The sequence below is a fragment of the Thermobia domestica genome, chromosome 7 (assembly GCF_964235325.1).
Source record: "Thermobia domestica chromosome 7, izTheDome1.hap1.1, whole genome shotgun sequence".
Lineage (NCBI taxonomy): Eukaryota > Metazoa > Arthropoda > Insecta > Zygentoma > Lepismatidae > Thermobia > Thermobia domestica.
Window position 1 is genome coordinate 56,646,608 of NC_137460.1, and position 288,358 is coordinate 56,934,965.

Here is a 288,358-nt window from a genome sequence, read left to right on the forward strand (position 1 = left end):
ACAAAAGCACTTAACTCTCATCGGCGTTACGTTGGCAGCTGAGTATGAATAACGTGTTGAATGCATCTTGTAAGCAAGTGTGTTTGGTAGTTTGTCCTTGGTATATTTTTTAAAAAAAAATTACGGCCGTAGAAATGAAAAGAATGACTTGATAGTATTGTTTCACACAAATCATCACCTAATGAAAATTATAATTGTTTTGTCACGATGCAGTTTATATGGACACATATCGTGTTTTCATTCGAAATTATAATGCATATACTTATTAGCATACTATTAAGATTGTATATGTATTATTTTTAAAACATCCAATGTTTCGTTGATATTTTATGTATTTTTATAAAATGTTATTCATACACAAGGTGGCTACAAAGTCCCGTTATTGACTGAAAATAAGTAACATAAACCACTCAACATACATAAAAAAAAAATTAAAAAAAAAACTACACGGAAAGTACTCAATGACATGAACAAGAAAGCTTTCGAGAAGTTTTATTGAGATAGGAAACAAGTGTCCAAAGAATCAGTCTCTTGACCGTTATTCTCATAACAAAGGGTAATACTTTCGCCAGGTTCTGTGCGACATTTTGCGGAGCTTGCAGGTGTAACTTGAGTGAAAGCTTTCTTTTACAACTTCTGTCACTTCGGCAGTGGTTATCGCAACGGTTTTGGACAACGATTCCCTTTAAGAACCCCCATAGCGCATTATTACAGGTGGTAAGGTCTGGTCTTCGTGGTAGCCAGGCAAATGGTGCGGGCAGATTCGGACTACTACGACCAATCCAACGGCGGGAAAGACTTCCGTAAGATATTTGCGTACGGAGAGAACATAATGGGCAGGTGCCCCATCATGCTAAAACCAAAATGTCAAGGGATAACGGGAAAACTTACATTACACTAGCATCAAGAGGTAACGGAACTTTCTGGCCAGCCTGTATATGCGACTTTTCAATAATGCTCTTAATTAGTTTAATTTTCTGTTTGTTTGTTAAAATCAATATTGCAACTTAAATTTCACGCACTTTTATACTAACTGGAGTTCCGAAATTTTGTACAGACACAAAATTCGATAGCAATAGAACAGCTTAACGTAAAGATCACTCTAGCTTATTCGTTTTACTTTACTGTAAAATTAAATTATTACAAATGTATTTAGATTGTGTATATGCGTAGGCAACGTCACTTAAATTAAGAATTACTTTCATAGGTGGCAAACCCGTTCAGTGCTGGTCCGAGATCTTTATGTGGCACCTTTTAACGGAAAAGGAAGAAACTATTTGCTACTCGCAAGTTTTGAAGCTTTTTCTTCTTTTCTTTTCTTTTCTTTTCTTTTTTTTTTATCCTACCTCAAAAACTATGAATAAACTTTTGTAACTTGTACCTTTTTTTTTTTTTTTTTTTTTTTTTAAGAAAATAAACTGCGTAAGCTCCCACATTTAAATCATTAAACGTGCCAATTCGAAAGGAAGACAAGAGACCACCAGCGAAATGTATTAACTGTGAAGGTGCTTATCCTGCTAAATATTCCGATGTTCACGAATACAACAAATTCTACAAGAAAAAGGAAAACAACACTAGCAAGCATAATCTCACATTCAGCACCTCTTCAAGACACCACTGCTGCATCCACTTCAAGACCTGAGCTACTGTACAATATCATGCATTATTGCAGCTTCAACGCCCAACACGTCCCCTGATGATAATTAATTATCTGAAGACATCGTCCAAAGAACTTCTTCGACTTCTGAAGGATTGAATCCAGACGAACATAGTACATACACTACGCACCTATATGCCAAAGCTGAAAGCCGCCCCAAACCTGCTCAGCAAACCCACCATCCTCACGTAGAATGTGAACTCGCCATCTACGAAGTTCAGTAGAATATGAACTATTAATGTAGAGTCAAGAAGCCTCTTCAGTTTTCAGCGCTTCATTGCTTGTTGTAGGAAGCATTTTTTCTTATTTTATTTGTATTGCTCTTTACTTTTGTATTTTGTAATTTTGTATTGTAAACAGCCAAAATCTATAAATAAATAAATTCTGTAACCCATCTCCCAATGAAAACTACAAATAAACAAATAAATACTCGTGGCCCAAGAGAAGGCGTTACCTTCTGCGGCCCGCTCATCTTCAAATGGAATAAAATTCTACTTTAAAAAATCATATAGTATTTTCAAGATGAGAAGATTAGGAGTAGAGAATTGATGCAAGGTATTGAATAAAGACTGAAAAATAAATAAATAATAACAGTAAAAAAATAAAAATAAAAGCAATGCTTTTATAAAATGCTCTAATGAGATTTTTTGTGAGGTAAAATTAAGACATAAAACTAAGACTAAAAGCATTGAGTGTGATTTAATTTTATTCCTAAAAGATTTAGCCCCCTATTCAAAAAAAAAAAAAAAAAAAATGTGTCCAATGCTTTTAGTCTTAAGTTCTATGTCTTAATTTTACCCCACATTTTTTTAGTGCATTATATAACAGGATTGTTTTCAAAAGTATTCTTTTAGGTTGCTTATTTATGTATTGTATTTATTCGTTCTTGTTTTGATTGTTAAAAGTAACATGATTTAATTTTTCAGCTTTGTAACAACCAGTATGTATTACCAGAAAGGTTCATGAAATAAACTTCGACTCATGGATCTTAGTGTAAAATTTCTTCGTTTTAGAATTAAGAGGCCCATCATACTGTTTTGGTGTCTCAAACGATTTCTGTTATCATTCGAGAAAATAAAGAAAGGAAGTTTTGTAATTTGATAACTGTGATAATGATCTCATTGGTAAACTTAAGAGAACATCATGCATGGATTTCCAGGCCAAATATTGCTACAAGATTTGTTGGTCAATGTCAATGAAATAAATAAAACCTGTATTAGTTTTGGGAATTGAACTTTTTATGCTTGGTTACTGACACAGCGCCATAGCTTCGACAAATATTGTACTTCAGCTATCTTTGTACGTTCCCCTGCCTGGCTATGTCATAGTGGGGATCCGTTTATAAGTTTGGCCAAGTTGAACTGAATTTTGATTTCCTGGCTACCGCTAAGCGGAACCAATCATGTCTATAGATCTAGAACAGCAGAAGAATACTCACCCTCGTTCACGAGTTTGATTCTACGCCGATCGTACCATGTGTTTGAAGGTGACACCACATAAGTTCCATTTTTCGGAATATTCCCACATTTTCGGATTTCTCTCCCATATTCTCACCTCATAAATTATTTCAACAGGATTAACCTCTATACTTGTTTCATTTCTGTAGGTACTGTACATTGATTCAAGATCCGTTTCAATCCTAGATCACAGTTTAGTAATGAACAAATTAAAACACAATCCGCCTTATGCAGAGTCGTTTTGACGTATGATTAGCATCATGCTAAAAGAATGACTACTTGCAGGAAACATATGTTAGTCGAACTCTTTAGTATGGCACTAATCACTCGTCATTACGACTCTGCATAAGGCCCAATATCTCTCGAAAACAGTTTTCCTTCGAAGAATCTTTATCAGAAAAAATCTACTACTACTACTACTACTACTACAACTACTACTACTACTACAACAACAACAACAACAACAACAACAACTACTACTACTACTACTACTACTACTACTACTACTACTACTACTACTACTAATAATAATAATAATAATAATAATAATAATAATAATAATAATAATAATAATTTAACTTTAGGCAGAGCGTAATGTTATCGTTTTGATAGCCTTAGAACATAGTGATCCTATGAAATATTAGCGGATTGGTACATTGTTTATATGGTAATACTTAGGCTAACATTATAAACATGTCCATAACAAAAATTATTATATGCCTAATGCCTGTCATTGTTTGGACATACACGAATATATATATATATATATATATATATATATATATATACATATATATATATATATATATATATATGTGTGTGTGTGTGTGTGTGTGTAAAAAAATGGACATCCATCAGTCATTCATTTGATATAGGCCTACCACAATTTCAACAGTCAAAAAATGGAAATCTGGGATGTTATGTTCATTGGACATCCTATTGGCATTGTAATACTATACAGGGTGCTAATAGGCTATACCGACTAACTTTAAGAGGTGATTCCTTACATCAAAATAAAAATAAATAAATAAATAAAAACTCATATAGACCTATGGGAGGGAAAAGTGCATAGTTTCAGGTCTAGGGCCGTCCAAAAGCATGGGGAAAAAAATACAATGCAACTCTAGTTATTTTCAAACACGACAAACCGTGAAGTGGCGGTCCATATCGGCGTAAAGGAAGTAACACGTACGACATCCAAAAATGCATAAAATATGTAACGTGCATTTGTTATTTTGATGTAAGGAATCACCTCTTAAAGTTTGTTGGTATAGTTCTTTAAAATCCTGTATAATTACTTAAGCTATACACTAACGGTAAAATATTTTCCCTCATATTTATTCATATTACATTTTGAAAAATAGTTAAACTTTGAGATGGAACTAGTGGATGATTACATTATTGACTGGCTGTCAGTCAGTCACATTGATAAAAATTAACATTTTATCACTACTGGATAGGGAAACTTAGCACACATTTTAATCCTACAAGATGTAGTAGGTATACATATTTTAAATTTTCGATTCTTACGTAACATGTAACGACAATATGTTAAACCTTCCCGACGTGACTTCCCTCAGGAGCCGCCGTACATACATACATACATATATACACACCCACACGCACACACACACACCCACACACACACACACACATATATATATATATATATATATATATATATATATATATATATATATATATATATATATATATATATATATATATATATATGAAGGGAGATGGAGCATTTAAGTATTTAGTGTGTTGTCTTCATCACGTGACATGTGTTCGTCCTCTCATCTATTAAGAGAATGAGTGCATAAGTGAAGGTATAAAAAAAATATTCTATAGAAATATCTTTAACTTTTCCACATCCAATGGCAAGCTATGAGAAGTTGAAAATAAATGTGATTGATTTTCTGTGAAAAATAACATATTTACAGTATTCTTTTCTGTTATTACAATATTCCAAAACGAAACGTCGTTTATTGTCGATAGTACATGTGTAGAACAAGCATAGCGCATCCCATAAACACTTTTAACATTCGCTGTACACGATTTTGTAACATTTTACGATTTTATGCTGTGTTTAAGTCATAGTACATGAAAGTTATAGTACAATAAAGAAAATATAATGTCTTCACCGCATTAAGTGAATTCGAAACTTTCTCACAAGTTATGTTCATATATTTCTTGCTATTGAATACAATATTTCACAGAACCCGTCCTTGTCCTTGAGAAAGATGAAACATGCAATATGGCATCTAAAAATCAATTAACATAACACAATGGAGAGACAACACTGGGAAAATAATTAAAGTTGGAATAAAGTTCTATTTGTTGGTTTAGACCGTTGGAAAAGTAAATAAGTAAATAGTTTGTTTTAGTAAATCTGAATTTGAAAGTTGTTTGTTAATGAAATACGTAATTAGTTTACATCGATTCGCAATATGCTTTACTTTAACCCGGATATTGTTTATAAAATAAGATAGCGTTTTATTTTTGTTGACAGTTGTGGAAATGGGGAAGGCACGGGAGGGGTCACTGATCATCAGTTTGCATGACTGAATCAATTTTGAGTTTCAGTTTAAGACTTGTTTACATTACTCAACACGACATATACGTAGTAACGACGCTCGTAACGTTGATTAATTTCGGAAATCATGGTGAGGCCTACAGACGAGGAGTTTCTCGTCTCGTCTCGTCTCGAAAACTAGCTGAAAATCGACACAGGAAGTATCTTTTCAAATTCGAGACGAGACGAAATGAGAAATTTCTCGAGTCTTGTGGTGGCCACACACTAGTTGACACCTCAAACACTGTTTTCGAGTTATGTGACTCATACTATAAAAATTATAAACTGGTAAAATAATTCTATGAACACAATGGAGTTCATTTATCAATGTTTAAAGATATGGAACTCATTATATAATATACTTCAATTATAAATATGGTTTAAATGTTGTTATATCACACCGTTCATGAACCTCTCGTGACGTGGAAGTATTTTAATAACTTCTCGATAATATTAAGAAAAAAAAAATAAGGACATTAATACACGAGAAAATCTTTTCTTTCGAGAATCAATACGAGGCGAGTCTTACAAAATTTACGAGTCGAGAAGAGAGAAAACCTTATTTCTCGTTTCCTATTGTCTCATAGGCAACATCAGTAAGAACTGTGATCATTACTTGATCTGCAGCAAGGAGTCTCTGGTTTAATCTAAAGAGTAGGGGAAGGCGTTGTACCTGTGAACACTTTTAGAGTCTTCGAAATTTTGGTGCTAATATTCAGCACTTTTTCCCCAATTTTTGTTGTATATTTGAAGTGGCATCTCTTTGTTATCAGATAGAATTATTTTTAAACATGTTACATATTTACAGTAGCTTGTATAAGATATAATAAGAACACACCCGTTTTGTTCACAGGTACATTATGGTCATGTGCCATTGAACAGACCCTCTTGTACCTTTGAACAAAGTGATAATTACAACGTTTCTGCGGCAATAATATAAAAAGAAGCCACAAATACAGGGTGCGGCACGTAAAACCGGCCCATAAAGTGAACACATAAAATGAAATGTAATGTATTGAATATGATTAACTACAACACATAAATGAAATGTAATGTATTGAATATGACTACTCACCTTCACAGCAGCCTTCACAGCAGGTGCTGAAAGTGTCCTCCGCCCACTTCATCACATATGTGAGCACGATTGAGGAGATTCATATATACCCTTGTCAGTTCTTGTGTTGTAATGCTATTGGTGACATCCTGGATCCTGGTCTTGAATTCTTCAATTGTGTGTGGATTTGTTTCGTATACTCTTCCCTTTAACAGTCCCCATAAGTAAAAGTCACACGTGGACAAGTCTGGTGACCGACGAGGCCACAAGCCTTTGCTGATTGTCCTCTCTGGTGTAAACATCTCATGCACAAGGGACAATGATGCAGCTGATGTGTGGCATGTTGCACCGTCCTGCTGAAAGTAACATAACTGACGCTCCTCTTCGGTCAAGTGTGTATAAAATTCCTCCAGGATTCCCATATACACGTCACTGTTCACTGTCGTCTCAAAGAATATGGGCCCAATAACGTGTGTGGCGGAAATGGCATACCAAACACCAATCTTCTCATCATGCAAGGGTACCTGGTGGATTGCGTGTGGATTTTCTGTCGACCAATACCGGTTGTTTTGGGAATTTACGTACCCAGACAGGAGGAACCACGCCTCGTCACTCAGGATGAGCATTAGTGGATCCAAAAAAACCACTGGCAACATTGCTCAACAGCCATGAACAGAAATGCACCCTCTTCTGCAGGTCAGGCTCCTTCAGTTCTTGCACAACACTTATCCGGTACGGTTTTAACTTCAGTCCCCTTAAAACACGTCTGCAACTTCTCTCACTCGCATGAACCTGTTGACTCAATCTCCTGGTTGACTTTCGAGAACTTCTTGTCATTATTTCCTCCACCTGCATCTTTAATTCAGGTGTGCAGACAGATGGTCGTCTGTTCCTGGGAGCATTTTGAACCGATCCTGTACGCCGCCATTTTTCAATCAATTCCTGAATGGTGCTTTTTGCTGGCACAGAACGTCCTGGAAATTTCTCCCGAAACAAATTCTTTGTTTTCACAAAAGATCCAGTGAGAATGAACCCTTCAACAATGGCAACACGCTCGGGTATCGAATACGGCATTATCACACACTGACACTCACCCGGCTTAACACAACGAGGACTTTTTCTCAACTGGTTTCGACAAGTTTCACTGGCTGCGGCTGCACGTGACTGCTGCAGGTCACGTAAGTCGACCCGACCTCGACACGCCATCCCTTGGTAGGAAGGTAGATTATTTAAGTGTTGCCAAAAACACAATATACCAGAATATTACGATGTGCCGGTTTTACGTGCCGCACCCTGTATAAACAGTTATAAATTGCAATAAAAGGTTTAGTTATATAAAGTTCCCCAGAAATGAAATTTTATTAATTAAATTAAAAATTGAAGAGAAGTTCTAACAAAAACTTGTGAACAATAAAGTTGAGCATATACAACTCTTAACATTATGTTATACAATAAGCGAATATATAGATACTACTTAAAATTATAATTAATAACTTTATATCCTAACCTAACCTATATAAAATATATCAATTGTTTTAACTACTTATATTGTGTAGCTTTAAACAGTATTATTTATCGTTCAAAGGTACACGATGCATTAATGTTCAAAGGTACAAGAGGGTCACCATTACGAAAAAAAGTTCTCCACTAGCTTAAATATTGAACAGATGTTAAAACTAAAAATATTACTGTATTCATCAATGATTCTACCCCAAGTCTGGACAAATAAATATCACAAGTTGCGAAAACAGAAGAGCACAAAACTCAGAAGGTAACTACAAAAAATCTTTGTTTTGGGGGGTGAAAAAATTAAAAGGAACATTACTCGGCACAACACTCAGTAAACAACAGCCAAACGCGTTTGTAGTGCTTTTTTTTTTTCATTTATTCTTTCAAACGAATTTTAATCACTACACCTAGATACCTCTGAATTCGAGAAAAGCACAGGTGTTCAAAGGTACATTGTTTCAAAGGTACAACCCCTTCCCCTAATGTTGGTTTGAGGTGGACAACACCGTCTGCGTAGATTTCTTCTGAGCTCTCTTATTTCCTCTAAAGACATCATCAATTCTTCCAAAATCGTTCGTTTCTATTAATTATTTATGTACTTTATTAGGGCTTATAAATGCCATTAAACCATGGAGTATTAAACTAAAACATTTTTCTTATAAAAAAGAAGAATAGAAAAAAGAAAAAAAGAAAATGATAGGGCCACCGCACTATACTTTCTTGCTCCAATTCCTAAAACTAAGTCATGTTATACTACTGTTATAAATTAAACATTTTCTTCTGAAATACGAACAAAATTTTAAGGCATCTTGGGAAAACTTTGCCCGAAGAAAGTTTACTCACAAAAGTAAACCACTCTTTATGAATTCTTTTATAAAATAAAGTAAAGTAAACCACTCTTTATGAACGAAATAACTTATGCTAATATTATAGTTTTAATTAAATATTTGTTTATAAAATATCAATAAAACAGTGTGTTTCGTATTGAAAGAAATATTTAAAAAAAAAAGTTACACCAAAACAAAGCTGCCCTTATGGACACCTTCATCGAAGAGAATTATGAAACATTAATTAAATATTTATTTATGAAATATGAACAAAATTATCTTAGTTGTTTCTGAGAAAATCGTTCCACAAGAAACTCACCCTCAAGAATAAACTACGTCTTGTGGATTTTTTTTCATAAGAGATTACTTATCCTTATTCCAGTTTTATTCATGAAACTTTATTTATGAAATGTGAACAAAATTGCCTAGGTTTATTTTTGAGAAAATCGTTCAAAAGTACTCACCACCAACACTAAACTATCCCTTGAGGATTTTTTCGAAAAAAAAATGAGTTATGATATACTGTGGAGCTATTATTGAAATATTTGTTTATGTAACATTATCAACATAGCTTGAGTCGTTTTAGAAATAATCGACAGAAAAAAACTCAGCTAAAAACACTCTCGTGGATTTTTTTCAGGGCAAATATGTTATGCCATATTGTTAGATTATTAATGAAATATTTATTTATGAAGTCGTTTTTGAGAAAATCGCCTGGAAACAACTCATCTCTCTGAACAAAGTACCATTAATTTTGGAGATAGGAACAAAATTCGACATCCCATCTCTGTAGGAGTCTTATGGAGGGGGGGAGTTAAATTTGAAATGTGATGCGGATGCGTTGAACAGTATGACTTCTAGGTGAGTAGACAATGTTTACATGAGACAAACAGACGGACGGACAGATGTTCAAAAATTACTTTTCTTCCTATATGTAGAGGCCATGAAACATGTAAGTCCTTAAAATTCTGAATTAGATTTTTTTTTCACGTCAAATTTTCTTCCTATCCTCTGTCGAAAGTAATAAATCTATATATATAAAAGAGAACGCACAAATCCTTTGATACCTCATCACGCTAATACGGCTGAACCAATTTCTTTTATTTTTGGGGGGTTATTAGGATTTGGACCCTAGATGGTTTTTATCATATCACTTTAATTTTTAATTACCAGTGTCTTGAGATAATTGACCATTCAAGTGTCCATAACGTACCAAATTTCACAATATTAAATCCCCACGTTAAGCGGGTTTGCATATCCAGGCTCCTAACTATGAAAACATTTACGCTCAGCCCAACCTCAATCATTTCACGAATTCAACCTGTTTTACGTATGTTATTAGGACATAATATCGATTGTAATTTATTCTAAAAACACTTTTATACATTGCAAGAGCTGTAACGTCCAAATATTTACTGAGAACTCATAGTCGTATCGGAATAAACAAAAGCGAGTATGGAACAGTAAACTGATTTCACAAGAGGCAAAAGAAGATATGCAAAGGCATACAAAACGGTCGAGTGGTTTGGGTCGATACACTATCAATCACATGTTTGTGTGTTCAAACCCGGTAGTAAGTTGTTTCTTTTTTTAAGTGTCTTCCTATTTTCATCCGGAGGCTGAAAATATTTCTTTGAGTAACTCATTGAAAACTTCTTTTGTTTCAAATTCGATTAGAACGGAACATTATATGAATTGCGAATCTTAAATTCATAGCTAAAAAAATTAAGTATACTCACTACTCTATTACCCTCTGATTTGTAACGAAAAACTATTTATAAACAGTGGTGACTTCAGAAAATTATCCTCGGGGGGAATTTCAATATGCGGGTGGACGGCAAACATTGGTAGTCCACATTGAGCACGATAGAATATATAGTCCTGAAGGCGGAAATTTCTTAGCTCGAGAGGGGTCTCAAATTCTCCCTCAGATCACGTCATCATTGCTTAAAAGCTTTACGTAACAAATATAATATTACACTTGTTTCTCGTTCTACATTTAGAATTGGTAAAATCATAACTTATAGAGGATTATAATAAAAGCATAAAAATTACAATACCAATCATGTATAAATTATCCTGTAAGTTACCAACTTTGGGTCCGATTAAAACTCAAATATTTGTTTTCGGATTGCACTTAGAAGTAAGTTCTCTCTAAATAATCCTGATTGGAAACCCATGTTTAACACTAATTAATCAATATTTAAACGAATATTTTTTTATTTTACTATTTTTACTATTCAATAGTATATACACTACATTTCCAAAATCAAAATCTCGAAAATGTATATTGTACGAGTGCAGACTCGCAAATAAATGATTATTTATCATATATATTGGTCTCTATTCGAAATTCTATTTAATCGAATCCGACAGGAACACAGACAGAAATATCGAGAACAGGTGAGAAAAAGAGAGAAAAAAACGTTATACTCGGCGGGGACTCGAAGTAAGTTCGAATGGTGCTTTACAAGCCGAACGCCTTAGACCACTCGGCTATGGTAACAACTAGTGATTGTAGCAAAGGCTTCGAGTAGTAGTTCTTATTACAGAATAACATTTTCTATTGCCTAAAATTTAAACCTAATTTACTTTGATATAATATATATATTAATTTGTTTCATGAACACGTTTTCGTTACTTTGATGAATGATGTATGTTGTTGATATAAATTCTATTACACGTTCTTTCGTAAATATTATAGAAAGTATCAGGGTTATTTATGATCTTTTATGGAAATTGACTGGCGCATGCGCAGTACACAGACAGTTCAATTGGAAGGCGAGGAAGGAAACGCTAACACACTGTTAGAATATTTCCCTCGCAAGCAGCAGTTCCCAACCGAGGGACGGCGGGACGCACTTCGTTCGCCTGGGGTGGCGTGAAGGGTTTACGAAGTCCCTTCGTTGTCTTATATTTCTTGAATGATTATACACAATATCCAGTCACATCTTCTACACATTTGGAAGTGATAAATCGTAGTATAAATAAACCGTCCTCCACACACAGTGATTGTTGCTTTTCCAAGATTATAAACTGAAACACTTTTTATTTCAATAGAATATAAAAGTTTCAATGGGAGGGGTTACAACCCCCTGGGTCTTCGATATGTCACCGCCTAAACTGTAACTTTCAAGTTAGAATCGAAAAATGGAGACATGTGACCTACTTGTAAATCTTTGTACTTTCATTTTCCTTTTTTCTTCTCAATTGAGCTTGAAAAATGTAAAAATGGGAGGTTAAGAACTTCAAATATTACGTATATTTTAGCGTATTACGGAATTATATTTAATAGAATCCGGCAGGATCACAAACAGAAACGTCAAGAAGAGGTAAAACCAAATTATTCTGTGGTGGGATTCGAACTACTCTTGAATGGTGCCTCAGAATCTCTAGCCGAATGCCTTACTCCACTCGGCTAACGTGACAAGTTGAAAATATAGTAAGGGTGTTTCATGTTCAATCTTTTGTTACTGTATGAAATTTATTTTGTATTCTCTGAAGTTTAAGCCTATTTTGGCCTGATGTAATAGTCTGTTGAAATTGTTTTATGTTTACGGTATTCTTTACTTTGACGAATGATGTTAATATAGGTTCTATTACGTATTCGTTCATAAATATTACAGCAATTGTCAGTATTATTTATGATCTTTCTTGAAAATTGACTGGTGCATGCGCAGTAGAAACAGAAAGATGCACTTTACCGACATTTGTCATACACGCCAGAACGCAAATTTCTAACAGGTTTTCAAAATGCCTCTTTCTAAAGGTTGTGGAGAACTGTCCGTTGCTCTGAGAGGAGAAATCATAGGCCGAGCAAAAATGGGACAAACTGTGCCTCAGATTGCTAGAGATTTGTGATGTGACAAGAAAACGGTCAAGAAATGGGTTCAGCGACATGAAGAAGGTGGTGAATGGTTCAGGTCTCGGTCAAGAAGTGGAAGGCCAAAAGTGACACCTGCAGCTCAAGATCAAGCTTTAGTTACAGAAGTAATCAACAGACCTCTATGCCACACGTCAATCCTCTTGGACAAAGCCAGAGAATATAATTGTTCTCACGAAACAATAAGAAGAAGATTATTGGGGGCTGGTCTACACTGTTCAAGACCCGCTAGGAAGACTCTCCTGACTGAAACTCACAAGGCCAGACGAATGAAATGGGCACAGAATAACATAGCCCAACCTCAGTCATATTGGGACTGTCATCTGGACCGACGAGAAGGTTTTCAAGTCTAACCAACAAGGCAGAGTTATATTGTATAGACCGCGCGGAACCAGGTATGCTGAACAAAATATTATCAGAACTTCTTGTTCAGGACGAATATCAGCACACTTTTGGGGATACATGACGGCTGCTGGTCCTGGAGATTTGGTTGCGGTGCCTGAGAGAATGAACAGCAGTGTTTACATTAATATCCTCGAAAATACGTGTTTACCGTCCTTAGAAAGAAACTTCCTCGAACAGGAAGAATATATATTTATGCATGACAACAGTGCTGTTTACACTTCCCGGCAAACACGAGAGTGGCTAAGTGAACATCCAGAGTTAATTTGTATTGAGTGGCCCCCTCTATCCTCAGATTTGAACCCAATTGAACATCTGTGGGCCTACATGGTGCAGGAATGGGAAGGGAGACGTGAAGACAGAGATCAAATGTTTCTTCAAAATCATGTTATGGAACTGTGGCAACATTTTCGTGACACACCGTCGTATTGCTCGAGACTTGTATCTCGTAACCCCTCCAGACTTCAAGAAGTTACTAACTCTGGAGGTGACTACACGAAGTGCTAGTGTGTTATTTTTTGTGTAAACATTTATTTAAGTTTCATTTATTTATTATATTTTTTCAAGAGCAATACTTTCGTTCTTCATTCTTTTCCTTTGCTTGTTTACTTATTAGTTCGTTAAAACGTAAAGGAAGAGTAGTATATCTTCAAAAAGTATTTGTGAATTTACTTTGAACGTTTCTAAGAATACATTTACTTTTTTTTTCTTACTCTATATCATGCCCAATATTACTTTCATTTCAGTTAATTAATAACTTTATTTCACATCTCGGATAAAAGTATTATTGTCTTTTTAACGATGTTTTTCCTTTTGATTGTGTAATTTCTAGTTTCAATGAATTATCTCAATTCGAATGAATAAATCACATTTTGTTTATTGTCCCTTCCTTAGCTAAGTTCGAATTCGAGAACAAAGTGGTGTAATATACGTTCTTTATTGTTCATATTGTGCAGTAATGACAATATTAATTATTTTTCATGAGTCCAGTTGATTAGTGAGAACTTGGACAAACATTAACCTGGTGATTCTTTACGCAATGACAAGTGTAAAATAAATTTTAGCTGTTCTTTATACTTCACAGCGATGAAACATTCTAACAGTGTGTTAGCGTTTCCTTCCTCGCCTTTCAATTGAACTGTCTGTGTACTGCGCATGCGCCAGTCAACTTCCATGAAAGATCATAAATAACCCTGATACTTTCTATAATATTTACGAAAGAAAGTGTAATAGAATCTATATCAACAACATACATCATTCATCAAAGTAACGAAAACGTGTTCATGTAACAAATTAATAGATATATAATATCAAAGTAAATTAGGTTTAAATTTTAGGCAATAGAAAATGTTATTCTGTAATAAGAACTACTACTCGAAGCCTTTGCTGCAATCACTAGTTGTTACCATAGCCGAGTGGTCTAAGGCGTTCGGCTTGTAAAGCACCATTCGAACTTACTTCGAGTCCCCGCCGGGTACAATGCCTTTTTCTCTCTCTTTTTTCACCTGTTCTCGTTGTTTCTGTTTGCGTTCTTGTCGGATTCGATTAAATAGAATTTCGAATAGAAACCAATATATATGATAAATAATCATTAATTTGCGAGTCTGCACACGTACAATATACATTTTCGAGATTTTGATTTTGGAAATGAAGTGTATATACTATTGAATAGAAAAAATTGTAAAATAAAAAAATATTCGTATAAATATTGATTAATTAATTAGTGTTAAACATGGCTTTCCAATCAGGATTATATAGAGAGGACTTACTTCTAAGTGCAATCCGAAAACAAATATTTGAGTTTTGATCTGACCCAAAGTTGGTAACTTACAGGATAATTTATACATGATTGGTATTGTAATTTTTATGATTTTATTATAATCCTCTATAAGTTATGATTTTACCAATTCTAAATGTAGAACGAGAAACAAGTGTAATATTTGTTACGAAAAGTTCTTAAGCAATGATGCTTTCAGGACGTGATCTGAGGGAGAATTTGAGACCCCTCTCGAGCTAAGAAATTCCGCCTTTAGGACCATATATTCGATCGTGCTCAATGTGGACTACCAATGTTTGCCCTCCACCCGCATATTGAAATTCCCCCCGAGGATAATTTTCTGAAGTCACCACTGTTTATAAATAGTTTTTCGTTACAAATCAGAGGATAATAGAGTAGTGAGTATACTTCATTTTTTTTAGCTATGGATTTAAGATTTGCAATTCATATAATGTTCCGTTCTAATCGAATTTGAAACGAAAGAAGTTTTCAATGAGTTACTCAAAGAAATATTTTCAGCCTCCGGATGAAAATAGGAAGACACTTAAAACACAAACAACTCGTTACTGGGTTTGAACTCACAAACATGTGATTGATAATACATCGACCCAACCCACTCGACCATTTTGTATACCTTTACACATCTTCTTTTGCCTTTTGTGAAAGCAGTTTACTGTTCCATACTCGCTTTTGATTATTACGAAACGAATATGAGTTCTCAGTAAATATTTGGACGTTACAGCTCTTGCAATGTATAAAAGTGTTTTTTAGAATAAATCACAATCGATATTATGTCCTAATAACATACGTAAAACAGGTTGAATTCGTGAAATGATTGAGGTTGGACTGAGCGTAAATGTTTTCATAGTTAGGAGCTTGGATATGCAAACCCGCTTAACGTGGGGATTTAATATTGTGAAATTTGGTACAAATCCTTTGTTAGTTCATCATAGGTAAAAATAAACGTATTTATATGCAACCCGCATGACCGTGTCACTCGGCGGGTTAACATAAATGACAGGCGATATAATGTTAACATTTACTGCAATCTACTATGGTTTTTATCATATCACTTGAAAGCGAAAACTTCCGGGGTGACCGCAGCGAAGCGGGGCGGGTTAACATAAATGACAGGCGATATAATGTTAACATTTAATGCAATCTTCTATGGTTTTTATCATATCACTTGAAAGCGAAAAAGTAAAAATTATCTAAGTAACAAAGTTTATTGCGTTCCGGGGTGACCGCAGCGAAGCGGGGTGAACGCTGCTAGTAAAATAATAAATTTATTCGCCTAGATAGATAAAACAATTTCATAGAATGACAATAGAGAAATATTGGTATTGACATCTGAATAATTTTTATTTTAGCTTTGGAACTGCAAAAAATGTAAATAAAAACAAATACAACGTGACGAAAGCGAGCACTTATTATTACCAATCTCTGTCAGGATTCGTCAATACGTGATTGCCTTTACCAGACATATTACCTTTGATGTTGGTTAATATGGCTGTTGAAAGTAACCAAAACAAGTACTAATCCGTGTTACAGTTACGGCAATAGGCTACATGATTGCCTTCACCAGACATGTTACCTTTGGTGTTGGTTAATACGACTGACGAAAGTAACCAAAGCAAGTACTTATTCGCGTTTTACAGTTTCAGTCAGGAACGTACGCAGGCGGTAGGTCCTAGGGGTCCGGATTCTCCCCCCCCCCTTGAAATTTCGACTTTTGTGTAAATTTAGCCTAATTTTAGGGGCAATTTTAGGAATTTTAGTATAAAATATCCTCATATTGAGTTTGGACCCCCCCGAAATAAGTTCCTGCGCAGGCTACTGGTTTCAGCAATGCATGATTTCCTTCACCAGACATATTAAAGTAACCAAAGCAAGTACTAATCCGTGTTATAGTTTTAGCAATACATGATTGCCTTCCCCAGACACATTACCTTTGCTGTTGGTTAATATGACATTAAAGTAACCAAAGGAAGTACTTATCCGTGTTACAGTTTCAACAATATATGATTGCCTTCAGCAGACATATTACCTTTGATGTTGGTTAATGTGGTTGATGAAAGTAACCAAAACAAGTACTAATCCGTGTTACAGTATTAGCAATACATGATTGCCTTCTCCAGACACATTACCTTTGCTGTTGGTTAATATGAAATTAAAGTAACCAAAGGAAGTACTTATCCGTGTTACAGTTTCAACAATATATGATTGCCTTCAGCAGACATATTACCTTTGATGTTGGTTAATGTGGTTGATGAAAGTAACCAAAACAAGTACTAATCCGTGTTACAGTATTAGCAATACATGATTGCCTTCTCCAGACACATTACCTTTGCTGTTGGTTAATATGACATTAAAGTAACCAAAGGAAGTACTTATCCGTGTTACAGTTTCAACAATATATGATTGCCTTCACGAGACATATTACCTCTAATGCTGGTTAATATGGTTGATGAAGGTTATAAAAGCAAATACTAATTCGTGTTACGGTGTCGACAATACATGATTGTTTTCTTCAGACACATTACCTTTGCTGTTGGTTAATATGACTGATGAAGGTAACCAAAGCAAACACTAATCCGTGTTACAGTTTCGGCAATACATGATTGCCTTCACCAGACACAATATCTCTGATGTTATTGATATGATTGATGAAGAAAATGGGGTACGCTTTTGGTTTATCCATAAAATTTTATTTGGGGTGCGTTGCGAGAGTTTTTAGTAACCTAAACATAACTAAACTTTCTACTACGTATATTTTGATAGTAGAGTTCTATGACGTGAATTAAAATTTGATAATTCTAGGCTCCGAATAAATTATGACAATGTGTAGTTAGTTTAATGATTTTGATTGTTGTTATGTGGTGTTTGTGAACTATTCACGTAGTGTAGCATGCATCCATGGCACATTTCTTTCGTGGTAACCATGTTATGTGTCATATACCTGGTATTTGGAATGGTATATGGAGTGACATGTGGATAGAAACGACTTTCATGACATTTGGACACAGTAAGGGTGAAATTGTTGGAATTACACCTTGTCCAGAGACGTTGAAAACATGAGCATTGAGGACACATTCTTGTAAGATACTTGAGAAATACGTTACGAATGTAAGTGAAAATAGTGACTTAAAAACGCAGGTGACCAACAGAGAGGAAGCAAAAAGGCATGGAACTCGTGAAAGGCTTACTGTCTTCATTGAAGCAATGAATCTGAAATACATCCAGAAAATAACGTAAACATAGCTACAGGCAAAGTAGCGCAGTCGGTGATCAATGTTCACGAAGCTGTTGCAATTGGTAAGAAAATTATGAAAGAATTTGAAACTGATTGGCCACCAAATTTTTACAATTCAATTCTAAAGAAAATTGTAACAATGTCAGAAAAAAGGAAGAAAGGTAAAACTGAGACCTCAGAAATCTTGGACACAAACATATTATACTCAAGAGTACAGTGGACTCTTTTTAATTCGAAGTCCAAGGGGACACGAAAAAACTTCGAATTATCCAAAATTCGAATTATCCAACAACATTCATTTTCGCATATATAACAACGAACAAACCAAAGTACTCTGCATCAAAAACATATTCATATGGTGTAAACTACCTTTAAAGCAGTTGCGTGATCGAATACCACAAACTAACAAACGACATTGACTCTACATAATTCAAACTACGTGTACAATGGAAAGTATATTTACGTACAACACTACAACATACATTGAATACCTCAAACAATTAAATACCAGTGACAATTTGAATATTCTGTTCTCACTTTTAAGAAGTCGTAAACCTCACTTGCTTAAATTTGATTGTTTTTGTACGGTCAATAAATCTTGAATTTCATGTATTGCATGGAATACGATATTAATAATATTTGATTGACTTTATCAATAATTCATCTTAAATTTTCAACCAATTCTGAACCAAGATAAGATTGGCACACGTTCTCTATCTTTACTTCTTCCCCAACTCACCTTCATCTTTATCATTACATAGATTTTCTATTTATCTTTTGTATTACTCTTCCCTATAGCTGCATCTGGATAACTGAAAACACGTTAAAACTGTATTTCTCTGTTTACATCTGTCCAACATTAAAAATTTTCAACTGTATTTACTTCGAATTATCCAAATCATATGTTCAAAAGTTCGATTTATCCACGATTTTTTACTATTGTTTTCAATACAGTTTTCAAGGGGAATGGACTTCTGTTCGAATTATCCAATATTTCGAATTATCCAAGTTCGAATTAACGAGATTCCACTGTAATTGGTCTTCCCGCAAGTTGAAGAGACACAGACATAATTCAGGTGCTGTGTGTGAACTTCCTCCAATTCCAATTTCAATGTTTTTAGAATCAGGTGAGATGAGATTATGCACAAGTAAATCAAGCATGAAAAAGTTGTTGCAAGTTACTTGTTCTAAAGAATTAAACATCAGGAGCAAGCAACAACAATAATTGATACGGAAGCACTTGTGTGGTGTATCAAATAGCCTGAAAAAAGCGCAATGCGTGATTTCATTGATCAATTCAAATTAAGCATAATGAGAAGATTAAGTCCTGGTGGTGTGTATCTCGTCTTTGACCAGTACAGAGAACATGGTACAAACGATTCCACAAAAAAGTTGTACTAGGTGTGACAGATAACAAAAAAACAATCACTTATTTGACCTATCAAGATCTCTTACAAGATTTCGAATTCCATGATAATGCTGGATGGCATAAACTGTTTCTCACTGGTCCAGAAGATATTCCATTCGAAATTTCCTTGAAAGGCGTAGCAAAGAGATACTACATGATCACTTCACGTGAAGGAGCTGATAACATATTAGTGCAACAAGCAATGAAGGTAACCCTAGCTGGAGACTCTCAAGTGACTGTAATATCGGATGACATCGATGGTTTCCTCTTGTTTTTTTTTTTTTTTTTTATTATTTATTTATTTCTACTTTCTGGAAAACATTACAACAGAAATATTAATGGAATCACCAATGCACGGACGAACTGTCGTAAATATTGGTGCAACTGTATTGGTGCAACTGTATTGGAGCATTGGAGGATCATTCCGAATATTTTGGCAGCTCACTCATTCAGTGGTTGTGACACTACAGCTTCATACTTTAATATCGGTAAAGGAAAAAATGTTAAAACCATTAAGGATGGATATTCCCTGTCATTACTGGGCGATCATACAGCAACACTTTCTAGTGTTCTAGAGCAAGCTTCACTATTTGTCACAAAATGCTATGGTAAAGGAAGCTATGCAACTACTACAGAAGGACATGGGGAGAAACTGCTCTCAAGCACAACTTTCCTCGCTTCCTCCGACGAACGAGGTGTCAAACGTCAAACGTGCACATTTGCAAATATGACTTGTGTGTGGAAAAGTGTATTGTTGTCACATCCACCTAAACTATACCCAACTATGTATGGATACTATAACGACACTGTTCACAAAACTTTAGTGCCATTAACTTTGCCTGAAGATGTACAGTAAGTACCCTTAGCACTCTCTGATATATTAAAGCTGATTAAATGCTCGTGTGGAAGCGATGAACCATGCAAACTGTATCTTGTAAATGTAGAGATTTTTCTTTACCATGTACTTTGTTCTGTGCCTGTAACAGTCTTGGATGTTGCAGCCCTATAACACGTCGTCCAGTTTCAGATGAGGTTGGTGATGATGAATATACAGTGAACTGGAATGTTATATGCTTTTAATTAAATTTTGTCTCATTCTTTGTGAAATGTTTTAAAAGTTCGTCAGGAAGTTTACATTGGAAAATAGGAATTAAAGATTAAAAAATATAAATATTACTTTTCAGTTGTCCGAAGAAAATATTTCCTTTAACGAAAGAAAATGGTTTGTTTTCATTAAATCGTTCAATTTGTATCATATTTGTAATTTAAGGTACATATTAATATATACATACTACCTACATTTTTCACGCACAGAAAGCGAACGTTTCTTATCCATATATAAATAAACATGTATGAGATATATTTAATAAAAGTGAATGATACAAATAAGCATCATTTATAATTATGTATGAAAATGGAAGTATAGTATGACCTTCATAGTCCAACAGTTTCTGATATATTCCTCAGACTCTACTCAACCGATTTGTACTAAATTTTGAGGGTAGGCCTCTGTGACTATCTGTGACTATCTAGTCGTGCTCCCGAAAATTTGGAAAAGATCGGTTGAATAGGAATTGAAAAAGAGCCCGAAAGCTCTATCATTATCGAGTTCATACTGTGTATCAAAGATGAAGTTCGGTAAATTTTAACTATGTAAAGCAATCTATATATATAAAAGAGAACGTACAATTCTTTGTCCGCTCATCACGCTAATACGGCTGAACCAATTTCTTTCATTTTTGGGGGGTTATTAGGATTTGGACCCTAGATGGTTTTTATCATATCACTTTAATTTTTAATTACCAGTGTCTTGAGATAATTGACCATTCAAGTGTCCATAACGTACAAATCCTTTGTTATTAGTTCATCATAGGTAAAAATAAACGTATTTATATGCAACCCGCATGACCGTGTCACTCGGCGGGTTAACATAAATGACAGGCGATATAGAGCGGAAAATAGCTTGAATCTTCTGTTTAAAATTTTTTAATTGATTTGCTTATTTTTACAGACACTTTTACAATATGCCAGCACCGGGATGACCGCAGCGAAGCGGGGCGGGTTAACATAAATGACAGGCGATATAATGTTAAGATTTACTGCAATCTTCTATGGTTTTTATCATATCACTTGAAAGCGAAAAAGTAAAAATTATCTAAGTAACAAAGTTTATTGCGTTCCGGGGTGACCGCAGCGAAGCGGGGTGAACGCTGCTAGTAAATAATACTTTGAAGGAAAGATGAGTTCATTATCTATCGGAAGAAAGTTACAGAATGCAAATCAGATAACAATTATAGGAACTATCGTCGATTGTTTGGAATTTTTCGTTTTAAATTTGACGACTATTATGATGACGCAAGAATGACGTCACTGCTCGAATTCCCTAATTGTACCCAAGTGGCATCACTCAATTTTGAGAAGCTTTCATACCCATCATTTAGAATATTCAAATTTAAAAAACGGGGTTCAGCTGATTTCAGGCTTTTGGTTGCCGGACTATGAATATTGAAGACCTGGTTGGCCGTACAATGAATGCTCTTGCTATAACGTGGACACTCAATTGAAGTTCCTAAATCCAATCCTGGCGTTATCTTTTTAAGTGTAAATACTAGCTGAACCTGCGCTCTCTACACAGCGGATCATTTACATATGAGCATGAATTTCCTTGACATTCTTCACAACATCTGTTCATGTCCCTTTACAGACACAAGTGAAAGACGTCTTGATAAAAATCGGCAAGGAGTACCATAAAGAGGAGATTTTTTCGATTATTTTTTCAATATCTCGCACCGTTTGCAAGATTAAGCCTACTTCCGGTTGGAGTTTTTAATTCATGTATGATCAGTGTTTTCTTTCTTCTTGCATGCAGTATGTAATAAGCAAATACACTACATACAGAATTAATTTTAATGTCAGTGATATATGGTGTTCATTGGGCAAAACACTCGGAATGTATAACCCATAGGATATGATGCTTTATGTTTTTTAAATTTCAACACTTCCAGTGTACTCCTAAAAAGTGTAATAACGAAGTAACGGCCCTTTTTTTAAAAAAAAAAATATTCAATTAGAACTGGACAATCTACTAACCTACACAAAATTTGGAATTGGCCCTCGAAAACGGCATATTTCTAGCACTTGTGGTTTTCGAGATCTCATTGTCGAAAGGATTTGAGACAAACATATAAAGTTGTAAGCTTTCTTTTTGGAGACAAACATACACCCCAAACCTAGCATTTTAATATATAGCTGATATAAATAGACTACTACACGGGTTTTGTATTGCATATTATAGAAATGCCCTGACGATGTAAAGTGTGATTAGTAGATCTCCTTGTTTATTTTACGTACTTGAATATCTAATCATTGGGCGTGCATTTCCTGTTTTAAATATCGGAACATACCTTGTTTTAAAACGGATGCCAGCCAACATCTTTCGTAGAAAGGCCAATTGGGTAGGACACATCTTGCGGGGAGGGGGGAGGAATGTGCTCTTCATACCGCCGAAGAGGGAAAGATGAAAGGAGAGCAGGAAGTAGGAAGAACAAAACTGATCGATGATTTGAAAAACAGAAGAAAATATTGGAAGTTAAAAAAAGAAGCGGAAGATCGAGAAACGTGGAAGAAACATTTCCAGGCCCAAATCTAAGAAAGAAAAAAAAAATCATTAGTCCCAGGAACTGCGAGCAGACACAATACTTAATAATACGAATACATTGATAATACATTGATCGTAATATTTAAACGACAATATTGTCATTCCTAGTCTAAGCAATGAAGTTTTAAAGCCGAAACGTGGTCTAATGAAGGATTATATTTTCTTTACCATAATTAACATCTTCAGAACAGGGGCGTCATTTCAGACTTCGCTTGAGGGGGACAAGAGCATCACCGCCATAAGACTTTCACATTTTGTACTAGTATATTAGTAGACAATCGATTAAAGTATATATATATATATATATATATATATATATATATATATATATATATATATATATATATATATATTTCTCAAACTCTTGAGGGGGCGATTGCCCCTTCCTACCCCCCTAAATGACGCCTCTGCTTCAGAACCTACTTGCTGAAAACGAAACCAAAATGTCTTTTTTTTTCTACTATCCAAACTTAAAGTAAATTTGTGTACCCATATATAAACTTGACTCACTATGTCCAGTAGATATCCTAGTAGCGTGGATTTTCCTTATCCTTTCAAGATAACAAAAATCTTGTGTAAATTCTTTGGAGACAAGCAAACAGACTTCCAAATCCTCCTGTCAATTGACAAAGACAATATTTACAATGATGACATCCATTAGTTGGCCTTCGATTGTCAATAACTCTTTGGTTTCACCAGTTCTTGTAGAAATTTCCCAAGATATGGAGTTCTTTCACTTTTATCGGGAAGCATTTGCATATAGTGTTAGTCATGTGCTGTGCAATCCATGAAATGAAAACTTCTTACAAGATAATATGTAGTTGACCTGGTTGATAAAACAGAATTTTCAATAGCTTAAGAATGAATCAGTTAATTCATGATTCAAACTGGTTCTATGTTCCCTACTTCCACAAAATAACGCATAGTATCATAAAGAAAACAATAAAGCCCCATAGAGAAAGAAAAGTAGCAGAGATGCAAAAATGTCGGCCATTTTGAGAAAAAAAACAGTAGATTTTAGCTTTCTTTTCTTTATTATTATTATTATTTGTTTGACTTTCTTATTCAGTTATCACTTTAGTTTGCCTGTAATGGATTCTAGAATTTATAAAGTGCATTTCCTACTTTTTATGAGTCCTGTGATCAGTCCAGATTTGGTTGCCTTGATTGGTTTTCAAGCTGGCATTGCATTAGTTGCCGGTAAGTGGAAGTTACGCAAACCCACCATACTACAGGTGTCATTTTGTCTACCTAACATCCTATCAAGTGCCTGAAAGTTTGAGATCTTGATATATATGTATTTTACGGGTTGCCTAAAATTCAAACTTGCAGGCAAGAGAAAGTACCATGAACAAAGGAAAGGACAAAACCATTTTTGGTTTAGAGTAAAATTTCGCTTACACCTCGTCCTCCTATCGGGAAACTCTTTATTGCGAGTTTCAGATGTCCTATTAGAACCTAATATAAGTTTAGTTAGCGGGCCCGCGTAGTATAGTCGCTAACACTCTCGTCATTGGTGCGAGCGGTCCCTGGTTTGATTCTCAGTAAGGACACTTCGGTCGAAAAAATGTAAAAGCTTTTTCAGGCCAATCATCCTGAGTGAGATTTCCCTCATTCACACCAGGCAAATGTCGGGATGGTGTCTAACATGTAAGTCAAAGGCCGTTTCCTTCCTTTCTACCCTTTCCCCAGATAGTGTGATCACCGAGGGAAATTATCCCTCATACGTGACGAGCTAACATAATCATATGTAGATGCCGATAGCCCAAAGATCCTATTCCTAATCCTAATCCTAAATTCAGTTTATAAAACAAAAGCCATGCATTAGGGATGCGCACGGGACAAGATTTGAGGCTGTCTCGTCTCGAAAATGTGCTGTAAAAGAGATGTCTCGACTCGAAAAATATATATTTCTCTATTGGAAGAGCTTTGTCTCGACTCGAATTTTGTCTGAAAAAAATCTGTCTCGACTAGTCTCGTGTGCATCCATACCATGAATGATTATTTTGTGTATAATGTTAGTTTAACATGGTAGTAAAATTTTAATACTAATAGAAGTCATTCTTCCTTTTCTGTTATATTTTGTCAAAATAGTGTATTTGAATTAAGAAAATTATGGATAGCATTTCAAACTTTCTCTCTTTTGAATTTTAACAGCCTCAACAAACGTCATCTATATTTATATCTATCTATCTATCTTTATATATATATATATATATATATATATATATATATATATATATATATATATATATATATATATATATATAGGCGCGGATCGAAGGGGGTCTATAGGGTCTATAGCCCCCCTTGACGCTCAGTTATACACTGGATAAATGAAATGAAATGAAATCTTTGAGTTTTACGTCCCACAATCATGCCGGTTAGGCTAAAGTAGACGGTGAAGATGAGAAATGAATGAAATGGTGGAATGAAGAAAGTGGTAGGAAACGGGAGAATCCCGAGAAAACCCACGCACACGGTGTTTGTCCACCACAAAGTTCACTTGGCGGGGGCTGGAATTAAACTGGATAAAGTACGCTTCAATCCTGCTTTACACTGGATAAAGCGGCAAACTATGGTTTAGCTCCTCCCTTGATCATATCCTAGATCCGCCACTTTATATATATATATATATTGTAAACTATATATATATAGTTTACAATATATATATATATATTGCTACCTTATTGTAAACTATCAACTTTTAGGTCCATAAAAATATTCCTCGGATTTCTCGAAAACTATGCATAAGAATATACATTCACTTGTATCATTTTGTTCTCCTTTATGAGATCTATCAATTACCATATGCCTCCTCTTTTGATATTTGCTAAAAAAATGTAGTCACTTATGATTCAAAAGGAATGGTCATCATTGGTATACAGGGTGTTACAAAAATGTGTCACAGTATTTTGGGAACAGATTCCTTACATTAAAATAAGAAAAGAAGTTTATATGGAGCTATGCTCAAAAGTGGATAGTTTCGGAGTTATAGGGTGCGGAAAATGTGAAACACGTGAACTTTAAAAGTTCATAGCTCCGCTACTATGGAACCTATCGTAGTCGGGTCAAGACATCACTGAGAAACTAGTATGTGAACTATCCAAATACCCATATTTAAGAATGTTCCAGTATTTACACATCAGTTTTTAGACAGATAGATCGAGAATGATCAAGTACTCCAAAACGGCCTCGCTAAAAATGATTGTGCAAGTACCAGAGGTTCTGAAAGATGGATGTTTGGATTGTTCACATACTAATTCCTTAGTGATATCTTGACCGGATTGCGATCGGTCCTATAGTAGTGCAATTATGGACTTTTTAAAGTTCATTGTTTTCACGTTTTCGGCACCCTATAACTACGGAACTATGCACTTCCGACCGCAGGTCCATATGAACTTTTTTTTTTCTTATTTTGATGTGAAGAATCTATTCGTAAAATATTTTGACAAATGTTTGTAACACCCTGTATATTATAAAAGCACCAATATGTTTTGCTCTAGGAATAAAATAACTATAGATTATTTTGTAAATGAAGTTCGTTGTGTTCTTTCCGCGTTCTAAAACAAAAACTTTAAGAAAAAAATAGAAAGAAAAAATACATCTTGAAAGTAACGGAGTGAAGGACTTGTAATAATTTAAATTGCTCTTCGCCGTGGCCTTGATTTAGCCACACGGCTGTTTTTTTGCATCGTTATTTTCTGGCGTCAGTGTTAATTTGTATACCTTAATGCTTTTTTATGTAGACCCAGACACGCGTTTCCCCTCCTTCTTACTTTTTTTTTTTTTAAAGTATACTTCTGTTGTGTTTAGAAAGATTGTTTTATTATTTCATATGGTTTTATACTGTTCTATTTAAATATGAAATCACTTATTATATTTGAAGGACAAGTCGAGATTTCCTCTTGCCATGAGAAAATTTTAATTATTCATTTTTAATATTATTTCAGGAAAAGCGTGATTTATATATATTAAATATATAAATAGTACGTGTTTATTTTTGTAACGTGCAATCGTAATAGTAAATGTAGCTTGTATCCATGCTCCACGGTCTTTCGTTAACCTGATCGTCTTAACGTACAGTTTTGTTTTGATATCGTCCATTAGTTGTTATCTACTTCGCCCTCTCCCTCTCTTTTCTGCCACCATACAATCTAGCAGGTTCTTCATTATATACACTGTTAAAATACTTTCTTAAATCTGAGAAACCGTTTCTTATCTGTGCACCGAGAATATCTTTTCTTAGAAACAAGAGTTTGAAGCTCTCATTAATGAGAAGTGAAGAAAAGTAGATGAGATTGTATAAAGAGAAATGAGAAAATATACCGTTACTTTCCTTGTGAATGAGAATTGCCAAATCTCATTTCTAAGAAAATTTTGTCTCGGTGCACAGATAAGAAACGGTTTCTCAAATTTAAGAAATTATTTTTAACAGTGTAGTTTCTTCATAGTCGATGTCCCAACCAGTTATCTAAAATTGTTTATTTTTTCTCTCCCATAATTTTTAAGATCCTATCATTCGTTTTCCCGTTATCTTCATTCTTCTCCACATGCACATTTCGAAAGTTTCCAGTCGTTTTACACCATTTTTGACCAATACAGTACAATACTCCACATGAACCATTTTATGAATCTTTTTCACAATTCTTCATTCAAGGTTCCACAAAATAGTACTTTTATATAGTAAAGGTTTATTGTCCCATAATATCTTGCTCAAGGGGTTAAACCCCGAAAGCCCACTTGTGTACGCCACTGACTGTAGCTTTTCAAACAACATCAGTGGTGATGTCAGGTCTTTTCAGAGAACATTTAAACACTTGAAAATACATTAGAAGCTCTTCCAAATCAACAGACAGTTAAAAAAAAAACAGAAAAAAAAGTAAAAATGTTCTTCATTCGGAAGTTGGTAGTCCCTCCTAGCTTTATAGCGTACGTGGGAGGTGGAAAGTAAGGTTCAATTATCAGTGGGTGCTCATATGATTCGGGTATCACGTTAAGTTCTAGGTTCACGTCTCATATAGCATTGGTAGTTAATGGAAAGCTAAAACTTCAAATCAACCAACCATCCATTCAGAACTTCCCAATGTGACACTAGCAGAAGCAGGGCCGGATTAAGAACCTCAAATGCCCTAAACACATGAAAGATTTTGGTGCCCCCATATAAAGTTAGAGTTGAGTTGGTTTTGAGTTTAGCGTCCCTTTCAGCAGCGAAGCTACATGAGACGTCGAGTTACTGATTAACGTGGAATCCGAACTACATGACCTCCCGCCGGAAATCGAACCCGTATCTCCCACGCCAAAGGCGAGTACGATAACTGGTATCCCCGTATATAATTCAAAATATAAACAATAACAATAAACCTGTACACGGGTGCATTCTGAACGTTCTATTCTCGTCATAATGTAATTAATAAGAGGTGCATTTCCATATAACTTGAATTGTAAAGAGTGTTTATTTCTAAAACTATTCAAATATTAAAAATATTAAATTCTTTAACAAAATGATTCCAAAAAGCATTCATAATTTCAATATGTTTGGTACTTCAATGCTTATTATTTGAAATGTTGAATGCGATATTCTTGTTTCTTGAAGTTTAGAACACCTTTCTTTACCCTCGAGGCTATATGAGACGTAGTCCGAGTTCAAATTTCAATTCTTTACAACCGGGAGTCAAACTCTGAACCTCTTGCAGTAGACCGACGCGGAGGGCTAAATATTGATAGACCCTGTTTTTGAATTTATCATCATCATTATTACTATTATTATTATTGAGATTGAAATGAAAATCAAATTTCTCCTCTTATGTCCCACGACTAACCCTATAAATTAAAGGATTGATTACTTGGGGTTTAAAGCGGACGTCAGCAACGAGGCTATTTGTGTAGAACCTTTACAAATTTTAATGCCTATTATGAGGCACTAGGGTAGTATCTTCATTATTTAATTAAAAAAGTATCAATAAAGTTTTTTACTTCGTTTTGGTTTTCAAGTCTGGAGGTATTGCAGAACACGTTACATATGGTTTCACGTCTTTCTGCGTCCAGACATAGAGTGTGATGAATTGACGTCATTGCCTTTTTTTTCTTTTTAATGTTATACCTAATTTTATTATTTTTGTGCGAGCTTACTTTTGTACCTAGAAGATTGAAATTTTGCACACATATTCAATTGTCATAAAAGTATCTTAGGACAGTGTCTGCAACCACTAAATATAAGGCTAAAATTATTTAATAATTCTTCAAATTATTTTGCGATTAAACTATAAGAAATAATTAAAAACATCTTTGAAAGTTATTTTCTTTCCTATACCTTAATACTCATTCTATTATTCGAAATATGATAAGAACTTCAAGAGCTTTTGTCAAATGCTGGATACACTGTTCAAAATTTACTGAAATTTCACCTGAAATGTCAATTCTGGTAAAAGACCTGTAAACTTTACGGTGAATTTTCTGCGAAACCACCTGAATTTTTAAGAGTGATTATACCCCTTAGTAATTTTCAGTTTTTTTTTTTTTTTTTCAGATTTCTGTGTCAAAACAAGGGGTCTGCCAAAAAGGTAAAAACAAATGATATTTTTAACAAAAAAGCTTTTTTTCACGATTTTCCCGACTCAGATACATGACAGAGATATGTGAATGTTACCGTTTGAACGGCTGCTCTATTCTGAAGAGAATGACGTACGAAACATGACTCTAGAATAAATAGGGATGTCTAAGGAAATTTGTATATTACATCCGGGTCTTTTGGAGTAATTTGGGGCATTATGGGATTCATTGGTAAATACAGGGTGTCCGAGAAGTCCTTCCCTGATTACAAAAATTGATAACTCAGGCTAGAAATAAGATAGAAATATGAAACTGGTGTTGAATTGTTTACAAACTATAAAAGTTTTTGTCTGTGTTAGGTTTGTTCTGTTTTACCAAGTCTCAATTTTGTTTGTTTTAGGTTTATAATACGTAAGTAAGAAGCCCAAGAAGCCATGCCAACCAACCAGGAGAAGGCACAGTGTGTCCTGTGGTACCATGAGACACGATCACCAACCACGGTGCAGAGACAGTTCCAGACAACATTTGGGAGGACTCCACCTGATGTCAAGAGCATTAAAGCCTGGTATGAGAAGTTCAAGAACACAGGGTCGGTTGCTGACCTTCCGAGGTCTGGTCGACCAAGAACCTCAGCAGACGCGGTGGAGGCTGTGCGGCAGTCCTTTCTGAGAAGTCCTAGGAAATCGGTGCGCAGGGCCTCACGTGAATTACAGATGCCAAAAAGCTCTATCCATGACATTTTACACAAACGTCATGGTACCAAGACGGTGCACCACCTCATTGGGGTTTGGACGTCCGTGCCTATCTCGATATGACATTTCCTGGGCGATGGATTGGTCGTGATGGACCAACAGCTTGGCCTCCACGCTCTCCTGACATAACCCCATTAGATTTCTTTTTATGTCGTTATGTCAAGGATGAGGTCTACCGAACACGTGTACCAGATCTTGAAACCCTGCAGCAACGAATAACCACAGTCGTTGCATCGATCCCTCCAGTGATGTTGGCTAATGTGTGGATGGAAATTGAATATCGCCTAGATGTGCTACGTGCTACCAAGGGTGCTCATGTGGAAGTGTACTGATGTGACCAAAACTTTTATAGTTTGTAAACAATTCAACACCAGTTTCATATTTCTATCTTATTTCTAGCCTGAGTTATCAATTTCTGTAATCAGGGAAGGACTTCTCGGACACCCTGTATTTTTTTTCCCGCCCTTACTCTTCAGGATAGAAGCTTGAAATTTTGTACATTATTTAGTACATCCCTTATTATTTTTAGTTGATTTTGAGATCTGTGTGTTAACACAGGGGGTTCCAAAGGGACTCAAAATTTAAAAAGAAATTCAGAAAAAAAAAACGATTTCTTTCAAAATTTTCCGCCTCAGGGACGAACTATAATCCTAGGATAAATAGGAATGATGTAGCTGCTTGACTGAAAGCCTATAATGTGCCTTTAAAAACCCAAAATTTTAAAGGAGATGGATGATTAGTGAAAGTGAATTATTATGAAAGAATTGGAGGAATGCCAAAGTAAGAGGAAACAGTAGAATCTAAAAAAGAAAAACAAAACACAATGCTTTCCACCACAAAACTCACTTAGCCTGAGGTCGAATCAGAGACCTCTTCTAAAAAAGGTGAGTGTTCGCTTAATCATTAAGCCACCATGTCTCCTTATTATTATTATTATTATTATTATTATTATTATTATTATTATTATTATTATTATTATTATTATTATTATTATTATTATTATTATTATTATTATTATTATACCAGATCTAATATTAATAGATTTGAAATAAGATGGTGTTCAGAAACAATTTCAGCGTGTTATATATTGTCTGAAAAGTGTGTAATTCATAAGAGATGAATGAGAACGGGGCTGTGATGGGTCAGTGCGGTCCTTCCTGCTAGTCTAGTGGCTAGCGCATGCACTTCTGATGTACACTCATGTCCAAAATTATTGTCGCATGTCTATAAATGTGTTGTTGTAGGAATATAATTTGATAACGAATTCGCTCGATATTTCTTATATTGTTAGTATGTGTATAATCGGCAAAGACATGTATGTGACAAATTTTATGTCAAAAGAGCAGTAAATAAGAACAATAAAACGAAAATAAATCTTTCTTGTCCATTTAGCAACATTTTGTTTTACTCATTCCAATTTTCGTATCGGCCAGTCAATAGGTATAAGGGACGATTTAGGGTCGAATAAGGAAAAAAATGGTGGAAAGCTGGAACAAATTTTATTTTCTTTATATACGTGTCCGTAACAACATACTACTTTTGCACCATTCTACCTTCCCGGATTTGGCCGCCATCTTGGAAAAATGGCGCCAAAAATTTGAGTTTTTTGTAAATATCTCGCATGAAAAGCATTTTAGAGCAAAATATGTGATTACAAAAAATAATCTACATTAAATTCTGTACAAGAAATGTTCTCTTTATTTTTTCTCTAGGATGTACCGTTTAGATGTTATAGGCGTGGCAAATTACGCATTTTTCTTTCAGCATCGCTTTATAGAGGAACCTTAACGAAAATTTTCTGATACTATTTTGTTTTAATGATTTTTCTTATATAAAATATAAATTAATATATATTTCATTCATTGCAAGTGTGACTAAGGATAAGTAATCAGATCTATTAGATCATCTATGTTCAAGATGTCAGCTGAAAAATGTTTTATCTGTGAAAAACTTCTCGGTGATGATGTTATATGTACAGTAAAAGAAACGGGACTGAAAACATTAGTAGACTGTAGTATTAAAGTGAAAGATGGAAACGAATGTCAACTTAAGGGACTGAGAAGTGGTACACTTCATGTAAAATGTAGAAAAGTTTTCACAAAAACAAAAAGTAGCAAAGCGTTGCTATCAGAACGTACTTCATCACCTACGCCGATAATTATAACCCTTAGGTCAGAAGTACTACGAGTTAATTTTCAAGAAGCCTGCCTATAAAATCTAAACGGTGCATCCTAGAGAAAAAATGAAGAGAACATTTCTTGTAGAGAATTTAATGTAGATTATTTTTTGTAATAACATGTTTTGCTCTAAAATGCTTTCCAAGCGAGATATTTACAAAAAACTCATTTTTGGCGCTATTTTTCCAAGATGGTGGCCAAATATGGGGTGGTAGAGTGGTGTAAAATTAGTATGTTGTTACGGACACTTATATAAAGAAAATAAAATTTATTCCAGCTTTACACCATTTTTACTTTATTCGACCCTTCAATGACTGGCCTACTATGAAATTTACCAGAAATATCCATCTCCCGATTATACACATAGTGACAATATTAAAGTACCCTGCAAAATCGTTATCAAATTATATTCTTAGAAGAAGACAGTTATAGATATGCGACAACCATTTTAGACATGAGTGTACGTGGTCCCGGATTCGATTCTTTGTGGGACAGCTTTTGGCATTTTAAATGTCCTCGGTCTTTCTGTGTTCGTATCCCTGTCGTAGCTGAAAGTCCTGAACAGTTAAAAAAAGAAGGTAACATGAGATTCAGGCATTTTTTTAAGGAAAAAAGTTACAGGGCTCTCACTTCTGGTGCGCCAGATCCCTGGTTCAATTCCAGCTCGCACCAAGTGGAGTTTGTGGTGGACAACAAACACCGTGTGTTTGGATTTTCTCGAGCTTCTCTCGCTTCCTACTATTTTCTTCATTTTAACTATTTTATTCATTTTCATCATCATCGTCGTCTTCCTTGTCCTTGGTGCATAATTATGAAACATTATACTAAAAGTTTATAAATGGGAATGACATTTTAATAAACTTAAACACAAAAATATTTTAAGGAAATAAATTATGTTTTTTCGTCAGTGAATCATGTAACACGTGTGGTCGCAACAGCAAAATTATATCATAAATTCTCCGAATATCATTATACTATGAATGATTTTTTTTTTAATCTTTTGCTGTTAGTTTGCTAGATATTTTTTTAGTTGGCATTTGGATCATTATTATTATCATGGTAGTATCATTTACAAAAGAAAAAAATTAACATGCTTTTCCTTTACCGATGTGTGACAATCTATTCATGCCTATTTATTATTCCACGTGTGCTTTACTTTACTTAACTTCCGTACGAGACGGGCGAGAAACGGAAATACATTGGGAGGAAGTGGTTGATTGTAACACACGATATCGCTTTTTTTCTGTATTTACTGTTGCAGTTTATGTGCAAAATTTTACAAAGATGTACAGCGGACATTAAATAAGAAAAAAACGATTTGACATATAATAATTTGTGTCAAGGTAAAAATGTTGTTAGTCATATTAAAAAAGAAAATGGAAAAGTTAGTCATCTGTTTTGGAAAAGCCCCCTTATTCGTAGATAGAACTAAACCAGCCGAAAATGAACCTTTGTCCTTTAAGACATCTTATCAAGTCAAAATAAATTTACCAATTATCCGGATAAATGAGTTTATCTTCTTGGGTTAGGGGTCAAGCGAAGGGGCAGAGAGTATTTTGGCGAATAGCTTTTTTGTTCTTTGTTTAATCCAGAAAAGGATTGTTTTGCATTGCTTGAACATATAATGGTAACGAGTTAAAACATAACAAAGAAATTTCTCAGGCATTCGCGCATTATTTTCAGTCGGTATATAGTAGTGTACCCGCTAAATACGACACAGATTATCTAATAACAAATAATTCTGAATGTAGTATATTAGACACCTTTCATATAAAGGAAATAGAATTAGAAGAAATTGAGCAGGCTATTAAAGCGCTGAAACCCAAAACATCTTGTAGTATAGATGACATTCCACCGTATGTGGTGAAGGGCTGTTTAGATATATTCAAGCATCCACTCCACATTATCTTTAATATATCCATTAAAACCAATATATTTCCGAATAAATGGAAAGAAGGTCTCATTTGCCCTATTCCTAAATCTGGAAACAGGAATGAGATAGAGAACTTCAGACCCGTAGCCATCCTATCTCCCTTTGCAAAAGTTCTTGAAACCATATTATACAACAGAATTTTAAACCATGTAAAGCCTGTCATATCTGAACATCAACACGGATTTTTAAGGAATAAATCCACAACAACCAATCTAGCAATAATAACGGATTACATAGCAAGAGAGTTAGACAAAGGCGGTCAAGTGGACGTCATTTATACGGATTTCAGTAAGGCTTTGGACAGAGTTGACCATGACGTGCTACTACAGAAATTGGTATCTTTCAATTTTTCTAAACGAGCAATAGAGTACTTCGCTTCCTACTTGTGCGATCGAGAGCAAGCTGTCTCTTACAAGGAATATATTACCATGAAATTTACCACATTGTCAGGTGTTCCTCAAGGATCCCATTTAGGTCCGCTTTCTTCTTGTAATTAATGATATTTCAACCTATGTTAAAAACTTTCACTTTCTGTTGTTTGCCGATGATCTCAAATTATATTCTAAAATAAGCACAATAGATGACTGCACACAACTCGAGCAGGATTTACAGGGTGTTGGGCAATGGTGTGCCAAAAACAAACTTTCATTGAATATCTCTAAATGCAAGTCTTTATCGTTCTCAAGGAAAGAAAATCCCATCAATCATCTGTATATAATTAATGAGATATCTCTGTGTAAACCAAATTCAGTTAAAGATTTAGGAGTAATTTTTGATTCAAAATTGACCTTCTCTCATCACATTGATGCAATCTCCAACGCTGCATTCAGAAACCTCGGTTTTATCTATAGAATGGGTAAAGAGTTTAGAAACGAGTCAACATTCATTAAACTTTATAATTTGTACGTAAAGTCCCGATTAGAATATGCGTGTGTTATTTGGACACCGAATGTAAATAAATACTTACAAGCAATAGAAAACATACAATTTAAATTTCTAAAAATGCTTACGTACAAGAAGACAGCTTTCTATCCCAAACAGATTCCCTACGTGGACTTAGTAAGGAGTTTGAATTTCCTAACGTTGACGAATCGACGAAAGATGTTTGATTTACTCTTTTTATATAAAGTATTAAATAATAAAATTGACTTTCCAGAGCTACTCACGAAAATATATCTGAGCGTTCCAACAGGCAGAACAAGACCAGGGAATACTGGTATATTTTTTTTGTGAAAGGGCACGAACAAATATTCTCAATAAATCTCCGCTGTGGAGAATGTGTGACTCCTACAATGAATTAAGTCATAAAACTGATGTATTAGATATATTCAGTATGTCAGTATATGTATTTAGAAACAGGATTATTACCGAGTACCTGACACTCGAAGTGCATTGATTAATTGTACGGGTAAAAGTATATATGTATATGTATGTATTATACGACACTATAATTAGGCATTAAGCCTGTTGTGTTGTTTTCTAAATAAATAAATAAATAAAATAAATAAATAAATAAATAAATTACAATACGACAGGCTGAGGATAGTCTGTGAACAGACATAGCTACGAGGGGATTCTCGCTTCCTCCCTTTCCCTCTGTCATATGTCATTGATTCTGAACGTAATCTGGGGACGCGGTGGCTCAGTGGTAGAGTGTTCACCTCTGCTGGATGGGGTCCTTGGTTCGATCCCAACTCGCGTGAAATTAGCTTTGTGGTGGACAAACATCGTATGTGTGGGTTTTCTCGTGGTTCTTCCATTTCCTCTCACTTTCTTCATTCCACTATTTCATTCATTTCTCATCATCACCGCCTCCTTTAGCCGAAGTAATCATGAGACGTAAAACTTAAAAAGATTTCATTTCTTTCTGAACGAAATTTGAATATGCAGAGATCCGGACAGTTGAGCAAACAATCAAGAAATGATTGTTGTGAGGTATATATATATATAAAAAAAAGTTCTCTAAAATTCACTTAATTTATTAAAATGGTAGACCTAATGTATGTATATCGAAAATAAAATCACATTTATTACAAAAAACGAAAAAAATACAAAAGAAAACACAAATACGTTGATTTAAATAAGAATTTAAAGAAAATTATAATTTTACCGAAGAATTATATACAGTACAGTTCGCATTCCAATATTTTTTTCTTCAAATGTACGTAATACGGTAGTCTATCAACTATCCGACGTCGTATTATCTGGCTACTTAAAACAATTCCGTAACAAAATGAGGACTTTTTTTAACGATCACAAAAAACGCGACTTTGCCAAGGAGAAGCAGCTATCTATCAAGGATGTTTTTCAAAAACTTAAAACTAAGTTTTGACTCGTTTTATCTCAGACTAGGGGCGCACTCATGGGGGTCCACCGAGTCCGAATTCCCCTCCTCCCTCCAAAAAAAAACTTCCTAACTCAATATATACAGGGTGTTTCAAAACAACACCGACAACGTTTCGGAGGTGATTCCTGATACCAAGATAAGACGAAAGTATAGACCAACCTGGGTGCACAAATGCTTCCTTTCGAAGTTATAGGCTGCCGAAAACATGAAAACCTGAACTTTAAAGGTCCATAGCTCCAAAACTATGGGACCTACCGTAGTCTGGTCAAGACTTCCCTTAGGAACTAGTATGTGCCCTATCCAAATATCCATGTTTCAGAATCCTGTGGTACTTCCGCAACAATTTTTATAGGGATAGGCCCGTAGCCAAACTGCCTCTTTAAAATTTGTTGCGTGAGTACCTTAGGATTCTGAAACATGGACATTTGATTAGGGCACATTCTAGTGAAGTCTTAGTCTTGACCCAACTTCGGTAGGTCCCATAGTTTTGGAGCTATGGAGCTTTAAAAGTTCATTTTTTCACGTTTTCGACAGCCGATAATTTCGAAAGAAAGTATTTGTGCACCCAGGTTGGTCTATACTTTTCGTCTTATCTTGGTGTCAGGAATCACCTCCCAAACGTTGTAGGTGTTGTTTTGAGACACCCCGTATTTGTTCAGTTTTTTTCAATAAAACTATACTTGTTTAACACGGAAATGACTGATGTAGCATGAAAATTTTATTTTAAACTCTTAAACTGTATTTTTTTCTTTCATAAAAACGATCTTCTATCATTTTTTTCTGAAAATACAGGAGAAAGGATTTCACAGTTACTTGATTTTTTTTTGGGTGCAGAACAATACCCATTCAATACTATATAGACGTAGGGACCAGGAGCGAATCCAGGACCGACTTCTGGGGGTCGGTGGGTTGTCATACTGTTACTTTTAAGGGCTCCAAACTTTGGGATGGGTTTTATTTATATATATAAAATAAGAAAGTTTCCTCTTCTGGGGGGATCGCCCCGATCGCCGCCCTGGATCCGCCCCTGGTAGGGACTTGTAGTATTGGACCCCTCCCAACAAAAAATTCTGGATGTGCACCTGTCTTAGTCCTACCTTTTCTTATTTATGTACTCATTTAGCAATCAACAGTAAAGTAACTATTTTTTCTAAGGAATAAATCTACGTTGTAAGTTGATATATTTTGGTGATGGGGTTAAAATTATGTGTATTCATACCGTACGTAGGTACCAAGCTAGCCTACAGCTTGTTATGTTTCCTGCAGTGAAGTTAGACATTATAAAATTTAACCTTAAAATATGTACAATATTTTTATTAATGGACTTTTCTTTGCCGTAATATATTTTTAAAACATACAGCACCCTGCATAATAAGCATTTATTAAGTGCTGGTCTGTACTAAGAGATCAGAAATATAAATAGCAGCGTGCTTTGTTCATAAAAGTGTGCTTTTAAAGGTATAGGTGGGTCAGGAATTTAATAATTATAGAGCTCTGACTTCTGTGTGTTTTCTTGTTATCCGACCTGCTCTTTCATTACATTAGGCCGGATAGTTGAGAGTCTACTGTATTTATTTTTGACATGCTTCCGGACAATTGAAGTTATATATACACAGTGGCGGATCCAAGGGGGGCTATAACCCCCCTTGACGCTCAGGTATACACTGGATAAAGCGACAAACTATGGTTTAGCCTCTCCCTTGATCATATCCTGTATCCACCTTGATGCTCATTGCCTATATCTATGTCATTTCTTCTGCACGAAGTCCGGTCTAGTCGATTTAGCCTAGCATTCCTATGTGAAACCACTAAGCAAAGAGAGCAGGGGCAGGATATTGTGGTTGATATAAGCATATAATAAATCGAAAATTAAGAACTACAGTAGAGGGATACATGGATGAAAAATCAGGACCAAGTAAAACATTCTCCCAGCAAGCAGGAGTTCGAGAAAATGAAATCTTTGAGTTTTACGTCCCACGGTTAGGCTAAAGGAGACGGTGATGATGAGTAATGAATGAAATGGTGGAATGAAGAAAGTGGGAGGAAACAGGAGAATCCCGAGAAAACCCACGCACACGGTGTTTGTCCACCACAAAGTTCACTTGGCGGGGGCTGAATCGAACCCGGGACCCCAAGCACCAGAGGTGAACGCTCTACCACTGAGCCACCGCGGCCCCCACAGCAGGTCGAGATTCTAGCACATGTTAATTCAGTGGGTTTTTGTTTGTTTGTTTCGCTTTCCCAATACTCTGCAATATGAGAACATCTGAAAGCATACTTCTTTACTATACCCGACGAGTCAGTAATCTAATCATGATTCCATATTACCCATAGTTTTCTACCTCATTACTATTTCTAATGGGTCACTATCTGAACACGAATCCAAATAACCTACACTTTTCTGAATTTCGTTAATATTTCCAATGTGTCACTAGCCTCGCATGATTTCAAATTACTCATAATTTCCTATGTATTTCATTAAAATTTCCAGTGAGTCAGTAATCTCAACATGATTTCAAATTACCTATAGCTTCCCATTAATAGTTGCCAGGTAAATGCTTATCTTTTGTAAGAAATAAATTTAATTCACTACAAAAATTTTCAGTAAGGCTCAAGACGCTATAATACAGTATAAACCGGTTGCTCGCTTATCATTGGAAAACTACAAGTATCCTCTTGATATTGAGAACACACAACTGTAAATTCTTTCTTTTGCGATAACTTTCGCTTGCTCGTGCTGATTTACTCCTGAGAAAGTAATAGTTTCTGTATATAGTTTGTAGTACGTACTCCAAAGCGTAAACAGTAGTTTACAGCATAAGAATTAGGAATGTGCGTATGTTATTTCACTTGAATTGTGATGATTGAATAAAGTTACTGGTTTCAGAAGCCTTCACGAATTGCAAAAGTTTTAATTTTCTCGAAATTTAAGATTATTATTATTATTAAGATATTTATCACAAGTAGTATGTGCATTATTGTTAGGTATATATGTGTGTGTTATAATTAGGAAAACCAGACAATAATACATACAATCTGCTGCTTAATGGTGTGAAGCTTTTTACAGTTTAACATCCCACAATTACGTACCGAGACTAAAGACGATGGTGAGAATGAAATTGATAATAACGGTGGAATGAGAATGTTGTAGGAAACAGGAGTACTTTGAGAAAACCCACGAACACGGTGTTGTCCACCACAAACTTACTTGGCCGGGGATCGAACCAGGGTTCTCACACACCAAGGGTAAGCGCTCTACCACTGAGCCACCGTGCGTCCGATATACTGAAAAGACAACAACATGCACTACGGTTGACTAACTAATGGTCAATTAACAATTGTGCTGCCAAAATGTCTTGAACCGTGGCAAAAATGCGAACACTAACGCTCATACCCTCACCACACACCCACGCGTTGAGCCAATAAGGGTTCAGCTCTTGCTAAGCGAGAGAAAGCGAGTGGAATTCCTTCAGCCGATAGCAGCGCTTGCAACGGACGACTAGGGATCAAGTCAATGTGGTATATCTGTAACTTTGGTTAATATCATTATTCGCCTTATGTGAATAAGAAAGAGAGGCAATTTAGGAAAAATAAATAGAAGTTTTCAACGAGAAGGGCATGCACAACTTCTTCAATCATACAAGAAAAGAACAATCTTATTATTTCATATCATTCGTTAACTAGATATATTTTGTCATATTAACATACGTACTTTACAATCACTTGGAGAAGCTGATTCTTTGATAATTTACTATTACAACTCCGATCTCCAAAACATGGAAAATAAACACTTTCGCAACCACAGTCAGGGGCAGAGAGGAAGGAATACAAAAGGCACACACAGCTCGTTGTATTGAGCTTACTTAAAAGACAAATACAGAAGGGTACAAGCAATACGTTATCTCTCTTGCAGTTTCTTCTGCAGCTCTTACTCTTGGGCGCATGCAATGTTGCCAAACGTATTTTGAGATGGAAAATATGTATTGCTTCGAGTGTACGCCATAGGTTAAACTCGTATTCTAATAGTTCACATTTATCAAATTTATTTATTTAGTTTAAGGTACCCACCAAGCACCCCAAACTCCATCCAATATTTTTATACAGTTCTTGAAGGACTTCGTTATATATAACAATTCCGCACACCTATTAATAGTGACACCCATTAATATGACTATTTACTGTTAGAAATTAACGTGACATACTGAGGCGGTTTTGCCGTTTATTATAAGGAATTCTCATTGTCCCGTTTATCTTTCTATAACCAATATTACAAATATGTTAAACAAGCTTGTATAACATTATAGGATAGCGTGACACACTAAAACGTTAAATCTTATAATTCGGATAAAATGAAGAAAAACAACTGCATAAGGCTTTTTGTTGTAAAATTCGGAACGTGTAGGCAGATCTAACGTGAGTGCTTATTTCAAAAAATGATGTACTAACCATCTGTAGTTTTTCCTTTACTTGGAAACCATTGGGTCATCGGTGTTTGTGGCTATGACAGGAAGAGTCACAAATGGTTTAAAACAACACTAGTCCTGAATTGAATAGTTAAGATAGGCAAAATTATTATTATTATTATTAGTTGTCAACACAGGAAGTCTCTTGCGCTTTGTTTCAAAATCAGATTTTCGTTTCCGGGATGTCTGTCTCCCACTTCGCATGAAACTTGAACTAATAAAAAAAAATCCAAGGCAGAAGATGATGCAACGTTAACAATGTAATATACTTATAATAGCTTCTTCAAAATATTCGACTGGTAACGCAAAACTTCTGTTTTTTCCTCTTATTGACAAAGTAGTATGAGGCGTCCATGCAAAAAGACATCAAAGAACAATAGATATATATATAATATATATATATAATTAATACCTTATACCGTAAGCGTCGGTGGACCACCGATGGGCAACTAGCAACATCTCGCCAAAAATTGGCGGCCCCTCAGTGACAATCCGTGGTGGCCCCACTTCCGTTTTGAAAATTATACCACTGGCCCACCAGCGGCAGAGACGCGACGAAACGCCAATGAACCACAAAGTTACTCCCCCAGAATATGTTAAATCGCTTATATGCGTGTTTTATTTACACTACGGTGAGTTTAAAAAAACACTTTAAAAAGTTAAAAGAAACGTACCCCTTGGTGGGCGCGAACCACCAACCTTATGATTACTAGACCCGTATTCTTCCGACTTCGACACGGAGGCAGTGAATGAAACATCGCTTGTAGAGGGATAAATTGTTGAGGTCCTTTTAATTTAGCTCATCAAATTGCTCCTTTAACCGTGTATATTGGGCGATAACCATTTGGGATCAAATAAAAATGCGTTCTCCATGTAATTTTATAACAAAATGATGTGTCTATTTACTTTATTTCGAGTTCTACCATATTCACTTTCTAATGATCGGCGACAGTTGCCATCTAAATTCATACAATTATACGCACTCCTCTCAAGATTGTTCACTTGATAATGTAGAGGCAGTCCCGGAGCTCACTTCAGGAACAATTCGTCAGGAAAAAATAATACATAACTGCATGCACATAACTGGCTATAGTTTGTGTTTGTCCCTTCGCGATTCCCCGTGATGAATCAAAGGAGCACGGACCAAAACGAAGTCCTCATTGCTACGCGGTAGTAACTTCAACACCCCGACTCTAGATATCTGTTTCGACTTGACGAAACCCTGTCGCCAGTGGCACACCAGAAACAATCCTTCCACGCCTCGCTATATCGACGATCGATATTTACCGGCAAGTGGGCCACTAGATGGTGGCGACGTTTACGGCATGGGATAGCGTATATTTTACATATACACTACATAAGTAATCTATTCGACCAGAATAAAAGCTATCAACTGTATCATCAGATTGGCAACGAACTTGTAATAGCCTGTGCTTACGTTTTTTATTTCTTCTTATTGCGCAACAAATTTATTTTTGATACAGTCCCGCGACGGGCGACATGGCAGGTGTCGTGGAACTGTAGGCCCATAGTCACCATTGAGGTATGTCCTCAAAACAGATAACGCATTCCAAGTCCGTTGAATAATAGGCTGGCATAATGGAAACCACATAATCACAACACCCGGTCGGTTAACTGAGTATTACCGTGAGTGGAGATTGCGTTTAACGTTATATATATATATATATATATATATATATATATATATATATATATATATATATATATATATATAGATAGATAGATAGATAGATAGATAGATAGATAGATAGATAGATAGATGCGAAAAGTTAAACAGCAGCAGCAAGGAGTATATAATCAGTTATGTTGTATTTCAATATTCAATTTAACAAATAATTTTCTGAGTAATATTATTCCAATACAAATAACTCAATTCCTGAGATAGTAGGATTGTACAGGGTGCGGCACGTAAAACCGGCCCGTAAAGTGAACACATAAAATGAAATGTAATGTATTGAATATGATTAACTACAACACATAAATGAAATGTAATGTATTGAATATGACTACTCACCTTCACAGCAGCCTTCACAGCAGGTGCTGAAAGTGTCCTCCGCCCACTTCAACACACATGTGAGCACGATTGAGGAGATTCATATATACCCTTGTCAGTTCTTGTGTTGTAATGCTATTGGTGACATCCTGGATCCTGGTCTTGAGTTCTTCAATTGTGTGTGGAATTGTTTCGTATACTCTTCCCTTTAATAGTCCCCATAAGTAAAAGTCACACGTGGACAAGTCTGGAGGCCACAAGCCTTTGCTGATTGTCCTCTCTGGTGTAAACATCTCATGCACAAGGGACAATGATGCAGCTGATGTGTGGCATGTTGCACCGTCCTGCTGAAAGTAACATAACAGACGCTCCTCTTCGGTCAAGTGTGTATAAAATTCCTCCAGGATTCCCATATACACGTCACTGTTCACTGTCGTCTCAAAGAATATGGGCCCAATAACGCGTGTGGCGGAAATGGCACACCAAACACCAATCTTCTCATCATGCAAGGGTACCTGGTGGATTGCGTGTGGATTTTCTGTCGACCAATACCGGTTGTTTTGGGAATTTACGTACCCAGACAGGTGGAACCACGCCTCGTCACTCATGATGAGCATTAGTGGATCCAAGAAACCACTGGCAACATTGCTCAACAGCCATGAACAGAAATGCACCCTCTTCTGCAGGTCAGGCTCCTTCAGTTCTTGCACAACACTTATCCGGTACGGTTTTAACTTCAGTCCCCTTAAAACACGTCTGCAACTTCTCTCACTCGCATTAACCTGTTGACTCAATCTCCTGGTTGACTTTCGAGGACTTCTTGTCATTATCTCCTCCACCTGCATCTTTAATTCAGGTGTGCAGACAGATGGTCGTCTGTTCCTGGGAGCATTTTGAACCGATCCTGTACGCCGCCATTTTACAATCAATTCCTGAGTGGTGCTTTTTGCTGGCACAGAACGTCCTGGAAATTTCTCCCGAAACAAATTCTTTGTTTTCACAAAAGATCCAGTGAGAATGAACCCTTCAAGAATGGCAACACGCTCGGGTATCGAATACGGCATTATCACACACTGACACTCACCCGGGTTAACACAACGAGGCCTTTTTCTCAACTGGTTTCGACAAGTTTCACTTTCTGCGGCTACACGTGACTGCTGCAGGTCACGTAAGTCGACCCGACCTCGACACGCCATCTCTTGGTAGGAAGGTAGATTATTTAAGTGTTGCCAAAAACACAATATACCAGAATATTACGACGGGCCGGTTTTACGTGCCGCACCCTGTATTAAACAAAATTGTGATACATCAATAATCATACAAAGACAATATAGAGAATGAAAAGGTAATTATATACAAGATCTATTAACAAATGAGCAGCAATGAAGAAAGGATTAAACCATGGGTTAGATTTAGTTTAGTTAGGTTATCTGTAGAATTAGTAAGACTGGACAATTGAAACTCTAAGCGAATTCAAGTCGAGTCAAAGGTAATATTTCCAGTCGAGTTCCGAGCCGAGCCACTGTTTTAAGCTCGAGTTTCGAATCGAGTCTAGTTTTATAAATGGCTAATTCGTTTAGCTCGTTTTAACTCGTTTTGAAATCATTGTCTGATTAGACTGGAAAACGAAGTTTTGAGAAATGTAAGCAGTAATGTGGAATATTTTTAGTGTTGCTCACGAGATGAGACATTGCTCGCACCTCGTCTCGTCTCGATTAACAAGATGGCAATGGATTTTTATAACGAGACAGCTTCAAATGTCGTGAGCACCAATATAAGTATATACAGTACTGCAGTTCTTACCACCAAGGCTGAGACCTGCACGGTCGAAGTTTTGAGCCAAAGCAGAAGCCGAGGCGGCTCGATTGGGTGAATTATTGACAGCTCAATAGTGAATGAGCTGTTGACAATCCTAAACCCGGGCCGAGCAGCTTTGAACATATTTGGCCGGCGCCCTCTAACTTTTAACAATTTTTGGCCCGAGCCGGATACTTGCTCCTCCGGAACTCAAACCCAGTACCTCGTGAACGACTTCTAGACTCCTAAACTTCACGACTACTAAGGTCAGCAGTCAACTAGTTTTTAGTATTCAGATACAAACCGCCTAACTTTCATGTTTATATACTGTATTGATATAATAATAATAATAATAATAATAATAATAATAATAATAATAATAATAATAATAATAATAATAAGAAGAAGAAGAAGAAGAAGAAGAAGAAGAAGAAGAAGAAGAAGTTGTAGTATTGTTGTAAGTATCATTGATAATTATAGTGTCTATGTAGGATACTTAAAGAAAGTACTTGAAACTACACACAGAATTTAGCTCAATTTGGCTCGTTTTGGCTAGACTCGACTCGAAATTCGAGTCAAATTCGAGTCGAGTTCCGAGTCGAGCTGGAGGAAATTTTTCGAGTCGAGCTCAAAGATGTCTGTTTCGAGTCGAGTCGAGTTTCAATGAAAACTCGCTCGTGCTCATCCCTAGCTAAATCTAATTAACTATATAGAATACTAGGTTATAACTCATGAACCTTATCGTATACTAGGTTATATCTCATTAACTATACTGTATACTGAGCTATATCTCATTAACCATACTATACATTTGGCTATATATCATTAACCACACTGTATACTGGGCTATATCTCATTAACCATACTGTATACTGGGTTATATCTCATTAACCATGCCATATACTGGACTATATCTCATTAACCATTGGCTATATCTCATTATTCGTACCGTATACTGGGCTAAATCTCATTAACCATACCGTATACTGAGCTGTATTTCTTTAATCATACTGTATACTGATCTATATGTCATTAAATATACCATATACTGGGCTATATCCCATATACTGGGTTATATCTCATTAACCATTCCTTATACTGAGCTATCTCATTAATCATACTATATACTGGACTATATCTCATTAACCATACCCTATACTGGGCTGTTTTATTAACCATACTGACTAATGTCGTCTTGCTAGTGTCATAATGAAAACCTTGATTAGTGTTAATATATATATATATTTTTTTTCGATTTTCTCGAAAGCCCCACTAGAGAATTTACACTCATTCATATCATTTTCATCAGTTTAATGAGACCTATTGACTGGTAAATGTCTCATCTTGGGACAATTCTTTTCCCTTAAACGGTAATAATATTCTAGATTATTATTATTATTATTATTATTATTATTAGTAGTAGTAGTAGTAGTAGTAGTAGTAGTAGTAGTAGTAGTAGTAGTAGTAGTAGTAGTAGTAGTAGTAGTAGTAGTAGTAGTAGTAGTAGTAGTAGTAGTAGTATAAAAAATACTTTACCTGTAATTGGATGTTAAAGTATGATAATCTTTTATACTTACATTTGGCAGCTACTACAACGAAACTCTCAATTTCTATACTGCACTATACATTTGTACTAAAAGTTGGGATTTATTTGACATTGTTTATTTATGTTGTGCACCTATAGATGCGGAGTTTGGTTAGACCACTATTCCACTCATGTCCACAATTAGTTAAAATGAATTTTGAGACAGATTGTACCAGTCAACGACTCCGGTGGTAGTAACAATCCTTAGTATTACATAGAGTCACTACTTTATAGAAACTAAGGACCTTATGCAGAGTCATTCTGATCCGTGATTAGTGTAATACTAAAGCGTTGTACCAACATATGTTTCCTGCAGTAGTCATGCCTTTAGTAAAACGCTAATCAAAGAAACTCTGCATAAGGCGGTTAAAGTCTTGGACTATAGCTATATTATTGTTATGAACAAAAAATCGAACAAGTGTGTCATGATGTCATGGGTGTTCTGTAAAGTGTGTCATCAGTCAAATAAAAGGTTGGGAATCACTGACCTAGTTCAACACAAAAAGTGTACGCCCCTAGCCAAAATTACTCTAGAAACACTAATATTCAATTTAACTAGGATTGATCTAGCACAGCGTTAAAAGTACAGAGCCCTAGCAAAAATATATCTTTCAAACACTAATATTCAATTTAACCACGACTGATCTAGCACAGCGCTAAAAGTACAGAGCCCTAGCAAAAATATATCTTTCAAACACTAATATTCAATTTAACCACGACTGATCTAGCACAGCGCTAAAAGTACAGAGCCCTAGCAAAAATATATCTTTCAAACACTAATATTCAATTTAACCACGATTGATCTAGCACAGCGTTAAAAGTACAGAGCCCTAGCAAAAATATATATCTTTGAAACACTAATATTCAATTTAACCACGATTGATCTAGACAGCGCTAAAAGTACAGAGCCCTAGCAAAAATATATCTTTGAAACACTAATATTCAATTTAACCACGATTGATCTAGCACAGCACTAAAAGTACAGAACCCTAACAAAAATATATATCTTTGAAACACTAATATTCAATTTAACCACGATTGATCTAGCACAGCGCTAAAAGTACAAAGCCCTAGCAAAAATATATCTTTTAAAACACTAATATTCAATTTAACCACGATTGATCTAGCACAGCGCTAAAAGTACAAAGCCCTAGCAAAAATATATCTTTTAAAACACTAATATTCAATTTAACCACGATTGATCTAGCACAGCGCTAAAAGTACAAAGCCCTAGCAAAAATATATATCTTTGAAACACTAATATTCAATTTAACCACGATTGATCTAGCACAGTACTAAAAGTACAAAGCCCTAGCAAAAATATATCTTTTAAAACACTAATATTCAATTCAGCATTGCCAACCTGTACGATAATTATCGAATCATACGATAATTATGACCCCTCTACGATGTACGATAGCTGCTGTACGATAATAGGAAAGCATACGATAATTTACCGACTCTTGGTAAGAAGCAAAAACAATTCTGGAGGTTTGAAATTCCAATTTCGAAAGAAATTTTATTCATTGCATGAAAAAGAATATGAATTTGGAACATATGAGTATGTGACAAAATTACTCAAGGCGTCTCGAGAAGGTAAATAATCCAAGCAAATTAAAGTTAATCGGGTAGTAATTCAAATATTTTTATGTTACACTGTTAACTACATTTTACATTTATCGTACTTCAAAACCACAAAACCATTTCATCTGTTTACATAGTTCATTATTACTACGTAATTGCTTGATTGGATTATTGCAGTTTAACATAATTTTGAACAACTATTCTGTGAGAGATGGAACGTACTGTAAAACTGATCCAAAGCACTACTAGTATTTGTATTGCAAACACATGATTCTACCTGTAATCAAACCGAGGGCCACGTTTGTATTTACATAGGAAAACGATCAAAAAGAGGGAATTTTACCTACCTAATGTATTTGAGAGAAGTTTTTCCAAGTAAATACATAAAGTCTTGAAGGAAAATTAGATTTTGTTTTCGATAGACTGGTGAAGAATTAAGCTCCAATCTTGTTTCTTATCTAGATTGTTAATTATAGTTTTAGCTGCAAACGTTCATGTTAGTTTCCTAATAATAATAATAATAATAATAATAATAATAATAATAATAATAATAATAATAATAATAATAATAATAATAAAGCTTGATATTGAGACTGAAAACAAGATACGATAATTTTACGACAAAAACGATAATTTTAAGTGTTACGTACGATATTATGTTCTCATCAGGTTGGCAACGCTGATTCAATTTAACCACGATTGATCTAGCACAGCGCTAAAAGTACAGAGCCCTAGCAAAAATATATATCTTTGAAACAATAATATTCAATTTAACCACGATTGATCTAGCACAGCGCTAAAAGTACAGAGCCCTAGCAAAACTATATCTTTGAAAGACGAATATTCAATTTAATCACGATTGATCTAACACAACGCTAAAAATACACAGCCTTAGTTAAAATTATCCTCGAACACTATGCAATTTAACTACACATTAAAATTAACTATTGGAAGGGGGAAATATCTAAATCACAATTTGCCGTTACATCCTGAGTCACGTAGTAAGAATGATACAAGTAAGGTACTGAAGATACACTGTAGACTGCGAATATCATACAGTAAGCACTACTGCAAGCAGAAAGAAATCTCATATATATTTTTCTTTTCATTATTTATATTTTTAAAGAAATTTTGGTGTGACATGTATGTTCAATTACCATTAAAGACAAATGACCTTCAATTGGCAACTATAAGTCTAAAATTGGCCAAAAATTATAGTTAATAGCTAAACAACACTTTCACTGTCTGTTAACACCAGATGAAAATGGCTAGATTTAGCCACAAAATGGTAAAATTAATAACAACACTGGCCAAGATTTGCCTTCATGCTAAATTTGGTTAACATTGGATGAGTACAGCAGATCGTGTACGATATATATAGTCCTTGCTGTTGAACTTTCGTGTAGCAATCACTTAAAGAAGTTTGGTTTGTCTGGCATAATATTTTCTCAATATTGAAACCGGGAGTGGTAGTAGATTCCTACCACTTCCTGTTTTAGTAGAGTGATTAGAGTGGAGATGAAATATTTCCTTGGGACGCTTAACTGACAACAGAAGCCACTTCTCACTATCTATTATCGCTTTCACTGTATATCGATCAATGTTAAAAGCAAAAGTGACAGAGAGAAGATGGTATTTATTCTTAGAACACTAAATCATTTTTTTTAAAAAAAAAAAAGAACACTCCTTAAACGTAAGAAAAATAATGGTTTTGTTCTACGTAGAACAATTCGGAAACCGGAAGCTGTAATGCATTTCTATCACCTACGGTTTTAGTAGAGAGTTATGAAAGGAGATGAAATGTATTCTTGAACGTTCGACCGATTGCCGAAAACCGCTTCTTGTTATCTATTACCGTTTCTGTTGAATAATGATCAATGTTAAAATCGAAAATGGTTTATTTATGTCACTTTTAGTTTCAAATATCACTTCCAGAGAGTACAGCGTGGCTCAGTGGTAGAGCGCTTACCTCTGGTGCGTGGGGTCCTTGGTTCGATCCGTAGTCAAGTAAGTTTTTGGTGGACAGCATCGTGTCAGTAGGTTTTCTCGTGGTACTCCCGTTTTCTCCCACATTATCATTGCACTAATTCATCCTTATCATCATTCAGTTGCGTTAATCATCGTCTCCCTTACACTAAGGTACAAAATATTGGGGCGTTAAACTGAATTTTTCAATATCACCTCCAACAACGGACTCAACTCGTAATTTTTGAGCCCCTACATTCTGACCAAAGTTGATGGTCTTCCATCAAAAAGTTCTTGATTTTCTTTATTTCCCAGACGGGCGGACACACGGACAGACAGACAATGTAAATACATAAAGGAGTTTTGGAAAACCAAATTCCTTTATAAAGTAGTGCTGTCGAATTACTGTGACATTTACGGTTTTCGGTTTTTAAGAAAACCGATTTTCTGAAAACCGAAAACCGCAAAAGCGGTTTTCAAAACCGAAATTGCAAAAGCGGTTTTCAAAACCGAAACCGCAAAAACGTTTTTCAAAACCGACATTTCGGTTTTATGAAATTTCACTTTTTTCAAAAACCGGTTTTCGATTTTTTTCAAAAACCGACTTCGACAGCACTTTTATAAAGTCAAAGAAAGCATATGAAGAGATCTTCTAAACACGACCTAGGTGATTATCATGTTTTCCAGAATTACCCACGATAGTCGTGGATGTGCAAATGAATCGACACAGATAAGAATGCCATTCACTCTAATGAATGATAGCATAATCCAATAATATCTACGATGACGTCGACTTAAAAAAGCCATGATCAGCCATGAACAAAAGGTCATCAACACTTCATCATACTATCACCTGAGGATACTTTGTGTCAATTTGTTCTTTGTTTGTTCGAAGATTAACTTTCCATTTCACGATGGAGGTTTAGCTTATAATCTAAAGACACGTGAACACCTACTGGGAAATGCACCCAAAATAGTTCAGATCAGCATTGAACATTTAGCCAGTATTGATTTTCTTTGATTTATCATGTTTCTCTTTTTAATATACTGCCAAATTCAAGAAAATCTGAACACTTAATATCTTTCAAAATTTCTTGTACTCTTCCCAAACACCAGTCCGCTAACTAATGAGGGAGTTTGTAACATTCTTGTGATTTACGGAATGTATCAAAGTCAGAGACACCATCACTGTGGACAAAGTAAATAAAAATACGTACCGGTATACGTGAGACTTGAAAATTGTTCCAGATATGATACAAGATGCATTGAAGTGATAAATCAAATATAAAAGTTACTTTTAATCGACTGGAGTTATCTTACTTATCAGCACTAAGGCTCCCCCCACTTAGGGATTCCCTATAACCTGGCAAGTAATCCCTATGTTCCTTTGGGAAATACCTCTCACAAATCTTGCGGAAGTTTGAAACATACATTTTTCAATCGAGCAGGTATGACTTCTATTGTCATGCTCTAAACCGCACTCTCTACGTTGCGTTGTTTTTGAGTTACAGCCCTCTGAATTTCATTTTCCGACGCTTTCGGTACCTTATATCGCCGAAACAATCCCTCACTGACTAAACTTCCAGAGGACATTTTTACCGGTTTCGGTATCGAGAATCAGCTCCCGAAGTTTGTTCAAATAGTTTCTTACCATCCTATGCATATTGAAAATATAAACAGTAATAAACCATAAAATACAATTTTATTTTCTAAATTAAAGAAACTTATAGTAAAAAGTAAAATAAAGTTTATTTTGTATACTTCAATTATATTTAAAAAGTTTTCTGCTCCTTTTTTATATTACAGTCTTTGATCGGATCCTCAAAATTAACATTACGTAGCACATCTGCTCTTCTATACTCTATAAATATATCATCTAACCTGACTAGTTGCATAGTTATTCTCATGAGATTCTTAACATGTTTACCACCAGCAGTTACATAAGGTATTTAAATCCCTAGTCCAATTATTCCTAATTAAAACCTTCCTTTACTAAATTGGTTTTATTTCTATATAGTATAAATCAGAAAACTGAAATTTTATACTACCTAGGTACATACCGTCAGATTATTACGATGTAGTATGTATAATTTGACTATAGTGCGATATGCAGGAATGTACGCAGGGAGTGGGTTCTGGGGATCCGAACCCCCCAAAATTTCGGCTTTTGTGTAAATTTAGCCTAATTTTAGGAGCAATGTTAGGAATTCTAATACAAAATACCTTTATATTGAGTTTGGACCCCTCCCGAAATAAATTCTTGCGTACGCTACTGCCGATATGGTAGGTTCAATTCAAATCCGACTAAGGTAAAATATGGGAGAAAACATGTTAATATATTTCAACTGAGAAAATTAAACGCTCTGCTGAGCAACTTGTGACCATTAATGTTCAAAATATACAGAAGGCAATGTCTACATTTGGAAAGGCACCAGTCTATATTGTCTTCTACAATTTTTTATAAAGTTCGGGATGGCTGAATTTTATTATTTTTTAAAAAATTGTTCTTCACATTTGAATGAAACTGCTTGAGCTCAGCTCAGATTCATGAACGTCTATTATTACTACCATTATTTCCGCCAAGAAGGTTATGTGTTTGTCGGAGTACGTGTGTGTTTGTTTTCACCACTGTCCTTATACAGAAATTATACAAGAACTTCCTCATGGTTAAGCGGTTAGTAAACGCGCCTTTGGTGTGGGAGAGCTAGGTTCGATTCCCGGTCGGATCTCATATGGTTCGGATTGCACGTTAAGCTGTAGGTCCACGTCTCATATAGCCTAGGTGTTGAAGAGACACGAAATTAAAAATCAAATCAAATCATCAAGAAAGTATACAAATTTCACAGACCACACACACAAAGTTTTCTCAGCTTGTATTTTTGTAGGAAATTTTCCCCCTTCCTTTTCATGGCCTTTGACGGAGATCAGCGTTCTTTGAGTGCTCTTATTATTACTTTATATATTTGTATGTAATTGTCTTTTATTTAATGTAGGGGGCTTTCTGGATTCTAGCTTACCTGCACTATTTACAGTATTGGATCATATGGCTCATGGACCATGATAAATTCGGCCATTGAAATTTTTGTGGTGCCCCTTTCCCTTGATGCTCGAAACCAGGGCCGGATTAAGGGGGCTTAGGGGGCTATAGTCTCTGACCTCCAAGTGCACAGGGGCCTTCACTCTGATCAAAATTTCATCTGGCTATGTAAAAAAAAAAAATAGTCATGAAGATACAATTATCATCAAAAAATAAAATGGCCAAAATTGTGAAAAATATTCCCTTAACTTTCCTATTATGCTTTCACAGAGATGTATTAAGTAAAGTCAGCAGGGGCCACATATTTTTTTCTAGCCCCAGGTCTCCAGATGGGTTAATCCAGTCCTGCCCCAAGCACGTGCTTATTTTGCTTAATGGCTAATCCACCCCTGGCGCTACAAACATTTGCTGTACCAGCTGAAAAAAAAAAAACTGCTTTCTTAAGGAGAAAATGTAGAAAGATAATTCACGTTTCACCTAGTTTTTCTGTCGTGTGGTTTCTAAACCTTTTGCGGTATAGAAATCCAATGAGTAAATCTGCACACCGTCATCTTGAAATTTTGCATGCAGGATGCCTCGTAATGTTGTTTTATGGTGTACGTTTCAGATGTTTATGACTTAAAACACATTAATGTGTCTTGATGCATGAAACTACGCGTCATTTTTGCTTCGTTTTGTAGGAAACCGAATGTGGAACTTACTAAAGCATATCTTATGTCCTTGCAGTAAGAAAGAAAGAAAAGTAAATGTAATAGATTTTTTTTTTAATCTGTTTTGACTTCTATTTCCCTAGCTTTTAATTAGTACTGTTATCGGAAAGTGGTCACTGTGGATCAGATGCACGTAGCTTTGATTATAAGTTTCGCCATGGCAACTCATTGCTTTAACACTTTAGCAATCATGAAAAATTGTTCGGTGCATTAACTTTGCTAGCTTCGGTAGCTTCGATATACTACCTGGAAATGGTCTGATTTCATATAATGGATTCAATGTAAATATTCGAAATAAAGTTGAATTAATGCGATGTAATAGCAGTGGCGAGTCTTGAGGGATATCATATCGATACAACTTAAAATTTTATCAGTATAACATAAAAGAAGAAAACTTATCTAGAGCCTCATTCCATTACGGTTTGCGTCAACCCAACTCAATATTTTCATTTTAATTTGCGATAATTAACATAGCTGTTATAATTGCTTATTGCATTTTTTTTAAGTTACGTTGTTTTCAAGTACGTTTAAGTTTTCAAATTTTAGGAATGAGGCCCATAATAGCTACAGCTTTCTGGAGCTTTCTTCCCTTTCTTCGAACCTGTAACATTTAAATTTTTACCGATATGATTTCCCTCAAAAGCCACCACTAAGGTAATGGCAAGTAGGTAAAATACGTGGTCCAGAAGTGTGCAAACACTCTAATAAATCGTAAACAGCCAAAATACGTGTATAACTGAAGTAATAATATAGATAGGAGGAATATTTGAGAACACATCAGAATGACATTCACCATCTTGAGATCCGCCATCTTGAATTTCACGCAATTGTCTTAAATCGTGTCATTTTAATAGCAAATTTGTGTAGAAATTGAACAGCACTGCTATTTCTTCTCTAGCGCTATCCATTACGTGCTTAGCTGTTTCTTTCTTCTGTCTCCAAGAAAATAGGTTAATCATATGGCGAGAATCACGCACTGTTACAGGAGGTATACAATGTGTTTTCCATTCCGGTCAATTTTTAGATGCATTCCCAGTCACTCAAAACCTTGTGTTAAGTGTTGGATGTAATGTTTAGAACATGCGCCCATAATACGTTTCTTGTTATGCTGAACATACCTAATTTTCACAGCATACAAAACAGACTTTACATGGTCCCAAAGGTAGTACAATGGGTCAGGATAGGGGAAAGAAATTACCATTCCACAGCACCCCTGACCAATCTACGTATTAGAAAACTGCTGATCGAGGTATTCAAGGTTACTCTTACCGTAATGGAGTGGTGCGCCACCGTGTTGAAAGAAAGATGTTTCCTAAAATGTGCCGATAATCCATCGCTATTAGGGTCTCGTCGATGAAGAATGGACCCATAACGCGAGTCCTCCGTATGTCATTTCACACCATTACTTTTCCGGAAACATCTGAGGATATGTGAAACAGATGTGGATTAATATCCAACCAGTATATCAAGCTGCGTTTATTAACTCTGTCCGACACTGTGGCTCGGTGGTAGAGCGTTTACCTCTGGTGCGTGAGATTCCCGGTCAAGTAAATTTGTGGTGGACATTGTGTTTGTGGGTTTTCCCGGGATACTTCCGTTCCCTCCCAAATTCTCATCCCACCAATTCTTCCACCAACATTCACTTGCCTAAATCATCCGTCTCCCTTAGCCTAACGGACATAATCGTGGGACGTTAAACTGAAAAGATTTCATTTCTGAAGCACATGAGCTCCCACCGGGAATCGAACTCAGGTGTCCCATGCCAAAGGCACGTATACTATCCACATAGCCACGCTGGAGCTAAAGTCACACAGTGGGACATATCAGATAGTAACATTACTATGTACAATTACATATCCGTCCGTTACTCCGCACAACAACTCTTTATTGAAAGCGAACTTTTGATTTTTTTTCTTTTTTGGCAATAGATAGCTAGAACTATTTTCTCGACCGAGTTGGTTAATGGAATTAATCCGTAACATATTCACGGCCAACGGTGGCTATCCGTACGCATAATCCTCTTTACTGTCTTTATCTATTATTATTATTATTATTATTATTATTATTATTATTATTATTATTATTATTATTATTATTATTATTATTATTATTATTATTATTATTTTAAATTATGGATTGCCGTGTGGGGTTACTTTGCACCAGATTAAAGGAATTTTAAAGAAAATAGCATGTAACTTACAGACGAAATGATTTAGAACAGTGTATTTTAAACATATAATAGCTAGATACATGAGGAAAGCATTAGTGCAAGTTCATTAGTAAACATTCAGTATGACCATAGTTATTGAAATATAAACTTTGGTGCAAAGTAACCCCATAGATGAGGATATTTTGCATAACGTGCAAAAAAGTATGTTCAACATAGGAACATAATGTTTCTGTGCAATGTTTTCCCTTCAGTGTTTAGACATTTTACTTTCTACACAAAACTGCATAGAGTCTACAAATATTTATATGAGAATGATGGTGCCGTTGTCGATACTTAGTATAAATTACCAATATTTGTAAATAAAATTATGTATTTTCTTGTACCGGCACAGAAACCACATTCTGATACTTTAGCATATGTCCTACAAAAATGCCAACTCAGGAACACACACACACACACACACAAAATCCCTGCGAACTAATTTGCCTTGGTTATTCCTTATGTCCAAGAATACCATCCCAGCCGTAGTCAGTGGAAGATGTACGGGGTTTGGAACTTTCAGGCTGAAGCCCATGCAAATTGCATGATTTCTTTTCTTTTTTTTAAAAAAAAATATAATGTTAGTCATTTCTATGCGTATAAGCTTCAAGCCCCTACCCCACCCCAAAGACTAATGCTTTCTAAAATTTAAAAAAAAAAAACTCAGCTTTCCTGAGTGAAACCCCTCTCTAACTATTTTTCTGGATCCGCCACTGTTCATAATTTATTTTCCAAAAAGAAATTCATTTCTGCATCTACCTAAATAGGAAGTTAACCTAAATTTAGAATGCAGGAGGTTCCACGTTCCAGTAGTAATAATTTAATACCTAAGATGCAAACTAACCCCAATTAAAGGCTGAAACTGCCTTCTTCCAGTTTTACTTTTTCTATGACTTTAAAAATTTTCACACTTCAATTGCAACTATTGCTTCAAAGTCCCATTATACACCATAGTATTCTATGAAACTGACTTAACTTTGACGGAAATTCTTGTAGGTGATATCTTTCAAATTTTGTTGGCCTTTACAGTGGCTGCTTTCCATACCTCTACAACAACAAATTCTCCTGGTAATTAGAACTGATATTAACCTCCATTACAGTTAGATGTTCTATCTTAGGTTGGCAGTTGAAATTTCCTCTTTACAATTCATGTTTTTACCGTCAGAGGACTGTAAAACTCTATTTGTGCAAAGTAACCCCTGATGTACGGTACCTCTATAAAATGATAGTTATTCTACTAGAAGTTAATTAGAGCTTTCGAGTCGTTAGATTGACAAATTTTCGAGAAGAGCATACTATAGATGATAAATATGCTAAAGCTCTGTGTTTCCGTGAATCCAAGTGAATCATAATGTGGTCCATCCGGCATCTTGAGCAGTGATGAAAATTTTCCGGAAATTTTTCCGATTCATAAAAACATACTCCACTTATTCCTATATAGTTGTTTACCCGTGATGTGAGGTGGAAAATTTTCTTCTATATTTTTCCGGAAAATTTTCCGTTCTAAAAGAAAATATCAGTAATCAAGTAACAATTCCTCAGTAATCATTAAAATGATTGATTTCATGTATAGAAATGTTAAAAAGTGAAAGATCGTTTAAAGAATCTGAAAATTTTCATAGCTCAGATAATTTTCAGTACTATGTAAGAACAAGTAAAACAATTTTTCATGAATCGAAATATTTTCTGTCTTCTATGGAGAAATTGAAGAACGTTTTATGAGTCGGAAAATTTTCATCATTTTGAAGCAAAAAGTAAAACAACATTTTGTGAATCGGAAAGTTTCATTGCTCTGTAGAAACAAGTGAAAGGGATTTTCATTGATCAGAAAATTTTCATTGCGATGTAGAAACAAGCGGAAAAACGTTTCATAAACCGGACAATTTTGGATATTATGTATAGTGATGTTAGGTGGAAAATTTTCCACTATATTTAACTGCACGTTGAGGTATAAAATTCAATTCCTGTAGAGGAAAGTTAGCCGCGAATTTTCATAGATCGGAAGATTTTCATTGCGATGTAGAAACAAGTGGAAAAACTTTTCATAAACCGGACAATTTTGGATATTATGTATAGTGATGTTAGGTGGAAAATTTTCCACTATATTTAACTGCACATTGAGATATAAAATTCACTTCCTGTAGAGGAAAGTTAGACAGCAACAAGTTATAATTTTCCAATTAGCTTTCGAGAACAAGAAAATTTTCTAATATTTCAAGTTGGGAAGTAAAAATTTACACAATCTCTCTCTCTCTCTCTCTCTCTCTCTCTCTCTCTCTCTCTCTCTCTCTCTGCGTGTGTGTGTTTGTAAAGTGTAGGGAACATACATCGAGTTCGTAGAGAACAAATATCCCATTCCAATATTTAAAATGTAACAAGAAACCGAAAAGAAATCTTTGTAAATTTATGAATTATTTCAAAAACAGAAATCCCAGTATTTCTTCACATATAGGTTTGCCTATGTAATGAAATAACTACATAAAAGTTCCTTATGAAGATTATTTTTGTAACAGAAAATAAGAAGAAATGTTTAGGTTTCATTATGCTTAACACTCGTAAATCATAATTTCAATATTGGAATTTTGTTTAATCAACATCTTAGAGCAGATATTTGTATTGTAAAACTACTATTATTATCAAGAAAAATGTATTAGAAATAATGACGATTCGATAGAACAAGTACATATATATAAAAAAAGAAATATGTTTTTTTGTTTTGTAAATTAAAATGAAATTACTTGTTGCTTTTAGAACGCGGCGCTAATAGTGCAGCTTTTTACGTTTCTTTTATTATTTTATTGGAAGAACAACTACACAAATCAGATTCCTTATCTATATATATAAAAGAGAACGTACAAATCCTTTGTTAGCTCATCACGCTAATACGGCTGAACCAATTTCTTTCATTTTTGGGGGTTATTAAGATTTGGACCCTAGATGGTTTTTATCATATCACTTTAATTTTCAATTACCAGTGTCTTGAGATAATTGACCATTCAAGTGTCCATAACGTACAAATCCTTTGTTAGCTCATCATAGCTAAATCTAACCGTATTTATATGCAACCCACATGACCGTGTCACTCGGCGGGTTAACATAAATGACAGGCGATATAATGTTAACATTTACTCCAATCTTCTATGGTTTTTATCATATCACTTGAAAGCGAAAAAGTAAAAATTATCTAAGTAACAAAGTTTATTGCGTTCCAGGGTGACCGCAGCGAAGCGGGGTGAACGCTGCTAGTTAGTTATATTTCACTTTCTATTCTGAGTGAATATATGAATAAATAAATGTTCATTTCCAGAAAACGGTCAGTATTTGTTTTCATGAGTTATTTAACTCGAATTTTTTGGGTAGTCAAAAAGTTACAGGCGAGGGAGATCCGGGTTCGATTCCTGGCGGGAGCTCTTGTAGTTCGGATTCCACGTTAATCAGTAGATCCCGTCTCATATAGCCTCGCTGCTGAAAAGGACGTTAAACTTCAAATCAACTCAACTCAACTCAAAAATTTACAGTAGGCATTTTATATTATCTCTACTTATTTAAAAATGTTGCTGAATGTAAATCTAGAAAAGTAGTAAAGCTATGAGAAAACTACGTCTTACGCGTATTAAACTGACGAAATATATTTTTGTGAGATCAAACGTGGATTCTGAGGGAAGAACGCATTGAAGTTTTTGAAACATTTTTGAAGAAATTAAGAATCGTTAGACTTTCACTTCATGAAACTTTTTAAGACAATATTTATTACCAATAAATTTTACGGCTGAAAAACGATGTAGGAATAAGTGGGGTATGTTTTTATGAATCGGAAAGTATTCATCACTTTTAATAAATTAAAGTTTTAGATAATAGAATGGGATATTTGTACTCTACGAACTCGATGTGTATTCTCTGTACTTTACACAGAGAGAGAGAGAGGGGGGGGGGAAGAGTTGAATTGATTTTGAGTTTAATTTCCCTTTCAGCAGCGAGGCTATATGAGACGGGACGAACGGATTAACGTGGAAAACGAACTACATGAGCTATCACCGGGAATCCAGGCCAGGTCTCCCATGCCAAAGGCGCGTATGCTAACCGCTTAGCAACGAAGGAGCTTGCAGAGGGAGAGAGAGAGGGGGGGAAACGCTATATACATTTTTACTTCCCAACTTGAAATATTAGAAAGTTTTCCGGTTCCCGAAACCTAATTGGAAAATTATAGTTTGTTGCTGACTAACTTTCCTCTACAAAAATTCAATTTTGTAGCTCAATGTGCAGTTAAATATAGTGGAAAATTTTCCACCTAACATCACTATACATAATATCCAAAATTGTCCGGTTTACGAAACGTTTTTCCGCTTGTTTCTACATCGCAATGAAAATTTTCTGACCAATGAAAATTCATTTCACTTGTTTCTACAGAGCAATAAAACTTTCCGATTCACAAAAAGTTGTTTTACTTTTTGCTTCAAAATGATGAAAATTTTCCGACTCATAAAAAGGTTTTCATTCTTTCCATAAAAGACAGAAAATATTTCGATTCATGAAAAATTGTTTTACTTGTTCCTACATAGTACTGAGTTGAGTTGATTTTAGTTTAGCGTCCCTTTCAGCAGCGAGGCTATATGAGACGTGGACCTACTGATTAACGTGGAATCCGAACCACATGAGCTCCCGCCGGGAATCCTACATAGTACTGAAAATTGTCTAAGCCATGAAAATTTTCAGATTCTTTAAACGATCTTTCACTTTTTAACAATTCTATATCTACATGAATTCCACCAATTTTATGATTACTGAGAAATTGTTACTTGATTACTGATATTTTATTTAGAATGGAAAATTTTCCGGAAAAATATAGAGGAAAATTTTCCGCGGAAAATTTTCCACTTCACATCACTAAAATCGTGAATTACACATGAATTAAAGTATAGTGAACTGCATTTTACAAGGCTAGAAATAACTACGATGGAAGTTGACGTATTGACCATAAATAATACAACAAAAAGCCATATCGCTGGTAGCAGACCTTTGTGATTGGTTTGTATTTACATCTTTTGTCCGCTATAAGGACGTATCTCTATAAGACAAGACCTATTATTTTACTGTGTTGCCTACAAGACGGGACAAAACGAGAAATGCAATTTTTAAATCTCGCCTCGTCTCAGAAATTTTGAAGAAGTTTCAAGTTTTCTTTATTCTCGAAGAATTCTTTCGCGTGTCATCTTGTCTCGTCTCGTTTCGTAAATTTATGTATCAATCAATTCACTGTCACTTTATCAATAATGTACAGTTTTTGCACTATGGATCATGTAACACGAAAAATATTGTCATGTTTAAACGTTATGCGTTTAAACGTTATGTTTCTCGTCTCGTCTCATCCCGAAATTAAAAATATCCTTCTCGTCTCGTGGACATTACTATTTAAAGTGAAATCTCAATCTTGTATTATTTTCCGATGCTCTATCACTGCAAATCAAACTCGGGATTTTTGTGCATCAAAGTTTTAGCCATTAGGCTATGAAGTAGAAAATGATCCTTCGTGTAGGAAGTTAAGAATTTTGTAAAGTATTGTTGAGCTGAGCTGAGCTGATTTTCAGTTTAATGTTCCGTTCAGCAGCGAGGCTATATAAGACATGGACCCGCCGAGAATCGAACCCGGGACTCCCATGCCAAAGTCGCGAACGCTAACCGCTTAGCCACGAAGGAGCTCTGTAAAGTATTGCATCGTATTAATAATGTGCCTGGTGAACACCGTGGCTCAGTGGTAGAGCGCTTACTTCTGGTACGTGGGGTTCCTGGTAAGATCCCTGAGTAAGTAATTTAGATGAACAACATTGTATTGTGTCCGTGGGTTTTCTCGGGGGTACTCCTATTTCCTCCTTGAGCTCCCTCGTGACTAAGCGGTTAGCGGGATTCCACGTTAATCAGTAGGTCCATATCTCATATAGTCTCGCTGCTGAAAGGGACGCTAAACTAAAATCAACTCAACTTCCGTTTCCTCCCAAATTCTCATTCCACCAATTCTTCCATGGTTATTCAGTTGCCTTAATCATCCGTCTCCCTTAGCCTAACGGACATTATCTTCGAACGTTAAACTGAAGGAAAGAATACTGTGCCATACTTATTTGAATGGCACTCTATGGCAATATTTATTTAAATAATAATTCGAGCATGGTTTTACAGCATTCTTTTCTTGACTCGGATTGTCGAGTGCAAAATGAAATGAAACTTTTTATTTAATGTCTCATGATTATGTCCTGTAGACCAAAAGAGACGGACAAACGATTATGTAATGAACGGATGAACGATAATGAGAGTGAACGATTATGAAGTAATTGGTGGAATTAGAATGTTGGAGGAGGCGGGAGAATCACGATAAAACTTATGGCCACGATGTTGTCCATTTTAAATTTACATGGACTGGGATTGAGCCAGAAACTCTAGCACCATAGGTGGATTTTTTTTTTTTTTTTTTTTTGAAAACTCTTTCTGACACTATATTTTCTCCTGCATGATTTGACCAGAAAGCGACCACGAAATTATCACAGTCACTTAAAAACGCTCATTCATTTCCTCAAGGCAACTCGGTGGCCCCACGTAGCATAGTCGCTAACACTCTCGTCTTTCGTGCGAGCGGTCCCGGATTCGATGCTCAGTTGAAAAGTATAAAAACTTTTTCAGGCTTGCCATCCTGAGTGAAATTTTCTTGACTTTTCTTCATTCCTACCAGCCAATGGTTGGTACCTAACATATAGGTCCCAGGCCACTTTCTTCCTTTCAATTTTTTTTTTTTTTTTTTTTTGATAGTGTGATCACCGAGGGACGTCATCCCTCATACGTGACGGGCTAACATGGTCATAGATGCCGAAAGCTTAAAAATCTAATTTCTAATCTTCAAAGGGACTCGAAGAGAGCCTAACCCCTCAGACCGCTCGGCTATACCACACTGGCATACTACTGATTAGTATATTTCCAAGATTTTAATTTCGTCTCGATTCTCGAACACTCTTTTCTAGTCTCGTCTCGTCTCGTCCCGAAATATATCTCTTCTCGTTATGTAAATTTATGTACAAAAATTTATTCTCGCATTTTGTCTCTTTATTTCATTTATAAGTTATTAGAATCCTTCCGCATCATGTGAGGCCACAAAGGGTGTGATATAACAACATATAAACCATATTTATTATTGGAATATACTATGTATATTGATAAATGCTTTTCATTGTGTCCGTATGAATTTATAATTTTTACAGTATCTGGGAAGTATTTTTACGAGAAACACTTACTGTACCAAAGACATTAGCTCAAGAATTGCCATAGTCAAAGAAGTATTCAACAAGAAAAGGTCACTGTTAAGGGTCATCACTACAGCGAAATTAAACTATCGCTAATTTTAGAGTTTTTCTGTAATATCTTGAAAACAAATAAAAATATCCGAAAAGCAGAAACGTAGTGAACTAGACAATACGATTCTGGATGTGATAACTTTACCACAATTCACCTTTCTGCTTTTGGTATGCCGCTATTTACAGAGCCCGCAAAAAATGCTAAATCTATCTATAGTTGGAAATCAAAAGCAAATAGATGAGTTGTGATAACGGTATCACATGCAAAATCGTATTGTCTAGTTCACTACGTTTCTGCTTTTCGAATATTTTTATTTGTTTTGGAGATATTACAGAAAAACTCTAAAATTAGCGGTAGTTTAACTTTGTTGTAGTGAAGACCCTTAACTAGCAGGTTTAATATTGGACTAAGGAAGAAATTAGTCAAGTGCTATATATGGAGTATTGTACTGCAAGGTTCTGAGACTTGGACATTACGGAAGTTACAGTACAAATATTTAGAGAGCTTTGATATGTGGTGTTGGAGAAAGGTGAAGATAAAATGGACAGAAAGAATAAAAAACGAAGATGTTTTAAAACGGATAGGAGAGAAGAGGACGCTTCTAGCCACCATCCTTCGTAGAAAGGTCAATTGGATTCAACACATCTTGCGAAGAAATTATCTCCTTCATACCGCCACAGAAGGAGAGATAGAAGGAAAGCAAGGAATAGGAAGAAGAAGAACGCAACTTATCGATTATTTGAAAAATAGAAGAAAATATTGGGAGGTAGAAAAGAGGAAACTGAAGATCGAGAAACGTGAAAGAAACATTTGCAAGCCCAAACTTTCTTTTAAAAATAATAATTAAAAATAAAAACCTCTTTAGTCCCATGACTGCCAAAAGACAAAATACTTTAATAATAATAATAATAATAATAATAATAATAATAATAATAATAATAATAATAATAATAATAATAATAATAATAATAATAATAATAAGAAGAAGAAGAAGAAGAAGAAGAAGAAGAAGAAGAACCATGTATTTAAATAATACTAAAACAGTGTTTCAAATATAAGAGTTAGGTAAACTAGTATATTATCCACGAGACTTGGGAATTTTTCGTCTCAAAAACTAAGCAGGAATTGATATTTTTTTTTGTCTGGTTTCGAATTTAAAAAGGTACTTCTCATCTAGTTTTTGAGAAGATAATCGAGTGGAGACATTTCTCATCTTGTGAGCAACATTACCATTGAGCCATCATGCTCATTTTCGGGTTTGATTTTTCAATAGCAGCAATCAAATTGAAGTACCACCCGGGGTAAGAGTTAGAAGAAAAACGGGGAGACGCCGTTTCTCCACTTCCAGAAGATATCTACGACTTCCCTCCATTTCTTAAAAAAATATAATAAGCAAAGACAGGCACAGAGGACTGCGTGACGTCATGCGTCCCTCTACCTTTTCAGATCCACATTTACCCCTGAGTACCACATGAACTTTTTCTTAGTTCTAAACTACTAAGCAAACAATAAAAAAGAACGTTTAATTATGTCCAGAACAATTTCGCTATCATCTCTTACATATGCAGCAGAGAAGGAAAAAGTTTTTAAAGTAACGATAAGTAGTCGTTGACTCCGGAATTTATAATAGAATAATATAAAATGTCTACAATCAAGTCGACAAAGTATCTTAAGTGGTCAATTCATAATAGAAACCCATAAACGTAAAAGCAAAAGATCCGATAAGCAACATAATTTATTAATTTATTGGCTTCTATGTTAATGAAACGAATTAAGTAGGAAAGTGCTCCTTTAAAAAAAAAAAAAAAAAGTATTACATGAATTTAAATTAACCGTATCATTCGCCAACATACTTTTATTATTATTACTTTCTGGAAAGACAATCGGTGATTCAAGTACGTACTCAGAGAAACCAAGTTCATTCACGAGTAATTTTTATTACCACATTACGTATTTCCTGGTATCATTGGCCGAATCCTGTGAATATACCGTCTATAACAGTGACACAAATGCCATTCGTATCTGTATCAAAGTGAAGAAGGGTTTTCCCTATCATTTTTTCCTTCCCCTCCCTCTCCTTCCTGTTCCATAGACTTTCTGAAAATTTAGTAAATATCCGCAAAGAAGTTTCTTCGAGGAACTGTCGAGATGTCGCCAGCATCGGCGAGTTGTTTTAGTAGGTTGAATTTGCTGCGCTTCCTGGCCATTCCCGCTGTTAGTACGAACACTCGTGTCGTGGAAGCGCGTTGTTGAACAGTGTTGATTTGGTGCTTCTCACCGAGAAAAAACATCTATATACAGAAACTTAACTTCAAAATTCAAAAGGTAAGTTTATTATTTATTTGTTCATTTCGTTTTTGTTTCGTATAGCTATATTTTCATCAAATATAGATACATTTTTTTCTTTCTTTACTGGACTTATTTTTATTTTAAAATTTAATATAATCATTGAAGAAAGATATACTAATTTATTTTAGAAAAATCACTTTCGTTAGAAAATGTAAATAAAAGCATTAAGACATCATTTTATAGGCTATAGTTGAAGAGGCCAATAAACTTGTTTTTATGTTTATTTATTGGATATATATATATACTATTGACAAATTAATGAGTAGTAAACAATATCCATGACAGTGGTACGCCTTTTTTTCATTTCTCCTCCGCAGTATTTTCCAAAATGTTGGTACTTTTATTATTGCTTTTTTAAACTTCTATTTTGAAATTAAATTTTAAAATTTGAGAAAGTAACTGTTGAATCAATTGGGTTTTTCTCTTTAAGGCATACCAAAACAAAACAAAACAAAAAAAAAAAAAATAATCATAAAACTAGAAATAAAACTTCTATCGATTATTTGAAATTTTTGCATATAATATGCATATAAACTATTAATTATTTTGTTTTAGATTTAATAAAATCAACCGGACATTATTAATTGTCAAACACTTAGCAGTTCAACATATTTCGAGAATAATCACGTGTTTCTATTTAGTTTATGAATGACTGTTTTCTTCTCGGTTCTGGCGAAAAATGATATTAAAATGCTCTCGCTAGCACAGTGGTGATGTGCTTACCTACGGTGCGAGGGGATCTTAGTTCGATTTCGGACTTAGTCCTTGGGATTTTTTTTTTACAACTTTACTTTCCTTTTAATTTCCCAGTTAATCAATCATTCAAAATCATTCAATCGTGTTTGCGATCAATCGTATCATCAGATTTGTTGATAACGCGCTACAGAACTGATTGGAAATCGAAACCAGAGTTTCTAGATTGATGATCGGATGCTTTAGTTATTACAAGGCGTAGCAGTGGGATGTTAAGTAAAATATTTACGTAATTTCAAAGGGGTTCCGCACTGTATTTCCCGTGGGGCCAGTCTACTTTGATCACCACTAAACAAACATGGAACGATGAATAAAATAGTAATAATAATAATAGACTAAATACAGTGTTCGAAGATTTATCAAATCCTAATGAACTACTTTTGGACATTAACATCGAGCGAGATAGGTAAATTTGATTCTTGCTTCGTAAGCGGATAGTTCAATGGTCGGATTCTGTCGCTGGCCAACCTGATTAATGTTCTTCAATGGTTTTCGTTCAGTCCCAACTTCAATAGTAAGGCTACTTTCATGAATTACTCTGACAAGGCAGGGTACCTCGGTGTAACACGCCGATTGTGATGAGATTGCACAGACATAAAGAACATCAAAAAAGAAGCGACACGTATTTTTTTTTATAGCGGCCAACAAGCGCATTGAAAGGGTTAAATAGGGGCATAAAAATGGGGTCAAAATGTGATTATATGGAATATAGCGAAAACGAGAAGAGATATCGGAAAAGTTTACATGTACGAAATAGTACCCATAGTCGAAGCAAGACAATAAGGCAGAAAACATCCATGAGAGAAAACCAGATCATCCGGAAATGGACCAATCATGTGTACAACATTGTCAAAATTTGTTACGGAAATAAGGGGAAAGGGTGGTAAGGAGCAGGAAGAAAGAAAAAACGAAAACAGAAAATACGTGTTTTTGCTCTGGGTGCATATGTTGCACGTATGCGAAACAGACGCAGATTCATCTCAATGCACGAAGATGAGAGAAAACGCTGGAAGGATGCAAACGCCGTTCGTATAGACAGCCATTGAGATAATACTGCACAGTGGGTTGCATATATCGCGCAATGAGAACAAAAATTCATAGCACAGTAGACTGTAATGGCAGCTGCTCCACATACGTAAGATAAACAGCAACAATAATATCAGTAACACGCATGAATATCAACATTACATAACTAAGGAAATACCCGTACAACATAACAGTAATAGTAACATTTTTGATTTGTGTTACTACTGCCTACACACAATTTCATTTCGAACATCCATGTCATCATTATTCCCATTACGCGATATATGCAACCCGCTGTGCAGTATTGTCTCGTTGGCTGCCTATACGAAGGGCGTTTGCATCCTTTCTGCGTGTTCTCTCATCTTCGTGCATTGAGGCGAATTTGTGTCTCTTTCACATACGGGCAACATATGCGCCCAAAGCAAAACCACTTATTTTCTGTTTTCGTTTCTTCTTTCTTCCTGCTCCTTACCATCTTTTTCCCTTATTTCCGTAACACATTTTGACAATGTTGTACGCATGATTGGTCCATTTCCGGATGTTCTGGTTTCTTCTCATGGGTGTTTCTGCCTTATTGCTTTGCTTCGACTATGGGTAGTATTTCGTACATTTAAACTTTTTCGATATCTCTTCTCGTTTTCGCTATATTCCACATAATCGCATTTTGACCCCATTTTTATGCCCCTATTTGACCCTTTCAATGCGCTTGTTGGCCGATATAAAAAAAATACGTATCGCTTCTTTTTTGATGTTCTTTATATCTGTGCAATCTCATCACAATCGGCGTGTTACACCGAGGTACCCTGCCTTGTGAGTTGAATTGTGACCACATTTCTGGTAATGGAGCAATATCATTTTCTGTACGCGAAGGAATTAAGTTGCAGAGCGTTCTGATTGCATACAGTTTTGGTTTTCAGTTTTAAATATACTAATGCAGTTAATAATTTTATATTAACTACTTTACTAAACTCCAAGTTTACGAAAGAAACAAAAGTTCTCTTGTGGCTATATGGTTGGCTTATTGTGCACATTTGGTGAGAGAGACCCGGGTTCGAGTCTCGCGGTGAGCTGTGGGTCCACGTCTCATATAGTCTCGATACAAAAAGGGACACTCAACTCTAAACCAGCCATTCCAAATCTATAAATGGTCAGTTTTTAGTAATAACATTATGGACTCAGAAGTGTGAGGTCGTGGGTTTGATTCCCAAATAGACGTGTTTTCTCGAATATTCTGGACCACTTTACTTCCACTTCTCATTGTATTCGGGCCTACAGGGCAGAAATATTGTATGGAGACCTATCTAGTTATTTCTCATGAGACAGAAAACATAGTTGGATGTTCATTAGAAATACCATTTTGAATTCGTCTGAAAATCTTCCAAATCATCATGGGTTTTCTTGTATAAGAACCAGCTATTTACTTTTATTTATGTTGAGAACAAACTTGATCGCGGATCTTCTTGATTCTATAATGTATCAAGTACGTAAAGTGTCAAATTAAATTTGATCAACTTTGAGATACTACTGTAGACATAAAATCATTGGCTTAATGGGGAACTAAACTGTGGTCTGCTTCTTACAACGTTGTTATTCCATATTGGTAGTACGTGAAAATGGTTTGTTTGAAAGAGTGGGATAAATTTATACTTTTACTATTTCTTCATTTATGGAGTGCGTTGCATTTTCCTTGTCCTCCTCCTAAAAGTCAACTTAATCGTGTGAGCTTCCCTGACACCTCTTCAGCTTTCTCTAGTTCCGGAATTCGCTGTTTTCCTTTAAAGATGAAAAACATTTCCCATTAGATTTTCCGCAAGTGAAATTCAGAAATTGTGCATTACACAAATCTATATCTATACTACTTTTTTCTCGTGTTCAATACCACAACATAGTAACAGGATTTGTGCTCACAGGCGAGTTTTAGGATGCAGGTAGCACTTTTGAGTATATTTGTTGGGAGGGAGAAACAATTTGTCGTTGATAATGATGCAATCAAACTCAAGGATGATATAATTGGTGGAACATTGGTAAATTAGTTGAAAAATGGAGGAGGTTATGCACCCAAGCCACTATGGCGATGTGCACCCGTGGTAGTTAGCTACATATTATATCGAGGAAATGGGAATGGTAAAATTATCAGTTCAGTAATATTGAGTTACATTAATATTACTTGTTGCACTCAAACCTTCGACCCTCTGAACAGGGTTGGTTAAGGTCCTGTTCAATTAAAAGTTACGTTTTACGTCTTAATAATAAATAGTTATGCACATTCATGTTCAGCATCATTATCCATTTTCTAATATATTTAGGTTGAAACAATAGAGATATAGCTGCAATTAAATCGTCACAATATGCTACTGTAGAAATTCACAAATATTAACACTCAGATCGAAATATCGTTTCAGGACTTATCCTATTTTGAAATATTGGGCCATGGTGGCTCAGTGGTAGAGCGTTCACCTCTGGTGCTTGGGGTCCCAGGTTCGATCCCAGCCCCCGCCAAGTGAACTTTGTGGTGGACAAACACCGTGTGCGTGGGTTTTCTCGGGGTTCTCCTGTTTCCTCCCACTTTCTTCCTTCCACCATATCACCTAACCGGCATAACTGTGGGATGTAAAGCGCAAGGATTTCCTATTCTGAAATACTCAAATTCAAACATTGCGCTTTTTAAGTTGCAATTAAATCTTTAATAATTATCGAGGCATTTCTCTTCTGTGAACATCCTATAAAATCCTTTCAAATATTCTGTTAGCAAGATTGACCCCATACGCAGATGTTATTGGAGATTATCAGTGCGGATTTAGACAAAATCGATCAACTATCGACCAAATATTTGCCATTCGCCAAATACTCGAAAAGAAGTGGGAATACAATACCCCGGTACATCAACTATTTATTGATTTTAGAAAGGCTTACGACTCGGTTAGGAGAGAAACATTATACAACGTTCTTACAGAACTTGGAATACCGAGAAAGCTAATTAGATTAATTAAGATATGTTTAAGTGAATCCCAAAGTAAAGTCTGGGAAGGAAAATTTTTGTCCACGAGCTTCCACGTCGAAAATGGCCTGAAACAAGGAGATGCGTTGTCGCCATTATTATTTAACTTTGTGCTGGAATACGCCATAAGGAAAATCAAAGATAGCAACCAGGGCCTAGAGTTGAACGGCATTTACCAGGTTATGGCATATGCTGATGATGTAAATTTAATAGGGGATGATAGGAGAACAGTAGAAATAAGTGCAGAGATCTTATTAAACGCTTACAGGGACATGGGTTTAGAAGTAAATGCAGAGAAAACTAAATACATGGAAGTGCGTCGGGACCGTAATACGGCAAATTGTGGAGGCGTTAAAATATTAAATAATGCTTTTGATAAAGTGGATACTTTCAAATATTTAGGATCAATATTAACAGACGAAAATCATATTCACGAAGAAATTAAATGTCGACTAAAAGCAGGGAATTCGTGTTACTATTCGGTTCAAAATCTCTTGTCGTCGCGAATTCTGTCGAGGAACTTGAAGCTTAAAATATATAAGACGATAATCATGCCTGTTGTTCTGTATGGTTGTGAAACATGGTCGCTTACTCTGAGGGAAGAACATAGACTGAAAGTATTTGAGAACAGGATCCTGAGAAAAATATTCGGACCCAAGAGGAACGAGAATGGGGAATGGCGGAAGCTTCATAACGAGGAACTACATAGTTTATACGGTTTACCCAACATTGTTAGGGTCGTCAAGTCTAGGAGGCTTAGGTGGGCAGGTCATGTAGCTAGAATGGAAGAAGGTAGAAACGCTTACAATGTCTTGACTGGTAGACCCATAGGAAAACGACCATTAGGAAGACCTAGGCGCAGATTGGAGGACAATATTAAGATGGATCTCGCAGAGATAGGAATACAAAGTAGAAACTGGATGCAATTAGCTAAGGATAGAAGTCAGTGGAGAGCTTTTGTGAACGCGGCACTGAACCTCCGGGTTCCATAGGCCATAGAGTTAGTTAGTTAGTTAGTTAGTTAATTAAATCTTTAAAATTAAATCTTTCAGTTTTACGTCCCACGAATATGCCGACTAGGCTAAACGAGACGGTGATGATGAGAAATTGATGTGAACTCAATGCAATGGTGGAATGAGAAAAGTGAGTGGAAACGGGAGAACCCCGAGAAAACACACGAACACGGTGTTTGTCCACCACAAAGCCCAGTTGGAGCGAGCTGGGATCGAACGCAGCAGAGGTGAATGCTCTATCACCGAGCCACCGTGCCCCCTGCAATTAAATCATCACAATAGTTTTATATCTGTAAATTATTTGACATTGTCACTGTGTATGTACAGTCTTGGTCAAAGTACCATGGCCACCCACCTTGCTTTAAAAGGTCATATTCCTACCACAGTATGCAGGAACTTTTGGCTCAAAATCAAGATCGCAGTTGGCCAAAGAAGACCCACACTTGATTCATTTAATTTCAGCTTTGTGTAAGATTATAGAGCTTTTCAACGAGAGGTGGGTGCTTAAGTATAAATAGCACCCGCAACCCTCCGGCGCGGGGTGCACGAACTCCCTGGGGGGGCGCAAAATATATAGAAAGTAAGGGAGCATAACTAAGGGTTGCTGGGAGACGCTGAAACTTCGTTACGCCACTGGGTGGGTGGCTACTTTTTTTTTAACAAGACTAAACATTTGAATTTCCTATTAATTGTTAAGTGCAATATTTTGCAGATTACTTCCAAAATTATAATTTCATAAGTTTACATAAAAAAACCTTATTTCTCGTATCGGCTCCTCTCATGAGCAACACTAGTCGCAATTCAAAAAAGAAAAAAAAATCAGTATCTGAAATTCTGGTTACCAGCGGGAATTGAACCCTGAATAAGCCCGAATTGAAAGCCACTTAAATCATTCGGCTCCAGATATCTCTTGGGATAACAATTATCAAGTTTAAAAAAAAAAAAGAAAAAAGAAAAAGAAAGAAAAATGCTAAATAATAGCTGTAAAACTTGTTATTTCTTGTTTGTAGATACTTGTGTGTGATAATTGCTAACACCTAATTAAGAATAACACGTGGAAAAGGGGAAAATTCTGTTTTAAGTACTACGTATTTACCTATCCGAAATAATCTGCTTTAAATAACTGTTAAAATGTGTCAGTAAACTTTCGCTGATCGTCCCCGGATCTTAACAATTTCTCCTTTGACACCATTGGCATTTGTGTCAGAATGCGATGAAGTCTCAATCAATTGAAATTAAATGTAGGCTAGTCTTAGAATTTAAAATACAATGGTTATGTTTGGAACACAGTGGTAGTATGCTTACCTCTGGAGCGAGGTCTTCCTGGTTCTATGCCGGCGCATGTCAGTTTCAGGTAAACAACATTCATGTGATCCGTGAGTTTTCACAAGGTTATGTAGTTTCCTTCTCTAATCTCATTAATCCCTTTCATTAGACTTCCGATACTCATGCATAACATAGTTTGGCAGTCTTATAAAACGACTATGGTCTGTCTGTCGTCGACAGCTAAGAGATCTCAAGAAGCGGTTTTTTGGAATCTGTTCTGCGTTCCAAAATATTCTGCCATTATTGGCAGGTCACTTGCAGCAAAAGAGAAGCTTCCATGCTCCACGGTCTTCGTCTTTATGTACAATTTTTCCGTTTTGATACTGTTCATCAATTGTATAGCCTTCTTCGCCCCCCTACCTCTCTTTCCTGCCACCATTAGGGATGCGCACGAAACAAGATTTGTGGCTGTCTCGTCTCGAAAATGTGCTGTAAAAGCGATGTCTCGACTCGAAAAGTGTATATTTCTCTATTCGAAGAGCCGTGTCTCAACTCGGATTTTGCCAGGAAAATCCTGTCTCGACTCGTCTCGTGCGCATCCCTAGCCACCATACCGTCTAGCAGGTCCCTCGTGATACAGTTTTTTCTTATCCAATGTCCCCTTCCTCTTCTTAATAATATCTAAAACTATTCTTTTCTCCCCCACCATTTCTAACATCCTCTCATTAGTTTTCCGCTCAACTAATTCTCTCCATTCTTCTCCACACCTACATTTCGAAAGCTTCCAGTCGTTTTTCCATCATTTTTGTGTAATGTCCATGTTTCTGCCTCACACGAAGCATTTTATGAATTTTTCTTTTCTTAGTTCTTTATTCAAAGTCCCACAAGACAGACATTTTTTTTAACCTCCTAAAGGTTTCATCTTTTTGGGAACCATCTATTCAAAATCAGAAGTGGTACAAATTGACCGTTTCCGGTTTCAGTGTTAATTGCCATAGAACTAAAACGAGAAAAGATAGTGACTACTGGCGCAAATCCCGGGGGAATGAGGGGACATGTCTAGTGTTGTAAAAAAACGGTTTTTTTTCTGTGAAGTTTTTTTTTCAATAAAAAACATCGTTCTTTTTCATGTTTTTTTCAAATGTCTGTTTTTTTTCTGGCAACTATTATTTATTGATTTACGTTGCAGATTATTGAAATAATCAACAGAACTTGAGTCGAAGCCCTCGTAACTTACAAATCTTTTGTTTCTTTGTACCTATATACTAGCAAAATTGTGTGATTACTCCTTTCGGCCCGAGGTCATTTTTGGGGTTTTCCTACATTTCCAGTTAGTGACTTATTGCTCAAAAACCATTCATTCGATTGGTATTGTTAAGGCCTTGTTTTTTAGAAAATGGATGTGACTATTTTTTGGTGTAAGTTGCATTACAGTGTTGCCAATGGGTGGGAAATTATTGAGGGAAATGTAGGGGTGAAAATTTACAAAAATATCCCTAACCGAATTTTATTATTTTTTTTTTTTTGTATCTAGTACCACTCCTGCTATATGGGTTCAAATCACCTAAAATAATCTTTGGTGTGTTGACAAGGTACAGTGAAATCCTGAAGTCGCTGGCTTCCATCCAAAGAGGGAAAGAAAAAATTCTGTCATACACATGAAATTTTGACACTTTTTACGCCTCACAAGCAAAAATCAAATATGCCGGGGCTACAGCTTCTCTAATTGTCCTATTGAAACTGTTTATGGTGCGTTTTGTAGGGCAAAGAGAAAGCTTTCAGGTAGTGGTACGTTTGTTTCAATGTAGCCAGTAAGAGGGTAATAATAGAGGGGAAAAGGGAAATTTTCCGAATTTTTTACGTGAAAGCGGGAATTAATTGTTTTGGCTGGAAATACTGCCATCAGACAGACGAAAACTATCTGAAAATAAACCTTAGTACTCCAAGAATATATTCTACAAGTATCATGGCGATATATAACAAAGTAAGCAAGAAATTAAAAAAAAATCTCATTCTACCTCAGAAATTCACCATTTTCTTACCATTTACAGAACATGGTTTATTATAAACCTCAACTGTAGTTTCCCTAATTATTCTAGTGAAACTTTTTATGGTACGCTGTGTAGGCTAAGGATGAGGCTGTTAGACATTGTTACATTTTTTCGAATGTAGCCAACAAGAAGGAAATAATAGAAATAAAAAGGGATTTTTTTTCAGAATTTGCTCCTAAATTCTGGAATTAAAATTTTCTGTAGCTGGTAACACTGCTACCAGACAGACGTAAACTATCTTAAATTAAACATTGCTACACCACTACTATATCCTACAAGTATTATGACGATATTTAAGGAACAAAACTTCTAATTACCAAAAATATATTACGGTAAACAGAAAAGTAGGGAAAAACTAGAAAATCAAGGGTTAGAATCTAAATACGAATTTTTCGTGTGTTCCCTAATTACCCCATTGTAACGATCTGTACTTGCGTTTGTTACGTAAGGACAAATGTTTGATTGGCGTAAGTTGACTTGCACTCGGACGTATAGGTACGGATTTATAAACAAAAATTTCTAATTTTTTGCCCAAATTTTAGGAAAATAAAATTTCCCTAATTAGCATCACTGCGCGCAGGCCCGTCTAATTGATGTCAACAGTTAGGTATTCATCCGAGGTATCTACCTAGCAAGTCTTAAGGATGTCTTTCTACTACGAAGGAAGCTACAAGGAAAAAAGAAGTAAAGGAAATACGAAATCAGAAAATTCTCGAATTTTTGACTGGGGTGAAATTTGAGAAGGAAATTCGACACCAGAAGAAAAAAATTAATATGATAAACTATAGTTTAACCATATTTTGAAAGAATAATATCCCGATATCTTAATTAGTGTCCACACAGGAGTGGATTAAACAAATGACACACCCGTGTGTGCCACTTTGGCCACCTGGGCCACCGAGTATACATTTGATTACATTTTTTGACTACTAATTCGTGTTTTTGTTGTAGTTATAGTCTCGACTAATAATAATATCGTTGTTGCAAACAATAACTTTATAAGGAAAATTTTTTCTCTTTTTTTACATCTTAGTTCCAGCACTGTTGGTGAGAAATGAAGGGTGTTTCAAAATGAATTTTGGGGTTTTAAGTCTTCGTAGTACAGTACTTATTACATTTTACGTATAATTATAAGCAATGCGTCAAGTAAAAGGGCACCTCAAACAGTCTTTGCTACAATTGTTCAATGTGAGATTCATTCGTCACACGGCACACATCTAGTCGATAGGCGAGAAAGGCCCATAAACTTTCCGCCATATGGCACAAAACACATTCAATTTAGGGGACTCTCGTTTCAAGTGTACCATCTCCTGAGGATTAGCTGACGGCCAGATACAAACATTATCAGTGTTCACATTAGCTCTTAGGTGAAATGTCGATTTATCACTGAAGACGACACGATCCAGAAAATCTTCATTGTTATGCAGCAATATTTCACTTGCGAAATTGGCACTTAAACCGTAGTCTGTAGGCTTTAGACCTGTAGCAATTGCAAACGATAAGGACGTAGTTGCAAGCGTCTCCTTAATATTCTTCACACAGACCGTTGCACTGTACAGATTCAGTCTTTATTAAAGCACAAAAAAAAACTTTCTATTCTCTAGTCTACATTTTTGCTGCTTGCTCTTTCTAACGGCAGGCAGAAGAAACAATGCACGTACATGCGTGAGTACAAAACTGTTTGAGTTGCTCTTTCATTTGGTATAATATTTATAATTGTAAGTTAATTGTAATAGATACTACAAAGTTTCAAAACCCTAATATTAATTTTGAAACACCCTGCATTACTTCAAATTGTGTCATCCTATATTCATGTCTTGTATATACATATCATCAGGGCTGGCCCTAGGCATTTTGTCGCCCCGTGCAATGGCATAATTTGCCGCCTCCCACTTCTATAGAAAGAACAAATCTTAAAAGTCATGATTTTAATTATGCTACTCCAGCAAGAAGGGGAGGGTAAGTGCAGTTGCACTCAGAAAGGCTTAAATACTTACTAAAAATGCAATCCCATTGTGTCTGTTTTTTTCTTTAAATATTAATCTATTATGTTAGTGAAAGATAAAGCAAACACACCTGCAGAAGAAAGATGGTAATCCTTTTTATAGAATTCACTATCGAGCTTCAATCTCAATGTATCAGTTTGCAATTCCAGTGCAACTAGCTCTTTTATCTTTATTTCTTGATTTCTCTTCAATATCTGTTAACATTTTTTAAAGAACTTGTTTCTATCTTCAATGATAAGGAACTTGTTTCTGACAAAAACACGACTAGTTTTCATATCAAAACTGTGATAACTTACTAAATGGAACAGATATTCACTACTATTCGAGAATTGAATTCTTGCATTTGGCAACAATCAAGCAATTTGTGCTCGAATTTATTCGACTATTTGCTTTAGCATTGTCCATGTGGCCTTAAACTAATGCAACCTAAACATAATTTATGAATGTAGTATTCAAATAGAAGGTCAGCTTAGTAAATGTAACTACCATCATCATGAAGTCTGTTTCCAACAAGAAATATTTAATTTAAATAATATACTTATGACAGATTTTGCCGGACCATCCAAACTTGCCGCTCCACGCAAATGCACGTGTTGGATATATGGTAGAGCCGGCTCTGCATATCATATATATCTTGTCGACAAATTATTTATATATGACATTTAGACAAATTATTTATATATGACATCTGCCTTAGGCAAATTAGTATGTTTTTATCTTTAGACAAGTTATTTGAATTTTATACTGTTCGCAGGGGTGCCCACAAGGGGGACTATGACGCAAACTGCGTCATTGAAATATTTGGGGGGGCTAAATCTATATAAATATGTTTGAGGGGGTGTAAAAATTAATCGAAAAGATTTTTTTTCATGGAAGAACACCTACGGATAGACAATTCAGGGGGGTGCGTCATGGACCTGAGGGGGGGTGGGCACCACTGCTATTCGTGACATTATTTTCGTACTTATTAAAGGCCTGCTTTCACGAAAAAACAAAATTTCATTTCTACTTTTATTTCTTAGTTGATATTGATGAAAACTGCTGAAACCCGAATTGTTAATAGGTATGGTATTCATGTAAATTGTAAAATATTTGTAGCGTATCAGTATCTAGCATTTAATTTATGTTGCATTTTACGGTGATTATACCTACATACAAATATTTAATACTTAAATAGACGTAAGATGCATTACAAATGACTAGGGCCCGGATAATTATGTACTAAAAACAATGAAAATATGTACATATATATGTACATAAAATCTCAATAATATGTAATAAAACCCTTCCAAAAGAGCAAAATATGTAAAATGAAAATACCAGCATTTTCTATTACGTTTTCTACATTTGATGTGGTAAATACAATATTTATTCAATTACAATGTTTACTACCTGTTACTTTTCCAGCATGATCTCCGCAACACTAAGAAACAGAATGAGTTTCAAATTTTCAGTCAGAAAACTTATCTTGTTATCGCGTATAAAAGTTTCTATGCAGTAAATGGTCGTTTCACTTCACACAAAGTCTTGCTGCATATTTATACTTTCAGAAATCATCCTAAGGTCGTTCAACTATACATTACGGGAGAATTCTAGGACACTGGCCCGCCTACCTGTACAACAGATAGTATCCTACCATAACATAGCCTAAGAATGATTTCAGAACCTACCGCCTGCAGAACATAGTTATACAGAACTTCCCTTACTAACAAACCTCTCTAATCTCTAATTAATCTTAATTAACCTTATTTAGGAAGGAATTTTTACGAAAACTTTGTTTATGCCATTGTACATCTAATGAGCGTCCAGCGTTATAGAACCTTCCCGTACATTACACACTCAAAACATTTTAGTAAAAAATATCGTGAAGAACAAAACATTCTCAATTAATCTTTTCACTATTTCAACAGTCGATCTCCGTAACAGTAAGGAACGAAAATGTGTTTCAAATTTTCAAACACAAAATCTTTCCTGGTATCACGCAACAGAGCTTTTTATTGACTGAACGATCGTTCAACATTACACGAATTAATTGGTGCATACTTAAACTTGCACAAATTAGAAGGTGCGTGTTCAATAGCCACGACATGCATTTAGCTTCACTTAACACTCCACTAATAGCATAAATTGTCTTATAGCCTAGATTTTTCTCCAAAACGAAAGCTATCTTCTTATTCAATGCATCCCCAACCGGTCCTTTCACACCTACCAGAGAAGCAACTGTTGAGCGAACAATTTCAAGATTGTCTGAAAGGGTAGATGATGATCTCTCCAAGGATTAAATAGTACTACTGAGACATGAAAAATTGCTCTGAATGTAGGAAATATCATGCTTCAACTTCCCGTCATCAAACATTTGTTTCGCTATTTCTATGGAAGATGCATCTTCAGAATCAAAATGTAACACTTGTTTCACTGCATCAAAGTTCGTAACATAGTAACACACAGCATCAATCTAGCTTCCCCACCTCGTTAGTACCGGCTGAGGAGGAAGAGGTAGTTCAGGGAACAGTTCTTTAAATTTCTCAACTCTGCTGGGAGAATTCAAAAATACCTTCTTTGTATTTGAAATTAATGCATCCACTTGTGAAAATCTAGAACGAACAAATTTTGCAACACGATGAAATGAGTGGGCAAGACAAATTAGATTTAACAGCTTCGGATACAATACTTGCAAAGCTTCTGCAGCTTTGCACATGTACGGAGATGCATCAGTCACTAGAAGGAAGACATTGTTATGCTTGATACCATCAGGCCACAAAAGTCCCATAGCATCATTAAAGAGTTTTGCAATGGCTTGATGGTTGCATCGCGGCAACAAATCACTAGTTAACAGGATAGGCTAGCTGACTTCATTATCTTTCAACAAACCTATTACAACATTACCAACATGTCGCCCCTCTACATCAGTTGTTTCGTCAGTTGACACCCAAATAGGACCATCATCGCTTTCCCCACGAATCGAGTTCATTGTTTCCAAATATAAATCAGGCATGTAATGCTTTCTGATTGTAGATTCATCTGGAACTGTTTCGTGTGTGTATTGTTGCAGAAATTCACGAAGTAATTGTTTAGTTTCCAAATAGGGGTATCAACACATACCTTAGCACGGCACAGATCACTTGAAAACTGAGACTTCCGTGGCCCTGCACTACTTTGAGCTTGAGATTAAGTTACTAGCAACTGCTTTTGTGGTTTAGGTTTTGAAGCTCGGGTCTGATGCCGTGATGTGGATATGTGTTACACAACTTGGGAATGTTGAGCGCATGAGACACCCTTCTCACAAACCTGGCAATAAAGCACTTTTCCATCTGTGGAAAAATGCTCAAACTCTTCCGTGAAATGCTTAAATCTTATTGACAACGGGGTTTTGTCCTTTGGCATCTTGGAAACAGGATTTGCTGACAGCACAGGATATTAAATATTCAATAAAATAGCTCACACTTTCCCTACGGCATGCGTTGTGGCAGCAGGCGCTTTCAGTTTTGTAAATCAAGAGTTCAGCCTTACCAATTGCGTGAATGCAAACTTCCGCATCTGATTTAATATTTTTCGCCGAAGGAAAATATTAGTGGGGCGAGTTTGCGACAAAAACACGATAGGCAATCGTAAAGCCGCGTCGCGATAGTAATTCGATTGAATTATTAATCTCACGTAAGGATGTGAGCGCTACTACCGCGACCGAGAGTGTACGATTGCTAATCAAATCAGGTTGTTTCCAACTCTCTCTACCAATCCGCCAAACTACGCTTCAATACTATTTTAAAAGGGTGAAACGCAGTGAAACAATAAATAAGTAAATAAATAAATAAAAATTAAAAATAAAGCAAGCACTTTAAATTCAAAGAGAGGTGAGTGTTTTCTTCTTTTCAAAGTCTATTGTTGAACAGTTTTTGTACAAAAAATCCCTATAAAACATAAAAATACCATGAAATATGTAAAATTATGTGCTCATGAGTAAAATATGTAATTATATGTACATAAATGTAAAATATGTAAATATATGTACTTTTAAATGGGTGTTTTTAGGCACTATGGGTCAAAAATGACATTATTACCCTGATTTGGTATAAAAATATAACCCCTACAAAAATATGTAATTAAATAATTATCCGGGCCCTACAAATGACTATTTGAAAAAAAACGAAATTTAGAAAAAAAACGAGAGACGATGTTTTTTTTTCTAAAAAAACGTACATTTCTGAAAAAATACGAACGGTTTTTTTTCTATTTACAACACTAGACATGTCCCCTTCAATCTTGGAACTGGGGGACTGTCCTCCCCAATAATCCGATTTGAAATGTGTTATTTTGAAAAAAAAATGTGATGACTTGTGTCCGATTGCCACAAAGGAAAGTGAGATGAAATTGATGTCCCCCCAGAATAAGACTCGAATCTGTCTGCCTCCCAATGTTGAAGACAACTCTGCTCCCTGATCCTCCACAGGATTGGTTTTCAACTTCATAAATATTTTGAACAACGCTTTTAAAAAATGAGAACGGTCTTAAACCATCCCCCCCCCCCAATGCTGAAGACAGATTTGCATCGCTGGTGTAAGCCTAGTAATCGAAGACTCCACAAAAGGAAATAGATATTATGCCCCAAGTTTATCCAACTTCACACGTATTTCTGTTTATTATTATTATTATTATTATTATTATTATTATTATTATTATTATTATTATTATTATTATTATTATTATTATTATTATTATTATTATTATTATTATTATTATTTATTTGTTATATTGAAATCACCCTTGTCAATAGAATCAAAGCCAAAAGCATATTTAACATAGAAGAGTATCATCTGACCTAAGGCTATTCCCGGAAAATAAATCCTTTTTTTTATCACTTGGTTATATCAAACATGGTTTATACTGTAGTAATAGTCAAACATGAAACCGTTCACATCTGGGAATCGAACCCAGAAATCCACGAACAGGAAGCAAGCGCGGTATAAACAATACCCGGATGCACAACAGATTTCAGATTGTGTACAACTGAAAATTTAAAAGAAAGAAGTGTAGATGTAATATTTAACACATGCACGTTACTACATACGTGCATCACAGTTATCCATTAAAATTCTGTAGGTATAGAACTTACAAAGACCTATCATTCTCACAGTCATTACCTAATTTAATTGACTTCCTGGCACGCCATATGCGTGTAACGTACGTTCCAGCATGTGCGTGTGAGCGTGTGTGTATGTATGTATATGCGTACAGTGTCCATGTGACAAACCAGCATACAGAAGCTTTTGTTTCATAATGTGAGTAATTAAGAAAGAATAAAAAGAACAAAACCCTTTATTTTCTGACAAAAGGATTCATGAGAAATGTAACTGTTCAGTGAAGTTTATATTTCCCAACGTTCACACAGTGAAATATTTTTTTTCTGAATTGAGGAGTCTGCGTCCGATGTTTGGTTGAATGATTAACATGTTTGCCTTTTCTGTTTGTTGTTTCGACTTTGATTCTCGATGAGGACACATGGTTTCTCGTTTTAACATCATCATTATTGACTTGCTCATGTGGTTCGGATTCCACGTTAATCAGTAGGTCCACGTCTCATATAGCCTCGCTGCTGAACGGGACGTAAAACTCAAAATCAATCAATCAATTAATTATTGACTTGCCACAAATTAGGAAGCTTCCATACACAATGGTGCTTCTATATGTCTCTTTTTGCCCCGAGTCACCTGCCCTTCCTTGTCTACCCTCCATCTGGGTTGCCCATCACTCTCCCCAAGATCTATGAAAGAGATCAGGGTGGCTCTGCTGTAGAGCAGCGTTTCCCAACCGATGTGCCGCGGCACACTGGTGTGCCGTGAATGGGCCGCTGGTGTGCCGCGAGGAATCGAAACAAAGTTATTAATTTTATAGCAATCAAATTGCAAAACGTAGGAAAAATATATATTTGTATTTCACATTACTATGAACCTCTACTATGCATCTACAATTTTAAGTTTCATACCGGGTTACTGTTCTGTACATTTCTAATGTTAAAAAAAAGTATTTGTTATCATTGTTATGACCATTATTACTTCTTTATTGTTGCAGACTATTTCATAACTTGAAAATTTAAAATATCATTCAATCCTTTCGACAAATTACCTACATTTGTGTTTTAAAAGTAAGAGATTTGTTTGTTCGTTCGTTATTTAGCGATCTTTCTTCTTATTAAAAGGTTGGATACAGTTTTTAAAAAGAAAGCGTATTTTTAAAAACCTGAGTCCAATATTTCATTGCAATTGTTTTCTATTTTTAAATTAGAATGAAAAATAAACATAATGACTTACCACGGGGAAAATCCAGTGATAGAGCTTTCTTCTCTGTGAGAAGGAGATCAATAATCACAGAAAAATACCACTGTGTTTTATATTTACAAATAATAATATCTATAAGTGTGCCGCGATAATCCAAGTAACACCCGTAGTGTGCCGCAAGTTGAAAACGGTTGGGAAACGCTGTTGTAGAGCGTTTACCTCTGGTGCTAGGGCTCTCAGGCTCATGTAAGTTTTTCGTGGACAATGTCGCATTCGTGGGTTTTCAAGAGATTCTTCCATTTTCTCACATTTTCATTCCACCAAAAGGGCATGTCCGTAGCAAATTAAACTAGAAACTAGAAATCAGTTCATTGTATTACTTTGTTATATTATACACATAGTTTCATTTCAAAAAACAGTCCACGTTACTCACTAAGAGTGTGAGGTTAAATAACAATCTTGATTGATTTTTATCGGTCACACTTCTGATTTACTCGATTGTTTTCTGGTACGTGGGGTCCCTGTTCCGATCTCCGATCAAGTAAGTTTGTAGTAGACAAATCATGTGAGTGGGTTTTCTCGGGATATTCCCGTTTCCTCCCACTTTCTCATTCCAGAAATTCTTCCATCGTCATTCGCGTGCTTTAACCATCGTGTCCTTAGCCTGAAAGGCATAACTGTGGGACGTTAAACTAAATATTTCATTTCCCCATTGTTTTCAGTGTTGTAATCTATCAATCCTTACGCTGGGTTTACCCGATCGCGTGCAATAACATAGTTTATCTGTCAGTGGTGTGTACAGAAATCTATTTTCGGAGTAAATTTTAACTAAAACCTGTTTAAAATTAGGTGGAGTCACCTTTAGGGTTTTAATATGTGTGATATATTGTATCTGACTCCGAAACAGTGGCGTCTGGTAGCCAGTCGCGAACTTAGCTATTCAAGCAGTGACGGCGGTGCTGGGGAGGCCAGGAAGATAATTACCTCCTTCATTGGGTAATTATCTGACTGCTCCCAACTGTCCTCCAGGCATGTTGTAGTACGATAAACATCAAGTAATATACTGTAAAACTATTATCTTCTGTATACACAAGATAGATAAATAAAAATAATAATTGTCCCCCCCCCCAAAAAAAATATTTGAACCTTCACTTTTCCCTCTCCCTCAGAAATTAATGTAAATCTCGTCACTGCATTGAAGTGTACCGTAAGGTAACAAGAAAGTTGAAAGTGTATCGTGAAGGTGACGTCTCGTTTCAGAAAATGTATATTTCCATTGGAAGAGCTCTGGCTCCTCCCGTCTCGTCTCGCTTCATGAAATTTCTGTTCCGTCTCGTAGGGAACCCAACTGAAACTTACCTTGTATTTTTTTTTTCTGAGCACATATTCTCATTTGTAAATTACTGTCTGCAAATCCGTAAAAATATAATATTCGCATATTCTTATATTTTTTTAATCATTCAATTAGATCTATCATCAGTTTCCTTTAGCGCATAGAGCATAACTGTGAAAATATATTTCATTTCTGTGGTCAGCTAAACTGTGAAGCAACTTCATAACATGAATCCATGAAGAATATTGTAAGGCTATTCGATTGTAAGTCTGTTTATTTACTTTGTTCTCTATACAGATGCCGCTGCCTTATAATTTTCCTCAAAGATTTGTGTTACGAGGCAGTTTCACAGTTTAGTTGCTGGTAGAAACCAAATAAAATGAAACTTTTAGTTTCATTTCCTATACGTTATCCTCTATACGTTCAAGGAAATTGATGAGGAATGCAAATTAATTATGAAATAGTTGGTATAATAGATAGAGACGAAGGGGAGGAGGCGAGAAACAGGAAAACCCAGAAAATATTCAACAAACACAATGTTGTCCATCACGAACACTCACGATCTGATATTCAATCCAATACCTTTGTAGCATCACAGTGATAGCCGCGTGAAGAATACAAAGAAACTTAATCTACAAACCTTTACAAGAAATGCGTACAAATCGGAAAATGTTAGCTGAAAGACCTGTAGGGTTAATGTTTAAGATTTAAGGTTATCATATCTCATTAACCGTTAGTGTGTATTATCCTCTTACTAATGTCATAATGAAAGGCTTTATATGTGACCAGTGGCGTATTTATGAGTTTGTTTCGGGGGGGTCTTTGCTAACTTTCGGGGGGATTTGCCTGAAAATGTGAAAATTCTGCAAGATATTTCATACACTTTACTATAGTAAGTAAGATTTCGGGGGGCTTAAGCCCGGAAGCCCACCCTTAATACGCCACTGTATGTGACGTATCTTTGAGCCTGGTATTGCTGGTAACGAATGACATTTTTAGTTAGTTTAAATTAGTTTTTGTCTATTTTCTCGAAAACTACGCATGAGGATGTGTCCCCACGCTCGTCATTATGCTCAGCTCATAATGGTCCCGCTAGCGTAGTTGCTGATTCTCTCGTCTTTGGTGCGAGTGGTACCGGGTTCGATTCCCGGTGGGGACCCTCGGTCGATAAAATGTAAAAACTGTTTTCAGATTAGCCAGTCTGAGTGAGGTTTTTGTGGGTTTTCCTCATTCACCAGGCAAATGTCGGGATGGTGTCTAACATTAGGTCCCAGGCCGCTTTCTTTCTTCCATTTCCTCTGATAGTGTGCTCGCCGAGGGACGTCATCCCCCATATGTGTGACGGGCTAACATGGTCATAGATGCCGAAAGCCCAGAAATCTAAATCCTAATCCTAATCCATTGATAGATGTTTCTTATATTTAGACTTTTATATATATATATATATATATATATATATATATATATATATATATATATATATATATATATATATATATATATATATATATATATATTTGCTAATACAATTGTAGAATTTTCGTTGATTAAGCTGCCTTGAGGTGGTTTAGTCAGCATATATGCAATTTTCGGTTAAAGCTTATGTGATTCAGACCCCGCATTAAGCGTAGAATCACACCTCATACAGCTTCGGTGTTGAAAAGGGGCGTTAAACTCCAAATCACTCGATTAATCATTAATTGACTGTTGAGGTTTTAATGACACTGTCAGCAATGAAACCATTTGTCTCCGTCACTGTATAGGTCTGTTGAGTTACCTACAAAACAATAGTTAAGTCTATCTCATCTCGAAAAATGTTGTCGAGCTTGGAAAGTGTATCTGTTTCTGTTACCAGAGTTCTGTCTCTCTCGCCATGTAAATGTCTCGTTTCGTCAGCAATTCTATAGATCAATTATGTAACACTGGTTTTTAGCATCAGTTGGTTCTAAAATAGCCACTTAGCTAGATTTTAGGAGCGTACTACTCCTTTGGACTATTGAGAAAATACTTGGAAACAGAGATCTGTACGGGCTCGGGCTGAGCCCGCAGAAATCTTAAACTACGTGAATGAAAAGGCAACTCCGATATATATATATATATATACTTGAATGAAAAGGCACCGGCAGCCGGCTTAACCGCTGTAATACGCTTAATGGACAATTTTAGGCATTCGGGGTAAGTCCACTGCAAAGTAGTTGTGATGTTCATGATTAACATATAAACAACTACTTTTTTTAAGACACTTAAGGAAAAAATATATAATACTTTTAACGTAATATTACAAAAGTCCAAATGTTTTGTATACTGCACGATTTCGAGTTATAATACTCAAAATAAGAGTGATGATGAAAAGAAAAAAAACTTTTATGTGCATCCACGTGCAACTCATTCACGCAATGCGAGTAAGATGACCTTCAGAACGTCTTTATGTCCAATATATAATTACATATTTCTTTTAGCTTTGTCTTTCTTCTGTTTTTACTACATAAGCATCACACCCTCTCACTCTTAAGTTATATTGCATAATAGAGAGGAATAAGCATGGAACACATAGGACTACGAAACTCATTATTCCACTTAATTTTACTGCACCTTCATTTAAGACGAGTACTAGGATGTTTTCCTTCCATTTTTGTGTTCCAAAAGTTTTACTTATTTACACTAAGGAAAACTGTGGAAGACTACAACCACATTTACCAGCATCGGGAGTCGAAAGGAAGATTTATGAGAAGGACTCACTGGAAAATAATGTATCGACTGGAGGTCTTCGTTGTGGCCGCCCTAAGGGTGAGGCAATGGGCCAATTGCCTTTTCTCTGGATTTTCGAAGTAATTCAGTTCTTCGAAATGAACGTCAATCATATTAGATTAGCTTTCTCACACACTGTAGTACTTAATGTTACAAACTGTAGTACTACAGTATATTTACAATAATTAAAGTTATGGAATGTGTGTACCCTAACAGCACAATTACGTAGCAGGCATATGCCTCTCATGTTCCTTCAGGTACATGGGAATGTGTTCAGTGTGTGCCTTATGTATCTGCGAGAGAGAGATTACATGGATGACAAGTGATAGTCACAGTCTATGTCCGCCCCTAGGCACATGCCTGACATATACCTGGGGAACGTGCCTAGTATGTTCTAGGTATATTCCCCGTGCCGTAAGCGTCAAAGAACCACAAAATTACTCCACCGAAATATGTTAAATCGCCTATATGCTTAATGTGTTTACATGAAGATGAGTCTAAAAAACACTAAATAAGAAAAAAAAAGGATAGCCCACGGTGGGAGCGAACCACCAACCTTTGGATTACTAACCGCGTACTCCTTCGATTTGGCCACGGAGGTGATGAAGAGGACGTCGCTTGTAGAGGGATAAATTGTTGAGCTCTTTTGAATTTGGCTAATCAGAGTGCTCCTTTAACCGTGTATATTCAGCGATAATCGTTTGTATGTAATTTTATAACAAAATGACGAGTGTCTATTTTATTTCATGGTTTTTCCGTATCCACTTTCAAATGATTGGCGTCAGTTGCCATCTAATAAAGTTGATGCGTTTGTTGCTTCTAGTACACAATCGTTTAGAAAAAGAAGCAATAAATGCATCAAATGTGGGAGATGAATTTAGAACACCTATATCGCGCAAGCCTAGCACATCTTGTGCAGTTAGGGTATCTGAAACAGTATGCACATAAAGGACGTACCTAGAATATGACAGATATGTTTCAAGTGACGTCATATAAACAAATGAAACCAATGACTGACACGTGTGAGTACGAAACTGAGCCCGGTATATAAATGTAAATTTGTAGTACATAGTTGCAAATATCAATTAGGTGTAACAAGTACCTAAAACTGTAGGTAGCTGAAGTACATACTTAGCACGTGAATATCACATGTTCCAAGTGTCAGGTGCCTAAAAAGTAGCTGGAACACCTAAATGGCACATGCTTGGCACATCTTGTGCTGTTAGGGTAAATAATGTTGTTTTACATTAAATATTGTGTGTACGCATGCATGTGTATACTTGCGAGTGTGTTTGTGTGTCGGTCCTTTTCCATCAAACTCCCCTGGGGTGGACGAACACAGTATGCGTCGGTTTCTTGTAGTTCTTCTGTTTCCTCCCACTATCTTTATTCCAATATCCCATTCACTTTGAGTTGAGTTGATTTTTGAGTTTAACGTCCCGTTCGGCAGCGAGGCTATATGAGATGTGGACCTACTGATTAACGCGGAATCCGAACCACATGAGCTTCCGCCGGGAATCGAACCCGGGTCTCCCACACCCATTCACTTTTATCGTCGTCGTCTCTTACCCTCGGAGCATCATAATGAGACATTATACTAGAAATTAAATTTCATTTTGCGTCCACCTCTTTTGAAAAAAAGAAAGAAAATGTGAGCGCCCTTGATCTCAGCCGTGATTACACGGACAACGTTCTTCTTAGTACAAAAAAACCGTGTTCGATTCTGATCAGAGTTCATGTACTTCGGACCCTACACTAAACTCTAGTTGTTCGATTCCAGCTTGTGCCAAGTGGACTTAAAAAGTGGACAAACACCGTGGTGCGTGGGTTTTCTCGGGATTCTCCCGTTTCCTCCCATTTTATTCATTCCACCATTGCATTAATTTCTCATCATCACAGTCTCCTTTAGCCTAGCAGGCATAATCGTGGGACGTGAAAGTGAAATATTTCATTTCATTATTTACTAAACTCTAATCTACGTTTCACACAGCCGTGGTGCTGAAAAAGGACATTAAACACAGAACGATCTAAGTATAACTTATATACTGATAGTGTGATACTAGTCTGGATTGATGTTACTAACTTTTCCCACTATGGATTAATGTTATTAATTGCTTCCAGTCAGGCCGGTAGCCACCCCAAAAATATAGAGGGGGAGGCTGAAGTTAGGGGTGCCCAATCCAACCATATTATAGTTCATCACCATATTATAGTTCTATCTTTGCAAGCCTACCCTGAAAACTTTAGGGGGGGCCGCAAAAATTTAGGGGGCTGCCCCTAGACCCCCTTGGATACGGGCCTGCTTCCAGTATGGATTGTAGACCAACGGTCACTTCTTCCTACTGGATGTTGAAAAATAAAGACACTTTACTTGATATATAATACTGATCTCGTTGGCGTAACAGTTTCTGGACATTACGTTTTTTTTTATTATTATTTATTTATTTATTTTGGCTTTGCAAACTAGGTCATTACCTCTTTACTTTAAATAGCTGACGATACTCGAGCAACACCGAAAGTTATACGCCTCTGCCGGGGATCGAATCATGACCTATGAGTAACAAAAACATATGGCGGGTGAACTATTGGACTGCTGATAAATAACACAAGGCAGTAGTTGTTGTGCGACCTAGAAAAAGGTAATCATGAATAAAATGTGTTTTCGTCCTCATTTAGATGATTTAACACTCTTATTCTAGTTTTTCTTACCCAAAGTTCAAAATTAAGAATTTAAGAATTCATACTTTTTCTTTTAATGAACTTAATATGTGTGCAATAAACAAACGAAGCTGAAAATCGTGATCGTAAAGAAACGTAGGCAAAGGAAAGTACGAAATTGTCCTCATTTGCAATCAATGTCAAGTTAAAGGAAACTTTTTCGCATGTCTGCCTGATTGAAAGGCGGCTCTTTTTACTAATTGAACCAATCTTTGTAACTATTGAAGTGTATATATATATATATATATATATATATATATATATATATATATATATATATATATATATATATATATATATATACGTAATAAAATATTGGAATTTCCCAATAACCAAATGATCATTCAAGTTTTCCCCTGTCCTTTTATAGTTATTGCCTTAAACTGTTTCACTTACGTAAACCATCTGTTTATTAACTGTACGAGAATTCAGGACAAACTTCCTTCCATGAATCACAGGAAAATGAGGCGGTGCTGATAAGTTAAATTTATAACTACTGAAAAGATTTTTTTTTTTTTTTTTTTTTTTAATCATGAATCATTTACGCATTTGACTACGTTCCATTACCCAAGCTCTAACAGAATAATGTTTGTTCGCAAATATTTGCAACTCTACGGCATGTGTAGTTTTATTATTATACTCGTGTACTGCGTTTGAATTTAAACTCTAATAGTCGGTTGTTGAGACATCAAATTTTCAAATATACAATTTCAATTCCGCAGTGACAGGAGAGTACCTTACCAAATAACAATTGCCATAATATCAATTACAAGCGTTTATCACACTTCCAATTTAAACCATACATTAATATGGGACTTCTTTTAGAATGGTATTTCGTTTGTCTGTCAACAGATAGCTCAATATCTGTAAGATCCAGTTAGCGAGAAGTGTTATATACTGTGTGCGCAAGGAAAGGTGGCTTTTGACAGTTGGGTAGAGGCACGTGGAGTATTGGAGGCGCTGTTGCCAGAGGCTCCGCAACAGAGACAGCAGCTCTGGTGACAAACTTAAGATCTTGAACAAGTCGTCTCAACTACCAGCAACAGCGCGGTCAGTGACCTTCTTTGCCTAGTAACGGCGTGAAAGAATACTGCTGTGATTGGCGAACAATCCTCCCTCTCGTTTTATTTACATGTGCAGCTGTCTGTCAGAGGCCACCTCTCGGTAACTCGATAATAGATTCGGCATTGCAAGAACATGTTGAGTCCTCATACTTAAAGGGGCCTATACACTTTGTTTTACTGTGCAGTTTATTCTGTGTAACGTTATAAGTGAACAGTAAACTGTGTGAACTGCGCAATTTAGGCAGGTTTTCATGCAGTTATTTGGATTCAATAACACGACCATCTTTGCAGCGATAAACTGCACAGTTAACTGAGATAAACGTACAGTTCTTCTCAAGTGGCATCCTCCTTTTGCCATAATGTAATCTAACAAAAGACTTGCTGGCTTTCGTTGAAGTGTACTGTTGTTCACTCTCAGAACTACAGAACGTCGAAAGCCACAGTATTCCAATAGAAATGGAAAGACCGCAGCGTACGATGTATTAATCACAAAGTTAAAAAGTTATTGACTCGACGCGACGCGGGACAGATGGTATTCTGTAATCGCTAGATAACAAAGCATTATTATTATTATTATTATTATTATTATTATTATTATTATTATTATTATTATTATTATTATTATTTAATATACCATTCCATACTTCATAATTCGAGCTTTTTTTTTTCTTTGGGGTTCTTCAGCTAGTCATGAGGCTGCAATTAAACAACAAATAAGACTTTCTTCTATTACTCATTATACTCTGGTGTATATCGCACAGAATAATCACTGCAGAACTGTCTACTGCTTTGAAAAGGACACTGCAACAGAAAACCTGAAACAACTGAATCAATTTTACGTTGATAACCTGAACATGGTCCACACACTGTTAGTTGAGTTTTTACCCAGTTTATAGCACAGTTGGACTTCACATTTTTTTTTTCGATATCGAAATTTGAAAAATATTGTTCTATAATAACGGAACCGCACAGCCTCTATCTAGGGAGGTCATCGGTCGTCTAGTGGTCTCATCATAGGTCCTGGGTTCAATTCCCGGCCAGTGTGCCCAATGTTTGGTGTCCGCCCAACGTCGTACGGCAAACTAGGAAGTCACGTGAATAAAGACGTGACAGCCACTTGGTCCAGAAAGCTCCTAATAACTGTTGGAGGCAGGGGCGGATCCAGAGGGGGGCGATCGGGGCGATCGCCCCCCAGAAGAAAGAACTTTCTTATTTTATATATATAAATAAAACCCATCCCAAAGTTTGGAGCCCTTAAAAGTAGCAGTATGACAACCCCCCCCCCAGACCCCGGGATCCGCCCCTGGTTGGAGGAAGGGCGAACCGAAGCGCTGATCACGTTTGTCATTAGGCTGGACATATTTCCTCCGATCGCTAATAGATGGCATTCTAGTAGGTTCATGCCCGTAAAAAGCTCTCACGCCAGTAGTTATAGTTCTATCCTTATCCCTCTACAACTTTCAGCTGTAATATTGGTTTATCATTGAAAAAAAAATAAGAAAGAAAACTTGAAGACACAGTGAGAAATGTTTTATTGATACTGGTTGAACTTCGCAACGATAAGTTTTGTCTCTGGTTCTATTGAAACGGAAGTAGTACTAGCGGTTTTAATATCAGATCAAGATAGAGTAAAAACAACAAGCGAAAGCATTTTTGTTTTAAATATGCATAAATGAGTCAATCTATTACTTCTGATTTTAGTATTGATTTCCTATACTTTGAAAGTCGATCATAGTTTTACAGTATGAAACGTAACTAAGTCGTATGAATATAAACAGTAAGTAGCTATTATTTTCGCATAAATCATGATTTAATATCGACTTATTTTCATACATTTCTCTTGATGTCTGACCACCACACGATCGAGTAAAAAAAAAATGTATTGTCTTCAAAATATTTTAATTTGTGAATAAAAATAAAACTTCTACTAATTTCTTTCTGGGCAGAAGAGAGAAGGAGCCGTATCACGTGATCGTATTTTTCCAGTTTTTTTTCCTTACTATAATACCAGGAGGAAGTAATTATGGGTAATTTTGTTTTTTCTTAATTACAGAGATTCTTAAGAGTTATAGTAGCCCTTTCTTTTTAACGTACAATGTACACGAGATTTGCTGACAACGAAATTATTATAGGAAAAGAACATACAAATCAAGAACTGCATTTACGCAAAATAGCTATGTTAACACGCTACACGCTTCATGTGATACAGTTTTCAGATGAATGCTTATATCGTATGAGTAAACATTCAGGAGCCAGTTTTGTTTGTATTATAATCACGTATTGGAATATTAATGCAAGTTTACCATCAAGAATGGTCGTACTTGTTACATAATATCTTCTAGAACAACTGTATCAATTTGATTACAACTCTCAACTTTATCTGATGTTCAAGTGCTTAAATTTTGACAGCAAATTTTGCTATACAGTATGATAGGTATATAGGACTATTTCATTGTAGTCAGCAGATATTCTAAACGGATGTACATCACTTTATGAGTAATTAGTGTGACTTAAAAAGATAATCTCCTAGTATCCAGACAAGAAAGAATAACGGAGCTGCAGTTAGTCAGTGGCAGAGCGCTTAACTCCGATGCGTGAGATTCTCTGGTTCGGTCCTAGCTCACGCCAAGAGTGGTCTTTGTGGTACACAAATATCTTTTCTCGCAAATCAAATTAAATTATACAATGAAACTATCAAGCTTCGGAAATGTGATTAGCGCCTTTCATTGTGACACTATGAACAGGACAGTACATATTATGAGTAATAAGTTGTAACTTCCTTTTTTTAAAAAAATGTAATGTGTTGAAATTGGATCCTTGCGGTACACCAAAATAAACACATTGCAGAATCTTAACTTCTGATTTCATGCGAGCAAAATCTTGCAAACCATGTATATGTTTATAGATTAATTATCTCATCTCATAAGCATGTTGATTATATACCGTATGTCTCTATTGTAATACTTTATAGCAAATATTCTTTGCTTTATTATTATTGTTAGTTTTCGTTTCAGAAAACTGAGTGCTGTTAAAAATAAGTCGCTGTTTTTTGTGCATTCTTTCGCCAAAGCTTTCTAAACCCACTTTTATAATTCACTTTATCATATTCACATGTTGTATTCTTTGTCAACCGCGTCATCATAGTCGAAAATAGAAAATTGATACACTTTTATACAATTAAATGTATATCTCAGTGAGATCTATCAAAATTGGTTTATATCTCATCTTCGGATTTTTTTTTTTTTTTTTTTTTTAATTCTAACAAAATTAGAATTTCATAACTTTCTCTTACGACTAAAATATTGGGTTTGATTTGATATATTAACAATCTCTACGAATAATCTTCGGTTGCATTAACAGATAATTGATAAGATGTTTGATGTGTAAGATAGCTACATATTATCTTCATTGTAATCTTGTAAATGTCAAGAAGAGCTATTGAAAACAGATAGTTATTTTTTTAAAAATTATATTTGTTATCACACTGATAATATGATGTATTTTAAAATATACTATAGAACGAATGTTCTCAATTCGACTGACAGGCTGTGGATGACTTGTCAGTAATCGAACAACTCAAGTTTTTTGCTCGCAGGATCGCATTAGTAATGCTTCTTTGATACCATTTTAGAACACTATAACTGAATGCTCTGTGAAGTCACAATTTTTCTCGCGTCAGTTTGAGGAGGAAGTGATAGGTATTATAGGGAGCTAGCTTGTTTACCAGCGGGGGCTGAGGTAAAGGGGAAAAAATTCAACAATTTTTCTGCCTGACTCTTGCAATACTTCCTTACCCTCCTTCTATATGTCAGCGTTGCCAGGGTTAAAAATTTGTCACATGAATGTCATTCTGAAGAGTTAGTGTGAGTTGGTTATTTGTTGTGTGCTGTTGTGGTTGCGGTTTTGTTGCTTATTATTCATTTGACAATGGCTTCACAGCGTAAGAGAGGGCAAACTATACACAGAGAAGCTGGAGAAGTAATAAGGAAGGCCATAGTGCAGTGCGACGAAGAAGCGAGGGAGAAAAAACTGAAGCAGCATTTGTTATCACAGCCTATTTTGCGTGTGTCCACGTATACAGGGATCTTCGATAGGGATTGCATAATTGCATAAACTCTTTGAATTAAGTGAGTATTAGCTGAATTTTTCGACAACGCACTGGCAACCTTGCCCAGGACCGTCGAGTGACCGTTTCTTGGCGAAGGGGTGGGGAACCTGCCAATCGACTCTGAATTCCTCAGCCTCGCACTAAAGCTAGCTCCCTATAATACCTGAGTTGATGAAAGACATATAGGCAAGCCGATAGTGTAGTCACTGTTTGCAGAGATAATACTTGTGGCTCTATGTGCGTGTACATTGCCAACACTTGCTCACCTACGTCATTCCCACCCCTCCTTTCTTCATTTTCTTTCTGCTTATTTTAGGTTGTAAAACCGCGCTCATACCCTTAGTCAATGGCTGATCTAGGTATGTTCAATCGCCTTGCGGTCACAAGCGGCAAATGATTCTTTTCATAATGTAGAAAATTTATACAGTAAAACCTGTCTTTAACGGACCCTTTATTAAACGGAAAACTGTCTTAAACGGAAATATTTCACGGTCCCATGAATTTTGGAGAACAAAACGTGTAAAAGTCCCTTCATTAAGCGGAAACTTTGTTACGCGGACAACGGAAAGAAAAATAAACATTTAACGGAAAATTCTGAGTTCCGGACTACAGCGTTTAGACATTCTGTGAGACATATACATTACGCTGTCTGCGATAAAATGTTCGTTCTTTTGTTAAATATTTTTTTACAGTGTTGACCTTTCCCAACCACTACTCATATTCACCCCCACAAATTGTCCTTAATCCCCGCAAATTAATCAAGAATCATACGGAATGTCGGAAAGAAGAAAACGAGATGGAGGAAGAAGAGTAATATGATACCGAGTTCGAAGAAGAGTGTAGAATAAATACATATCAAGATGCTCGCAGAAGTTTAAAGGAACTGCAAAATTTTGCCTTACGGAAAAATGATTCTGATTCACTTAGTATAATTTCTCAGGCTAAAGTGTATGCGGAAAGTCAAGCAGCCAAGCAGCAATGTACACAGAAAACCCTGCTTGGCTATTAGAAAAATAAAGAAAACGTGTCCATAGTATATTTTGTATCCATTTTAATTTTTTGTGTATTTATTCGTAGAAGAAAGAAGTACTGTAATAGAACAATGTACGTACAGCAATATATTTTCTCAGTTTGCCCCTTTATAAGCATGTATTTAAAAAAAAAAAGAAATGAAAGGTCTACCTCCACTAAGCGGAAACCTGACTTTAACGGAATTTTTTGGAAGTCCCGCTCGATTCCGCTAAAGACAGGTTTCACTGTAATTTCTCAACGCTACTCATTAGTGTATCACTGAGCTTTGAATGTAGCTCTCAGCAGAAAATGTCCCTAACACAGTGACTGTTTTGGATGTGCTGTTAATGGTGGACGAATACAATAGCCATGGAGTTTCCTGGAGCATTCCTTGCTAGTCCTATTTTGCTTTTCCATAATTCCATTAATATGTTACTTTTTAATTTGTTTGAACTACTATTTAGTCCACATGGGACGTTAAACTCAACATTTCATTTGGTTCCATTACATTAGGAGTAAAAGATTGAACGCTACCATGAAATTTAGGGTGCTGTTTCTCAACAGTAGGTAATCAGAATTCACCTAATTATATTTAGTCTAAATCAGTTGCTTGTAAACTGGAGGTGAATGAGCAACAAGCAAGTGTAAACTACTGAAAACTTGCATTATACAAGATGAACAAGGAAGGAACTGAGAAATATTTGTTCGATGCATTCTCATGTGAAATCGAACCAATGATCATCTGACGGGGTGGCCTTGGGAATGGTGGATATTCCACCCTCCGCATGGAGCTAGGAAATCCCCCCCCCCGTTCATTCCTCAGCTCGTGCTCAACCTGAGTTCCCAACCTAACCCCGTATATTCAAATTTTCCCCATCTCCGGGGAAAGTCTGAAATCATCACTTAATCAAACCCTTGACTTCATACATCAAGACACAAATGAGGAAGACAGTGAGTTTATAGGATTTACAAAGGGAAGTACCAAATAAAAGGTCGTGTGTAAATGGAAAGTATCCATCCGCCTTATGCAGAGTCGTTTCGACGTATGATTAGCGTCATACTAAACAACCGACTACTGCAGGAGACTTATGTTAGTTGAACTCTTTACTATATCACTAATCACGTTTCAAAACGACTCTGCATAAGGCCCCATATGTTCTGGTAGAAGTCAGCGGTTCTTTCAGTAGTTAACTTGAAAGAAATCTTGTTACATAATACTGTATCTTGGATTTGATTTTGAGATTATCGGTCCGTTCAGCACTGACGCTATTTAAGATGTGGACCTACAGCTTAACGTGGGATTCGAGCTACATGAGCTCCTAAAGGTTCGTGCAGGTACTGCAACTTCCGCGTTTCATTTTAGGCATAATATCTATAATGTGGAAAGCAATGGGAAGCTATCCCGCCATCTTCCATGATTTATCATAAAAGGAAATGTAATATCAAAACTATGCAAAACTCAAATGGTTAAAGAAAATTCCTTCAGATTATTACAATTGATTCGTAAAGACTACAAATGCAATTTTTAAACTATTTTCTTTCCTTACAACAATAATAATATAATAAAAAGATAGAACGTACGACCTTGAAAAAAGTATCCTGAGTTGATTCCTAACTATTATTGAAAGAGAGGAAGAAAAAAACCTTTGATAGAAACAGTGTTTGAAGGTCATGGCCAAAGTGGTCTATTCCATAAAGTGACCACGTCACCATTTGAGAAATCATCAATTTTTTAAACTGTAAACAAAAATTATATATTAAGTGACATGTGGTGGCGAAAGCGCAAAAAAAAAAAAAAAAAAAAAAAAAAAAAAAAAAAAAAAAACTACCTGCTTTAGCTGTAACATACTGCTATAGCCAGCCGGATATTTGCTGATAATATAAATCATCATAATATTATAGTGCGATCACTGCAACTGCAAGAACGGGTAATCCGCTACTATGTAATTACACTTCTTGTATTGTAGAAGGTAAATCAAGAACGGAATATCTACTGTTGAATTTAAGGTAGGGGGCGGAGGGTAAAGCATGTTCAAGGGCAACAAGACAACGAAAATGGGATGTCAATTGTTTGTAATGCTGATTTTGATAGAACAAAAGCTTTTTCTCTTTGCTATTTTCAATCATTGCTTTGCCATTTTAGGGCAAAGTGGAACGAATTGCTTACATTTCCTTATACATTCATTATGTAAGAACGATTTGTTTTGTTCAGAAGATAGCGAATTGTCACATTCCATTAACAAAATTGAGACAGTTTACCACAAAGAAACAAGCATTATGCGTTAGTTATCCTAGTAGTAAACGGAAAACGTATAGGTCTCATTAATAGATGTTAATGCCTGCGCTATCAGATGTTAAACTGTGATGGGCGATTTGAAGGTTTAAAAATACTGCGATTTTTAACTGCAACTTTAAAAAGAACTGTATTACTTCAATTTAATTATTTCAAAATAAGACGTCTTGGACAGAATATTTAGATTTTAGCATTAGTACTTGTGTAATCAAGGCCGCCCCTAGACAATTTGCCGCCCCCTCCTCTCTCTAGAAAGAACAAATTTTAAAAGCCACGATTTTAAATATGCTACCCCATTATGAACAACGAAGGTGAGAGAAAGACCACTTGCACTCAAGGCAATCTATTACATACGTATGTTAGTGAAAGATAAAGCAAACATACTTCCAGAGGGAAGATGGAAATCTTTATTTATATATATATATATATATATATATATATATATATATATATATATATATATATATATATATATATATATATATATATATATAATTCAATATCGAGCTTCAATCTCAATATATCAGTTTGCAATTCCAGTGCCACTAAGCTCTTTTATCTTTATTTCTTGATTTTCCTTCTACATCTGTTATAATTTTTTTTTTTTTTAAAAAAAACTTGTTTCCACCTTCAATGATAAGGAATTTGTTTGTGACAAAAACACGACTTCTTTTCATATCAAAGTTATGATAACTAACTAAATGAAACAGGTGTTCGCTACTGTTTGATTCTCTAAGTTCTTGTATTTGACAACAATCAAGCAATTCATACTGGGATTTATTGGACCATTTGCTTTATCATTGTCCATGTGACTTTAAAGTAATGTGATCTAAACATGATTTATGAATGTAGTATTCAAATAGAAGGGGAGCTTAGTAAATTTAACTACCATCATCATGAAGTCTGTTTTCAAAAAGAAATATTTATTTTAAATAATATAGTTATGAAAGATTTTGCCACCCCTCGAAACTTCCCGCCTCATGCAAATGCACTGTTGCACATATGGTAGAGCCCAGGCACATAGCCAGGAGTCGGGGGTTCGGACTCCCCCTTTGAGACCAGAAATGAAAAAATTAAGGAAGGATGAAACAAAATGAAATGAGAAAAAGAAGGATCAGTGTTAAAAATAAAGTACAGGAAGCTTTTGGTTACTCTTTCTTATGAGGAAATTTGTATTACTTGCAATACATGGTTGCGGGGTGAGCGATAGGCCTATATCCTGGAAGAATCAGGAAATTTCTAGAAAAGTTGCGGAATTCTCAGAATTTCTAATACTAGTCAGGGAGATTTCAAGCTTCGGAAAGCATAGTGCCATTGTGTAACAGTGTGGACAGTTTTTTATCATAATTTTTCGTCATCGCATCCTTGCAATATCAAACATGTTATTTCAAAAAAAAAAAAATTTTTTTTTTTACTGCTCCTTTAACCTGTCATTTGAAACACAGTAGTTGACGGAATAATAAAAACAAAAATATATGTGGGAAGAAAGTTCTGTTAACATTTGATTCAACAGAAAAAGGAACGCAGATGTTCCAAAATATTTTACAAGACATTATTGAGTATGTACTTTTTATAATAGTTGAGATCATAATGAAAGGAAAATTGTTATATTTGAATAAACAGAGGAAGGATGTAAATATTGTATAATCTTTTTCAATACGTTTTCTTTTCTTTTACTCGAGATTTCTTCATAGTTTATTAAAATACTTATCAACATAAAATCACAAACCAATATATGTTGATAGTAAAGTAGTTTTGATTGATAGAGCTCCTTAGCCTTCAGTATTTCATGTCACGGACCCCCACCTCCACCCCCTCCCTTCACGCAATCCTGGCTATGTGCCTGTACAGCTGCCCCTGTGTGTAACTGCATGTAATTATCGCCACCTAATAACCACTTGCATGTATTTGGTACATATGTGTTTTACTTACTACAACCAATCTTCATTTTGCTTTTGGATGCAGGACAAAAGTATTTAATGTATGGACTCGTACATATTTAGATAATGCCGCTTGTTGATGATACAACAGGCCGGAATGTTGGGAGGGAAAAAAAACTTATTTTTAATAGTTCCATTTAGACTGTGCAATATCTCAGGTAAAATTTTTTACTATAGATGTAATTACTTTTTCAGTCAAAACATCAAAAATGAAGTAAATTACGGGTTTCGATTCCTATTGGAATCATAATTATTGAAGTTAAACCATCTTCATACAGCAATTATGGAACTACACGAAATAAGATATTTTGAATATGAAAATAACAGTGATGGGAAGGACAAAGAAGTGTCTTTTCTTTCTGCGAAAGGAAATTGTGAGATCATTTCCGGCAACTTGCTGATATTTCTATATTTACCAATATATTGTCGTGGTCGCAACCGGAAAACAAGTTAGTTTCTACGGATACGTATGGTTTTCAGTTCTTCCTGTCCTTCTACACATACACACATACATACAACCCTTGTGTACAATATTCGTTTCCTTCTGAAGTCGTGCCGTGCCGTGCCGCTGCGAGAGTAAAGATACCGGCCCGGGCCGGGCCTATTGATCTGGAGGCCCACCAGACCACACGGGACTTGTTGATATCTCGTGTGGTGTGCGTTTGCAGCATTGCGTTACTTTTACGTGAACGGACATACAGACTTTAAAACTTTAAGTAAGACAGTTAGATATCTCTGTTATTTACTTCTTTTTATTTACTTCCTCATAGGCACTAGCAAAGGATATTTTTAAAAACAGAAGAATTAATAAACCTAACTGAAATAAAATTAATTTAAAATTAAGAGTCTTGCTTTTCGTTAAACAGTCGGTGCTTTTTATATTTTCTTTATTATCTTATTATAAGGATTATTCATGCTAAGCAGGGCCGTTTCGTCGATTTGCGGGTCCTTGGGTAAGAGTAAGTTTAGGACCAATAACATACTGTAAGAGAGAAATTCATATCTAGATAGAATAAATTATTTCACGCAAATTTTGATTTTACATATCAATGAGTGATATTCCAATATACGTAAGTGCACTTCGTACAGTTGTAAAAATGTTTTGTGTGGCCCCGAGTAGTGTAGTTGATAACGCTTTCGCTTTTGATGCGAGCGGTCTCGGGTTCCCGGTGAGGGCACTCGGTCGTAAAGTTGTAACAGCTTTTTTAGGCTAGTCATCCTGAGTGAGGCTTTTTTTGGGCTTCCCTCGTTCATAGCAGCCAAATATCAGGATAATACCTAACATTCAGATCACAGGTTGCTTCCTTCTTTCTACCTTTCCTCTTGCCCGGTCAGCCCGGATAGTGTGCTCGCCGAGGGACGTCGGCCCTCATATATGAAGAGCTTAAGATCGTAGATGCCGGCAATGCCCAAAAATGTGTATAAATATATAAAATAAAGTAAAACTGTCTTACAAATTGTTGGTTCATCATTTCTAAATAATTTCATCAAGAATGAATTAGAAATAGAAAACTTACTACTTTTCCTAAAAGGTCTAACTCTTTCCTCCTATGGCGCGGAGACTAGGGCAAGAGCCCCACTAGCCCCACCCACGGAATAGTTCTCATACTACGGATTCTGTTAGCCTAGTTCAACCGTAAAATCACATCTATGCAACTGATTCCCAACCGCAGCGCCACCCTTAAAGAGACATAAGATCAGCAAGGGGATGCACGTTATTGAAAAATGGAAACGTATAGGTAAATAAGAAATTAGATTAATCAGGGTGGGGACGGCATAAAGTTTGAAAACTGTATGCGATACTTGCTTTTCCTTATTTAAGGTTCGAGAGAGTTCAGAAATTCTCAGTTTATACTCAGGGCTCGAAACATGCTAATACAAATAATTCAATACTAACTGCATGGATCATTCTCTAATCTCAGGTTATGGTTGGAGAAATACGTACTTTTTGCACACTGAGGGGACGCGGTGGCTCAGTGGTAGAGCGTTCACCTCCGGTGCTTGGGGTCTCTGGTTCGATCCCAGCTCGCGCCGTGTGGACTTTGTGGTGAACAAACACCGTGCTCGTGGGTTTTCTCGTGGTTCTCCCGTTTCCCCCCACTTTCTTTATTACACCATTACACTCATCTCTCATCATCACCGTTTCCTTTAGCCTAACCGGCATAATCGTGGGACGTAAAACTTAAAGATTTCGTCTCATTTCATTTTTTTGCACACTGACTTTTATAAAAATCGAATTTTCTAGTATATCTCAATCAGCACGATAATGTTAATAGTTATACTTGATACTTTAAATCTAGAAATATTCTAACCCTGGAAGACAAGCTTCTCAGTTCGCTATTAGATGCTCCTACTATGACGTTTGGCTTGCTATGTAAACAACATACACTACTTATCTCTTACCCACACCACAGAGAGGTTCAGATAAATGTATCACCCTGCCATACAACTACTGTGTCGTTCCTCTTCCATTACTCTACGTCTACGAGGTTTTTAAAGTGGATAGCATGCTTCGTTGCCATGGAGATGGATACACATCTCAGAGTTGTCAGTCACAGACATTTTTCTCCCACAATATGCATACGGGTCAAGCTCAGAGCTCGAGTAGACTTCAGTTTATCAGCGGGTAAGACTCGTATTACCTAAACTCTTAGGTAAAGCTAGAAAGTTGTTTTGGTTGTCAGCTTTACCTGAGCAATCAACGCTGTACCTAACACCCTTTGTATAAAGTAATTATTTTGTTGTAACCATGTCTCATACAGAACGAGGATACAACTGATAATTAAACAAAGTGGAATGTCAACATATATGAACTAAATTAATTTTACAATTATTATAATTAGCCACTATATTTTAATTATTAACACCTTCATTAGGTACTGAATAATATGCAACCAGCAACACAGTAGAGTAGTGTGCGTTTGCCAAACTCAAGAAGCTTCTGAGAACTTCAGAACATCTGACCCTTCTCAATCCCGCCCTCGAGTCGAAAATCCTTGAAAAAAAATGCTATTTTGTATCTAATGAAGTTCTACGTGTGTAAAAAATGTGGTAAGCTCTAGGTGACTTTTACTAGTGAAAATCTGGTAACACACACACTCACACGTTAGTAAGGATTGACGAGGTTAGAGATTAGGTTAAGTCAGGCTTGGTTAAGAAATTATGTTAAGCTTCACATGTTTGCCTCTAGAAAAGCTACGAACAATAGCACACGCACAATACCTTTGTAAAGGAATATCAACTGCGTTATCCAAGCACACTTAAAAATTTTGCGCTCTACCGGAGTAATGGAATAAAACTAAATTTCTGTAAATTCCTTGCCTTACCCAAAGTTGATCGATAACGTTAGCTTGACCCGGTTAAACTCCGGATAATTTGATGTCCGTGCTTACCGATAATATATCTGTTATTATCTAATTTCTGAAAAAAGTCGATGAATACATTGTTGCTCAAAATCCCTTATTTCTTCTTTTTAAGATGTATGGGTCTATTACATGGGATCGAGGACGGTGGCCCAGCAGTAGAGCGCTTATCTCGGGTACGTAGGGTCCCTGATTCGATCCCCGGTCAAATAAGTTTGTAGTGGATAAAATATGTCCTTCCGCTTTCTCGGGTACTCCTGTTTTCTCCTACTTTCTCATTCCACCAATTTTTCCATAATTCACTTGCCTTAATCATGCGTCTCCCTTAGCCTAAAGAATATAAACGTGGACGTTAAACTGATAAATATATATATTGGATCCATTATTTTTAGACTGAGCCATTATTCACTAATTCGTCTTTAAAACTTGACTACTACTGCATTTTTCATAATACCTCACCTAGGTTTAAACTGAAGTCTGTCTCATCTATAATTCTATTTTTTTAAAAAAATGAACGCGGAAAATAGAGCAAAACAGCATTTTTTAAAATTAAAAATAAGTAAAACGGATGAGTTCACTCCATGACGTGAAAACAAAAGCATAAAAGAAGGAAGAAAGGCAAAAACGTTGAAGAGTTCAAGGACAAACGTTGCTTTACCACAAGAATTTCTTAAAAGAAAACATCAAGCGTAACAGAGGCGCTGTGAAAATTTCTTCAAGCCTGATAATTTTCTTCTGTGTATAATTTCACCGATACTAAACATTCCTTCCTAATTACGAGTTACTATGCAACTAGGAAATAGCAAGTGTACTTGTTTGTTTGAGCGAAGTACAAATCCCTCTTCAGCACTACAGGAGGTCAATACAAAAGTACTCTCTTTTTTTGGGATCTGAACCAATACTCAGGATTTTTTACAGGGATATCTCCGTCCGTCTTTGAGACAAAAACAGATCAAGAATTACTTGACGGATCACCATCAAATTTTTGGTCAGTATGTAGAATACAGGTTCCCAACCTTTTCGGACTAACGACATACTTTATGAAACAGTCACGACATCATAACACATTTGTTGGATTTTATTATTATTAATAATAATAATATGAATTATGGATAGTGTAAAGGTTCAAGTTTCTATAAGGGATTGACATTGCTCTTGCAGCTGGAGGCGTTGACTGTCTCAAAATTGATTTTAACTTACTATTAAATGCTTCATGATTTTTGAACTCTTAAAAATTCGTGACACACCGGTTGGGAACCACTGATGTAGAGGGTCAAAAGTTAGAAACGGAGTTGGTTGATGAAGGTGATAGTCAAACCGGAAGTGGTAAACAATAAAACACTTCCGGTTTTAACGTTTTTCACTGTAGAACAGAAGTTGTATTAAACAGGAAGAAGCAGCTTTTTGCGATTGTTTAAACGTCCCAATAGTATATTTAATTCATAACTCTCTAAACTAAAACCAGAAACCCTTACAATATCCGGTTTCAATATTGCTCTCCATAAAGCAAAAACCATAAAACATAGCGACGAGTGGTATTTTTTTGCAATTGATCTGGTGTTGTTCTAAGACTAGGTACAGTACCATCTCTCTTAAACTTGTATTAAAACAGGAAGTGCCAGAAATCAACCACTTCCGGTTTTAACGATTGTTATACAGTGGAAACTATAGTAGATGTCGAATAGAAGTTTTCTTTAAACAGTTAAGCGATTCATTGGCTTTTGAGGGAAGTTAGATATGTAAAAATTAACGTTTTGTCGCTTCAGGCAAGGAGAAATACCCTAAAATATGCAGCAATTTCTGTATACAGCTTGTAGCGGTAAAACCTGTGTTAATTCTCTTAGCTGTAGCGATAAAATGTTAATTATTACCGATGTGACTTTCTTCAAGAGCCGCAACTGTTTATTATATATTTCAAATAGGTGAGTCCTGTAACTAAACTAGAGGGCGCAAAGAGGGGAGTGCCCCAATGGCTACGCCTTTCCTCCTACTGCTCCCACAGGCATGTTGTATTATAATGTAAATCGAGTAATATAAAATTATTCTTTTCAGTAAACACATTGCCCCCCCCCAAAAAAAATCTCTGCTATCCCATGAAATTAAAGCTGGCGTCGCCACTGGCGTGGATTCACGCTGTACACTCACTGTATCCTAACATTGACGTTACCATAACTTTTTTTTTCTTTCAAGTTAAGGTTAACACACCGTCTTGGTTCTTTTTGTATATTGTTTTGGAGTTTCTCTCCGCACCAAGAGTATAAATATAAGACTAAGATATGTAGCTTAACCTGTGATTCAAACGATTGAAGAAACTCCTCACCGGGAATCGAACTCGGTTCTTCCTTACTGTAACTATACTTCCACGAAAAAGTTCGAATACAGTAGTGTACAATAAATTTTAACCCTGGTGTTTCTAAGTATCGTCTTATTTGAGGTAATATCAGGGGGAAATGGAAGTTCTACGAGTAATGACATAGCAGCCATTTTATGGGATCTGGCAACTGTTTCGGGCACCTTGCTTGGCTAATCGTCTGATTCCGCATTCTTCATTACCCATTCCGTTTTCGATTGAAATTACTTGTACAATATCATTTACTTTGGCTAATATTAGATTGCCCTTCTATCTGTCAATTATAAAGGTATAATGCTGAACGTTTACATGTCCTTAAGAAACGAAAACAATAATTGGTTTATATTCTGAGCGATTTGTTATTTTTCATGGCAACATAAGATAAATACAAGAAGAAGCCGAAACAAGTATAATTTACAGAGAAGTTAGCATGGCGTATCTAATTAATTGGGAGTCGCGGACCATGCACAGAGCAGTTGTTGTTGCTGTAGGTGGCGGTACGCGTAATTCAGAAAGGAAGAAAAAAATGTTCCACAATAAGTACAGAGAATAATATTCACACGCGTTCAAATTAATCTTGGCGGCCTTCAGACTGTATGAGTCTGTATAGCAAAACATAATAATATCCCACACGTGGAATCTCAAAGCCTTAACTAATACGTTGCTTTAGCACTGCATATTAAATAGATGCTCTTGAAAAGTTACTGTCCGTGTTTTCTAATTAAATATTCATGTTTATACACAGTGGGGCCATTCAGTAATACGTAATTCCGGCGCAATGTATTGCTTCTTTGAATTAGATGACTTAACTAACATTGAAGTTAATCTATCAAAGTTTGCCGTGTAACACAGTGCTACGTCCTTAGGGATACTGCAAGGTTCCTGAATATTCAAACGGAGGAATGCTGTCATGAGAAGCTAATGTTGTCTCCAATGTTTCGAAATTTACCTGTACTACATTTAACCCTTCTAGGACTTTTCTACTTTTTTCTTCTTAAACTGTAAGGATTTTTTTTTTTATCCGCCATCATTAGGAGGTCACTTTTCGTATTGAACTTAGAAACTTCCATATACGACGGTCTTCAGATAACCTCCTTATCTTCACGTCAACTGTAGTCTCTTTCGCCAATCCCTCTTTCTCTTGCCACTACACATTCTACCACGTCACTTACGATAGTTCCTTCCCAGGCCATGACCAGTTCCTTCCTAGTTTCCCAGTTTTCCTTCCTCTTTAAAATTACACCTAAAATTAATTACTTTTCTTCCCTACTAAACTATTTATAACACTTCCTCATTCGTTTTCAGTTCGACTCAACCAATTCTTCTCCATACCTGCCTGCAATCTTTTCCCATCGCTTTTGCAGTCCTCAGTTATTTTGAAGTTACTCTAAAATCGTATCATTTGACCTACAACACTAACTTTCAAATTTTGTGTTGAAAACTTTTCGGAGGTATGCTGTGAATGTTTAAAATTAAAAAAAAAAAAAAAAAAAAGAGAGAGTATCACTCAAATTTACAAATGAAGAGTGAATGAACTATTCTGTAAACCTATGCGTCATTCAAAACTAAATAACAGAATTTCCTATATTCCAAAAATCATTTTAATACAAAATTAGGATTTGGGGCGGAGGAAGGAAGGAAGCAAAGATTCCAAAATTTTAAAAAATTAAGGTTAGCCCCTTATGTAAAGTTTGCTTAGGAGACGAGAATTGAGGTTGTCTCGTCTCGAAAAAGTTTCGTGAGAGTGATGTCTTGTCTCGAAAAGTGTGCTTGTTTCTATTGAAAGAGCTCTGTTTCGTCTCGTGAAAATTCTGTTTAGCCAATTCTCGTGGGCAACCCATCTTGATACCACAACATACATACATACATTATTTTGCTCTTTTACAAGTTCCTACCACATTCATAGAATAGCCTCCCAGAATTTTCCATGGCCTTCACGGTAATTCTAATTTCCGATTGGGCTTTAGTGGCAGAAACGTACGTACGTACGTGTGTGTGTGTGTGTGTGTGTGTGTGTGAGAGAGAGAGAGAGAGAGAGAGAGAGACTGAGACTTCTACTCGTATGGTCCGGGGTTTGTTTCGTACAGAAAGAGGCCAAAAATCTTCGGGGTCTCAGTGTAATCATATGACGAATGTACGGATTGTTTTTGAAGTTGAACTGTGATTAGGCAAACTTTAAACGATAAATAATAGTCACTATTAGTCATACTTCAAAGTTTAATCTCTATAGTATTGAGCCCTAGAAGTGTAGTCACTAAGTGTTATCTACTGATAAGTGTTTTACATCAAACATCGCAAGTGGTTACTGTTAGAAAATAATAAGTAATAGATACAAATCTACTACTTAACAATGTATTTTTACATACGTATAGAGTACATAAATTAAGGTCCTTTTATGCTCGCGGTTGCGGTAGCGGTTCCTCAATTGCCGAGTTTTCTAACTACCTTGAGTTCAATCTACGGCGGAGCGGATAGGATCTCCAACCGCTCCGCTGGTAACTACGATAAACGGCGGTTTCTATGTACACTATATCAAAATGGAACCTTTTATCCACCGGTTTGGATCGCGCGGAAGACTCTTGATTCATTGTGATTAGAAAAAGACGGCGGTTGAGCAAACACTACCGCAACTTCGTATTATTGTACCGCATTGACTTGATCCCTACTCTTCCGTTGCAAGCGCTGCTAGCGTCTGAAGGAGTTCCACTCGCTTTCTCTCGCTTAGCAACAGCTGAACCCTTATTGGCTCAACGTGAGGGTGTGTGAGGTTGTGAGCTTTAGTTCGCATTTTTGCCGCGGCTCAAGACATTTTGGCAGCACAATAGTATATAGGGCTTTCCTATTCCTGGTTCGCCAGCCGCTCGCACCATTGCTATATTCCACGATTTACAGCCAAATGTTTAGTTATTTGTTATCTGAAGTGAAGTGACTTCCATAGAGAACATTACAAAACTCCACTGAGTAGGTCGGTAAGATTGTATTTGAGCTACTTCCTCCTCACCATTGCTAGTTAGCACCCGCAGGCACAACCTCAAGTGAAAAGGGCAGTTACAGATCTGCAACGATTGAGCAACCTCGAGGATAAAAGAATCCTTATTAAGCAATGCGTTCCAGGAAAATAAACATTATCAGTTTTTATTGGCAACGAATAATCTACTTTTTAATGACGTAATAGTTAATTTTTCTTGACTTCCTTGAAATCCACGCAAAAGAATATACACTCAAGGGTCTCATTTTATTTAGTTCATTGTGACATATCGATTGTTATAGGTCTAGAGCTCCCAGATTTTTAGACTAGATAAAATGAAATCTTTCAGTTTAACGTCCCACAATTACACTCTTTAAGCTAAGGGAGAATGAAAATGTGGGAGAATGGGGGAATGAGAATGTGGGAGTACTCCTTGGAAACCCATGGACACAACGTTGTCCACCACATATTTACTTGGCTGAGAATCAACCAGGGACCCTACACATTCTACTACTAAGCCACCAATTCCCCCCTTTCTTTAGACTTAAAAACCCGGGACACTATACAGGGTGTTACAAAATTGCGTCACAATATTTTGGGAACAGATTTCTCACATCAAAATAAGAAAAAATAAAGTGGATAGTTTCTGACCTATGCTCAAAAGTGGATAGTTTCGGAGTTATAGGATGCCGAAAACGTGAAATAAGTGAACTTTAAAAGTTCATAGCTCCACTACTATGGGATCTATCGTAGCCGGGATAAGACATCACTGAGAAACTGGTATGTGAACCATCCAAATGTCCATGTTTAAGAATGCTCTAGTACTTGTACACCAATTTTTAGAGAGGTAGGTGGTGAGTGATCAAGTACTCCCAAACAGCCTCTCTAAAAATGATTGTGCAAGTACTAAAGGTTATGAAAGATTGATATTTGGATAGTGCACATACTAGTTCCTCAGTGATGTCTTGACCCTACTACGATCGGTCCTATAGTATTGGAACTATGGCCCTTTAATGTTCATTTTTTTCACATTTTGAGCACCCTATAACTATTAAACTATGCATTTCCGACCACAGGTTTATATAAACTTTTTTGTCTTATTTTGATATAAGGAATATATTCCCAAAATGTTGACAAAATTTTGTAACACCCTGTAGATCAATACTCACCAGACCAATACTCAACGAAAGTGGTATTCTTTCCAAAATATATCACGAGTGATATTAATTTGTGTTTTGAAGAAAACGAGGGTTACTTGAGTTTTCAACAGATTTTGGGGAAGATAGGTGACGGAAATTCGGGACTATTCTGGTTAAACCGGGACATCTAGGAGCCTTATATATGTCTTATCCTTGGACGGGAATGCAGAGTAGGACCGAAACTGCATACGGCAGAAACCTTTAGCTCAGAAACCTGTTTTGGTCGTATGCCATTTCCGCCCTGAGCTGTTTCGGTCCTACGCGTGTAACCCTCTTCGGACAAAATTCTAGTAAACAAAATTTAAAGTATAAGAGTTGATCTTAATGTTGGGCTGTATCTAATTAATCACTGTGTACTATGGTGTGCGAATAGTATAATGAAAAGTTTGGTAAGAGAATACTTCAGTAACTTTTTCATTTTAATGTGTGCCGTGCTTATCATTAGTGGTGAGCACAAAAATCTGTTTTTGGTTTTCAGAAAACCGAAACCGATTTTTGAATTTTAAAAAAATGGTTTTCACCGAAACCGGTTTTGGTTTTATGCAAAAACCGGTTAGTTTTTTCAGAAACCGGTTCGGTTTTCATCGGGTTCGGTTTTCTTCAAAACCGGTTTCGTTTCTTTTTTCAAAATCGCTTCTATTTCTGACCAGAATAGTGTTTCGTTGTTCTCCGGAAACCGATTCCGTTTCCAGAGAAATAGTTTTACGTGTTTTCCAAAAATTTCAACCGAAACCAGTTTTTTTGAAAACCGAACCAATTTTGAAGAAAATCGAAACTGGTTTCGGTGGAAAAAACTAATCGGTTTATGGAGAAAACCGAAACCGGATTCCGTGAAAAACCGAACCAGTTTTGGAGAAAACCAAAATGTAGGTTTTTCTGATTTTACAGAAACCGGTTTCCGCTTTTTATAAAAACCGTTTTTGCCCATTCCTAGTGATCATATGATAATTCTTGGGTTTACAAAATAATTCGCTTTTCTCGAAAATTGCACATGAGAATTTACATTTCTTCAGTGCAATTAGATCTATTAATTGGTGTATAATTAATTATATATGTCTAATCCTTCACTATGTTTTCGTTAAACGTTAATAATGAAGATATAGAATTAGCAGTCCAACTTAACACAGCAGTGATGATAAATGTAATTTATTCTTAAAAAAACCACACAATAGGAGCAGTAGATGTTTCTAAACTGTGGGCGGGAGTAGTGCGTTTTTAACTCTATTCTAAAGAATAGTTCAGAAAAATCAGGTCACCTCAAGTATCATGTATGATAACAAAAGAGAAATGCTTCAACTCTGTCTGCTCTACTATTAAGTAACTTCTAAGAATATTGATAAAAAGCATACAAGCTCTTATCATGTTTTTGTTGAAAGCATACGGAGATAAACTACAGTTAACTGTTCAGGAAAGAATTCCAATGTTTGTTTTGTTACATGTTTTCACTTGTTGGTAGCACATTTTGTGTTAATAATAATGTAAAATTAGCATATTAATGCGTGGACTCTGCCAGTGGCAAAGGGAAGAAAAATTCCCCAACCCTCAAGACCAGGAAATTTCTAAAGAAAGTGTAAGCAAGCTTCTACCACCAGTAGTCGAATTGTAAATATACTCTGCTAAAACAGTAAAACAGAGCGTGCAAGATGTAGAGCCGCGGTGGCTCAGTGATAGAGCGTTCGCCTCTGGTACATGGAGTCCTTGGTTTGATCCGAGCTCACGCCAAGTGAGCTTTGTGGTGGACAAACTCTGTGTGCGTGGGTTTTCTCGGAGTTTTCCTGTTTTCCACCATTTCATTCATTTCTCATCATAATGTCTCTTTTTAGCTTAACCGGTTTAATCGTGGGACGTAAAACTTAGATATTTTATTTCATTACATTTTCGCGTAAGATATGAATTTACGAATCAATGCGCTTGTTTTCATAAACATCATAAACTCATAAAATGCTTCGCGTGAAGTATTGTGTTGGATGGGACTGAAAAATGGACATTACGCAAAAATGATGAGAAATGACTGAAAGCTTTCGAAATGTGGATATGGAGAAGAATTGAGAGATTTAATTGGATCGAGCGGAGAACGAATGAGAGGGTGTTAGAAATGGTAGGGAAGAAAAGAACATTTTTAAATATTATTAGATCTAAGAAGAGGAAGAAAAACTGGTTGGAATATTGGCTAAGAAGAAACTATATCATGAGAGACGTGCGAGAAGGTATGGTGGCAGGAGAGAAAGGGTGGGGGCGATAGAGGCTACAATTAATAGTCGATATCAAAACAAAAAAAAAAAAAAAAACGTGAAGTCAAGAATGTTAGTTGAAGACTGTGGAACATGGAGAATTCTCAGTTGCGGCAAATGAGAATGACAGAATACCTATGATGATCATGATACATCCGTACAAGCGTACCAGTAGTAATTCATTTCGAATTCTACCCCTACCTTTGTTCATACGAATTTTATATTTGTTTGTACTTTTAAAGAGATGTTAAACGTAAAGTGTGTTATTTTGTATCCACATTGTATGAGTTACGTAGGTCTAATTATTATGGGTTCAAAAATATGGTATGAACAGTACCATTTCAAGTTATTTAAAAGAGTGGGTTTTGCCTTCCTGCCCTGGAAGCTTGAAATTTAAACGAGATGGACTATTAATCACTGGGTCTTCTAGTTGAAAGCTTACTCCGCCTTCTGAATTAAGTTGTTTCCTTCTTCTTTGGTTAACATGATTAAGAATTACTTTGTTTCTTTATCTAAAAACATTTACATCTTGTGAGAAATGCACTCGTCTGCTCTGTTCAAAGAAATGTGGTTGATGTAATTTTGCTTCCTTTTTTAATTCATTATATGCATAGAGGTACGGGCGAGTAATTAAGGAAACAAGAATCAGCTTTTACGGTCACAGTACCACTAACTGACCAGAAACTCAGAAATTCCATGCAACAATATGAAGCGAAAACTTATCTTGGCGTTTCAATCCCCTTACACAAGGTCCACCCAGCTATAGTTTGTGTACCAAGGATATCTGAGGGTACTGTTGTTCGAGGCAGTGGCATGCGAAAGGGATGATTTTGAATTTTAACGACACCTTTGAGCAAGATATGAAAAAATAATAATTTGCTATGTTAAGGTATAATAGGACGGATCATTCATTTTCAAACGCACTTGTAGCTTTTAAACTAGTTTAGTCTATAACAATAGGTGGATTGTAAGGAAAATGTCGCAGCTTTGGTAGCCAAGTCTACTATTGTACTGAAAACTGTTAGAAGATGAGTTATTTGTCTTAAACATTGATATTGTTTGCACTTTAAAAAATAGTCACGACATGTCATAACCAAAATGGCGCGAGTGTAAACCCGAATTCGCCCTTGTCAAACGAAATTGTTATATATAAAGTAAAACTATTGTAGAAAAACAGCGACCTAGGGATGTCCACATACTATAATGAATCCAAATTAATAGAAAGCATAAAACACTAGTATTAAACGAAAAAAGTACACAAAAACTGTAGCTCGAGACAACCCGTCAAAATTTGACGCCATAGGGCTTCGAACTCCCCAACTTTCAAACTAATAGATAAAATACGACAAAATTTTGTAACCTGGAAATATCAGCAAGGGAGCATTGTTTGATATACTTCACAATACTACTGGATTAATATTGTTGCCAACCCAACAAAAAGTTTATATATATATCCAAATTTTGGATTAATAACGATGATGAAACGGACGTGTTATGCACATCTGAAATGCCTTGGTGTCGAATACTATGACTGGCATGATATGACGTATTGCTAACAAGTAGAAACGAGGTGACAAGAGATTGGAAGTTTTACTTTAACTACAAAATGTTTTATTTCGAAAAAGTGCTCACAGTAAGGATTGCATCCAATCAAATAAATGGTTTTTAATAAACTTAAAAGATCGCAACACCATTTATAGCCATTTGATAGCTCAACCTTTTCCAGATATAATTAATATAGTTTAAATGCTGTTATACCACACCCTTCGTGGTGCTTTCGTGACAGGTATAATTCTGGTAACTTCTATCATAGATCAGATTAAGATAAGAAAATCTTGTACCTACCATAGAACGAGACGATACTACAAAATCTTCCAAGAATCGAGACGAGACGAAATTCTTTGATAATCAATGAGACGAGACGAGAAAACTTTATTTCTATCTCTAACACGCGAATTTTTATACATATACTACGATAATTATTTATATGATTGAATTAAATGTTTAGCAAAGTTTGTAATTAATTATTGTTAACTAAGTAAGCTTTAATTAACAGGTGATTTGTAAACTTATCGCAAAGTTTAATTAATTAATTTTTTTGCAAAATTTTAGCTAATTAAAACTTGCCAAAGTTTAGATAGTTAAATGTTTGCAAAAGTTGTCAATGACATTTTTGCAAAGGTTTAACTAATGACATTTTGCAAAGGTTTAGCTAATGAAATTTTGCAGAAGGTTAGCTAATTAAATGTTTGCAAACGTTCGTGATTAAATTTATTGCAAAAATTCAACTAATAAAATTCATTACAAAATTTTAACTAATCAAATTTATTGTAAAGTTCATCTAATAAAATTTATTACAAAAGTTTAGCTAATTAAATTTATTGCAAAATTTAAGTAATTTAATTTTTCCCAGTTTTTATATATATATATATATATATATATATATATATATATATATATATATATATATATATATATATATAATATAGCAAAAATTTAGCAATTAAACTCTTTTTAAAAATAGTTAACTAATGAAATCGTTCGACGATATAACCTTAATGATGGTCTCTAGGAAGTTGTAAATTAATCCCATCATGACCTAGTCCAATCCCTTGTGTGTAGGCTGCACATATACTCGCAGTACCTTACACTTAATGCAAGTTCAACGTATGGGTAGGATTTTTCACACGTTTATGTCTGTATGAGCTTTTAAAGTTCTCGAGTCTCAGTTCACGTACGCTTCACTGCAATGTGGAAGGAGGATATACTGACCGTCCCCTATTAATCAATGCGGAAGTTGGCTATAGATACTGACTTTGTATTGTTTAATTTTCTAATCTCGTCCTGGCGAAGACATTGTTCCCTTGCCAACACTGTAAAATACTGTAAAAGATTGATTCTTTTTATTTTACTTTTTTTTTCTTTTACTGAGCACACCACTTAAGAGCCTGACACTAAAAATAATACAAAAATTACCATTTTCTTTTGCGTGGTTTTTCATAAGTGAAAGGATATAATGAAATGCAACTTATATCACAATCATAGATAATAGATAATGTTATTCTACAACAGAAAATATGAATCTGAAGAATTTTCAGTGTTGCCATCCTTAGAAATTACAGTGTTGCCAGAAGAACATTTCTCCCCAAATCTAAGTTAAGACAACGGCTAGAGGAACGAACTCAGCTGTATTTGATAACGTATTATGTTGTCTTGGAATCTTGTGAACTACTTTTTAAATAATAGTTGTATTTAGTTTGTAATAAATAAAATAGTTTTAACATACAGTTATTAAAGGATATAATGAAATGCAACTTATATCACAATCATAGATAATAGATAATGTTATTCTACAACAGAAAATATGAATCTGAAGAATTTTCAGTGTTGCCATCCTTAGAAATTACAGTGTTGCCAGAAGAACATTTCTCCCCAAATCTAAGTTAAGACAACGGCTAGAGGAACGAACTCAGCTGTATTTGATAACGTATTATGTTGTCTTGGAATCTTGTGAACTACTTTTTAAATAATAGTTGTATTTAGTTTGTAATAAATAAAATAGTTTTAACATACAGTTATTAAAGGATATAATGAAATGCAACTTATATCACAATCATAGATAATAGATAATGTTATTCTACAACAGAAAATATGAATCTGAAGAATTTTCAGTGTTGCCATCCTTAGAAATTACAGTGTTGCCAGAAGAACATTTCTCCCCAAATCTAAGTTAAGACAACGGCTAGAGGAACGAACTCAGCTGTATTTGATAACGTATTATGTTGTCTTGGAATCTTGTGAACTACTTTTTAAATAATAGTTGTATTTAGTTTGTAATAAATAAAATAGTTTTAACATACAGTTATTAAAATTAAATAATAATGTTATTTAAAAAGTAGTTCACAGGATACCAAATCAACATGATACATAATCAAATGCAGTGGAGTTCGTTTCTCTAGTCGCTGCTTTAAGTTAGATTTTTGGGGAAATGTTTCTAGCAACACTAATTTCTATGGATGGCAACGCTGAAAATTCTTCAGGTTCGTTTTTTCTGTTGTAGAATAACATTATCTAGGATTATGGTAAGATTTTCATTTCATTATCTTTTACCTGTGAAAAACAAGCAAAAAGAAGGTAAATTTTGTTATTTTTAGTATGTCAGGCTCTTAATGTATAGCATATTGCACATCATATTCAATAAACACTGAAAATTAGTTATTTTGTTTTTATTTTGTTCATACTTGTATATAACTGTATGGTCATTTCGAATGGTCTATTCGATTTCCCTATGACGAACTGTGATTGAATCTGCTTTATGAGCAAACAAAGAGTGAGGAAAAGTTAATGAACGAAGTAAAAAAGAATAAATACAGCGAATCTTTATTTATTGCTTCAGTTTCCAAGGTGTTTATTAAAGTAACTGGTTTGCAGATAAAAAAAAAAGGTCATATATTATCTATACATACATAAATATTCGTATACTTGGATATAGATATACGTAGATAATAAGAGATTTACCGCTCTGTACGCATAGGGTGATGGCCGCCGCCCACTGTCATTGCGTTCCCATTCCACTCTACGAAGAGTCACCGACCTAAAACTCCTGTTCCTACGCTAAAGGAAGGAATGAGGCCATATTCACAAATCATTGTTAGAGTTAGATAGGCCTACGTATTTAGGATTACACGTACTACTGTACAGTATCTACACAAAATACGTACTGTATGTATATCATTTAGTTATTTTTCTTTATTATGAGTGTCTTCTACGATACAGAAATTGACCACAGATATTAAGTCATTAATTAAATATTAAGGTCGTTCATCAGAAATTGTGTGGTCAAAGACTGTATTTCTGTTACAGATTTTTTTTTTCGGTTACAAGACTTTATCGTCGCTTGATTCATTGGAGTTAAACGTCGCTTTCCAACATAGGAGTAGATTTCTGGGTTTTTGGCATCTACATATGGCAATGTTCGTCCGTCACTTATGAGGAATGGCGTTCCTCGGCGATCAAACTAACCGGGGAATTGAGAAGGAAGAAAGGAATGGGGAAGGCAAGAAAATGGGAATGAGGAAATCCTCACTCCATATAGTTGATCTGAAAAAAGCTTTTTTTCGACATGGTGTCCCCACCGCTAATCAAAACCGTTATCGCTTGCACCAAAGGCAAGAGCATTCGCGACTGTGTTACGCGGGGTCAGGAAGGACCCTCAACTTCAATAAAACCCGGGATCACGTGCATTAGGCACTAGGCCAAGAGTGAGTACCTATTATTAATACAAATAGGAAAATAATAATGAATATATTTTTGAGGTGTAAAACTTTTACTTGCTCTGCCCTCGCTCTTTGCCTCTCTCTCCCGAGAAGTTTAGACTTATATACGAGCAATATTTGACATACTCCGGAACCAATAACCCAGCCCCTTGGAAAATGAAGTTTCTGGTTAAATGTCCCATTATTATACCGAGGGTAAGGGAGATAATGATGGTAATGGTCATAAATGAGATGTTGGAAAGAAGAAAGTGGAAGGAAACGGAAGAACCCCCAGAAAATACACACAGACAATATTTGTTTACCACAAAGTTCACTTAGTGTCGCTGAGATCGAACCAAGGACCCCACTCACTAGAGGTGAACGCTTTATCATCCAGCCACTGCGCACCTCTTCCTGAGCTACCAGTATCTTGGAAGCGAGAAAACGTGGTCGGGAACGACTTATGTTGGTTGGTCGGATTCAAGCCCCAGTTGTAGTTAATAGACCACGTTAATAGTAGTCCTGTCTATCATAACCTCGGTATTGCCAAATGGCGTAAAACACAATACTCAACTCATATTGAAAGCATGTGGTCCAGAAGTAAAGATGCCTCTTGAGATTCGAAATGAAATTAAATCTTTGTTTAACGTCCCACGTTTACATATGCCCGTTAGGCAAAGAGAGACGGATGATTAACGCAAGTTAATAATAATAATAATAATAATAATAATAATAATAATAATAATAATAATAATAATGAGAATGTGGGATTAAACGGGGGATCCCGAGGAAACCCTCGGAAACGATGTTGTCCACCTCAAAGTTACTTTGTCGGGGATCGAACCAGAGACCCCACGCACCGGAGGTGAACGCTCTACCACTGAGCCATTGCGGCCCCACAATTGATATTAAAATAAGAATATTGCACACAAACAGATGGTAAATTGCTCTCTTGTACAAACGACCATAAAAATCAAAGTTTTACCATAGTCTTGGATAAGTAGTACGTATATCTCTTACAACAAGAATACCTCTATAAATCACTCCAATTGATTATTCACTTTTCTCACATTCTTGGTGCTTAGTTATGAGCGTTGGGCAAATATAGTAATTAAAAAGAAAAATTTATGACAGTGATACTTTTTTTTATTTCTTTCCTATTTGACTCTTAAGTTCTTTTTATGGGAAGATTTGGCACCTTCAATCAAACAAATCATAAAGATAAGGTTTTATGTTGGTTGGTGAGCTTCCAAGTTACTTTTAAAAGTATAGTATGTTGCATGAAAATCAACCATAGTTAGGTAAGATTATGATGAGGAAAAAATGTAAAACCTGTACAAACATAAATGAAATAATGTTTTATGTCGATGTAATTCGAGTAAAAAGTACACTGCCCATATTTTAAACCTACTTTCGTTATCATTTGTATTAGCCAGTGGCGTATTTAGGAGGCAATAGGTTCAAGCCCTCCCCCCTCCCTTCCGAAATAATTTTGTTAGTTTTTCGTATTCCACGTTCAACAATGATCCTTCTCAACATTTCTAAGAATTTCAATGACTTTCCATTTTCTTATGCTCTTTTTCAGAAATACTACTGTATTTACCAAATTTCATTCCATGTAAGATCTGCGTTCCTTTTTTTTTCTTTCTTTCTTTCGTCCATTCTACTCTTTTTTTTTCTCAATTGTTACTTCTTTCGTTTCTTCTATCATACTTGCCACCGTTGTTAGTTGTGATTCAAGTCGGCCGTTGTCAGTAACACCAAAACTAAGAGGAGCTGATAAGTGAAAAGTGTTCCACACCAACCTGCACGGATATCAATATAACAGAACTTTAGTTATTATAGCAAAAGAATATTTACATCGTTTAGTCATGAAGAAATGTAAATGTTTGAATTAAAGAAAATCAAGAGGGGAAAATAAGTAGCCCTGGAAATTAGATAGGCCAAGAGGATGCTTCCTTTTTCTTCTATGAATAGAATAAAAGATTAGATTCACTGTTAAAGTTTGTGTGTATCGTATCACACAGTCTGCAATTCTTGCCATTAAAACTTTAATTTATGCATAATTAAAATATATTCTCAAACTCAAATGGGCAATGGGTTTCTGCTTCCCCTTGTGCATAGCCGCCCTCGAAACAAAATTCTAAATACGCCATTGGTAGTAGCCAAGGTTTTTTTATTGTTTAATTAACCAAATTAAAATAATGAATAGCACATGTGAACGTATAGGCCTAGATGAAAAATATTGTATAAGTTGAGCTCAGTATTGTTTTTTGTGATCTGACGATCTTAACTACAAGCGAAGAATGGGGCACGGTGGCTCAGCGCTCATCTCTGATATGAGGAATTCCTGGTTTGATACCAGGACAGATGAATTTGTGGTTCACAATATCGTGTCCATGAGTGTTCTCAAGGTACTTCCTTTTCCTCACAATTCTCATTTCATCAAATCCTTTTGTCAACATTCACTTTAATTAACCCTCTGTCTCCTTTAGCCTAGCAGGGCATAATCGCGGGGTGTAAAACTGAAATACTTCATTTTCATTTACAATTGAAGAAGTAACTTTTTTTTTTTTTTTTTACAACTTTTATATGTTAAAAATAATTTTCAATATTGTATATTTTTAAAAAAGTTTAGCAAAGCTCTTTTGTATATTTGGCCTATCTATAGTGTGTCCGTTCGTCCCGCAGACCGAAAAAAAAAAAAAACTCTCGAATTACTTGATAAATTACAACCAATTTCGGCCAGGATATATGTAGAGGATCAAAAGAATAATCAAGTACATGATGGAGGTTATAGGTTATGTTCAAACCGGAGGTGGTAGAAATCAACCATTTCCGGTTTTGGCGTTGATCGCTATAGAGCAGAAATGGAGATCTTTGATGCTTCTGGTTCTTTCGTTCGGAGTTTGTAATAAATAGGTAATTACATGCTTACAACTTTTAAGCATTGCACTATATAGCATGTGTTGAAGATTGGCACGATCAACGTGAAGGCATGGTTGTGTGAACGAAAGCGCATTCTGCGTTAGTAATTGTACCTGCAAAATGTTCTGCACTATGACTAATGTTGTCCTGCAATTCGTTCAAAATACGTATGTATATTGCTTTCATAAACTGTCCCTTTTTAACTTTCTCTCGACAGATAAAAATCGCAAATGGATAGGTCTGGTTAGCACCTCCTGAGCCGCGTGCAACGTTTGATGAGTTTCAATTTATGGCTTTAGTTCGTGCACAATTGTCGCGTGTAGTATGATTGGCAGACCCTTTCTTTAATGTGTTCAATTGTACTATGTGTATATACAGGCCCGTAGCCAGCTCAAAAATTATGGGGGGGGGGCGGTAGAAGTTAGGGGGGGCGACCCAATCATATTATACTTCATCACCATATTATAATTCATTTGCAAGCCTACCGTGAAATTTTATGGGGGCCAGCCAAAATTTATGGGGGGCCGGTCCCCCTTGCCCCCTGTGGATACGGGCCTGTGTATATATATATATATTAAAGTGTATCGTAAACTCTAAATGCCATGCATTATTACGTTATACTCCGAACGGAAAAATCGCCACACTACAGCATCGGAAAAATACAGGGAAGAGAGGCACAGCTTGTAAAAATAGAAAATAAAAAAAACTGCATTCATTTTATTATAATGATTTGGATTCCTCCTGGTTTGTGAGATTCCATGTTTGATTTGTGGCAGGCTTACATCATATTTCTTGTAAAAATGACCAAGTATTATGAGGCGATTGGCAAGCCATCTGATAGGCCAGAACCTTTGCTGGACCATACAACCGAGACTTCTTGACTAGATGCACCAAACAGAGCAGTAATAATCTTATAATCTTATGTAATGTCGAACTTCAACAAACGAACAAACATTATTCAATCGGCTTACTACCCTGGTTGTATAAGATATAGTCTCATAGTTTTTGTACTCGCTTCCGACGTGCATGATCATAGGCTCAAAATCTGCTGCGTATACAGTGTCTCTAACATAAGATTACAAATTCGAGTGGTGGTTTGGTTGATTTATTGGATAAAGGACGCAAAATATTCCGGTCGCCAGGTCGTCATTCACGACTAGAAATTTAGAGCTGGCGACCTGTGTTCAGTAGGAATGGCTTCTGCCTAAACTCAGAGGGCTGGACAGTTTCTGTTTCGCAGGAAAATAATTGCCACTAAGAGAAAACACTGAATGTGAAGTCTTCAAAACTTTTGTTTTCTTCTTTCACGTTGAATCAGGCACTGAAAAATATTTACAGTGAAAACTTCAGTACGAGATTCCAAAATTTGCTTCCAATTGTCACATTTTGTGCAGTTTTTACCTGTCAATACCACTTCATGTGTGAGAGGCTTCAGCAGTCTCAACAGAATTAAGACTGCTTACAGAAATTCACTGAATACTGACTGGATGATTTGCTGGCAATTTCCGTCAATGGCCCTTCACTTAAGGACTTGGATCAGAAAACTGTAATCGACAACTGGTACTTCAGTGCGGAGGGAGATACCGTTAGACAAACCTGAAATCTTAAGGCAAGATACTTTTTAATATTTATATGAATTGTCTAATTCAAAATTGATTAACCTGAACCTAATTGTCTGATTTTGAAGTTTTACGCCCTGATGTAATTTCTTTCTTTGTTAAACCAAGGGCCTCAGGGAGGAGGAGGAGGGGAACCTCTTATAACTTGTGCATGAAATATATTGGCGACCATCATTTTTGGATTGGCGAGTGCGTCTAACTACGAAATTTTTCGCCCTGATTGGATGTATTATAGAATTAATAAAGGTATTCACATTCAACGCCATGCCGAGGAAGAGATATTTTCAATTAGATAAAATGGTATTTGAAAATCTGTCCTTCTTCTTCTTCTTCTTCTTCTTATTATTATTATTATTATTATTATTATTATTATTATTATTATTATTATTATTATTATTATTATTATTATTATTATTATTATTATTATTATTATTGAAAGATTTATCTCCTTTTCTTCTGCGTACAACCTAATTCTTTATGGAGTTTTTGGCTGGAACTTTAATATTCATAAAGCTTCCATTGGTACAGCTACATTAACATTATCTGCGTTTACATCGAATTATTGTGCAGTTGAAAAGAAATCAAATATATAATGAAAAGTGCTTATGACCCATGTAAAGTCAAAGTAAAGAGCTTACTAGCTGTATCCATCCCTTGCATCCTCTTAACGATTACCTTATCAAAGGGACATCATTGCTTTTAAACACTCAATATGATCCACAGAAAATCCTCGTATCATTTCCTGTCTTGACAGGGACGAAACCTAAAATTCTTGACAGCTCAATTGAACAAAGTCAGTGTAGGAGGTAAGTTGTCTTGTTGGGGGGTGGGGGGAGTGGGGTAGAAACAATTACAAGAAGAGGACAAAGGAGAACAACATTTCATTGACCTACTTAAACCAATTACTTTTTGGCAGGAAGAACTTCATCAACGCCAAGTGCAACAGTGATTTCGTTTCAAAACGGCTCCTGCATATATATATATCCACACGCCCATTTACAATGTAAAACAGATGCACTTTGGTCACTCAGAAGAGGAACCATACATCAGATTAAGTGGGATCCATTCACGTTAACAGTGCAATAATATACATAGGGTTTGAAACTCAAAACATCTAATGCTTCAAGCGTTTTTAAACGTTCAATAAGCTCAGCCTTTAGGTAAATGTTCAGAGGCCTAATCACTGCGAAATTTAAATACCGCTAATTTTACAGTAATTATGTGATATATTCAAGTAGATAAAAGATAATCGAAATGTGGAACAAGAGCACGCTAGACAATATTATTTTGTATGAGGTACCGTTATCACGAGTCACCTAGTAGCTTTCCGTTTGCAGCTATTTTTGAAACGCAAAAATAAATGCCGATTTCTAAAATGGCTGGAAATCGAAAGCAGATAAGTGAGTCAAGTGATAACGGTATCTCATGTAAAATAATATTGTCTAGTGAGCTCTTGTTCCACTTTTTGATTATCTTTTATCTATTTGAAGATATCATATGATTACTGTAAAATTAGCGGTATTTTAATTTCGCCGTGATGGTGCCTCTTAAGTAATCAGTTGCACGTTTAGAAAGGACCAAGTGCTCAAATGTTCTAAGATTTACTAAGAAAACTTTTAGCAAATAAAATGTTTCCCAAAAAGGGGTTCTATTTTTTTTATAAAAATGAAGTGTTTTGTTTTTCATGATTAAACGTTTCATAAAGAACCCCGCCTTAATGTTCACTTAATTTTACAGTCATAACTTTTTTCTGGTGAAAATTTTAACTTTAACCGATTCTAACTTTTTGAGTTAGCGTAATGAACACTGAATGACTAACTCCATATAAAGGACGATTGGACAGATATTGTGAAAACGGCATATCAATTGGATGTCAGAATGTGGTGTATTGAAAACAACTTACCTTCTTGGGATTATTCAATCCATGTCACATCTATTAACACCAGCAGATAAAATCCGAATTTTAAGACCCGCAACTTTAACTTCGAATAATATCAAGGTGGTGTTTTAGTTTAAAGTTTGATTGCAGAAGATAGCCACGAGAACCGGCAGCATAGCTCTAACTTCAGGTTAGCCAACCTTACACCAGTGTTCTTAGTTTCAGAGAAATCTCCCTAATCTAGGGAAATTTCGTAGAGAAATTTAGCAAAAAGGGAAAAAAGAGAATTTCTCGATAAAACTTGAAAAAACGGGGAAACTCTTCTGTTGACTGATTGACCAATATAAACGCTTAAGTTTTTCTGTGTCCTTCAGAAATAAACCAATACAATAACAATACATCTGTGTGTGTGTTCAAAGTAGTACAGTGAAACCTGTCTTTAGCGGAATCGAGCGGGACTTGCAATAATTTCCGTTAAAGTCAGGTTTCCGCTTAGTGGAGGTAGACCTTTCCTCTTCTTTTTTTTTAAAAAATACATGCTTATAAAGGGGCATACGGAGAAAATATATTGCTGTACGTACATTGTTCGAATACAATACTTCTTTTTTCTACGAATAAATACACAAAATAATTAAAATGAATATAAAATATACTATGCACACGTTTTCTTTATTTTTCTAATAGCCAAGCAGGGTTTTCTGTGTACATTGCTGCTTGGTTGCTTGAATTTCCGCATACACTTTAGCCTGAGAAATTATACTAAGTGAATCAGAATCATTTTTCCGTAAGACAAATTTTGCAGTTCCTTTAAACTTCTGAGAGCATCTTGATATGTATTTATTCTACACTTTTCTTCGAACTCGGTATCGTATTCCTCTTCTTCCTCTATCTCGTTTTCTTCTTTCCGACATTCCGTATGATTTTTGATTAAGTTGCGGGGATTAAGGACAATTTGTGAGGGTGAATATGAGTAGTGGTTGGGGAAGGTAAACATTGTCCAGAAATATTTAAGAAAAAAACTAACATTTTATCGCAGACAGTGTAATATATATGTCTCACAAAATGTCTAAACATCTTCTAAACGCTGTAGTCCGGAACTCAGAATTTTCCGTTAAATGTTTATTTTTTCTTTCCGTTGTCCGCGTAACACAGTTTCCGCTTAATGAAGGGACTTTTACACGTTTTGTTCTCCAAAATTCATGGGACCGTGAAATATTTCCGTTTAAGACAGTTTTCCGTTTAATAAAGGGTCCGTTGAAGACAGGTTTTACTGTATAATGTGCACCCATTGTTAGCTAGGTGTATTTGTGTATTAAAAAAATCGAAGCAAAAAGCAAATGAATAAAACAAATGCAGTTGGCACTTCCTTTCACATAGCTAAATTAATCTTATCACATAACTTCTGTAATAGGAATTGGATACTCAACAAACTAGGGAAAATTTGATAAGAAAAGGGTAAAGTTTGAGTTAGTTGAGGGGGAAATTTTCTTAAGGAAACCTACGATCACTGCTTTACACCCTAGTTCAGAAATTAGTGCCAATGAAGATTCTCAAAATACGCGAATTACCTTGTGTAATTTTCCAACTTTACAGAGTTTTTTTTAAAGAAAAAATGTAGTTTTCTGGGAAATTTCTTCATTTTATTTTCGTTATTGTTGTTTTACGGATGACGCAATGAAGAAGGTGCACCGGGCAATTGCCTGATTGCCCGGTAGAACAGTCCATCTCTATTAATGAAGTGTTACTTCACCAAAATTGACGAACCTTTTTCTTTTTCTCTTGTAGGAGCTTCCTCGTGGCTAAGCGGTTAGCGTACGCGCCTTTGGCGTGGGAGACCCGGGTTCGATTCCCGGCGGGAGTTCATGTGGTTCGGATTCCACGTTAATCAGTAGGTCCACGTCTCATATAGCCTCGCTGTTGAAAGGGACGCTAAACTAAAATCAACTCAACTCAACTTTTTCTCTTGTACATGCTTTAGTGTGGAATTAAACTATAGCCTATATGTTTAACTAACTTTACGAGTGTATACATTACAAGAAAACAATGGAAAATGTCCAGAAGCTTCTAAAATTTGAATGTGGAGAAGGAGAGAGAAATCTTTACTGGATTGAACGAGAAAAAAACAATGAAAATATGCTTGCCAAAACAGGAGGAAAGAAAACAATAATATTGGAGATAGAAGGATGAAAAAATATTTGTCCCCACCGGAAATTGATCCCCGGAAAAGCAATGATCAAAAACACACAGCTAACAATATGGCTACCAGGAAGCATTATGATTTACTGCCATAAAATAAGGGAACTGCCATTAATCACACTGAAAATAACTGAACTGGCAAATAATCATGACTATTGACGAGTAATTACACTAAACTTACAAGTAATGCATTCTATTAATTGACAAGGAAATGATATATTTTCCAATGCCAATTAATATGATACTGAATTGACATATGCGATCAGTAAGTCTGTTACCCATAAGTACAGACTTTTCAAATACAAAACGATTAATACTAACATTGTCACAGAATGACACTGGACTAACTTGAGTGATGGTGACAAGACTTGTAGCAAAGAGTGAACGAACTAACTTGATACAGAAATTGGCAATGTATAGCCGTAGCCACTAAATATAATCAGATGAATAAATATAAATAAATAATCAATGAATAATATAATATCCTAGTTTTTCCCTTACAAAATCATTCATTCATCAACATCAGGCCAAGGCAATATGAAGAATTAGCTTATTATGAGGTTTGATAAAGCTTATTTTAAATTCCGTTCTCAGTTACAGAGTGAAACTGGTCACACTGCGTTACATCCTCTGTATATCTTGTTATGTTTTGCTTTGTTCTTGGACAATAGAGCGTTAATTGAGCTCCTCTTTTTGTTATCTCCTTCTTTCCCCGTTCATTATGAGATTCTAATCAGTTTATTAGAGTTTTCCATACTTTTTTCACCCTTTAGCTTGATGTGCCAGTAAAACATACAAAAGATGTAAGAAAAGAAAAAGAACAACAACAACAACAACAAAAAGACAATGTTGAAGCATGAAATAAAATGGAAGTCAAATTATAAGTTATCTTAAATATACTTTCGTGTTCATCTACATTCTACTTAAAGTAAGTGTAGGTAAAGGCTCAACTATTGGAAACAAATGGCAATAAATAATAATGTATACTCTAGTAAAGATGCAAAAATATAGAAGAGGTAAATTAAAGTTACAATAACCTCAATAATTATGTCCGATATACTAATATGAAATCAGTCAGAAGGAGCCTACACTCAGATTTTTTTGTTGGAAGGGATCCAAAGTTGTTTCTTTTCTGGTGAAGCGTCCAATACGTCTATGTGTTATTCTGCATCCGGAAAGACAATAAGTAATTGTTAATTACTGCTATCTATATTATCAGAAAATCTGATGGAACTAGATTATTTTTGTAAGGAAAGGAAGGTATAAAATCAAATGTTTAGGCTACGCCAATAATTTCTCTGTTAAACTAGTATAGTAATTTTAAGAAAGTATAGATAGATATGAAGTTTTGGTGGGGGGGGGGCCCTCGTGGGTGCGTCTCTGGTCAGAAGTATTGGAACTCCCTGATATATAAATGCTTAGTACGCATCTGTGGTTGAAAGTTCAGTTAGTTCTTAATAGGAGCATCTGCGGTTTCCCGTTATATTGGTTGAAACGAGAAATAAAATTTCAACCAAACACAAATCGTATATAACAAGATATGTACCAATTGTAGAAATATCGTAATTAAGATAGTTAAACATAAAATACAGAAAGCAACATTAAATACGTACCATTATCCTAATGAATTTGAAAGATAGTGGTGAAACTTAATTAGGGTTATGGAGAACAGAGTGCAGTAGGAATATGCAGTAACAGGGAACACTACCAAGGACAGCGGACAATAACCCATTGCTGCACAAAGTCTTCAAACTTTATTTATTCTCCCAACACAAGGATTTCTGTAAATAGTTTATTTAGAAAGCTTCTATACGATGACCTGCTGATAAATCATGAGTTTTACTAAGAAAAAAAAAATAAATGTTACCTGAATGGAACTTGGAAATCATTCAACTTATTTCCTTGAAAGTGAAATAAACTTGTAACTTTTTATTATTATCGTTCCTGTAACTATTTTGACCCTTCAGGAAGAAACGTGGTTGAACCAGAAACCAATGGTTTGCAGCTGCCATAATTCATTTACAGCTATATAATAGTGATCCCTTTAAACGTTTTTTCTTGGTGCTAGATCTGGTGAATAAAGTGGATATTGTGCCCATTACCAACTTTTCTCGACTTTTTGGACCCATTACCAAATTCTGTCTCATTTCTTCCAACAAAATAGCGACATCATCTACAATATAATCGATGAACACAATACCTATCTTGTCCCCAAATACAGATGCTATGATCTTGTTAATGATTTTTGCCTACGGAATTTCTTCGGTCGAGGAGAAACTGGAAAATCTCTACTCCTTCGACTGCTCTTTGGTCTCGTGATCGTATGAAAAATAACCAGATATCGTATCGTCATTGTCTATTGTAAATAATTTCCAACAAAAAACGTTTTCATTGCATTCAAATTTCCTCGAAGTGGCCGTGGAAACCGTCACACATTCACGTTTCTAGTCCGCATTGAGGCATTTGGAAGTTCATTGGTCCTGGAAACAACCTTTCTCACGTTGAGTATGTTGGTGAGTACGTAGCCTACCCACTCCCGTTCAGTCTTTGCTATACTTTTGGCTTATATTGTACTGTTTCCAATTACCATGTCATGTCGACACAGTGTCAAACATAGCGATAAGCGCAAGATTTATCAATAGGCTCTCGCATGAAAGGGATTTGCTTCGATTAATTTTCCTCAACCTGTATGAGAACTTACCCATCCATATCATTTCGTTCAACTCAGTGAGATCATTGTTGGTATATGTATCAAATTTGGACTTTTTTTTTTTTTTTTTTTTTTTGCATTATAAGCTAATAACATCGTAGAATCATATTTAATTGGTTGAATGGCGATTATATCATATGTAAGCACATTCATATAAAGTAAAAATGATTGTTAATAAAAAGTGAAGTAATTTTCTGAAAAAAAGAAAGAAAAAAGAAAAAGAACGTATTAGAATGTAGGTAGTGATTAATTTAATAACTGAATCCACTAAGTACTGAAAATTTTAATGGATTGTTTCTTCTCTTTCTTTCTCTTTTAGGATAAAGCATGCCAGACATTCAGGCTATTTTAGGGATCCGTGAGATCACCCAACATGGAGTATGGAAAGCTCTACTTGCAGAATTCATTGGAACGCTTCTCCTTAACTACTTAGGATGTTCCAGTGCTACGTCAGGGGTATCCACAAATGACACACCTAGTCTCGTTCTCATATCTCTAGCCTTCGGTTTGGTTGTGTTTGCCATGGTACAGGTACGTACAAGAAAGATTTAAAAAAAAAAAAAAGTTGAACAATATAAAAATATTTACTTACTTTAGTTGAGAGTCAAAAATTTGTCAGAGCACTAAAGTAGAATAGAATGAAATTATCGAATGGATGAAAGAGTGGCGTGCACATAGAATTTCGTCAAGAGATGAGTTTAATTTTCTTTTAGGATAAGCGTGATTTGTATATTTAGCGTGATGGTATATACAGGGTGTTACAAAAATTTGTCACTATTTTGGGAATTGATTCCTCACACCAAAATAAGAAAAAAAGTGTATATGGACCTGTGGTCGGGAGTGTATAGTGTCGTAGTTATAGGCTTCCGAAAACGTGAAAAAACTGAACTTTAAAGGTCATAGTTCCACTACTATAGAACCGATCGTAGTTAAGTCAAGACATCACTAAGGAACTAGCATGTGAACTATCCAAATATCCACACAGAGAAAAATCCGTTCTCCGGACAGCGCTATATTCTACAAACATACGGTATCCTCTTGCTTACTACAGAAATTAGTACGGAGCATACGTTATCCGTATGCTACATAGGCACTGCCCTTAGATGCTACATCATTACCGTTGCAGGATGTCTGACATCTAACAGTTTTCCGTATAGCACATGCGTATACTTATGCTACATTCCTCAGCTATATGTTATATAAGTCCATTTGTATGTGAGACCCTGACCACTTATATTATTTCATACGGAAAGTACGTATAGATGGAACACTTATACAGAAAGTATTATAAAACATGCGTTTTTAGTTATACATCTGCTGTATGTTAAGTCAAAAAAACTACAGGAATTACGCATGTAACCTACCTTTTTAAGTACGCCACCTACAATATTTTTTTCCTCAGTGCATATTTCAGGACTTCCAGTACTTGCACAATCATTTGTGGAGTACTTGACTGTTCTCCACCTACCTTTCTAAAAATTGATGTGAAGTACTGGAGCATTCTTAAACATGGATATTTGGATAGTTCACATACCAGTTCTTTAATGATGTCTTGACACTCGACTACGATAGGCTCTAGAGAATTGGAGCTATGAGCTTCTAAATTTCACCTGTTTCACGTTTTCGGCACCCTATAACTCCGACACTATCCACTTTTGAGCACAAGTCCATAAGAATTTTTTTTGTTTTTATTTTGGTATAAGGAATCTGTTCCCATAATATTGTGGCACATTTTTGTAACTCCCTGTATATTAGTTAATATATTAAACATTTTCCAATATCTATATCAAAGGGGGGTTAAGCCCCAAACCCCTTGTGCGTACACCCTTAAATGGAAGCATTTTTACAGAGTGAATGCATCACTGATAGAAATATATGTATGTCAGAGTTAGGTGGTCACCAATAATAAGTACAGTCAACGACAAAATTTCTTTCAGTTTTATTAAATTAGTTTCGTAAATAACTTCAGAGTGGAAGAACAATTTGAATACAGTTTTCAATAAATTAAAAACAATGTATTTTTCTGTACGTTCCAGCTATACCACAGTTCTTCCCAAAATATTTTTTCCAAACGGAAAGAACTTTCGTCGCTGACTGTATAAACTGCTATTTAAGAGTTTTTTTTTTTTAATATAGTTTATAAGTAAACAATGTATTCCAGCAAATTAAGCCATTAAAATATTTTTCTTGATTTTTCTCGAAAACTACGCAGGAGAATCTTCCTTTAGCATGTCATTTTGTTCAGTTTGATGTGACCTATCGATTGACATGTTTTATCTTTCGATAATATTGTAGGTAAACAAAACTTAAAGTCTGAGAGTTAATCATAACTTTTAAGCATATCTTATTAACCATGCCATGTATACAGTTGCCTTACTAGTGTCACAATGAAAATCTTGATACAAGGGCATATACTTTATTATCGGCTTCATCTTAGTAGGTGGTCTGGTTATCGTACAGCCCAAAGTTTCAAGTTTTGAAAAAATCATTTATGTCGATTTTCTCGAAAACTAGGCATGAGAATTTACGGTCCCCCTTATCATTTTGTTGAAATCAATTACATCTATCGATCGAATGTCTCGACTAATTATTATTATTATTATTATTATTATTATTATTATTATTATTATTATTATTATTATTATTATTATTATTATTATTATTATTATTATTATTATTAAAGTATTCTTCTGCTTCGATATGCTCATCCCCCACGGTTTAAAATTTTTAGTGAATATCTTTTTTAAAAAAATTAGAACTTGAGCAAAATATCTGTAAAATGGTGTTATTAGATTTGTATAAATTAAAATAGTTTCAGAATAGGACTTCAAACATAAACGGACTGAACCAAGAACTGAGGCGTTAGATTGCAAAGTGGCGTAAGTCACTTTTGAGCCATTCTGAGGTATTGATACTTACGTCACTTTCCCGTGCAGGGTCATCATGAATTCGAATTTACGATGTTGTTTGTTTCCATCTCTTGGCCTATTTTTAACTCTGAGATACGCAACTTCGCCATCCAACAGGTTATGGTTTCAGGTTCACAGAAAGCTTAATCTCATTTTTGAGAAAAAATGAGTTACGCCACTTTCCCATCCAACGCCTCAATTGTTGTACAAGATAACAAGAACGCCATTTTGTTTACCAATGAAGAAAACTATATAAAAAAGTGGGGTTAATCACATATTAGAACAACCATTACGTACAATTGTGTAAATTTTTATGGAAGTATATACATTTAATCATCTTAATATGTCCTTTGGATGAAACTTAGACATAGCATAAGCAGTATGTTCAACATGTTTACTGGAATAGTTGTTTAGAAGCTACCAGGCCGGTAGCCAGCCCAAAAATGTAGGGGAGCTCGGCTGAAGTTAGGCGGAGCCCGATCCAACCATATTATAGTTCATTTGCAAGCCTACCGTGAAAATTTTAGGGGGCCCCGCAAAAATTTAGGAGAGGGCCGGCCCCCTAGACCCTCCTGGATACGGGCCTGGAAGCTACTAATGATAGTTTTGAATAAAAGAGGAAGCGGAATAATTACAAAGAAGTTCTGGTGTCTGATTTCTGAACACAATACTACTTTTTTGTGTGGAGCAGTTTAGTTCAGGAAGAATAACCAATTTTTGGTGAGCTTAAAAACAATAAAGCAGGTTTAATAACTTTTCTTTTCACAATATTCTAATGTTAACAACCTTTATCCCCCTTGAGAGAGAGTATAGTCTACAGAATCCTCCCAGAGCACACTATAATTACGTCTGTGAAAAACTTACTGCTAGATTGACCTTCCGAAATCTTCACAACGGTAACATGTTGTAGAAGACATGGTAGTGTGATCAGGTCTTTTATCATGGTTGGTTTGCTCTACGTGGTCTGTGCGTAGCATATGAGTTGTGTGTGTGTGATGACATTGAACTTAACATTTCACACAATACTTATGTTAAAAGGTAATACAACACTAGTTTGAGTGTCCGTAAAAGCTGTTGACAAAGGTTCAGGGGCAGCTTTAGGACCTTAATTTTGGGTAGGCCAGATCCCTCGCTTATGGATACATATACACATTTGATCGATTAGGAAATCACAGTGAAAGTAGGAAATTACTTTTATAGCATTGGATAATGCTATTTGTTAAATAATTATCTACCATTAATATAAATAGTCGAAAATATATTTACTCTTTATTGTATCTTTTAGCGTTTATACATTATTTCAAAATTTTTTGGTATGCCCCTGCCTAACCAGCCTACTCGCTAAAGCCGCCATTGCATAGGTTGTTTGAATCAAAATATTTTCGTTCATAATAAACAAGAAGTATGTCTATTGTGTCATTGTTAGAGGTATGTGTATCACCATAAAGTGAAGATAATCTATACGTAACAGCGTGTTTTATATACATACACAGCACAGAGGATTAAATAACGTGTAGTAATGAATAATATACCTTTTTGAGCTACAAAAAAAAAAAAAATCGTTTTTCTCGATTTTGTTGAAAACTAGGCATGAGAATTTAGTCAAGTTCGTTTTGTTCAGCTTGATGTACCAGGAAAAAGAATAGTTTCAGTGTAACCACAATTTTGAACTGTACCTTAGCATCGGAACAAAAATGTTTAATGAGCTTGTAGTTCAGCGAAAGTTTGATTTTTATAAGTGCTATCTGTGGTTATTATACTTAATCAATGTCGATGTTTTCAAAAAATACTTTTTTATCAATTTTCTCGAAAACTACTCATGGGAATTTACCTGTTATTTTATTCGGCTCAATTGAGATCTATTGAATGATATATATTTATCATCATTGGACATTTTTTTCCTTCGTTAAACGCTGATAATATTGTTGGGGGAGGGGTCTTCTCTACAGCACGCTTGCTATCGCTTGAATTCGTGACACAAGGATTGATTAAATTGTTTACAACGTTTCGTGCGTGTCTTGCTCCTCAGCCTGGACAGGCTGTCCTGCTGTCAATTAGCGGCCGACCTAAGGGTAGTTTACTGAAGAATGAAAATAATAATAATAATAATAATAATAATAATAATAATAATAATAATAATAATAATAATAATAATAATAATAATAATAATAATAATAATAATAATAATAAATGCAATTTACACGAAGACTGCTTTAATGATCTTGTTTCTTTAGTATATCAATTCTAAGTGTGGTATAAGTCATTTTTGTAAGGAAAATCTACAAGTAGTAGTTTATGCTTGTGGAGGAGTTCTTTTCGGACTATTTTCACAGAAACGACAGGCGATTTTATTCATACTACATAGCCTACATAAATGTATCATGAATAACCTAACAATATGGCATAACTCATTCGTCCTGGAAGAAAATCTACGAGGCAGGGGTTGTTTATTCTTGGGATTGTTTTATTTTCGGACGCTGACACATTATCTCGTTAAATGGCTATGCATAAATTAAAATTTAAGGCTGTATCTCTTCATATCAATAGCTGGAGTTGGTTAAGGTATAGCATCATTTTTTTTTTTTTTTTTTAGATTTACAAATAAATAAATAAATAAATAAATAGAACTCTATTTTCTTGAGTACAAAGAATTTACACTCGGCCATATCAATGTGTTCAACTGAACAATCGCGTTTTACTTTGGACCTTTGTGTGTGTGTGTGTGTTAAACGCTAATACAAGGTCTGTCAAAAAGTTAGTTGCACTGCGTAAGAAAATAAAACAGGATATAATTTTTATAATAACTTTATTTGTATCGCAAAGTTCCATTCACAATCTACTTTTCAACTTAATTACCTCCATTATTTAAGCATTTGTCGAGGTACGGCACATGGTTTTTCTGTGCCTTCTGCAAAGAAATCCCGTCCAATGCCCAATAACCATCTTGGGCTGCAGCTTTCACTTTGTCATCCAAGTGGTACCGTCGCTTTGAAAGTTCGTCTATTGTTATGCGTCTCTTTGCAAGAATGCATTCATTCACGCGAACAGCAATTCCCACATTTGACGCAGTTGATGGGCTTCCCTCGCGCTCAGCATCATCAATATCTGTACGTCCGTTTTCAAACATCTTGCATTACTTTGCGATAGCTTGACGTGATATTGCATTTTCACCATACACTTCGTGCAACTGCCGATAAATTCTAGTGCAGTTACACTTTTTCGTCCACCAAAAAAAAAAAAAAAAAAAAAAAAAAAAAAAAAAAAAAAAAAAACTGCACACATTTCCAATTTGGACGCCACTTGTAGCTATCAGAACACCTCAACTTGCCTCGTGAAAGCCGCTACGTCACACGATACAGCTACATGTCTGCAGTGTTGCCACACGGTTTCGTTAAAATAGCCTTTGACCGAAAGTATTTACGAAGGAGTGCAATTAACTTTCTGACTGACCCGCGTAATATTGCTGAATTTTGATTTAATCATAGGGCAAAACTTTTTGAATTGGCATTTCGTAAAGTAAATTGGTATTTGTTCCCCCCCCCTCTCTCTCTCTCTCTCTCTCACACACACACACACACACACAAACAAAAGAAAAAAAAAAACTTATGTTATCACATCCATGACATGAGCAAGAGACGTATCTCAAAGAAAACAGCAAATTTACAGTGTACCTACTGAATTGTTTCGTTGCTAACAGTGTGAAAACATATTTGCACTCATACGTAAACAATACTGTATATACAGATCAAGCAAAGTATGTTCAAGTATAAAAGAAACTGGAAGTCTCATCTGCTAACACAAGTGTCGGTGCGTGCACGCGTATTGATTACTGGCGTTGCGCCAATACCATTCTTTTTCTTTCTTTTAGTGGGAAAAGACATCGAAGATGAAACTAGATATATTATATTAAATATTTGCATACAATGATCCTTAAGAATATCATACATTAATTTGAATGAAAAAGTATGAGGTGCATTTAAAAGGAAAAGAAAGATAAAACTCATTCCTAGAGAACCTAGATTAACAATAACTTTTTGCAACAAAAAGATAACACAGTTACGTCACTACCCTCGCAGCGTGGTTATGTATAATATACCTTTAATGAATATTACAATGAGATTTTCCGCGTATTTAATACATTTATCAATTGCTATTTAAAATACGTATAGACCTATGTATTAATTATTCCTTTTCTAAACTCTACAAGATGTGTAATAAATATCTAATTAGACATTTTAAAGCAGTAATTCTCAACCTTCCTTACCTGGTGCACTTCCTCATAAATCTCGTATACAGTGAAACCTCTACTAACGGACACCTCTATAAAGCGGACACCTCCCTTAACGGACATATTTTGTAATCCCCAAACACTGTAATAGGAAAAAACATATTGGCAAACCTCTCTAAAGCGGACACTCTCTAGTACGGACACGGACAGCCTTTTCTCTCTTTTATAGGTATTATTTACCTCCGTATTACGGACACTTTCTCTAGAAATAAGTTGAAAAGTGTAGTAATAATACATTTTTAGTAATTCATACATGTGTCACCAAGGATACATTGTGACAACATTTTGCCCCCTCAACTGTCTGCTCAGCATCCTAGATGAAGCGTCTCTGTTTAACAACACTCTTATGTCCTTTGCTTGCACCCAACTCCCACCCAAGCTGTTTTAGACACAAAAGTGATTGACAGTTGCCCGTCGTTAGGGATGGCACGTTATGCTACTGTCCCGTTGGAGTCTCTAACCAACCAGAAGACAAGTTTAGTATTTTTTGCCCTCAGGTATATATATGGTCTCAAAAAGGACACTTCAGGACTGCAATTACCCTACAAATTAAAGCGCCATACTGAAAACGAAGGAAGTACTGATAAGTATAAAGTGCACAGAACTATAACATGTTATTTCCATGTTGTGCCTCGAGCATAGAGTATTGGATGACAGAGGATAATTCAGGTAATATTCGTAAATACGTAATTCATGCAAAAATATTTTTTTCTAATTGTATATTACCTTGCTCACTAATTTACATAACAAAATACTGAAACCTCTTGAAGGCAGACACCTCTCTATAGCGGACAATTTTTGATTCCCCACGGCTGTCCGCTTTAGAGAGGTTTCACTGTACTTCTTTTCTCGGTGGGTCGCGGTAGCTCAGTGATGGAGCGTTCACTTCTGTTGCGCGGGGTGCCTGGTTCGATCCCCGCTCAAGCCAAGTGAACTTTGTTGTGGACAAACACCGCGTGCGTGGGTTTTTCTCAAAATTCTCCCGTTTCTTCCCACTTTTCTCATTCCTTCATTTCCCATAATCACCGTCTCCTTTAGTCTAGTCGGCATAACCATGAAACGTAAAACTCACATTTCATTTTCAACTTCGCTTTCTGCTCGTTGGTCATATGTGCTTTTTGTCTGAATACGTGTCATTTTAGATGCAGAATTGAATTATCACATCTTCAATAATAATAATAATAATAATAATAATAATAATAATAATAATAATAATAATAATAAAATTATTATTATTATTATTATTATTATTATTATTATTATTATTATTATTATTATTATTATTATTATTATTATTATTATTATTATTATATATTAAATTTATGTTTACTTCCAGCAAAACGTTTCGATAGCGTTGTAGCTTAGTATTATTGTTTATCAGTTTTTTCTTAATGGAAACCATAATTTTTACTCAATTGTCATTTTGTGTTTGTACAGTATTTAATTTAACGCCTCTTTGTTACAGCATTCGTAATATTTGTAATTACGAATACAGTTTATTACTGCCAATAGCTTGTGCCCCCATGCAGTGGCGCCGATTTCTGTATAATTTTGGGTGGGTTAATTCAGGGATGTCCTTTATTATGACTAGACTTCGGATTTTTGCATATTCGCATGTTTTTTTCCTGATGAGATATTCATATGCTCTTTTAACAGAAATTCCTTTCAGATGTTTTGGGGTAAAATAGCGGAGTTTTATAGTGCATATATTTGCATATTTCGGAGGTTAGTGCATGTTTATGTCGTTACTGCATATAAATGCATATTTAAATTAACGACCAAATTGATCATTTTTTTACGTCTAACAATTTCCTCATAAATGGAATTTCAATTTTCTAATATACTTAGATTGAAGACCTTGAAATGGTTCATTGTTGTTGGTTTAGAATATCTTCCAAGGTCATATGAAGGGAGAATAAGAAAGAGGTGAGTGATTCATCCTCTCGGCAATGATGCATGATTGTCACGTTTTTGGAAGAGATATAAATAACGGTGTCAAATCACCTACACCCTCCACCTTACCCATCTCGGAAGTTAAAGTTGCCACTGTTGTGCGTGTGTGAGAGAGTGGATTTGAAATTGTGTGGTCCTGTGGCAGTATAAGAGTACCAAAAGAAAAATCTGGGTCCATTTAGTTGTAGTGCGACATCTTCAAATTTGAATTTAACTAGCTCAGAATCTTGTCGAATATTTTTGCCCATTTTTGTTCACCCAAGAAAAAATTTCGTACCATTCAAATAAACAAGTGAGGGCTATTTCAAAATTTTGGCCACTTCGATCACCTGTAGTGCATCTTCAAATTCGAATTTTAATCAGCTCAGAATTGTATCGAATTTTTTAATATTTTTCTACCACGAAAAATAAATTCTGTACCATTGAAATTAACAAAGGAGGGTCATTTAAAAATTTTGCCACTTGGATCACCTGTGGTGAGACATTTTCAAATTCTAATTTCAACTATTTTGGTGGTACAAAAATCTAAAAAAAAATAGGGAAAATTCTAAGCTAGGTACAATTTTTTGATGGTACAAAAATGTAGGGAAATAGGACAAAATTCTGAGCTAATTAAAATTCGAATTTGAAGATGTCGCACTACAGGTGATCGAAGTAGCCAAAAGTTTGAAACGGCCCAACGCTGTTAATTTTGTAGTGACGTTTATTTGAATGGCACAACATTTCTTTTGGGTGGACAGAAATGGACTTAAATTGGACAAAATTCTGAGCTAGTTAAAATTCGAATTTGAGGATGTCACACTATGGGTGATAGAAGTGGCCTATCTTTTAAAATGGCCTTCCCTCGTTTATTTGAATGGTACAAAATTTTTCTTAGGTGAACAGAAATGAATGCAAATTGGACAAAATTCTGAGCTAGTTAAAATACGAATTTGAAGGTGTCGCACTGCAGATGATCGAAGTGGCCGAAATTTGAAATAGCCCTGCTTTGTTAATTTGAATGGTACATTTTTTATTGGGTGGATAAAATGGACAAAATTCTGAGCTAGTTAAAATTCAAATTTGAAAATGTTGCACTACAGGTGATCGAATTGCCCGAAATTTTGAAATTGTCCTTCTTGGATTGAAGTTGAGAGACGTTATACAAAGTACAATTCAAATACAAAGTATATTTTGCAAAGTGTATGCTAAACAAGTAATATTTTCAAAGTAAATAAGCTTGTTTTCAGAAGAGGACATCTCTGTTTTGCTCGACACAAAAGCTCAAACTTCAGCAGCGCTCTACTTTTTGGTCTTATGTTTTCATAGTAGTTTCAAGTTTGGTAAGGAGGTTACACAACTATGAAACAACCCAGATTTTTTTTTTTTTTTTTTTTTTTTTGCATATTCGACAGAGTTTATCTCAAAGAAACCGTTAAAAAACGTATTTTGGGAAAAAATGAACAACCCTTTTGAAAATGAGCTCTAAATTAATTAAAATATTTCCTTTACAAAATCTGAAACTTGTCACAGCAGTTATTTTCTGAGATAAGAAGATGAGTATTTAAATATATAAGCTTGTGTTGCTTTGATACGCATCTCGGTCTCTCGAAACATAACTTTGCTACCAAGTCTTCTGTTACGTTTTCGATAACTTTACCTTTTTCCCATTCATGCTCCATGTCTCGCTCAAATTACTTCATTCCATTTGAAGTATCAATATTATACTGTACATTGTAAATTATTGCTGTTTGAAATGGACAATGTTACGCTAGAAGAAAATATTCTAGGATTTACACATAATTGGACACTAAAACAAAGTGGATTTATTTTGTTTTTAACAAGAACATAAGGGTTTTGAATACAGGCTTTTCATACAACAAAAACTTCCTTCATCAGGCTCCTTATTAAACGGAAATTTATTTTAAATGGAAATATTTCACAGTCCCATGAATTTAAAGGTTAGAAAAAAAGTGAAATTTTTAAGCGGCACCTGTGTTGCGAACAACGGATGCTGGATGCTAATATATACTTTTTAACAGAAATTTTCAGGTTCCGGAATGCAGCATTTAGAAAAATTTTAGTCATTCTGTGAGAGGTTAGGTATATGAACTTCGTTGTCCAAGGGCGCCCATCAGGGGGGCAAGGTGGGGCGCTTGCCCCCTAGAAGAAATTGTACTTCAAAATATCGAAGATCCAATAGAATTTTTACATTAGTTACAGCAAAATTTGAAACTATTTTTGAAACGTCGCTTATACTGCCCCCCTCCCCCTTGGAAACCACAACATGGGCACCCGTGACTTTGTCTTTAAAGGTCATCGTTTACTTGTTACCCTACACATTTAACTTTAGTCTACCGCTATGTAAGGCCCTACATACCGGCGAGTTTTTGAACGAAGTGCAATTTACATAGTTATTTTCAAATACCAATAACTCGTTTTCTAGCTGGTCTTGAGACATGGAACAAGGAACGTAATATACACAATAGATCAAAAGGCAGCCAAAAGTAGAGGGAGGAGCACTGAAAAATACAGCATCTAGTTTCTGTCTTGGCTTTTGAAACTGTATGAAGGCTTTTTTTTTGTAGTTGTTGTTGTTCACTGTAGTTTTTTGTGTATTAATTCGTACCGTAAATAAATACTGTAATTGAATACGGTAGGCCTATGTACAACAATTTATTTTATCTCACTATGTATGTATCTTATTTATTTTTTAAGCATAGATCTATCTTAGTTAACTTTAAAAGCTTTAACGGAAATTTTTGCGAGTCCTGTTCAATTTCGGTAGGCAGGTTTTATTATGTGTTTATACCAGAATTGTTTATTTACTTTTCTGAATATATTTATTCTTTATTAACAGATACTTGGCACATTCTTTTTTATTTGTAAATTAATATATATATTTAAGTTATTTAAGTAGATGTATTTTGATTTCACGTACTGACTGTGAGCTGTTTGAACCCGCCGAAACCAAATGTACTCAAGAAGCCTCGGACGCTTGGTTCAGTTCAATCTCAAAGATTATAACGAGATTAGAAGAGCGATGATTAGGACTTTGTAGTGCATTTGAGCTATTTGATTCAATAACGAAACAGACTCCACCAAGACCAATCGGACAAGGATTTCTTCGAAAAGCACAGTCAATAGACGCGAAAAATCCTGGCATAAAATTCTTGTCTACTGTAAATAAAGTGTTCCTGGGAACAACGACGCACGAATTTCAGATTTATCGGCAAGTAACTTTGCTTCTTTGAAATACTGTCCCTTAACGACTCGTGACACAGAAGGAACATTTTCGATGTTTTGACTGATAAATGCAGGTTTTTGCCAGAAAACACAGAAAACTACATAGACCCCCTAGTTGTGTATTGTAGCATGAATGCATCATAGTTATACATTAAGTATATGTAGTTCAAGTAATACAACTTTTTTCTCTAAAGATAATAAAATTTCTCATTTAACTTTAGTTTTTGATTGGTGCATATTTACAATTATTAGTGCATATTTGCATATTTTCAGTGCATATTTTCGTGATTTTTAGCGCATATTTGCATGCATATTTTGCCGTTTTTTAGTGCATATCGATCCGAAGTCTAATTATGACATATGGGCTAATAAAGTATCAATGAGAAATCTAATATCAAGACGGAGACCTAAGCAAACTTCAGAGGGGGGAGGCTAGGTCCCCATGATCGACGCCCATGCCCTCTTGCTCCAATTCTCACCCCATGTGAGCGCGTCCCCAAATTGGAAACCGTTTTAGAGGAAGTATAGCAACCAGATGTTTGTGGAGTTACTTCGTGGCTACATAGTTAGCATAAGCGCCTTTGGCGTTGGAGATTCAGATTAGATTCTCAGTGGGAGCACAAGTGTTCAGATCTCGCGTTAAGCTGAAGTTCCACATCTCATACAGTCTTGGTACTTACAAAGCATGCTAAACGCCAAACTAACCAGCCAAGTTAGTTTGTGTTCATCTTGTTTGCATACAGATACTGTTGCTGTTTGTATACTGCTTATGTTTCAGTTGGGGATACGTACGTTTCAGTCCATACAAAAGAACCAGTATATATATATATATATATATATATATATATATATATATATATATATATATATATATATATATATATATATATATATATATATATATATATAGAAAAAAAAAAGAAATAACAAAGATCTGAATTGCTCTATTACTGCTCTAGTATTGCGTGGATGCATCATAGATGGTTCGTGGGTTTAAAATGATTTAGTTTGCATTCGTAAATGTACAGTGTGTATTAAGAGAGTGTACATGGACAAATACCAATTGAATTGTATCTGCCAATAAAATTTAATAAGGGTTAAAAAAAAAAATAGTCCGATCAAGTTGTACGTCACGCAGCAGGAACGTTGGATGAGTAATAATACAGTCAGATGAATATAACTTGTAAAAGATTTATTTATCCCAACTTTTCGCTCAACAATTTCGAGTAATCTTCCTTCAATCTAGTGCCATTCGTGTTTCTAGGTTTTGCCGAACGTTAAAATCCAAAATACAGTATATGTAGTATCACCGGTAATGCCAGAAGATTTCCGCGGGGAAGATAACGTATTTCCATTATACGGGGGGTGAAGTTAGTACTGTGGAAATACTGGTAGCCCACATTGAGCACAACCAGGAACACGAACCAAGAAGGAATCTCGTAGTTCCGGAGGAATTATTTCCCAGGCCATCTGATCAGTGTAGTATTGTAATCTTTGACTATAGATCAGTGGCGCATTTACGATTTTGTTTCAGGGGGGAAGCTTTGCTCCTGGAAATGTGAAAAATCTGCAAGATATTTAATTTTCTTTGGATTGTAAATAGTTTCGGGGAGGTCTTAAACCCAGAAGCCCTCTTAAACACGCCACTGCTATAGATATGTTTCGATACTCCAAATTCTTTTTTGCTGATCGTGGTGTGAAAACACATTTGACCAACATTCCGGACACATTTCAAGTGTATCACAAATAGAAAATAATAATAATAATCTAATCGACTATAGACTAAAACAAGAGTAGCTGGTTTTTATAGCCTAAGATGTTCAACCTTCATTGCTTAGGTCTACTGTTGGGTGATACTGATCAGCACAACTATCCCAATCAGTGTTATCTCTGTATTTCTAGGCCTCGATACTTCGTAATTCACGTAGCCATTTTAATCTCTTACTATGGGTTCAACACCGTAAATACGCCATCACTGGGAATTGAAACCAGAACCGTGTGTGCCAAAGGCACACCCGCTAAAGGGGTACAAACATAGTCAATTTGTTCAAAATGTAAACTCTTTAAGAGATATTCACTCAAATAAAGCAATACGCAAACCAGATATTCACTCCAATAAAATAATGTTTATTTGCAATACGTACACGCACAAGGTAATACAACTGTATGTATGTATCGCTGCTTTGTATGTAGCACAAAACGTAAACGCAATGGGGTGAAACACTGTTTATACTATGACGCAACAGAGTGCGAGCTATTCATTCATTTTGTTTGTTTTGAGGCAGTTAGCACAGCGAAAACGAACGGACATCTTCATGATGGTCCATAGTCTGACTAAATATAATTGGCCACAATTGAAAATGTATTAAAGACCATTCACCAAAGAAGAAACAATCATTCATTTCAACAAACCAAAACGAAACTACCCAGCAATAAACTTTAAAGAGATAAAAGAAAAGAAAGGAACCCATTTTCTCCCGTTGAACATTTGTTTTACCGTTTCTTCAAAGTCAATATTTATATATAAAGACCTGAAACAACCCAATTAACACAGGTATTTCTGTTCCTTCTCTGGTGATTCTACAAATATTTTACTGTTGTCATACAACAGCTTCTGTTTACATTAGCACGTCTTGTTACTGAGTTTGCTGCCATGATAACACCAAGGACCCCGCACCGCTTATACAAACAAACCGTTAAACGAACAGAATTGCTTTAAAAAGATGAACACATTTACGAATGAGAAGAAAAAAAAACGTTCTACAACTTATTACGATTTCTAGTGACGGCAGCTTTTGTTGAAATAATGTAATATGAATTTGAATCGTGGAGGAACCCAGGGGCAATCGCCCAGTCGCCCCCCCCCCCAGAAGAGGAAACTTTCTTATTTTTTATATAAATAAAACGCATACCAGAGTTTGGAGCTCTTAAAAGTAGCTCTAAGTAGCAGTATTACAACCCCTCCCCCAAGAAGTCCGTCCTGGATCCGCCCCTGGAGGAACCAGAGCTCAATGAACGTAAACCCATCACAATTAGAGCACACAAATCTTCCACAGATCATCAGTCTGACAATTAGGGCTAATTCTGTGAAATAAACTTATTTCTTACATAAGTAATCAATATAACTTTCAATTTACAAGATGTTTCCTATTGTAATCTAAATTTTAAGTTTCCAGAGATTTATAAAATGCTTTAAGACTAATACATCCGACATTCACTTCGATGCAGGGGAAAAAGGAGATCTGAAAACGTAGGGGGACGCGTGACGTCACGTTCAGTAGCGTATGCAGGAATTTATTTCGGGAGAGGTCCAAACTCAATATAAGGGTATTTTATATTAAAATTCATAAAATTGCTCCTAAAATTAGCTAAATTTACACAAAAGTAGAAGTTTCGGGGGGTGGGGTCCGGACCCTCAGGACCTACCCCCTGCGTACGTCGCTGGTCACGTCGACCCCGTACCTATCTTTACCCATTGTAATTATTCAGGAAGTGGAGGGACGCCATAGTTTTTTTGGAAGTGGGTAAACGACCTTCCCCGCGTTCCCCTTCAATTTTACCCTTGCTTTGATGGAATTTCGACCCTAGGAGATCCTATACCCAGGGTTTCATGGCGTGATTCCACATCTCTTGGACGCAAAATGTGTGACAGGAAACAGTTTATGTTGTGATGGCTGATTTTGCTTGATGATCTGTTCACCGCAACAGTTTCAAGTCCGGTCAAGGATCGGAGCCCACATTAACAGTAAATCCCATCCTGCATAACCTTGGCGTTGCACAGAGGCGACAACCACAAAAACTCAAAACTCTAGACCCCGTTACCATTTCGTATTTAATGATGACTCAGATCTTGCTTTCTACGTAAGTGTATTTATTCGACGACAAGACGTTGACAATCTACAAATTTATCTTACAGCTCTTCGTGGTTGGGAGCTGGAGGTTAATGGTAGGCTTTGTTGGGAATTGGTAGGCTAATGGTCAACATGGTTGGGAATTGATAGGCTAATGGTGGACACGGTTGGGAATTGCTAGGCTAGTGGGCAGTATGATTAGAAATCGCAAAAACTAAAGCTGAAAAATCCGTTGGGCCATCGTAGTTTAAACTTTGTGTTGATCAACCAACAATTTGCCATTATTCATCCGATAATTTCGACCTCGCACACCCGACAAGATTTGTACTAGATTGGTTGGAGGTTACGTCGGCAATTGAGTTGGTTGACAAATGCTCGACAAAACAGTCAATTATAACGCACGCCACCGTTGGCAATTGGCTAACCTACAGTTTCCTACTGTTAGGCCTAATCTGTGCCACTAGGGTATCGCGACATTGCTGAAAAGATGCGTTAAAGTTCAATCAACCAAACTAAAACACAGGAGACAATCGATGGTATATAAGCTGTGCGAATGAAATGAAAGCTGTGACGTAGCAGTATGATAAAGGGAACGTGGCTAAACAGATGCATTACATCACGATCAGATCAGCAGGTGACACACAGTACATCTCGTTCTTAGTTTTAACAAGATAGACCAGACGTGGCAACACTGTAGCATTTTTATTTGCTAACAGCGTTTAAAACAAACTTGAGGCAAGGAATTTAAACGCCATAAACGCTGTCCCTTAGTATAGTGGTCTTTCGTCTGCGAACCTCATATATCTAATACTTCTACCTTCCACCGAAATATCCTTTCTATTCCTTCCACAATTCGTTCCAGCTAGATAATATATTCTACAATATTATTAGAGTTTAATGAATTTAAAAAAAATCCAAAGATGAGAGATATACAAATAGATAAATCTCATCAAAGCGAACAAGAATTTTAGGTATGATTTAAAAAAATAGATCAAAAGATTATGATCTTGGCCAAGAATTTTAGGAATGATCCAAGAAATGCATCAAAAGATTGCAATCTTGGCCAATAATTAGGTTTCGGATCAGGGGGCACAAAATTTTTGAATAGCCCCTATATAGTTTTTTTATTATTATTATTATTATTTAATAAGCACATCATATTGAGTTAAGTGATAGTTTGGGTTTACCTACACTGTATGTAGTTCTAAACCTAAAAGTTAGAATGTTATATACTGGTTAATTATAACATAAACAAACACTGGTGTTACTTCAATATATTCTGTGGAATGTCTAATTTACGATACAAACTATTGGAATACATAAAAATATAACAATAAAAATTATATTCAAAAATGTGACCAAAGTTGCTACACTGCCATTTTTATGAGGGGTACCTAATAAGAGACCCCGGCTTTTTGTACTCTTAAAAGAGTTATTTTATTAATTCAGCATTCAACACTGTCTTTAAGCCAAATCCTGTGATGGCAGTGGAGTACGTTACACTTTCAATCTAACTTCAATTTTAGAATATACACACTGTAAAATTTTACTTTTTGTGCGCATAAACTGCAACGATTTTTAATCACTTCTTTTAATGCTCAAATATGTACCAAATGAGAAGAAATGTGTCCAAAATGACAGTACAATGCCAACGAAATCACTGGCTCTATGTACAGGACTAAGTCTAAGAGACTACTTGGTGAACACAGAAATGTCGATACAAATGAGTTTCTAATATAAGACAAGTATTACTATACGGGTCACATTGAGACCGGTCTCGTATACTGAACCCGTTAGGGGTCTCATAAGACATTCGGCCGATAAACAAATGACTAACGCCATCTCAAATATAAGTGGAAGAAAATCGGTAACTCATTATATGTTGCAATACGCATATTCACTGGTATAAAAGAAAGTAAAGATAGAATGAATATCAATTTACCTTCTCCATTTTCAGCGCCTGATGTGTGCACGTTGGGCGCAATTTCTTCCAGCATCCGCTATATTAACAACTCTCCACATAACAAGCTGACGTGACTTCCTGTACTCTAGTGGGCTATTTCCTTTCGTTTTAGGGCGCTTGCACTAGATTGCAGCTCTTGCTTCACAAGATAGGTATTGGTCTCAATTTAGCTGCCTATCCTCATATTAGGGGTTCTTACCCTATATATAATTCTGTCAAAAGAAAACACAGCAGTATACAGGGTGTTTCAAAACAACACCGACAACGTTTGGGAAGTGATTCCTGACACCAAGATAAGTCAAAAAGTATAGACCAACCTGGATGCACAAATGCTTCCTTTCGAAGTTATAGGCTGCCGAAAACATGAAAAAATGAACTTTAAAGGTCCATAGCTCCAGTATTATAGAACCTACCGTAGTCGAATCAAGACTTCACTTAGGAACTAGTATGTGCCCCATCCAAATATCCAAGTTTCAGAATCCTGTGGTACTTCTGCAACAATTTGTATGGAAGTGGTTGGAGAGTATTTCAAATTATATGCCTGTAGCCAAACTCCCTCTATAAAAGTTGCTTCGTCAATACTCTGAAACATGTATTTTTGGATAGCGCACATATTAGTTCCTAAGTGAAGTCTTGACACGACTACAATAGTTCAAGTAGTTTATGAGCTATATAGACCTTTAAAAGTTCATTTGTTCATGTTTTCGGCAGCCTACAACTCTAAAAGGAAGCATTTGTGCACCCAGGATGGTCTATACTTTTTCTCTTATCTTGGTGTAAGGTATCACCTCCGAAAGGTTGTCGGTGTTGTTTTGAAACACCCTGTTTAGCAATCGACAGATCATGGAGCTAGATTCTGTACATTTTCTGAAGACAGTTACTGGCAACACTAAGCATAATTATTAAATCTAAAAGTCGAATGAGAAGTGAAGTAAAAAGCTTAATATTTTGTGATAAAAATTAAATTTCTCTCGCGTCTGACAAAATATGCACATGTCAGTTGAGAGTTGTACGATCTTGGTCCTAATCAAGGATAATATAAAATAGAGGATCTGGCCATACAACAAAATCGTGAAGCTATACGTCACAGCTTCGCCACACTTACTCTGGCTACTCTGCGCCACTTAAGATCGCAATGTTTCGAGCCAACAATCATGGCGGAAACGAGAGTAGCCAATCAGACGTGCCAGCTCAGACGATGCTCGTTTTTTTTCCTTCATTGAGCTCATATGATGAAGATACGTGTGGGCAGATCCTCTATTTTATGACATCCTTGGTTCTAATAATGAAGTAAAAATAAGGACTAGCTCAGGAGAGTAATGCTCCCGGAAGTAGGAACGGAAAACACAGTTCTGATTGGTTGGCGTTATCTATGTCTTGCCACGTTGCATTCAAATAGCAGAATTCAGACAATTGCTGCTGTCGGTTCTGGTGGCCGAGTGGGCTAGCATTATATGCTAGTAACAAAAATCTATTTTGGCGTGAGTTCAAACCCGGCTTGAGGAAAGTTTTTTAAACATTTTTTTTTACATTTTTATAACACTTTTTAAATTAAAATAATACGAAAATAATACTCAAAAATGTGATTTACTTACTTTTGTGCAGATAAGTAGTAGTAGTAGTAGGAACGAGTTAGAAACACCGCAGGGCTCGTTTTGTTGCCCTTGTACTCCATGATATAAGGCTCGTTTTTCCCCCTTGTACTAAATGACAGATTTTGTGACCAACTTAAAACAATTGACTAGGATAGCGCGTAAAACAGCTGGCTAGAGTAGCGCGAGAAAAAAAACGTACTTCCGGGAGTATTACTCTCCCGAGCGGGTCGTTAAAAATAGGTTGAACATAGGGTTATACTACTGAGAAAGAAATACATTGATATTGTTTTCTGTTTGAATATTACAGACATTTGGACACGTGAGTGGATGTCATATCAACCCTGCAGTGACATTTGGAATGCTGGCGACAGGAAATATTTCAGTGCTTAAGGCTCTTTTTTACATAATTGCTCAATGTGCAGGTGCCGTTTCTGGATCTGGAATTCTCAGGGTAAGTTACAAATCAATACGAGTAAACTTTTTTCTTTCCTTATTTTGGCTTTAAAAATAATAATTAAATACATATAATTATATCAAGCTTCCGGAAACCTAATTAAAATAAATTACTGGAGTCAAGAGTAGTAATTATTAGCAATTTCTACAAAATGACAAAGTTGGTAAAGTATTAGTTGAGAAACAAAGGAGTCGTGTCCAAACCACGTCTACTACGGTGTAGTTTCCATTCCAAAAGAGTGCCGTGGTGGCTCATTGGTAGTGTTCATCGCTAGTGCATGGGGTCCCTGGTTTGATCTTAGGCCGCGCCAAGTGAGCTTTATGGTAGACAAACACCATATGCATGCGTTTTCTCGGGGTTCTCCAGTTTCCTCCCACTTTCTTCATTCCACCATTTCACTCATTACTCGTCATCACCGTTCCTTTAGCCTAGCCGGCATAACTGTGGGACGTAAAACTTAGATTTCATTTTTCTCCATTCCAAAAAGGTATATGACACGCTTTTGTTTGATAGTGGGTGGTCAGCACGTCTGTTCCATGAGCAGTTATTTCTAACTTTATACATCGATATTACTTTTCTTCTTAATAAATCACTTTTTAAAAAGTAATACATTGCTCAGTCTGTAATTTAAAAATTAAAGTGTCCCTTTATTGTGTTCATTATAAACTTCCAGAAAAAATAACGAGGGGAAGAAAACTCTGTGCAACTAACCACCTTTAAACCCTTGGCGGCTCTCCAGTTTTCCAGCTCCTTTCTACGTCCTGCCGATAACACACAATGCTGGATAAATTTAATGGTGCGTATATGCAATCAATAATTTAAAGGAAATTTATATCTTTCAGAATAGTTGCGCCCAAATGTTGAAGCATAGCTTCTCACTACGAGTCAAAAATACGCATAAGCCAATAGTATACTGCGTTTTGCAACTTGCATCAGAAGCTCACAAGAGAAATTAAGGATGGCTAGATATACAGTATATGAAATCTGCCACCTCATTATTTAGAAATTCGACGGTACTGCTTGGTTGACTTGTTTCCCAAACGCCGGATTGAGAGTAGGAGTTGTGTGGAATAAACGTCATAGTTATTTGTACTTTGCCAAATTAGGCAATTTTCAACTATATATGGGATATACAGGGTGTTTCGAAACAACACCGACAACGTTTGGGAGGTGATTCCTCCTGACACCAAGATAAGACAAAAAGTGTAGAGCAACCTGGGTGTACAGATGATTCCTTTCGGAGTTATAGGCTGTCGAAAACATAAAAAATGAATCTTAAAGGCCCATAGCTCCAAAACTATGGGACCTACTGTAGTCGGGGTCAGGACTTCACTTAGGAATTAATATGTGCGCTATCCGAAAATGTGTTTCAGAATCCCAAGGTACTCACGAAGCAATCTTTATAGGGGAAGTTTGACTACGGGCATATCATTTGACGTACTTTCCAACTACTTCTATACAAATTGTTGTGGAAGTACAACAGGATTCTAAACTTGGATATTTGGATAGGGCACATACTGGTTCCTATGTGAAATCATGACCCGACTATGGTATGTCCCATAGTTTTGGAGCTATGGGCCTTTAAAGTTGATTTTTTTAATGTTTTCGGCAGCCTATAACTCCGAAAGGAAGCGTCTGTGCACCCTGGTTGGTCTATACTTTTTGTCTTATCTTGGTGTCAGGAATCATCTCCCAAACGTTGTCGGTGTTATTTTGAAACACACTTTATACCGTGAAGTGGTTAAATCCAGGCTTACTTTCTATCTTTAGAAATATGACCAATGCTCTCGGAACACTTCACAACTTTAATAGAAAAGTGATCATAAAACATTGTAAGTTACTCTTCCTCCTCAGGAGGCAATTGTCATGTGTCTGGTTGGCCATGTTAACTTGCAGCAGTGGCGATCTTAAACGAGAAAATTTTGAGTTATTATTTCATTTTTTATTAAAGTTACGAATGAACTACAACCTATAAAAGGATAGTAAATTAGAACATCTGCGCCACGCTCTCTTTCCTTCCACTAATTCTGAAATTAGAAAAAGTCTCCGAACATAAGCGTCTCGATTCAACATTGATTTCTGCAAGGGAGTGACTAATGCAACGGAGAATTTTGAGATGAAAATCGATTACCATCGTCTAAAAGTCTTTAAAAATTCCTAAATTTCCTCACGAACAGTCCAACAAGCCTCTCCTCAAACAATAATATTTGGTGCAATCTACACTCATGCTCTGGGTTCTTACAGTATTAAATATCAAAAGATAACTCAAACCCTGATGGTACATTTGAGACAGTTTAAGAATGACATCCACAGAGCATGTTTTGTATTTAGGAAAATTCCTGTTTCATCTATTTTCCCATTATTTTAGTGTAGGCCAGTGTCTGTCAAACTTTTTCTTTCAAGTTGCGGCTATTTTTAATAGTCAGAATGTTCTACGGACCACCCTACTTTTGTCCCATTACTTTGAAAATGTTTTGAGCATAGATGCCTTGAACCCAGTAAACATATATTTTCTAAACTTGTATTAATCAAAATTTCCTTTAATTTTGTAATGGTACTATCGTTGATTACTCGCTTCGCTGGTTTGAAATAAAAACGTTAAATGCACAACTCCTTATGTCATATGCTTGGTAAAAATGACAGTAAAAAGATAAATATTATTGTGGGCTAAATTTGGATTTAAACGGCATCTAAAATATCACTCTTCATCTCAACGTTCCCGAAAACTATGGATTCAACACTAATATCGGTCATTTTCGATCATTTTCATATATGTCCCCTCCTCCCGTAAGTTGCACTGTCAAAGTGAAATAATAAAAACCATTCCAGGCCCAAATCTCATCTATGTTGAAAATTTGATCGAGATCGGCCGGGTGGTTCAAGATTTAATTAGTCACAAACATAATGACTTTCATTTTTACATATATATATATATATATATATATATATATATATATATATATATATATATATAAACAGAAATAAAAGTTTTTTTTCTTTTTAATAATGAAAGCAATCAAGAATATTTTACAACCTTCTATCTATAGTGCCTATAAGTTATACAATTTGTATAAGAATGTTTACAATATAGTTGTATAATTTGTACCTGTTTGAGATTCTCAACTCTAACATGTGATACACAATTCGCTTGAATTTTATTTTTTCGTGTATTTTTTTGGTCTTATGAGATCACACAAGGACCTTCAAGAACCATGTGTGGTCCGTTGACCAATTTGAGAAACGATAGTCTAGACCATGTAGCAATCTTGTTGACAAATTTTACTGTTGCTGGGCCAACAGCGTTTCACTACAATTATGGTGCGGCATGGAGATACGTATTAATTCGAATTCAAGTCAATTTTAGAAGTCAGCCATACTAAATTTATCCTTCATTTCTAGCTCTTCTCCGCCGGGCATGATGGTTCAGCGTCAGAGTGCTTAAACTTCTGGTGCAAGGGTCGCTAGTTCGATACCCGGCCAAGTAAGTTTGTGGTGGACAACATCGTGTCCGTGTTTTTTTTTCTTTTTTGGGGGGGAGATACTCCCACTTCCTCCCGCAATGTAATTGCGTCAAATTCTTCCACCATTCACTTGCCTTAATCATCCGTCTCTCTTAGCCTAAAGGGCATTAAACTGAAACGTGGGACGTTAAACTGAAATACTTCATTTCATTCATTCATTTCTGCCGAATAATCAAAACTTCAGCATTATTCACAATTAAGTTGATAGCCTATGTCTAATTATTTCTTACTACCTTGCTTTGTTTCTTTTGTCTAAAAATATTAGTGGACCAATGATTAAATATAAACTTTTACTTTCTCAACAGGCGCTCTCACCGGATAACAACAGTACGTTAGGAATGACTCAAGTGAGTGGAATGATCACCCCACTTCAAGGGTTTGGAGTGGAATTTATGGTTGGATTTACTTTGCTGCTTGTCATCTTTGCTGTTTGCGATTCCAACAGAGCCGATGTGCGTGGAGCTGCACCACTCGCTATTGGATTTACTGTCGCTCTCTGCCATCTTGCGGTGGTAAGTAGAACTAGTTGATGTTTTTTCATCGAACATATCCAAAGGTAAATACAGTAAATGTATGGTGTACGCCAGTGGTTTCCAGCCTTTCTTGACTGTCCACACACTTTACTGGACTCCACAACACCGCGCCACACCCTTTTTTTTCCTTTTTTGCTACTAATAATAAAAAATATAGGCTAAACCTATAACTTTCTATCAGGGGCGTAAATAAGGGCCCCGCAGACCCCGCATTGCGGGGGGGCCTTAAGCCATAAGAGGGCCCGAAATCTTGAAGTGGGGCGTAGAGAAGGGGCCCCACTTCACGCTCTCTGCGGGGAGGCCCCCAAGTCTTTAGTTACGCCACTTTCTATAAAGAAATGACTATGTATTACTGAGCATTGTGGCTGTCGCTGGATACGTTCATTGATACAGTTGACTCAAAATTGATTTTTAACTAATTATTATAGGCTTCATAATTTTAAAATTTCAAGACCCCCATGCTGGAAATCACTGACATACAATACAGTGCAGTACGAGTTGGGAGAATGGGAGGGGCGAGGGGCAAACAATACCTAAGATATACTTGAATTTAAGTCTCATCTTTAGCTAATCTAAAAAAAAAAAAATAAAAAAAAAAGTGAATAATTTAAAACAATGAAAAATATTTAAAAATGTAGAAATTGAGCCAAGTAGTATGTGTAAAATGCAATTTAATAAACTTAAGAACTGTTTTCATTGTTCTTCTTACAGATCAGAAACTTCTTTGCACAGTTTATAAAGTCATAATGAATAGACACCCAAATTGATACACTATATAGTCTTGAAAATAATTATTAGTAAAACAAATAATTACCTAACAGCATTTTGTAGATACCATTTGGCTCACTTTCTACGTTTTTTTTTCTTTTATATTCTTTATTGTCTTTGTTATACAGTAAAATTCAAAAATGGGAGAGTAAATATCGTAGAGTACATGTCCTGCATACGATTTGGTATGCTGCATTACTACTACTATTATTTATTTATTTAACATGATTGAACAATGCAACGCAATAGCAGGGTTTCTACTGGTCAGGGAAAACTCAGGGAAAATCGTGTAGGTCAGAGAAACTCAGGGAAAAACAGACTGGAAATCAGGGAAAGTTAGGAAAATTTTATAAAATATATATTTTTTTCTAACCTTTGCACACCAATTTCAGTCTAGCGAACCATTATATAATACCTATTTTTATGGAAGGTAAATGTAATGTCTGTTATGAGCAATTGATTACTATTTGTCTCTATGAAATAAATGTTCTCATATATAAATATTCACCATTATTTATTCCTTATTTATATGTCAACGTCATCCGACATCTGGCATGAAAGTCAGGGAAAGAGATTTCTCCAGATCAATAGGAACTCTGAATAGCGATGAAATGTCTGGAAGAAGTAAGAAAGAAAAAAAAAAACACTCGAAAGGTTCTCTTCTATTAACAAGTATAAGGATCAGGTAGAGCATTGGAGATGGGGCTGCGGTGGCTCAGTGGTAGAGCGTTCACCTCTGGTGCTTGGGGTCCCGGGCTCGATCCCAGCCCCCGCCAAGTGAACTTTGTGGTGGACAAACACCGTGTGCGTGGGTTTTCTCAGGGTTCTCCCGTTTCCTCCCACTTTCTTTATTCCATCATTTCATTCATTACTCATCATCACCGTCTTCTTTAGCCTAACCGGCATTACCGCGGGACGTAAAACTCAAAGATTTCAATTCATTTTTTTTCTTAATTTTTTTTTCGTGTAATTTAAACATATTAGATATGTGAATTGGTTATTAGTGAAGTTAGTTTCGGTTCATGCGGACTTCCAAGGGGGGGCAAGAAAAAGCGACATTTCAAATATAGTTTCAAATGCTGCTGTAACTATTCTAAAAATTCTATTGAGTTTTCGATATTCCTAAGTACAATTTCCGCGAGGAACCGGTTCTCGGAGATCCGGTTTTCAGAACCGGTTCTGGACCTCAATCCGAAAACCCGGTTCCAGAACCGGATCTTAGGAACCGGTTCCAGATCTGGATCCGAAAACCCGGTTCCAGAACCGGATCTTAGGAACCGGTTCCAGACTTGGATCCGAAAACCGGTTCCATAACCGGATCTTAGGAACCGGTTCCAGTCCTGGATCTGAAAGCCCCCAAAGACCCGTAAAGGAGGCACAAATTTCACCTTCAAAACACTGCAAAGAGGACCATGCGCTTGTGCCCTCCCCGCCCAGACTCTTTTGTGCCCCCAGAAAAAAATTTGGGCCACCAGTGTTTTTTTTTTTTTTTTATTTTGGTCCACCAGTGGGTGTTTAGCCAAATGAGTTGGCCAGTTTGCCTGTTTAACCATTGAGTTTGCCAGTTACCCAGTTTATTTAGCCAAATGAGACAAGCGGCCGCCACCTGGGCGCCTGCCTGTCGCTTACACCATTTCATCTAGCACACTGTTCACAGCTTTCCAGCAGCTCGGGTTTAGCGTAGGGATCGTCACAAAGTTTCGTTTCCAGACCTGGATCCGAAAACCCGGTTCCAGAACCGGATCTTGAGAACCGGTTCCAGATCTGGATTCGAAGAACCGGTTCTAGACCTGGATCCGAAGAACCGGTTCCAGATCTTGATCCGAAGAACCGGTTCTAGATCTGGATCTGAAGAACCGGTTCCAGACCTGGATCCGAAAAACCGGTTCCAGACCTAGATCCGGAAAACCTAGAACCGGATCCGTTCAGACCCGAAAACCGGTTCCAACAGGAACCGGTTCTGGACATCCCTAGTTTTAACATTCTCGTTAAGTCTGTAAGAAATAGGTGTCAAGGTCATTGTTTTAATAAACCATACATATAAGTATTTTTAATCACAGTTATGCATATACATGAGTATATTATCAAACTTTAATACTTAAAATATAGTGAGATGTGAAAGTTTTTTTTCTCTTTTTAAAGATTTCCCCAATTTTGTTGCACAATAAAAAGAAAACCAAATTTATTTTGTACTTTTATGTTTATAAACTGTATGAAATTCTATTCAGTGAAGAATAACTCTAATTACAGATAAACTACACGGGAGCAAGTATGAATTCTGCCAGAACTTTCGGTTCAGCTGTCATATCTGGAATTTGGGAAAACCATTGGGTAAGTATTTTAATTACTGTTGGATTGGGATAACATTTACCAATAATAAGTAACATTTGAAAGCTATCGAGGGAGAACATAACACCATATTTTTTTCCTCCAGTTATCGTGCTTTTTGTCTAAAATACGCTGGAATTCCGGGACTCAGCAACCAGTCAGTGATAGAAAGGAACAAACACCTGTCTTCTGGAATATTTAAAAAGGAAAACAGTCTATACAATAGGAAAGAGAAATAATAATAATAATAATAATAATAATAATAATAATAATAATAATAATAATAATAATAATAATAATAATAATAATAATAATAATAATATATGTTCTCTTTTTGTAATATTTTCAAAAAATATTTTCGAATCAGCACTCAAAAAAGAAATCTTTCTACATTTACTTTATACATAATTAATTACAAAAATCTTAAGATATTCGAATTTAAAGTTACAAATTGAACTCATCAGTTAGGATATGACGATGGAAATCAGACTCAAAATTACGCTCACTGACAAATAAATAAATAAATAAAGTTTTGTGCATTATAGGCAGAGAATAGCCTACGAAGTAACATTTGACAGTGTAGACAGCACACTAAATTGAAACGAGATTTTGTCGGTGACTGGAATGAAATGCAATAAATTTATTGTCTCCTTAGTTTAATAAAAAAGAATGTTGTTAAGAATACAGATATCGAGATTTGAATTGGTTATTTAAAATTAAGTTAGCTTGATATTTTTTTAAAATTATATTTTTAATTCAAAATTCGATTGTACCTAGGTAATTTGACGTGTTAGAAGGTACACAGAATATTTCATTGGACGAAAACTGAACTGATCAAGAATGACAAGCGATTTGCGTGTAGATGGCAAAGAAATAGGTAATCTCATTTGTAATTAGCTGTACAAATACTGTACAATCATTAATATCAAGTTTGAAGTTTTCAGTACACTTGTTTATAATTGGTCTAACATTACAAGATGATGCTTGAGAAACATATTAGTATCTGGTTGTTCAAAAGTATGTAGTTAATTCGGCTAACATAGCATTAAAAATGTGAAAGCGAAACAGAATTAACACTTTAACAAAGGAGGAAGGAAACAGAATTAACTTTAACAAACTATATATAACGAAGTCGAAATTCACTGCACTTTAATTTTTTTTTTCTTTCTTCAGAACTACCTTTTTTGCATCGGTGAGTTATTGAAGGTTGATGCAAGTTTTGTGCGTTAATTACCATAATTTCTTGAAATAAAGTTGTAGCTAAAATGTCGAGCAGTTTTATGAAAAGGAAGATCACCTTTCGTTCTATAATAATTACTGTAAATATTGTTTCTAACAGATTGATTTGGCGCAAGTTGTCCCGGTTTCCATTCCTGATAGGAGAGCATTGAAATTTGAATTCATTACGGTGTTCGGATCTTACCCTAAACTGCAGGTTCATATAGCCTCGATGCTCAAGAGGGACGGTAAACTTCGACAAATAGGATAATATATTGATAGAAAGAGTTCTTTCCATATTCTAGTATTGCAGTATCAGAGACGCGAGAGGACAACAAACAACAGTTTAACTGTGATGATTCGAAAATTTATTTACTTGGAACGTGAGAGGAAAGGAACTTACAGACGAAATAAACTGTGAGAATTATGACTTATTGCACAACGGAAAACTATCAGTTTATACAAATCTCCAAAAATTGTGGTAAGATAAGAAAATATAATTTTACCTCGTTAATAAGTCGAAGGGTGGGAGCTATTTACTTTTAGTAAAAAGTTTATATTCTTCCGAGATACCTAATCCCCCCTGATGAATCCTTAGATATTATCATAGCAAAAATTTTAATATCTGACAACACTCCATTAATTATATGTCTACTTTATTTCCCTTCTGACGTGTCAGTACAAGATTTTACTAAATACTGTAACTGGTTATGCTTTTTTTTTTTTTTTTTTTTACATTGACGAAAGTTTGTAATTTAATTATTTTAAGTTTTTAACGCTGAGCTATAGGTTGGATTTTAGGTAACATAACGACTAGTAATTATTATAGTAGCAGAAAAAAATATTTGAATTAAGCAAGATTTTACACTTAAACCAGAAAAACAAATCATATGACCAAAATGACCCAGAAAAAATATTACCGGTAGATTCGTTATAATGGTTTTGTGTATTGTGACATTGAATCATTGACCAAAGTTGATCGCTTCCATCCCACATTTATGTTTGAATGAAATATCATAAACAATAGTGAATATGGTCCCATTTTACAAGGGGACTTCTAATTTCAAACAAGCTGATTTCGTAGGTATATATTAAGACACTAAGAAAATGAATGTAATAAGTGATTACTGTATTAGTCAGTGAAGCCACTGACTCTATATAATTCATTGTATTCTGTAGCAGACAAGCAAACATCTAAGAAATCAACTAATTATAAACAAAAATATAAAGATCATGAGAATTAAAAATGTTAATATACAAGAAAACAAAACATTTTTTCAAAGCCAAAAGAACAAAAAATATTGTATAGTATCAGAGATATCCAAATTTACGAAATATTGTTAAAAATAAATACATCCAAGAAGCAAGAAAATCCTGCTATTTAAGATTAGAAAGTTATATTCATAAGACCAGCTCATATTTTAGGAATATTTTTAAAAATTCTTACGGTAAACAGGTCACACGGCAAATGAACTACCATGGCACGATAGTTAAGGGTACAATTGAAATTGCTGAAATATTTAAGAGTATTTTATGAAAGTTTCAATTTACGGTTTAGTCAAGACGCATTCTTTTCTAAATGCTGCACTAATTGGAATTCCTATCATTACTTAATTAGATATAATTGAAGACATTAAAACTATTAGCGTGGGAGACCCCGGTTCGATTCTCGGCGGGAGCTCGTGTAGTTCGGATTCCACGTTAATCAGTAGGTCCACGTCTCATATAGCCTCCCTGTTGAAAGGGACGTTAAAATCAACTCAACTCATTGAAACTATTAAAACGCAACATCACCCCAAGTCCAAACAATGTTTCATATTACATAATAAATTTATTGTGCGAATGAACTAGCAGCTAGTTTAGCAAATATATTTAATATTTCACTTCATACTGAAATATTCCCTTCAATATGGAAGCAGGTGCACATTGTACTAGTATATAAGTCAAGAGATAAGCAAAATTCTAGTAACTACAGACCAATAACTCTGGTTAATGAATTTTCGAAGATATTCGAATTCCTTACATAATCACTTAATATTTTAATGTAAGAAATATTTTAAGTGAATCACATGGTTTCTATAAGGGTAAGTCAATTGTAAGTAACTTAATCAGATTTCACATATTATGCAGTTAAAAATAAGCAACAGGTCAATATAATATATATATATATATATATATTTCAAAAGTTTTCGACTCTGTAAATCACAAAAATCTTATTAGCAAGTTATCAAATATTGGTTTGTCTCCATGGTTCGAAATCTACTTATCGAATAGAACATATAGAGTTAAAAATCGGACCTATACATTTTAGTGCAAGTGATACAAGAAGTGGGATACCACAAGGATCACCTCTTAGGATCTCTTTTAATTTCTTTGTTTATAAATGATATCCAAGACAAAAATCATTTATTCAAACATATTGTTGTATGCTGATGACATGAAATTGTTTAGAGCAGTTAATAACGAATACGATAATACTTGCTACAGCAAGACTTGAATACAATAAATGCATGATGTAAAAATTATTTACTTCAAATCAATACTAAGAAAACAACATATGCCACAAAGAAAACACAATATTATGTTAGTAAATAGGACGTCGCTGGTGTAAAAATAGAGCAAATAGACATTATTAAAGATCTGAGAATCACATTTGAAAGACATTTAAAATTTTGTCACCATATAAATCCTATTATACATGGAGCTACAAGGACGATATGTTGTATTTTTAAACAATAATATTTTTTTAAAATGTTAGAACATTTGTGTTTTTATACAAATTACTTGTTAGACCTAAACTAAAATTTGGATTTCTAATATGGAACAGTATTTCTAAAACTTTGACAAGGAGAACGGAACCCATACAAACATGTTTTATTAGATTATTGTGTTTTAAAATGAAAATGAACATTTATGAACACTGGAATTACTGTTGGGGTTTAGAGAAACTTACAGAAGAAAAGTTTTTAATAAGGATTTTACAGACAAAGTAGTTAATAACATATATTACAGGAATAGTGGTTACGTAACATTGACTGCAAAGTTCCTAACTACTGTATAAGAAGTAATGCAATTTTAGTCCTATTGATCTTCATTTTCCATTATGCGTTATGTTAATTTTCTCATTTTTTGCCTTTTCTTTATAATGATACTGTACATGTGTATATTGCGATACCATAAAAAAAAAATGCTGTATGTTTACTCAAAACTGTTTGCGGCAGTATAGTAATGAAGATATTATTATTAAAGTTCTTTGTTTTACCTAACTACTATTTATTTTATCTTCTAGGTATATTGGTTCGGACCATGCTTGGGAGGAGTCGCAGCTAGTCTGCTGTACAAATACGTATTCGCCGCAGAACCGCCACAAAAGTCACCTTACCAAGCTGTGAAGACTGACGAAAAAGAGGTAAATTTTTCTATTCTTAACTTTCTTTCCACAATCAACTGTTGTGGGTACAATGGCAAGAGATAATAAATAAATAAATAAAAAGGTTTTTAAAATCTGAATAAATTTATCTACTAGAATGTATTGTAGTGTAGGAGCGACTTCAAACTTACGAAGTGTAAGATTAAGTACAATAGAGCATCGATTTTTTTTTTTTTTTTATAATTAAAATTACAACTTACTCAAATTAATTTTAAACTATTTTTTAAAGTGGAAACGGATGTATATGGACTTAAATAAGAACTTTTTAAAGAAATATATTAACAGACGTCACTGCACCCATTGAGGTGTTTCATGGCATAGCTCCGAAAACTATAATCACGTAAAATTTACCTGGAACTACTGGGAAAGCTACTTTTTCAAACGACGGGGAAAAAAATGTATACATATGTCGAAGCTAAGGTTGAATTGAGTTTTTTTTTTTTACAAGCCTGTTAAAAAAAATTCTGGTGAGAAAAAGAGAGAGAGAGAAATGTGACAAACACGACAGTTTTCTGGAATGCTAAGAACATGATTTCACAAATAGTACCTCAACAAATGCTCTGTTTGGAGCATCAGAGCATAGAAGGCTATTTCCTACGTAAACGAAAGTGAGACCTACAATTTTGAAGACAGTTCTCATGTAAAACTGTTTAGGACGAATATATATATATATATTTTCAGAGGCAATACACATCTTCTGCTGTAAATTTGGATGTGAGTGTAACTTTAGCGTTACAAGCTTATTGGAAGCTCGGAAGATGAAATTTACGAGTTCCAAAAGTTTATATTCCAATAATATTATGAATCCTTATAGATCCAATTTCGAAAGGATATTTCCAATAATATGAATCCTTATATAGTACAGCGAGTTCCAAAAGGATCTTTTCAATAATATTATGAATTCTTATAGAGCCAATTCGAAAAGGATCTTTACAACAGCATTAGGAATTCTTATAGAGCTAGTTCCAAAGATATCTTCCAATAATCTTACGAATTCTTGTACAGGCAGTTCCAAAAGGAACTTTTCTATAATATTATGAATTTTTACAGAGCCAGTTCTAAAGAGAATTTTCCAATAAAATTATGAATCCTTATAGAGAGAGTCGCAAAAGGATCTTTCCGATAATATTATGAACCTTACGGAATTTATATTTTCAAACTAAATATTTGTGCGCGCTGCGTTTTAATTATGGAGTAGTCTTTTAATTAATATCTATTGGAAAATCGAATTAACTGACACTCAAACCAGTTGGTCAACGCCTTTCCCTTTCTAAGGTGGCGCTCAACGCTAATTAGCTTGTCATAGAGGGTTTAGCTACCTACAAAAATGTAATTTATAATTAAAGATGAATATTAAATAAGCCTACATAAGGTACACATTTGTAAGACTGTTTACAGTGATTATGTAGTGGAAACAGAACTGTCTAAACTAAGTGACTTACTTGTGTGTGTACTGTTTCTATAAAGAAGAGAGAACTTTCCGTTTGAATTGTTAATCTTCATCAGGGAATGACTCTGTCTACTAACTAAAACGATTGCAGTAAAATATTGAAATGTGTTCACGTAATTTTGAATTATGTTCTTCCTTCTGTAGAAATCAGTATTGAGATATAGAAAAATTCTAATATTTTCTTTAATTTTTACTGTAAGTCATAGTTTAATTCTTTCCAATATTTCCTGAAGAATTTGAAAGGAAAAATGTACTCGTAATAAGTTTTTCGTACAAGAATGTAATTCAAATAAGTCAACACTCTTAATAGTCATTTCGTTGTTATTTACTCGTCTTTAACACGAAATCTGAAATAATTGTGGAATCTAGTTTGCTTAAGTTATTTTATAGAATAAAATTTGCCCCTAGATGTGAAAGCAACGAAAGGCATTTAATCAAATTACAGAATTTTCTGCTATAAATTAGAAATAATAATAATAGCAGAATAGTTTAAATTGGAGAAGTTTGAAGTTATAAGAAACTGAATCACAGAAAAAAGAATAATTTTATTTTAGACAGTGATTAGTACAAAAAGTTCATTGAGATTGTCACGCGTAACAATCATTGAAGCAAACAGCATAACTGATAAAAGTTTCAATAAATAAACACTGTCAAAATATGTTTAATACAACGAGTTATAGCAGCCTTAACATTAATACTTATCTAGTAGATTTAACTTTTCTTCTCACGATTGTACTCTGTAGGCTAACAAAAACTGGATTTCGATTAGAAATTCAGTATTATGTACACCGAAATACAGGAAACTAGAAAATGCACTGGAACTTAAAGGCACATCCTATGATTAACAGCTATAAGCAGTTATAAACCAGAATAGTAACCTTAATTCTTATTCTAGGCAATATCTTTGAATGGTTCACATAAATTGTCCCTTGAGAAAATGAAAGATAGAAAATTAGAAGTATGTTTAAATGGTGACAAAGATCCATTCCATCAAGATGATAATTTGGTAAGTTTCGTGTTTCATTTAAACTATAGACAGAGAAAGAGCACTATGTCTGCACAAAGCACTATATGGAATGGAGGGTAATATTTATCACGAAGTATTATAGAATATATTTCAAACATTCAATAGTTGAAGAATATCATATATCTAAACCCAAGGCAATGAATAATATTTACTGATAGTTGATATAAGATACGTAATTTAAAATAAATGTTCTTTCTTTGTATCTCAAGTTAGGTGATTTATTTATTGTTTCAGTATACTCTATTTCTTTCTTCAGTAACTTCTCAAAACTGCTGTTAAGTTCTTCCTTTCTATCGTACTATCCTAGAAGAACTGATAAAACCTTAATCTTTGCAAACTTTAGAAACAATGCTTTCTTTTTTGGAAACAATGCTTTCTTTTAAGTTGTACTATTAGGAAAAACTATTACTAATTTTTGTTCTTAAACCTTACTGTGATTAAGCAAAATAATTAAATTCCAGAAAACCGTTGATCACTTTCCACATTTCAACAAAGTGTTTTCATACAAAAAAATATGAGAGTATGATGTGACCTGAGTTGTAAACTGCCAATCTGTGCGTATGATAAGTAATCAACAGTTTTCTGGAATTTGATTTTCTTCGTTCGTTCGCAGAAAGGTTTAAGAACGCGAAATAGTGATAATTTCTATTAACAGTAGTACAACACACATTTTCCGAAGTTTCCAAGGATTAGTGTTTCACTAATTATTTTCGGATAGTTCCATAGACAGGAAGAACATTAATATGTCCAGTTTAGCAATTTAAAAAAGTTACTGTAGAAAGTTGTAGAACATACTAAAAGTCTAAGTAAATATCTTAACTTGAGACACAAGTAATAACATTATCCTTCAACGAATAATGTTACACAATTCATTCCACAGAAAATTGTCCTATATATATATATATACAAGATGTAAATAATAAAGTATATATTTTCATATTCTGGGTTCCATACACATAATCATCAATAAAGATTGACCAAATTATTCTATTTATTAAGATTTTTTGTGTACATCTGTTACATGTTCTCCATTGATGCATTACATTCACAAACATAATTATATATCAAATAAAGACATAATTAAATAGTAAATCATCTAAAAATATAAAACCTTTAATTACTTTTCCCCTTATGTAATAATAATAATAATAATAATAATAATAATAATAATAATAATAATAATAATAATAATAATAATAATAATAATAATAATAATAATAATAATAATAATAATAAAACCAATGTTAAAAGCTTTTTCAGTCTCTGTGAGAAGCAATATATCTTAAGAATACTAGAGTTGTTGAAACTACTTCACATATTTTACTGTTAGAACTGAAGTATATAGTTCATCACAGACAGTGGGCCGATAAATCCAGCTTAAAAAAGAAGAAAATTTTGAATGTATTTAAATGAATTAAAACTTTTTTCAAGCATATATGATATTAATTCTACTAATTTGTATTTTCTGAGATCAAAAAACATTTGTATTTAACCTGTGTAGTGACTGGTTATGGAGATGCCTCAAGTCTCACTACTAAAAAACACAAAAATAATTGAAAATACGATATCAACAATACTTTGCTTTCTTGTTATTTCATCATTAAGAGCTTTAGCATGCTACGTTAAGGGGCAATAGGAAAGTATATTAGACGTGTTATAAATCTACTTTTATATGAGAGACAAAAATGTACTGAACTAGTAGTTTCCGACCTAAAATCGCTTGCAAATAGGCACTAAGTTGTTAAAGATAGACCATGAATAAGTCTAAAAACAATCTAATATGAATAACTATCAATCAAACCAAGTCTTGATATGCCTAAAAATTACAAACTAAAATCTGAATCTCTCGATCTCTATGTTGATCAATGAACTTTTGCAAGAACTTAATCCAAATCATACATAAATACTAAAGTTCCTTCACGCTAAAAAAATGTAGTACAGGCGTAAAATCATTACTCTCAGGAATTGATTACTTCTTTTAAAATGTTCCGTTATAAAAGTTTTCCATGTTATATTTTTTTATATTTTCTTCATATAATTTAGAGGTACTGACATATATATATATATATATATATATATATATATATATATATATATATATATATATATATATATATATAATATGATATAATATCAATCAGTACTATTATACCGGTAGTAATGCTCTTAAATAACAATGCACACACAATATATTAAAACATCATACTGCAAAAAAGAACACTAAAAAAAGTTATGAAATTGTGCTGTAATCTCTAATAAAGTTAACTAATACTGTATTGTGTTGCTAGGGATCTATCATTTAGTCAAATGTATGACACTGCAACACAAATATATATTTTACATCGCTTTTTTTTAAGTTAAGAGGAAGCTGTAATAAATCACGGTAAGCATAGTAATATACATGACAACAGCTTAAAACTAAATTTTCTTCTCATTCTTGCAGTATTCTGCTTATGTATATGCATTATGATTAAAGATACGAAAAAATGGAAAACGAGGAGATTTGTTGGAAATTGGTGATTTTTAATCTAACCAGCCGTTTATGCTACACACTGGTAATTCGTTTTATGTTAAATGAAAAAGAAAATTTACAGTCCAGTAAGGGGTTCTAAGGAAACGTAAGGTTATGCGAAAAGGACACGGAAAACATGTACATTATTGTATGAGACGGCTAAGTACACCTCGAATCAATTTCCCCAACTTATTGTTGATATGGGAAGGGGTCCAAGGGAATAGTCTGCTAAACTTGCAACGTTGCTTTTTCATTTAACATAGTACGCTTTGCCAGTGTGGAGCCGAAACGGCCGATGCGATTGGCGAAATTCCATCATTTTAAATTAAAAACCTTCTATTTCGAACAACTTTCCTATTTCTAATTTTTCGTACCTTTACACTAATGGAGGTGTCCTATGACCTTGAACTTTTGATACGCCTGGTTATAGATATTCCATTTCCGCGTTATAAAAATCTTTGATTTCTGCAAGTCATATTTAGATATAACATTGTTTCCTGCTGAGATTTTCCTTCCGTATTTACATGTTTCCTTCTTTAAAAAAATTCGTGACAGTTTTTCCAGTTATTTCTGTTTCAGAGTTGTTCATATCATAAACCCCATGAAGAAGCTTTTTTTTCACTCTAAAATAATTTGTATACTGAAGAAACCTATATTCACTATGGAATTCGTAAATGTTACATCTCTACTAAACTTTTAGCTACGTAAACAGAAAAGGACACTGAAAACAAACATAATAATAATAATAATAATAATAATAATAATAATAATAATAATAATAATAATAATAATAATAATAATAATAATAATAATAATAATAATAATAATAATATGTTGTAAAAGGAAAAAGACCATACTGTGACCCGAAACAAATAATTCTTTATGGTACTGGTTTACTCTTGCACTAAAATATATGACGATTTGCACAATAAACTAATTATCACATTCACATGCACTTACACACGATCTTTTGTTTGAAAATTAAGGTAAACTTATTGTGTTAAAAAGTGTAATGTTAAAGCACTTAAACATCCACTCAAGAAAGTATATAGTCTTAAGTACGCTTACGTTGTTAATTTCTTTCAGCTAATTTTTCTGACATGTTACATAGATGAGTTACAGTTTACGAATCGTCTATGCAAGATGTATCAAATAACAAGACACTGAAACCCGAATCTTATCCCGGAGTGAGGAATTTTTATTTTTCTTGTGAAGAATTCTCACATACTCGTAACATAAAGACGAAAGGAACTGTATTAGTCAAAAGTCTTTACTTATTCTTTATATAATCATCTCAGAATTGTACATTTAATACAGATCATTTTGCCTGTGTTCTTGTCAAGAATTCGTGCGTATTCCTAATACGCACGACCTAATGTACGTATTCCTAATATAGTTATCTCAAAATTATATCTCTAATATAGTTCATTTATTGTAAGTTGTTGTTTTCAAGAATCCTTTCTCACAATCAGTACTAATAGTTTCTCAGATTTATACCACTAACGCAATCCTTTCGGTCTGTGTTGTTGTCAATAATTCGTGGGGATTTCTAATAGTTATTTCTCAGATTTATACCACTAACGCAATCCTTTCGGTCTGTGTTGTTGTCAATAATTCGTGGGGATTTCTAATAGTTATTTGGAAATTATACCTCTAATATATTTCTTTTTGTTTTCTGTTTCTGCCAAGAGTTCTTGCGTGCTCCTAATTTAGTTTATCTCAGAACTATACCTCTAGTTTTTAATTCTGTCTTCTTGTCAAGAATTCTTGTATATTCCTAATGCAGTCCGAGTGGGTGAATCGATTTAAGTACTGTTTTCTGCAATTGTTCAGGGGCAAGGCAGATATTCAGTTTTGAGTAGACAAAGAATATTAATACAAAGAAACTCTTAAAGGTGATTATGATCTGATTGACTTGGCGTAGAATAAAATGCAACTGCAATCTGTCATTTCTGCAGTGATAAATCTACATTTTTTAAGTCTCAGGGTTAGTTATCCTTTAGAATTCAGTAAGAATAAAGTTTTTTTTTCTGCAAATCAAAGAATTAATGTTTTTTAGTCATTCACTTAATTCAAAGTGAACCTTTGGTGCATAATTCGCGCAATATGTAAATATACCGTCGATTTTAAAAGTAAAATCTAACGAAGCCAAATTACTCTTATTAAATGATAGTGTTACAGTTTCGGCTATGTATCACTGCCTTCATCAGGCAAATTATGAAATAAAACGTAAATTCTACACCTTTTTGATATTTGTATGGAATTAAAAGTTGGTGAAAATGAAAGAATTTCATTGGTTCTTAGAAATTATCCCCTCTCATTTTATACAAACTGCCGAATTTAAGTTTATTTCATAATGTGTCTGATAAAGGCAATGCTACATTGTCGAAACTCTTAATACTATTATTTATTAAAAGTAATTTGCTTAAGTCAGATTTTAGTTTAAGGTAACGAAGTTTCAAAGCTAGAATGAACGGCATTCAGTGTTGATCTAATATTAGGACAACTTTAAGAATAGGTGTAACGTTTGGGATATACCAATAGTCAAATAATGCATGGTCTACCGAATCTAATGCAATACCCGAACAACTTTAAATGCTAAACATATTTATACGGTGTGTAGTACTAGGCCGATATCTGAAAGGCAAAATAAAACTTGAAGTATTGAAGTTCAGCTAACCGCACTATGGGATCAAAACCACACACTAGCAAACAAAACGCTAAAGCTACGCGAAGCAGAACAGATGGAATGAGACACACAAGTGTTCCCAGCGTGCATTTTTAATTTTCTCGGAGTAAATCACTGCAGATGTCGATACAACGTATCAAACAATGCGACTCTATGCTTATACAATTTACTTGTATCCGTGTTATTGATACATGAATATAGGTTATGACTTATGAATAATGATTTACTATTGACCAATACTAAAAACTAGGAGACGACCGGGAATTAAGATGAAAACTGTATATATAGTATGCCCCTGTGTTCATTACATATTCAAAACTCAATTTTCCGAATAAGTATTCTGAATAACAAGAGTAATTGGAAGATTTAAGTGAACGTGTCCTCGAAAGAACTTTTTTTAATTATCTCGCAGTATTGAACTAGTGTACCGACATACAAAGTAAAACAAGATACATTGTTTTCGAACGTAGTGTCATCATCACACAGAAAAAATAAACTCTTGTTACGAGAGAAAGAATAGTATATCTGCAAGTTATGTTACTATATTGTCATCTTGCATTCTTAACACTTCTGTATATAAATAGTGCTAATGTATAATTAACTTTTTTTCTTTTAGTTGCAACAACTTGACGGACATAAGAAGGGAGAAGAGGCTGCTTGAAGTGTTGAAGGTACTGACTGTGTGGAAAGAGACATCTATAGGAAAGGAAACCAAATAGAGACCATTTTGTTGAAACTTCCTGGTAGATTTGACACGGGAGGCATAAAACATAAGTCATTCATTGTTAAGTTTCTGTTCATTATTTTAGCTTCTTTTCAATTAAACGAAATGCTCACACACCACATAAATCATCATCATCATGTTTTCTTGAAAAAAATAAAGAAGCCCATCAACATCACAAAACTAATCTTTGTAAGAAAATAAATTTTAAAAAATATCATTCAACAAATGTATATAATTTCTAGTTCTTGTAGCTTTGCTTTTGAATTATTATAAGTCGTAATTTTTTAAGAGAAAGAAATATTATCATTGGAAACAAGTCTCCCATTTGATTCAAAATTATATTTAAAAACAAACATGTTTTTAAATATCAATAAATATCTACTTCTTAGATAGCGCTGAAATGTATTTTTCACTATTAATAAAAATATGTAAAAGGACGGATATTGTATATAGTTTACATAGATTTTTTTTTTTAACTTTTAAATGTACTATTGATACACTACTAGTACGGTTGTGTTTCTGTGTAAACATTGTTGTGAAAGATAAGGAGTTCTCAACGTTTTTTGCATTTATTATTTGTATGTAGTAAAACAACGATATATTGATGTTACCATTTCCATATAATGTATTTTAATAGCAAAAGTAAATCATTTTTTTATTGTACAAACTTCATTTGTCAGCATAATACATAATATAAATATAGCTAATGAAAACATATTGTAAATGTGTGTGTTTTCTCATAATATTGTTATTAAATATCAAAGTAGAATTTTTAAATATAAATAAATATGTAAAATTTTTATTTTCCATATTAAGAAAAAACTTATTTCACAAATAAAAATCACAACTCTAGTTCTACAAACTGGTTGTATTGTATTTATTGGTCACCTGTTCAAAAACAACAAATTGGTTCATAGCATGTATTGCTCACCTGTTTAGAGACAATTGACCAATTGTTTTGATCTTTTAATATATATTATTGCTTCTTCTGAACATGTCTAACGAGTGTGCTTCATGTGCACGCAGAGATGTAGCCAGCAGGTTTATCTAGGAGGGGCCCCTCGTTTTTGAGGGGGCAGCTATACTTTTTATTCTTTTTCTCCATAAATATTATATGCCAGGTAGTTTCTATTATGCTTAACCAAGAACTACTGCATCGCACCAAACCTTTGTGCATAACTATTTCAATTTAGACCCTAGTACACAGAACCTATCTATATAGGCTTAAGATTGATTTACTTTGAAATTTCACTTAATTTCTTTAAGATTTCCTGACAAAAATATTATTATTCGTGACTAAATAACACTATCATTATTTTATTAATATCTATATTTCACTTCCTGTTCTACACCGAGTAACAAAAAATAAATAAATAAATCCAAACTGAAAAACAATAAAAAAGTTTTCACCAAATTTTTCCATCTGATAAAAAATACATTTTTTCAAAAAAACACTAGTTACAGCATATAAAAATATAATGTACTTACAAAGCAGTCTAGTACCATTGATTTCTGGCAGTATTTATAGTACCTTGTTAAAACGTTTGTCTTCAAAAGGATGGGTAAATAATTTACCGTAAATCATTAATTACCTAGTATTTTTTTTTTTTTTTTTTTTTTTTTTTTTTTTTAAATGATTGAAGCGAGGCAATCTTACGACGATGTCTTAAAAGCTGGTTATTTGGGGGTTGATCTAGGAAATCATTTCGGGAGCTGGCCTCGATGCTTCCGCCGTGGCTACGCTCCTGTGTGTACGTAGTCTTCGGTTGCATTCCCAATGGGGGTGCTTCTTTTGAATACGAACATGAAGAATTTCACCGATCTTTTCCTGAGCAAAAGTGCAATCTGTTATAGCTTCGGTGCTGAAAAGAGACATTAAATTAATTAATATTGTAACATGTGTTGCCTCGAACAGACGACATAGAAACAAAACTTTTTAATAATTCAATTAATTCAAAATATGTTTAGAAAATATTTGATTATGGTAAATTTAGTAGCAGAACATGTGCAATATGTGAATTCATCGTTTATTTAATACTCTTGGTAAGTTAACAAAAATATATGTTAGCAAAAGAGCTATTATAGTATAAATGAGCAATAAATATTTTTCCCAGAACTACTACCACTATTCGACTCAACTGGTATTTGTTTGTTTTACGGTAACTTTCGTAAAAATTTATCCGGGGTTTGCACGTGCCTTCCTGCATCCTTTGGAAATAAGTTTATTGTTTGGAGGTTGAAATTAGTCAAGAGACGATAATCAAAAGGTAAAATCAACTCTACGTTACAATGCACATTTACATATTGTGTGACAACTAGACAGCAGATTTTTAGATGATGTACCAATAGAAAGAAAAATTTAAAAAACATATTGAGTTCTTTCATTTTTAGTTTCTAACATGTTATATACCACAATTCAAAGCATTTTAGAGATTTGCCTTGCATTCAATTTGCTCCACTGCTCCTAAATAGACTCTCTGTCCTATTTCTCCCCTGTTTCCCATTTTCGCACCCACTTGTTTTCAACGTGCACGTTATATAAGTATTTAAAACTTAAATTTAAATCAAAAGGTTGTTTGTGCATGTATATTTTGTTTCAAAGTATCTATTTTTTTTATCGTTCATAAGAACAATAAAACGCAAAGCAAACCCATTGTTGTTGTTTACCAGTTATTGCGGCCAAGTTTTTTTTTCTTCTTGTTTTCTGACGGTATCAATAGTGCTTCGACACAAATAGCATAGTTGAAACTGTGTTTTGATGTTCATTACGAAACACTGTCTCGAAAAACGTCTGTACATGTGCACTCTGCTTCGTATGCTGGTGCTATTTTAAGTTGTAGAAATGAGTAAGGTAAGGAATTATACAATGAAAGAAATAGTTAACCAGTTTAAAGGAGAAGGGATTATATCAAATGGTTCTTTGCTTAGGTGTGATGTTTATGATTATGAAATAACGGTGGATGAGAGATATCTTACCTCATGTGTTCGTCATGATTTGCGACAAGGAAAACCTGCAGTCCTGAAAAAAAAAAAAAAAAAATCGTCGGCTTTAGTGCCAGCTGTTTCAAAAATCCGGAAGAAATCCAGTTTAAGCAATATCAATTTGCTCTTTATACATCGCAGTATTTCTCTTCCTAACCTAAAACACCCTTCAATGAAGAAATTCCCGGAAGTGTATACAGAAAGATCAGTTCCAGATGAAATCACGCTAAGGAAAAATTACGTGAAGCGCGATTATGATGCGACCTTCCAGAAAGATTTTCCAGAAAAATTAAATTAAATGAAATCTTTAGTTTTACGTCCCACGCTTATGCCGGTTAGGCTAAAGGAGACGGTGATGATGAGAAATGAATGAAATGGTGGAATGAAGAAAGTGGGAGGAAACGGGAGAACCCCGAGAAAACCCTCGAGCACGATGTTTGTCCACCACAAAGTCTACACGGCGCGAGCTGGGATCGAACCAGGGATCCCAAGCACCGGAGGTGAACGCTCTACCACTGAGCCACTAGTTTTATTATTACCTTCTTGAAAAATACAAAATGGACTCAACTAGCTGAGTCTAAACAAGAAAAGCACTAGACATAAATACAAAAATCATCAAATCTGGGTCTACAACTATAAAGGCAGAGAACTAGAAATAAATAAATGCATATTTAAACAATAATAGTAATAATAATAAGAAGAATAAGAATACTTATTTTAAAAAAAAAAAAAACACGAGAGAGGAACGTTAGTTCATGACAAAAGCACTTCTAAAAACCTACTAAAAGAAATCCTTTCCTGCTGCGGAGAATAACATTTCCGGCGTGTACGTTGAAGAAAATCAAAGTAAGTGCGTGCATCCAGTAGCGTGATATGCCGCTGGAAATATAGTAAAGTGCTGGCTAGCAGGAAAAGCACTGTACGATGCTTAGTGGGGGGAAAAAAATGAAAGTCCGGCAGAAGCAAATGATTAATGTGAAACTGTGCACTCGGACGACGAGTGATACGACCCACCATCACCTGCAAGGCGTTCCATATCACTGGCGCTCCCTCACATGTTGTAAACCGATGCGCCAAAGTGTCCTCAGAACGACATATAGTACACAAAGCATCAGGTGCTCGTTGTATAGCATAAAGCCGCGCACGTGTTGGGGTAAGTTGATGGACTACTTGAAACCATAACACTTGCATATAGGAAGGTAAGATTGGGTTCCAAATGTTAGCCCAAACTTGCTGCCACTCTATATGTGGAAACTGTTGTACTACTCGTAACTGAGTCGGCTGAGAGGACAATGTGAAGAGCACAGAATATAATGAGCGAGCATTGTGCTGCTGAGGGACCAAAGGCACCCCGGCATAAATCCAATATCGAATAAAGATCAAAACATATTTCGGACACTGATCGGCAAATTGAATAAAAGGGGGATTGACAGGGTGAGCGTACTCCGGCCAAAAACAACTAAACCAATGGTTCGTAATAGAATCGACGGATGAAAGACCAACGTAGGAATCTGCCATGAAGAGAGTTTGACATTTGAGACGGATATGAACTAAACCGAGACCACCGCGGGAACGTGAGAGAGAAATGGCAGTTCTGGGGATGCGAAAATAGTAACCTCGCCATATGTGCCAAAGGAACAGAGATTCAAATCTTTTGGCGTAAATCTCAGGGAGGGGAAATACCCGAGCCCTATACCACAATTTAGTTGCCACGTAGATATTGATAAATTGAATGCGATGCCATAAATGAAGTCGACGAAAGCGGAGGGTGAAGAACAACCCTCGAATTTGCGTAAGGAGAGGTTGCCAAACTTCTTCATAATGGGGAGTGGGAAGGGACGTGAAAGGAATCCCTAAAATTGTTAAGGATGTCACATGCGGTATAGGCTGCGTACCTGGGGTAGGAGAGGGTAACTGAAAGCCGTGAAATTGTAACACTTGAGTTTTCTTTGCATTAAACTGAAGGCCAGAGCAACGCGAGAATCGTTTGAGAACCGGAAAGACACCCTGAAGAGCAACTGCGTCGACCCCTGTGATAGTCAGATCATCAGCGAAACAATAGATGTTTTGACAAGTAAAGAGGGTAGGGCCTGGGGGAGACACTAGCGCCAAACGATGGAGAAGAGGGTCTATAACTAAAGAAAACAAAATAGAGCTTAAACTACAGCCCTGGCGCAAACCTCGTTTTAAGGGAATGAGGTCAGATAGATGTCCATTAATTTGGAGACGAAACGTGGCGGTGGTGTATAAATTCGAAATTACTTGACAGAAAGCTGCGGGAAAACCCCAAGCGTCGAGGGTTAGACGAAGGAAATTGTGATCGACACTATCATAAGCCTTCTCTAGGTCTACTGCTAACGCTCCGGCTGTGACACCGCGAGACTGAAAGTATGCAAAGAGGTCTCGAAGAGTACGAAGGGTAAATTGAATGTTATTCGATTCGTGCAGGGCTGCTTGATACGGACTGATAAGTTTCTGTATGATAGGTCGTAATCGGGCTGTAAGAACTTTAGTAAATAATTTCAAATCAACTGGCAATAAAGAGATAGGGCGGTAATCAGCCACAACCTTCGCCTTGGACGATTTGGGTATAAGAGCGACAACCGCAGTATTAGAATGAAAGGGCACATTAGACAACCAGGAATTAAAAAGTGTCACAAGGGTACCACGAAGAATAGGCCAGTAATGACGGTAAAAAGATACACTCAAGCCATCTATGCCGGGAGAACTACGTCCCTTAGACTTATTGAGAACCGCCAAGATGTCGTCAGCCGTAATTGGGCGCAATAGAGCCTGACAAGCTTCTGCAGGCAGCCTCTGGGGAATGGCTGATAGAAACTCAGGAGCAAAAAGAACATCCGAATGCGATGCGCTCGTGAAGGCTATAAAGTGTTGCGTAAATTCTTGTAAAATCTGTAAAGGGTCAGAAATGGTATCGCCGTTGGCCAATACTAACGATTCAATACATGTAGCTCGTCGCTGTCGAAAAAGGCGATCCACATGATACAAGGAAGACGATTCTTCCGGAAAACAATGATATAGATCGTCTGAAAAATACGCCTGCAACGATACTCGAGTATCGATTTGACGCATTCTACTTTTAATATCGTTAATACACGCCAGATTAAGTAGGGAAGGCTGTGCAGCCCAGAGGTCACATAGTGCCCTATAATAAAACTCATATAGCTGACGATCGTGCTGTTGGGACAATTTCCCTCTCCATTGAAAGAAACTACGGAATTTGGGTTTACAATAAGTAGTCCACCACGCAACCTCCGTTGGAAAATAACGTTGCATTTTACGCCAGTACTTAAAACGCTCGGTAAACTCTTCAACAGTGTCTTCTCTTAACAGCACTTCGTTGTTGATTTTCCAGAAGGAACGTCCCCTTCCCGCCGGAAGAAAAAAAAGGCAGCTTAAAATGAACTAAGACAGCTGCATGATTTGTGAACGATACAGGCCTTGTGTGGACAGCGAGGACAGCCTTACTTAAGCGAGCATCGACGTAAATCCTATCCAAGCGACTTCGTGTCGTAGTACAGGTGTACGTCATTGCATGCTTAGAGTGAGATGCTAGAAGAGCATCATGGAGCTGAAGAACTCTCACCAACTCAACTAAGGCATGACAGGGAGGTGATGGTGTGAGCGAATCACGTGCGTCGATCACCGCATTATAATCGCCGGCAAATAAACAATAAGTAAGACCGGGAGGTATTAACGATGGAATGACACTGGAAAAAAAATCTTCCCTCTCTCGTGTTTTAAGAAAACCACTAGGGGCATATAAACAAATAATACATATACCGTTAATATAGCAACGGATGGCTCTCCCATCCGGAGATAGAATAACCCTATCATAATGTAGACCCTTTCGTACTAACATCGCGACACCAGTGGTTTTTTCGGAATTCACTATAGTATTATAGTCAGAGAGAAAGTCAAATGTATGAAAAGTTACTTCAGTTAAACAATAAACGTCTGCACGATTCCGTTCAATAAATTGTTGTAATAACACTAAGTTCTGAGCAGAACTAATTCTATTAATGTTGAGAGTAATTAAAGTAAAAGCATTGATCTGCGCCATACTTCCACACAAAAACACTAACAGCAATACAAACAAAAACTTACTTGTAACGCCCATAGAAAGACACTGCAGTAGACAAGAAATGTATAGCACATAAAAACTGGAAAAAGAAAGCTTCTTCTTGCTAAACACAACTCAATGCAACTAAAAAAAAAAAAAAAAAAAAAAAAAAAAAAAAAAAACACTCGTGAACTGAAGGCGCAAAAAAGAAAAAACAAACACACAATGCAGGCACGCTATATCTCGGAATCGGACGTTGCACGGCTTTTGAGGCTGTGATCACGTGACTTGGACTGTATTGCACCTTGAGAACCACCAACAACAGCTGTATGTTCTTTCTTTTTTGTAGTCGATCTAGATACCCTTCGGCGTTTTTGTTGGGAAGCCGGATCAACGGCAATCATCGTAGCACTGGGTGAGATAACGGAATTACTAAGAGGATCAAGACCCTGCGAGGGGGGGGGGTTCACTTGGACACATGGGCACATCTACATTCTTGAGATTCTCCGAATGTATCGTAGAGACCATAGACGACTCGGAGGGCTGTTGCTCAGACACCAAGCTTTTTTTCTCCTCCAATACTGACGACATGGTTGGTAATGGTAAAGGCGCGACGGAACTCGTTGGTAAAGCAGGAAACTGAGACTCATCGGGAACACTGTTATCCTTTGCAAACCCAGTCTTAGATAAACTTGGTTCGTCACTTACATGATCGGAAGAAGCCGGAAGCGGATTTGGTCGCCATACCTTCCCCAATTCAGTCATAACCACTGGCGGCGGGGTCGGTTTCCCCCCCATAGTACTATTTTTCTTCTTCAAATGACAATTAGACACGGTATGCGACGTGCTCTGGCAAAAAAAAACAAGTAATTGGCTGACCTTCATATGAAACATTCACTTTGTAACCTTGGACAATCAATCTAGAGGGAATATGCTTAGTTAGCTCAATATGTATGACCCGTACACCACTGTCAATGCCTGTAGGAAACGGTGCCGCCCAATACTGTCGTTCTACTCGCCTTACCAATCCATAGGCACGAAAATGTTCTTCCAATAATTGCACTGGAGCTTCCAATGGAAAATCATAAACTCTCACCAATTTCACAGGGTCTTCTGCGGGCAAAATTCTTACTGTACTTACGTTACCGTCCATGTGATTAAAGGTCACAGTCTCAGGCACTGTCGAGGCAAACTGGTCATAATCTTTGATTGATTTAAACTTAATATAAATACTAAAAGTTTCTTCATGAAGTTGAAGAGCACAAATCTGGTCAAACAGGCGAGGAAACTTCTCCAACAGCCATTGGTACACTTGACTGGAATTAGGTCGAGAACTTCGATAACGCTTATCAAACATGAATTTGTATTGTAATTCTTTCTTATAAGACATGACGCTCAAATTCTCTAGACACAGAAATTGGAATCACCACAAATATTAAACGTACGAGCCTAAATAGGCAAGAAAAAGATGCCACTAAGTTCACCACACTACCAATGTGTGAAAATCGTATGAAGTATGCTCCCAGCAGGCTTTGCGATCTGAACTGCTCGAAAGCATGAGCACGAATAACCACCGCGCCCCCAAAGATTTTCCAGCAAGCATAGTATGAGAACACATACATTATTCTCGACGACTTTATCTCCGGTGGTATTCATACAACAGGAATCAACCGATGTTTGATAAAAGTCGATGTTAGTTCTGTCATGCAGTATTTTACCTACGCTTGCACAAAAATCTAGCCCAATGGCATTGCTTACAATAAAGTGATATTCTTGGTTCTTGACCAAGCAACCAACATGATATTGACTGGTAACAGCTTGAAAATAGTACACCCATTTGAAACATGTTTCTTGTCTATAGATATACAACATTGACTTGACACTGTCTTCCGTTCCAAGCACTGCTATCGGCTGAAGGAATTCTACTCACTTTCGTCATTCGCTCTCTCGCTTTTAACAACAGTTAAACCCTTATTGGCTCAACGTGTGAGTGTGTCGAGGGTGTGAGCTTTAGTTCGCATTTTTCCACGGATCAAGACATTTTGGCAGCACTATAGTACATGCTTTGCATCAAATATTAAAAGTAGTACTAAAAATAAAAAGTTGCTAATGAATTCATCTTGTTGAAGAAAGTGCATCTGAATGTCCTGCAAATGTTCTTGTATATACAAACATCGTTCTAAAGATCTTTGTTTAGCCGCACCCTGTCATGATTCGATTTGGTACATGGGTAAATTACTGTGTGTTTTATGCTGGAAACTTTCAAATATCACAAATGTCATCACTAACATGATCAAAGGTTGATCTGTTGCAACGAAAACAAAGAACTTTCACAGAATCCCGATTTGGAAAGAGAACTCTTGTGTTCACTTCTTCAAATCTCTTTGTACAGTCCGCAGCAAAAAACCTGCAACATGAGCATGTAAGTTTATTGTGAAAGAACGCCTAATAGCGCAGGGAATCAACTAGGGAGTCTAAGTGGTAAGAATCACGCCAGGAGAAACCTCGGCGTCCACATTTATTTTGGAACAAAAAACCTCGCCGTTTCACAAACTTACATGCTCATGTTGCAGATTTTTTGCTGCGGACTGTACCCTTCTCCAAAACATAATGCGCGCCTAAATTTTTCTAAGTTCCTTAAAATTGTCGGTTTGGCAACAACGCATTCGAAATAATAGGAGATGAAGTCACAGGAAAAAATAAGACTTCCGATCACAGCTCATAGTTCGTTGCTTTGAAATACTCAACTTCTCTTTTTTATTTAATGTAGTGATACGATTAGAACCAAATAATATTTTGGAAAATGCAGAGAACTTGCTTATAGGTAAAACACACACATTTCAACTACAAAAATCGTTAAAAAAAAAAAAAAAAAAAAAAAGTTGTTAAGAGTTCGTCCTGTATCCATACAACAAGGGGAAAGATTTGTAGTTGTTTCGATATTCATGCATGTCAAGTTTTCTTTTATTGTGGAATTCAATACTTTTGAACCTCGTTCGAATCCCTCTTTTATTTATTTTTATTTTGTAACCTTTCAGTTATTCTCGCTGTACAGTTTTATAGCAGTGGTGCCCACCCCCCTTTTGTCCATGACGCACTCCCCCCAATTATCTATCCGTAGGTGTTCTTCCATGAAAAAAAAAAACTTTTCGATTAACTTTTACACCCCCTTAAACATATTTATATAGATTTTAACCCCTCCTTAAATATTTCAATGACGCAGTTTGCGTCATAGCCCCCCTTTGTGGGGACCCCTGTTTATAGTGTATGTATTACACGGAGGAGATTGACAACTTTCTAACCTATCCAAAAATAAAAAGTCGTACAGGCGTAAAGCCTCTTCTATATATCCCAATGTGAATCCTCAGTGCAAATCACTTCTTACATCGAGTCATAAGATTTTCGTAAACTTGAAAGTAGATCCGGAGTTCTAGTGTACAGGAAAACATAGTTAACTCTAATAACTCCTTTATCATTACTAGAACATAGCTTATTATTATTATTATTAATATTATTATTATTATTATTATTATTATTATTATTATTATTATTATTATTATTATTATTATTATTATTATTACAGGGTGTCCAATATACAATGCAACCCGAAGTTTGGGATAGTAGAACTTTTGAACCTGAAGCGATACACAAGTTAATGATTATACCAAAATGAAGCCTTGTTCATGTATATATTTATAAACTAACAAGCAACGATTGAAATACACCAGGAACCACATAGTGTTACCAGATGTAACTAAAGGTGTAAATCAATTTATTTATTTATTTATTTTTTTTTATTTATTTATTTTATTTATTTATTTTTTTTTTTTTTGCAAAACATGTAAATTGACTAATAGCTCATACGTATGGATGTTCTGTCATTAATTTTCAGTTTGTTTAGTTGGAGTAGTTTGAAAACCATGGAGCAGAAAAAAGAATTTTTCATTTCCATCGATAGCTAATCGGATGAGGCCTCTGTGAGGGGGAACTAGGAAAATCGTAGTTTTCGTGAATTAACACTCTAAATTGGCAACTCTGCTGATGTTTCAGTGCATCTAAAGGTGTGTTAAGGTTGTGTCTACATTATGCAATTCCTGTAAAGAACGAAAAAGAAACTTTGAAATTATCATGATAAAACTGTTACTAACATGCACCCGGCAACACGGCTACTACCACGCAATGAGTTACCAGTTCTACAACAGAAGCTGGAAGTACTACCTGTTTTGATTCAAACACAGGTTCACACGTTTCACCAAGTTAGCAGCAACTTTACGAAAAGTAAAAGTGTTAATGTTCTCAGTGTCATTGCGAATGTTCGTTTCCATGTCTTACGAATAGCAGCGTTGCCGGGTGCATGTAAGTAAGAGTTCCTTTCCTGAAAGTCTAAAAAATACCCCAAAAACCCAGGTGCCTTAAAGAGTTAAACACACACAATAAAATTAAATCTAATAACTAATAACCAAAACAGCTGATACAAAAGAGATACTGGTATATGAATTGCGAACGTCACATATTCATACATAGGGCTGTCAACTGGTTGGCTTTACATTGGCCTGGGCGGAAAAATTGCTGTTATTTTGATTAAAGCCGGTGACGGGTACAAACTTCTCAACAGCACCTTTATAACCGTTTTTTTTTTTTTCCAAATTTGTATCTAGTTCGAAGTATAGATATTGAAAAGTAGCTGTCATTCTGTAAACTCAAAACTGTTACCTTTCACCATCTATCAACGATTAATATATTTTGTTCGCCTGTTTAGAAAATTTTAGAGAGATGACAGGGACTGTATCAGGGAAAATTTGAAATTTACTTTCAAGGAATTTTATACATTTATTAAATGTGGAAAAGGACTTCTTCAAGCAATTTCCTATAGTTGAAGTAGAGACTATCCGCCTTATGCAGAGTCGTTTTGACAAATGATTAGCGTCATGCTAAACGCCCGACTTCTGCAGGAAGCAAATGTAAGTCGAACGCTTTAGTATGCTACTAATCACACGTCAGAATGTCTCTGCATATGGCCCTATATGTTTAAAGAGTCAATTTCATTTTCCAAATCCAAAATTGTTACGTAAAGATTATTATACTTTTGTTCATCTGTTTCGATAATTTTAAAGAAATGGTAGTTACTGGTAAATACAACAAATTGATCAATGCCGATTGATCAATTTCAGTTTCTCATTTATAGCACAATGTATCTATTAAGCTTATTAGTGAATGTTCTAAGGACATACAGAATATATGTGTTAGTGCACTTTTGTTCACGATAGTACATTTCCTTTCCATGGATAGGTCCGAACCGAGATACTTCACGCTAGGACCTATATCATAGAAAATTTTGAGGAAGTGCCGATTTTTATTTATTTTACAGAGTTGGCAACCCTATTCATATATCAACACACACACACACACACACAAACACACACACATACATAGGCGCCGACTTTGGGGGGGGGCAGGGCACTTTTGGCCCCCCAATATTTAAAGGTGGGGTCCTCTCCCCCTCAATATAATCCAGTTGAGGAAGAATTACCAAAGAGGAGCAAGAATTTCTGTCGTAAATTACGTCGTGCCTTTAATTCAATATTAGGAACAGCCTTCTTATTCGATAAAAAGCACCGTTTTCAAATCGGCGTTTAACCCTTTTAGGATTTCCACCTTTTGAGGTAAATTTTAGACTTTCACTCAAACAGCTACTGCTTCCTTACTATTTATCGTAGGATCGTGGTTCATACCTCGTTTTTCTCAGGATAGCTCATATTTTCCAGCGGTACCACTCTCTTGTCCATATTATACACCAGAAATAAGAAAATTGAAAAAAAATCATGAGATTTTTTTTTAAAAAAATCGAAATTTTTGTGCCCCTCTGGCCCGGGCCTGGGTTCACGTAGGGATCTGAATCTTTTTTAAAAAAATCTTGTTATATACATAATACATGCGCAAAGTATTCTTGTGTCTTGAAAACTGATCGGGAGAAATTTTTGAAAGTCTGAAGGTGACCCATCTTTTCATATATGTATATAAATAGAGGAAGTTCGGGTATTATGGAATAGTCGGATAATATGGAATACCTCATTATCTCGCCTGTGATGTGTTGCTTCCAAGCGGAGAGGAAAGAAACTACTACCTCACGTCCCCATGATGCTCTACAGTCAGTCTCCATGTGATTGTGACATTCGTTGTGTTGGTAGACGTGAAAATCTGATTTTTTATTCAGGAATACTTTTACAGATGAGTGGTTTACAACCTGTATTTTCCTATTGAAATGTAATAGAACAACATTTTTTTATTTACTATGACGTTGGATATACAGAGGTAGTTTGATAAGCGCCATTATCCTATACGCCTTCGAATGCGTTTAACAGCTCTTTCGTTTCCAAGGTGGCGTGGAGGGCAATATGGAATACCCGCAAGAAAAGCATAGTATTCCGTATTCCGTATAGTATTCTGATTACAAAAATATCTATCGGTATTGGGCAATTAAACATACATTTATGATGACAACAATGCTAAGTGTATTTTTTATTACAGCAGATTTTCTGATGATACGAGGGGTGAGCTTTAGGGATGGTACCGAGACCAAGACTCGTCTAGGTCTCGTCTGGAATTATCGAGACGAGACCGAGACCGAGACGGGCATTTATATACCGAGACGAGACCGAGACGGATTTTATATAATCGAGACGAGACCGAGACGAGACTTAGGTCAGTCTCGAAAGTCTCGGTCTCGTCTCGAATATTGATAAAAAGTAAAATTGCCTTCACTCAAAATTTCTTTCGTCACAGTGTTAGATAATATGGGAACGGTTGACTGATGTACAGTCCTGCATTTAGGGGGTACCTATCAGGGTCAAGCCTCTCCCGAAATAAATTATTAATAATTTTTTCGTACTGCATGTACAGCAGAAGTGTTTCTTACCCGTTCCTCAAACCTCTCCGGAACCAAAATCCACTGCTGATGTACCTTCTCTCTCTCTGTATATATATATATATATATATATATATATATATATATATATATATATATATATATATATATATATATATATATATATATATATATATATATATATATATATATATATATGGCCTCGAATAGTCATATAGACATATAGTCATATAGATTGCCCTTTTCTCAAAATTTGTTTCGTTGCTGTGTTAGATAATATGGGAACGGTTGACTAATGTTCAGTGGCGTATTTTCGTTCTCAAGCCTCTCCCGAAACAAAATCCACTGCTGATGTATATAGTCTTCTGTCTCTCTCTCCCTTTCTCAACATATATATATATATATACCAGCGGATCCAGGATATGATCGAGGGAGGGACTAAATCATACTTTGAAATTTTATCCAGTGTAAAGAAAGAAGTAGGATTGAAGCCCATTTTATGCAGTGTATAGCTGAGCGTCAAGGGGAGGTATAACCCCTTTAACACTCCCCTTGGATCCTCGGCTGTATATCTTATCTAATATAAGTAAGAGTTTGTTTGTCTGTGTGTCTGTGTGCCTGTCTTTCTGATTGCCTGTGTGCGGCCTGGGGACCAGACAAGAGTCCAAGAGTTACCAAATTTGGCCCATGGCCCAGGCCTCAGACCAAGAAGAAGCACTTTTTTTAAAATTTTGAACCAGAGGGGGCTTAGGGAGGGCGTTTACCGGGACATGTAAAAGTTGTAGAAAATGACCGATATTAGTGTCGAATACATAGTTTTCGCGGTCGCTGAGATCAATGGTGACACTTCCATTAGCGATGACTTTCAAATTCAGCTACCAGTGCATGTGAGCCGGGGTTCACCTGCGGGGGAGGGGAGTACCGAGACATGTAAAAATAATACAAAATGACCGATATTAATGTCAAATAGTTTTCGCGTTCGCTGAGATCAATGGTGAAACTCCTATCGCATTAACCTCCAAATTCACCCCATTCGGCTGCGGGCAGGAGTTCACAGGAGGGATATCGAGACATGTAAAAGTAATCCAAAATGACCGATATTAGTGTCAAATGTATAGTTCTTGCGGTCGCTGAAATCAATGGTGTCACTTCCATTAGCGATGACTTTCAAATTCAGCTACCAGTGCGTGCGGGCCGTGGTTCACCTGCTGGGTACCGAGCCATGTAAAAATAATACAAAATCACCGATATTAGTGTCACATACATTGTTTTCGCGGTTGCTGAGATAGTGATACTCCCATAGGCCTTGACTTCCAAATACTGATCCCATGCGAAAAATGGGTATTTCATCTAGTTATATATAGTAGTCATATATATTAAAAATGCTGACTTTTTTTAACATGCTGTGTGAAATATAGAAGGGAAAATTCTTCTAGATACTCTGCAATACCACTAGATAAACAAGCAGTGTTGCCAACGCAACATAAAGTTGCAATTTCTCAAATTGCACTACGTGTGATATTACATATTTCTGTTCAGTTAATTGAGTTTAACGCCTCTTTCAGCAGTGAGGCTATATGAGACTGAACTTACTGATTAACGTGGAATCTAAACCACATGAGCTCCCGCCGGGAATCTAACCCGGGTCTCTCATGCCATAGGCTAACCGCTTAGCCACGAAAGTGCTCTACTATTTCTAATTTAGATATTAAATTAAACCACAAAAGCACGTATATTATTTAGTGTAACAAAGGACAATACATATCACTAACATCAACATTTTGGAGATCTCTAATAACTCAAATGGCAGGAACATTATAACATTACTGTTCAATAGTTTTCATTACAACAAGTCGAAGTTATATTATTTTAAGCAGTGTTGCGAACTTAAATAAATTGTTAAATATTATTATAACGTAGCTAAAGTGCAAAATATTTTAATATTACTCGTAATTAGTTTTATGGTGCAAGAATGTTTTCAGAACACGAGGTTTTTCATAGTCTTTGGGCTACTTATAATGTTAATGTCAGTTTTCGTTCCAGCAATACATGTAAAAGCAAGTTGTAACTGAAATTAAACGTAACTGACAATTTTTCAGTAGCACTAGTTGTTCTCCCTAAGCCTTAGGTCTGGTGTATTCTTTTTAGATTAAAACACTGATTTATTAAAATTTTAATTACACCCTAACTGCATTTCATTTGTTAGACCTATAGTTTGACCACCGACCACCTCAAACTCGATCCATACCCTATAGCTATATGCAATTATTCAAGGACTTACAGTTAGTAATACCCATTGTGTTGATTTTTGGTTTGTTTTGTTTTAGTTTAACGTCTCACGGTTATGCTAGGGCGGTTAAAGGAGACGTGGAATTACTGATCATAGTGGAATCCGAAAAACTTCGGTCGTTGAATATTGCCGCCACCAGGAATCGAACTCGGGACCATGCGAACCAAAATCAAGCGTACTAGCCACTAGAGCAAATGGAGGTCCTTACCAGTGTTGATTTAAATAATTGAGTCAGTGTTGCCAGATCTGAAGATCAAAAAGTAGCGTGTCTGTGCTCCAAAAGTAGAGGATATGAACTATTTGTAGCCCAAATATATAGAAATGAATTATTTGGCAACTAATGACTGGTACTAATGAAATAATTTTTAAAATAGACTGGAAAATGTGATAGACATATTGCAAGACGAAATTATGATCGATAGACAAAAACAATTCTAGACTGGATACCATGTGACAAAAACAGCCTAGGAAATGGCCGCATACAAGAAATTGTGACAAAATCAGGAACCACTTGGGAGTAACCTGGAAAAGAATTACCCAAGATAGATAGTTGTAGAGAAAACTTGGGAAGACTTCATCCAGCAGTGGATTGATAATGGTTGATTAGGATGATGGTGATTATATCGTGACCTCAGAGTTAAACTAAACCAAGTCATAATTTTGTAATTTTACAGGAGAAGCGAAAGACCGGTTCCTTAATTAAGATCTACTTATAGTAGGTAGAATACTGTTTTCCAAACTATACTAAGTAGTTACAAGTAATAGGATGCTTTTAGACATACATTATTACAGCACTAGAAAGAACATAGTCTATTAAAAAAGTATTCTAACTCAATTTGACTAAAAAGTGACTTAGCATAGTCTACCACTAATGTTCAGACATATATATATATATATATATATATATATATATATATATATATATATATATATATATATATATATATATATATATATATATATATATATACTGTATAAATTTACTAGGTAAGGTAGGGTAAAATTAGATCCAAAATTTAATGAAAGACGTACAGCGAAAAAAATATTTTTGACTATTTAATACTTCATGTTGCTGCAAAACTACGGAAATGAATGCAAAAGAAAACTAGAAAGTTAAGAGTCATTTATTTTGGCGAGAGAAAGAAAGTAGATACAGATAGCTCGAATTACCTATATCCTTATATAATATGTATGTTCATGTTTCGCAAGTAATTTTCAATCAATATAAAATTTAAACGTAATGAACACAGATTGGTTTTCTCGAATAAACATCACATGCACCGCTAAAAGCTCAGGAATAAACTTAATCTATGTTACGGCAGTGGATATACGTATGTGTATGTAATGCATTACAACTTTAGGAACTTGTATAAGAAACAGAATGTACTTAAATTTAGACGCGAACTTTGCGAAACGTCGGACTTTGAATCTAACTTGTTTCGTGATGCAAGCCGAGACCACACATAGCAAAGATGAGTGCCGTAGCTCCCACCACAAAGTTCAGGAATTTCGTGTTATAAGGTGTCAATTAAACACGTAGATGTGAAACGGTAATAAAGCATTTGATCAATTTTAAATAAAATATATTATAGTAATAATTTAAACTATTTGTTAAGATAATGAACGTTATATTCTGTTTTTAAAATGACAGTGAAAGCAGAATGTATTGGATAATAAATGAGAAGTTGTAAAATTTCAATTTCGGTAAGATTAAATACATTCGTCCTGCTATGTGTTACGTTATTCGTTAGGAGGTATTGAACAATTCTGATTCAAAGGAAGGAAATAAACTACTGTATAGTACTGAAATTAATTTAATAGAGTTAGAAAGTCTTTTGCTGAAAGTGAAATATGGGTTACTATTAGAATTTTATCCCAGGTATGATGTACCCACCGATGATTGAACCTGGAACACACGCATGGAAGGCATCAGCGCTAGCAAATTAGCTCTGAAGAAGTACACCATAATTCTAAGTCAAGAATAAGGCCAAAAATAAGAAGCAGAAACGACAGAATTTTACGATAATAATACTTTTACAATTTTAATTTCACCTTTTTATTTCGAGACTTTCGAGACGAGACCGAGACGAGACCGAGATTTGGCCCTCGAGACCGAGACCGAGATCGAGACAAGCATTTGATGAGCGAGACGAGACCGAGACCGAGACGGTGATTTTTGACTCGAGACGAGATCGAAACCGAGACAGCTATTTTCCAACCGAGACGAGACCGAGACTGTACAAAGTCTCGTCTCGTCGCGTCTCGATACCATCCCTAGTGAGCTTGGCTCCAGCGTTCATCATGTTTAATGTGAGGACACAATGACTGTGCCGATCCTGCAGCAGAGTATTATATTTATGACTTTTGCAAGTAATCACAATCAGTTAGGGGGCTTGGCATTCAGAATTTTCATATATTGTCACTGTATTCATTGTATGTTCAACAGAAAACTCATTTCTTTTCTGTATAGCATTTGTATTCCATGCTCGACTATTTCATATTACCCTCCAAAGTGGTTTCTTTACAAATGATAAATTTTACCACCCCTGTAACGAAACTTCTTTATCAAGATATGCATAAATAAGCCAAATATGTAAGGCGTATACCACTGGCGGATCCACGGGGAGGGCGGAGGGGGCGATCGCCCTCTCCAAAGGGTTTTTTGAACTTTCGGCATTTATCATTGAGAAATACTAATATGGTCTTTTTCCCGAAAGGTGGGGGTGGTTCATTAAAATGCCTTACGAGGTGTTGGAATTTCGTGACAGTTTTAGCTCAATCCAATTCTATATGAAAAACAGAAGGAAGAACGCGAAATATTGTGCCACAGTACCACGTAGGAGCATTTGCTATATTGTGCAAGGCCGTATGTCGAGCAGATTGAGGATCTGGGGGCGAGCCCCACCTAGACGAAGGCTAATATGATATACCTAGGTAATTTAATTGTTGTTGCAGTGGCGGCGATTGGACGTTGAAAGTGGGGGGGGGGCAAGACATGATCTGAATATTTGTATATCAATGTTAGTTTCCCTGGTTGTTTGTAACCATTCGTTTGACGAAAGGTTGTATAACTAATAGGATACTATCGTTTTCAGTTAAAATACCGTATATCGTATTTCATATTTTATTAAGTAAATTGACAAGAGCAATGGAAGTAGGTACTAGCCCTTTGTATTCTTAAACAACAAATATGTAAGAAGAGATTTGATTTCTTGCTCATGAACATTTTAAAATTCTGTCCGGAAAATTTTGTGATCAGACTATTTAATAACAAATTTGCAAAACAAATAAATAGACATTATATTATTAACCATAGTAATTAACAATGAGGCTTGTTTTGCAAAAGTTATATTGAAACTAGGGATTAATGATCAACTTAATTTTTAATTTCACACATGCCATTAAACGTATGTTGTTACTCTTAGAAAATGAAAGACAGTAAATACTACAAGCATATGCTACGACATTTAAAGAAATATTTGCTTTTGCAGATTCCCGAGACATGTTCGTGTCCATTAGGTGTAGTTTTCACTTTCTTGGAACACATCAGATCACAATACTTAGAATCACTCCATACTCTAAAACCTAGAATTATATTGAATTCTCTAAATTTAATTGTATCCTCGTCGCCATAAGTGCCTTTACATCGCAGTGACGGGTATGTGACCGCGCAGTACTCCAAGGAAGGGATGGTTGTATAAGAATTTGTGATTAATTTTGAAGAGTTTTTATTTTGACTAGGGAATTAACATAGGTGAAGGGAGTAAAGACACAGATTTGAAGCATCAGTTCACTGTTATTGAAGCATCAGTGCACGAAAAGATTCGTATTCTCAGTTTTTCTATTTATTGTTTTATATGTTAAGTTAAACACCACAATATGTATCACTGATATCGCAGATCGTATTATTTTTTAAAATCGTGTTTGTAACCTATTGTCAAAACATTCATCTCCAGACATGATGTAGAGAGAAGAGAAAGAGATACGACATCTGTAATATATGTATATGTGATTCACTAAGTAACTGTAGAAATTAATTAAAGGACACATAAGAGAGCGAAAAGGAGCTCTAGAAGTCTGAACTTTTTAGAAACGTCCTAGATAGGTGAAAATATAGTTAAAAATTGCAGAAGGTATCATGTAAATTACCTCTCTTTTCTTATATTCTAGTATACTTTTTCTTTCACATCCAAACATCTCTATTCAGAATTACGAGATAAAGGTGAAGAGAGAAACATTTCCATTTCAAGAACTATATCAGGAAAAAATCTTTTGACTTAGACTAGATTCGAACTCGCAACCCTTGAATCCATGGCTCAGCGCTCTACCGAATGAGCTAACAACTACTGTTGGAAAAGCCAGATTTCTACAACTACCGGTTGCTGAATGGTGTGTATTAACCAAGTTTGCCGAGATAATTGCTTCATATAGCTGCTATAATAATAATAATAATAATAATAATAATAATAATAATAATAATAATAATAATAATAATAATAATAATAATAATAATAATAATAATAATAATAAAGCAGAAGAAGAACAGAATCTAAAGAGTCACATATGTTGAAAGTTTGACGTGCAGAGTAAGTCCTAATATGAGATTTTATTAATTATATATAATAAATGTAAGCGTGGTTTATTCGTGTGTGCTACTCAAACTGCGCAACTCACTACCTAGTCCCATAAGGGTTGTACGCATATGGTACAGTAGCCTTGCGTCCTCCAACCGTGAAGAATGTTTCCGTTTGAACCTATGCGTGTCCTAAGAGGAAGGAGGAGATTGAAAGAAAGAAAAGTGGTTTAGAAATTATGCAAACTTAGAATATGTCACGAGGTGAGGTGATATAGAATTCAGCGTGTCTTTCAGCTACTACTCTATACAAGACGTGCATCTATGACTTAACGTGGAACCCGAACCACACGACTCCTGACGGGAATCGAAACCCGTATGACCTCTAGTTCTATCATGGGAGACACAGGAACATGTAAAAATAATCGAAAATTTCTTCTATCTTTCTGATAAAGAAAACAAAGTTGATACCAGATATGAATAACGAAAAAACATATGAATTTAAATGTAAAATTTGAGTCCAAAATACCCACTTATAAACAACTGCTGAATTTTAGAAAATAAAGACATGTAAATTGAAGTTATGTGATTAACTTGGAGCTTCAAAAACCAACACCCAGAAACCGCCGTGTAAAGTCTAACTGATGCAATTTTTTTATTGCATAACTTGCTTTGGGCTAGGCGGGGAGTCCGCCCCCAGACGCTTGCATTTGCTCATTCTCCTACCTCTCACTTCTCATATCCCTAAGACCTCTGATCTTAAGTGGTTTCGAGATATGGCTATCTTATTGTAACAATTTCAACTCCCAACTTTGTCTTCCTGCTATTTTTCTTCTAACCGTAATATATATATATATATATAAAACGCTGAAATACATCTTTAATCAAGATGTTTCTACTCTTAAGGGATTTTGGAATATGGCCATTCTATTTTACCAATTACAATTTAAACCTTTTTTTCTATGGAAAAATGAAAAAACGCAGAAACATGTCTTTAATGTCTAGCTTAAGCGGTTTGGTTTACTTGCAAAACCTAAACACCAATTTTCATTCCTGGCGGGAGCTCATGTATTTCAATTCCACGTTAATCAGTACGTTAACGTTTCATATAGCTTCGCTACTGAATGGGACGTTAAACTCAAAATCAACTCAACCAATTTTCATGTCAATAACCTTAAAGATTTTCGAGTTATGACCATCCAATTATAACAATTATAACTTTACCCTATTTTCTTCCTTTCTAGGGCAAATATCATAAAAACGCTTACATACATATCTAATTATTTTAAATGAGAAGTCTATATACCAAATTTCATGTCGTTAACACTCAAAGATTCCAAGGTATGGGCATTTTAAGATAATTGCCACTTCTGTTTCTCCCTTTTCCCTTCAAATTTCCAAATATTCTTCTTTTAGTGGGACCTTACATTACAAATCATATGCCCTTTCTAAACTTCAAGTTTCTAGCTTAAGTGCTTTGGCCTAGCGTTGATCAATCAGCCAGCCAGAACTTGTTATTTTATATAGAAAGATACATAATAAGCAAATTAATGACAAAAATATTACTACAAAAGCAATATAGCAAAGAACTCATATACTGTGTTAAAATATGTAGATATTCATTCATTTGGTAAAATTCATAAAACCAAGGGCACAAGCTTAGCGTACGCGCGTTTGGCGTGGGAGACCCAGGTTCGATTCCCGGTGGGAGCACATGTGATTCGGATTCCACGTTAACCAGTAAGTCTACATATCATATAGCCTCGCTGCTGAACGGGATGTTAAACTCAAAATCAGCTCAGCTCTGCTAAGGGCATAAGCAGCGTGGACCTACGGCTTTTTGGGTCCAACCACAGATGACAAAATTACACCCCTATTGCTTTACAATTGCTGTAAATCTCCCTGCTTTGGAAATGAACGGAACTTGACATTCGCTTCACCAACTTTTCTATTTCGTGTGTTCATTTTAAAGCCGTACACAGCGCATGAGGGCATTGCTAAAGTTTTCAAAGTCAATGTAAGAAATACAGATGAGTTCTATTTACACAAAGTGTACAGTAGAAAATATTCAATAATATTCCACATAGAAAATATCATACACAACAGTGTGTAATAAATTCATCAAATGTTTAAAAATCAAAGAAAACATACTTCAACACAAATGCAATTAAAACCTGACTCTGAGAGCGCAATAATGTTATCTTGTTCGAAGGGTCAGTGATTTTGTGTCGAACAGGCTGAGCGTGGGCTCACCTTGTCTTATGTTTTGCAACATTGCTCTTGGTCAAGTGGCTTATTGCTTGTGCCTTTAGGTATTTGCCCTAAAGCTATACAGCGAGTTGTGTGCGTTCTTCCTTCCCTGCCCCTGGCTGGCGAAAATATCATTTGCTTTTCATGCATTGGGATAAGGGGCAAGACACCTTGCGACCTTGAAAGGTAGTAACATATAAAATGATCGAAAACGACAACCGATGTTCATGTAGAGTTCATAGTTTCGAGGTCGCTGAGATGGTTAGGCGTAAAGCTATCAGCTATTTTCTGTTAGTGATTTCTTCATATACGTCTACCAAGTTAACGAATCAGTGATAGAACGTTCACCTCTGGTGCTTGGGGTCACGGGTTCGATCCCAGTCCCCGCCCAGTGAACTTTGTGGTGGATAAACACCGTGTGCATGGGTTTTCTCGGAGTTCTCCCGTTTCCTCCCACTTTCTTCATTCCACCATTTCATTCATTATTCATCATCACTGTCTCCTTTAGGCTAATCGGCATAACCGCGGGACGTAAAACTCAAAGATTTCATTTCATTTCATTTTCAAGTTAACGAACCTTGACTTACCTGCGTACAGTGGTTGGTTAGTGTGTCCTCGATGGCTATTTTTACTTTTTCCATGATCATCCCATACCATACAGTATTTTTTATGTTTTGAAAAAGCTTGATTCTATCAATTCGTTAAACAACAATGTTTCTTTTTTTATCTAATCATGTTTCTTAGTATTATCCTCTTCATTCTAACTAATTTAAATATTTTCAATAATCCAGAATTTAGACGAAAAAATGTTACAATGATCAAGAATTGTATAAGAAGAGGACTCTTCATTTCTAATCATTGTCATAACAGGAAGGGAAAACTTAAAAAAAAATTGAAATAACTTAGCAGACGTAGAAAATCGACGGAAATAATAAACATCAACTATTAGTTGACTCTTAGAAGTATAGTATATTGTTCTCAACCCAAGTAGAAGATGCACTCTTTGCTTCATGAAAATAATAAACATTTTCCAAAAATAATTACAGAAAAGTAATTTCATGACATTTACTGAGCGAACGTAGGTTACTGGTTAGCGTTGACCTTTGTAATTGGGAGTCTCCAGGTTCAAATTTCGATACGAGGCATCCTGACTAGTGATTTTGCAGTACCACTGGGCGAATACCGGGATACTTTTAATACATAAGCTTTGGCAAATGTTCTTGAAAACTTTGTTCTTATGTTGTTAATGTTTCAGTGTGAAATGGCATTTTGCTGCATGGAAAATATTTTTAGTAAACAAAATATAGTAGATGAATAGTTAGTATAAGGGACTCCTACTTGTTTTCTTTAGGTTCAAATCCCGACTGTTCTTATTGATTTTTTCTTTTAGTTACGCTCATATGTTGCGCTCCAGAAGTTCAATTTTGAATTAAATGTAGTCGCAGCTAGTTTAAACTGAAATTATTTTCAAAACTTTTTGCTATTATATGTTTTTGTTTTACTTGCGATGTTTCAACTTTGATATTAGATCTTAGACCTTAATGTAACTCATTTTCCTACGTCATATTATGATGAATGTTTTCACAACAACGATAGTCGGGCGGTAATACAGAATTCCATTGTTATTGCAGGGCCGGATCTTGAATCCTGCGAACTACGCGTTCGCAGGAGGCGCCAGGTGAACAGGGCGCCAAATTAGAAAAATGAATTTTGTTTTAAATGTAAATATTCATTTTAAAAATGTTATGATGAAAAATTTTCCTCATATAGCTTCGAATAAATATTGTACAGACTGAGATACAGATAAAATACATCAAAAGGACAATAAAGTCGAATCTTCGCTTGGTTGGCTGTAAAACACCCCTTTACAAATGAAATGGACTCGCACATCAATGTCTTGCTGTACTGTACTGTGGAGTTACAACCACAGTTATTTGCTCAATTATCAGTTCTTTACTGAAAGAATGTGGGGATAGCACTTCGCATGGCAAGAGAGAAAGTACGTGGGGATCTGAGTAGTACAGCGCTGAAGTAATTAATTGGGGATGAATGAAATGAAATGCATGTTTTCTAATAGAAGAAATCACAGACATAAAGGTTAGGAAAGGAAAGGGTTTTACTGTACCTCAGCCATTTCGATATGATGAGCCTCTTCAAATGTCGGGTGAAGCCTTATCCTCCAATTCGTTAAGTGTTTCCGTCTGGTATCGATCCCGGACCTCACGTTCGAGAGTGAAGAACCTCTCGACCTCAGGACAACAGCTCCCAGATGTCCTGGCCTCTTCAGAATGACACCTCTGTCATGCAATGGTTGGTGAGGGCCCAGGCGTGCCGACCGTCTTTCAATTGCTGCTACGACGACTCTTCTGAATAGGGGTCCAAAGTGTGTTTCTGGCGGCTTCTGTCACACTTCTCACCTCGAGGGTCCCGTGTCCCCTGGTTTTGTTCTACTTCTTTGCTTTCGCTTCTTCCTGGTGCTCCGCACGTGGATGACTAGCTCATCACAATTATCTTGGTCAATAGGGAAGTTTGTTAATTGCTGAAACGGCGTGGCTGAGCTTGTTTTGATGAAGTTACGGAAACTAGAAAGAGAATGGTAAGCATGAATTTGTATTGGGATGAGGTGACAACATAGGGAAGTCTCTTCTTTATTATTTAATAATTACAATTTCTTGCTTGAAGAACAATAACAACATACAGGGAGAATTCAAAATAGGCGCTAAGCCTGATATCCTCTAGAAATTGATGCCAATGCGACACTCACAAGAGATGCTAGTTTGAGGAAAATTTCCATGGCACAGGATAGATCTTTTAAAGAGGGAAAAGGGATATTTTACGAATATGAGATAAAATCAATGTAAATTTAGCTTTCCAAGATGTTGTATTAAGCACTATGACCGTAGAGCTAAAGACTGGTATTCTTTCCAGAATCCCACCATATGCACAAAATACAAATATAACAGACTCTTCATTCATTTCTCAACAGTTAAGGGTTGAGAAAGATCACCGTAAATGAAATGCACATTATCAAAGTTGAAGCAAGCATGGGCACCCAAAAGGGGACGAAAGGGCCAGGCCCCACCTGTCTTACGACAAGTATAATGTATATGTATAATTTCTTAAGATTTTCTTAATACAAATAAAAATACCAAACGTAATATAGTAACGAGGGAGATGATCACCCTAAAAACATTCTTCGGGCCCCCATGCAAGCAAGTAGGCTTTCTTGTCCATTCGTCCAGGGAGTGGAGCGAATACTAAGAAAAGACGGGCGGTACAAATGGGTTCTTTAAAAATCATTTCTGAGGGAAATTTTAACTTAAGTTCCTAATGACTCACAATCGCTGTCCAGTGCTGAATGCTCACTTTGTTAATATCTATTAGTCATTTGTCATTCGTCAACATTTTCATTTCTATCCTAAGTCATTTCGTTTTTGTTTATATTTTTAATTTATAGTGATGTGTGCTTTCACTTTTTAACAGTACTTTGTTTCTCATGTAATAATAATGACCAACGATATAAAACCAAGTGAGCATTTTATCGGAAAAGAAAGCTACAAAACGTGAAAGAAGATAAGAGGCAACCGAAGGCTCTAAAAGAGTTTCTTTCGAGTGCTGGACAAAATTAGACAAATATTGAGGTGGGGAGTTGTCAATATCAGTCACTGTTAACAAAGCATTTGCAGGTCGACATTCTTTTGAAGCTGACAAATTTATTTTAACCTGATTGCAGTAATTTAATTGTTGAATTAAAATGGAACGATACGGTCATTTCGGTTACGGGTCTGAATTAAATTTCATGTATTTCAAAATTTGTTTGAATACAATTAGTTTTCACGTGGCATATAAGTATAGAACTTGAAAGGATATAATCGAAAGCGACGAAAGGTCATTTGGATGACAAGTATTTTTTTCAGTACTCTCACTTTCAATCACAGCAGCGTATACAGATGCTCGTTTTATTATGACAGATAACAATAATTATTAATCCATTCTCTGCTAATAAATTTAGATGGAGCGATATTTTAAATTAGTAATAATTCTAATGCAAAGTAGAGTTTTGATTATTAGTTACTTGTGTTCAGGGATGTACCGACATAGGTGCTACGGATGCGCAAGGGTCCAGGTCGAGACAGAATTTTCCAGACAAAATTCGAGTCGAGACACGGCTCTTCCAATAGAGAAATATACATTTTTCGAGTCGAGCCATCACTTTTACAGCACATTTTCGAGACGAGACAGCCACAAATCTTGTATCGTGCGCATCCCTAACAGGTGCAGTTTTCTATTCAGAAAACATCTTCCGGGGGGCACACTTAGTAGGACCACTGCTGGTACTCTTTTATTTATTATTATATTATAGACGTATTATTTTGATCTCCTCCCGGGGGGAGTGGCCCCCTAAAATATGTGTGGACGAAACACTGAACAGGCAATCTGAGAGTCTGGATCCCCCAATTAGCATAATTTCAGGGGGCAAATACACAAAATTATTTGCATTTTGTAGGGTATTCCGAAAAAATCTTCGGACCCCAATGGGTGCATCATTACTTGTGTTTACATTGTGTTACTGCCTGATTTCGAACGTCTATGTTGGAAAGAAACATGAAAGAATTGAATTGTTCTATAGGCATAAGGGGCCCTGAAAAGAATTTTTGCGGAGAAACCTGATTTTAAAGTTCTGCCACTGATCGGGGACAAATTACATATAAATTAAGACACTTTTGTCATTTGTTGTGTATTGAACTAGTTTAACTAAAATTAATAAAGAATTATTTGAAATCAAGTATATCTCAAGAACGATTAAATGGACTAGCTTGGATGGCCATTGAAGATGACATTCTGAATGAAATTGATATGGATGCAATAATAAGAGATTTTGCCAAATTGAAAGCCAGAAAAGTGTTTTTATAACATGAACTTTACAGTAACAAAGAAAACGAGAAATTAAGCTAATTACCATATTTGTACCACTAGAAAACACTATTTAAATATGCTTTTAATGAAGTGTAAGAGCATATCTCTTTGTCAAAATCAAACCTGTGATAATGTTAGACTTGAAGCTCATTAGTTTTATTCTATTTCGACTTTTATGTTTCAACTGTATTTGTCAAAATACATCTTAGGTATACATTTTAGCTGTTTCCTGTGCTTATTTAATAATAATAATAATAAATTATTAAAACTGGAACTTTGGTCATGATTCATCCACAGTTAATTAGGTTTAATTTTGCCATTTTCCTTTAATACTCACTGGAAGACTGAATTATTATATATTGAAGAAATTTGTAATTGTAACAATTATTAATGCACTCATAGACCAGCACTATATACCTTCTATCCACAATCCTCTTCCTTCTCTTCCCATATAAAGGGCATAATCCTTTGGGGGAGCTAGCCATCAAGCTAGCAAAAAAAAAATCTGAAGAATTTTTGTCCATTACAGCATTCAATTCTTTTATTATCATATAGGCGGGGCGCCTAAATATTATTTGCTTACAGTTACGAAATGTCTACAACCGACCCTGTTACTGTTATATATATATATATATATATATATATATATATATATATATATATATATATATATATATATATATATATATATATATATATATATATATATATAAAGAGAGAGAGAGACAAAGTTTTGACTCAGAAAAAGTACTGTTGAACGTACGATGCTACATGGGCTCCTGGAGGGTGCACAATTTACCCCTAAAAATGCTTTCGATCACTGAAATAAATTCCTGCCTACGCCCCTGTAAAGCAGTAAGAATGTTAGGGACTGATCAGGGGGTAATGCCTCTCTGGAGCAACGACAGTTCCCCAGAAATCATACCTCTGATAGGTCCGGATGTGACACCAGTATTTGTGTGTTACCACTCTTCCCTCTCAGTGTACTGAAACTTAAGTCAAAGGAACTGTTCTGAAATCTTCACCGATTCTCTCCTCTGAAACCGCATGCGAATGGGGCCGACCTTGGTCATATACCACATCTGGAATATTACTATTTATGTCAAATATACCGAAAAATATATATTTGACACAAATATAGGATGTTTCGATTTTATTTTATTTATTTTTTGCCTGTCACCCTCCCACTCTGACCTCCATGCCAACCAAGGCTTAACTTCTACCTAAGCAACATCGACAGCGTCACTATTCATCTGCGACCACGAAAACTATGATTTCGATACTAATATTGTTCATATTTGACTACTTTTACATGTCCCTTCCCCCTTATTACGAATGACTTCAGTGTCTCGCCTCACTGGAGCAACTTCAACAAACTTAAGTATAGCTATAAACCACCACCTGTAAAATAAATGTGCGGGTGATCTTTTTCGGAGAGGAATTCATTAGCTGCTTTTCCAATGTGGTGGCTTTATTCGCTTCCCATGCTAAAGATTGCCAAAGAGCTCAACTTTATTTGCACCACTGTGATATGAATATAGATTTTAATGGCATTTACTTTACTGAATGCTCGCTTAGGTGTTGCTCCCGTCACAGGAAAAGTGAGATACTGTTATAAATGAGTAGGGATATAAACAAATACGGAAAACTTAGCAATGACACCACTCGAAATGAGTTTTTGCAATATAGTGGGGCAGTATTTTATTCGAATGTGAAGGAAATCATTGCCTAAATTGTCCCTTCCCCTCCTTAGAAGTCTAAGCTACAATACGTATCTAATAATTTTGAATTAGAAATATATGCATTGAGTTTCATATCCTTAACTTTAAGGTGTCCTGAGTTAAGTAAATGAATAAACTTTCTGCCAACGAAAGAGTAAAGCTTTGGGCTTTAATAGTATCGGGAGTGTAATTATGCATTTCAGCGACCCCGAAAGCTATTGAATAGACACTCATATATTTCAATTAGGAATTTTTAATTTTCACCCCTCCCATTAAACCTCCATGCAGATAATGCTGAAATTTGATGTGAACGATATAGAGGGTATCATACATAATTCATGCACTCAAAAGCTATGAATTTAACATTAATATCGTTCATTTTCGATTATTTTTACATGTTCCTGTGTCTCCCATGATAGAACTAGAGGTCATACGGGTTTCGATTCCCGTCAGGAGTCGTGTGGTTCGGGTTCCACGTTAAGTCGTAGATGTATTTTTTAATACGTCTTGTATAGAGTAGTAGCTGAAAGACACGCTGAACTCGCCTCGTGAGATATTCTACGTTTGCATAATTTCTAAACCACTTTTCTTTCTTTCAATCTCCTCCTTCCTCTTAGGACACGCATAGGTTCAAACAGAAACATTCTTCACGGTTAGAGGACGCAAGGCTACTGTACCATATGCGTACAACCCTTATGGGACTAGGTAGTGAGTTGCGCAGTTTGAGTAGCACGCACGAATAAACCACGCTTACATTTATTATATATAATTAATAAAATCTCATATTAGGACTTACTCTGCACGTAAAACTTTCAACATATGTGACTTTTTAGGTTCTGTTCTTCTTCTGCTTTATTATTATTATTATTATTATTATTATTATTATTATTATTATTATTATTATTATTATTATTATTATTATTATTATTATTATTATAGCTATATGAAGCAATTATCTCGGCAAACTTGGTTAATACACACCATTCAGCAACCGGTAGTTGTAGAAATCTGACTTTTCCAACAGTAGTTGTTAGCTCAATCGGTAGAGTGCTGAGCCATGGATTCAAGGGTTGCGAGTTCGAATCTAGTCTAAGTCAAAAGATTTTTTTTCCTGATATAATTCTTGAAATCGGAATGTTTCTCTCTTCACCTTTATCTCGTAATTCTGAAGAGATGTTTGGATGTGAAAGAAAAAGTATACTAGAATATAAGAAAAGAGAGGTAATTTACATGATACCTTCTGCAATTTTTAACTATATTTTCACCTATCTAGGACGTTTCTAAAAAGTTCAGACTTCTAGAGCTCCTTTTCGCTCTCTTATGTGTCCTTTAATTAATTTCTACAGTTACTTAGTGAATCACATATACATATATTACAGATGTCATATCTCTTTCTCTTCTCTCTACATCATGTCTGGAGATGAATGTTTTGACAATAGGTTACAAACACGATTTTAAAAAATAATACGATCTGCGATATCAGTGATACATATTGTGGTGTTTAACTTAACATATAAAACAATAAATAGAAAAACTGAGAATACGAATCTTTTCGTGCACTGATGCTTCAATAACAGTGAACTGATGCTTCAAATCTGTGTCTTTACTCCCTTCACCTATGTTAATTCCCTAGTCAAAATAAAAACTCTTCAAAATTAATCACAAATTCTTATACAACCATCCCTTCCTTGGAGTACTGCGCGGTCACATACCCGTCACTGCGATGTAAAGGCACTTATGGCGACGAGGATACATACATTCGTACACCCCTAAACACACCACTTCACTCATATATTACAGTTCAATACAATGGGAAAGGTAGAAGTTTCTTATTACTCTCTGTTTAATCAATATTCCTTACTATTAGAAAGAAGAAAAGACATTTTTGGAACTATTAATTTTTGTGCAATTAAAGAATAACTTGTCAAAGACTTTTGTTTCTTTTTTGCGAAATGTTCTCTCAATTAGTTTCAAAGCTGCTGATCCAGTCCTTGTAAGAAAAAATGAAAGTATGCTGGAATTGTTGTGCTCCAATAATTTAATTTTTGGGTTATTTTCGGTGGCAATTAATTGTTGAGTTGAGTTTATTTGGAGTTTAACGCCCCTTTAAGCAACTAGACTGTATGAGACGGGACTTACTGATTAACGTGGAATCCAAAGTACATGAGCCGTGGAAATTAAAACGCAATATCTGTAGCTTTCTTAACTCCACGAGAAGGCAAACAATACGTACTCACGCAACGGCAAATGCGTATTATATGGCATCATTCTTTTATGAACCAGTAATACATACAAAAAGTTCAAAAATCACATTTCCAAATGAAGCTATATACATTAATGGGTTACTTCAAAAAAGTAAGGGGGCAGCTGCCCCCCTTTACCCCCCCCAAATCGCCGCCCATGGTTGTAAGCATAACTATAGTTATATTATGTTTCGTGGACCCCACACAAATATAGAGATAGATTAATTTTGTATTAATTTTTGTAACTGCTGTCCCACAATTGTTACTCAAAATATAAATGATTAGAGCAAATTGTACACTCTTTCGTTAAAATGAATGATATCGTCAATACAGTATTTTCTTTTGTGCAAGTGCCAGACAGTGCATCTCATATGTTGCGGTGACTGTGTGTGATGTGAATCATGAAACTGTCACACCTCCGAAACGGAAGTACTATTTAATTTAAATCTACAGAGAAAATACTCCCATTAAAAAAAAAAAAAAAAAAAAAAAAAAAAAAAAAAAAAGTTCGGGTCTCACAGTGGAATCTCGGAATCATTTTTACACACACAACCCTCCAGCCCCGTATTTATATGAGTCCCATTCTTGTAAATTAAAATTATGGTCACCTTGAAGCTACGCTCATCTTCGAGAAAGCAAACCACCCCTCCCAAACGATCCTTCTGGATCCGCTAGTGGCGTATACTTGTTTTCCTTTTTGTTTCAATGTGCAATTATTAACTGAGTTACAAGCGAAACAAAAATGGTATTCCATAATACCCGAACTTCCTCTATATATACCTAGGTATAAAATATTTTAAAAATGTACTGCGTCATTCCTATTTAACCTAAAGTCATGGTTCAAACGCTATTTTCTTCAGTATAATAAGCCCTTTCCAACTGTGTCACTCATATGTCCGTTTCATACACCTAAACCAGATAATTAGGGAAAAACTCGGAAGTATTTTTGCAAATCCAACCGAAACATTTTGCCCCTCTGACCTAGGCCTGAGTTGACGTAGGGATCTGATTTTTTTCTAAAAATACATTATGTACTCCCATGCGCAAAAAATATTGCGCGTATACTGTAACTCACGATTTTTCGCAATTATTCAATTTTCCTTATGTTTATGGGTAAAATTCAGTTATTAGTATGTGGAGATAATAGAAAGCAATCCATCTAAGGAGATATTTCCAAAAAATATAATAAAATAATAAAAATATAAGCAAAAAACAAAATTATGTTCGGTTTTGTGTATACTGGCAATAATGTTTTCGAGGGATTTTTTGCAGTAGCACAGCACGATTGCAGAGGGAATAACTTTAGTTGAATGAAGGAACTGGAAAGTGGACTAATATATTGCATTTATTGGCTTAAATCTAGGGTGTAATCTAGGGTTTGTCTACCAAATATAAATTAGCTTCTGTAACCAAGATGTTATACGGAAGTATAGAAACAAAGAGAAAACTGTTGTCTTAAGTTTGGAAGTGACATGCTCTATAGCCATGAGCATTTATTTGTTAAGAAAAAGACAGGCAACAAAAGGTAGTCTGTGTGGTCAAGTGGGTAGAGTGGCGGACTAGTAATTCTTATATTGTTTTGACACCAGATCGAATCCCATGCGATCCCATCCAATTTTTTCTTTTAAAAACATTGTAGAAAGTGTATAATTTTTATGTTAATAAGAACCGAAACAATATAATAATGAAATAACTTTTTTGTTTTTTCTGATGACGTATTTATATAGAATTGGTGTATGCTGTTGTATAGCTTCTTTTATCAACCTCTTTTCATGAAAAAAAAAAATTGTCTCCAATAAAGTATGAAAAATATATATAGACAGAAACAGACATCTTAGTATCAAAAGTGATTAATCGTGATGAATTAAACAAGTTTCCCGTTGTTAAAAAAGAAAACTATAGAAAATTATTGAATTTGGTCTTTAGGTTTTTAGCATGCTATATATATTCTTTATAAGACTATACTTTATAAGGGAAGATGTGCGATTATACCCACAAATTTAGCTAGTGAGTGAAAGATGTTTTCAGCACAAATATTTTACAGGTTTAGGTGCATGAAACACCAATACGCCATGGTCTCGACCTTCGTTTATTCCACATTATTATCCGACATATCATAGCAGGTAAAAAGCAGCATCAATTGGCAAGAAGAACTGCAAGTTGTGGTCTGTTTTCGATGCTCCGGACTCGATCGCCTAGCACGCCCGTCTATACCATGACTCATACGTTTATCATTCAGTGCAGGCACGTATCCTGCTTTTCTTTTCGGAGGGGGCCCAACACGAATTCTCGTAAGCATGTAATTCTAATGTTTCAAAAATATCAATAATAATAATAATAATAATAATAATAATAATAATAATAATAATAATAATAATAATGCGACAGTTCTGTATTTCTCTTAAACGTTTCTTACTTTTCATTTATGAACCGGTCAAACTGCATTGTAACACAAACGAAATCAAAAAATATTTTCTAGAGACATGTAAGGAAAACTGTCTGCTACGTATATCACATAAAAAAATAGCAAATGGCTATGAGTGTAGCGTTCTAATACAGTAATGTTATAAACAAAACGGAAACGAAATTATAATCCCATTTAAAAGTGTGCTTTAATTTCACCTGGTTTCAATGGCATTACGGTATATTCTTACAAGTAACACTCCGATTTTGATAAAATTTGGCAGGTAGATACTACACAAAATAAACGAATACATGTTTCTTTTTTTCTGCGGAAAAACGATTTTAGGGGGCAAAAGCCCCCACCCAAAATTTTGAAAATTGACGCCCGAAAGGCAAATACAAGTGGACCAAAGTGAACGAAATTGTGCACAGATATGGCAGACGTAAAATGAAGGAATACGTGTTTTGTATTTTCCTGGAAAAAACGGTTAGGTGGGGCACAGACTCCTCCAAACCTTTGATCACGAAATATCAAAAGTGCTAGTAACAATATGTCAGATGTGTGTAAAGGACGAAGAATTCCAACGACACTTTGTGTATATACGATACGCAAAAACTAAACGAATACCTGTTTTTTTGATTTTCTGGCGAAAAAATGGCTTTTGGGGGCAAAAGCCCCCATCCAAAATTTTGAATGTTGATGCCCGAAAGGCAAGAAAAAGTGAATCTAAATGAAAGAAATTGTGCCCAAATATTGTAGACGTAAAATGAGGGAATACGGGTTTTGTATTTTCCTGGAAAAAAGAAAAGAAAAACGTTTGGGTGGGACACAGACCCCTCCAAAACTTTGATCGTGAAATATCAAAAGTGCTAATAACAGTATGTCAGAAGTGCCCAAATTTACATGAAGAATTGGAACGACACATTGTGTAGGGACAATACACAAAAAACAAACGAATACGGTATTTTTTCTGCGAAAAAATAGTTTTAGAGGGAAGAATTCCCCACCCAAAATTTTGAAATTTAAGGCCAAAAAGGCAACAAGAAGTGCACTGAATTGGATGGAATCGTGCACACATATTCTAGACGTAAATTGAGGTAATTGTGTTTCGTATTTTCCTGAAAAAAAAAAAAACGGTTGAGTGGGGCACGGATCTTCTTCGTTGGTTATTACGAAATATCAAAAGTGCAAATAAGTATACGTCAGAAGTTCCTAAAAGTATGGAGAATTGCAACGAAACTTCGTATAGGGACAATTTGCAAAACAATAAATGAAATGTGTTTTAATTTGTACGGAAAAACAGTGTTGGAGCCTAGAGCCACTCCGAAAAAAAAAATATTACCGTAAAAGTACAGGAAGGAGTGGACCGAAGCAAATGAAATTGTGTGTAGATATTGTATAGACTGTATGTAAAATAAGGACTTTCGTGTTTTTAAGATGTCCCTATCAATTTTGGCACATCAACAGCAAACAGGAAATTAATCGGCACGTGTTTTTGTTTATGCGGAAAATCATTGTAAGGGTTAAAGTTGCCTCGTGAAATACTATAAAATACGCTATACTGTTTGTGATTGTTGTTGATCTGCCAAATTTGAATAAATCTGATGGAGACACTTGTGAAACAGGAGAGGCTTTATTTATCATATCCAATATCTATAGACAATTTCATTGGCTTCGGTCCACTCCTTCCGACACTCAACACCACGGTCCACTCAACAGTAGGTCTATTTTTCTTTTCAGGAAAATACGAAACACGTATTCCCTCATCTTACCTCTACATTTGTGAACAATTTCATTCAGTTCGGTCGATTTCTTCTTCCCTTTCGGGCGTCAAATTTCAAAATTCTGGGTAGGACCTTTTGCCCCCTAAGACCGTTTTTTTTTTTTACAGGAAATAAAAAAAGCCGTATTTGTTTATTTTTTTGCTTATTGTCCTAACACAAAGTTTTGTTCCAATTCTTCATGTAAATTTGGGCACTTCTGACATACTGTTATTAGCACTTTTGTTATTTCATGATCAAAGGTTTGGAGCAGTCTGTGCCCCACCTAACCGTTTTTTCCAGGAAAATACGAAACCCGTATTCCCTCATTTTTCGTCTAAAATATCTATGAACAATTTCGTTCACTTCGGTTCACTTTTTCTTACCTTTCAGGTGTCAACTTTCAAAATTTTGGGTGGGGGCTTTTCCCCCTAGAACCGTTTTTCCGCAGAAAATAAACAAAAACCGTATTCGTTTATTTTTTGCGTATTGTTCATACACAAAGTGTCGTTGCAATTCTTCATGTCCTTTACACACATCTTACATGTTACTAGCACTTTTGATATTTCATGATCAAAGGTTTGGAGGTGTCTGTGCCCCACCTAACCGTTTTTTCCAGGAAAATACAAAATACGTATTCCCTAATTTTACGTCTGCAATATCTGTGCACAATTTCGTTCACTTTGGTCCACTTGTTTTTGCCTTTCAGGCGTCAACTTTCAAAATTTTGGGTGAGGGCTTTTGCCCCCTAAAACCGTTTTCCCGCAAAAAATAAAAAAGCACTTATTTGTTTACTTTATGTGTAGTATCTACCTGCCAAATTTTATCAAAATCGGAGTGTTACACTGGGGAAGTGTTACTTGTTAGAATTATAACAACAACTCATTGCCCACAGTTTGAACACTGACTCAAAGTAATCTGATATAAAAGAACCTCAAAAGGAAAAAGTAGGTTTATTAAAAAGTGTTTGAGGTTTGGAAAGGGACAGCTTCCAGGACCTCACGCTGGATACGTCCCTGAGTCAATGCATTATATTTGTTTCTTGCAAAACATGATTATTAGATGAGTAATATGTAAAATTATATCATAGTTTGACTCTTAATAGGTCTTTCCTTAACACACCCATATTATTCGGCATTCTGCCTGTCTGTTTTATGTCGGATAAACGAAACTCTACTGTATTTCCAAAGATAGCATATACACAGGGGCTAGCGGTCTGCACGGGCCGGAATTTTTAGAACGGACCCTGCCCGTCCCCTTTAATTTATAATCTATAGGCATTAGCGGATTAAGGGCGGAGCCAATGGAGCCCAGGCTTCGGGACCCCAAGCTCAGAGGGCTCTTTAAAATCCCTCTGTTTAACAGTAAAATATAGTAATCAACTTATATTATAGGCTCCAGACCGATGCTAATTTTTTTCCGCTCGTTACGCTCGCGGTATCGCTAGATTTAAGTCTTTCCATCAGCAGCATTTAACTGTTAATAATGAATGCAATTATTTAATTGTTAATAATGGATTTAACTAAACTAATTATTGTAAACTTGGAGCACATTCAAATATTACAGCATAGTTCTCGGTAGTTCCATAAACCTATGAGGCTGTGGAAGGCAGCAAAGAAAATTTATGCACTGGAACTATTCTTAACATAGGGCCCCCTTAAAATAGTCGGCTCTAGGTCCCCAAAAGCCTTAATCCGCCCATGTCTATAAGCAATATTTCACGAAAAGCATGTATTTTTTAACAAATGTGTTTGTCATCAAGTTTTCATAAAGTAGTCCCTTTCTCCTTTAGGCAATTTCAGAGGCCACGGTGTTTCAGTGGTAGAGCGTTCTCCTCTTGTGCATGGAGTCCTTGGTTCGATCTATGCTCGCGCCAAGTGAACCTTGTGCTGGACACTGTGTGCGTGAGTTTTCTCGGGGTTCTCCCGTTTTATCCCACTTTCTTCATTCGACCATTTCATTCATTTCTTATCATCACTGTCTCCTTTAGCCTAGCCGGCATAACGTGGGACGTAAAACTTAAAGGTTTCATTTCAAATCATTTCAATCAAAAAACAGTTGTAGGAAGTAAGTAATTTCGAATAAAACAAACTACTATATACAATTCTGAGTATATTATTCTTTTATGAAATTCTCGCAAACCTTATTTCTAAATCGAAGGGTAAGAAGACTAAATTCACTCTCTTATTGTTATAGATCCATTTCAATTGAAGCAGTTGGAATAGTTGGAAAAAATTAAAAAGCCATACCCTATATTGCAGTGTGGCACAATTGGTATAACGCGGCACACTGGTGTGTCTAGCAAAGTGAACAGTGTGACGCAAACTGTTTCCTATTATTTGCAAGAATATTTGTCGAGTTTCTGTTATTTATTATTATTATTATTATTATTATTATTATTATTATTATTATTATTATTATTATTATTATTATTATTATTATTATTATTATTATTATCAACGATTCTTCTATGGACAGCTGTCTGTATACGGTTAAGCAACCACAAGTATCTCATTGAGGGATAATGCAAAAGTCTATTTGCTTGTATATTCTATCGGGAATAACTGCATCCGTCTAGAAAGCTAGGACTAACAACAAAGGGATCCGATGTTCTGAACGCACACCGCCCCAAATCGTGAGTGCTACAAGTTCTCTTCTACGCCTTAGCACAATAAGGGCTGTTGCGTTAAGGGAGAGAGAGAAACAACTTAATTCCATTGCAGTTATATGCTTATTAAATGTTAACTTATGTTTATAAATTATGTAAATGATCGTATCGTTTTCTGTTTATTATTATTATTATTATTATTATTATTATTATTATTATTATTATTATTATTATTATTATTATTATTATTATTATTATTATACATTTCTTAATAGGTTGATTGCCACGTGTATGGAATTCCATACACACGGCTCTCCTGTGCAGCAGAACGTGATTATTTTCCATACGCAAACAATGTAGATATTCCAAGTTTGTTGTGTTCGTTTTATAGGTGTGTATGTAATTAGATACATATGGCGTAGAAATCAAAATTTAATATCCATGCCACGTATATGCAAAACCATACACAAAGAAATTTATGAACAAATACATTGAGTTTCAGTTTATCGTCTCGTTCAGCAACGAAGCTATATGAGACTTCGGCCTACTGATTAACGTGGACTCTAAACCACGTGAGCTCTCGCCGGGAATCGAAGCCGTGTCTTCCAAAGGCGCATGCGCTAACCGCATATCCACTAAGGAGCTCATGAACAAAGACATTTATGGGCTAAAACAAAGGCGAAAACAAAGATGTGTGATGTGATTTTGAGTTTATCGTCTCTTTCAGCAGCGAGGCTATATGAGATGTGGACCTACTGATTAAAGTGGAATCTGAACCACCTGAGCTCCCGCCGGCCGAAAACAAAGAATGTTCATTTCAATGCAAACCTATGTAGGCCTACGGACTTCAATATTCGCCCTCAAACGAAAGTGAAGACTATCCATGATTCGCAGTATTAAACTCTCTCTCACCTCTGTATTCTCCTAACATGTCTCCCAGCGATTACAACATTTTTTGGCGTCTCAATCACTTCTTATGTTAGTAGGATAGCTTTACCTAGAGGCCACTGATTAACCTGGCATTGTATTTTTCACTTTTTTACCTTTGGAATTGACAATCATCGTTTGGACATTTCAGTCGCACCTACCTAATATTAACAATGTTTCTACGATAATTTCGTAACATTGTATTATTTCTTTGTTGATTAGCTTGGTTAGGCTTATTTAAACACTTTAAAGAAACGTGTAACATCTCTTGGACGAAAATATACTAGCTCTCACTGGAAATCAAATCCAGAACCAATGCACTTAAACCATTTGACCACAACAAGGCACATTTAAAAAGAGGTTTCGATTTTGTTCGGAAAATTGTGACTAGATGTAACATTAAAAATACATTTAAGAAAGGGTACGGAGCAAACGCACTGTACTTTCTCGGTTGAATTTCTTACACTGACTCGTGTTAGGCTGCAACTATTATTGAAACATTTATTTGGGAAATTGCGAATAAAATAATATTTTGGAAAACTTTGCTAGAAGAAACTTCAGGCCCAAAAGTAAAGTACCCATTGGTCATATTTTGGTTAGAAATAACTTGATCCATATACTAGAATTATTAAGGATATAATTGTATGCGAACTATAAGCAAAAGCGTCTGAGTAATTTCTGAGAAAATCATGAAAAAAGTCACCCCAAGAATAAATTATCCTTTGTGGATCTTTTCAGGACAAACAAGCTATGCTATATTGTTAGTGTTTTCATAAAACATTTATTTATGAAATACGAACACAATCGCCTGAGTCGTTCTTGAGAAAATCGCAGGGTAAAACTTACTGTCAAAAGTATTATACCACTTCTAGATTTTCCGGATGAGGGAATTATACCATATAGCTAGGTTATTTATGTAACATGTATTTATAAAATATGAACAACAAACTCTCCTGAGTTGTTTTTAGGAAGGTCATCGTTAAAAGCTTACCCCCAAAGGTAAACTCTTCTATCTGTAATTTTGACAGTATATCAAATAATTTTTAAGCAAATCGTCGGGAAAAATTTCACTGTCAAAGTAAACTCTCTCTTTTGGATTTTTCTTTCCGGAACAAGCGAGTTATGCATATTGTAAGAGTGTTACAGACAATATTTTTACTGAAATTAGAAGAAATTTGTCTCAGTTATTACTGAGAAAATTGTAAAAAAAAAAAAAAAAAAAAAATTCAACCCTTGAGAAAACCACTTCTTCTGTATGTTAACGGAATAAACGATTTATGCTGTATCTTAGTTTATTAATGAAACATTTCTTTACGAAATATGAACAAAATTGCCTGAGGCATTAATGGGAAAACCATCGGGGGAAAGCTCACCCTAAGAGTAAACTACTCCTTCGAACGAGTTGTCATATTGTTAGGTTATTAATAATACGTTTATTTATGAAATGTGGTTGAGAAAATTGTGGAAAAAGAACGCATACCATACAGTAAATTACACCATATATATTTTCTCAGAAAAAATATTCATATACGGTGGATATTTGTTAATAAAATATATATTTATAAAAAGTAAATAAAATCGTCACAGCTTTTTTTTTCTTGAGAAAATTGAATTATTTTAAATTTTAATCCTTCAGTAAATTACCCTTACTTTTAGGTGTCGAAGGATATAAAATTCGAAAGATAGTATGTTATTAAAACGTTATGTCTAGAATTCGGTCCAGATACGTTGAACAGTATGGCCTCTATTTGAGTGCATGTAAAAGCGTGACGAACCGAGAGACGAATAGATGGACAGACATCGAAAAATAATTTTTTCGATATGTAGGAGCATTGTAGCTTGAATTCATTGAAATCTGGTATTCGGTTTTTATAACTATCACCACACTTTCTTCTTTCGTCCCTCGACTGTGAAAACGAATAGGCCTATACCGACACGTAAGGTGATAATTTGTAATCCCAAAAATTTAATTTGTTATGTTTAATGTGTTGTCACGCTAGAAAAAAAAACTTATGCATGTTACATCATTTTATTATCAGTTTTACACGCTACTGTATAATTTGGTATGATTATAATTAATACCCATGGCATCTTTTGGAAGCATTCGTGTTCCTCACAAATAGAGCTGTTAATTTAGTTTTGTTTAAAGAAAGCATCCTTTATTTCCTTACACAGACTTATGATTGCATTTGTTGCACTTGTGGATATGAAACAAAAGGAGAGAGAGAGAGAGTCAATACTCTAAAAAGAAACACACACACTGAAACACTAGAACAGTAATTTAACATCAGCTTTTTTTTTTTTCTTCATGACAACGAGCTATCGCTGTGACTGTGTTCGCCACGCTGTGTGTAAGGCAGCAGGTCGCGCATGTTTTGTTTTTTTTACTGTTCCTGACTCACAGACACTCGCAGTGAGTTGAAGTTACTTCTGCTGACGGAGAGGGAATGATTAACCATATCATACCATAAACTGAAAACAATCGCTATTAGTAATAATACACTAATTCTAAATAAATATGTCATCAGAAAAAACAAAAAGTTATTTCATTATTATATTGTTTCGGTTCTTATTAACATAAAAATTATACACTTTCTACAATGTTTTTTAAAGAAAAAATTGGATGGGATCGCATGGGATTCGATCTGGTGTCAAAACAATATAAGAATTACTAGTCCGCCACTCTACCCACTTGACCACACAGACTACCTTTTGTTGCCTGTCTTTTTCTTAACAAATAAATGCTCATGGCTATAGAGCATGTCACTTCCAAACTTAAGACAACAGTTTTCTCTTTGTTTCTATACTTCCGTATAACATCTTGGTTACAGAAGCTAATTTATATTTGGTAGACAAACCCTAGATTACACCCTAGATTTAAGCCAATAAATGCAATATATTAGTCCACTTTCCAGTTCCTTCATTCAACTAAAGTTATTCCCTCTGCAATCGTGCTGTGCTACTGCAAAAAATCCCTCGAAAACATTATTGCCAGTATACACAAAACCGAACATAATTTTGTTTTTTGCTTATATTTTTATTATTTTATTATATTTTTTGGAAATATCTCCTTAGATGGATTGCTTTCTGTTATCTCCACATACTAATAACTGAATTTTACCCATAAACATAAGGAAAATTGAATAATTGCGAAAAATCGTGAGTTACAGTATACGCGCAATATTTTTTGCGCATGGGAGTACATAATACGTGTGCAAAATTCCAATCTTGTATCTTAAAAACAAAGGGCAGAAAAATGGTTGAAAGTCTGAATTTAGGCTCTCTCTTTATACACACACATACGTATATATTTATTATAAAAAAAAAGTACTGCGTCATTACTATTTAGCCTAGAGTCATGGCTTAAACGTTATTTTCTTTAGTTTAACAAGCCCTTTCCAAGGGTGCCAAACACATGTACGAATCGGAAAAATCGGGAAAACTGAATTTTTTTTTCTGAAAAAATCAGCCCCTCGGAACATTCGCGCCCCTCGTGCTCGGACTCGGCTTCACGTAGAGATCTCAGGAAGATTTTAGAAATATCCAAAGGTACATACAATTCCAATCTGATATCGTAAAAACTACAGGCGTGAAAAATTTTTGAAATTTGCCTTAAGAAAAATAAAAAGGCACGCCCTTCCGTCCCTACTTGGCGCAGCCAAATTGACCATCCGGTTCCAAAACGCATCTGGGGTGTTCTTTGGTCTATCCTTGACTTGACTAATAAAAAACGACTCAAGAACCTGTTATAGAACCTAAATGAGAGGTCAAAGACCATAGTACGCCATGGTAACAAAAGTTACCAAAAATCCTAAAAGAGTTCATAGAGCACTGAAGCTTCAACCAACACTATGGTAACACTGATATGAGAAGTGAAGATCAATGTGGTGCAGTGAAGTTCCCAGAATTTAAACTAGAATTTGTTTTAATGCGTTTACACAAATTTGACTGTCATAAATTTAGCAGTGGAGGGGATGCAGCAGACCGAGATCTGGAGGGAAGCGGGCCTTTATCAAGCAGTTGGTAGAAAACGGCTGAATAAGATTATATATTTATTCATTGTTTTAGCCCCCCCAATATTTTCTTCAAGTCGGCGCCTATGCACACATATGTGCGTAAAAGAAAAAAACTACATTCCAAATCATCCGTTTCGGTTGTTACGCAATGCACCATGAACATAATATACTTCCACATGAGGCAAAACAATGTTTATGAATGTCATACGTTCTGGAAAGCAACCCTGAAACCCGCCAGATATAGGAACAACATGTTAGCTGGGAAGGGTCCAAAGTATTTGAGGAAGGTCCAATACGACTACGTAATAACGAACCTATCTTATACTGTACCCGAAAAGATAAGTAATTCTTAATGACTGTCACCTATATTTTTAGAAAAAATGATAGAACCATTATTTCTATAAGAAAAGAAAGAGTACGTGATGATGCTCAAAATAAAATATTTAGCGTACATCAATAATTTCTCTGTTAAACAAGTATAGTTCGTTAGGAAAGTCTACAAATGTTAGTCGTTTCGAAATTTTTGGGAGGTCCGGTCCCCCATTGGACCCCCTCGTGGCTACGGCTATGAGCATAGCTAACTAGTCCCAAATTCAATGTGGCGTTCCCCACCATACAGTTTTATCAAGAGTATAAAATATACTTTTTTTTTTATAAAAGATGTGTATATACTAAAATACTATCCACAGAGGGGGGGGGGGTTCTGCATATTGACTTATTAATATTTGGTTCACAAATTACTGTAGAAGAAACCTTCATTATCTATATAATTAAGAATTAACTTTAAATGCGGATCTACTTTCATTTAATTTCTGCTCTACTACATATTTTCTTTCTTATTTTGTAATTCTGCTTTAACTTTTTTTAATTGTCATTATATTTATTTGCTTCAGTATGGTACTGTAATTTAAAAATATTATTGAACCACGTATATTAGTAGCAAAGACGAATCCGTAATTTGATATTATTTGAATCGCTGATTGCAGAAAGGACAAGAATCTATTTTCTATAATTGTGATATATTAAAGAAAAACTATTTAAATTTCTTCAATGGCCATTTTTCTGCACTCAACCTGTAATTCAACACTATGTTTACAATGTTATAAAACCTTTGAAACTGTATTTTCTATAGAGAAAGTTGCGAATATCCTAGAAGGCAATTTATTCGTTATAATTACAATTTTTAATATGGTTAATATTCATATTGGAGAAGAGAAATGAATGCTATGTTGGTTGATTTACATTCATGGCCTTTGCCAGCAACAAGGCATTATGGGATAAGACCTGAAGTTTAAAGTGGAATTTGAAGCAGTGTACTACCGCTTGGATCCTCTTCCAGGACCTGGTGCACCGAAGACATGTGCTCCAGATTAAGCGAATCTCAAAGTAAAATCCGGGTAGGATTTTTTTTTTTATTTTATCTCCCTCTCCCTGTTCTAATAAATGAAATCTACTAATGAACAAACATTTTTTTCAGAAATATTAAGTATGGAAATTCCTTCCAACATTTCTCATCCTGAGTGAGCATAGATATTACGTTCTAACGGGTCTTTAAATATTAACGAATTGTTAATTAAACAACTCGTCGAAAAAGTCTAATTGGTGTTTCTTTTGTTCCACTGCACTATACAAAATTAATGTAATATTTGTAGATATTTTCGTCGTGTTTCTTCTATACAAGTAACTGACTGAGCAGCTAAAAAGAAAATTACGCTGCGGACAGGATTCGAACCTGTGCGGGTATAACCCATTGGATTTCGAGTCCAACTCCTTAACCACTCGGACACCACAGCTATGTAGGGTTGCAGTTAATAGTGAGTTGCTCACGATGGAAATTGAGGAGTTTTCTACAAAACAATCTCGGCTAACTTACATACATTCTTAACATTACACATTACATCACAAACCACTTCATCTCTGCTATAGGTCTATGTTTCATATATTCTCGCTACTGAAATGAATGATAACTCAATCTCATCATAATTATCCACATATCTACAATCATTAATCCAATGTGATTTCTCGTGTGACCAATAGATCTATTGATAGTTCTGTTTATTGACCATGATATTCAGGAAGAAACGGAAGAAACTAAACACCACCTTATGCAGAAATTGTGGATTAACACAACGTTATTCCTGGGCCCATTGACAGAACTCTAATTGGCTGCCGGTATCGTCCTCGGTTCGATGTTACTGTTATTGTATTATAGATTGTAGAGATGCCATTGGTTGCACTGCATGATCTGTACGAGTGAATTTTTTAATTCGTGGCACCGTTGATACGTGTTACATGACGAGTACTGCGGATCGGCTCTTTACAAGTGGTGTCAACACACCAGCCCAAGTATCATCTTTCATAGCAGTCCTCGGACATCTGTTGGGTGGCTATTCCCCTAGATTTGGTCAGAACTTCTATTGCGGTACAGTATGATGTGGGCGTGTGTTCTGGATTCAATTCGTTGAACTGGAGCTCCTTCGTGGCTAAGGGGTTAGCGTACGCGCCTTTGACGTGGGAGACCCGCGTTCGATTCCCGGCGGGAGCTCATGTGGTTCGGATTCCACGTTAATCAGTAGGTATCGTCTCATATAGCCTCGCCGCTGAAAGGGACGTTAAACTGAAAATCAACTAAACTCAATTCGTTGAACTTCACCACAGTCACTCGGGTACTGCTCCCTCCATTTTATAAACACTATCCCAATATAATATTGAAGGGTTATTGACATACTTGTTCACCTGCAACAAAAGATAAACATATTAACATACTAATCCCTCTTATAAACATGCAAGTCATTCTCACAGGAAGAAAGTTAGGTAAATGTTTTTGGCGAATTTCTAGCCTCGAACAATATATCACATGATCTCCTTCGTATTTGAAATAGTTGGATTCAACGATTCAAGGTGATCACTATGATAGCCATAGGCCTTCTTTGGTAGAGCTCCACCCTTAAATCCAAAGCACAAATTGTTATCCCAATTCCTGAAATCATTTTCAACATTAATGTATCTTATTTTACCTTGGCGGTGAACTATCTGCTACTATTATTTAGTGTTATAATTATTTAACAAGTTTTCAACAGCATGCTAAGTCAATTTGCATAGGAATAATTAATAATCAATACAATGCGAAAGGAACTTGAAGGAAGTCGGCCAAGGCCTATTTTTACAGGAATCATCTGGTCATTTGCCTAATGGAGCTAAGGAAAACCTTAAAAACCTAAGTTAAAATCGCCACTCAGTGAATTCGAACCCTAAAACTGTAAGGGAATACTATCTAATACAGTTACATTTTAGCAATACTTAGAAGTTGTGTAAACTTAATTTCCTAGAAATATAAGTTGTATTTTTAAAAATATATGCAATACTATACAAAATAATCATACATAACGTAAGCTCATGTGGTTCGGATCCAGTGCCGTGGCGTGGAAAATCAGCGACCAGGGCGAGAGTATACGACGGCATCCCAGTACATACTAGTGAGGTCAATAGACCAGTCGCGAAGCGCCACCATGGTTGGCGCAAAGCGTGATAAAATTTTCAAAAACAAACCCTGCTTTTCCTTGATTTTGGGCGTTTTTTATTACTTTTTTCTTTCCATTTTATGTGTGTGCACATACATTTTTCAAACATGAGTAACATTATGGGAAAATACCGCTGTTGATCTAAAATATAACAGGTAATTTTTCCTCTCCTTTTTCTTCTTTCACCCTTTTTTTACTCCCGAATTTTACGTCCCCGTTACTTCGCCACCCGCGGACGTCGTCCCGCTCGCTCCCTCTTCCAACGGCATGGACTCTCCGGATTCCACGTTAAGTTGTAGGTCCATGCCACATATACCCTCGCTATTAGAAGGAACGCTAAACTAGAAATAAATAAATAAAATAAAATAAAATAAAATGAAATATCATATGCTTATTTGGGCCAATAACCATCAATACTTCTAAATGCTATTCCATATGATCAGCGTAAAATGACCGGAATGTTTGATTATGGAATTGCGCCAAAATTTTGCAAACTCCAGGTTAATTGTATACAGCAAAACATAATGCCGCCTCTATTGATATTTTACTTTAGAGATACACACTGTGTACTCTTATATTGAACTAAAACTATTTCCAATATGGACCGCGTATATTAGTAGCAAATACAAATCCGTACATTTGGTAGGCTCTTACTTGAATCAATGAGTGCAGAAACGACAAAAATCAATTTTGTATAATTGTGAGATATTAAAGAAAAACTATTTAAATCTGTTCAATGGCCATCTTTCAGCACTCAACCTATAATTCAACACTGTGTTTACAATGTTATAAAAACTTTGGAACTGTATTTTCTATATAGAAACTTGCGTATACCCTAAAAGACAATTTATTCGTTCATAATTATTATTTTTAATAGGTCTAATATGGATATTAACTATTATTTTTAATAGTTAATATTCATATTAGAGAAGACGAATGCTTTGTTGGTTAATTTAAATTTACGGCCTTTGTCACCAACAAGGGATTATGGGACAAGAGTGGAGTGGCACAAGTTTAAAGTGGAATCTGAACTACTGTAGCTCTTGGAGGTTCTTCCAGAACCTGGTGCATCAAAAGCACGTGCTCTAGATAAAGTATTAGATAGAGAACGAGAACAAATACATATTTCATGATTGAATTTAGACAGTGTTGGGTAAGTTACTTGTAAAAATGTAACGCGTTACAAGTTACTTTACTTTCTTTTTAAATGTAACGCGTTAGTAACGCGTTACTTGCCCCCAAAAAGTAACTGTTACTTTACTTCGAAAGTTAACGCGTTACTAACGCGTTACTTTTAGGTCCGAAACTTTAAAATCTGAAAAAAATATAACTTCAATTTTCCGTACTACTATTACTACTGCTATTATTATTATTATTATTATTATTATTATTATTATTATTATTATTATTATTATTATTATTATTATTATTATTATTATTATTATTATTTTTGCGCATTCTGAATCGCTTTATGTAAATGCAAGGACAAATTTTCACTTTATATATGAACATTTTCATATAATGTATCATTCATAAAATGCCATACTGCGTTCCTCGTAGGGATGGACACGAGCGGGTTCGAGCGAGTTTTGTTTGACACTCGATTCGACTAGAAACAGATGTCTTTGCTCTCGACCCGAGAACTCGACTCGAATTGGGGTCGAATTCGACTCGAGCCAAATCCAGTGTGTAGTTTCGAGTACATAGACAATATAATTATTATCAATGACCCTACTACTACTACTTATATTATTATTATTATTATTATTATTATTATTATTATTATTATTATTATTATTATTATTATTATCATTATTATTATTATTATTAATTATAACAACACTGTATATAAAAATGAAAGATAGGCGTTTTGTATTTGAATACTAAAAAACTAGTTGATTGCCAACCTCGGTAGTCGTGAAGTCCAAGAGTCAAGGACATTGTTCACGAGCTTCTGAATTTGGGTTGAGGGTCTAGGTTGAGTATTCGGGCTCGAGCCAAACACTGTTAAAAGCTATAGGGCACTGGCCAATATCTCCAAAACTGCTCGCGCTGGGTTTAAAATTATCAACGACTCGAGCAGCTCGGCTCACAGCTCATTCATTATCGACCCGAACCGAGAAGTGATCCGAGCCAACAGCTCACCCAACCGACCCGGCTAGAGCCCTCGGCTCAGTTGAGCCAAACCAAGTAAATGGCTCATCCCTACCAAGCTAGCTCGAGCCGATGGTTCACCCCAAGTGAGCCGGCTCGAGAGATCTTCTCAGTTGAGTCGAGCCGAGCTGAGCTTGTCATAAAAAATCTCTTCTGGTCTCGCTATCGAGACGAGACGAGATGCGAGCAGTGTCCCCTCTCGTGAGTGACACCAAAGTATTCCATATTACTGTTTAGCTTACATTTATCATGGTTTTCGTTTTCCAGTGTAATCAGACCATGATTTCAAGACGACTTAAAACGAACAAACCATTTATCAAATTCGACTGGACTCGAAACTCGACGCGAAAAACTGAATCGGCTCGGAACTCTACTTGAGGATATTACCCTTGAATTGACTCGAAACTCGACTTGAATTGGTGGGAGACTCGGGTTCGATTCCCGGCGGGAGCTCATGTGGTTCGGATTCCACGTTAATCAGTAGGTCCACGTCTCATATAGCCTCGCTGCTGAAAGGGACGCTAAACTAAAATCAACTCAACTCGACTTGAATTGGAGTCGAGTCGAGTTTTAGCTTGACTTGTGCTCATCCCTATGCGTTAGAAAAAAGGTTGCTTATAATTATTCTGCTAAACTAATTATATAATAATAACAATGTTGTTATGTAAAATTAAAAATACAGAATACAGAGAAACATTACACTACTCTATAATCAACGGGACTCTAGGATAAGCAAACTGATCCAATATTACATACCATCAGCAAACTATTTTCTAGTAATAAAGTAGGCCTGCTCATCAGAACATAGTATATTCATATTAATCCCTTACTGTAAGTCGTTAATTATGGCACCCTAGTTGTTGATAAATATTTTCCGTCGGGGCACTTCAGACAATTTACTTTTAAATTCTGTCCACCATCATCCTCAGCTCTTAAGAAAAAAAGTATTCTTCAAATGTTCGAACCGCAAAATATTTTCGTTCTCCATCTTTATAAAAACAACACCAATCAAAGTAAAATAGACTACTGTTAAGGGCATCACTCTGGATAGTCCCTATGTAAAGGGTTCTCTCATGCTCAAAGCTGGATGAATGCGTTTGCATGGACACCTGAAGACATCATAAAAAATATATTCTCAAATTTCCAGCACCTGAGAGATGGGTGGAGGGAATATTGACACCTGTAATTCCCTTAGCAGATATAAGATAATCTGCTTAACAAAAAAAAAAAAGAAGAAGAAGAAGAAGAACAAATTAAAACTAGAATTGGATTTCATAAGAAATCGGACACAGTTGAACCAAAAAGAAAAAATATATTTAAATAATTAATTTTTATCTTTTACAGAAATCAATATCCTCCTCCCACGTGAGTTCATATTTTATAGTCGTCTTGCCCCTTTGACGACTTCCCCTGGTTATGGCCTTTAGAACTCAATTTTCTCTGCCATCCCCTTACCAGAGGATCTCCTATCATCAGATAAAAATTTAAATGAAGACTGGGAAAGAGTGTTCACAGCCTCTCCTGAACCCGGCCAAGCGGCACATCTGAAAGAGAGATAAGCAAATATACAATGGTACTCACCTCTGCCTCCAGGAACATGGACATCTAAAAGATCACCACTCCAAGATAGATTTACGAATATCTATTTTATTGAACACTAAATCACGGACACTAACAAACACTATACATCTTTTTATACACAAAAACTGAGCTTTGTAAGAAAATAAACGGGAATCGATCGATCACAATGTGTGTACTTTTTGTTAAGTTTTTTTTTTTTTTTTTTAAAGAATTTCTATTTTCACTGTCATTGTCACTACACTTTCACTGTATGTAGTCCTCTTCTCTTCTATGAATAACTCTTCGTCCCTCCAGTTAGACGCTACTGCTTTCGATTTTTTTTTATCTTCTGGACGATGTGATTTTCTCTCTTCGAGATCTTTGATGTTACCACCTTCCATTTACTCCGTTAGCATGATGCTTTTTTTTCCCAAGGCATTTATAGCGAAATCCTTCTCGCCCTGAAATTTTGTCGTCTTATCTATCAAGAATTAATAACGCCGAACGAACACCACATGAAACACAACAATAGGTTAGTAGTTACACTGTTCATTACACTTCACCTGATTCAAGTTTCATGTTAATTTATTGATTGAATTTCACTAGCGATCATCAAATAAAGTTAATTTTCTTAAAAGTAACGATAATCAATAGTAATTGATAATTATTATTATAATTATTGTTTTTAATAGTAAAACACTTTGTTAAGATTTTCGGCGTTTCAATCAAAGCATTAACTATACACTATCTGGACCGCACTTTATAATCAGAACTAAACACAGCTTCCCACGAGAATCATTATGTACTTGAGGCGAGCGGACCGGTGGTTAACTAAGAACTAACTGTTTACCCCCTTGAGCTTCAGTATTTACTTCCGCTGGTTGTCTCTCAAGAGTCGTAGAGACTCTCTCTACCTTCATTGTTTTTGGGGTGGTTGACCTTTTCCCCTTTGTGAGGTGCCACCCGTGTTGAGCCGGCGACATTTTTACAAATTTGTAAATAATTTAAAATACACTTAGATTTTATCCACACAACCCCGGTATGTCTTTTATACCAAACAATTATTACAATTTTATTAAATCACAATTTTATATCTTGTTTACTAGTCGTGGAGACCCGTTAGGAATCTCCAAGCAGACGTTTTGTGTTTCTGGTGTTTAGTGCACTCTAGCGGCAGGTTCTAAAATTATCTTCTTGCAGGCGGGAAATGGTGGACTGTCTGCTTCTGTTCTTCCTTTTTTTTTAATTTGACTATGAAATGTTTACATACAACAAATAATAATCACACCTATAATAAAGTATATGAGTAATTTACTTATTTTTGTAGGTCCTTGGAGTTGTCATCTTTTTCGAGGTTAGATAAAGAAAAAGAACATCTTGGTGGTGAGTTGTCTGCTAGCTCCGCCCTCCAGACATACCACTCGACACCCTCCAAGGGTGGCTGAGAAAAATCTTTGCGAGTGAATTGGAATCATGCGGGAAACAAAATACGATGCAGGGTCGCGTAAAACATTTTTCTTAACTGGTATCGGAATTTCCAAGAACATTTTAATATTAAATATTACTTATTAATAATATACCCTTTAAATCTGGCACTCCTGACATAAATGCTATGTTTTCTTTCTTTTTTTCGGTCAGGCTCGCTTACCAGACTAACGGTTTTCCTCAGAGGTGTGAAAATACAGGTCAGGTTGGATTTTTAGCACCTATTGTCACAAAAATTTAGCATTAAAGTGTGTACCCGCAAACAATAGAGTTGAGTTTGGAAGTAACAATAGTTGCTAGTCAATGCTTCTAACTTCATTTCATTTCTCCAATTTCTGTTCCTTATAGAATTTACGTTATAAACCTGCTTATTTTTGGACATGCCCCTTACTTTAGGTTAGCAACTATGTTAGCTCAAAGGTTATTGAACTCTTGGTTTCTCGAATTTTCCTGTTGTGTGATGTGAAAGTTAAAATTTTGTGAAGATGAGTGCTTCTTAGACAGTTTTTTTTTTTTAAGTAATACGTTTAAACTCTAATATGAATACTATTTTTGTCTATAAATACTTCCATTTATACCTATTTATATCTGAATTAATCCTACTATAATTAAAATTATTACTTAATTTGGCTTTTAAATTATATTAAATTATATATGTAAATTACTATATTTACATTTTGATATGCAAAACAGTTGGTAGGGCTGTCAGCTTACACTACGGTACCATTGCACTCCTAGTTCACTCACTGAATGTATTGATTTGGAGCTGTCAAAATCTACGACAAAATCTTCCAGGTGCTTGCAATCAGTACTCGTGATTTCCCTAAGGCTGTCCTCATCTTCAAAAAACAGCAAGTGGCACTACGAACTTATCTGTTTCTCTGTGTGTCTGTGACTGTCGGTCACTGACATACGTAGTTCATGCTCGATTGTTTCATTCTGAGAAATTCACTTACAGGAAAGAAACATTTGTTTCCGAAATATATATATATATATATATATATATATATATATATATATATATATATATATATATATATATATATATATATATATATTGTAGTTACTCATCCGAAATGTAACGCGAAAAAAGTAACGCGTTACCGTTACAGTTACATTGGAAAAAATGTAACGCGTTACTAGGAAACGTTACTTCCCAACACTGAATTTAGGTTAGGTTTGGTTTAGTTGTGCATAATAAGGGAATCACCATTGAATCCACTGCTAAGGAATAAATAATTGAATGGGTTGCCTAAGGTAAAACCCCGCCTTTTTAGTATTAAGTAAGAACAGCTAGAATTGATAATTAACATTTGCTTCAAATAAGCTAAATTGTAATAATGATCATATAAATCTTTACTCATATATAGCTTGAAGTTATAAATGTCTATTCAGTCTGATAAAGTACATTGTAAATGTGGATCTCAACGCACAATCTCAGGTGGAAGATGTAAAAGCTCCCCCGCGTAATCCAGATTTGTCTTCTAGTGGCTTTCAGCTGTTTCGTCTCCCAAAAGAGAGGTTTTCGGTGTTGGATTTCGTTGTGTGGATGAAGCAAAAATAGCTTTAAAATATCTCTGGATCGGCCTAGATAACTTCTAGCAAGATAGGATGGATCTAGTAATAATTTCAAGGGAGGGCTTGGAGAAAAATCCCCCCGGGGCTGCTAAATTCACTCCAGAGGAGTTTGTCTCTTATGGCCTATCGTGTTCAATAGGGTTACCAGTAATTTGGCGGTTCTACTTTCACTCCCTGTGTATTGTGTGTTTCTTCCGTGGGAAATCTGAAATCATAACTGGTTGGAATAGTAAGATTGAACTATTAGACGAAGGTGTAACAGCGATTATACTACATAAAATATAGTATATTAATGTCAATAAAATATGGCATGTTAGTCACGTACCAGAGAATACTTTTTCTCTCATAAAATTTTTCATATCTGATCCACGCAGACATAAAGAACTTCCCGTAATTTCTCATCGAGCATTTTTTGTTCTTTCTCACGCATTAAAACAAATTTAATTAAAAACAATTCTCGCTGCGGACAGGATTCGAACCTGTGCGGGTAGAACCCATTGGATTTCAAGTCCAACTCCTTAACCACTCGGACACCACAGCTATTAAAGCTTTCAATCTATCCCATGAGTCTTATCAAGGAACATATTTAAACACTACGTTTTCTAATATTAGGTCATATTATGGGAAGGATAATAATAATAATAATAATAATAATAATAATAATAATAATAATAATAATAATAATAATAATAATAATAATAATAATAATAATAATAATAATAATAAACCAGACTGCTGCGTTGCTTGTCAGTGGATATTTCTTTGAGCACATAACATAAACTTATACTCTCTCTCTTACTATTTATTTATTTGACAAACTAACACCGTGTTCGTGGGTTTTCTCGGGTTTATTCCGTTTCCTCCCACTTTCTTCATTCCAACATTTCACTTATCTCTCATCATCACCTGTCTCCTTTAGTCTAAGCGTGGTACGTAAAACAAAGATTTCATTTCATTTCATATTTATTTGACAAATTCTTATTTCACTTATCAGTGGCGTATTTTGGATTTTGTTTCGGGGTCTATGCACAACAGAGGAAACAGGGGGCAATTGCCCATCTGAGTTTGAGAATTGTGATTGTCTATTACTATACTAGGAAAAAACGTGAAACTTGTATGTTGATGGAGGATCTAACCCCCCTCCCAGGCAAATCTGAAATGACGCTTGTGCAAACACACGTTGAATATTTGTGATCTCATTTCAACTTAACTGATTTCATTTCAGAAAAAAAAATGGAAATATTCAGTTTTATCTGTGTACGTTTTTACCTGAAATAAACTGTTGAGACAAGTTGAAGCTGTTGACCCATGAACAGGTGATCCATGACCCACTACCCACCGTGACCTACCACCCACCATCAGGGCCGGATTTCCCAATAGGCCCGGTAGGCCCGGGCCTATGGGCGCAAGCTCCCAGGGGGCGCACGGCCGAGAGAAAAAAAATATATAGAAATATAAATAAATAGCCATGACTTAAAATATTTTTTGAATTGATTTTGAAATATCAAGCTAATAAAGCATTCTGATTTTGAAGTTCATTGGAACAAGTAATTGTTGATAAAGTTAAACTATTTTCATCGTGGAGTGGTGTTTAAACAATTAATATAGGCCAGATATAATTTTTTAATAAAGGTTTTTAGGAAAGTAACTTTAACCAGAGTAGGGGGGCGGAAAAATTATTGGGCCTAGGGGCGCCAAAATGCTAAATCCGGCCCTGCCCACCATGACCTACTCTGACCCACTACTCATCGTTACCCACTACGACCCACACCCACCATGACCTACTCTGACACACACCCACAATTACCGTCAGCTACTCTGACTCACGATTTCCACTCTCCTCAATGCGATGATTAAAATTTCAGTTGTGATTTTACAAAATCATCATCATCTTCATAGGTATTCTGCCATTATTGGCAGCTCACTTGCCTAAACTGAGAAGCTTCCATGCCCCACGGCCTTCAGCTAACCTCTTCGTCTTCATGTACGAATTTTTAGTTTTGATACCTCTATCAATTATAGCTTTCTTCGCCCCCTCAGTTAATTTATCACTGCATCAAATTTCACATCATGAAATAAAGAAAATAAGAACATTTAAAGTTTTCTTTTCGAAATGTTTATCTCTATGGCCAATCGTTCAAACATCCCTCCATTGTAATACTAATGGATAAAATATTTACGATATAAACGGCAGTGGCGGCCGGTGATTGTGGTTTCGAGTGTTGCAGTACGAACGATTGGAGACAGAATATATAAAGTGGACTCATTGACTGACTAATCAGCATAACTTTAGATACAAATGCTATGTGACATGTTAAATTAAATAAAATTCTGTTTTTAAAAAATAAAAAATGCTGAATATTTAATCCGATTAATCACCTTATTTAATTAGTAAGTTCATTCTTTTCTCTTTGATTGGAACAAATCTGCCTAATACATGCTGAGAGCGTTCAGTGGTAGAGCGTTCACCTCTGGTGCTTGAGGTCCCGGGTTCGATCCCAGCCCCCGCCAAGTGAACTTTGTGGTGGACAAACACCGTGTGCGTGGGTTTTCTCTGGGTTCCCCCGTTTCCTCCCACTTTCTTCATTCCACCATTTCATTCATTACTCATCATCACAGTCTCCTTTAGCCTAACCGGCATAACCGTGGGACGTAAAACTCAAAGATTTAATTTCATTTCATGAACTCTAGTATTCTTATTGTCAGGTCTTTTTCGATGGAAAGCATAACCAATGGTGATAACCTTTCTTGGGACATTCAATTTCTTGAAAGTGTCAATTCTTTTTGATGTGAAAAAAAAACTTTTCTTCTTTTACTGAAGCCATAGGTACGATTAATATTAATTTCAGAAGCTTTGTAGATTCACTAAATATTTTTTTCTAGATTATTGTGAATAATTCATTCTAGTAAACTCAATCCCTGACAGTGATCCGAATTCCTCTTCAGTGTAGACTGAAGAGAGTTCGTAGCAGAGATTAATGTTATTAAAAAAATGTACATTGAACACGCTTTATTCATAATTTATGTAGGAAAATTTAAAATAAATTGTGGAAATATATATATTGCATACAACATTAATGCCATAAGATGTCCTGTAAATTTGAACCGTTTTTTTTTTTTTTTTTTTTTTCGAACACACTCCTGAATTGCACTTTGCTTGTTTTGTCTAAGCCCTAATTGTAAGTTTTTCCTCACTGGAAAGCTGGGCATTTTTTTTTCTAAGTTATTTACATACGTCATGGTATGCAATTCATTCAGAATTTGTAGGTTATGTACAGAGTTAACCCTTTGGGGATCCCATGGTACAATTTGTACTATACGGGTGTTTCATGGTACATTGCGTTATAACTCTCCTATTTGAGCTTTTTCGTCCGTTTTTTTTTTTTTTTTTTTCAGATCCAGAGGCATTGTAGAAGACCTTACGTATGGTTTCACACCTTCCTCCGTCGAGACATAGGAGGTGATGACGTCATAATTTTAAAATATATATTTTCTTTTATTAAGCCTATGTTCATTATTTTTTGGCGGGCTTATTTTTGCACGTAGAAGATTGAAATTTTGCACAAACATTCAGTCCACCGAGTAGTATTTACCAGATTTTTTTTCAGATTTCTGCGTAAAAACGGGGGGATCCAGAGGGGCAAAAAGGTGAAAAAAGATATATTCTTACAAAAAATCCCTTTCTTCGGGATTTTCCCACATTAGATACATGATGGAGACACGTGAGTCGTGCCGTCTGAAAGGCAGTTCTATTCTGAAGAATGATGGGCGAAACATGACTCTAGGGTAATTAGGGATGTGTCAGGGAATTTTTATCAAAATATACTTCTGTATAGGGGAATATGGGACATTTTCGGTATTTTTTGGCGGGCTTATTTTTGTACCTAGAAGATTGAAATTGTGCACAAACAATCAGTCCACCGAGTAGTATTTAACAGATTTTTCAGATTTCTGCGTTAAAACAGGGGGGGGTTCAGGGGGCTAAAAGTTGAAAAAAGGTATATTAAGACCAAAAAATCCCTTTTCGGGATTTTCCCGCCTTAGATACATGATGGAGACATGTGAATGGTACCGCCTGAAAGGCAGTTCTATTCTGAAGAGAATGATTGGCGGATTTTAGTCCTAGGGTAAATAGAGATGTCTCAGGAAATTTTTTACCTGAGATCATTGCGTTTTGCGGTAATTTGGGGCATTGTGGGGATTCTTGATAAAATTTCTCCCGCCCTTAGTATTCAAGATAGAAACTTGAAATTTGGCACACACATTCAGTCTACCAAGTACTATGTATCAGATTTTTTTGAAATCTCTACGTTCACACAGGGCCGTTCCAGAGGGGCCCAAAGTGTGAAAAAAAATCCCCCCGAAATTTTTCCTTTGACATCACTTTTCCCTCTCCTGGTATATGGTATGAGCATGCAAGTGGTACCATTTGAAAGCCAGGTCCATTCTGAAGAGAATGAGGTATGAACCATGATCCTAGGGTAAATAGTGACGATGCAGTAGCTGCTTTCCTGAAAGTCTAAAGTTTTTCAAGTTCAAAACGTTTTTCACATGGTGAAATATACTTAGACTTAACACGTTTACTTTGCGATAAGGGAAGATTATTTTGAATTTCACTTTTACTTTTCTTATCATGAGAAGAAGAATATGTTCTTACATGTTTAACATTATACAAGTCTTTATTTATTTTTCGCTTTGTTAGCTTTTGACTGTACATCTTAACACCGTGTCGATCACTATTTTTGTACTAGTATAAGCACACGCATGCACAGAATTTACACTCCGAAGGGTGCGTTAAAAAGAATGCGCATAAAATAAGTGTGAATATAATAAAAGTTTTTCCAATGCAATATTTGTTTACGTATTGAATTACATTCAATGTATTTTAAATATAAAAAAATAATTCGAACCGTCAGAATAACACCACTTTATTATTCTGATTGAATATGATAATTTAAGAATCGCATTAATCATATACATGATCTTATGAAAATATACTGTGAGAAAAATAGATTTTTATTCATACAAATGTAAAACTAATGTAACAATTCAGTATTTGGAAGTTACAGCACTATATTCATGACTAATGTATCATAAGGCAATACATATACACAAAGTAAAGAAATATCAAAGGAATAAGTCTGACATATACATGTAAAAGTAGACATGTGCGTGTTGTGATGTGAATGAAAGTAATATTAGCGATTGCAAACATTGTGATACCATCACCAACAGTTACTGTATGCTCAAGCTTTACCGCACTCCCACAACAAACGATATAATAATAAATAAACTGAGTTTTCACAGAAAACGAAATGTCAAACATAGCATTTCGAACTAGTTGGTTTTGAGGTTCGTAATTCAGTTAGTCTTTTCCGTGACTATGTAAATTCTTTCCTGCTTACTGCCAAAGCGAAGAACAGAAAAATACATTAAAGAGTATCATATGCATGAAGGCATACAACTAAATCAAGACACTATCGGAACTAACCCAAGCATGTGGTATATTGCAAAAATATTCTACAATTCATTGTACGGAAAATGGACACAACGATCAGACTTACTGCAGACAAAATTTTTGACTTACGTACTGTTAGCGCAATACGTTTTGCAAACAGCAACCCCATTGGTGGTGAACATTTGATTGTCACATACAAGGACATGGTGAACGAAAATAAACCGTTAAAGTTTGAAAGGAAAGGGTAAAGACATTGGTAATGCTAAAGCTTTATAACGTATTGACGACAATTGGACTTAATGCAATATTACACGGACAATATTATATTTGTTACAATTATATGTTTGTTATAATTATACGTACTTCGGGCTAAAGGGAAAAAAAATAAGCATTAAGCGTTCGGGTCCAAATGAAATCAAAGACCTGGAAACTTACACCCGTGCATTTTTGATTTTGTAATACGATATTCGTTAAGAGATGTTGATAAGAACATTTATGTTCGAATAACAATTGAGAGCACTGTCTCAAAGTTGAATAAGCCAATCTATTTGTCTCATGGAGACGCAAATTGGAATTGAACCCGGAGACTCCTTTTCGTTATAGAAAATAACCTCAAAAGTAATGAAGAGTTCCTGATTGGTAGTGATGTCATGTTTAAGGTGCATAGTTTGCATCGACAAAAGTGCAAAGACGAAAACGAAGCATTAAGAAATATCCTCCATTGGCTGATTTTTTAGAAGACAAATTAATTCCTATGGAGAAGGATCTTTATTTTAGGAATGGTAAAGGCTGACCAAACTCATTGCCAAATGTATGAGTTGAACAATCCAAAACACTTGCTAATAAAACAAAAAAATAACCAAAAACTTAGAAATAAATGCAATAGATAACATGTGTACTCTCGAAGATGTCAAAAAAAATTTTAACAGTATCTAGCAACCTAGTACCAGATCATTGTATACTAAATCATGCTTAATAGTTGAGAATTTCATATGTTATTTCCACACAAAAATAGCAAACAGATATTCAGCTTATATGAGGATAAACTTTGCTAATTGGTCACCAGCGTACGTAATCTATTGGGAACAGGATGATTTTGCGATCATTGTTTGCAGGAATACAATAAATCTGGGATTTATTATTTTAGTGAACATTTTACTATCACCTATTTAGTAAAATTGTTCATCCTTACATTATGAAACTTTTTAAGGGCCACCAACATCCCCTCAAGATTTATAAACACTTATTTGCTATAATAATAATAATTGTACCAAAGGAGTATCTTCCAATATTTTAAATTGGTTTGTACATAGTTTTAACTTTGTAATAGCGTTAATCAGTTCTTCTGCAACATTTATCACTCCTCCTCCTCTCCTCATTATCAGGAAGAAATGTTTTAGTATTATTGCACTGCACTACACTGCACAGTCACTATTTTAAACTTTCTTAGACAATTACAACAGTAAGATTCAGTTGTTATCAGTTTTTACGTTCACAAAAAAATCAAGTCATACCAATTCTTTTTACACTTTGTATGTGTAATGCACACATACAGACACAAAACATTACAACCATCATCCAATGAAAAACAGTTCTATCAATCGTTCGATTTTTTCAATCGTGAACACAGTTCATAGTTTTAATTACATTGGTTTGTATTTTAAATTAAGAACTTCTTAAAATCTTTTTTTTTTTTTGCAAGAATATTTGTATCACTTGTTTAGCAAATGCATCATTATGAATTGGTTCTTCATAAGTATAAAAAATTGTTCTAATTTATTAAAAGTACGATCATGAATCTTCTGAAACTGAAGCAGAATTTCATCTTGTATGTCCATATGAGTAATAATGCTTATCACACTTGTCTTCAATATATTTTTTTATCTAACATAATGCAGTTATGGTTTATTGTGTCTCCTTGTATATCCACTGCAAAGAAGCAAGCTTCTTCTTTTAGTCTCTCACATTTGAAACGTGTTTATTAGACATTGAATGGTTATGTGAATATTTTTGCATACATTTTCACCAATATCTTCATCAGACATTTTCACTTCTAATCTCCAGAACCCACAGAAAGAATAAGTAGAAAATTCCTCTATTGAAAATATTGTTTTTTATGTATGTATATATATATATATATATATATATATATATATATATATATATATATATATATATATATATATATATATATATATATATATATATATATATATATAAGTACGTATATAAAAGTAACTATACAGTCACACATAGATTTATCCTTTCTTAACTGTGGTGTTTACATAGATTTTAGTAACCTCATTGTAGAACTTCCAACGGTTCTTTTATTGATTTATTTGGAACATCCACTTAAAACCGGTTTGAACAAGTATGGAATGGTAAATAAAAAACAATTGACCCTGAAACTCTCAGTTTTTATTTTGTCTTACCACTACATAATACGAGTACATTCAGGTTTAAGACAGAAAGTCCATAAATATTGTGCACATACCCAGAAAACGAAAACGTAACTAATCTTCTATCAAATATTCCTTTCCGCATGGGAGTAGAAATTCTTAGATTATCACAGACTAGAATATACAGACTGCAAACTCAGCGAAAAACTGGAAACTTGGCGACAGTAGCGCCTCTAATATGGGACGACGAAACTAACCAATCGATCTGACGTCACCTACGTGAAAATTTCGAAAGTAACACAGACGAGATTTTCGCTCCTTTAATTGCATTTGGGGAACAGCCTTTTCTGTTGACATACTTCACGAAACTTAGATATTTTCAAACTGAACTTCGTAAAAGAAAGAAAAATATATTAATATAAAAAAGCTGGAATGGAACGTCTAGTCCAGAGACAGTACAAGAAAAAGTGAACATTATCATATCTGATGTTTCTGCACTACATCTAACACTGAGATACGAAGCAGATGAAAACAATCCACCGGTTACTATGACAAGCCATGACGTCACGTTCCAAGACCGATTGCAGCGCCATCCACACATGACGACAGTGATCCCGCCCACCGAGAACGTTGATTGGTTCTTTCGCTGTGTAGGTGATCGAAACTGATTTCAATAGCGAATATAGGGAGTTGCTCGTCTGTATGTATTCTAGTCTGTGTAGATTATTTTCACGAAACCGATTTTTCCATACTACATGAAACATGTATAGAACATGTTTATTAAAACAATGCGTGGGTCCATCGTAGGTTCTGAGAAAATTGGACATGCACAATTGGACCTGCACAATTGTGCATGTTTTGAAGCCGTATTGAGCGTGAAAAATGAAAAATTGCGTAACCTGGAAGAATTCTGATAAATTCCACATGAAGCTAAGATGGAAATCAGGACACATTTTGTAAATAATTTACAAAACGAGACGAGAAAATTTTGATTCGAGACGAGACTTTTACAAACATTTACGATACGAGACGAGAAAACCTGAATTCTCATCTCGTCTCGAGGGCAACGCTATGAGCAAGCGAGTTAGAAATCAAATATGCACGATCATGGTTCATTTAAGCTGCACTAAGCTGCAAATTTACCCAATGTTGCATTGGGGGCGGAGGGGTAGCGATTAAAGTGGGGTGCCTGATAATTGAAGGTTCCTTATAACTAGTGAAATTCAGAAAAAATCTCTGAATTACCTAATAAAAGAAAACATACAATATACATTTTCAGGATAATTCTTACAGCTATTACGCTATTATAAGATTAATGCTATTTCTGAAACTGATTAGAGTAAATATGTATTTGAATAACGAAACCACTTTCATAAGTGTTTCAAAGTATCAAGTTTTAGAAGAACGAAGTTTCTTCCACTGTTGTTATCTTATTGCTCATAGATACCAGTGATGAAATAATTGGCTGGAAATCACGCGGCCGCTTCTTACATCAATTCATGAAGAAGACGAGTCCCAATATTAGGTACCTAAGTTCAGTATTTTAAAAAAGCCACCCAACCTCTTGCAACCATGCGTAGCACATTTTAATACTTACACTTGAAATAAAAATACAACTGGATAAAGATGGATTGCCTTTGCCTTTGAATTTCATATATGAATAACAATATAAGGCTTTTCAGATAGAAGAGGGGGAGGGGCAGGTTTTATTAAACAAGATCGTACATCTTATATGTTTTAACTATAGGCAACTTGTGCTTACAGGCTAAACTCAGTCCTCTGAAATCAACCGACAAATGTCATTAAGATATTCAAGAGAATAACGTATCAGTGTTATTATATACTCAGATACAAAGATACCACTAGGCTCCCAAGTTTCAAAATTATATTGTGCGTGAAAATAGTAGATTTAAAACTTTTTCACAAATTCAGAGGAAATCCAGGTGAAATTTCTTTCCTCATAAATAAAAGTTGTGAATTTATTATGTACTGAAGCAATGATACGCTTACACTACCCATAGGCTGATGTTTTATCAAAACTTTTATCCGAACTCTACCAAATGGCTGGATTTCTATAATGATCCTAAAAGAAGGATGTACTGAATCAAATTTTACAAATCAATCCCGAAAGGCAACATAACCAATCCCATAAATCTATATTACAAAATTGAAAGTGACTTTGTTTGTGACTCTTAATCTCTTGAACCTCCCGACCGATCTCGATCAAATTCTCAACGTAGATGAAGTTCTGGCCTGGAAGTGCTTTTAGCTATTTACTTTGACGGTAGAACTTAGGGGAGACGAGGAAGGGGGACATAGAAAAAATAAATAAAACTTAACTCTTGTACCACCTGATTGATATTGATCAAATTTTCAATGTAGATGAGGTTCAAGACTGGAATGACTTTTATCATTTCACTTTGACGAAGCAACGTAGGGGTGGGGGTGGAGAAGGAGATATACAAAAATCAATAAATATAAAAATAAAAGTGACTATGTTCTTCAATTAATTACTTTTGAACCACCCGATCGATCACAATCAAATTTTCAACATATATGAAGTTCAATTCTGGGAAGTTTCCTATCATTTCATTTTGACAGTAGATGTTAGGGGAGGGGAGGGGATGAGGGGAAATATATGAAAATAAATAAAACTTAACAACTCTTGAACCACCCGACCGATCTCGATCAAACTTTCAACATAGATAAGGTTCGGACCTGGGATGTTTTCTTCATTTCTCTTTTACAGTGCAATGAAGGAGAGGGGGGAGATATATGTCAGAAAAGTAAAAATAAAAGTGACTGTCTTTGTGACTTCATCACGTTTAAACCACTCGACCGATCTTAACCAAATTTTCAACATATTTGAGGTTCAGACATGAGGTGGTTTCTATCATATCACTTTAACTGTAGAACTTACGGGAGGAGGAGAGGGAGAAATCTATAAAAATAAATAAAACTTAATAACTCTTGAACCGCCCGACCGATTTCGATCAAACGTTCAACATAGATAAGGTTCGGGACTGAGATGTTTTCGTTATTTCACTTTTACGGTGCAACCTAGGGGAGGGGGATATATATATATATAAAGAACAAAAATAAAAGTGACTATCTTTGTGACTTCATCACGATTTAACCACAGGACTGATCTTAATCAAATTTTTAATATGAATGAAGTTCGGACCTGGGGTGTTCTTTTTATCATATCACTTTGACGGTAGACCTTAGGAGAGGGGAAGTAGAGGGGACAAATATATAAAAATAAATAAAACACCTTGATAACAATATGAACCACCCAACAGATCTCGATCAAATTTTCAACATAGATGACGTTCGGGCATGGGATAATTTTTATCATTTAACTTTGACGGTGCAAAGTAGATGGGGGATATATATATATATATATATATATATATATATATATATATATATATATATATATATATATATATATATATATATATATATATAAGTGAAAGTAACTGTCTATGTGACTTCACTCTTCAACCACCTGACCGATCTCAGGTCAAATTTTCAACATAGATGAGCTTCGGGCCTGGAATGGTTTTTGTCATATCACTTTGACAGTAGAATTTTGGGGAGGGAGAGGAAACGGGTATATATATATATATATATATATATATATATATATATATATATATATATATATATATATTTAATAGCTCTTGAGCCACCAGATCGATCTCTATCAAATTTTCAACCTAGATGAAGTCCGCACACGAGATGATTCTGTCATATCAGTTTGACGATATAACTTCAAGAAGGGGACAAACATTTACAAATGTTCAAAAATGACTGATATTAGTGTCGAATCTATAGTTTTTGAGGTCGCTGAGATGAACAGTAACACTTCAGATGACATTTAAATCCAAATTCAACACTGCAAAAATTGTAGGAAGGGGATATTAAATCAACATGACCAATATCAGTGACGAATACATACTTGTCGGGGTCGCTGAAATGAACAATAACACTTCCGATGCCGTGGCCGGCAACATGGGGAGGATAGAGGATATATAAAAAATCATCGAAAATGACCAATATCAAGGAGCGCTTTAGTAATAGTAAAAAGTGACTGACTAACAAAACATATTACTATTTTTTTCTTAATTTAACCCAGCGAAGCAGGTAATTGACGCTAGTCTTTAAAAAATGAAGGAAAATTTTCTTCTCTTTTTCCCCAAAGGATTCACTTCTCTTTAAAAACAAATCTTTATTTTAACGTCCCATGATTATGTTGTTTATGCTAGAGGACACAGGTGATTAATAAGAGTGAAGGACTGTAAAATTAAATTTTGGCCTCTCACTGGGAATTAAACCCAGAACCACGTACAGTAAAAGCACATGCACTAGCCAATAGACCAACAGAGAGGACTGTCACAGTTCTCGAGTGTAAACATCGGAATTCTTCCTTGGCCAAAACTCAAGAAAACAATTTATTCGTCCACCGATAAACATACACTTAAACACAAGCATCGTGAGCTTAACCTTAACTTGATTTAAACTTAAAGTTATAAGGTATTTCGCAAATCTCTAAGCTACCACCCTTAAATGAACTCTTTAGTCATTGACATTGTCATTCCTACGTTTTACAGACTGCAGGCATTCCTGTTTTATAATGAAATCGAATAAAACATAATCAATGTTTATACAATCTGCTTAATACAGGTAGAAGCTAACTGAATTGTCAATTGTGCTATGTTGTTCTTAAATTGCTAATTTCCATTCATACACATATCACTATTCACAATACATCTGCATTAGTGCAGGAATGCTTCACTACAACTACACAACTTGTGGCTTTCTTTATTACGCGTAAACAGATTAGGCTATGTATAACATCTAAACTGCTACGCGTAAACAGATTACGCTATGCATAACATCTAAACTGGAACTTTTAAAAACTGTTGGATACACTGCAGGGTGAAACTCTCCGCTCCCCTATCCCACCGCGTTTACCAAGGAACTGATGTAAACACAAGAGCAGCGACATCCTTCCAAAACCGCTTTGCTATCCTGGTCAGGTAGTAGTTATTGAGTTGAGTTGATTTTAGTTTAGCGTCCCGTTCGGCAGCGAGGCTATATGAAACGTGGACCTACTGATTAACGTGGAATCCGAACCACATGAGCTCCCGCCGGGAATCGAACCCGGGTCTCTCACGCCAAAGGCGCGTACGCTAACCGCTTAGCCACGAGGGAGTTCAGGTAATAGTTGTTTCACAGGAATGAGATTTTTGAGTTTTTGTCAAAATGAATTAGTAACAGAACTATAAAAAAACATAAAAAACTACAAAAAATTCGCTTGTGTATATCCCTTTCCGTCCGAACCACACAATCGTGCAGGTAGCTTTTCTGTATTACACAAGCGAGAATTTTTCATTTTTCACGCTCAATACGGCTTCAAAACATGCACAATTGTGCGGGTCCAATTTTCTTAGAACCTACAATGGACCCACGCATTGTTTTAATAAAAATGTTCTATACATGTTTCATGTAGTATGGAAAAATCGGTTTCATGAAAATAATCTACACAGACTAGAATACATACAGACGAGCAACTCCCTATATGCGCTATTGAAATCAGTTTCGATCATCTACATAGCGAAAGAACCAATCAACGCTCTCGGTGGGCGGGATCAGTGTCGTCGTGTGTGGATGGCACTGCAATTGGTCTTGGATTGGTGACGTCATGGATTGTCATGTAACCGGCGGATTGTTTTCGTCTGCTTCGCATCTCATACTGTCAGTGTTAGATGTAGTGTAGGGGTGTTCGATAAGGCTGAAGACCTATCGAACTTCGGGAGTGAAAATTTATCGAGTTGTCATCGGTTACTCGAAACCGTTAGAGTATCTGAAATTATCGAAGTTTCGGATATTATCGAAATTTTGAGTGTTATCGAAGTTTCGAGTATTATCGAAATTTCGAGTATTATCAAAGTTTCGGGTATTATCTGAATTTCGAGTATTATCGAAGTTTCAAGTATTATCAACATTTCGAGTATTATCGAAGTTTCGGGTATTATCGACATTTCGAGTATTATCGAAGTTTCGGGTATTATCAAAAGTAATGATGAACAGTTCGGTTCCTTCACCTCTCCAATGATTTCTTCTTGCAGCCAAACTAGTCAAACAACTTTTTTCAACTGATAAGTTATTGCAAAGTTGTATTTGTCGAAATCATACGTAAAATTATTTTTCTGCCTGCCCCGTTATTGGCGCAATCGGCAAAGTGACTATTAGTAGACTAATGTTGTCTTGGATTCAAATCCATTCGGGTGATGCATGTTTTCTCTTCCTCTTTCTCTCTTCTGACAGACTGCTTAAACCTTGTACAGATCTGCGGAGAAAAAAACTTTTCCTTCACTACAATGCTAAGGAGAGAAGTTATAAAATGAACACTCTGAATATACAACTATGATAACCTCGAATACATCGTTTCTTTCGAACACTCCGATAATCCCGAACTTTTCTAAATATTCAAGCGACTCGACAAATGCGATCATATTGATATATTTCTGTATTTGCTGCTTTCCAACAATTCGAGATTCTCGAACAGTTCGAGTGTCTCGAAGTTGTCTAATGTTTCTTACATTTCGAGTGCCTCGAACACTTCGAGAGTCCCGAACATTTCTGGAGTCTCGAACATTTCGGGAGTCTCGATCATTTCAAGAGTCTCGAACATTTCGGGAGTCTCGATCATTTCGAGAATCTCAAACATTTCGGGAGTCTCGAAAGTTCGATAATTCGATAAAATTAAAATTCTTTATCGATGAAACGGTTTTGAAATGTTATCGAATTGTTATCGATTACTCGATTATCGGAACAGCCCTAATGTAGTGCAGAAACATCAGATAAGCTAATGTTCACTTTTTCTTGTACTGTCTCTGGACTAGACGTTCCGTTCCAGCTTTTTTATATTAATAGATATTTCTTTCTTTTAAAAAGTTCAGTTTGAAAATATCTAACTTTCGCGAAGTACGTCAACAGAAAAAGGTGTTCCCCAAATGCAACTAAAGGAGCGAAAATCTTGTCTGTGTTACTTTCGAAATTTTCACGTAGGTGACGTCAGATCGATTGGTTAGTTCCGTCGTTCCATATTAGAGGCGCTAGTGTCTCCAAGTTTTCAGTTTTTCGCTGAGTTTGCAGTCTGTATATTATATTGTGATAATCAAGGATCTTATAAAATAGAGGATCTGCCCTTACAACAAAATCTTGATTCCATACGTCACAGTTTCGCCACTCCTACTCTGCCCACTCCGCCCAATAGGATCGCAATGTTTTGAGCCAATAATCATGGCGGAAACGAAAGTAGCCAATCAGACGTGCCGATGCTTGGTTGCTTTTTGGCTTCACCGATTTAACAGGATGAAGATACATATGGGCAAATCCTCTATTTATAACATCCTTGGTGATAATATAAGAATTTCTACTTCCATGCAGAAAGGGATATTTGATAGAAGATTAGTTATGTTTTCGTTTTCTGGGTATGTGCACAAATTTTATGGACTTTCTGTTCCAACATAACATACATAGCAGGAGGAGCAAATAAAAGATAACAATTCAAAAGTTTTACTATATATTATTTCTTTTTGGAAACTGTTATCTGAAAATTGAGGGAGCGAGTAGTGGAGCACGAGATTGAGTTGCGTACCTTTTAATTAAGTAGCTCTGCAATAGCTTGTGATTATATTGTGCTGGCAATACTCGTGGCGGCGTCAGTTCGAGTGAAGAAACCAACGCAGAAGGAAGGTGCAGCTCTGCGCAGCAAGTGTAATTATTACACCCTTACAATCGCCAGCAGAATAGTCTTTTAAGATAATTCTGCGATAAAGAGAAGAGACCCAAAAAAGAAGCACAGGATAGTCTTTTAAGATAATTCTGTCGCTCTCCATACGACACAAAGAGCAAGCAACCCACCTTTTTCTCACTAGTTCCACACAGGATGCATATCATGGGAAATTGTGATTGACCCCCTGCCGGCAGACCCCCAGGTAGAACTAAGTTCGTAGTGTCTGGCTACCTGACCTGTACAGGCCTTGCCGATAGTCGCTGGCTTGGGTTTCAATCGCCTTTCCCCGGATCTGTACTCCAAACACGCACGGCCCTTTTTAGGCCCACACCACACAAACACACATCTAGCTCCATCAAACACAATCCTCACCCCAAACAGAATGGTGAAACGCAAGCAGAACAAACAGAAGAACCAGCCTGCATGGGGAGATATCAAGGAAAACGAAGAAAAAGCAAAGCAGCGTGACATATATGCGGAGGGGACCGTATTCGCAATCATCAATCCATCTCCTGAATTCAGAGACCCGAATGCTGTATGCGAAAAACTCACACAGAAATTGGGACGCAAACGTGTGGCCTGCATCCCAGGCTACAAGACTCAAAATAAGAAGCACTACCTACTTCCGATTACTGACGAAGAAGTGATAGACGCCTTCGATGAACAATTCCACGAACAGGACTTCGGAAAACACTCCAAGATAGTATACGTGCCATCCAAAGCTGCGGAACGTTCGCTACACAGCATATCCAAGCATGACAAATACCCAGAATACACAACAGACGAAGAAGACACCCCGTCTCCATCCCAGAAAGAAAAATTTAGGCAAGCCACAACCGAAATAACAGGCCCTCCACCCCCAACCACCTCCCAAGAAGACGAGAGTGGCAAATGTCTATCGCCACCAAACCCTCCCACCTTCCCGCCCTCACAGTCCTCTTATCAGGAAGAAGAAGCAACCAAAGCAAAGAAGATGCCGAACACATCCGGATATACTTCTCCTCACCCAGAAACATCCCAAGACCGGCAAACAAAGCCAAGAAACCCACCCACAAGCAGAAATCCAATCAAAACAACCCATACAGAAGAGAGGGCAGAGAAACAACAGACCTCCCGCCCTCCAAACCATCCACGCAATGGCCCTGAAAAGGACAGGAAACAATCCCCCACATATACCTGTGTGATTAAAGGAGTCTCTATCGATATGTCCACCACACAAATAAAACAAGAACTGAAAACCCAACAAGTCGATTTCACCAACGTCACAAGGATCGTCAACGACAAAGGGCCGGTGCCGCTGGTCAGGCTCTTCTCTCGAAACCCGGAAGAGATAGACTCCTTAATCCAAACCGGAATCACCGTTGGAAACAAGAGATGTCGTGTAGAAGCATCCAAGAACGAAGCCAGACCAAAGCCATGCACAAATTGCTTTGAGTACGGACACCGGTTCTACCAATGCAAAGCAAAACGCAAATGTGTCAAGTGCGGTACCCAACACGAGAACGTCTGCGACTCACCCCTCAACAAGTTGTTTTGCGTCACCTGCGCCACAACCGGACACCGCACTGGAAGCAGCCAATGCCCCAGCAGACCATTCCGACAAAACGAAAAAAGAGACACCATACCAAGAATCCTGAACAAAACCAAAACAACAGCAACTTCCGGCCCTTTTCAGGACCACGCTGACACGCCACCACAGACAGATAAGCCTACACCCACCAAACTGAACAGCGACATCAAGAAGATGATACAGATAGCCGTCAACGACGCCACAGAGACGATAATGCAATGGGTAACCTACATTCTAACAACTTATGCTGAACCTACAAAGATCACCGTTCTCCACAAAGCCATCCAGAAAGCATCGAGACACCTTCTGTCCAAAAATATCAACATCGTCACATCAACGAAAGGAGATGTGTACATCACACAGACAACCCACAAACCACAACACAAAAGCATACCTCAACCAAAGACATAAAAACATCACAACTCGCACTCAGCTCTATAACAACCCAGCAACCAATTAAATAACACATTATATCCAAAATACCCACAACAAATAAAAAATTCACTCAAAAATAAATAAATAAACAAAAAAAAACCACAGATAACCTCCAACCGTACGACGAAAAACAAAAAGAAAAATCTAAACACAACACAACAAGGAAGAACACAACACACACATCCATGGACACATCACTTTCAAAAAATCACCCAACCACAAAGCTTGCTCAAACGAAGAAACTTGAAGGAGAGCGACGACAAATAATCGAAAAGCGACAAGAAATAATGCAACCACACGGCGAGCTAAGACACACCGCAACCACGAGGAAACACGAACAACAAACGCCGCAACACGTCTCCACACAAACCAGGAGGAAGAGGCACAGAACTTGCTTCACAAGGGAGACAAGCCCCCAAAAAATTCGAAGACAGACAAACCAAAAAAAAAAATTTTCTTTAATCCAACGGGCAAAGCAGCCTCCGGCTGGACGCCCATCCTTTCCAGACTATGGGAAGGTAAACAGACACTCTTGCTTGCTTGCTTGCTTGCTGGCAATACTGATCATTCTCTCTACATGTACGTAGTACAGAACGCGACCGCTAGATGTCTTCCATTGTATGAAAAGATAATATATCTAAGTAATTTTTTTTTTCCTTTTTAGTTGAATTGCATTTCTTTCTCAACTGAAAAACCTAATGGAATTACCCTAATATTAGATTAATCTCCTACGATATTTAAATTTAACTAAATTTAGATACTGTTTATTTTAAATGACTTTAGATTATTTACATATATAGAGCAGCGTTTCTCAAACCCTGATGTCCGCGGACCATAAGTGGTCTTCAAGATCTAACCTTATGGCCTTCTTACATTAAACAGTATTCTAGTAAAAAAAAAAAAAAAAAAAAAAAAGTGAATTGCGTATCAGTTGAGAATCTCAAGCAGGTAGCGGTTATAAACCCTATAATAAATTCTGCTAACTGACAGTAACGAGCATAGGCGCTGACTTGAAGAAAATATTGGGGAGGGGGAGGAGCAATGAATCAATATATCATATTCAGCTGATTTCTATCAACTGCATGATGAAGGCCCCTTGCCTCCCCCATATCTCTGTTCGCTGCGGGGGGAAGGGGCGGTGGCTCAATGATAGAGCGTTCACCTCCGGTGCTTGGGGTCCCTGATTCGATCCCAACTCGCGCCATGTGGACTTTGTGGCGGACAAAAGCAGTGCTCATGGGTTTTCTCGGGGTTCTCCCGTTTCCTCCCACTTTCTTCATTCCACCATTTCATTCATTTCTCATAATCACCGTCTGCTTTAGCCTAACCGGCATAACTGTGAGACGTAAAACTCAAAGATTTAATTTCATTTTTTCGGTTCGCTGCAGAACTCACGACCTAATTCAAATTCGCTTAAAGGCATTAAAACAAATTCAAGTTTAAAATTTGGGAACTTCACTGCAACTTTGCGCACCACATTGATCTTTACTTTTCATATCAGTGCTACCAGAGTGTTGGTTAAAGCTTCAGTGCTCTATTAAATACACCGTTTCGAAAACGACATTGTCTATCGAATAAGAATCGGGCTTATCTATTTCCCGGGCTTATCTTTCTAGCTATCTATTTCAACAAACAGAATTCAAAAATTCTCTTTCGTTCAAAAGTAATTGTATGGAGTAACGGACGGACGAAGTAGTAAGAATGCAGTCTAATATGTCTCACTGCGTAATCCTAATAAGGCAAGGATATGCAAATTCTAGTAGCTTGTTTGTATAGATACGTATATTAGTATAGCCTTCAATTATTTTTCTTAAATGAAATGTTTTCACCTGCTAACACTATACTATAAAATTAAAGAAGTTCTAAATAATACTATTTCAAAATTATATATTGAAATTAACATATGGTAAAAACAGAAAAAAAAAAAAAAAACCTTGCTTTCGAAGAGAACAAGAGTAGGGTGGTTCATAGGACATTCTGACTAATAAAAGTGCTTTCGAAGCGGACGCGGGACAGGAGTAGGGTAGTCCGTAAAACATTCTAATAAAAGTGTTTTCGAAATGGAACAAAAGTAGTTTCGACATCAAATTGGTCGGAACAAAATTAAATATCGAGTCACGTTCGACAAACGACCGCAAAAGAAGGTTACTATAAATTCAACCCTGCCCCTACAAGACATGCTTTACTCCTTGTACTGTGCATTGCACTAGCAGCAGAGGTGGACAAAAGTAGACAAATTGTTGGTTAGCTAACACACTTTAAAGCTACGTTAGACTAACGTATTTTTTTTAACGTTGTTATTATAATTCCCAATTCCCTCCCAAAAATATCCACCATTAGACTACGCATGGTCTACCAAGGCGCTGCTACGAAGCACTACTACTCAAACTCACACACATCCAGGACGAGATACAGAGAAGGAGAGAAAGAATTCTGAGCTCATAGAAAGAAGTCAAGGAGATGAAAAATGTGACTTTGTGGATTTTTTTTTTTTAAAACGGTAATTAGTGAATGATAATTTTTGCCACGGTTAGTTTTCTTACCATGGACATGTTTAGGTTCTTGATAGAATGTTGAAGAGAATTATAAAATCATATGAATTATGTCGTTGTGAGTTTGATAATATCTCTGATTGAAATTAAATATTATCAGTTGAAGTAGTAGTAGTAGTAGCAGAATAGAATGGATGTATATTTCAAAGTGTGACTAATGTGCATTAATGGCTAAGAAAACGCATAAGCTGCATACTTGTGTAAAATCCTTTGTTTTTAGTTGGTTGGTAGAAGTTTTTAGCACTGAAGGTATATGAGACGGGAATCTACATTTTTAAAGATGGAATCCAAACCATTGTAATATGTTCAAATTTCAATAATCTCGTACAGGGCATCGATCCAGGGGTCCCGTGCACAAAAGGCCCGCACGATAGCCACTGAGCTATTGAGAAAAGCCTTGTGTAAGGCACTCATTTTCATCGGCCACTGAATTATGTGACTTTTATAATTGAGAAGAGGCAAAGAGAAACGCTAGGACAAAGGGAGGAAGCGGGAATGAGTAAGTAAATGGAATAAGCAAGTGTTGCCAGTGTAGGTATTCTCAGAGATACCTGCAAAGCAACCAACTATGCTATCGATGTTCTTGTTTACCTGTCACCACTGCCTTTTATCACGTCGGGTTAGTTGCCAGCTCCTTACTCTCCTGGGAAGGCGAGTGGCAAACTGTGACGTCACAGAGCATTCCGTTTGAAATGAGCGTCCCTTTTCAGCACCGATGCTACGAGGAACGATCAGAAAGTAAAGCTACAAAGCCTCCAGTGACACGTGTATGTATTATTTCATACAACCAATACATCAGCTATACATATATCACATTGACTTGATCCCTAGTCTTCAGTTGCAAGCGCTGCTGTCGGCTGAAGGAACTCCACTCAGTTTCTCTCGTTTAGCAGCAGCTGAACCCGTATTGGCTCAACACGAGGTTGTGTGAGGGTGTGAGCTTTAGTTCGCATTTTTGCCACGGCTCAAGACATTTTGGCAGCACAATAACAGATAGTACATACGTACATTAGGTTATTTTGCGACATAGTTTTACGGGTGCTTAATTTGAAAAGTATTTTCAAAGAAAGCTGTGTCGTCAAAGTGAGATTTTTGGGATGTTTTTTAAGGGTAGAACGGGTCCTGGGACCGGACGACACCCGTCTGATTTTAAAAGAAATAAAAATAAGAATTTTAGCTTTTTTTGGAGAGAGTGAGGGTAGGAGAGAGGTGAGGAAGAGAAAGGAAGAAAACTGACGTTACAGTACCTGTAGCTTTATTTTTTTTGTTGGGCTTTCTCCTGTTGTTTGTTTGGTGTTCAATATGTTGGATACCGAATTATAAACTGTCCGGTTTGTTTTCCAAGTTACTCCCGAAGTGCCCGATTGACTGCCGTGCACTTCCCGGGCCGACTTTGATGACTGTCTTTTGATAACTTCGCGACTAAAGATCTCGTTAACCGACTTCAAAGTCTCCAAGTGACTCCAAAGGCTCCGTGTGACTCCCTGTTTCCGGGATGGAGGGAGTATTTAAAGACAAAGATTTTTTGGTAATTTTGCTGACTCCAGACACGTGTAGATGAGATGTTTTCGTCCCAACAGGTACTCATGACGTCAGAGATGGACAGATAGTTGGGAAAGTAGCTCTTTTAGCTTTATTACATAAAATACACATTGACATAATACATTATATAACATAAACAAACACTTCCACGATTTAGCCACGAAAACACAAAATTACGGAAGAGAAACGTAGACTAAATTCTCAGACATACATGAATTTTATAAACTAAGACATCCGAATAACTAGCGTTCTTCGACGCATAAGAGACAGCTTTATGAAATTAGGAAGAAAAGAAAAAAAGGAATAATCTCACAACACAAAAGATAAGTCTTAAGGAATTAATGATTTTGTGGGAGATCAACAAAAGTCAATAAATATTAGTTTCTTCACAATAGTCTCCTTATCGGTTGAGGCACTTATCGCATGCATCGTGGGATGAGTTTGAAGATTCCCTCCTGTTAAAATTTCTATCCTTGCGTGTTTAGCCACGTTATCACGGACACAATATGAAATCCCATGTCGAGAGGCAAAAAAATCCCATTGTAGGTGCGAATTTCCCACGTTATACTAATTAAACGTATGCTATAATATTAAAATTAAATTTTCTCTGTTGTTAGCCACTTTTCACAATATCTAAATGAATAAACCGTAAATTTCGATCTTCTCGAAAAATCCCATATATGCTGCTTATTTATTATCTCTTTCCGAGAAAATATGGTCAAAAACTCCCACGATATGAGATTTTTCCCACAGGTTGGCATCACTGGTCTGAAGCCAAGCAACGGCCTCTTAGGTGCTCCTTCAATTGCGGGAATAGGTGAAAGTCGCTTGGAGCGAGGTCTGGGATCCTTCTGTTGTCCTGAATCAACTTCTCCCCGCGAGGTGTGTTCAAATCTGTTGATGCCGTCGCTAATTGCGCTCCTCGTCGGTGACGTTTTCTCTACCAGCCGCAAACTTTCGACACCATTCTGCGACATATTGACGAGACATTACAGTCTCTCCTAACCTTCTACCAGCTGCCGGTGCATTTCAGCTGCGATTACATGTTTTGCCCACTAAAGTCGAATAACTAAGCGGAATTCTTCGCGAGCCCAGTTTTCCAAACGAGTCACCATTTGTGTTTACCTACAACTAGCACCATAGGTGGTGGTTGCCAGTTGTGAACTCCATGTAGGCTATTAAAATTACCGCACACTCCTTATTCCTCTATAACAGACTAAACTCCAGAATTATCTGCCTTCTAGCCTTAGTTTCTGATCCTCCCTCGTATATGAGACGTGGACTTACAGTTTAAGGTCACCTCCGAACAATTATAAAGCATTCAATACTTTCCCACGTGGAACCGAACTCAGGACCTGTGCACCAAAGGCATGCGCTACTCAGTAGGACCAGCTGTGTAAAGCTACTCCAATTCACTCCAGTAAGTGAGAATATATCTGTATAGCCTCGCTGCTGAAAGGGACGCTAAACTAAAAATCAACTCATCATCAACTCCAATAAGTGAGCTACGCTGTTTGGGCCTTTTGACGAATAAAATGCTTTACATAAGTCTATCAGTCTATAAAGGATATTAAAATTAGAAAATTCAGAAATTCGAATAATGATTGAAATACAATAATAATTATAATAAATGGAATAATGTAATAAATATTTGAATAAATCGTAACACTGCTAATATCTACCAACAATGAGAAAGGAAAAGGATTTACTTTTTTTTTGGGGGGGGCGTCCTCTTCCATGTAACACCTAACATTGCATGTAGAAAATTCAAAATAATATTTGTTCAGCTCTACGTGCAGTGAAACATTAAAAAAGAAATCCTTTATAATAAAAAAGGTCAAATAGGTCAAATTACAATCCTACACAAAGATACCGATAAAAAAAAAAAAAAAAACAGCATAATAATAGTAATTGCCCTTGACATTTTCTTATTTGTTATTCTCTGTACCAGTTCGTCCAGCTTTTAAATTAAAGCAAACATCAAAAGCTGCTATTAGCATATCACATATGCCATATGACATTCTAATGATTTCTTATTTATGACGTAATGATAACGTTCAGCGAATTTAGGAATTTAACCAAAATAGTGATATGACAGGGTAGGAATTTTGGGGTCAGTTTTCATACGCAGAAAGAAAGGGAAAGGGTGGTTTAGTAAGGTGGAAAGAGGGCAAAGTACATGCTATTTCCTTCAACTGTTTTGACAACTGTCTTTTTTACTTAATTGAGAACAACTTATTATAAACTTTGAATCTCTCGGCATAATATACAGATACCTATCAATTTAAGGAATACGGCTGAAACAAAAATGCCGTTTGCCGCGGGTCGGACCAGCTTGCGCCATCAGAACAACTCTGATGTGACTTGGAATGGAATCAGAAGTCTTGAATGGCAGCAAACCCTTATATCTTCCAGTTCAATAAATTAATTCATTCTGTAGTTCATAATAAGGGCAGGAAGAGGGAGCGAAATTTGCCAACCCTAAGTTGTATGCCACCCTAGGCGCCAGCATACTCAGCTTAGGTTCTAATCAGGCCCTATCCAGAGGGGGTCTAGGGGGCCGGACCCCCCTAATTTTTGCGCCCCATTAAAATTTTCACGGTAGGCTTGCAAATGAACTTGGTGATGATCTATAATATGGTTGCACCGCCCCCCTAACTTCAGCCGAGCCCCTCTACATTTTTGGGCTGGCTACCGGCCTGGCTCTAATACAACCAGCGAATGAACATCTTCTTGGACCCCAGAGCAGTGTTCGAAGTGGAAAAAAAGTAGAGGCAGTATGTTTGATTGCTATTTTGACTCGACATACAGGCTATCTAAATGTTGAAATGCAGTGAGGGTAGGTTGCCTAAAATATTGCATTTCAATTTACATAATGACTGAAAACCATTGGTGTGCTTCTCTGTAGTTACGGGGAGGGGGGACATGGGGTGACTGATCTCCAGCCAACAACTTTGTGGAAAAATAAAAAGAATATTCTCTTATGTTGTGATATAGAGAATTATATACAAAAATGCTCAAAAACTGAGTTTTTGTCTTAACAATTTCTTGCGGGAAACTCCCGCAACCCCCTTCTATTGAGGGATATTCCAAACACCCGGAAGGTCCGCCCCCACAGCAGACAACCCTTAAATCCGCCAATGTTCAAAACACGGCATCTATATGTATAAAGTCAAGCAGTCACGCACATACATAAGAAAGAAACAATTCAATATGGCACATCAAAATATAAACAAGATGAACTTTAAAAACACCTCATTTTAAAAACAAAAGATAGGAAAAATATGTCGGTGTTGTCAGCTTAAAAATTATTTCTACAAAAGAAATGAAATCTTTTTACGTGCAAAGCTATTTGGTCAATTACTATGTATAAAAATGGATTTATTAAAGGTATTTAGCATCTACTTTCCAGTGACGGTATGTTTTAATCATTGAAACACCAGAGACACCAGAAATTTCGTTAATTTATTACTCAAACAGTAATGAGCTTTTCTTGCTAATATATCTTTTTATTCTGGAATATAATCTCAAGAATTTATTTCTTCTCTTTCTATTGCAGAGGCGTAGTTACGTAGACGTCCACCAGGAAGCAGTTCAGTCGAAGGGAGCAATATGGCTTCTACAAGCCAGCAGAAAGCTTTCTGTGCGCTTGATTTTCATGCGACTAAGTTCGTTGTGCAAGTTCAACGGCATTTCTATGGAAAATTTAGAGTATTTGTGGCGCCACTTGCTACAACTGTGGTTGAATTGCGTGAGCGCATTCAGAAAACCACTGCTCGGTGGGTATATCTGATACCGTTTTTGGTCTGATACCCGTCGATTGATTTGATTTTTTAGTCTAGCACCCATTTCAGCAGCGAGGATATATGAGACGTTCATGTACGGCGTAACGTGGGATCTGAACCACATGAGCTCCCACCAGGAAGCTGATTCGTGTCAACAGACGGATAGACACAGACAGATAGACGGACATCGCCGTTCCATGAGTCTTCCGATACTTAAGCATAGCATGTAGTTTGCAAGTCTAAAATTCCTCATAGCAACAAAATAAAATGAGATTCAATGGCAATTTTTGTTTAATCGAGTTCTTTGTAAGTAGGGTTTGAAAACGAGAATTGACACAACTATAGTATTCGCGCCGAATCGTGAAGCTTGACCTAGATCTATCGATTTATTGCGAGGGTGCGTTCCAATCGTCAACCCCCACCCATCAAATTTTGTCAGTGTCGTCTCTCGCGCTACAGGAAAAAGCTCCCGAGAGTACAATGTTGTCGGATTGGCGCCAAGTTCCGTTTTGTTAATTGTTTTTGTTACATTATATTTTCGTTGTTACTATTCGTGTTATTGTTACCGTTTTAGAATAATTGTTACAGTGGCTATTGTTGTCCAGTGCTATTAGTGGTTGTCTTCCAAGTCCGGCAACATTGTTGGTGAATTTCAGCTATTTGACGTTTCCCCAAGTGTGCGCTCGGAAGCGGCTGCACGAATTGTACCGAAGTTTTCCGATGTATCGGAGCTCAAACAAAATATTTTTATGATTGGTTTAGAGAACAAGCTTCACGACTCGGCGCGAGTACTATAAATTAAGATTTTTACGGAATTCTAACATCTTACCTCATAATATTTTCATGAAGTACTTCGCATCAAGTAATATTAGAATTATGCAATATTTAACGAGGTCCGTGTTGGGCATTGAAATTTTGTTTGCTTCCTCTGTTAAGTAAAGTAATAAGAAAACGGGGTCCTCCAACGGCACTTTGGTCTTGAATCTGATGTACTCTTTACAACTTTTAAAAATACAAGATGACTTATTTTTGCTCAAGTCATGAATACATGCAACGATCCTTAGGAAAGAGCAATGACCCATGGTGAAGGAGATGTGTCTTCATGTATCAACTTTTTACTTTAAAAAAAAAAAACTACTATTGAAGTGTGTATTTCCACCAAAAGATGGTGTTGGTAGTAAACTCGGCATGGATTTTTAAATAATATCCGTTGTTGTCTACCTTAGCAGCAATAATTTCCTTGTAATAATGATTATAAAATTTCAAGAAAGAAATAAAACAAATTTTATTGCACAATTTTTATTGGGAATTTTATCATTCGTCGTAGCATTTTGCTGAATATAAATAACAAAGAAAAAAAAACCGATGAAGTTAGCATGTGCAAATCACAATGACATCGTAAAAGAAAGACGTAACAACAACTTTCTTATCACTGTGAGACGTTAAAACTGATTATGAAAAATCATTTCAGATAAACATATCCATATTGTAAAAAAAGAAGTAAAAAAGAAAAAAGAAAGAAAATAATAACTATAATGGAGTGTTTACTATTAGTGCTTACTGTACCTATGTGGCAAAATTCCAATATGTACTCTATACCACAGAATAACTTACATAACAGTTTTTCCCTAATGATAGATTTGTTTAGTCGTAATGCAAAGATGTAATCATGAACTTCCTTTCCTTCCACATCGTTTATTGCTGTTTTAAAGGCTACTTAATTTTGCCATCCCATATATTTGTACATGACGAATAATCTATTGACTACATCAGCTGACCTTTTGACTGCATGGTTTATTTTGCAATAAAAGGAAATGTATATAAGACAAATTTTATTCATTGTGTATACATATATTTGACTGAAAACACAGGATGTTGCAAAACAACACCGACAACGTTTGGGAGGTGATTACTGACACCAAGATAAGACAAAAAAGTATAGACCAACCTGGGTGCACAAATGCTTTCTTTCGGAATTATAAGTTGCCGAAAACATAGAAAAATGAACTTTAAAAGTCCATAGCTCCAAAACTATGGAACCTACCGTATTCGGGTCAAGACTTCGCTGAGGAACTAGTACGTGCTTTATTCAAATATCGAAGTTTCAGAATCCTGCGATACTTCCGCAACAATTTTTATAGACGTAGTTGGTGAGTACTTCAAATTATATGCACGTAGCTAAACTCCCTTTATAAAAATTGTTGCGTGAGTACCTGAGGATTCTGAAACATGTACTATTTTTGGGTAGCGCACATATTAATTCCTAAGTGAAGTCTTGACCCGACTACGGTGGGTCCCATAGTTTTGGAGCTATGAACCTTTAAAGTTCATTTTTTCATGTTTTCAACAGCCTATTACTTCTAAAGGAAACATTTGTGCACCCAGGTTGGTCTATACTTTTTGTCTTATCTTGGTATCAGGAATCACCTCCCAAACGTTGTCGGTGTTGTTTTGAAACATCCTGTATAGCTAGCTCCTTTGTATCGGTGTTACAATGCGACATAATAAATTTTGAAGCTATACATTTGTACTTAATTAGCATCAGGGTCAGATCTACCATATGTACAGCACTTACATTTGCACGGAGCGGCAACATCTGTCGTAACTATATTATTTAAAATAAGTGTTTCTTGTTCGAAACAGAGTTTATGATGATGGTTGTTAAATTTACTAAGTTGATATTCTATTTGAATACTACATTCATAAATCATGTTTAGGTCGCACTAGTTTAAGGTCACATGGTAAATGCTAAAGCAAATGGTCAAACAAATACCAGTTTGAATTGCTTGATTGTTGTCAAATACAGGACCTCAATTCTCGAACAGTAGCGAACACCTGTTCCATTTAGTTAGTTATCACTGGGACCCGGATTTTTATGTGCTAAAAAACTTTAAAATATTTATTTTATATGTGCTAAAAATGAAAAATCGAAAAATTAATATATATATATATATATATATATATATATATATATATATATATATATATATATATATATATATATATATATGTATAAAACAAAAAATAACAAGGAAAAGTATAGGAAAACGCCCAACATAAGAAAACAAATACTGATACCAATAGCCCTATTCATCAGATGTCGAAATTCCATGGGCATTGCAGTTAGTAAGTACGTCTTTTCCAAATTGTCCATCGCAAGGCCATGCCTGTTTTCACGGAATAATGCCTTATATTGAGAAAAGGAACATTGCACGATGTTAACCTCGCGTATTTGAAAGGGGGCATATTACAAATATTCACACCATCAACTTCACTTGTGTTTTGGCCTTCCAACATATCAGATACAGTGAAACCTGTCTTCACCGGAATCGAGCGGGACTCGCAAAAATTTCCGTTAAAGACAGGTTTCCGCTTAATGGAGGTAGACCTTTCCGTTAAAAAAAATATATATGCTTATAGCGGACATAATGAGAAAATATATTGATGTACGCAACTTGTTCAATTACAGTACTTTTTTCTTCTACGGATTAATACCCCAAAAAACTTAAAATAAACACAAAATATGGCGTGTACACTTTCCTTTATTTTTCCCAATAGTCAAGCAGGATTTTTTGCATACATTGCTACTACTTGGCTGCGGTATACTTCAGGACACAGAAAAGCTTTCTCTGGAATTTTGAAAGTCCTCTGAACTGTTTCCTCCTTGTTTTCACGACACGTGATGGAGATATATAACTTCTGCTTTACCTCAATTCCTTTTTTCCAGAACTTTGTTTTGTCAGTTTTCTTCTCATTTTTGTTGGCTGTCGCTAGTTGCTACACAATAGAGACCTGCACGGGCCGAATTTTTCGGCCCGAGCCCAATCCAGCCCGAACGTACCTAGGCCCGGCCCAGCCCGGACCCGAAAAGTTTTGGAGATTTTCGGCCCGAGCCCGATAAGTTTTTAAAATTCTTGGCCAAAGCCCGGCCCGATAAACTTTAAAAGTTTTTGGCCCGAGCCCGGCCCGATAAACTTTAAAAGTTTTTGGCCCGAGCCCGGCCCGATAAATTTAAAACAAATTAGCCCGAGCCCCAATCTCAGAAACATTTTCTAAACTCTGGTTTACAACCTGACGCTTGCCTCCCGAATGGTACCATTGCCTCCTAGAACTTTGCCTGTCATCAAGAGAACAAAAACTCCATTTCTTGTAACAAAAATCTAACTTAATTGATTTTTAGCATAAAGTGAAGATGGCAATATTGGTTAGCGACAGGCAAAACATTTCCACCCCTTCTTGTTATATTTTGAGTTCAGTGAAGGTCAAGGTCAGAGCTCAATTTACCGCATAATGCCTGCAATCCTCTATCGTGAAAGTGAAGCCGCTAAGCAACATAAACTGTAAATAGCTATTGCATTCTTTGTAACATTTTTCACGGACACACTTCTTCAACGTTTGGCTTTATTCCAATTATCGTTTAACGAAAGTCAATAATTATTAAAGAATTGCAATTGATCGGCCCCAGCCCGGCCAGACCTGAAGAGAAATCAGTGTCGGCCAGCCCAAGCCCGGCCCGTGCAGGTCTCTACTACACAAGCGGAACAGAAGTACGCCTGCAAAGAAGACTGACAGCTGACATGCTACGTAGGACTAGCGAAAAATTGTGGGAGCTGAATATGAGTAGTGATTGACGAAGGTCAACACTGCCCATAAAGATTTAACAAAAGAACGAAGTATTTATCGCAGACAGTATATGTTTACCCTCTCACAGGATGTTTAAAAATTTTCTAAACGATGTAGTCTGAAACTCAGAATTTTCCGTTAAAGGTTTATTTTGCTTTCCGTTGTCCGCATAACACAGTTTCCGCTTAATGAAGGGACTTTTACATGTCTTTTACTCCAAAATCCATGGGACCATGAAATATTTCCCTTTAAGACAGTTTTCCGTTTAATAAAAGGTCCTTTGAAGGCAGGTTTTACTGTATTTTACATTAGGTTTTATAACCAATGTTTTTCCCAAACAAATCCTTATTTTTTTTCTTACGACTTCAGCTTTCGAAGCAGAAAAAAAAAACTTCCTTTTGCTTCAGCTTTCTTTCGACGCATTGTACTTTTTTAACCGAAGAACTCAATAAATCTCCTGTAGTTTCTAGTTTCTTCATAGAGTGAGTCAAGAAACCGAAATTGGCAGATGTGAAAGCTAAGTCACATTTTAAGTCACTAAATTTTGAACAATTTCAATGGATGAAACATCCTCTGGGCTTAGTTTAGTTACTATAGAGGCAAATGCTTCAAAATTCTCCGCATAAAATAGTACTGCATTAAGCTAGGAACCCCACTGCGTGACCACTGATATTAGAAGAAGTAAAAGATGGGAAAGCTCGGGATTTGTTTCTTTGAAAAGTTGAATTCTAGTTGGGTTATTACGAAAAAATCCCATTTGACACTAACTTGTCCATTTTAGGATAAAGGGTTCAGATTTTTTCACACAATCGACGATATATGTAACGTGAATCATATTACGGTAGCATACTGAAAGATCTTCACCAGATTTCTTCATATAAAGAGCACCATCAATCAGAAGAAAGGAAAAAAAATTCTTATATTTCACATTGTCACCATTCGGCCACAAAATGTGCAAAGATTCATTGAACAGTTTGGCAATTGTCATGTGATTCGTAACTGAATGTTCTTAGAGGCTAGCAAGAAATATTTGGAAATGTTTTAATCGTTTTTCAGTACACCTACTATAACATTTCCCACATTTGTAACACTAACAGAATCACTAGTGGCATCAACGCTCACTCATTTATTTTTCGTTTTTACGTATGAATCTACTGTGTTAATGTTTCTTCATAGCTCATAGATAGATAGCATTTCCGAAGCGTTGACTCATCTGGAGGACTTAAGTTCGTATATTTGGTAAGAAAGTTTAGGTGCTCGGGATTGTTTATCAAATACAGGGGTATGTCAGCATGTCATTATGTATCCTATTCTTTTCCCGATGTTAACTTCTTTCGAAAAGAACAGGACAATCCGTTGTGAAATTTAAAATAAAACAACAGAAAATTATTAAAAATATGTATTTATTACAAAAATGTCCAAAATATTTATTTACATATATTTTTTTTCAGAAAATTTTTTATGTGAAATAAAAATTGTAATTTACACTTGCAGGATCTTAATTAGAATAATAAACATCGTTTTGGGCTTGAACGTGTTTGAAAAAGAAAGTATGTTTTTACATACAAATCTGGGTTTTATTTATCACAGTTTTGATATGACAACTAGTCTTGTCTTTGTCCAGTGGCGTATTTATGATTTTGTTTCGGGGGGGCTTTGCTAACTTTCGGGGGGAAATGTGAAAATTCTGCAATATATTTACTTTACTTTACTATAGCAAGTAAGATTTCGGGGGGAGCTTAAGCCCGAAACATTCTACTAAATACGCCACTATCTTTGTCACAAGCAAGTTCCTCATTGAAGGTGGAAAAAGTGTCATATATATATAGATAGATAGATAGATAGATAAACAGATGTAGAAGAAAAATCAAGAAATAAAGATAAAAGAGCTCACTGCACTGGAATTATAAACTGATATATCGAGATTCAAGTTCGACATTGAGTTCCATAAAAAGGACTTCTATCTACCATCTTTCCTTTGCAAATGTGTTTGCTTTATCTTTCACTGACATAATGGATTATTTAAAGAAAAACGACAGACACGAAATTGTATTCGTAGTGTTTAGTCCTTTCTGAGTGCAAGTGATTTTTCCCTCCTCTTCATTGATTATGATGGATGCTATACTTAAAATTGTGGCTTTTAAGAAGTGTTCTTTCTAGAGAAAGGGGTGGCAAATGACGTCATTGCAAAGGATGGTAAATTGCCCAGGGCTGGCTCCGAAATAGAATTTCTAAAATCAATAGAAACAGACAAATGACATAATGAATTATCTTTTGGTGGCAAGCGATTGCTAGAAACACTGGCTTAGGGAGGTTTTCGATCATAACCCATTTATAGAAACCCAAGTATTCTAGGTCTGGATCCATACTATCCCCTCCCCTCCGAACTTCGTTATTTCAAGTAATATATTTGTCTACACCAGTGGCGCACTCATGGGACGTTTACTCTGTCTATACTTTCAATTTGCCTCGCTCCCGACAAAACATCTTGGTTTTCGCCTGGATCTATACAAGTAGATATACATGTGTATAGTGCAAGATATACAGGGTGATACGATAAAAAACAGAAAAACTTAAGGAGATGATAATAGACATAAAATTAAGCAAAATATCTAAGAAACACGAGTCAAAAAAACAGCACCGTTTTACCGTGAGAAGTCTTCAAAAGACATTGTTGTCGGCTCAAAAGACTGCATAGAAAGTTGCAATGACGTGCAGATGAGAGCGGAGCTGTCGCCGTGCAAAAGATTTCTACCTACAGACAGATGGACCATTCAAATTAGCTGTGGGCACAAAAATTGGTTTCTGACAATTAAAAAAATTTTTTTTCGCAAAAACCGGTTTCTTCAGTTTTCTTCAAAACCGGGTCGGATCCGGTTTTCTCTAAAACAGGTTCAATTTTTCATCGAAACCGGTTTCAGTTGTTCTAAAATTGGTTCTATTTCTGACCAGAATAATGTTTCGTTGTTTCGGTGAAAACCGAACCGTTTTTTTTAGAAAACCGAAACCGATTTCGGTGAAAAACAGAACTGGTTTTGGAGAAATACGAAAACGGTTTCGGCGAAAAACCGAACCGGTTTTTGGAGAAGACCGAAATGTGGGTTTTCGGATTTCAGTTTTTCTAGAAACCGGTTTTCGGTTTTTATAAAAACCGGTTTGGCCCATCCCTAAATCAAATATGCATTTCTCATCTCTAAAGATCTTTATGCTGCCGCGACTTTTGAACTCCCAAATGTAACATTTATCGGGTGAGATTTTCTGTGTAATCTTTTGATATGTCAGTGATATCTTTCGTGTTCATGAGATATTCGGCATTATATCAGCGTCTTCGCCGCTTTTTGAGAGCATCTCCTGGTAAAACCACTCATATTATTAGATTTTTTTTGCTTAATTTTATACCTATCACCTCCTTCAGTTTGTCAGTGTACTGACGTACCGCTTTGCGTAGTAAGTGCCCAGTATTTGAGATAAAAGTCCCCTTTGACGCAGGAGACCCGGGTTCGATTACCAACGGGAGCTCAATAGCGTCGCTGGTGAACGGGAAGTTAAAAGAAAACACATACAAATCCAATGCTTACAAATCACTAAGCGCCACTGCTATGGTACAGTTGAACCGTCGCGTAACATTTTAGAACATGTTGAAAAGGATACCAATCTGTATCGGATGATGTAAAATTTTAAAATCTAAATTAAATCATCAGCTTTTGCCCATCGAAATTGGTAAACAAACCCATAGAGCAAATATAGTGATAAGTGAACAAAGTATTGAGAAAAAAAGGTGGCCTGTAAACCAAATATAGTCTAGGATACATTTTGTTATTTTTAACTGGTAATTTAGTTTGGAAATATGAATCAGTAAATTGGTAGAGCCTCGGATTAAAATGTCTAATACTAAAAATCATCTGTAAATTGTATTTGTGTTTAGATCTAAAAATTAATAATCAGATGAAATTAAATAATTAAAATTAGATCAAGTTGTCGCAATTATGTTAATACTCTTCTATCAATGATATGCAATTTTACAGAAAGATAGAGATCAATAATCAATTAGTATTTTTTTTTATATATGGAATTGGAGGATGCTTGTAATAATATGATGAAATATGATGAGAATTATATATAGATATAAGGAAGAGAACAATACGTAATGAATACGTTATAACTATAATATGTAGTTTAAAAAAAGGCTGTTGAAACTTTTCAGAATTGATCTCAATTAACATATCATACAAATATGCATATGTTTTCTCATATGCTGCATAATCTAGTCGACCTTTTCATAGAGTTTAATGCTCAGCTTGAGTATTACTGGTCAGACGTTCTTCATTGCAGAGTTTCTCCATCACTACATGAACCTCACATACGAACATAGATCAAACCTATAAAATAACATTTACTGTAAGAGTAGGTGTACTTTACAAATGGCTGGAAATAAAAGAAGGTAACAGTGAGGTAGGAATATGTCAGTAGATGGATTGAATGGAATGTTCTGCCCTCTATCATGGGGTCCTGGGGTTTTACCTGAAAATTTCAAATTTATAAGGTGTGCGATCTGAATATGATTGGAGAAACAAATAACTTTTATAGGAAAAGGTCTTTCTTATGAGACAAAATTTACGAAATCGCCACCTTTAAATGGCAAATTCTTGCATATCAGGTATAACACCCAATGCATATAAATCACAAACAGCTGGAATCTGGAAATAAAAGTATGAAGGAAAAATTGAGACAGGAAAATGTCAGATGTTGAATCATTTGAAGTAAAGAAAAATGTCAGAGGGTGCGGCGCACCATAATCAGATCATCAAATTTTGAAAATTAGGACCCAGGTCCCGGCGAACAGCATGCGAACAAGGGATATTTAGAACACGAATATCAGCGTTCTTTATCTAGCACTAACTTTCAAATTCGAACAGTTCGCAGCCGGAATGATTCGCATAGTGAAGTTTCAAATTTTGAAAAGTTAGGAGAATGTTGCTCACGACACGAGGCGAGAAATATTATTTTAGTCTTTTTCCTTTTTGAAAAAAAAAAAAAAAACTCGTCTCGTCTAGATTCTTGAAGAATTCCTTCTAATCTCTTCTCAATTCTCGAAAAATTCCATCTCATCTTTTCTCTATTTTTGAAGAATTCCATCTCATCTCATTTCTCGATTCTCGAAGAATTCCATTTCATCTGTTCTTGATTCTCGAAGAATTCCTTCTAATCTCTTCTCGATACTCGAAGAATTTCTTCTCGTCTCTTCTCAATTCTCGAAGAATTCCATCTCATCTCTTCTCGATTTTCGAAGAATTCCATCTCATCTCTTTTCTATTTTCGAAGAATCCCATCTCTTCTCTATTTTCGAAGAATTCCATCTCTTCTCTATTTTCGAAGAATTCCATCTCTTCTCGATTTTCGAAGAATCCCATCTCTTCTCTATTTTCGAAGAACTCCATCTCTTCTCTATTTTCGAAGAATTCCATCTCTTCTCGATTTTCGAAGAATCCCATCTCTTCTCTATTTTCGAAGAATTCCATCTCTTCTCTATTTTCGAAGAATTCCATCTCTTCTCTATTTTTGAAGAATTCCATCTCATCTCTTCTCTATTTTCGAAGAATTCCATCTCATCTCTTCTCTATTTTCGAAGAATCCCATCTCTTCTCTATTTTCGAAGAATTCCATCTCTTCTCTATTTTCGAAGAATTCCATCTCCTCTATTTTCGAAGAATTCCATCTCTTCTCGATTCTCGAAGAATTCCATCTCTTCTCTATTTTCGAAGAATCCCATCTCTTCTCTATTTTCGAAGAATCCCATCTCTTTTCTATTTTCGAAGAATCCCATCTCTTCTCTATTTTCGAAGAATTCCATCTCTTCTCTATTTTTGAAGAATTCCATCTCATCTCTTCTCTATTTTCGAAGAATCCCATCTCTTCTCTATTTTCGAAGAATCCCATCTCTTCTCTATTTTCGAAGAATTCCATCTCCTCTATTTTCGAAGAATTCCATCTCTTCTCGATTCTCGAAGAATTCCATCTCTTCTCTATTTTCGAAGAATCCCATCTCTTCTCTATTTTCGAAGAATCCCATCTCTTCTCTATTTTCGAAGAATCCCATCTCTTCTCTATTTTCGAAGAATTCCATCTCTTCTCGATTCTCGAAGAATTCCTTGTCTTGTCTCGATTCTCGGAAAGCTTTTGTCGTCTTGTTTTGTAAATATATAACAATTGGTGGAATGAAATGTGAGAGGAAACGGGAGTACCCCGAGAATACCAAGGGACACAATGTTATCCCGCGAAGGTTAGTAAGTCGCCAAGATAGTACAACGGAAATAAGGTAAGGAGAGAATCAGGCTCAGAATGTAATATAAAAAGAGATTAAACATGATTTTAGCAAAGTCCTCTGAACTTTCTTCAATTGCTCAGAAGCAAGGAGTCATCTCTCGCTAATTTTAGTTAAATATCCTAGGTATACCAACGCTCTATTCTTTACTTTTCCTAATCGAATATTCTAGAGTAAAATTGGAGAAAAGACGTTATCCTTTTACAGACTGTTAACGAATTCCAAATTGATTTATCATAACGATAAATAACATGTTCCAGTATTTATCTAATATAATTACGAGATTGACATTTTTTTAAAAAAATAAAAAAGCAAGTTGCATCACTCTTCAGTAATACTAACAATTTAATTTCAACATACTTGTCTTGTGACCTAGTATTACTAGCTGAAACGATGTTCTCGTGATCTACTTCATCTTGCTGATTCATTCTTATCTTTGACCTTGTTACTGGTTCAACGAAGTTAGCAAGAAATACTATTCTTTGTTATCACTAACTAGGATTTAATTCCTCATCCGTGTATTTCAATATAACATTTGATCGTGTTGGGGTTAAAATCCAAGCAAACCCAATAATAGCCTACTCCAGGCATGTTAAACTCATGGCCCTTGATTAATTATTCTGCGTTCCTCAGTTCACTCCGGGAAAATCTTTCTCAATTTTATGTCCCACTGTTATGCCGTATAGGCTAAACAAGATGGTGATGATGAGAATGAATAAAATGATGGAATAAAGAAAGTAGGAGAACCCTCGATAGAAACTCACGCACACGGTCCATTCCGAGAAAAGAAAAATTATTTCTTCATAAGAACTCATGAATTGAAAAAGGGACAATCTGCTTTCTTGGAAGATTTAGACAGAATATATTCTGGGCTTCTCTATTACACAGAAGTACGCTGGTTATCCTGCTCCATTGTTGTTCTAAAGGTCCTGGAACTTGGGAGACGAAATTCACCACTTTTTTGAAATCCAAGAACAAAACACTAGCTTCCTGGCGAATCCTTCCTGGTTATGAGATTTATATTTTAGGGTTGTATTACTATTTGTAAGTTTTGCATGGAAAAGATAATTATTACGAACATGAATGATCAGGTGAAAGCATTCGAATATAAATTAGGCCTACTGCTCTGGAAGAGGCGGCTAGAAAATAACTTGCCACATTTTCCTTCAGACATTTCTCATCTTGTGCTAAGTACAAAACAAGTTCAAGGGAGTCTTTTTAATAATAATAATTTTTTAAAAAAAGCGAAAACCAGCGTTAAGACTGATTTAACATCTCACAATTATGCACCAAGGCTAAGAGAGACGGTGATGATGAGATCGATGATATTGGTGGAATGACAAGAGTAGAAGGAAATGGAGGAATCTCCAGAATTGTCCACCACAAAGTCAAGTTGGCAGGGGCCGCAATCGAACAACCTCCACGCGTCAGAGGTGAGCGCTCTACCACTGAACCATTGTGAAAGACTGAATTCGAAGAAATATCACGCAATATTAGATCTATTGAAGATCTCCCTGTTTCTGACACTCTCTCAATGGACGTTGAGAGAGTATCAACCCATTCACAGATGGAATTAATAGAAATTCAGTGCGACTCAATTCTAAAGTAGACATTCAGTGAAATGTGTGGACCCGAATTTTACAAAATCTTGCCTGCATGGTTTCTAGAAACCCGCCAATTTAAACAGTACATGATTCAGGAGAGATAAGGGCACAAAAGATGCAATTGGATTATTAGGAGTGATCGGTGAAAGATTTGTAGAAAAGAGAAAGAAGTGTATGTGATATTTATTGACTTACAAAAGGCTTTTGACCTAGTGTTATTGGGAGTTCTAAAGAAGATTGGGTTGAAATGGAAAGATCGAAGACTCATAAGAAACTTACATGTGAACCAACAAGTAAGTGCTGCAATATTGGAGGAAATGACAGGAAAATACAACTGGAACGAGAGTTCAACAGGGATATTGTCTCTCGTCAATGTTATTTAATATCTATCTAGAAAAGATAGTTAAAAAAAAAACTACGTAATGAAGACGGCAATTTAGGAGGTAGAATGATTATCTATATAGGTTTGCAAATGATATGGCGCTTGTTGCGGAATCTGAAAAGAAAATCAATAAAATGTTAGAAAACTTGAAGAAGAGATGTGAAGAATATAGGATAAAAATAAGTACTGTATTAGAAAGACAAAAGCCGTTGTAATTGGAATGAAGCAGTCAATGTCAAATACAGAAGTATGAGGGGAGAAAATAGAACAAGTGACTAGTTTTCAATACGTGAGTAGTATTATTAGTATAAAGATATGAAGTGAGAACATGAAACAAAAGAAGGGATGGGAATGGCGAAATAAGTTTTTAGGAGGAAGAAAAGTCTATTGTGTGGTACCTTGAATAAAGAGTTGAGAAAAAGACTCATAAAATGCTTCCTGTAGAATATTGTAATGTATGGGGTAAAAACGTAGATATTATGCAAAAATGATGAAAAACGACTGGAAGCTTTCGAAATGTGGGTGTGGAGAAGAATAGGAGAGGCTTAGCTGGCAAGGAAGGGTCACGCAGTGGCTTCGCTGAGATCCGAACGAGACAATTGTATTTGCATTTGATATGTTATAACTAGATGAATCCCAAAGTTATACGTGCCACCGGGCGGAATATCGTCAGTTACAACATATTTTGTAATGTAAGAACTAAAAAAAAAAAAAAAAAAAAAAAAAAAAAAAAGTTTGAAGCGAATCATTTGTTCGAAAACGGCTGGGTAAGTGGAAAATTCGGCCAACACGTATCCCATTATTTTCAACGACAAACTTTTTAGGGGTAAAAAAAAAAAAAAACCTTTGTCCCAGGATCCCCCGCAGGGTTCCAGACGGGGTCCAACTGAAAATTTTTAAATGGCAAGGTGGGTTACCGGTAAGTAGCACATCATTTGAAAGCTGTTGTAAAATGAAAGAAAATGCAGCAAGTCTCGACTCTCTACAACAACCCTGTGCAAAATGACGACGAGTCAAAGTGTAGACAAAAACTTTATTGAAAAGTCCATGGTCATCCCAATAAATCGGAAACGGTGAGACAAATGTGAAAACAGGAAAGGATGTGTGGCATTATTTTCAAAGTACAACGATTTAAGTGAAAACGTCTTGTTCCAGGGTTCCCACATGGTCCCAGGTGGGATCCTACTAAAAAGTTTCAAATGGCAAGAGGGGTTAAGAAGCTCATCGTTTGAAAGCTCTTATTAAGTGAAATAAGATGGAGCACGTCTCGACTTTCTACGGCAACCCTGTCCAAAATTGCAGTTTGTCAAAATGTAAACAAAAGCTTAATTGAAAATCTATGGCCACCTTGAATCCAAGATGGCCGCTAGATCCGCCACTGTCCTGGTGTGTAAGTCTGTGGAACATAGGCTACATTGCCGGGCTATTTGACCATCAAATTGTCTTTATATCCGACCAGAAGTTACCAAAAAATATAAAATACCACACGCAATGCGAGGCGAACCAAGCTGAACCTGTCCCCGGCTGAACTTGGCCAGTAAATTTGGTTTAGATCCGGCCAGTAGTTAACGAAAATTAAAGTACTATATATTGTATATATTGTAGGCTATATGAGCCTACATCTGGAGTGAAATTTTAAGCTCCCGTATGCTTACGCCGGGAGCTAATAACCGACTACTTAAGAGGAAATAGGGTGACTTTCGTGTCCCGACTTAAAAAAAAAAAAAAAAAAAAAATCAAAACTAAAACCCAAATGAAAGGACTATCTCGACTAAATCCAGATGTCTGGTAGCCTTATATATGGCCCACGCTAAACCAAAGGTCCTAATCCTCAATCCTGCTCCCTCTTAAATAAGAGATTTCATTTATTTTACTTAGCCAGACAAATAGCATAGTGTTGGGTTAGTTTACGTTATGCTGCAACAGCAGCATTGTGTATGATAGCTTACGTGCGATGTACGACTTGTTGATAGGCATTAATTGAAAGAAAAAAGCAAGGAATTTATCATTGTGAATAAAAGGTTACCTCAGCCTTGATCTAAATAATAAACTTCATATTGTGTACTGCATACATAGACAGTAATATTCTTTCAAAATATATTGCTTGTTCAGTTAAAATAAAAATTGGATCAGCTTTTTTTTAAGCCGGAAAAAAAGAAACTTGGAAAATAATATTATCACATACTAGAATCATCTGGTGTTATCAATAAAAAGAACGTTGTTGTTCTGTATTATTATTATTATTATTATTATTATTATTATTATTATTATTATTATTATTATTATTATTATTATTATTATTATTATTATTATTATTATTAAGAACACCCCAATAGGTACTTGGATCTTCTTGGTCATCACTAAACATCGGCAGTTGTGCCAAAATAAAACAGTGAAAATGGCAAAATAAATTTTAAAAATAGCAATTTATATTGCAAAAAGTATTGTATTTTCATGATATTAATTCACTAAAAGCTCATACTAAATGCGCTAATCTACAGAGTGGACACAAAATCCCGTCCCCCCACCCTTAAAGAACTAAATATTCAAACTGTGCAAACTTTAATTGTAACTATAGATATACACACACTTACTGTAGATATTTAGTTTTACGAATAATAGAGACCTATTGCTTTAATGTCTAAATGGCTAACTTATCAGTAGAGAGCGGATTTTAAGGTGCAGCACCTTTTCTAAAAATGTAGTTGTTATAACAACCAACGTTCAAAATATGCATTTCCAGGCATAAAACGAACTGAAATGAACGCACTTTGTTGCATCTTTTTCATGAATGTTGCACCTTTTTTGCTAGATTCATAAGATTTCCCTTTTTGTTATTTCTTTAGCCTCAACATCTTTATTGCCCCTTTTCTCTCTTTATTAAAAAAAAATGGACTGAATAATATGTTTTATTTTCAATCTAGTTTACACATAATGTTCCATAAATTTAGACGCAATCTTGACGGATTTGCTAGGGATAAATTTGAACTGAATTTGCGAAACAATCCGGACATAAAAACCTTTGCAACGTCAACGGAACTTCCTGTCCATGCGCTTACAAGATGTGTACCACTGGTTCCCGTTAATGTCGAGCGAAGTTTCTCCACAGAAAAGGATCTCCTGAGCTCCAAGCGACAGAAACTAACATTTGAAAATATAGAAATGTTGTGCATAATCAAGACCCAAAAGTATGTGACGGTTTCTCAAGCCACAATATTGCTAAATTAAAGTTTTCTTTTTTAAAATACCGAGTTGGTTTGAACCACAATTTTATTACAAGAATGTTGAACGTTGTACAAGTTTGGGATTAAATAAAACTATTTTGCAATTTATGTCCAATGTTTAAAGCCAAGACTTTAACAATATTTGTTTGTGTAATGAATAAAGAATGTTCATGAAACTGTATACTATAGCTCTTAATAAACATATCCTATTAGCACCTTTTTTGCACCTTGTTGAATTATTTTTCAGTCCCTTTTATTCCCTTTTTCCTACCGCGTTTTTGCACCTTAAAATCCGGTCTTTACTTATCAGTATTGGCTCCATCGTGCTCCGAGTACAAAATAATACGTCGCCAGATTCTGTAAGGCATTCTTCTCAGTATTGCTTTAGTAATCTCTCTGAAAATAAGTCTCACAGTTTCTTTCAAGGTGTCCCGACAAAACGTACCAGCGACAAAACGTACCACTTGAATTTTCGCGACAAAACGTACCACTTTTGACGACCTGTCATAAATGACAACCTGTCATGGATTAATTAAAGCATTTCTGATATTTATTCCACGACAAAACGTACCACTTATATAAATTACAACCTGTCTTGGACTTATTAAAACATTTTAGATATTTAATCCGCGACAAAACGTACCACTTCAATTTTTTTTTTTTTTAGTGTGTTCACAGATTATTCTCCAGATCGAACAAACTTCTCTTAAGGAGCTCCTCCCTTGCTAAGCGGTTAGCATACGCGCCAAAGGCGCGGGAGACCCGGGTTCGATTCCCGGCGGGAGCTCAGGTGGTTCGGATTCCACGTTAATCAGTAGGTCCACGTCTCACATAGCCTCGCTGCTGAAAGGGACGCTAAACTAGTTTCAACAACATTCAAACTTCTCTTAAAGGTTCTGTACGTGACAAACGTAACATTAAACACGTTTATCAGCGAGTAAGAGAACACAAGTCTTCCAAAATACATTAGACCAATGTAGATGCTTACATATCTAACAAAAGAGAACATAATGTTAAGAAACTAATTCCTCGTGAACAGGTAAAACAACGGCAGTATAAGGTTGAGAAGAACAGACAATGTATCGAGTTGTCAAAGTGCAGAAACTCATTGGTAAAAGAGGGCTCATTTACAGAGGAAATGTAGCAGCCTATAAACTGAAAGACACAGCTATAGATCATGGAAAGTTTTTGGATATTATTCCTTTCTTAAGCAAATTTGATCTTCCGCTTAAAAGTAATTTAGATAAGGTCACCGAGAAGAGTCATATACGAGGAAGTAAGCAGAATAGTGGTCACATAACTTTTACTAAACACGGTAAATTTTGTTTTGAATACTATCACACTTATCAGAGAAGATATTTCGAAAGAAGTCTCTCAAGCTTCAATATTTTCTGTTCTATTAAACACTACTCAAGATATAGTAGTTTCAGGCCAGTGCTCTGTTGTTTTACGGTATGTTGTTAAAATGGTTGTTAAACAAAGTATTGTTGTCATTGTAAAATGCATATCTACCACAGGCCAGTGTCCTTCCGGTTTACTGCTGGACATTCTGCAAAGGTTGAACCTTGATATTAAGAAGTGTATTGGAAATTCAACCGATGGCTCAAGTAACATGGAAGGACAATATTCGGATTTTTTAAATTCACCTATGATCAGTTACACTGTGATTCAGTTGATTTTGAATTTAACGGCCCTTTTAGCAGCGAGGCTATATGAGACAGGACATACTGATTTACCGGAAATCCGAAGCACATGAGCTCTTGCCAGGAATCGAACCCAGGTCTCCCACGACAAAGGCGAATACGCTAACCGCTTAACCACTAAGAAATTCAGTTACACGTGTGGTATTACGCTCATATACTCAATCATGTCATATGTGATCTGACAAAAAATTACACTGATTCTGTGTCATTGTTCTGCTGAATGACTGTGCGATATTTATGCGTGAGTCTTATCAGCGAATGGACATTTGGAAGATCAAATGTTAACAAAGGCGCCTTACAGTTATTGCGGAAACAAGATGGTAGAAAACACACTGTTTTTCAGAAAAAGTTTGGTCATTTTTCGAACCCAGAAAGTGCTTTGTATATAGAGTTGACCATAATAATTAAGAAAATTGCTTCTACAGAAAATATCAAACCAAAAGCTAGGTATAAAGCGAAAGGATATATAAAAGATTTTCTCAAGTTCAAAAAAACTCGGACAACACAAATGTTTCTTAAGATATTTCAAGTGACCACCTCTCTGTCAACCTATCTCCAAATAGAGGGTGCTGCTAGTGTAGTCCTATCGGATGGTGTAGACTCTGTTCCAAGTGAAAGAGTAGAGAGATGATTTTTGAATCCGTTAAGAATGCAGCATTAAGCTTTGTAGAATGTGCCAATAAATTTGAAGACTTAGAACGTGATTTCTTTCTCTTTTTTTTTCTATTGACCTGTCGACAATTTGCCTTCAGAGATGGACAAAGATTTTCCCGTGAATATGAAGATGAAGCTGCTTCTATCCAATGACCAGGTATTGCATCGAAGCATTCAACACAATATTGGACATGGTAGTTTCGAGTATTTCTTCAAGATTCAAGAAGCAATGTACTTTATGGATTATTTGGACCCTAGCCACTTCAACCAAGTAACAGAACTTCCAGACGTGCCTTTCGTAAAAGAAATTTTTACGTAAAAGAAACATGTAAAGAAATTTTTCAAAACTTAAATAAACTGAAATACATTAAAAATAGGATAACGAGTACTATGTCTCAGGAACATTTGAAAACATTTATGTTGATGTCTATTGAAAAAGATTTATTAAAAAATATTTCGAATACAAAAGTGATAGATACAGTAGCATCAAAAACTAATACACTAAAACATCTGCTAATTTTGTAATATAGTATACGTTCTCCTTGAACTTCATATAATATTTTGAACAATTCAGAATAATATACTGATGAAAGAATATCAGGTTTTAATTGTCAATTGTTAATACTATTGACTTACTGTACAAAGAAAACTGCAATTGATTTGTGACATTAAGATGCTGGTGGCCCTTGTGGGAGAAAGCGCCCGCGCCCCTCTAATAATGCCTATCCGTCTCTGGTCCAAAGCCTGGATAAAGTGTGATGGAAATCAGCAAATATTCAAATATTGCATATGCAAGGTTCTTGCTGGTCTTGGTCTGGCGAGAATCTTGCAGGTATTATCTTGGTCGCTAGTATTGTCTTAGTGTTGCGAGAATCTTGCAGGCATGGTCTTAGTCTTAGTCTTGGTCTTGCATCGCTACTTTTCTCACCACCAATCTGTTCAACTTTTAACCTTATTTTGGCCGGTATGTATATACTTATATACCGTCCTATCAAGTGGTACGTTTTGTCGCCTGTCATTATTTGATGACTGATTAGAAGACTCTTCACAAGTAGCCCTCCAGGCAAGGGTACGTTTTGTCGCTTGTCATTATTTAAAGTGTTTTTAGTAAACCCTTCACAAGCATCCCTCAGGGTAAGTGGTACGTTTTGTCGGTGGTACGTTTTGTCGCGTATTCTTCTTTCAATACATCAATCGTAGCATAATGTTGTATTGCAACAATATTCTTGATGAATCCCAAGAACGAATTGTCACAGGTCGTTAAGTCGGGCTTCAAGGTGGCCAGTCAAGTGGAGCGGGCAACGAAGGCGATCTACGGCCAATCCAACTTCCTGAAAACATCTCATTGAGATATTCTCCAATCGAAGCGTCAAAATGAGGTGATGCTTCACATTGCTGAAACCATGTTCCCTTGACCCCTCGGGTTTCCAAAAGAGGAATAAACCTTATATATATTATCAATTTCAATCAAGTACATATTACATAGTTTGATTATTTTATACTTAAGCGAAATGAAGGATGCCCGACCTATATATTAAGGATTGTAAATAGCACTAATTAATAACTATGGCAGAAAGTATCTATAAACAAAACTCATCAAAACAAAGGAAGATAGATAACATTACAAGTCTTGGATTTTTTTGTATCGAACATAACATTGAAGAGAAAAAATATTTTTAACAAGTCTGAACAATGTAATCTGTTCAAGTTCTTTTTCGTTTCTTTTATATATCCTGGGATAGATACAACTAAACCACGGACGTATGCAGGGATTTTTTTCGGGGGGCTTTTGAGGGGATCTCAATTCAAAATGAGGATAAACTATATTAAAATTCTTAAAATCACGCCTAAAAATAGATTAACTTTACACAAAAGTTGGGATTTCGGAGAAACGGGTCTGGATTTCTAGATTCATCACTCGCATACGTCCTGAACTAAACCAATGCAGTGTTTACTTCTAAATTGGAATAATAACGTAACTAGCTGCTTCTCTTATTCAACTCACGCACTCATATGTAGCCCTATTTCAAATTTTGTTTTCTAAATGAAACGTTTTGGAATGCCAAGGAGAAAGCTATCAAACCTTTAGCCTCTTATAATGGACGATCATCAATATATATATTCTTTTCTTTTCTTTAATCGAAGTTCGATATAAGGATGGGCACGACTCGAGGTAATTTTCTCGAGTCGAGTTCCGAGCCGAGTCGTTGTTTTTGAGGTCGAGTTTCGAGTCGAGTCGAGTTTGATAAATGGCTCGCTCGTTCAGCTCGTTTCAGCTCGTTTTAAAATCATGGCCTGATTAGACTGGAGAGCGAAAGCCATGAGTAATGTAAGTAGTAATGTAAAGTACTTTTAATGTTGCTCACGAGAAGGGACACTGCTCGCATCTCGTCTCGTCTCGATAAGGAGACGAAGAGATTTTTATACTGAGTTTAGTTCGGCTCGGCTCAACTGAGACGATGGCTCGAATCGGCTCGCTTCGGACAGGACATTGACTAGAGCCGACTTGGTTGAGATGAGCCATCTGTTCAGTTCGTCTCAACTGAACAGAAGGCTCGAGCCGGCTCGGTTGTGTGAGCTATTGGCTCGGCTCACTTCTCGGTTCGGCTCGATAGTGAATGAGCTGTGAGCCGATCTGCTCGATCCGTTAAGAACCCTAAAGTCGGGCCGAGCAACAAGTTTGGCTGGCACCCTATAACTTTTAACAATTGTTGGCTAGAGCCCGAATACTTCCTCTTTCGGTACTCAAACCCAGAACATCGTGTACGATGTCCTTGCCTCGCAGACTTCTCGACTACCGAGATCGGTAATCAACTACTTTTTAGTATTCACATACAAATCGCCTACCTTTCATATTTATACACGGTGTTATAATAATAATAATAATAATAATAATAATAATAATAATAATAATAATAATAATAATAATAATAATAATAATAATAATAATAAGAAGAAGAAGAAGAAGTTGTAGTAGTAGTAGCATCATGGATAAGGATACTTGAAGAGAGTACTTGAAACTACACACATGATTTGGCTCCTTTTCGCTTGACTCGACTCGAAACTCGATTCGAATTCGAGTCGAGTTTCGAGCCGTGTTGGAAGAAATTTTTCGAGCCGAGCTCAAAAATCTCCGTTTCAAGTCGAGTCGAGTTTCAAAGAAAACTTGCTCGTGTCCACCCCTAGTTCGAAAATTGCTTAAATTTTCCCACTGTTAGATCAATTATTCCTGGGAGGGATCCATATCTGGCGGTATGAATATATTTTGAATTGTTGTCATGCTGTTTTTTTCTGTGTTAGACATAATTATCTATGAGTATTGAATCTTTTTTTTTTTTTTTTTTGCTTACTTCGTTGTTGTAATTAGTAGGATTTACATTTTGTGACTGTCTCTGTTTTCCTTTATTTATGTAATCTGTTAATTGATTTGATTGGTGAAGCTAGTACATTCCTTACGCCACAAAAATTAGCTATGAGTAGCATTCTTTTTATTATTATTATTTCTTTGGAATGTTTGTTGAGTTCTCCTTTCATTCAACTTTTTCCTTCTTTTCTCTCTGAACTAGAATGACGCCTTAAGTCTGGTATCAAAAATTGTCTGTCAGGGAAAAAAATAAATATCTATGTGTGTTAATTCATAGTATTGCGTCGCATTATATTATGCTAAGTTGACTAGATATAGTGATATACTGCCGAGTAGCTGAATTTGATGGTATTTCTTTGGACGTGTGATTACAAGAAATGCGTTGTGGAGCCACTATTTGTTATTTGTATTGCTGTCCGTTTATTTCTGGACAATCAGCACAGTTTACTTCTGTGAAAGTCCACAGTATATGCACCGTAGAGGGTTGTTGCAAATAGCTTAATCATGATTATGTCCGCAGCGATTGCATTGTCGTTATTTATATCTACATTTTTCGTTCTTTTTTAGGTCCATGTCAATAACAACTCTCAAGACATTGTCTTATGGTTGGGATAGAAGGTTTAATAGAGAATTCTCATAATACAGTCTTAACAGACAACTCCAAAATAGGGACATTTTTTTTAGCCGGCAAAATTTATGTATCTTTACGGGGCATATCTAATCCTCTTTTGAGCGGATACTTTCAGAGACGTACATAGACAACCTTTTCCACCAACGTTTTAATAATGTCTTCATAAAGCACAGAAATTATGCTAAGTTTAGCACAGAAATTACTTTTGTCAATTTGAAAAATAAATGTGCGATACAGTACCAAGGCCGCAACTAAGGGGAAGCAAGTGGGGCAAATGCGTGCTTGGAGGGGAGCCTAAAAGGGCTATATATATATATATATATATATATATATATATATATATATATATATATATATATATATATATACCAGCATTGATCAAGTATAACATTCTAGTTTATGGGTTTATTTGCTTCGGCTCTTCCGAGTAAAAACATATTATGAAGAAATAATAACAAAACTAAGCCTACCTGAAGGGTAACAAAAAGAAATGATACAAAATGTAATGAGCTGATCAGTACGGTACTGTATACCTACTTTTGGGCCATCCTGTATATTGGAGGAGCCAAAATTTCCTGTTTCCTCCGGGTAACACAAACCCAAGTTGAGGGTCTGTACAGCACAGCAAACATCTCATTCCTATAAGATGTCCTTGTCATAAGTCAATGAATTGGTGAATAGATGTTTCGATTATAGAAAGTTCGAAATACACTAATGTTGAGGATATTCGGATTAAAATTATGAATTGTTTTAATATTTCAGCAAAAGAAAAATTAGGGCGCGTGGAAATGCGTAGAAACAAAACCATGGTTCGACAAGGAATGCACTAAACAAGCAATAAAAACTTTAATTTAGGAGGGAAATAATGGCATTTTCTATAATTTCTTTCTACACATTGAAATCGACGTTGCCTGTTGTTTGTGATCGCGTTACGGGGAAACAGTACAACAGTTTGAAATGATTTTTGTTACATGATTAGTACCTACTTCAAGCTCTTATTTTATTGTGTAACTTTGGTTAGTCTGTCTTAAAGGGTTTAGACCAAATATAGAACACCTTATAGAGCTTTCATTATTACATTTTCATTAATATGTGTATGTTAATGGAGAGAGCAGTTTCAAACATTTTCCGTAAATATATTCTCCCCACTCGAAGAACTGGCATTTCAGCTGGTCTATGTAGAAATGAAAAGAATCATGTTTGTGATTGCGTCACAGGCAAACGGCTAAACCGTTTGAAATGAATTTTTCGCATATAATACGTACCTCAAACTGGGCTTTTATGATGTTACTTTCATTAAGAATCCGTACCCTAATGCGAAAATCTCACGATTCTGTCAAGTTCGGAAGATAAAACTTGGTATATAAACTCCTCGAGAAAAATAAGTGGACACATATCCCACCGTGTTATAAGCATTCCCATTTCAAGGAGGGAAGGGAGCATTTTCTATAGTTTCTTTCTTAAGAGTCTTCATCCCGGCGAAATTAAAATACCGCTAATTTTACAGTAATTATGTGATATCTTCAAATAGATAAAAGATAATCGAAATGTGGAACAAGAGCGCCCTAGACAATATTATTTTACATGAGAAACCGTTATCACGACTCACTTATCTGCTTTCGATTTCGAGCCATTTTGAAAATGGGCATTTATTTTCGCGTTTGTAAACGGCTGAAAACGGAAAGCTACTAGGTGACGTGTGGTAACGGTACCTCATGCAAAATAATATTGTCTAGGGCGCTCTTGTTCCACATTTCAATTATCTTTTATCTATTTGAAGATATCACATAATTACTGTCAAATTAGCGGTATTTTAATTTCGCCGGGATGACGACTCTTAACATTGAAAGCGATGTTGCAGGTCGTTCGTGATCGCATCACGGGGAAGCGGTTGAATGGTTTGAATTTAATTTTGAAACATAGTACCTACTTTTATCTAAGTTTTTATGGTGTTACTTTGATTAAAGGGCGAATCCTAAGGGCGTACTGGGGGTTCAATATTTCAGCTGAAATTACAGTATCTCATGATCCCTTGAATTTTGAACATACAGTAGAACCCCTCTAATCCGCCACCTTTGGGACTGGGGGTATGGTCGGAACACAAAAAGGTCGATTATCAGAAAATGCAGAAAAATACTGATGTATAGTAAAATAAACAATCTATGAACTCACAAATGACTGAATTGTTTTCTACAGTAAAAACAAATAAACAATAAGCACTCAAAACTGCACAGTACAGTACAGAAAACATGCATAACGAAAGAAACGATACAAAAGATGACGGAGCACTAAAGCGGATATGCGGTAACAGCAAGTAAACAACAATGCCGCGACGGCAGTAAACGACAATGGGCCTCGTGAGTCAGCGACAAGTCCGGACAAGTTCGGCTTGAGCACGGTCGGATCAACCGGAGTGGCGGACCAGCCGAGGGCGGACGGAAGGGGTTCTACTGTAGTTAGTATCTACTGCAAGCGCTAGGATTTCATCATATAACTTTGATGAAACGGGGGTAGGGAGTTCAAAATTTATGCTAAAAGTAGAATATCTTATGGACTTTTTATTACTATACTTGCATTAATATGCTTATCGAAATGAGTAAGATACCATAGATGGCCATTTTCCATTGGGCTCGCTCGGGCTCGCGATCACCTGTCTCAACTGGGCTCGCGCTCACTCGCGCTCGCGCTCACTTCTCTCAACTGAGCTCGCACTCACTCGGGCTCGCGCTCATCTCTCTGGACTGGGCTCGCACTCACTCGGGCTCGCGCTCACTTCTCCCAACAGGGCTCGCGCTCACTTCTCTCAACTGGGCTCGCGCTCACTTGAGCTCGCGATCACTTCTCCCAACTGGGCTCGCGATCACTCGGGCTCGCGATCACTTTTCTGAACTGGGTTCGCGCTCATTCGCACTCGCGCTCATTTCTCTTAATTGGGCTCGCGATCACTTCCCTCAACTGGGCTCGCGTTCACTCGGGCTCGCACTTACTTCTCTCGATTGGGTTCGCGCTCACTGAGGCTCGCGCTCACTAATCTCAAGTGGGCTCGCGCTCACTCGGGCTCGCGCTCAATTATTGAGCCCGAGCCCGGTTGAGCGTGAGTGCCGAGCTCACGAGCGTCGGGCTCGCGAGTTTGGACAACTATGAAGAGGATGATAAAATATTTTCCATGGACCTATTCTCCTATACGTGGAAGAACACGTATTTCAATTAGTGTTTTACATATTCGCTTCGATATTAAAATCCAACACAGCCAACTAGCCATTGTTCTCCAGATGGATTAGGAAACTACCCGAAAGAGGATTTGAGTTAATACTGGATCAACTTCATTGATTTTGAGTTGACCCTATTAATGCTTTATTTCAAGGAGTCTCAACCTTTTACACTGACGTACCACCAAACTATATTATTATTATTACCGCCATAAGTCGTACGTACACTTGTGTCCAAAATTGTTGTCGCATGTCTTTAGAAATTACATAAGTAGAAATAACTCTCTTTCTTGTGATAGAAAATGTCACATTTCTTCTTTGAAATAAGCAGAAAAACAAAACACATATTTCCAAAAAATATTTCAATAAAAAATTAAGAAATAAGCAAGTTATAATTAAAAAAAAGAAATCTCCGAAACTTTCATCGAAAAATTCTAAGTTCCATTTTCGTAAACGTGGCAAACGCGCAGCGAAATTTACAAAGAGGGAGGGAATTTTATGCTTTGTTAGAAATACAACGTAAATCTGTCATAAGGTTAGTTACTATACATGTGGCACAGCTCTAACAATCATTGCTATTAAGCATTTTACATTTAAACAAACGACTAAATAGAAATAAGCTACAAAATGTGCGAAGCGATCAGGCATTTTGTGTTAGTGGTTTCGGTACATACGTCTACCAAGGTGCAATTCGTATCGTGCCTTTGTAGAGTAATCGGTTAAAGCTTCTTCTTTACATACTTTATTTTTCCACGATCATCACTTCGAATCCCATACCCTATAGTAAGTTTTTTTTTTTTTTTTTTTTTAAAGAAAAGCTTGATTCTGTGAATTCCTTAAGGAACAATGTTTTGTTCTAATAATGCTCCTTAGTATTATTCTCTTCATTCTAGTTTATTTGAATATTTCCAAATAATTTAAAATTATGTCTTTAAAAACATTAAAACTCAAGAATTTTATAAAAAGCGGAAGCTTCATTTATAATCATTTTCATAACCGAAATGAGAAACTTACAAATAGTGGAATTTTAATTAACATATGGCTAAGCTTTCATAAAACAGTAACTAAAAAAAAAGAAAAAAAAAACATTTACTCCGCATAGTTTTTGCAAGTAATATGCAGGTAATAGGCAGAAAAATGAACGTAAACTATTAGATGTCGATTAAAAATTAGTAGGGATAGTTCTAAAGCCAAGTAGAAAATTATCTCTGCTTCATGAAAATAATGAACATTTTACAAAAATAATGGTATTTTTGCTATATCGGAAATTTGTTTAGTAAATAAATAAATAAAATACAATTACATAATTCAATCACTCTTACTCGATAGCTTGAAGAGAAACTGTTCGGCCGGGATCCTTCGGTTTTCTTCGTAGCACACGAAGGGACACGGAGTTGATCCGAACCAAGGGAAAGGGTGTAGAAAGAAATAGTGTCACGCCACAGAACGGCACGATATGTGACAATGGCCACAGCAGTGACACGGACGGATCATGGCAGGGGAATGACATGGGCATGATACACTATGTGTGAATTGATATTTAACTGAAAACTGGCACATTCAGTACACGAGGGAGTCAAGTTCACTTTTGAAATTTTAGACATGTTTTATCTTTAAGATCTCTACTTGAATCTCCTTTCAGAGCGCATAAAGTTCAAAGATTCATGTTCAGAAATTGTTAAAAATGCAAAGTATATCTGTCATAATGTTAGTTACTATACATATGGAATAGCTCTAATAATGATATTAAGCATTTTACACGTAAACAAAGGAATAAATAGAAATAAGCTAGAAAATATGTTAAACGATCATGCATTTTGTGTTAGTGGTTTCCTTATATGCGTCTGCAAGTAGTTCGCTCTTAACTTACCTTTGTAGAGTAGTTACTTAGCACTTGCTCTTTATTCTTTATTTTTCCATAACCATCAGTACAAATCACATACCCGATAGTCTTTTTTTCTTTTCTTTTTTTTAAGGAACGCTTGTTCTCTCTATTCGTTATAGTGTTTTCCAACAAGTAGTAGGGTGATTTGTTAAAGCATGATTTAGTGCCCTCTTTTTTTTTTTTTTTTTTGTTTTTGTTTTTGTTTTCGATGATCATTAGTTCCAGCTCCGTGCCTACAGTATTTTTAAAAGTTTGTTCGCGAGATTTTGTTATACACCTCTCTTCTATTAATAAAAGGTATTTGATATTATTCTTTTTATGTTAGTAATTTAAATATGGGCAAACAATTCAAATTTTTGCCTTTAGACGTGTTAAAATTATCAAGAGTTTTATCAAAAGTAGCAGCTTCATTGTCATAAAGTTTCATTGCGAAAATGAAACTTTAATAAAACTTAATCAACATATCATTAATTTTAATAAAACAATACTTCCGTTTTTATCACGAAGGGGCTAAACCATTGCTATACAAAGGATCGCCAAGAATTTCGCATGTCAGTCATACCCTTTATTGGGACAAGTGTCATCTTACTTTTCAAAAGGAGTTTATAAACAAAATTTAATCTGCCTATTTTAAGAGTTTCGGAAGATACTATATTTTTATCACAAATTTGGAGCCGATTTCTTCCTTAGGATACCGATTCTAATGAAAGCAATATGATAAAAAAAAACTGATTTGACTATCTTCGAAGTTTAATTCCAAACGATTCAGTCATTATCCATGATGAAAGTGATGAGTACAAACTATTTCTCCCGGGGGAGAATTTCAATATACAGGGTTAAAGTAGCATTGCAAAAGTACTGGTTTCTTCGGAAGTTTGGACGGGAGTGGTAAGAATTTCATTGGTCCCAGGAGAAAATGTGCCCCTCTGCTACCCCCTGAAATCATCAGTACGTGGTGATGAGGCAATCAACATCAACTTAATTTTTACAAATTGCCCTTTCTCTTTTTAGAAGCCAAGCTATCCTAAACGCTGGAATAAGTCTTCACTTACTTCATTGACGAATTTATATAAGTAGATTGAAGTCCCTAATGACGGACTTGCAGGATACACTATTTTATCATGTATTTTGAATCTCCTTCTGCTTTAGGATATATATTTTGGCGACAGTGAGGTGGTGAAATCACGACTCTAGCCAAATGATTTGGCGTGGTAGACCTGGGTTCGATTCCCGGAAGGAGCTCATGTGGTTCGGATTCCACATTAATCAGTAGGTCGCGTCTCATATAGCCTCCCTGTAGAAAGGGACTTTAAACTCAAAATCAACTCAACTCTAGCCAAGTGATTCTGATTTTCAAAAATTCGTTTTACATAGTTCAGCGTTTACCTGTGATGAGGAGAGAAAACTTCGATTCATATGTTGAGAAAGTATTATATAAATTACCTTTATACATTTTCCTGTAGATGCTGAAGATTCGAAAACTCGATTACACCGAACCATTTATTTTAGTGATGAGTTTATATATCAAACTTCATCTATATAACATAAGGGACTTTTGAGATCCTTTATTTATAGGTTAAATTTTAAAATTCCATTTCCCCCTTAGGATGCAAATTTTAACAAAACATTGGCAAGACGACAGTGCTAATTATGTTCAGAAAACCATTTAACTAAAATAAAAAATGAAGCAACCACCCCTTTTCGTATAATTTGTTTATATGTGTTATCGAGATGTATTTAATAAACTAGCAATCGTGGAGCAATCAATTAGTGTGCACTCACTAAATGTTCACGTTTGGTGATGATCAGCAGTTCAAATCCTGCATACTAGTTGTTTTTTTATTATTATGTTCACATTTTGTTAGTGATATTTTTTAAACAAATCTCTTTTAATCCAGCGTGGGAGGCCCGGGTTCGATTCCCTTTGGGAGCTCATGTGGTTCGGATTTCACGTTAATCAGTAGGTCCACGTCTTATATAGTCTCGCTGCTGAACGGGACGTTAAACTCAACTCAACAGTCTCTTTTAATCTAAAAAAATATTTCTCAATATTACTAATTTAATGCTATTCAATTTGAATGTGTGCATAAAGTATAATTCAAACTTTCATATTTATCAAATATTACAATTAGCAAGATTTCAATAAAAAGAAGAAACTTAATTGTCACAACCTGAAAATGAAACTTTAATAAAAGTTTAGTCAACATGCCCACAACTTTAATAAAACATTACTTTCCTATTTATTATGCATCATTTAGTGCTAACTATATTTGTTGTATAATTTTGCAAAACAAATTAATTTAAATATTCTAGAAAAAGTAACTACATTTGTTAATTCCTTTTGTACACAATGCTGTGATAAATCGTTACATTACTACATAAACAAGTATGAAAGTATCAAAATTATTTTATCGAAAATTTTTTCTAATTGAATGCAGAATATTTTAAAATCATCATTCAATGTTTTGTTGCATAAAAATGACCATAATAGGATTGTTTTTTTTTGTTTACTCTACATATGCACTGCAAGTTATACGTAAATGTAGTTGAAATAATTAATATAATATAAAAAATATATATCAATTGGCGATTAAAAAAAGTGTTGGTCAATATGAAGATCTACAAGTATGATTTTATGCGAAGTTGTCTAATATATATGTGAAATTAAAATTAAATATTTTTTAAAGACAGCACTCCAAGTTAATTTGTTTGATTGTAAATGTAATATTTTTTTAAAAAAAGCGCTTAATACTCCTTGATGAGGGTGAAAAGGCGACGTAAATAAGTTTTCAGTTTGATGGCTGATCTTGAGTTTGTCGTCTCTTTGAGCACTGAGACTATATGAGACGCAGATCTACAGCTTAATGTGGGTTCTGATACACATGCGCTCTCACCGGGAATCCGAACTGGATCGTTTGCGTCGAAAAGGCGTACGTGAACCTTATAATCACGAAGGAACAGTTTTCGCATCAAGGAGAAATCCCAGTCGGAGGTGACTTGAAAGAGTTTATTTCGGAAGAAAGATTAAATATTTGCATGAACTTCAGAATGGTTAACTTTTTCAGGTCTAAAAAACTTGCGTCTAAACTTTTGGAAATGTCATTTTGAAGGTAGATAGAGTCTTGAGTGTGTGTGTTTTATAATGTATTTTACAGTGACCTTATTGTTTCTCATAGTCATTCTCTGAAATGAAGTTTTTAAAGTGGCAATTTTAGTCGAAATCTTTTATTTTAAGGTATATGTATGAAATTAAGTTAGAAATCCCCCTTCAGTAGTGTTTGAAGGATTGATCTTAAACGCTTCATACTTAACACGTTATCTTTCACCCAGTGCATCTTCCGGACAAGCTCTGACAGTGCCCCCCGTAATACTGACAAGGAGAAGGCAGAGTTTGGTAAGTGAACTTCCGAGCCTTTTTTGGGGGGGGAGGTTGTAGTGCACATTTAAAGAGTTAATATTACAAACTGAAGAGCGCCATGGCCAAAAATAACGAAGAAAAACCGTCTTAAAGTTTTCTACTCGCGAATTGACGGTGTGGCAAAATGAGTAAAATCTGTAACTCCTGTGTAAAGTGTCCCGGGTTCGATTCCTGTTCGCGTCACACATCTCTTTTTTTTTTCAACCAATAAAGTAGGCATTTGTAACTATAAGTAAAATATTAATTCATCGTATGTTTATAATGAATAAAACAACAGAAATTTTCAAATCACTTGTAAAGTCTTTCAATGTTCCATGTTAACTGGCAAACAAAATTTAATCTATTCCGTAAACATGCTGATATCATGAGTTATATTATGGTTACGACCAGTGGTGTATTTGCGATTTTATTTCGGGGGGGGAGATTTGCCAACTTTAGTCCTGAAAATGTGAAAATTCTCGAAGATATTTCATTTACTTTAATATAGTAAATAATATTTCGGGGGGGGGGGCTTAAGCCCGAAAGCGCCCCAATAAATACGCCACTGGTTACGACAGTCGTTGTGTATTAAATGTTGTTGACGCTTCGTGTCTACATCTGTTGACAATGTACGAATTACAAAGGAGTTGAGAGGGAAATCCCCTTTGCTAATACTGGATGTTGCTATAACCAAAGGAGATTTCCTCATTTCCCTTGTAATTTGCACACTGTCTACAGATGTAAACACGAAGCGTCAAGAACATTTTTTACACAACGACTGCGGTAACAATAATATTTACGGAATAGATTCAATTTTGTTGCTACCGTAGTTAAAATGGAACATTGAAAGATTTTACAAGTGATTTGAAAATTTCTATTGTTTTATTCATTATAAACATATAATGAATTAATATTTTACTTATAGTTACAAATGGCTACTTTATTGGTTGAAGCAAAAAAAGAAAAAAAAGGTGTATGACTCGAACAGAAATTGAATCCGGAACCCTTTACGCATGAGTCAAAGATTTTTTTTCACTTTGCCACGCCGACACTTGGTAAATGTGTGTGTCGTACAATTCATGCAGCGAGTAAAAAACTTGAAGACGGTTTTTCTCCGTTATTTTTGGCCATTGCGCTCTCCCAGTTTGCAATATTAATTCTTTAAATGTGCACTAACAACTCGCGAAAAGTAGCCCAAGGTTTACTTACCAAAGTCTGCCTTCTTCTTGTGAATGTGCCCCCCCCCCTGAACATTAATTCTGAAAGAAACAGTGCTTTCACCGAATACTGATTTTTTGTTTCTAATCTTGTAGACATATCTGCTGAGGTGGTAGTCATAATTTACGTTTTAGCGAAATATTTCTGAATAGAATTTCGTTCAGACAAAGGATGACTTCAAATCTATACTTCCTACACATTATGGATTACAGGGGATACCTAGTACTTTGCCGTACTATGTAAGATATGCCGAACAATTGTTCGTAAGGAGAGTGCACAAGAAAGTAAAAAAGCAGTGTCATCTTTAGATTTTTATTCAAAACTTTCAATTGAAATATAATTCGTTGAGCATTGAGACAATTTTAAACAAATTCAAAATACTTTGATGGATTCCTAATTGCAATTCTTAATTCAGAAATCTGAGGACGTCTATATTCTAAGTGGCGAAAATACCAAAGTTTCTTGTCTAACGAGTTAATTGGCTTCCTAGCGTAATTCTTTATTTCTTTTCTGTACACGAAAATACATAGATTAATACCTATGATATTAATCAAAGAAACTTTTTTTCTGACGTAACAAGCAATTATTGTAACCACACTTATTTCTAATTTAATATGATGTATAACTCTTGTTACAGATGTTATATCAGCTTGAGAGTTTATACTGTAAAAGTTATAGGAAGAGAGTCCTTAGCTATCTAATGATTAGGTTGCTCTAGAGTGTATTAACTGCTAAGGGGTGTGGGATTAAACATTGTTCTATTGTTAAATTATTATTTATTACATTTACTGTTTCAAAAACTTTATCACATGAATGGTAACTAATGAATATAGGTGTGCAGTTAGCACTGGCGCTTCAAAATCAGGAGTCTCCGTGTATATGCCTTCTTGGCTAGAGATTCTCCATCCCATTACGCGGAGGCAGGGATACATATTTTTAATATATAGCCATGGCTGAATTGATAAATATTCTGTTCATTTTTTGTTAATGTTTCAGTGCACCTGGATCTTTTGGGTTATCAACTTTATCTAAAATCTTTTAAATGAATAAAACACATAACGCAATCACCATAATTTGATCCCACATTGAATACAAGAGTGAAGTCAAAACATACTCTTACAAAACATTATACAGCTCAAAGAAGACAGTAAATATAAATTATTTATTCTAAATGAACGTTTAAAATAAATGTGAATACCATATTGTATGTATACTGATAATCAAATAATTTCCCTAATTTCAGAGATTCAGTTATTCTGGTAAGATTGAATATTAGCATGTGCAATCCTTCTAGTTAGTGGTTTTATACAGGGTGTTTCAAAACAACAACGACAAAATATTTGGGATGTGATTAATGACACCAAGATAGGACAAAAAGTATAGACCAGTCTGGGTGCACAAATGCTTCCTTTCGGAGTTATAGTATGCCAAAAATATGAAAAATGAACTTCAAAGGTCCATAGGTCCAAACCTATGGCACTCACCGTGGTCGGGTCAAGACTTCACTTAGGAACTATATGTGCTCTTTCCAAATATCCAACTTTCACAATCCTGCGGTACTTCCGCAACAATTTTTAGAGAGGTAGTTGGTGAGTACTTCAAATCATATGCCTTTAGCCAAACTCCCTCTATAGAAATTGTTGCGTGAGTACGTTAAGATTCTGAAACATGCATTTTTGGATAACTCACGTATTAGTTTCTAAGTGAAGTCTTGACCCGACTATGGTAGGTCCCATGGTTTTGGACCTATGGACCTTTAAAATTCGATTCCCGGTGGGAGCTCATGTGGTTCGGATTCCACGTGAGTTAGTAGGTCCACGTCTAATATAGCCTCGCTGCTGAACGGGACGTTAAACTCAAAGTCAACTCAACCCAACTTCATTTCAGGTTTGGTTATGAATAGGAATTTGTTTAAATTACTTGCAAAGAAAATACGATTTTTGACTATTGCATTTTCCTTTTCATCAGTCAATAATGAAGCCCTACGTTTTCAATGCAAGAGACGTCTTCTTAATAATGCCAAACAATGGTAGTAATTAGGTATCTCTCTTGTATATGATTTTTAATTACGAAGGAATGTTATGTTTGAAATTTTGGCGGCTTGGCAGCAATTGTGCAAGGAATTGGTAGGCGCAATAGCTAGTGAGAGGCTAGAGTAGAGCTAGCGTTTCGGCTCCAGGTAGTGAGGGTTGCGAGATCGAATCCCACTCAAAGCACATTTTATTTTTTTAAAATATATTTCGATGATTGCATCACAATTTTTTCTGCATGCTTAATCACATATTCACATAACATTTTATGGATGAAATGTAGCCCTTAAAAGGGCTGTTTGAAACTAAACACGTTCTTAATATGATGTCCAGTGACCACCTGCTTCAATAACCGCTAACATTCGACGAGGCATTCTTTCTATCATTCGACGGACATAGCCCGTGCCATTCGTAGCAAGATCTTCCCAAGCATTAACGATCGAATCCCAGAGCTCATTGGAAGTTCTAGGAACTTCATTAGCCCATTTTCCCCTCAAACATCTCTTTACCTATGCCCAGACATTTTCTATTGGGTTAAGATCTGCTCCGCGTGGAGGCCAATTGATTACCTCTACATCATTTTGCTCTGCCAGCCACTCTTGGACAACTCGTGACATATGGACAGGTGACCTGTCGTGTTGAAAGTGGATTGCTCCCTCAGGATAACGTTCGCGAACAGATGGCAGCATAATATTCTCCAAGATGAACTTATACTGCGCACCTGTAAGACGCCCATCAATCCTGTGAAGATACCCAAATCCATCTGCAGAGATCCAGCCCCAGACAGCCACTGATATGCGTCCGCTGGAACACTTGTGCCATATGTATCGAGGATCGAACCTGGAACCTCTCTCACGAAAGACACAGACTGGTCCATCATTTGCAGAAGAAAATATACATTCATCGCTGAAAATGATATTTGTCCAGTTCCGATGCATATTTTCCTCTGCAAATTGACGTCGTCGTCTGATGTGTTCCGCAGAAAGAAATTCCTTAATGGCTGCACGCCGAGCGAATAGATTAGCCTCCCTGAGTCGCCTAATAGCTGTTTGACGTGATCCAGGAAAGTCAGCGGCTTGTCGCAGTTGACGCGAATTTGAATGGGGAGTTTCCTTGGCTTGCTCGACCAGATGACGGTCTTGCTCGTTTGTGGTAACTCGGCGTCTCCCATTACCACGACGACGAATTGTTTCCCCGGTAACAAGATATCTATGTGCCCACCGCTGACCAGTTCTAGGGTGAATGCCTACATGCTCCGCGGCTTGCTTAGCGCTGTAACCTTCGTCAAGAAGCGTTATGAAACGAATTCTTGCTTCCTCCATGACGTCTACCACTCAAATGTAAGGGAATGTCTATCTAAAAGAAATCCCATGTATTACGTGGCATTTACTAGACACGAACTCCCTTTTATCGAATTTTGATTGGTTGTCATATCAGATATTTGGTAGTGTGAATTGAGTCCTTACTTAATAGCCCTACAGTATCACACGAAACACAGCCAGAGGCGTTTTCTTTCAGCTTTACCTTTGAATGTGCATAATGTAACTTGTATTCTCCAGGCGTTTCAATAACCAAACACACTTAGCTTCAGAACTAGTAACAGTGTATATGTATATACCTCAGTTTCATTCAATGACATCTAGAATACTTCTTCCAGCACCGAGGTTATATAAGACGTAGACTTACAGACTAGCGTTTAATTTGAACAAATGCACATTCACCGATAATCGAATCAGGCCCGTATCCAGGGGGTCTAGGGGGGCCGGCACCCCTAAATTTTAGCTGTCCCCTAAAAGTTTCACGGTAGGCTTGCAAATGAACTATAATATGGTGATGAACTATAATATGGTTGGATCGGGCCTCCCCTTTACATTTTTGGGCTGGCTACCGGCCTGAATCGAATCCAAAGTGCCCCCATTCCTTTCACAAGGATACCCCTTAGCCGCAAGTGAACGCAACATTCCTTTAAATTATATATATCTGAACCACTTTAAATCACATATAGACCCGATTTCATTCATTTTTAATTTTCTTCGTAACAATAAATCCTATTTAATGTATGTATACAATTTACCGGTAAAATAAGTACAACTGAAATAGGAAATAGCGATGGCCAATTCCAGAATTTTTACTTCCCGGAATCCGAAAAGTAAAATCAGAAACATTCTAGATTTCGGAAAATTCCGATTTTGGAAAAAATTCGGAATTCGGAAAAAATCCGGATTTCAGTAAAATTCCGATGTCGGAAAAATTTCGTATTTTTTCCGAAGTCCGGAATATTTCTAAATTCCGGAATTGTTCCGACATCGAAATTTTTCCGAAATCCAGAAAGTAAACTTACCGATTCCGGAAAATAAATTTTCTGGATTCCGGATCGCGAAAAATTTTGGCCATCGCTAGGAAATAGTAGCTGTAATCTATATATCAAGGGTGATTTCGTGCTTGTGTTTTAACCTGCATCTGATTGCTTCAGAAAAAAACGTAAAATTTCTACATTTATTTCTTTAATAGCAAAGATGTCCGTTCATTGTACGGGAAGAGTAGTTTTATTTGAAAAACATTTTGAAGGTTGTTTGGATCTTCTTTCTCCTCTCAGAATGCGTATTTGAATTAAAGTGAACTGATGAAAACTAAGCTCAACTCAAGTGCTTACTATGTGCACAAATTCATTTCAAATGGCTGAGTCGTTTTTCGTGGTGAGACAGAAAATATCGATGCAATTTTATACTGTTTATTGAGAAAACATAGAGGAATAGTTGCGCTTCATCCTAAAAGCGAAATTTTCGGAAACTTTGGATCTTGTGTCCATCGAGTTTTAACAAGGAGTTTATTTACCAGATTCCATATTCCAAATCAGTCCATATTGCATAATTTTTAAACCGACTATCCCCCCAGAGCATTTTAATGAAATGGACATGACAAAAGCAATGTCGAGTTAACTGTTTATAACTTCAAATTAAACACTTAAGAAATTTTCCTATCATGATGAGACTGTATTGTATTCGAATGCGAAAAAAGTCATGGTAGAAATTGCTCCTTCCTTACGAGAAAACGGAATTGTTCAAAATACTAGAACGAGTGCCTATATATTTTAAATTAGGAATATATACGGTGACTTTCATATTCTTAACTTAAAGATCTCGTAAGATACTCTATTTTTATGTATACTTTGGATCATGTTTCTCTCGTTAGTATATGTGTCCGTCCTTATTAAAGTAAAATAAATAAATAAATGAATAAAACATTGAAGTGGAAGACAGTGCTAACTATGTCTAGCTATTATCATGTTACCTTCATTAAAATATGTTTGCTAAAAGATTAGAGATATTCAAAATGTATGCCAAAAATATATCTTGGAAATCACTCAAGTTTAACAGATGAAACTCAGTATATAAGTTCCTTATTCAATCTAAGCTGGTATGAGTCCCAGCGCTTTTGAACATTTCGATTTATAAGTATGAGGATATCAATTTCCATATTATTCTAGTTTCCCATAGTCTGTTCATAAAATAACCAAATTTTAAAAAGGTTACATCGTTTAAAATGAATTTGTGACTTGCGTCTACCTGAGTTTTTATAATCTCACTTTAATTCATAGGGGCGTCCTAAAGGGGAAAGAGTCCCCAAATATACCTTTCAAATATGGTCCATACATGTAATCTTCCCGTGACAAGAACCGGCATTTCAACTAGTATATTGCGTAAATGAAATCAACCTTGACTATCGAAATCGAAACGAAAAAAATAAAAGAAGAATTTTAGGAATGATCCAAAAAATGAATCAAAAGATTGCGATCTTGGCCAATAATTAGTTTCTTAATCAAGGGCACAAAATTTTTGAATGGTCCCTAAATCAAGTGTTCGTATTTTCGACGGAATAAGCACATTACACTGAGTTATGTGATAGTTTGGGTTTGGCTACACTATATGTAGAACTCCAGATAAAGGTGTAGAAGAAAAATTTTGATTGAATGAAATACAGTGAAACCTCTCTAAAGCGGACAGCCGTGGGGAATCAAAAATTGTCCGCTATAGAGAGGTGTCCGTCTTAGAGAGGTTTCGATATTTTCTTACGTAAATTAGTAAATAAGGTGATATGTAATTACAAACTATTGAAGGTAATTTATCAAACCGTTCTATTACTGTGGGCATGTCGATATCTGCGGATTCTCCACAAATCGCTTTGAAAGAAATTTTGTCTAATCCGAAACTTCTCTAACCACTCGTTCGAGACCTTGAAATCTGAAACATTGATTTCTGTTGCTACCTCTAAATTCTTAGCTTTTAGCATCGACTCTAACACAGGATTTTTTTTCATTCCGCACTCTATAAAAACATTCACTTGCACACCAACTTTGTTCAAAGCAATGAGACACAATTTTCATTGTCATTTTCACAGCACAACTTTATTAACTTGTCTAGGTTTTATATGATCTCAGGTGCTTGAGTTTTACCGATACAAAAATTTTCAGCTATCCTTCGCACACCTCAGTATTCTTCGAAAATTCAATCAATTCGATTTTAACATTAGCGCTTCTCGTGGCATTTCGAAAGCTCACAACAACTTACACCTTATTGCTTCCGTCTACAAATAGA

General features: G+C 35.7%; 1 protein-coding gene, 1 long non-coding RNA gene and 2 other non-coding genes across 4 annotated transcripts; 1 reads left to right on the plus strand and 3 right to left on the minus strand.

Moving 5' to 3' along the window:
• Positions 1-66,078: 66,078 nt before the first annotated feature.
• On the plus strand, positions 66,079-170,168 carry LOC145690124 (aquaporin AQPcic-like). The gene is made up of 7 exons (XM_081764708.1): positions 66,079-66,248; positions 129,889-130,100; positions 149,661-149,804; positions 153,634-153,840; positions 156,880-156,960; positions 161,465-161,584; positions 169,900-170,168. Exons 2-7 carry the CDS (start codon positions 129,897-129,899, stop codon positions 169,942-169,944), a joined length of 801 nt encoding a protein of 266 aa, XP_081620834.1. The 5' UTR covers positions 66,079-66,248; positions 129,889-129,896; the 3' UTR covers positions 169,945-170,168.
• Positions 170,169-170,992: 824 nt separating this feature from the next.
• On the minus strand, positions 170,993-222,136 carry LOC145690125 (uncharacterized). Its single transcript, XR_014132173.1, has 3 exons — positions 220,925-222,136; positions 172,984-173,026; positions 170,993-171,869 (listed from the first exon to the last, which is right to left on the minus strand). It is a non-coding gene; the product is annotated as an uncharacterized LOC145690125 (long non-coding RNA).
• TRNAS-CGA (transfer RNA serine (anticodon CGA)) lies at positions 215,380-215,461 on the minus strand. Its single transcript has one exon. It is a non-coding gene; the product is annotated as a tRNA-Ser (tRNA).
• A 2,288-nt stretch (positions 222,137-224,424) lies between the features above and the next one.
• On the minus strand, positions 224,425-224,506 carry TRNAS-UGA (transfer RNA serine (anticodon UGA)). The gene has a single exon. It is a non-coding gene; the product is annotated as a tRNA-Ser (tRNA).
• Positions 224,507-288,358: the final 63,852 nt, after the last annotated feature.

Bases quoted from the DNA above. Each gene is read 5' to 3' on its own strand.
- LOC145690124 (XM_081764708.1), top strand. From the start codon at position 129,897: ATGCCAGACATTCAGGCTATTTTAGGGATCCGTGAGATCACCCAACAT. The intron at 130,101-149,660 runs GTACGTACAAGA...TGAATATTACAG, and splicing joins TTGTGTTTGCCATGGTACAG to ACATTTGGACACGTGAGTGG. The intron at 149,805-153,633 runs GTAAGTTACAAA...CTTTCTCAACAG, and splicing joins CTGGATCTGGAATTCTCAGG to GCGCTCTCACCGGATAACAA.